The sequence below is a fragment of the Macaca thibetana genome, chromosome 3 (assembly GCF_024542745.1).
Source record: "Macaca thibetana thibetana isolate TM-01 chromosome 3, ASM2454274v1, whole genome shotgun sequence".
In the NCBI taxonomy this organism is placed as follows: domain Eukaryota; kingdom Metazoa; phylum Chordata; class Mammalia; order Primates; family Cercopithecidae; genus Macaca; species Macaca thibetana.
The window spans coordinates 24426341-24714698 of record NC_065580.1 but is presented as its reverse complement, the minus strand read 5'-3'; the positions used below and the strand labels follow the sequence as shown (position 1 = coordinate 24714698).

Sequence of the window (288358 nt, the reverse complement as noted above, 5' to 3'; positions counted from 1 at the left end):
CAAGGACCCAAGGTCAGCAGTGTGACTGGCTAGGGTGGACCCACAAGAAGTGCTCTAGGAGAGGGGATGCTTTGCAAAGAAGCTCCACGGCTTTGCGTGGAGGTGGGAGCCTATTTCTATGGCTTGCCCAAAGCTCCTCAGCTGACCATGTGATATGGTTTTGCTGTGTCCCCACCCAAATCTCATCTTGAATTGTAGCTCCCATAATTCCCATGTGTTATGAGAAGGACCTGGTGGGAGATAATTGAATCATGGGGGCAGTTTCCCTCATACTGTTCTCATGGTAGTGAGTAAGTCTCATGAGATCTGATAGTTTCCCCTTTTGCTTGGCTCTCAATTCTCTCTTGACTGCCACCATGTAAGATGTGCCTTTAGCCTTCTGCCACGATTGTGAGGCCTCCCCAGCCATGTGGCACTGTGAGTCCATTAAACCTCTTTTTCTTTACAAATTACCCAGTCTCAGGTGTGTCTTTATCAGCAGTGTGAGAATGGACTAACACACCATGAGCCCAGGAAGGACATGCTTTGTCTTAAAGGGTCAACTAGAATGGTTCAAATCCACCAACTATCAGATCACTCCAGAACTTGAAAAACTGAAACCCATAAAGGTAGTCAGTCCTCTTTGCTTAGCCACGAGCCTTATGTACAGTATCTGAGGGACAGCCTCACCAAAGGACTGAATCAGGAAGCAGGAGGCAGCTGGAGTCCATGCCCACCTTCAGGGAGGTCATTGCTGTGGAGATCAGGGGTATGTGAGGTTCCCCCTCATCCTCTGCCACCTCTTTGCTGTCTGAAATGGGGCAACGGGGCTCTGTGTGTCTGACAATAATAGTCAGGCTTCAGACTTATTAAAACCATCTCAAAAATAGCATTCCTGAGACCTGTAAGGCAGCCCTGGCTCTTAGCATTAGGAAGAATTCATTGAAATGTTTAACTTTAAGCTGTTCTTATTTAACATGAGAAAAGGAGGGCTCTGAATCAGAGGCATTGTTTGATTGATTTGCATTTATTGTCAGGCAAGGCATGCTTGAATGGTTGGACTAGACAGCGTTTGAAGTCCCTTCCAGCCATGAATCCCATCTTTCTCATAGGTGGTCTGACAAGTGAGGAATGTGGCCAAAACCCACCTATTTTGACCTGGGAGCAGTTAGGATTCCAGAAGATCCGTGGCAAGGAGAAGGGCCAAGTTAGAAACAAGTAGGCATCAGGGGAATATCTCACCAGGCGGAGCCACCGTCTATCTTCAGAAATTTTAGTTCAAAAAATGCGACATCCATCCTCAGAGCAGGTAGGATAGAATGTTCTCCAATTCTTGGATGTGCTGAAGTCCTTGGAACCAAGGCTGGGATCCAGCTGAACTGGGGCTCATGGCAAGGACTTGGCTAAATGGAATAAGGCAGGGCAAAATGATTGGAACCAAGGAGCCAAGATCAGACAGGGTCTCTTAGCCAAGGGAGATTGATATTAGCTACTGACTATAGGCTCTTAAATTTCTCCTGCCTGCTGAGTACAGGATGGAAAGGGTTGGATTTAAAATTCTGGTCGAGAGGCCTCAGCAGGGGAAAAAAACCATGAAGGTTTCAATTGGTTATTAAGGTTAATTTTCTAGAATGAACTTTAAAAATACGGAAAGAATGATAGAATCTCTGAGAACATCTGCACAGACAGCAAAGCCAGCAGAGTGGCATTCAGGGATGGCTTTTATATCTGTATCTGAAATCGTCCTCTGAGAACCCTTAAGTGTGACTTTTCACAGAGATAGCATAATGGAGAAAGTGCTTAGCTGGCCATTCCCGAGGGAGTTATCAGAAATGAACGAAAATGCCAAAGACGTGCCATCAACTAAATAGGAACGGAGGGCCTCAGATCACACTCGGGCAATTCAGCAGCTGAAGACATGCTGAGGAGTGTTTCTATGCCCCTCGTTTTGCAGAACATAGAGAGTGTTTCAAACAGTATTGCAAGAAATCAGAGAGATGCCTGCTCAGAATGTTAAAGCAAGACAGACACACTGCTGCCCTGGAGGACTCTCCGTAGTTCCTTTCCTGGTTCCAGCCCTTACTGTCCCAGTCCCTAACTGGCCAACCATCCCTTTCCCCACTCCACTCTGCTCCATTGCTGCTTCTTTTGGGGTCTTCAGGGAGAATTAAAGAATAGTTCGGATCCCCAGGGGACATCTGCTGGGTCAGCCACTCGTGAGCTCTGTTACTCATTGCATTATTGTTCTCATTAGGAAAATATCAGTTTTGGCATTCCTGCTTGGTTGTCATCCTCTTTGTCTTGCTTATTTGGCTAGAGTGCCACTTCATACCATGTATGAATGTGTGTGTGTGTGTGTGTGTGTTTGCACAGCCTCATATACGCACTCTCTAGTTTTAGGGCCAAGTGGATAGGGAGGTGGGTAGGGAGATAATTGAAATAGCAGATGGTCAAATTGTTCTTTTCTCTTCTTTTGGATACATCCATGGCTAAGTCATGAAACCAAAATATAGGGCTTTGAAGAAGCACGGTTTGCAGGGGAACTGTACCTGAGGGCTGTGCTTCAGGAGCCATGCCTGAGATGTCTCCTCCACGCTCAGACCTGCCTTAGATGATTAGGTTCTTTAATTGCACATTCATGCTGTCATGGGATGAGACCTTTGGAGACCTTGGGAGAGAATGACGATATTTTGTATGTGGGATGGATGTGACTCCTCAGGGCCAGAGGCTGGGCTAGGGGAGGCAGCCTCTGAGAAGCCCTCGAAAGAGCCTTGCCTCCTGGGATGTATACCCTTGTGTAGTTTCCTCTCATGTTATACCAAATGAGTGCTGTGTAACCAGGGGACCACACCGGAGTCCCCACCGTTATTCCTGACCCACAGAAACCGAGATAACAAGTGTTTGTTTAAAGCCTCCAAAGTTTGGTGTAATTTTTAGATGCTGCAATAGAAGATGCATCCACACAGGACATGGGTATCTTCTTGGTCATTAGCCTCCCATCCCTGTTCCAGGCAGGAAGATACAGAAAGGAACAACATGAAAATGTGGAGATGCCTTTCTTAGAAGAGCAGCACATTTCTGCTTCTGTCCACTGAGCAAGACTAAATTCTTGAGCTTCCATCCACACATTATCTTATTTGAGCCTCAGGAGAGTCCTGTGAGGTAGTTAGAATAGGAATTAGTATTCATCTCAGGTATGAACAAATTGTAACTTTGGAAACTGATGCCTCTACCTTTTTTCATTTCTTGATTCTTTAAGATTGGTCAAGATCCTTTCCATTGTCTTGGAATTCAAGAATTCACTGTCCACGTGGCTCTCCCTGGCTGCAGAGAAGGCTGGGAAATTGTTTTGTTTGTTTGTTTGTTTTGCTGGGAAAATTACTGCCTGGAAGAAAAAAAATCAGGGATCCATTAGTAAGAAAGAAGAGGGAATGGATATTGGAAAGATGACTATACTGTGTTAAAACAGATTTATTTCTGAGTGTGCCACACATTACTGACGTTACACAGATCCCTTTTCTCATCATGGCACATAGAAAATAATGCTTGTGTAGCATGCTGGGGTAGAGGGCGGGTGATGCTTACAACTAAGGTAACTGGCTTGGGACACGGACTGATGCGGGATCCACTTATTTTCTCCAAGGGCTTGGAGGATCAATATCCCTACAGACCAGTAACCTATCCAGAGCTGCACTGTTTGGGAAGTGTCATAGGTGAAGTCCTTCAGAGATCGGTATGCAGTTTTATTAAACACAGTTTGCAGGGACAATATTTGTGAAGGGCAAGGGACGTGAAACTGGGCAAACAGAGAAGTTGAGCAGCAATAAAATGGCATCAGAGAACTCAGCTGACCCTATGGGAAATCAGCCCCGCAGACTTGTCCTACCCTAGACAAGGGAGCCAGGTCTTGTTGCCTCCTTTCCCACCACTGACACACCACAGTCATTGGATATAGGACGGAGTGTGGCTTTGAGTGAGGGACTCTGAGGCTGAGGTTAGCGCCCTGATTAGGAGAACCATCAGCTGCCATCATTCCCAGGAGCAGGAGCAATGAGTCCCCCAGTCCCAAAGGGGCTTCTGGAGGCTTTGTGTTCCACCATCACAGGGAGCAGCCACACCCTCCTACAGAATGGCCCTTGGTGGAGCGGTAAGAGCAGAAAACTTGGATCCATGAAAGCAAGGTCTGACCCAGAGCGGCCTTTACAGTGTTGTTATGCCGTTCATGCACTGCATCTCAGCCAGTGGATGAGTCCTGGGGCCTGGAGGAGAATTCTACCTGTCTTTAGCAGGGCTAGAGCACTGACAAATGTATTTCATGCTGCTGTTTATTTGGATTCGGCCGCACTCTTCTGCAGCATTTAATTGACATGGACATCATGTAGCAAGAGGCCGCTGAGAGACTGAAATGAGCTCCCAATTTGTCTTTGGAAAATTTTCTCCATTATGAGACGAGAAAGATTAAAGGGCTAATAATACTTTACACCCATATCATCTTTCCTACAAGCAAAGAGCTTCTGTCCACACATTACCTTATTTGAGCCTCAGGAGAGTCCTGTGAGGTAGTTAGAATAGGAATTAGTATTCATCTCAGGTATGAACAAATTATAACTTTGGAAACTGATGCCTCCACCTTTTTTCATTTCTTGATTCTTTAAAATCGATCAAGATCCTTTCCATTGTCTTGGAATTCAAGAAAACTAAAGCATGAAGGCAAGTGAGGAAAAGAATCCCCCTTCCCTGATGCCTATCTGGTTTATGACATTCTTCTCCCATCTCTGAAGTTACACTATAAGAGTTAGGACACAGGAATGAAACCACCTGATATAGTTTGGCTCTATGTCCCCATCCAAATCTCATGTGAAGTTGTAATCCCCTTGGGAGGCCAAGGTGGGTGGATCACCTAAGGCCAGGAGTTTGAGACCAGCCTGATCAACATTGTGAAACCCTGTCTCTACTAAAAAATACAAAAATTAGCCAGGCGTGGTGGGTGTGCACCTGTAGTCCCAGCTACTTGGGAGGCTGAGACAGGAGAATCTCTTGAACCTGGGAGACAGAGGTTGCAGTGAGCGGAGATCACACCACTGCACTCCAGCCTGGGAGACAGAGCAAGACTCTGCATAAAAATAAAATAAAATAGCCGGGCCCGGTGGCTCAAGCCTGTAATCCCAGCACTTTGGGAGGCCGAGATGGGCGGATCACGAGGTCAGGAGATCGAGACCATCCTGGCGAACACGGTGAAACCCCGTCTCTACTAAATAGTACAAAAAAAAAACTAGCTGGGCGAGGTGGCGGGCGCCTGTAGTCCCAGCTACTCGGGAGGCTGAGGCAGGAGAATGGCATAAACCCGGGAGGCGGAGCTTGCAGTGAGCTGAGATCCGGCCACTGCGCTCCAGCCTGGGCGACAGAGCGAGACTCCGTCTCAAAAAAATAAAAATAAAATAAAAAAATAAAAAAATAAAAATAATAATAATAAAATAAAATAAAATCAATTGTAATCTGCATGTGTTGAAGGTGGGGCCTGGTGGGAGGTGACTGGATCATGGGGGTGGATCTCCCCCATGGTGTTCTTGTGATAGTGAGTGAGTTCTTGTGAGATCTGATGGTTTAAAAGTGTGTGGCACGCCCCCACGCCGCTGCCCCGCCACCTCTCCTGCTCCATCATGGCAAAGACATGCTTGCTTCTCCTTATGCCATGATCATAAGTTTTCTGAGTGCTCCCCAGCCATGAGGAACTGTGAGTCAATTAAACCTCTTTTCTTTTAAAATTACCCAGTCTCAGATAGTTCTTTATAGCGTGTGAAAATGGACTAATACACCACCCAAACCAAACACATATGGAAACTGTCAACTTCGGAGATCATGTCACTTAATTATAGTAACCTTTACTAGACGCAGGTCACTGCAGGGGCCATGCTGTGGGGGTAGAACCAAAGGTAAATAGAAATCATAGTTTTTATGGAGCTAACAATCGAGTGAGGGACATCAGATGGGCAAAGGACTAAAAAACATGGAGGAAAAAAAGTAAGGTCGATTTCACAGGAGTTTAGAGAAGACACGAATGCAAGGACGCTTTAACAGAAGAGGCAGCATGACAGTTGGTCCCTGAAGGATGAGGAGCATTTCCTCTAGCAGATGGTGAAACAGCAATGACGACCTCATGGCCTAGCATTAATCCTGAGCTTTGTGCGTGCCAGGCATTGGGCTGAAATGAAGGCGATCGCATTCACCATGTTGCTGATGCATCCAGGTCAATGTTTAGCCTGTTGCACACTCATTACCACCAGTCAGCCAACCAAACAGCCCATGCCTGCTGGCTCTTCCATTGGTCTATTTTCTAATCATGTTTTGTGCTCTTGACACTTTTTGTTGTATTCGATATTACTGGATTAAAAATTATATACTTGGCTACAGCTTTCCTTGCAGCAAGAGACTCCTCTGGCTGGTATCTCATGGGGTCTTTGGGAAAATTCAAAAGACATTTGAGCAGCAGATGTTCTCCTATCTGCACCAAGTCAGACGTCCTATTTGCACACAGGTGATATATAAGCTATGCCCAGGGGAAACAGCAGGCCTTTGAATAAGGTGGGTTTTTTTCACAGTTGCCTATTTGTCTTGCTTTTTTGTTCCACCTTTATTTGTCTCCTGGAGGGAATATTCCTAATAGGATTAATAAATGAAAAATGTAAATAATGTGACTACTGAAATACAGATTTTCCAGGAATGCAATGTATTACTGGCCATCTGTTGGCCACTTTACAAGCTGCCAGGAGGAGAGGATTTCACAAATTACAAGCCAGAGTTTTCAGCTGCAGGCCTGGTTAGCCATTCATGGGTCCCGGGAGTCACTGACCTAGGGGGCACAGATGAGGGAGGAGGTACTGACCTGGGAGTGGAATTAAGCTCCCACCATAGCACTGATGGCATGTGGCACAGGACCCTCTGGCTGGCTTGGCCCATGCTATTTTCTCTGCAATTTATTTTATTTTTTATTTTTTTTGGAGACAGAGTCTCCCTCTGTTGCCCAGGCTGGAGTGCAGTGGTGTGATCTCAGCTCACTGCAACCTCTGCCTCTCGGGTTCAAGTGATTCTCATGCCTCAGTCTCCTGAGTAGCTGGCATTACAGGTGTTTGCCACCACGCCCAGCTAATTTTTGTATTTTTAGTAGAGACAGGGTTTTGCCCAGTTGGCCAGGCTGGTCTCAAACTCCTGACCTCAAGTGATCCACCCGCCTCGGCCTCCCAAAGTGCTGGATTATAGGCGTGAGCTACCGTGCCTGGCCTTCTCTGCAGTTTAGAGCTGAGTTTTGAAGCAATGTTTGCTTCCCTATTGAGGAACTCACTGTGATTTTTTTTCACAAAATATCTTCCAATGAAGATAGAAAAAGGAAAGGAGATCTTTCCCCAGGCTCGGATTGGTACAGTTGAGGACCTGGATGCCTAAACTCTCAATAGTTATTGGATAGCTTGAGGGATTTGAGATTCGAAGAGTAGGGTGGAGGCAGGAAGGAGAGAGGAAGAGGACGATAATTTGGGGTAAATGAGGCGGGCCCTTAAGCAACAATTTTAGGCCAATGGAGTATGTTCGCAGGTTCCACCATTTGGGGGAATTATTGTCAAGGTTGGAGGAGCCCATGCGCGTTTTGGGAACTGGACTTCCTGCTGGAGAGAGCTGGTCTCTGCAGCATCTTGGTGGTCCAGGAGAGTGGCTCAGGAGGCTTCAAGTCCTAGTTTAGTGCCTTACCAGTTCTGTGACCCTGGGCAAGTTACTTAGCATCTCTCTGTTTCCTCATCAATTAAATGAGAAGATAGGTGATCTGGTCTGTAGAGTTACTTCATATTTTATGAATGATTCTATTTCAGAATCAAAAGCTTCATAAGGAACTTCTTTGTTATATTCATTCAGTGTCACATTTGACATCACTTGAAGGAGGGAATAGAATCTGTGATGACCTTGCCTGCATCATAGACTGTCCTTCATCCTTTTCTAAAAGGGAGAACCTGGAGAAGCAGGGGAAGGTGTCAGGAACCACCCACCTCCCCCCAGGGAGTAAGACGTGACTCTAACATCATTGCTGCAGAGGCGAGAAGTCCTAAGAGGCTAACAGGGACTGCCAACCTAGAGATGACTTCTCCCTGTTCCTTCCTTCCCTGCCCCACATTTCCATTCCAGCCTCTTCCTCCATGTCATCAGCAGTTTCCATTTAGAACAAGGCTGTCTAGTACAGAGGCATATTAGGGGGAGCTGGTCTTGACCTGACCAAACCCAGAAATGCAAACGCATAGAGCTGTTGAGCAGGGGAAGCCAGCTCACCCGATGGTGGATGGGGAGGGAGAGGAGGACGAGAGCTGGGTGGAGGTGGGAAGATCAGCTGCAGGGACCGGGATTCTCGGGTAGCTCTAAAAGGTCTACTTTTAAGGCGGTTCTGAGGAGAGAAATGAGGTCATGAGCATGGATCTGCCACTGTAGAGCTATGGGCGAAGTATGGCTAGGCCTTTCAAAAAGGCTTCGATTTCTTTGGAACCCATTGTATTTCACGGAGAGAAACGAGCTTCTCCTGCTCATTCATCCATCGATTCATTCAACAAGCAGTTATGGACAGCCTGCAGCCTACCAGGTTCTGTGCGTCCTTATGAATCTAGTGGTGGCCAACAGATTATAAAAATCCCTGCTTTCAGGGGTTTCTAGTGGAAGAGACAGCACTCAATAAATAAAATGAAAAACTATACAAGAATATCAAGTTGTGAAAGTGTTAGGAAGAAAAATAGAGCCGAGTGAAGTGATAGAGCGTGCAGGGATGGCTGCTTCCATTGGGTGGTGAGAGAAGGCTGCTCAGAAGAGGGGACGTTTCAGCTGAGACCTAAATAAAGGGAGGAATCAAGCCCTGGGGACTTCTGGGGTAAAATCTGTCCCCAGGCTATGGGAACAAATCTGCATGAGCCCTAAAGCAAGAGACAGCCTCCCGTGTTCAGGAATAGTAACCATGTGGCTCCAGCAGAGTGAAAGAGGAAGAGTGGCAGGAAATGGAGCCCTGGGGGCAACCTGACTGGCCCTCGGGTCACACTTGGGACCTCAGGTTTCATTCTAAATGTGATGGAAAACATGATGCCATCTGGACTTCAAAGCATCCTTCTGGTGTTGTCTGGAGAAGAGACCACGGGCGGGAAGAACAGCTGGAGACAGTGAGGAGGTTATTTCAGTTCTCCAGGCTGGAGCTGACAGTAGCAAGCGGCAGGGTAGCAGCGACAGAGATGACAAAAAAGTGGTGGCATCCCAGGAACATTCCGAAAGTGGAGTCACCAGGACTTACCGACGAATTAGATTTGGGTTGTGAGAGAAAGAGAGGAGTTGGCTGTAACTCAAGGGTTGGGTCCAAGCAACTTGGGCAAATGGTGGAACCACTCAACCAAGAGAGAGAAGGCTTGAGAAGGAGCAAATTGGAGGGATGAGAACAGACTGTGGGACATGTGAGGCCCAAGATGCCACAAGACCACCTCCAGGTGGACAGGACAGGCAGGCAGGTGGAAAAGTTATCTATCCCTTCTCTCCAGGAGCAGGAGTGTCCAGGATTTCCAGAATGGATCATTGTTGATCCAGGTCAGGATGTAGAGATGATCGTCTTGGGGAAAACAGCACCGTTTCTATTTCTAGGCTTTCCAGGCACACACAGCTATACTCAGACGTCAAGTGAAGTGTCTGTATTCAGGGATGGCTGTGGATTGGGAGGCCTCACTTTGTGCCGTGATTGGTTGCGAAAAGCTACAACCATCTCTGGGTTGGAGGCATCTGTGGAACAGACTGCCCGAGACTAGACTGATTCTGTAGTGCAGGGTGCAAGGCTCCTCCTGTATCCCGAACCACTTTTCCCTGGACAGATGATGGCTTCCTCACTTAAAAGAACTTTCAGTCTAGTTGCTCCTGCTGTGGGAAAGCCCACCACACAGTCATGGCCCCTCATCGCAGGCCACCTGCCCTCCTGCCTGTGCACACCTCCAGCTTGCAGTGCCCCCGACCTGGCCTGCAGTTTCCCTCTAGGGTGATCTTAGAGCTCATCCTGCTGACAGGCTGACTCTGGGTGGAGGCCTGTGGGCTCTCCCTGCCACTGCTCTCCTCTGCCCATGGTCATTCTCAAGCCATCTGCCCGTCTGTCTCATGGCTTCAGCCTGTCGCTCCTATGTTATCTCTGAGTTCTCCCAGATACCTGATTTTTTACCTCCAAAGAGTTTAACAATTCTCAGTGGAAGTACCTTTCACGGAATAATTTTCAGCTTCTCCCTGAGAAGGCAACACTCCCAAAGATACCCAGTGATGATCAATTAATTGATAATCAGCCACAAAATCCAGTCTTCTCTAGAGATTTCTGCTGACCTACTAATGACCAAAAGACAAAGACAGTGACTCTTTGGGGTGACTTTTAGTCTTTTTTTGAACTCCGTGTATAAGAAGAGACCATTTTCTTTATACCTGCCCATAACCCAAGCTACCCAACCACATCTGGAACTCAACTGGTCTTCTGTGAGCTCACGTCAATTTCATATTGAGCGCAGTTGTTCACAGAGGCTTTTCAGTCCTAGAGGTCCTGTTCAGTTTGCCTATTCACTTTCTTCTTTTTTTAAAGACCTGGTTGTGTGTTCCCTCATGCCATCTTCAGTTGTTTAGACCCTGTGTTCACTTTGGAAGCTGATGGCTCACACAAATGTAGCAATGATCTGGGCTGAGAGTGAGAGATTGTGCAAGATTGAGTAGAAAAACCAAAGCCTTGGTGGTAGAACAGTCTGTTTCCTCATCTGCAAAACGCAAGTTGTGATATCTCTGTGGCACCATAGTAATGTGTCTTTGGTACTCAACTATGGAAGCCATTATAATAGCAGAAGCAAAAATTCCGCAAATCAGTTAAACAAAAGAGCCTTACTTCCTGGGACTCTGAAGAAGAAGTTAAAAAGTGGGGCATCCATGGCAAAGTGGATCAACATTTCATCAAGTCAGTGGTTTGAAACTGCATGGCAGGGTCCTCTGATTGATGGGTTTCCATCTTATTCCATTTCTATCCTTTTCCTGTATACTGAGTTTCAGGCATGCAACATATCGTTGAGTGGACAAGGCCTTGGAAGGCAATTTCATTGGGGTCGGCCATCTTTACAGACCATTTACCCTTCTCTATACCTGAAATGAACCGAAGATCCAGCTCAATGTTCTGATCCTTCTATTCCCATCTTTCGCCCTTGTTAGGAGCCTGGATTTCCTCTGTACAAAACCTCTGGGCCCAAGTCTTTCTTTGGCTAACTTTTTATGGTCAAGGCTGATTGACAGTTGATAACTTTTAGAGCCACATCCCCTCCTTTGCTTTTTAGTTGTTTCTTATTACACCAGGCACCCCTGATGTGCCATATTTCCATACGGTCTATATCCCTTTGCTTGACCTGCAGATATAAAGTCATCCTTCAGTTCACTATTTTATGTTGTCTATTAAAGTCACTATAATGCATGAATTAAGAGTTGCCACAAGCCTCAATATGAGCACCACAATAATGCCAGTACTTTCTACATTGTATCATAGCCTTCCTGGAGAAAGTAATTTGGCAATTTAGTTTCTGCTCTTCATGAGGGATGGGGATGGATTGTAGTTATCAATAAATATTTGATTAATTAATTGACCTACTACCTCTTAATCCTTTTAAGACAAGCTAGGTCCTGGTCCTGCTACTGACTTGCTAGTATTCTTGGACAAGTCATTTAATTTTGTGGGCTCTCAGTTCCACAACTGTAAAATGATTCATGATCCCAAAGGTCCCTTGCACCTTTAAATTACTAAGAAATATATACATACATATACATATATAATATATATACATATGCATATATAATATATACATATATAATATATACACATACATATATTATATATATAGATTTATTCCACCATGTTTATTGAAACTAGCCATAGAAGAAGACTCCTTCAACTTGGCCAATACTCTAATATTTAATATATAGAGGGTACAAATAAAACCAATTTGTGGAAAGAAAAATATTGGTAGCTCCACAGCATAGGGTCAAGTAAAGGCAAATGCCCTGAACATCTTCCGGAGCCCAGGGTGGAGTGGATTATCTAATTAGGCTGACCATGGCCTTTTAGTGCCTGCATCAACATTAATAGACTGTAAAGAGACTCTTACAAGTTGATTCAAGCATAGCCGCATGTGGGGAAACTAGGAATCCAGAAAGTCAATAGAAGTTATTGGCAATTTTTCCATTTTCTTCCTCCCTTTTTCAAAACCCAAGAGGGCCCAGAAGGGGACTAGAAAACAGATATTTGATGGCTTACTGTGTCTTTAGGGCAATATCTATCTCGTCTTTCCACTCGTCTTTCCTATTCTCATACCTCCTTTTCAGTCTCTTTTCTTTCCTTCATTTAGTCATTGACCCCTCATTCATCAAGTATTCATGAAGACGGATAAGAATTGGCTTCTGATGATACAGTGAATACATTAAGACAAATGTCTGTTACCTGACACAGGATGCGGGATACAGGAAGGAATTACTGACAGTCTACCAAAGCTTCCCCCAACTAGAAACACAGATACCCACCTCTGATGGGGGTGGTGGTGAGCAAGAATATAGTCACTCAGCTGTCTACCACTTACCTGGGTGACCATACTCTTATGTCTTCCCTCTGTTGGACTCACAGGATATTGGCACCCCAGGTACAAAGCCAAGATCATCCTCTGGGAGAGCTTAGCTGGGGCCCCTGGCTGGGGAGCTGCTGGTGCTGGTATCCACGTGCAGGAGCTGCAAAAGGCTGGGACAACGTGGCCTCAGAGCTTCGGTTTCTTGAGTAAGGATTACAGGTAAATTCCTTTTTCTCGTTTTTTCTAGAACTCTCTTTGGTGTGCTGTAGTAGGAAAAAGAAAAAAGACAAAGGTTTGGAGGCAAGATCTATGTCCAGATCTCAGCCCTACTACCTACAGGGTGCCACCTTGGGCGAGTTACTTCATCTCCCTGAACCTCAATTGCCTCATGAGTGAACTCCCAAATCAAGGGGTACTTGTGAAAAATGTGAGATAATTCATGCACAGTTCTTTGTCACATGGTGGGTGTTCGGTAAGTGGTGGCTATTGTGACTACAATGGTTGCTAGATCTCCCACCACATAGCGTTGGTCCTGCTGCCTTTTATTGTCTCTAGCAAAATTAATAGAGTCTAGAGAGACTTTAGAAACCCTCCCTCCCAAATTGATTCAAGCACACCCTCATACGGAGGAACCAGACATCTATAAAGTTAACAGAAGTTGTTGTGCTTTTTTTTTTTTCCCCCGCACACTTTCTCCCTTTTCCAGAAAATCAGGGGGGCAGGAGGGAAATGACAAGCGGATGCATGATGACTGTCAGGGCGACACTAGAGAGCCTGAGCAGCTTTGTTTATTTTATCTGTAATAGGAGGAGTTGGTTCTTCTTAGCTGGGACAGTCTAAGAGTCAGTAGGACAACAGGCTACTCCAAATCTCCAGTTTCCTCTGCACACCAGTCACGGCCAGAGGGGTGATGCCTTAAGGAACCTCTTATCCTCTGCCCCATGGATGTGTAGCATCCCTGAGAAGGAATGGTATCGGTCATTTTCCCTGGTCCTTGTCTCTGTCTCTTGGTCTTCTCCTGTAGGAACCCACGTGGTTGATGTGGAAAAGGATGCAATTAGGGAAGATTTGCATGGTTCTTGAAGACCTCTCCCACTCTAAACTAAGCCCCTGGACACACTGGGTCACTTTGCATTTCTTTATTTCCACCCCAACTTTCATCACCATCTGATTTGTTTGTTTATTTGTTTACCACTTGTCTCTCTTCACTAGAACATCAACTCCATGAGAGCAAAGACCTCCTTGTCACATCCACAACTGTGACCTCCAGTGCCCAGAGGGTGGCCAAGCACAGAGCAGGCATGGGGTAAATATTTGCTAAGTGGGTGTGTAAATGAAGCGATGTGAACCTCATGCCCACACACAGGGGCTGGAGCCCCAGGAAGCCAGCACATCTAGATTGGGGCAACAGCTGATAGTGGAGGCAAACACCTGGCTCATGAGTGGCCATGGAGAGGCCACACAGCACAACCCCTTTTGAACTGCAGTTAAATGACTTTGGCATCCACAGTTGAGCATCAAGCAAATCAGATAAACTAGTCGCTTAGCTGCAGTCACCCCTATGGGTTGTTGGCTAGTTGGATTTTTCCCCTTTTGTCTTTTTTAGGCAGATCTGGTGTCCTGAGAGTAGAGTCACCATAAGGCAGAGGAAAGAGATGCAAATAAAGTGGGTAGATCTCAGGAAAGGAAATGATCTCAGTGGTCTCAGATGCTGCCCATAGCAGGGTCCAATGGCCAGTTGAGTTGAGTGTATGGGAGGCTGATGGAAGAGGAGTAAGGCAAAAGACCCCTATGGGCACTGAAAATAAGAAAATAGATGCCCACCCAAATAGAGGGCCAGTATCGGGGCTTTCTCCACCCCTGCCAGAGTCGGCCTCTCATGCAACAGTCTTCCATCTCACTTCCCATTGTTTTACTGAGACATGGCTTCTTCCTGCCTTGCCATATCCTACCTGCTTTTAATTGTTCCCAGATGACTTGATGTAATTCCCAAATGTAGCCCTTTTAGATTCTATTTTACACCTTAACCAACCTGGAACCCCATCCTGCCCGCGCCCTCACTAGACACAGAGAGGATGAAGACAGGGAGGGCATCATCTACATTATACATCCCACGTGGCTGCAGCCACACCCCCCAGTGGCTTTTGGAACAACCGCAGGGATCTGCAGGTGTGGGGGTGGCAGGTGTCCTCAGGAAACTGAAGGAGAGGAGGGCTTCTGGGCCCTTCAATCTGGCTTGCTCAAATGTCATCTAGTTTTGCCCCATTGATTTCAACTGCAGATGGGACTATGTTTGCCCGTTCATTAGAAAGTACTTCATTTTCCTTCTTCGCATTTATGTTTTAATCTGTCCCGCCCTTGGCTGTAGAAGTGAACCACTCTGTCCACAGCTCAGTAGCTGGGGGCTCAGTATTTTCCTTCCTGATTGCAGGCAGAGGCCCAAGTGCCCTTGGGTTGTCCAAGATAGAATTGCTCACAAATCTGCTTTGTTATTGATGTTTGATCAGTGAATGTACAGAGATGCAATTGTAGCCAAAAGAATGTGGGATTTGGAGAGATCGCGCTGGGTCTCACGTTCCTCAGGCCTGTGGTGAGGGTGAAAGAAACCCACCCCCTTTCCAAGGCTACCTGCTGCTCATTGTGTCCCTGTCTATCTGAACTGAGGATTCTAACAGAGGATGAAAAGCAGATCAAAACAAAATTTCCCCGAAACCGTGGACACAAAAGTAGGAGCTACAGGACTCCAGTCAGCTGGACCAGAGAAGAAAAGTGGAGCAATGACTCCACCAAGTGGTGTGTGTGTGAGTGAGAGCTCGGCCGCTGGATTTTCATTAACATTATTATCCTTAGAGTTATGGAGCTTCAACCTGATGTAGGTTCATTGGAGCATAGGGTTAATGGGGCCGGCTAAACCAGAAGGAAGCATCAAACAACTGTGCTAGGAAGGGTGGCAAGCCAGAGAATGAGGACAGAGCAGCAGAAAGGAATCTTCTCTAGAGGGAAAACAACAAATATGGTATTATTTAGTCAGTAACAGAAGGAAATGTTTTGAAAATGCCATTCTTATACTGCCTGCATCAGAACCACCTGGAGGGCTTGGCAAAGGTGCAGATTCCTGGGCCAACCTCAGCCCTAATCAGAATCTCTGGGGCTGGTGACTGAGAATTTGTATTTTTAACAAGTGCCCTAGGTGAATTCTAAGGTACTTTAAAGTCTGGGGCCAGAAAGTGGGAAGCCAGTAAGTGAGGTGCATGAAGTCTCATTTACCCACTCTGTGAAAAACGAAGTAGAGGCAATGGACAGGAGGAAGAATATTCGTGTTTAAAAGAGTTGGAAATGTTGGGCCGGGCGCGGTGGCTCATGCCTGTAATTCCAGCACTTTGGGAGGTCGAGGCGGGTGGATCACCTGAGGTCAGGAGTTGAAGACCAGCCTGGCCAACATGGTGAAATTCTGTCTCTACAAAAAAATATAAAAATTAGTCGGGCATGGTGGCTTGCACCTGTAATCCCAGCTACACAGGAGCGTGAGGGAGCAAAATAGCTTGAACCCGGGAGGCAGAGGTTGCAGTGAGCTTAGACTGTGCCACTGCACTCCAGCTTGGGTGACAGAGGGAGATTTCATCTCAAAAATAAATAAATAAAAAGATAAAAATGTGAAGGGAAAGAGAATCCTTTATATGAGACTGGGATACACACAGGACTATCTGGGCAGCCACCAGCCAGGCAGCCAGCCTCGCCAAGGGGTTTCTCTCTGGATCTCTCTTCCTTCTCCCGGTTAGGTTAGGCTCCACTGGGCGGGGCTTCCTCTCTACGCCCTCTCTGGGCTGCATGTCGATGTCCAGGTGCCCCCCATCTGTCCTGATGGAGAGTAGAGGGTGTCTAATCACTGGTTGCTGTTGAGTGAGTCACCTGGTGGAGAATGCATGGCCCAGGAGTTGAAGGGTGGGGTGTTGGTCTTGGCTCTGCCATCACCGGCTGGGGGTGGGGGGTGCATCTTTGGAGTCTCTGGGTCTCTATTCCCTCATCTTCAGGAGGAGGGAATTGAGCTAAAGGATCTTGTGGCTCTAGCAGCGTCCCAGGACTCTTCTCTCTCCTCTGGGGCCCTGACCTGGAGCTCACCTGGTCTGCTCACCCTGAGGGTTTGGCTTCAGTGTGGGGTCAGGGATCTCTAACCCCCCCCACAGGCCTATGAGGGAAACTTTGAGCCTGGTGCCACTGATGAAAGAGGCTCCGTGACATGGAAAACTTTAGCTAAGAACCCAGCTGCCCCGTGAATGGTAGGGTTCCAGTTTCATGGACAGGATTTTCCCAGAAATTCCAGAGAGAGGTGTGGCGGTGCCAATGAGCTGGAACAAACCTTTAGGACCGAAGCCTTGGCATACCCGGGGAACGTGTCAGGGAAACCTCCAGCCCCAGCCCCCTTCTTCTCTCTCTCAAGGGAAATGCCACCAGGACAGGAAGTCACAGGAAATAGTGACTATACTAAATATCACTGAATTGCACACTTTAAACTGATGAATTTCATATTTAGTGAATCGAGTGAATTATATTTTAATTGTTAAAAAACTTTTAAATACTTATCAAAGGGGAAAAAAAGAAGTCACCAGAGGCTCTTAGGGATAGAAAGAGATGGAAAAACGTTTATCTTATCACTTGATTTAATATATTGCATAATTAGGATTCAGATGAAACCCAAGTGCTGAGTTCTAGAAGAGCAAGTCAGATAATGAAAACTCCACCCGTATCCATGCCAAGAGAGGGTGGTGGGGTCCAAGGGGAAGCACCGCCCGGCTGACCTCAGCTCCAGCCCTCCTGGCTGACCTCAGCTCTAGCCCACCTGGGACTCCCCTTTCTGTCTAACCCAGTTCCTTGTTCCTTCAGACAAATGGCTGCCGGGGGCTCTAAATCCCACACCAACCCAGAGCCCCTTGTGGAAAAATCCTTCTTCCCTTTTGATCAGCTGGGGCTGGGTGGGAATTTTCCAAAAGGAACTTTTCCTCAGAAACCCTGGGGTGGGGTTGGAATCTAAGTACAAACGTCTTAGGGAAAAAAACAAAAAATCCATCCCGCCAGAGTGTAGATTTCCATGGTGATGACAGCAGAGACCGAGGTTGAGGTGAAGAGTTGGTGGGACCTTTTCTCTTATCTCAGATCTGAGTAGCGTCCCCACTCCCAGAGCCTCTTCCTCCATGGTCCTCTTGCCCCTCCTGGGATGGGAATGAAAGCCAGTCCCAGACCTTCCATGAAATTGGGTCTGAGGCTGGGGCACTGGAGATGGGAGTCTGAGTGGCCACCTCCCTGAGGGCTTAAACACAACCCTGTTTGGTGCTGCTATCCAAATTACGCCAAGGAGGCTGGGTGTGGTGGCTCTTACCTGTAATCCCAGCACTTTGGGAGGCTGAGGCAGGCAAATCATGAGGTCAGGAGTTCGAGACCAGCCTGGCCAACTTGGTGAAACTCCGTCTCTACTAAAAATACAAAAATTAGCTGAGTGTAGTGGTGGGCGCCTGTAATCCCAGCTACTCAGGAAACTGAGGCAGGCGAATCACTTGAACCTGGGAGGTGGAGGTTGCAGTGAGCTGAGATTATACCACTGCACTCCAGCCTGGGCGACAGAGTGAGACTCCATCTCACAAACAACAACAAAAACAAAGAATTTACAGGGGAATGGAGCTGGTGGAAATCATATGCATTGCCTATTGCAACTCATCCCTCCATCCACACTCCATTCTCAGATGAAGGCACTGAGGCCCACGAGGTAAAGGATCTTTGCTCAAGATCACCCAGGGTGTCAGGGCTGGAAGGCCACAGAGCTGCCCATCTGGCATAGGGCACCTTGGAGGCCAGGCTAGACTCTTCCATGGCTTCTAGGGACCCAGCCCCGCTAAGTAGGTGAACCTCAGAATGTGGCATGGGGCCGGTGGGAGGAGAGGAAAGTAGTGCCATCTTGGATGTCCCCCAAACTCTACTCCCCAGAGGCCCATTGAGGAAGTACCTGTGGAGTGCCAGGCTTGGATTGCCCCACTGAGGGACACAGCCTGAGCCAAGGCACAGGGGATGTGGAGGCCCTGGCACGGTGGAGGAACGGCAAGTCCACAGTTTGACTCTGTGAGGGAGGAGAGCAGGTAGTGAGGCTCAGCTGGAGGCTTGGCCTCAGCTGTGAAGGATTTGGGCTGAAGAACTTGGCAGCCATTGTAGGCCTTGAAGGGGAAGTGATTAAAGGAGCTGGTGCAGTGGGCAGATTAGATCAGGGCTGCTCTGGCTGGGACAGCTATCAGTAGGACAGCGTAGCCTTCCAGTGAAAACTGACACAGGTCTGGATCAGGTGATGGGAGGGGGAATCCAGGGGAGGGCAGAAGCAAGAGCACTTGGAAGACAGGTCAGTCGATGGTCAAGGGCTGGGTAGTGAGATAGAAGGACTCCCAGGCTTCTCAACTAGGCAAATGGGCAAAAGGTGATGTCATGAAGCAAGATGATGGGAGGGACAGGGGAGTTCACAGGTGGGGTTTGCTCTCTCCTCCAGATCTGGTTCCTGCCTTGCAGGGCTTGGAGTGCATTTTCCAAATGTGGTTCCCATGCCACTTCCGTCAGACTCAGAACCACTGGCCTACTTGTTAAACATGCAGATTCCTAAGCCCCACTCAGAATCTCTGGGAATAAAAGTCTGGAGCCCCGGGATTTGAAAAACACCTGGTCTTAAACTTTGATACTGGGGACATTGGAAGAAAAGCAGGTTTCAGACTGGAAGAAGAGCAGGAAGATAGTAAGTTTGGCTTTAGAGTTGCAGATGTCTCATGGGCAGTTAGCTATTAAAAGCTAGAGCTCAGAAAAGCCACTGGGTTAGGATGGATAGAGATTCAAGATTGTAACTGGAGAAATAATTTGAAATTGCATGCGATTTGTCACTTTTGTCTTCGTGAGTCTGTGACCTTTACACAAAGTCTGCCGTAGGCAGTCATCTATCTGGGAAGAGATTAGAACCTGTTAGAGAAAGATTGCCTAGAAAAAGGCCAGGTTGGTATTCAACTTTTGACATTCAAAATATGATTATGTGGCAGGACAATGGTCTTCAAACCAGGATATTATCCTGAGAGAGGAGTCACTGAATTCCTTCAGTTCCCTCTTCCTCAATTAGCTCATCAACAGGAAGGCCCCCTACCCTGTCTTAAGGCTCCAGTGGTGAAAATGTAGATGAAGGTAGCTATGGCATTAGAAGAAACCCTGCTCCCTCCAAGGGAAAAAGAAGGCGAAGTTAGGGGGTGTGGGGTGGTGTCTGGGGGTAAGAATTGTGCTGCCAGGGACAGTTAAGATGGGGCTCCATCATCCAAGGACCTCCCCAGGACCAAGCTAGATAGCTGGGGGTTCAAGATCAGAGGCCATAAAGCACACAGGGAATGGGTCAGCCAAGAATATCACCCTGGAGAGCAAGGGGCCCTCCCAAAAGACTAGACCAGCACCCACAAGGCCAGGGCCTCTTCTTGCAGAGCTAGGCCATGCCAGATGCAAGCCTGTGTGCTGTAATTCAAGAGAGACTGAGGCACCTTCCAGGGCTTTTATAGTTATCCAGCCTGATTAAACTTTACTAGCGATAGGCCTTATTTAACAGTTGCACTTATAATGTTGCACATCCAAGATGTAGTATGCATTACATTTTAAGTTTCATGAAGGGGTAATTCAGGGGTAATAGAAGTATGGGAATCATCAAACTCAGCTAAAGAATGTGAGTATTATGAGAACACTGGGCTGCAGGAGACAGTGACGGGAAGAGCGAAATGCAGAAAGGGGGCTCGGAGGTGTGAGGGGAGAGCCGGGGAGATGGTCCTGGGAAGCTTGGAAAGAGAAGTTTAGGAAGATGATGGTGAACAACACAATCTAAAGTTGCAAGAGGAAGGGAGGATGAAGATGAAGAAAGGGTCATTCAATCTGACAAGCAGGAGATCAAAATGACATTTAAGAAGGCAGATGACCATAGTGGTCGGAAGGAAATCTGTCAGGTAAACCACTGGTGTTGAGGCGTTAGTGGCTGATGAAATGAAAACAGCTAGAATGAGTGTTTCCTTTGATGAGTTTGTTACTGGAGTAGGTGAAGAATAAAAAATCAGATGACACGTTCAGTGGGTTGCATGATCAGGATTATGGGGCACCTGGATATGTCTGTAGGTGGAGAGAAAAGATCCAGCCAATGAGCAAAGATGAAAGATGCTAGGAAAAAGAGGAGGTTTTTGAGTGTGATGGTTGAGTGGGACAGCTTGGGAAGAAGTTGAAGAGGGATGATTAAGAGGACAGGTGGTAGGACTGGCCTTGTGCAGGAAAGGACCTCTCTCTCCAAGAAGGAAATTATATTTGTCAATATAATTTTATTAACAATTACGTACTTACTGGTCAAAGAACATAATCAAAATAACAGAAAATTTTAGAAAATCAATCATGTATTTTTCCGTGTTTCTTCCCAGTTCTAATCCTAATACTTTTATTATTTTTATGTGGTTGTAACCCCACCGCAAGTGAGAACTCAGGAATTCTCGGGTGGAGATGAGGGTTTCTTAATAGATGAGACCAGAGATGTGCCTCTTCCCCTTTATTCTTCAGTAACTAAAAGATGAGGTTGTCTGCAAATGAGGCTGCCCCCTTGGAGGTGAGGCTGTGCTATGAAGGCCTGGGGAGGGTGGCATATATGGATGAGGCTCGTGCGGGCACTGGGGCCTCTGCTGCGGGCCCATCTCGCGATGATGGGAGGGATGTTGCTGACGCAGTGAATTAAGGGTGAGAACAGGCCAAGTGCGGTGGCTTGCACCTGTAATCCCAACATTTTAGGATGTCGAAGCAGGAGGATTGCTTGAGCCCAGGAGTTCGAGACCAGCCTGGGCAACATAGTGAGACCCTGTCTCTACAAAAAATAAGCAAAATTAGCCAGGTGTGGTGGCACACACCTGTAGTCCCAGCTACTTGGGAGGCTGAGGTGGGAGGATCACTGCTTGAGTCTGGGAGGTTGAGACTGGAGCAACCCAAGATCACACCACCGCACTCCAGCCTGAGTGAGGGAATGAGATCCTGTCTCAAAATCAAAACAAAACAAAAACAAAAAAAACCCAAAAAACAAAAAACAAAACAGTGAGAACAGTAGGATTTTATAATAAAGGAGTAAAAGGGAAAAGCTTGGGTTACCCCCAGGGATAATTTCTGAAGTATTGTCAGCTTAATTTTTGTCAATATAATTTTATTAATAATTATGTACTTATTGGCCAAAGAACATAATCAGAATAATAGAAAATTTTAAAAATCAATCATTTATTTTTCCATGTTTCTTCCCAGTTCTAATCCTAATACTTTTATTATTTTTATGTGGTTATAACCCAGTCAAAAATTGTGGCAGATCATATTTTCTAAGACTAGCCATAGCCGTATTTCCAGTCCTGTATGCTTTTCCAGAAACTTGTTGCTCTCCCATCACATAAGGTGGCATCGCTTTTCTTTCCCTTTGAAACTGACAAGACTTTGTGACTCAGTGAATGGAAATGGAAATGACACTGCACAATTTCTAAGACTAGGTCATATGTGATTAACTGACTTCTACCTTGCTCTCTCGCTGGGATCTTTTGTCCTTGGAACCCAGCCACCATGTTCTGAGGAAGCCCAAGCCAAACAGAGGTGTCCTGGCCAACAGAGCCAGCTAAGGTCTCAGCAGATGACCAACATCAACTGCCAGACACGTAAATGAAAGAGCCTCATGTGAATCCAGCCCCTGACATTGTGGGCCCAGATAAGCCATACTGCTGTAAGCTGTCTGAATTTCTGACCCGTAATACATGGTTGTTTCATCCCACTAAGTTTTTGGGTAATCTTTATGCAGCTATAGTCACTGAAACACAAGAAGAGTTTTGTTTTATAACTTTTGCATTTGTTAGCATGAGGATTTTCTCCCATTGCTTTATAGTCATCATAATTATTTTATTGGCTACAAAATATTTTGAGTTGATGTAGTATAGCTTATTTAAATATTGTGCTATTCTTGGCTATTTAGACTGTTTCTCGTTTTTCACTATTTAAGTAATGATATAAAAAGTTATGCATAGAGATTTTTCTTTTTCTTTGAATTGCTTCAGTGGGACAAATTCCCAGAAGTAGAATTACTTTTGGGTATGAACATTTTTGTGGCTTCCCAAACGTACTACCAAATTACTTCTCAAACAAAATTGCATTGATTCTGCCATTGGCTCTTTGGCAATATTGGTACATAAAACCACCTCAAATGTGTTTTGAATTAAAGAGGGTATAAATAAAAAACTGTATGAAAGAAAACCCTTTACTGTCTTTACGTCAGCATCAGACATCACCATCACTTTTAATTTTTTTGCTAATTTAGTCAATGGAAATTGTGTTTTTATCATTGTTATTCATTTGTGTATCTTGAGTGAGTACTGAAGTAGAGATTTTTTCATATTTTAGAAATTGTTTTTACTCCTATCTGAAGCATCTATATATATTCTTTATGCAATAGTGTATTTATAAGAGCTCTTGACATCACTGTTTATTTAAATTATGTCATGATTTCATTAGTAGACTATAAAATATATTGTGGCTCATGACTAGTATTAAAGAAAAAAATAGAGTAGAATAAAATAGAAATATCAGAGCATTCTGCATATAGTAAGATTTTTTGTGTTAAAAAAATGTGTATACATTTCAGGGGTAAAAGTTCATCTTTTTAAAATGGATATATGGTATAGTGGTGAAGTCTAGGCTTTTCGTGTAGCTATCACCTGAGTGGTGAATACTGTACCCATTAAGTAACTTATCATCCCTTACCCCCTTCCATCTTCCCACCCTGCCACCCTTCCCAGTCTCCAATGTCTATTACTCCATTCTGTGTCCACGTGTACACATTACTTAGCTCGCACTGATAAGTGAAAGCATGTGGTATTTGCCTTTCTGTTGCTGAGTTATTTTACTTGAGATAATGACCTCCAGTTCCATCTACGTTACTGCAAAAGACATGATTTCATTCTTTTTTTATGTCTAAATAGTATTCCATTGTCTATACGTGCCGCATTTTCTTTATCCAATCACCCATTGATAGGCACTTAGGCTGATTTCATATCGTTGCTATTGTGAATAGTGCTGCAATAAACATACGCGTGTAGGTGTCTTTTTGATATAATGATTTCTTTTCCTTATACCCAGTTGTGGGATTGCTAGATTGAATGTTACGCTATGTTTAGTTGAGAAATCGCCATACTGTTTTCCATAGAGGTTGTACTAATTTACATTCCCATCAACAGAGTATAGTAAGGATTTTTTTTTGTATGAAACTTTTATTTTGATGTAAGTTTGTATTAAGTCGTGATACTCTTCTTCTTAGCAGAGATGCAACAAAGATGTTTTTAAAAGATGGGCCTTATAAAGCATATTTATGAACCCCTTTTTATACTGATGTAAACATCTCCCAGGCTTCCCTTTTTGTATTGAATTATTTTTCTTTTGCAGTATTTTAATTTTTCATGTGGTTAGGCCCAACAATCTTTTGTAATTTCTTCTTTCAGTTGTAAACGAAATTCATCTTGTTTCTACAGAGGTGATAAATGATCTATCCTATTTTTTGTCAACTCAATTCTTAATGAAGCATTCTCTGGACACCTCGGAACTTCTAAAAATTCACGTTGGCTCAGCAAAATGCAAATGAAGAGCTCTGGCGCAAATGCTATTATGGAGTGGGTAAATCGAGAATGTGTGATAATCACGAGATCACGTGTCCCCATTCTCACTTCCAGTTGTCAGTTTATGCCGCATCAGCAAAATGAGTTTTGGGGCAAATGCTGTATAAGCAAATGTTATAATTGTTACCCAAAGATAGCTACCAAATGATGAAAAATATTGAAGAAGTCAAGTTGAAAATGCCTGAACACATGGCAGAACTCAGAAAAAGACAAGAGAGATGAGTTCGGAGACAAAACTGTCAGAATAAAGACGAGTAAAATGATAATAACAATTGTTCTTGTTTATTGTGTATTTGCCCAGCTCATTTACTTGTCGCCACCATTATTTCCATTTTGCATTTTGCATTCCATTACCATTATTTCCACTTTACAGATGAGAAAACTGCAGTGCAAAAAAGCTATGTGACTTAGTCAAGGTCATCCAGCTTAAATAGGTGCCTGGAATTGGAACTTCAAACCCGGTTCTTAATCACTGGCCCATGCCACCTCTGATGTGGGAGCTAGGGGTTGCAGCTAAGAGAAAAAGGTTAATACCTGGAGATAGCATCACTTACAACTCAAGAGTTATAAAGGGATATTTCGATTGTTCTATGGAAACTTTCCAGATTTCTCTCCCCATTCTGGAGAATTTATTTCAAATAACTGGATCTAGACATCTAGAATAAAAGCAGTTTCTGCCATGTACAGTGCTGGAGATAAAGACTGATGTTTTGTATTCCAGCTGCGATTTTCCTGGATTCCATTCAGATCATGAAAATTCCTAACAAAGACATAGGAGAGACAGTGGGTCAGAGCACACAGGCAGCAGCCAGTGTGCTTGGATTTGCTACCAGCTCAGCCTCTTTGTAGCTGTGTGATGGGGGCACGTTTTCCTCATTTTTAAAGTGAAGACAATAATAGAACCAACCTCAGAGGGCTGTTGTAAGACAATGCCTGTCCATAGCAAGTGATATACTAGTATTTATTTTATTATATGCTATAATTATTTCATTCGAAGCTGATATATTTCATATTAGTTATATTTTCTTCTGGTTGGATTTTAATCTAGTTTTATCAGTAGCATGTTTACAGATAGGGTGTTTCTGTGTTGATTCTTGTAAATTACTTGGCATTTTCTTATCTAATTCTTCAGTTTCCAGAATACCTGATATTTGAGTGGGGTGACCATGTGTTCCTGTTTACTCTTGTTATGCTAGTATCGCTATCCATACTCAAATGTCCGTGTTTGAAAGAGAAATCCTGTGGTCCTCCTATCTGGAGAAGTGCAACCCTCTTACCAGGGGTCACTGTTACATTATATGGGCTGGGTCATGAGGTGCAAAGCTGGCATAAAATCAATGATAGTGTGTTTTCTTTTAATCATTTTTCATGCCAGGATCCCCTTGGCAAGCTGCAGAAGCTTTTGGAGCCCTTCTAAGAAAAATGTTTTTAAGTATATAAAATGAAATGCACAAGATTACCAAGGAATTCCTTAGTTTTTGAAAGACTGCTATCACAATAATTTTTAAAACCAAATTTGTAATATGATAATATATAGGCTTTTTATTAATGATTAAATAACAGGTCTAGTGACAGGTTTAATAGCTCTGGTAATTTCAAAGTAGTGATGCACATGGATGACATCATGAGATATTCCTAGTAACAGCAATAGTATATAGTAAAAGCTGTGACTTTCTATTTGTGACAAAGTCACAGGCCCCACTTCTGTTCTCTATATTCACAATAGAATGTAATATTTTCCATGTCCATGTTCACAGATCTCTCGGATTCAATCCAGACCTTTTGTGGATGCCAGTTTAAGAACTGCTGCACAGGCCATGCACAGGGGCTCACACCTGTAATCCCAGCACTTTGGGAGGCCAAAGCGGGCAGATCGCTTGAGGTCAGGAGTTCAAGACCAGCCTGGCCAACATGGCGAAATCCCATCTCTACTAAAAATAAAAAAATTAGCCAGGCATGGTAACAGGTGCCTATAATACCAATTATTCAGAAGGCTGAGGCAAGAGAATCGCTTGAACCTGGGAGGTGGAGGTGGCAGTGAGCAGAGATAGCACTGCTGCACTCCAGTCTGGGCAACTGCATGAGACTCTATGTCAAAAAAAAAAAAAAAGAAAAAAAGAAAAGAAAGGAAAAGAACTACTGTGCAAGAGTGAATGTTTGAAGCAAGCAGGAGGGAGACAAATTGCACAAAGATCAGGAAGAAAAGAAAGGCTGGGATGGTCATAGATCTGCCGATAAGCACAACAAGTGAAGAGGAAAAATGACTTGGAAGATGCCAGGATGTGGACTCATGGAAGTGAAAAGGCAGGAATGGTGTGACAGATGTGTCTGTTGACAGAGGACACCCCACCCACAACACATCCTGTCAGAAACGGGAACGTTCACGGTGGCCCAGAGCGCGGACTTGGAAGCCTGACACACCTAGGCGTGAACCCCCGCCCTGCTGTGTTTATCAGCATGTATTTTACACAAGTCATTTAACTGCTCTGTGTCTTAGTTTGTCTTCTGTTTAGTGGGGATAACAATACATTCCTTACAAAATTGCTTTGAGCAGCGGTCCCTAACCTTTTTGGCACAGGGAACTGGTTTTGTGGAAAATAATTTTTCCACAGACCTGGGGGTGGTGAGATGGTTTCGGGATGATTCAAGTGCATTACACCTATTGTTCACTTTATTTCTAATATTATTACATTGTAACACATAATGAGATAATTATACAATACACCATAATGTGGAATCAGTGGGAGCTCTGAGCTTGTTTTCCTGCAACTAGACGGTCCCATTTGGGGGTGATGGGAGACAGTAACAGGTCATCAGACATTAGAATCTGATAAGGAGTGCGCAGCCTAGAACCTTCGCATGCGCAGTTCACAGTGCGCTCCTAGGAGACGCTAACGCCGTTGCTGACCCGACAGGAAGCAGAGTTCAGGCGGTAACGCGAGAGGGGAGTGGCTGTAAATACAGATGAAGCTCTGCTCGCTCACCCACCGCACGCCTCCTGCTGTGCCGCCCCGTTCCTAACAGGCCATGGTACCTTTCTGTGGGACCCCTGGCTTTGAGGATTCAGTGAGACAGTGTATGTAAAGGGCTTTTTACTGCACCTGTTGTATTGTACCACTTCCATCAATAGCTGTGGCAACAGTATCATTGTCGTCGCTGTTATTAGGAAGGTCCACTTCCCAGCAGTAAGCAGGGACTCCCACCAAGGATTACCAGAAATCGTTGTTGACCATTTGTAGCCAGAAGGGGGAAGCATACACCACACTATAAGCTCAGGAGGCTAAGGACGGAGCGCGGCGAGCGTGGATGGAGACTTCCTTTTGTTCACACAGGCTGAACTCGATGACCGAGGCTTCCTTCGCCTCCTTTGCTTGGCCACGGTGCCCGTAAGCCAGCGGGTCCTTGCTGTAGGATCAGGCGCACCCAGACTGACTAGGCACTTTCAGGGATGTTCTGGTGAGGCAGGGAGGCCAGGGACCAGGCAGAGACCAGCTGGTGTGTATCCCAATCTAGCCAAGCAGCATTTGAATCACATACATCGAGAGGGCAGTTGCTGGGGTCAGGGAAGAATTCTACCAGACAGTAGTTGGAGCTACGTACTTCCGTCAACTCTTCATGTTGTCTAACTTTTCACCTGCCTTCTTTTTGGTAGGACTATCATCTGCTCTCCCCACAGTCCCAGGAACCAACCGGGTTTACACATGCTGTGCTCATCTTAGGAACATCCAACCTAGAATGGCCTGTTCTGTCCTCCCTCACACCACCATGAAGCAATTATTGCCCAGCCTGGGCCACATAGTGAGACTCTGCATTTAAAAAAAGAAAAAAGAAAAAAAGCCAGGTATGGTTGTGCACACCTGTAGTCCCAGCTACTTGGGAGGCTTATGTAGGAGGATTGCTTGAGCTGGGGAAGTTGAGGCTGCAGTGAGCCATGATTACATCACTGCACTCAAGTCTGGGTGACAGAGCAAGACCCTGTCTCAAAAAAAAAAAAAAAAAAAAAAAAAAAAAAAAAAAAGGAAGAAGAGGAAGAAGAAGAACAAGGAGAAGGAAAAAAAAGAGAAGAAGGAGATTATTGTCGTATTTCTCCCTGTACAGAAAATTATGCAAAGTTTTTCACCTAGAGCTACCCATACACACATAGAAAGAAATCCCCTTTACTTTTGTGGCAGAAAATTAACAAGTTGCAGGGACCAAGATCTTATTGTATTATCCTTTTGCAACCCTTCTGCAGGGACATCCAAGAAAGGAGATGCAATTAAATAGGATGGTAGGAACATCGTATATGAAGCATTATATATAAAGCTGTTTCTAAGGGAAAATGCTACCGTTTTCCAAGGAACTACCCTATAAGTAATTTGCAGATCTGCACCTTGGGGAATAGAACAACTTCTTTTATTTATGTATTTATTTACTTATTTATTTATTTTTGAGACAAAGTCTTGTTGCCCAGGCTGGAGCGCGATGGTGCACTCTTGGCTCACTGCAACCTCCGCCTCCTGGGTTCAAGCAATTCTCCTGCCTCAACCTCCCGAATGGCTGGGATTACAGGTGCCCACCACCATACCTGGTTAATGTTGTATTTTTAGTAGAGATGAGGTTTCACTATGTTGGCCAGGCTGGTCTTGAACTCCTGACCTCAGGTGATCCGCCCTCCTCATCCTCCCAAAATGCTGAGATTACAGGCATGAGCCACTGCACCCGGCCAAATAATCTCTTTGTTTATGTCCTTTAGCATGTGCCACAATGCTAGGCATATAACTAGGACTCCAAGAATACTTATTGAATGGTACTAAAATCTGGGAAATGGACAGAGAGAGTTCAAGAGATCCAACTTGGTTTTCCATGGAATGGATTTTAATTTTTCTTAAAGTTTCTTAAAGGATCAGAACCCTTTTCACAAATAAAATCGTATATACAATTTCAACAAAAAAAGATAAAAAAGGAATTTGCTCTGGTTGAGGTGGTAAGGGGAGGGGGAGAGGACACCTATACCACCCCTTTCTTCCCCCTCAGCCCGGGGAGGAAATCCAGACCTTTTCAGAAACACAGTTTGAACCATATGGCCTCCCACTGGGTGACAAATTGATTTGGTCTCTAGTCCAGATTAGGCCACGAGTGGATGGCCTGGGGTTTTCAAAATCATGTGTTCAGACTAAAAGGTAGGTGACCTAGAGAAAAAGAATATTGGATAAATACCTGCAGAGTTCTAGCCCTGGCTGTTCTTGACAAAATCACCTGATCCTTCCTGTACAATGAAGGCTGGGACCATGTGGCCTCTGAGAACCCTGTCAAAATCCCAATCCGCTGATTCACAGGGAGAGAAGGCCACACAATTCTCAATGCCCAGGTTTAGGCCCGGAAGCCTCTGCTGCAGGCCTGAGTGGATCTGTGCAGTGGGAGTGTATTAATGGCCTCCCTCTGCTTTCCTCCCATCGCTCGTTCCTGTCCTTTCTCCATGCTGTCCTGTGCCCTGTGGTCAGTACCCCATTCCCTGGTCCCCTTTGACTCTGTGCTCTATATCTAACAAAGCTTATCTGACTTTTGCCATGGGCCCCAAGGCTGGCTCTCCTTTCCCTGGGTCCCAGGTCTCTAACAGGTTGGGACACTCACAATTCTCATCCAAAACCTGTTGTCTTATCTCTGACTAACTCTCTAATACCACTGAAATTATTCCTGGCTTACAACTCTGGCAAACACCGTTTATCACTCCAAGCCAAGAATTGGAGACAAGATGAAAAGATAACTCTGTTGAAAGGACTTCACTTCTTTTGCTCAATGACAGGCAGTTGGGCAATCAAATTTTTCTGTATCTAGAGTTAAGATAGCAGCAGAGGTAGTCATAAAAAGTAGCTTCACTGTGATTCAGTAGAAAGGTCACGGAGTTTGGAGGTGAAACCGTTGACTAGCTGTGAGACATTTGGTATACCAAATGAGTTTTCTTGATTTAGTTTATCAACTATAAAGGAAGAATCACGTCACACACGAGTCTCACGGGACTGTTGTAAGGATCAAATGAGATAGTTTGCAAACATTTATTTATTATTATGAAATAGATCACATATAGGCCAGGTGTGGTGGTTCACGCCTGTAATTCCAGCACTTTGGGAGGCCAAGGCAGGCAGATCGCTTGAGCTCAGGAGTTTGAGACCACCCTGGGCAACATTAAATTGCCTTACGTAATTAATAAATGCCATATATAGTGTTTGCTGTTATTTTTTTCCTCTTTAACCTTTGAATTGATTGTAAATCTATTTCAAAATTTCCAAATTCATGTGGAGGGCAGTTTCCAGTTACTTTATTTTTTATAATTTTATGTAATTTTGACCAGAGGAATAATATTTATATATCAGTTCATTGAAATTTGTTGAGGCCAGCAGTTTGGCCTAGTATATCATTGATTAACATAAATGTTCCACATGTACTTAGAAATATGTGTTCTCCAAGAACAAGATTAGTGATTTTGCCATTTAAATCTGTACCCTTGCTAATAATTTTATCTGCTTGATCTAAAAAAGGTGCAGGCATTTTTAAAAGCAGGTAAGTAATCTAGGTGACATACTGGCTATTGTTTAGAAAGACCACTCTTACAAAGTTTTCTTTTAAGGCATTTTATTTTAGAATAGTTTTACATTTACAGAAAAATTGTGAAGAGATTTCCCATATATCCTACATCTACTTTCCTGTAATTAACATCTTATATTGCTATGGTACATTTGGTATAATGAACCAATATTGATGTTATCAACTCAAGTCCTTGCTTTATGCAGACGGCCTGAGTTTTTACCCAATGTCCTTTTTCCATCCCAGGATCCCATCCACATTACACTGAGGCATCCTGCCTCCACTATTCTTGGATGTGACCGTTTCTGAAACTTTCCTTGTTTTTGATTACCTTGATGGTTTTGAGGAATACCGTAGAATATCCCTCAATTGCAATTTGATGTTTCTCTCATGATTGGACTAGGGTTTTGGTTTTTGGAAGGAAGATCGTAGAGGTCAAGTGTCATTCTCATGACATCATATCATGACTATACTATCAACATAACCCATCACTGTTGATGTTAACCTTGATTACTTGGCAATAAAGTTTTTTTCTTTTCCTTTTCCTTTTTTTTTTTTTTTTTTTTTTTTGAGATGACATCTCACTTTGTCACTCAGGATTGGAGTGCAGTGGCGCGATCTCAGCTCACTGCAACCTCCGCCTCCCGGGTTCAAGTGATTCTCCTGCCTCAGCCTCCTGAGTAGCTGGGACTACAGGTGCACACCACCACGCCCAGCTAATTTTTGTTTTAGTAGGGAAGGGGTTTCATCACGTTGGCCAGGCTGGTCTCAAACTACTGACCTCAGGTGATCCATCTGCCTTGGCCTCCCCAAGTGCTGGGATCAGGTGTGAGCCACTGTGTCCAGCCTGGCAAGAAAGTTTTATACATGTGTAAACTACTATAATTTTTATTATAATGGAATGTCATTGTAATAATATTATGATGCAATGCCACAGACTAGTTTCCACAGACCAAGATTCTAGCCCCCTTTCTGCCACTAAATTGCAGTATGAGCTTTGGTTGGTCACTTCACCGTTCTGATCCTCAAGAGTTTTTGTTGTTGTAAATCTGAACATGTTCTTTTGAAGTATCATTTTCATGTTTACAGTTACATCTGAAATGCCTTCTAAACAATGTGCAGTTTTCAGGTTACAAATTTTGGTAGTCACCCTCTGAGGTGTCCCCAGTGGCTAGGGCTGACCATTGTTACCAATAGGCTATTGTGGAGATGATGCTGTGTGACATCTGAGGTTAGATAATGAAAGACATTGTGGCTTCCACTTTGTGCTCTCTTTACTCACTCACTCGGAGAATCAGCCACTATGTCATGAACACTCTGACACCTCTAGGGAAAGGTACACATAGGAAGGAGATGAGGCGTCCTGCCAATACCCACTACTGACTTGCCAGTGGTTGAGTGAGCCATCTTGGAATCAGAGCCTCCAGCCCCAGTCAAGCCTTCATATAGAACCACCCAGCTAAGCTTTTCCAAAATTGCTGAACACCAGCAACTGTGTGAAATAAATCTTTGTAGGTATTAAAAACAAAACGCAAAGCGTTAGATTCCAAGACTTTGAAACTGTTCCAGCGTCCTCACGGGTGGAGGGGAATGTGGGAAGGGGTGCTGCTGGCTTGGCTCCCAGATTCCTCCCCCACGGAAACCACAGCAGCTCTGCCTGTATCTGTGTTACATATTGAGGACCCATGTAGATTTTCTTTTGAAGAATGGAGTCTGCTGCCAGAAATAAATTTGAAAACGCTGGCTTAGAGAAACAATGGATTAGATGACCTCTATAGTCTTTTCTGTCTCTCACATTCTGATTTCACCTATCAGTATGAAACAGATAACTCTTACAAGCCCATGGGCAGTATTTTCTTCTTGCCATGAAATACAATCCTAGGGGTAGGAAACAAAAACTCTGTGCTGCTCACTGATAAGTGTGTCAGGAGAATCCGTTCCTTTGTATGAGGATGGAGTGATGTTCCTGCGGAGAAAAAAGCCCCTCTCAGGGCATAGCTCTACCCTCTGGGGCACCACCTGCCAGCCTTGAGGGGCTGGATAGGTTTGCCTCTGTTGTCAATGTTTGATTATAATGATATTAACAATATCAACAATAATGGCTAGCATGTTTTGAGTGCTGTGTGCAAGGCCTTGGGACAGGGGGTTTTACATTCATTATCTCATGCAGTCTTCATGACCACGATGAGGTAGGCATTTTGTAGGATGAGGAAATGAAGGCTGATAGATTAAATGAATTAGAACTGCAATTAAGAGTCTATAGTCATAGAACTCTCGGCCACCATTCGGTGAATTATGGGCCAGGATCAGAACTGAACAGCTAGCATTTGTTAATATATGCTGATTTCAAAACTTGGGGGTTCTAATAGGCATTATAAGAAAAACTCTGCGTTTACTCACTTATTCATCAACTGACATTACTGAGAGTTTACTCTGTGCCTAGGTGGAATTCTAGAAACTGGATAGAAGGGTGTGGAAAACAGAAGCTGGCCCCTCAGGCTACACTGGGATTTGGAGCTGTAAGAGGACCTGAGGAGCCATCAGCTGCTTCCACTGCCTTCAAGGGACAGAAGGACTTGGTATAACCTAGGGGGCTGGATCCTAGAGAGCCGTGAATTCCCAGAACGCTCCTCCAGGGAAATCTTCCTGGGCTGAATCCAATACTGACTGTGCTCATCCTGGCTGGGCACCCTCCCAGGGTCCTGCCCATGAGCCCCGTGAGAAACCATGATAGACAGCAGCAAGGACATTGCACTATAGCAGTTTGTGCAATTTTATCAACATAAGGGACACAGTGTTGAGAAACCTTGTTCTTTGAAATCAGATCCTGAAAAATGATGGTTTGAAATCAAGTCTCTGGAGGCATTGTTCAGAGATTTTCCAATGCAGATCTTACTTGCCCATGTGATTTAATATTTAGTTCCGTCTTTTCATTGGTCTCATTATCTTAACAATTCTGCTCTTTGGAACATTATTTTGGTAAAATCTCAGTTTCATGAATGTATGTTGTGCCCCCAACTTCACCAGAGGCAAAGGTCCCCAGAGATGAGGCCAGAACCATTGTTCTAACACTGCCACTGACTTTGCTCTCTGAAGGGTGACTTCATTCATCGTGACGAGTCCACCAGAGTCCTGAGGCTGGGCTGGAGTTTGTCCAGGAAGGTGTAGCGGTTTTGATTCCACAAGGGGAAGGAAGAATGGAGCTCTCCACTGGTGAATGAAGCAGCACCTGTTTTGATCCACAGACCTTCTTGCATCCATCTGCTCCTTGGATGAATTGTTAGTGGAATGAAGCTGGTCCCACTGAGCTCCACAGCCTCGCCTTCTGCTCCCTAAGCCACACTTTTCAGCATACAAGCAACAGGCCTTACCTGAGCCCGAGTCCCTGACTGCTGAAAATACGATTGCAGCTTCAAAATGCAGAACCAGCTGTTCTCCCTGTCATTTGTGGCATGACTTAATTCGCTTCCTCCTCCTCCACTGCAGGCAAGGCTCCTAAGGAACAGTCCTTAGAAAAATTCTGAGGGTTCTGTTGGAAAGTAGGGAGGGGAGGCAGCTTGCCTTTTATCTTGTTTATGCTCTTGGGCTGAGTCTCAAATTGTCATGCTATAATGGTCTATCCTAGGCAGAGACCTAGATGGCAGGTAACAGATTTAAACACTTACCAGTGACTACCTTATTTTTCCAAAGAGTGTTGAAGCCAACTGGGGACCAGTGGGGATCAGGTCAGATGATTTGATGTAACTGTTGTAACAAAACTAAAATCTACTCATCATCATCAGAGGGTGACATAAGAGGCCTGCAGTTTAACTCGGGATAAGGTGTGACCTGCACACTCTGACGGGAACCTGGACCACTGTAATCAGCAGATGCCATGAGGGTCCCAGGCCCAAGGCTGCCAGGTAGTGAGGGCAGCCTGTGCAGTGGGGCTCTGGGTTCTCCACTGGGCTCAACCCCAGCTGCAGAAGGGCGAGGTGTGCCCTTCCATCCCTGGGTGAGGGCCAGGAACCACCACTGCCCAATTAACTATACCTTTAGAGGTACATCCTAAACACAGATCACCTGTAAAGCAGTTAATGTGACTTGATCATGGGGGTCCTAATTATCCAATAAACAAGGCCAGCCACAAAACAACCTAACTTGATGAAGTTTCAAGTCGGCACTTGTCTATTCCATTCCTTTCTTGGCCTTTGTCAAACTTAACTCTGGATAAAGAAACAGTAACAAAAACAACAGCATTCTGCCACAAAGCCTTTACTTTTGCAGCCCTATTTCATCCTTATCCAATCGGAAGCTATTTATTTATGCTTGTCTTTCCTCTCGTCTAGACAACAGGCTTCAGGAAAGCAGTTTCTCTCAGGTTGTGATGCTTAGTAAACACCGACTTCGGCCTTCACACAGAGAAGGAGCAACCAAGGAATCTGTGGAATCGAACATGGGCTTACCCTAAAGCTGTGGCTCAGCCTTGGCTGCACACTGGAATCACCTGGAGAGCTGTACACTCCTGCTGTCCTGGCCACAGCCCGGACAATCAGATCAGCCTCCAGGGCGAGGTCCAGACATCACCAGCCTTAAACCCCCCGAAGGTGACCCGGTATGCAGCCAGGATGAAACCCACGGCCCTAAAGCTAAATGGGTAAAGTACTGGGGTGGGGGCCCCCAACTTGTAGATGAGGACTTGTAGAAAAGCCAAGTCCTCACTCCTTTTGCATCACTGACGGGCCTGCTTTACGGGTTATCTGGAAAGTGATGGTTGAAAGTGAGTAGAAGGTTGCTATTGTTTTAAAAAACCAAAGCTCACAAAACCAAGCACACAAAAGCACTTTTTATTTGAGGCAAAGAGAAGTCTTGCTGAAAGGATTACAGTTCCAAGCAGTCAAAACTCAACTGTTAGTAGCACTATTTTGACCTGGTAGATTTTGCTTCTCTTTGGTCAGAAAAGGGTATTCAGGTTGTACTTTCCCCAGCGGGGCAAAAAGAAGGGCAAAGCAAACTAGAAGAGACTTCTACTCTACTGACAGGGCTCTTCAGATCCAACATCAAGCTAGACACGCCCTCGCTGGCCACTCTACAGGTTGCTGTCCCGCTGCTGAGTGACAGAGGCCATACTACATTTTCAAGAAAAAAAAATGAGGCAGGAAACACAGGTATAGGTCACTTAGGGATGAGCAGGCATCCACAGCTTCAAAACTCCTCATGGAAGGGGTAATCCTTGTGGGAGGCACAGCTGTCAGGAGAAAGGAGAAAACAGTTGCTTTTTGAAGAGGTGATTTTGACTATACCCAACTCCCAACAGAGAAACGATGTGTCTCATTGAAGAAAGAAAACAGAACCTCAGAGGCAACAAGCTAGTTCTGAATCTGCAGATCACGGTTCTGCAGCTGGGGGAAGCAACTCACCCTGCAGACCCCTCTACCACTACTGTCACCAAGCAGCACACGTGTGAGAGACACCCCCTCCCCATGTGCCCAGCACTGCAGACCCCTCTACCACTACTGTCACCAAGCGGCACACGTGTGACGGACGCCCCTCCCCATGTGCCCAGCACTGTGCCTGGGCCATGCAGGATGGCAACACGATTTCTGCCTCCTAGTAACTCAGTCTAGTTGGCAGGACCAGACAGCATCTTGTGGTCTTAAACAATAAGAGGGTGTAATACTATCAGAAGGTAGGCCAGGCACAGTGGCTCACGCCTGTAATTCCAGGCTGAAGCGAGAGGATCACTTGAGGCTAGGGGTTTGGGACTAGCCCGGGCAACATAGCAAGATTTCCATCTTAACAAAAAAATTTTAAAAATTAACCAGGCATGGTGGTGCATGCCTACAGCCCCAGCTACTTGGGAGGCTAAGGGGGGAGGATCGCTTGAGTCCAGGAGGTCAAGGCTGCAGTGAGCTGTGATCATGCCATTACATTCCAGCCTGCGTGACAGAGTAAGAGCCCATCTCAAAAAAAAAAAAAAAAAAGGGATGTTGAAACTCTGTATGTGACTGAATCTCTAAGGATAAGAGAAGCAACGGCAAGTGCTCTGAGGATGGAGGGAGCCTCCTTGTATCAGTGGGGGCTGAAGTGAGCACAATCAACGGTTGGAGATTTTATACTGGAAACAGGGCAGGGAGCACAGGTGCAGACGTCTTTGCCAAAGCTCACCCACTGTCCATCTAGTAAGGCCAATGGCTGTGCTGGGAACATAAAGGCAGGAACACTGGACAGATGGTTGAGCAAGGCATGCAAGGCCAGAGTTATGTAATCTGAGCTGGGTGCTTAGAGTCTGTAACTCTTATTCAAAACCATTCAAAAGTTCTCCATTGCCTGCCTTTTTTGTGTACCCAAGGAGAGTGACACTGACATCAGCAGGTCAGGCTCAGTAAAGCAGTATCTGCCAGAGGGGTGGCATGTGTGTAGAGAAAACTCCCTGGGAGACCTGGGCATGTCAGGGCTAGTCTCTTCCTCCCACTCACCACCACACAACAGGATAATCGAACAGAGGTTTCTAGAACAATACTGGAGGGCAGAGGAGTCTAACTGTAAAGGGAGCAATGAGAAAACCACTGTGGTTCCTCAGCCCTAAGAGCTTCAATCCACTGTCTCAAGTGGGAGAGGAAAAGGAAGACGGATGAACGGGAGATTCTGAAAGGAGAACGAAAGTAGCTTGGTGACTGATTTATTCCTCTCCTCCTTGTCCACTAGATCCAAAAATGATTTCAATGTCTAAGGCTAAGTAGCATTAACAAAGACGTCTGAAAGGGTGCTGGCCTGGGGCTGCCTGTGACATGCTCTGTTTGTGGCCTGTTTTGAGTGTGAGGCCACAGTGTGGCAGCGGCAGGCTCTCCAGACACACGCATGCCTGAAGCAGGGCAAAGTTATCGTCCACGATGCAGGCTGGGCACACATCTGCCTGGGGCAGTGGCTGAAGCCACCAGCAGTGCAAACTCCGGGGAGGGAGAGGGGACAGACTGGAAAGGGAAAGCTGGTGGCCCACCCCATCTTAGGGAATGTTCAAATTTTGCTTAGAAGAGGAAGTACTAAAGGAGAGTGTGTGGAAACAGAGAGCTCAAATGAGAATAAGGGTAGTGAAAGAGAAACAGGGTCTTAGTCTCCACTGCAAAATGAGCAGTTCCTTCTTGAAAAGCAGGAAGTGACTTACACGCGTCACCTAGTTATTGTAATGGTAGGAAAAGAGAAAACCCCCAGAACACCTTCCTAGGCAGCTCCTTCCAAACTACCACGCAGAGGAAACAGAACCAGAGGATGTATGGCTGGAGGGACGGAGGTGCCTGCTGCTCAGAGGGCGGGCCTGTTTTGGAGCCACGTGGCTTACCACGGTCAGAGCTGGGACTGTCTCAAACCCCAGCCCCAGGGGCTTCCGACCAAACCCCTTTCATTAGGGTCATTAAGACAAAAAGTCACAGGCAAATTCTTCCAGAGTTTGATCCAGGGTCACCTGGGATCACCTGGTTTCAGATGAACCACTAGGATTTTAAAATTAAATGCCAAAATATGTAGTTACTTCAGGCCAGGCCAACAATGCCCCGTGGTTAGAAGAAGATATCAGGAGCGGATCTCTTGGCATCTTGGCTTCATGCAGTTCAGCTAATGTAAGGTCATGTGGCAGAGAAAGCAAGGTAATGTGCAAAGCAAGAACAGCTGTGACAGGAGCGCATGGGCGCTGAGGCCTGCAGGGATCACTCTTCTGCTCTGCAGTATCTGAGGATCTCCTGGGAACTGCTCCTCACGCTGGGGCTCACTCACCTCAACAAGGCACAGACCCTCCAGTTCCTGTTGTAGCTGAGTAAGGTGGTCATATCCTGGTTGCTCAGTTCAAAGTCAAAGACCTAAAAAACAAACAAAAAATATCCAGTAAGCTCTGCAAATAAAAACAAAAGACGAAATACTGTGCAGGACCCAGATGTCTTCCATGGCTTTGAGCAGAGATGATAAACTGAACTTAGAAAAAGCTGATTATATTACTATTCAGGAAATGTGCATGTTGGGCTAGATAATATATGGAACGATGAAAACAGTCCTTCCTTTCCAGAACCTCCCAGGGAAATGATACATTTTATTTCATTTCAAAAAACACTACTGAGCACTTCTATTGTGATACGCTGCAGTGAGGAGTAGAATCATGGGTAAGATGTGTCTTTGCCTCTACTGATGAAGCAAACAAAGGGCAGAGGTATTTCTACAGCTGTGCCACAAATAACTAATCACACACTGTGTAAGGCACTCAACAGAGCACAGGAAGGGCAGAGGTATTCCAAATGCATTCCAGCTGGGGAACTGAACCACCACAGCCGAAGAGGAGATGGTATTTGACATGGCCTAAGAAGTATAAGGTTCTGACAGGAAGGGCAAGAAAGGTATACTGGGAGAAGAGAACCACCTGCATGAAGGCAGCAGACGGTACAGAACTCAGCTGGCATGGAGGCTGGGAGGGAGGCAGGCAGGCAGCACTGGGTGAGACCCACATGAGGCCAACACACACTCCCAGAGCCGAAGGGCTCTTAGCTTCAGATGATCACAAAATGTGCAGAAAGAGAGTCTGCTACAGGCTCTGTGATTACGATCACAGAAAAATGTGCAATAAGATGCAAAAATAAAATAGGTTAGCATTTTGAGATTAGTCATTTATTTTTTCTTTCCTAATTCCTTAAAAAATGAAATATGAAACAAAGGATGCATCTCCGGTGGGCTATGCCTTTCCCTCAGTGGCCACGGTTTTGCCACTTTATCTTGTGTACTCAGAACATCTACCTGCACGTAAGAAGAAAAACGTCTCCTCTACTCAACAATGGGCTCCACTTCCCGCTTCAGGGATCACTCTCATCCCTGTCTCACGCGTGACAGGTGGCAGGCATTAGGGCCACGGCCTCTGGGCAGTGGAATCAGGCAAAACCAGCTGCTCACCTGAGCTGGGGCCTGCCCAAGAGCCCCATGCCCATGGTTGTGCTGCGTGCGGCACAGATCTTGGATAAAGACAGAGCTTCCCTGGCAGAGCCACTTCGCTCCATGAGAACAGAGCTTGGGCCATCAGGACTCCCCTGAGTTGCTCTCCTTTGGGCGTGCCCCCACCCCGACTCACCAAAGCTGCAAGGACGGGCGGGGAGGGAGGTGGTGCCCGGTAGCCTGAGCTGCTCCAGCTGCCACACTGAGCACTTTGCCTGTGCCCTGACACACGTCTAGGCTCTGTCCATCATCACATGAACTCCTTGCAGAGCTGGTGAGTGGGCTAAATGGTCCAGAGGGTCCTTTGCGGTCCCTGGGCTTATCAGCACAGCAACATTTCTCGATCACTTACTAAGGTATTAAGCACCATGTGAAGTGCTTTGATGCATCACTTAATCTTCGTAACAACCCTCAAAATGGATATTATTTCATAGATAGGGAAGCTGAGGCACTGAGCAGTTAAGTGACTTGTCCAAGGTCATGCAGCTGGTAACTAACAGTTTCAGCGCAGGGCAGGTCCAGGCAGTGAAGCTCAAGAGCGAGATTTTCTCTGGGTAACCTCTCGGTGTGGTTGAAGGGCCTGAGCAAAGGTGTAGGTGTGTGTGTGCACAGCACGGGGCCCTGGAGGCACAAGGCCTGGCTCTGCACATGACCCCACCGGGGAGGTGTCTGTCTCAGTCTATGGCTTGCTCGCCATGGCTCCCTGGCCTCAGAGGAGAGGATGGTGGGGATCCCACAGATGACACTCCAGGGACAGGATGAGCGGCTTCCTCCACCACCCACTCCACGGAGGAGGGCCAGGCCTGACCAGCCAAGATCTTACCTTAAAGTTCTCAGCAATGCGTTCCGGTGTCACAGACTTGGGGATCACCACCAAGTTCCTCTGCATGGGGAACCGGATCAGGACCTGTGAGCCCAGGGAGACAATGAGTGTGTACACATGCCGGGCACTCGCACCATCATCACAGTGTCACACAACCCGCAGAAGGACATGCGAGAACTCCGCAAGTGATCAGAGAGGGCCTCCAAGATGGCAGGTCACAGCTAGCAACAGGTAGGCGACGCATTCAGGTCCAGATCTGACTCCAGAGTCCTGCGCTAGCCACCGTGCCACATGCTTCAGTGTCTCAGGCATATCACGAGACCACGTGAGGCCCTCCACTGGCTAGGAACGCACACTACCACTCAGGGGAAAGAACATTCCCTGCACAGCTGGTAAGAGCTCTTACATTTGTACAGAGATGAGCTTCCACATCAATGAACAAGTGCTGGCCCTCGTGGCAGTCACCCTTGGGATAGTGGGGGCAGGCACTATTACTCTAAGAGCCCATGCCACTCTTCTAAAGCCCCCATCTGTGCCCTGTCCACTCTGCACTTGAGGACCCTGAACCACACTTCCTGTGAGGGGGTAACAGGCTCAGTCACTTCCTCCTCTTGGCTAACAGGACCATCAGGAATGCAGGGAGTTCTGGACAGTCAGGAACACCTGAAGTGGCTGTACCTGGGCTGTAGTTTTATTGTGCTTGGCTGCAATCGCCTTGATCCTGGGATCCTCCAGGAGGGAAGGGTCCTCGGGCTTGGCCCTGAGGATAGAAAGACAGTCCAGGTCACACCATCGTGGCCGTCACTCATGGCAGCCAGAAACCCTAACCCTAATCCTCCCATCGACCTCAGAGGGCAGCCACCAGTCTCTTCCTCAGAGCTGGGTTAGGAACCCCCAATCCTTTGGAAAAAGAGTAGGTGTCTTGCTACTAGAAACGCCAACCCTTCCAGGAAAACCAGCAAGAGACTCAGGGGAAATTTTGCAGATCAGCCCCAGAAACATCTTCCTTGAGGCTAAATTGTTCTTTTTAGTCATTTCTAATCTTCACCAAGTGACATGGGAGCATGAGCCTGTGGGAAGCTCACCAGGGCCTGTCAGGAGAGCCGAGGGGGCTGTAGGCGGTCACCACGATGCCTTTGGAGTGGCAGTACTGGATTAACTTCTCCTGAGTGAGGTACGGGTGGCACTCAATCTGCAAATGCAAACACAAGAGCTGATGGGAGCACTGTGGCTACATGCTGATATGACACAGATGAAGCTTCCTATGCTAAAGTCCCTCCCTAGCCCATAGAGAAAACTATGTATAACAAACACCCTATTTCCCAGATAAGCTGTACCTTCCTACAATACCCAGGTAGTATCCCTGATGTTACCATGTTATTACTATCATCTTATTATAGATGTTCTCATGGGCCCTAGAGGCTTTTCCTGGCTTTAGCCACTTATCAGTTATCACAGGTCTGAGGATCTCATGGCTGCCTCTTTGTCAGAACCCAAATTGTCACAAGCCAGGCTCAAACCCTTTCTTTCCTGTAAATTTCCTCTCCCAGATGTGCTGTGTCATGCTGAATCATAACTCAGGACTCTGGAGCTGCCTCCTGGACACTCGCTGGGTGAGGTGGATGAGAAATCCCTACCAGCATCAGATAGTAAAACAGCATTGTTGCAATGCCAGTGTCCCTGGGGGACGTTTACCTGGTTAACTGCAGGCTTATATTTTAAGCCAGGTTTGTTTAAGATCGCCTCCACCTGGAGATGGTTGAAGTTGGAGATGCCAATAGCTTTCACCAGCCCTTCATCCACCAGCTCTTCCATGGCCTACAGAGAAACGTGTGTCTGTGTGGTGCAGAAACGAGCCCAGAAAGGACAGGATCAGAAGTGTCTTTTGCACCAGTTTAACGGGTCCTGCCCTCACTCTTCAGTGCCAGCGAATTCGACCTTTCAGAAGCCAAGAGACAGTGAGACGAAAGCCAGGCTGGCTTTAATGAGATAAGAAGAGCAAACAACAGGGACAGAATAACAAAATGCAATGTGAGAAATGGCAGGCAGATTGCTCCTAAGAGGAGGGAACCAGTCATGAAAACAAGGTCCAACCAGGGGCTGTCTTACCGCCCATGTGTCCAGAATGTTGGTGTCACTGGGAACCACATTGCCCGACTCATCCAATGGGAAAAATTCCTTCCCAGGCTGTCATTACAATAAAAAACAAACAGACAAAACAATCAGTAATAGTCCTTCACAGACCTGCTGAGGGAAGCTGGCATCTAAAACAATTCTAAACCACCACAGCTGGCTAGGGACCATCTGTGTGCCAGTATGAAAAGGAAATAGGTGGACAGCCAACACTTCTCTATCAAACGGGCTGGAGCTGGAGACACGGACACTACTTTGCCACAGAGATGAGCCCCGCCACTGACTGCAATGTGTGGATACAGGAAGGACTCAAGACCAGGACTCACGGGGCCCAAGGCCCAGCTGGTCACTGGCCTATAAAACTACCACCTGGCCCAGTCTCCCCGGCTTATCCCTAAAATCCAAAGATAAAAGTCAAGTCCCTCCAGCCCTGACATGCTGTGGTGCAATAAAACAGGGCTACAGGATAAAGCTAAATGCACACTTTGAACCCGGCTGACAGCAGAAAACTGAGGCAGCAGCTAGAAAAAAGGCAAAAGACATAATAACTCTCAAGTTCTTCTTGTGCAAAGAACCAGACAGCCAACAAATATTTACCAGGCCTCCACAGGATAGGGTATGTGTGTAGAATGTGGGTGGGGACTCATGTGTGTGTGGAATGTATGTGTGCACGAGCTTGGAGAGGAGGGCCAGGGTACTGACCGTGCCGCATGGCCATGTGCACTACAGACAACAGCCGTGTTCGCTGACAGTTTTAAATTGCACAACTAAAAACTGACAAAGAGCAGTGCTCCTCAAACCTGGAAGAAGTGTGCATGTGAGTCACTGCTGGTGCAGATTCAAATGACCTGGGTGGGGCCCGAGACTGTGATTTCTAAGACGCTCCCAGGTGATGCCAGTGCTGATGATTCACTGGCTATACCTTGAGCAGCAAGAACAGAAAGTCACCCACACATAACCTGCTAAGGGAGCTCAAAATACACCACAGGTTGCGCCTGAGCCCCGGGGGACCTGGTTTGCACCAGGCATCCCATACCTTAAAGCCAGTTGGCCAGTGAATAAGGTAGAGGTCCAGGTAGTCCAGCTTCAGGTCGCTGAGTGTCTTCTGGCAGGCTCCTTTCACCAGGCCCTTCTCATGGTACGTGCACCACAGCTAAGCCAGCGAGAGGGCACACGTCATCATTGCCAGCCACAAGGCAGCTTCCTGGCTGGAAGACAGAGCAGTCTCCTCTCCCCAAAACCCATTTGTTTCACCATGACGCTCTGAATGGTTGTGAGGGCATTTCCACTGTGTACTAGATCCTAACTTTCCAAAGGCAGGCAGGATGACCAGGTCACCGAGACCTCTTACAAGGACCAAACAGAGGACACAAAATGGAATGGACAGATTGGCCAGCCTGCCCTAAGCCTAAGCATGAACTCTCAGGGAAACTTCCCCCCCGGGCTGGTGTTTGTGGAGCCAGCCCCATTCTCCTGCCTCATATCCTTTGTGCATCAATATCTCAGGTCAAAGACAGTGGCCAGCAGTAGAGATTCAGCCTGCAGATGGGAACCAAGTTCCATCCTTGAAAGCGACTCCCTGGAGAGGGAGGGCCAATCCACAACCTCAGCCTCATCAGCATGGGGCTCTAAGCAATGGGCCCAGACGGAATGAACGTTCAACAGACAGCCAAGGATGGGCAAGCTCTGGAGCCCTGTATGGCCCTGAGTGACACGTTTCCCCTGGAAGAATCGCCCGTCAGTGAAAAGTGTAGCTGTATTGAGTGTGGACTTGGCTTTGGGCTGATGCACCAACAATGGGACCGAGAGACCCTTCCAGCCCCACCGTGGAACAATACCTTGCTGACGATGAAGAGCTCCTCACGCTTCACCACCTGCTCCCTGAGCTTCTCCTGAATGGCCACCCCCACCTCATTCTCATTCTGGTACACATGGGCACAGTCGATGTGGCGGTACCCGACGTCAATGGCCACCTTCACGGCCTCAGTCACCTGCCCTGGAGGGGACTGAAAGGAGAAAGTACATGAGCCCTGCAGAATGCAGAGTTTGCCCAGCAAGGAAGAGGGGCAGTGGCGGCCGCCGATCCCTGCTGACCAGCCTGCCGCTTTGTTCAGCGCAGACAGACCAGGTCACTTCCGCAGCATTCTGGACTACCAGCCTCAGATGTGGGGGATGGAGGGGAAAGGCCACACAGGATTGCCCTGTAGGAGAATCTGACAGCCACTGAAGCGCAGGTCAGATCACTTTTAAAAGATATGCTGAAGTCATCTCATTTTCTTGCTTCTTCACATCCACTGATTTGCAAACCACTGTATTAAAAACATTTCCCCACACTCTCAATGCTGAGATAGTAAGGGAAACCATTTCCTCCAAATATCTGAAAATATTTCAAAAAAAGCTGTCCTACGGACCCCAATTCCCACTTGGTCCCCCAGTTCAGCCAGCGAATGCCTGCCCCTTATGCTCTCTTTTCATGCATGGCTTCTGATACCAGCAATTGCTTGTTTTCAAGCAGTTCTGGGAGATTATCATGAGGTCAAGAACATCACTGATGTTGATTCAAAGGCCCATGTGTCAATTCTCACTGTATGAGGATCTGCTTCAAGAGGTATGGAGACAGGGGAGAGGGCCCCTCAGAGATATTAGCAGACAGAAATGAGTTAAAGGGAAACCAGGGGGAATGTGGATCATGGAAGATCACCAAATGGTTAGTGGTAGACCTGGCAAAATGACTGAATGGGTGTCCATGGCCAAGCCACCTGACCATCTGAGTGACCAGAACAGCTGTGGGGAGCCTGGCTACTGGAAGAGGAGGAAGTGCCTACAATGGCATCGTGCTTCACTGGCACCCAGACAGACTGCATGGACAAGTACCCCCCAACTTTCACTATCCTGCTATGATTACAGAGCTGAACAATAAACGTGCGCAGTGGGCTGTTGAATGAACAGAGTGCATTCCTTTGAAGAGCTGGGGTAGAAACAAATGAAAAGAAAACCCCCCCAGGGCCATGGCAGCTGCAGACATCTGTGTTTTGACATCAGCTATTGTCAACAGGTGTTGGGGAAGAAAGGCACCCAAGTGAACAAGCCCATTACCAGAGCCTGTTAGCAAGGCGCTCACTCTCCACCTCAGAGGGACCAGCGAGGCAGGGTAGGGTTGCTCATCGAAGGTGTGGGTTAAGAGGAGACCTTTAGAGGACCTCAGAAGCTGCTCTTGCAGCCTTCCCCACTCTGCACGGTTGAAAGAACAGAGAATCTCAATTTCCGGAAAGAATGCCTTACCGCAGGCTCTGAGTGGTGTCCGGGCACAGTCACCACTGATGAGAGCAGGGAGAGCAGAGGACATCCCTACCCCAGAGAGGACAATTGGGGCCCAGGCAGGAAACTGCCCAGGACACACTGAACTTTCCCCAGGCTTGATGGTGCCTTGATTGATTTTTCTCTGAGGAGCTGCTGCAGCATGTACTATATATACTGTGCCTGCCCGATCCCTCGAAGCCTGGGACAGAGGGGAGGGCATACTCCGCAGGCTCACCCTAGCCACGCACCGCCTGCCACGCAACTGGTGCGGGGGCAGGAACACGACTCAACCCAGGCCATGAGACTCAATCTTTGCACTTGAATTGGAACCACTAAGACCAGCCCTGGTTCTGCTGGGGTCACTGAGCTGGGAGAATGTCAGCCTGGAGCTGCTGGAGGGAAGCAGAGGGAGGCTGAATCCTGGTGACAACATTTAGAACCCTGAATCTCAGACACCTAACGTCAGCAGCTGTCATTTGGGAAGTCAATCAATCCCCACCCCAAACACACATTTTTTTTTTTTTTCCTGCTTAAGATTAAAGTGGTTTTTCAGTTCTTTGGAATCCATAGAGCACAGACTAGGATAATCAAGGTTGTCAAACGGTTGGCACGAAATGAAAAAGAAAGTTGTGAGATGTTTTTCTAGAAAGTAAAGGACACAATGACTGCAAGAGGTCACGAGGAAGCTGCTGCCGATCGCTCCTTGGATATGTGCCATTCACTGAGACATGTATGCTGTGAGGCTGACCAAAGTGCTCAGGGAAAAAGTCACCTCTGCAATGAAAATGTAGGAGGATCCACAAGCACATTCAATGTTAATGATCTCAATATAGAGCCCTTCCCTGAGAGAAACTAATTTGCCTTAGGACAAATGAAGCAGCCAACTTAAGCTATGGTGAGAAACCGTTCACTAAACTTGGGAATGCCAACACAGGATGACAACATCTCCCCATTCCATGTCAAAGAAGAGAAAATGCAAACAGAGGGAAGGGTCCAGATTGACTTCTAAAAAGAAAGTAAACTGAAAACATGCTGGGTGGCATCCGGGCACAGCCATTACTGATGAAGAGCTGTAGAAATGCAGCATATGAAACACTCCAATTGCAACTCAATCATACAAATCCTACATGTTTCTAACCCGATCCTGCCATTAATCTGTGTGCCCTTAATGGGCAAAGCCATGCATGCCCATTCCTCCTGGAACTTCTGGCTCTGCAAAGCTCTACGTTGGGCAGTGACTTTGCAATGCTCTGGGCTGATGGCACCAAGTGATGGCAGTGAGAAGCCTCTGCCCTTGAGTCCTCCACCACCTCTTCAAGACAGGGGTCCCACTTCCTCCTTTGATAACACCGGTCAGCTAATACCAACTCTGAGACACTGATAACTAAAATCAGTGTCTCCCTCCTACACAGATACACACAACACTCCTTTTAAAACCTAGTCCTCTTCCCTTTTGCTTACAGGTCTTTGATAGTTACTTCAAGACACCCCTCGCTCTCTTCCCTCTGAAAGTCAAAAAGCAAGCCACAGTGCCAAACAGGAAGACCGTCACAGGACCATGTTTATGGTAAAACCAAAGTATCTCAGAGACTGGATATTTTGCAATATTAACCACGGGATATCTGGGAAGAGGGAACTCTTCTTCGTTGTACGTTTTTGAAATGTTCTCTAGTTAGCAGGTGTTGCTACTGAAATGAAAGGGTAGGGGGACGGGGCAAAGGACACTTCACTTTGGGTGAAGGAACCGACCTGAGTAGGAAGCATGAGAATGGTATGCTGATAATCCTGGAGCAAGGAACAGGAAACCATCACTCAGAATCAGGTTTGGCAACAGAGATTAACTTCCTCCTGTTCTATTTTCATCAATTTGTCCCAAATTCTAAGACACTGCTATTTCTAACTAGTTGAGATGTGGATGGACCAGGACTGACCCTGTAGGGGCAGGGCTTATTTAAATATCTTTGGTCTTGAAGAGGAGGAGATGGGGGCTTTAGAGACACCAGGGAAGTGAACAGTAAATCTGGCTCCTGTGTTACTTCCATGCCCACAGCGCCTCAACCCTCACCCCATCCAAGGATCTTGGGCCATCACGAGCTTACCCCACTTGGGGAAGGTGGATCAAGTCTTTCTTGGCACATTTTCTTTTACCTCATGCATTCTCAAAGTGGTTGCTATTGCCCCAAAGAGACAAAAATTAGTTCTTTGGGGCAAAAAAACCTCTCAGCTTATAGAATGGCTTGTGACCCTCTAGAAGGCTACTGGCCATAAGCAGAAGTACAATATTATCTGTGATATTATAATTTTATTTTGGGGCAACATTGCGGGGCAGTCTCACAAGGCTCCTAGGTGGGAGGGAGGTAGTGATCATGGTAAAATATGGAGAAACATACTTGTACCTTCAGCCCTAGGAGTATCCTGCGAGCATACATAAAAGACTTACAATGACTATTTACCTCCAACAATTTTTCAACTAGATTAAAAACTATCAGTAACAAGACACTGGCTGGCACCAGACACCATCTCTGTTTTAAAAGCTTCCTGGCTTTACAATGCTATGATGGTTTTTTGTTGTTGTTGTTATTTGTTTCTGAGACGGAGTTTTTTTTTTTTGCTCGTCACCTAGACTGGAGTGCAGTGGTGCCATCTCAGATCATTGCAACCTCCGCCTTCTGGATTCAAGTGATTCTCCTGCCTCAGCCTCCTAAGTAGCTGGGATTACAGGTACCCGCCATCATGCCACACTAATTTTTGTATTTTTAGTGGAGATGGGGTTTCACCATGTTGGTCAGCTGGTCTCAAACTCCTGACCTCAGGTGATCCACACGCCCTGGCCTTCCAAAGTGCTGGGATTACAGGTGTAAGCCACCGTGCCTGGCCAGTGGCCTTGTTTACTATCCATTGTAGAAGGCAAGCCTGCCAGAAAGAAACCCTGTCCAAGCCACATGGGTCTGGGGCAGAGATGGTCTCTCCACCTGCCTGAAACCTCCACCTGAGGTGAGAATGGAATTTGAGGACCTTCAAGAGTAGAGACTACCAGAATCCTGCTGAGGGTCTGAAAGGTACAACACAGCCGCTACAGCACGGAAAGACCCAGGAAAATAAGGAACTGCACCTGCCTGCAGGGCCTTCTCCAGCTGTCACAAAGACAGGCAAAAGATCACCTTTTGTCAAGCATCTGTGAAAGAATACATACACACACACAAGGGAAAGGTTTTTCTGTTTTGTTTTGTTGTTTTTTTAGATGGAGTCTTGCTCCATTGCCCAGGCTGGAGTGCAGTGGCGGGATCTCAGCTCATTGCAACCTCCACCTCTGCGGTTCAAGCAATTCTCCTGCCTCAGCCTCCAGAGTAGCTGGGACTACAGGTGCATGCCACCATGCCGGGCTAATTTTTTGTATTTTTAGTAGAGACAGGGTTTCACTGCGTTAGCCAGGATGGTCTCGATCTCCTGACCTCATGATCTGCCCGCCTCTGCCTCCCAAAGTGCTGGGGTTACAGGCATGAGCCACCGTGCCCGGCCCAAGGGAAAGGTTTTAAGTCATTAAAAAAGAAAAAAAGGAAGTTGCCTCCAAGTCCATCCTTATACCATTAATTTGACCCACGATTCCCTGCTGCCCCCACCATACAATTCTACACCAACCTGATCTCCTCATCCACAGAAATACAAGTGGGCGCTTTCACCATACAGCTATCTCTAAAGTCGTTTTACTTCTTCACGTGAATTCAACACGTAACTTTTGGATACCTACTACTATATTTGCCAGGCACTGTGAGAAGTGCTAGACATAATAATGAATGAAGCAGACATTATCCAAGTTCTCAATGAACTGTCTACTGGAATGCATAACCTAAATGTACAGATGTTATGATGTGATGCTATCTTAAACAAATACACAGCTTTTTGGGGCATGGGGTGCTCAAGTGAATGATCTGAAACCCTCTTCCATAAACTTTTACTCCTCCGCCTGGACAACATAGGGAAACCTGTCTCTATAAAAAATTAAAAACAAACTACCCGAGTGTCGTGGCATGCCTGTGGTCCCAGCTACTTGGGAGGCTGAGGTATGAGGACCGCTTGAGCCCAAGAGGTTAAGGCTACAGTGAACCATGATCATGCCACTGCACTCCAGCCTGGATGACAGTGAGCCCCTGTCTCAAAAAAAATAAACTTTTTCTCCTTATTTACCCTAGAGTAGTGATTTTCAAACGATGGGTCACAAAACTAGCTTCTAGAGTTACGACAATAATTTTTGGAAAAATGGAATAGAGTAAAAATATTGAAATGCTGCCCACATAGGTTTAGTACTGTCAGGTAATTTTTATTCCAGATACATGTATATATCTGTGTGCTGCATCATGCTTAGAAAGTATTTGCAATTGCCAAGAAAGCATCCTTCCGCATCCATTCCAAGAGCATAACCTGCAACAGACGGAAATTAGCTTGGTGTCATGTTTGTAATTCAATTACACCCTCAGAGACACCACTGGACTTTTTGGAGGAAACAAATTATGTACCCTGATCATTCTGGCCAAGAAACACTCTCCCTGATGCAAATGACCTTTTTCTTACTCACCTCATATTTACTAATTTTCAACAGCAGGTTTTAGGGTACATGTAAACTCTTCTGTCCTATTTCAAACATCTCCCAGTTCACTCAGTCCTTTCTGTTGTTTTCTTCCCTTGGCTGTGTGTAAATATCCAGCGCCCAGGCCCATATTAAATTTTAAGAGAAAAACCTGGGACGTGGGCGTGCCAGATGGTTTACACCTGTATTTGGGAGGGGAGGTGGGAGGAGTGCCTTGAGCCCAGGAGTTGGAGATCACCCTAAGCAACAAGGGGAGACTGTCTCTGGGGGGGAGGGGAGAAAAAACATTAGCCAGGTGTAGAGGTGAGCACCGGTAGTCCCAGCTACCCGCAGGGCTGAGGCAGGAGGATCACTTGAGCCCAGGAGTTCTAGGCTGCAATGAACCATGATTGTGCCACTGCACCCCAGCTCGGGCAACGAGACCCTGTCACAAACAAACAACGAAAATAGAAACAGAGAGAAACCCAGGTTATGGCTGTGGAATATAATATACGATACTTAGTACTTAAAAATACTGGCTTTTGCCTCAGCTCCCATACCACCACATTTATTGCTCAATTTTCAGATAATTAGGCTATTATTTTTAGTTTTTCATATCATATTATCATCTGTTTCATATCCTATGGTGTTTCATGTCCTATTGTCATTTTCATCCAGCCAGGCACTTCTCTGGGACGCTGTGTGGCGTTGAGGTTTTCCAGGCAAAATGCTAAGCTTGGCGCCTGCTGAATTATCAACTGGCTATGGGGTGCCCAGATTTTGTCCCGAGCTCCAGGCCCAGGGCATCCCGAGGCGGCGCCTGGCCGAGGAGCTCCGCACTGAGCCTTGTTAGCAGCTGGGTCCGGGCAAACTCTGGCCACCTAATTTAATTCTCTGCCCTCTACGCGCTTAAGATGCTTATTCCTGAGGGATGGCAAGAACGGAAACGACTGAGACAAACTATTTGCAAGTAAGGCAACGGGGCCACAGGTGCCGCGAGGGGAAGGAGGCTGGGGCCGCGCCCCACACCTCGCCGACGGCTCCACGTCCCTGTTCTGCGCCGGAGGTCCACCGGTCTGCTAAGCCCACTTTCCCCGCCTCCCTTTCGCGTTGTGCCGCTTGGGGCGCCCGCTCGGACACCAAATGCGGACTGGGGGGCCGCCCATCAAGGGTTGCCCGCGGTGGGGCGAGGGCTCCCGTGAGCTGCTCCCAAACCCCACTCGCAGGATGTCTCCCCTGACGCCCAGGGCCAGCCCCGGGAGCCAAGGCCCGGGTCTCCGCAGGGCCGACCCCAGCCCGTTGGGGACCCTGCAAGCCGGCGCGAGGCACCCAGCAACCCGGGCGTCCGCCGTGCGGGTTTCTCAGGGTCACTCCGGGTCCCTCCCCGACACAAGCCGCGCGGAGAGTATGAGGCGAGCCCAGGGCCCGCGCCCCCCAACCACCTACCTTCCAGGTGCCCAGCCCCAGGATAGGCATCTTGGCGCCGTTGTTGAGCACGAGGTGGCTGGCCATGGCTGCTGCGCTCCCCAGACCCCCGCCCAGAACGGTGCGGTCGTGGCCGCGGCCCGTATCTTTAAATAGCCCGTGAGGTCGGCAGAAAGGGCGCCTGCGGTTGGCGCGCCGCTGCGCGAAGGACCCTTCTGATTGGTTGCGTCGGAGGTTCCGCGGCCGCCTACCCCAGGGGTCGGCGGGGATGCCTCTTCCGCCAGGGATGCTTTTTCCGCCAGGTCCTAGTGGCACCGAATTCTTTCCGCCCCCATCGCTTGCCCCCGTCCCGCGTGGCAGAAAAGAGTTCCTCAGCTGCTGTATTTCGTGCGAAAGCGAATGCTTTAGCGAAAATAACAGGCATCCCATCAGTACATAGACTGGAAATAAGTTTTGGTTTCATTAAGAGCCCAGAAGAATGCCTTTGTCTATTGTCCAACCCCAGTTTGATGCTCTTTGGGAATTTGACGAATACCTTGTCCTTAATCTATGTGAATCATACTGACTACACATATAGTTTACCGTACTTTGTTCTTAGACAAAGGTGCATGCCAGAAAAATGGCTTGCAATCTTTTTGCAAAGCACCTTCACAAAATACAGGTTTGCCCAGCCTTTTTGTAGCCTTCTAGAGCTCTTTTTGCAGCCTTCTAGAGCTCTTTTTGCACCCCATTCTAACACAGCTAACAGGTGTTAGCTGTGTCTGTGCATACTAGGTGTGGTTCAGCAAGCCTTCCACCAAAAGCCAGCATCCTTTGATGCTCTTGAGGTTAGAAAGCCTTGATGAGCTTGATCCAGAACACTCAGAAGAATTTGGAAAGACTCTCCATTCAGAGTCAGTAAAACAAATTGCATCAGTCTTTGGAAACTGAGACTCTATCAAAGCAGTAACTTCCAGTACAGTAACTTAGCAAAACTCTCTAGAAGAAGAAAAATGAACTGACAGAAACCCACAGAAGAAAAAGTTAACTCTAATATTGTAGCTTCCAGTATTTCAAATTAGAAGGTACAAAATAATAAATTGATCAGCCCTAATTGGCAGGTAGAAAAACACATTTTTCCAAGATAGCCTCAGAAAAGTCACTTGAAGATCCTTGAAGACAATTTTGGTTTCTTTCCAACAAGCTCTCTTCATGATACTCTACCTCACCCCAACTGCTCTTTCTGCTCCATCACCCTCCAATCTTTCCCCTAATTATGCAAGTTTGGGAACTCCATCTGCCTGGTAATGACTCAAGCACTAGGCCTCTCTAAACTCCATGCTGGTGATTTTCCATTTAGTGCTTTCTTTAAAAGTGCTCCCTCCTGGAAAAATTTATACGGAACAGACTAGCCCAGATATTTTTCCATGTAACTTCTATAAAAATTGTTGCTACTGGGCAAATTCATTTGTCCCCAAGTAACAGAATTTGAACTTGAGCCTAAAACTGGGAACTTGCTTTGTGTAAAACAGCCAAGTTCCTTCTTCCATGAGAGTCCTCTTGACTTGGAGGTTGCTCTGCCAGTTGAAACTCCTGGGTCCAAATCCAAAGAGCTAATCTCTTGTGAAAATGATACACCTTGAGAGGCCAGGTTGGTACACACAGAAGGGTCATCTGTTAGGGACATGGACTCAATATCAGAGGCTTTGTTGCTGTTTTGATAATAATTGAGTATACAGCTTGATTACATGAAGGTATAACTGTGTCTAAAGTTGGAGTGATACCTATAGTCTCAGCTTCTCAGGAGGCTGAGGTGGGATGATTTCTTGAGCCCAGGAGTTAGAGACCAGCCTGGACAACATAGCAAGACCCTGTCTCTAAAATAAATAAATAAACCCAGAATATTTTGGCTGGGCCATGCAAATGTGAAAAGTTGTATCAGTGGAATTTCTATAGCAACAATAGCACTCTAGTTGAGACATGCTATTGTCATGGCCCCCAACATCCCCCATTGCCTCTGTAATCTTTGTAAAATGTACACATCTCAAGATTTTTGATCTCCCATCTTTTGATAAGTATACGTATCAAAATTTAGTTTGAAAAAGGGAAAAAAAATCTTCTATGGAATCCTCCTGAGAAACACTCTAGTAATTGGAATCTTAACATGCTCTGAACCAGTAATCTCCCATCATGGGAATTATTTCCCAAGGAAATAATTTAAAAGGAAAACACACACACACACACACACACACACACACACAGGTATAGGGCTGGGCTGGGACCAAGGTAAGGCAAATGAGGTACACAGGTGCAGATTTTCATGCCAGAAGGTAGGAGCTTCCTTACATTTATGTCCTTGGCTCTTGCCTCCCCTTAGTCCTAGGCCTGCACACAGGTATACACATATATGTATGTATTTTTAAAATGCTGTATACGTAAAGTAAAACTATAAATATCCAACAAGAGCAAGAGATAAGGTGTAGCCATCAAAAGTAAAGATGATAAAGACACAGAGAAAAATATATATGAGGTAATGTTAAGGTGAAAGTGGAAAACAAAGTCATGTAACGATGACATGATGCTAAGAAGGAAAATACAACTTATAACATTTGGGAAAAATTAGGAAGAAGCCAGAAGCAAATGGGGAATACTCTTTGTCAGATTATTTCCTTAATAATCTGAACACATTTTGAATTAAAAGACAACTTCTTATGAACTGTCCAATTCACACAGGATAAAACTTAAACTCCTGAGCCTGGCATTCAAGGCCCTGCGAGATCTGGTACAAGTTTGAATATACAAAAAACCACCCAAATGTTTATTTAAAAAGGTAAATCATATGGTATGTAAATTATGCCTCAATAAAACTGCTATAAACAAACGAAGGTTACATGCTACATGTCCAACACAAGCTGGTGGAGCTGAGGGTGGCAGTAGGCTCTGTTCACATTGTCACTCAAGGACTCAAGCTATGGAGGTCCTACCACATTGTTTCCCTGCTGTCCCAACCTAAGGCTTCAGGGTTTGGCTTAGGAAGGCAAAAGAGAACCTGAGTGTCAAATGAGCAATCAATTGCTCAGGCCTGGAAGTGGCACACATCACTTCTACCTATAATCCTTTGACCAGATCTGGTGGTAGAGCCCAGTCAGGCCTATCTTCAATGGGATGGGGAAGTGTCATCCTCCTGTGTGCCAGAAAACAGAAGTGAATGGGTATGGTGAGCACCAGAAGTCTCTTCCACAATGACAAACCACTACTGAGTCTTTATTATCGTTCAGACACTGGATTATGGTTCAGCACTTGGCATATGTTATATGAAGGTGCTGCTGCTGCTGCTTATATATCTATTGAGCTTTGTATATGGCCAGCACCATTCTATGAGCTTTATGTACATTAAATCATTTAATTTTCATAACCACCCCTTTCATGGATACCATTACCAATCCATCTTACATGTGAAGAAACTGAGATGCAGAGAAGTGAGAACAATTGCTAAGATCTCACATTAAGTAAATGTTAGGGTCAATATTTAAACCTAGGAATTTGACTATAGCACTCAAACTCTCAACTACTACCAGTAGCTTTCAAATTTTTAAACTGTGACTCACACTAAGAATTTTGGAATGAGTGATGTCAGGAAGAAGGTTGATTAGAAATGCCTAGTTCTTATCCCTGCCACAAGACAGGACCAAGGGAATGAATAAACCGTGAATATTTAACTGGAATTATGAAAAGAGAGCATTAAGGTGCAGTGGGGCAGTAGAGGGGAACTTGTAGTGATTGGAAGCCCAAGAGAGTACCATGGAGGCACATGGCATCTGTAGCCCCGTCTTGCCTGCCACAATTGCATCAGCCCAGAGACAGGAGGGAAGTCCCCTTGTAGGGAAAAGTTAAAAGAACTCCACCAGTCTCCATTGCCACTGTAAATGACCCCAGTCCTCATTATGAAATAATCCCACAGTCCTTGCAAGCCCTGTGCCCAGTTTGAAGAGCTTTTGGGAATCCATATAGCTGTATCACTCTGGATTAGGAGCACAGGGTGTGCACACACCCTTCCCGTAGTGAGCCAAGCTGCTGCAGCATGGCACCATCTTGAGATCAGAGCCATCTCTGGACTGTGCCTTGCTCTGGAGGCCATAGCCATTGCACTTCTCCAGCACTGGGGCTCCATCTTCATTCCACCAAGCCCACATGTGGGCCAACTGCACAAAGACTGGGCCCAGGATTGGCTGTGACTCTGGTCCTGCACCACAGTGAAACCAACCCCTGTCATCTGCAATACAGCTGAAGGAACAGTCTGGCAGTTTTACCCAGGGTGAACCTTCCTTTAAGCCAGCCAAATGGCTATGTGTCCTCCCTCAAGCAGGAGAGGGCCTAGCCCATCAAACAACTGACATGCCTACCCCTAGGCCAGCAGAGTGGCCATATGCAGATGTACAGAGCCTGAAAAAACAGGCCTATAGCACCTACTTCCTCCATGAACACACCCTTGGATTGCCTCACATTCACAACCAGGGCTTGGAGAAACGAGAAGCTGACTGAGTAGCTGTGTGAAGCCCACACAGGTGGCCGAATCCCACAACTCCAGCAGCATGGAGTCTGGGCCCAGGACTGCCTGTGACTCCGGTCCTGCACGGCAGTGAAACCAACCTACACACTGTCTGGTTTTAGAGTTGGAGGAAGAGTCTGGAAGTCTTGTCCAAGGAGAGCCTACACTTAAGCCAGCTAAACTGCTGCACACCCTCTCCGAAGTGAGAGGAGTCCTTGATCCACCTAACAGCCGACATGCCACTGGGCCCACAGAGCAGCTGTGTGCCCATGCCCAGGGCCTAAGACACAGGAGCAGCATGGGACCACACCCCTACCATGAACATGCTGCTGACCTGCCCAAAGGACCTGCATGTGTAATCAACACTTGAGAAATAGCTCTGTTGGCCACCCCCAGCAGACATGCACCCAGGCCAGCCAAGAAGGTGTGTGGCTGCATCCCATACCTGAGAAATGGCCCTGTGGATTGCCCTGGCAAACACACTTCCAAGCAGCTAAGCAGCCATGCACTCATATTTTGGGCCTGGGAGATAGCCCCATAGGCAATCCTTAGAAGGCAAGCAGGCGGGCCATCAAAGCAGCCACACACCTGCCCCCTCAGGCTTGAGAAACAGCCCCATGGCATGAAATCACAGTGAGCCAGACCCGAAGTTGGCCAACCCAATGTGGCCACACATGCACTCAGACATGAGAAAGGCCTGGCAAGCCCACCATGGCAAAGCTACACTGCCACTGCCACAAAATCTCTCATCCTAGGACACTGAGATACTCACAAACATTGCAAGGAAAGATTACAGTTGAAGAAACTATGCAGATGCTACATACTGCATCCACCTAGAAACAAAGCCAACACACTGCTCTGAACCTACTCCCCAAGACCGATCTATGAGAATAAATCTTTCCCTATAAAACCTACTCCATGAAATTGGAAGGGGTGACTGTTCCACCAGATGTGTAGAAATCAGTGTAGGGACACATTAAGCAAGAAGAAGCAAGGAAACATAATGCTTCCAAAGGAACACAGTAATTCTCTAGTAACAGACTGCAATAATAAGGAAATACACAAAATGCCAGGAAAAGAATTCAAAATAATAATCTTAAAGAAACTCAATGAAATAAAAGAGAATAAAGATAGAAAACTCAATAAAATTAGGAAAACAATTCATGATTTGAATAAGAAATTCAACAATGAGAAGAACCAAACAGAAATCCTAGAGCTAAAGAATTCAATGAATAAAATAAAAATGCAACTGAGAGCTTCAGTGATAGATGAGACCAAGCAGAAGAAAGAATTTCTGAACTTAAAGATAGGTCATTTGAAATAAAACAAGCAAATGAACAAAAAAAGAAAAAAAGAATAAAGGAGGCATACAGGAGTAATGAAGAACCATTAAGCAAACAAATATTTGGATTATGGCATTACAGAAGGAGAGTATAAAGGAAATGATATAAAAAACTTATTTAATGAAATAAGTCCAGGTGCGGTGGCTCATGCCTGTAATCCCAGCACTTTGGGAGGCCGAGGCAGGCAGATTTCTTGAGGTCAGGAGTTTGAGACAAGCCTGGCTACAATTAAGCTACCTCAATTGTATCTCGTCAAAAAGGGCCTGGAACTGTACAAACACCACTAACCCTTATGCCACATACCCCGCCTAAGTGCACTATGGGACAATCCTATGAACACCAGCCTACAATGGATTGCCCCTGATGGATTCCTTTGGATATGTGGAACCCAGGCTTACTTGTGGCCACCTTATCACCGGCAAGGTACTTTCTTCCTAGGAACAACTAAACCTGGATTCTTTTTACTTCCAAAGCAGGCAGGCAACACCCTCGGAGTCCCTGTGTATGATAACCTAAACAAAGAAAAATGATCCTTAAAGGTAGGTCGAAGCCAAAGATGGCAAGAGGATGAGGGGCCTCCACAATGGATCATCGAATATTACGGTCCTGCCACTTGGGCTGAGGATAGTTATCGCACTCCTATATATATGCTAAATAGAGTAATTAACTACAGGCTGTTCTAGAGATAAGCACTAACCAAACCGCCTCAGCCCTGGAAATGCTCACGCAACAACAAAACCAAATGTGCGCGGCAATTTATCAAAACAGGCTGGCACTAGACTACTTATTAGCAGAAGAAGGTGGGGTCTGTGGTAAGTTTAATATCTCCAATTGCTGTCTTAACATAGACGGTAACAGAAAAGCAGTTCTAGAAATCACTTCAAACATCAGAAAAGTAACCCATGTACCAGTCCAAACCTGGAAGGGATGGGAACCGACAAACCTAGGAAGGTGTTTCTCTAATTTAGGAGGATTTAAAACGCTGGTAGGGGCAGTAATCTTCATCATTGGGTTCCTCCTGTTTCTCCCTTGTATTATCCCACTGATAATAAAAGCCATTAAAAGTCTTATTGAAACTACAGTCAACTGCCAGACAATCCTGCTGCAACGACACAACAGATACCAACCCATCTCTCAAAAATACCTCAAAATTAAGTTTTTCTTTTTTCCGAGGTGCCCACACCACCCTCTATGTCATGCCTGAAGTCGTTATTTAAAAAGTCATCCCTTTTCCCTTTTTCTATAACCAAATAGACAGGAATGAAAGACTTTCCCCAGGTCCTGAAAGCTTGGGGGAATGAATAACTCCTCCTTTCTCAGGTCCAGTGCCAAGGCACAAGGTCACCTGCGCCAGCAGTGTGCGTCAGCAAGATAGCAGAAGCAGGAAGAGAGCTGGCCGGAAGATACATACCCCTTGAAGACCGAGAGAGAGGCCATGGAGGTACCACAGAGCAGTTACATCAGACTGGGACGCTTCCTGTTTACAGGAGACTATAAAACCTCTGCCCCATCCTCATTTGAGGCTGACACCATTTTAGGCCTCAGCCCATCTGCACCCAGGCGCTCATTAAAACAGCGTGTTGCTCCACACTGCCTTGTGCTGTTTGTTGGCGAGCTCTCGGGGTTCCGACCGATATTAGAATCTTGAACTTTCTGGCCACCAGCTCCTGTTTTCCTCTTTGATGGCCAGATCCATGCCTTTCATGAAGCATTCTAATATTGGGAGCAACTTTTGGAAACTGCTAGGGCCATGGCTACCTTTGAGATGGTGAAAATTTACTTTGCTAAGCAAACCTCCTGGAAGAAAAGATTTCTGTGCACAGGTGAGGAACCTGTGGTATTAGCAAGTTTGGCACCTTTATGGAAGAGGTGCATTCATTCAATTATTCAGTAAATTCATTCACTCATCCCACAAGCATTCACCATTTAATATCAACAGGAACTCTTTTTGGCCCTAGGATTACAGAGATGAAGAGAATAAGTCTCCAGACTCAGCGCAGTGGCTCACGCCTGTAATCCCAGCACTTTGGGAGGCCAAGGCAGGCAGATTACAAGGTCAGGAGTTCGAGACCAGCCTGGCCAATATGGTGAAACCCCGTTTCTACTAAAAATATAAAAAATTACCTGGGTGTGGTGGTGGGGACCTGTAGTCCCTGCTACTCGGGAGGCTGAGGTAGGAGAATCTCTTGAACCCGGGAGGTGGAAGTTGCAGTGAGCCAAGATTGTGCCACTGCACTCCAGCCTGGGCAACAGAGTGAGATTGCATCTCAAAAAAAAAAAAAAAAAAAAAAAAAAAATCCAATTATATGAGGCTTTCTTTCTAGAGACTGGCCAAGACATTGGTCACTGCCCTTGAGCTGATGACCAAGTGCACCACCTGAAGCTCTGTTCATTGGGAGGACTTCACCTTGGCATTGTCTTCCAAAGTTATTCCCAAGTGGGCCATCGTGTAGCTGCCATCCATTTTTGACTTGCACCCACATAACCAATTCACCAACTCAGAAACCAAGCTCAGGCTTTTTCCTCCTCCATTATCTAGTTATAAGGCATCCCTTGCACCACCACTCAGGTAAAGCGATGGAGAGGTGCTGGTGCAACAGTGGATGACATGGCTCTGAGTCACCTGCTCACACGGCTTACTTGTGCCCTCTGGTTTTGCTCATGCTTGATGTTGGAGATACACTTCTGTTTTGGATGCATTGTTACTGAGCCTAACCAACCTATGGACTTGGGGGGTCTGATAGAACCTAGGACATGATGTGAATTGTGGCTACATTGTCACTTCTGTCCTGTGATCAGGCACTCTGCCTCTATCTGGGTCTGGTAGCGCACCAAAAGTTGTTTTTCAAAAGACATTAAATGATCTGCTGCTAATGGCATGGACTTGCTCCAGAGTTCCAGGTCTTCATTGTGATTCTCCCAATTGAGGCTTTCCGTAAGTTCTACACACATCCTTTCCCACCATTGGTACTCTGATACTGATACCATAGGGTCTGCTGGGTTTTATGGCCCGAGCAGCATTGCAACCTTATCTGGCTGCTGAGCTCTTTCTTCCACTGGGCCTCACCCAAAGCTGGCTGCCTTGGTGACATCTAGGATATGAGTTGGAGCAGTATTCAGAAGTGTGAAATATGCTGCCACCAGGGCTTGAAGAGAACTACCAAGAGCTATACTTCCATCTTCATTTATGACAGTTAGATTTAGATAGGGAGATGCAATTTATCCTTCTTGTACTTGGGGAAAATGTCCCAGAAAGTGCCAACCACCGGACTCCTAAAGGTTTTATTGGTGTGACATACATCCTGAGTCTTAATAGGATTTATTTCACCCCTCTGGAGTATGTTTCTTACCAAAGTGTCCAATGTGCTACCCATTTCTTGCTCATATAATCCAGTTAGCATCATGTTATGAACATGATGGATCAATGTGGGACGTCCAGAGAGTCTAGATATCTTTGAACTCTGACAATAGGTAGGAAAGCTAACCTAGCCTTGGGATGAGGCTGTAAATGCATACTATTGTCTGTTCTATCTGAATGCAGACTGTCTCTGATCCTCTTTATTGATTGGAACAGAAAAAGATGATTTGCCAGCTAAACATAAATGTAAGGAGTAACTACTGTGATCAATTACAGCATCTTAACTGGATAAAGAGGGACAAGAAGAAGTTGATTGTCCAGGAAGATTGTGACAGACAGTAAAATGAGATAAGATTAGTGGATCAGAGATCTTAATGGTGTCCAAGAATTGATAAAGGATGAGTGTTACAGGGAACAAGATGGAAAAGTAAGAGGTAGTGGTCAGAATATGTTGCTTACATTTGAAACTCAATGGTAGTAGATTTGTTTGTAATGACAATAAAGAGAGGAAAAGTTCTTAACAATTGAGGGGGTACATTAACTGAGATAACAAAGTCACTGAGAATTATATGGATATGGAAAGTCCCCAAGAATGATTACAAAAGTGGTAGCGAAATGCGATAAAATCTCTGATGAATGAGCGTGACCTTAAGGTCATTTAAAATAATAGTAGCGTGTATAGTTTTGATGCTGAGTACTTCAAAGTATCTGGGATATTGACAAAAAATAAACTAAGAACTGCAATATCCAAAGCGAATATCTACCTTACTTGTAGGATCATTTGTATGAGGATGGACAAAGAAAAACAAGCCAATTTTTAAGAGAACAGCAGGTGAAGCAATGTCCATAAAGGAATGCATGTTATCAGTTATAGCAAGAACAGGAAATGAACACTCAGAGAAGAGATAGAAGATAAGGTATAAGGAATGTTGACAATGAGGATTGTTGGCAGTGGTCTGTTGATAAATAAAGTTTAACAATCAGTTCTTTGGGAGAGGTGGGGTGGAGTCCTGATAAGCAGCCCTTGCCAGTTTCCAGGGGATTAATGCTCCCACAGTGGCCTATTTTAAACTGTCTGACATTCAGTGCCAAGACTGGGGCTAGGACAATCTCAGTAATCATGAGGACTAAGGTTTTAATGCAATATTCTAAAAAACCAAAATCAATGCAAAAAATCCGTGACAAGCAAAGTATCAAAACCTGGACTAAAGATGGGCTGCTGTTTGTGTTTTTGGACCCGCATGATTGTGTAATGGCAACAGTTGTTTCCAGTCAGCCCGGGGCTCCTCAGTCTTAGTGGCTTTTGAGTTACCCAACAGGGGGTTTTATGAGAGTTGACAGTGGCATGGGAACAGATTGAATTGGGCAAATTTATATTTCTACATATCTCTAATTTACTTATGCAGGACTTTATACATAATCATGGTCTTCTGTTTGTTTTTTAATTTTTTTTAAGAGATGGGGTCTTGCTATGTTGCCCAGGCTGGCCTAGAACTCCTGGGCTCAAGCCATATACCTGCCTCAACATTCCCAGTAGCTGAGACTACAGGTATGTGCCACTGTGCCTGACTAATCATGGTTTTTTTTTCTTTTTTCTTTTTTTTTTTCTTGAGACAGGTTCTTGCTCTGTCACCCAGGTTGGAGTGCAGTGGCTCCATCTCGGCTCACTGCAATGCCTGCCTCCCAGGTTTAAGCAATTCTCATGCCTCAGCCTTCTGAGTAGCTGGAATTACAAATGTGCGCCACCACACCCAGCTAATTTTTGTATTTTCAGTAGAGATGGGGTTTCACCATTGTAGGCCAGGCTGGTCTTGAACTGCTAACCTCAGGTGATCCACCCACCTTGGCCTCCCAAAGTGCTGGGATTACAGGCATGAGCCACCATGCCCAGCCTGTTTTTGTTCTTTATCATAATACTTAGTTTTTTCCACTTGGTTTACCACATGACAGGATATTTTGATAACTATATAGGGGTGCCTGTTTTTTCGTCTTGACTCAGGTTCCGATATGATTTCATATGGCACTGCTGGTTTCTCTGAACATGGAGTCAAGGAGAGACGAGCCCAGTTGCCTCTCGATGGCCTGTGCAATGGGCTCCAGCGGGCCGGTGAGTGATGATCCTCATGGGAATACAAATAACTCTGCACACAGCTACAGGCATTGGGCTATAGCATGGCCTCAGGGGAACTTCCATTCTAGTGGCAGAGATAGATAAATGCTAAGCAAAGTAATAAATTTATTAACCAAACAAATACAATGATTTCATAGAATGATTACAACATCGAAAGGGTTAAAACAGAATGATGGGGTGGAGAATGCCTGGGGACCGGGGAGGGAGTGAGGAGGCCTCGCATTTCATTAAAACATTTCAAGTACTCTGCGGAAATCTTGAAAGAAGTCTTGTTTACTGTTGTGAGAGTCATCAGTTTCATTAGAATCAGGGCTTTGAATCACCATTTTTTGAGAGGTTTTTTGTCAAGAAATGAGAGCAGACTTTAAGAAACTCACTGACTGTGCAGAGGCCTTCTGGAGGCACAAAATTGAACTTCAAGCACTTTTCTCTTTTGTTGAGAGAAAAGGAAAGGCCATTGTTAAAACCATTTGCCAAGCTTGAACATTTATTGGTGTCACAAATTATTGTAAATATGTTTTCTATAATTTTTGTGAAAGAAATACATTTCCAATGTAATAAAATCCATTATGACTATAATTTGGAGTATATGTTTTCATGTACATTCTCCCAGAGAAGAGTTCTAAGCTTTCTTTCAGATCCTAGAGTGGGTTTCTGACCCAAAAAGGTTAAGATTATTAGAGAGCAGCCTCTATAAAATGTACATGCTAAAAGGACACACTACAAGTCCATAGACTGCAACATGCCTCTCTCTTTGTCTCTCCACATACACAGACACACACACACACACACACACACACACTAACATACACATACATAACTTGTCATATATACATGTGGCAAAATGCTTACGTAAGCTTCCTATTTAAAAGTTGAATTGTAAGACTGTTAGTAAATCTTTAATACAGCTTGTGGGAAATGTTTCATGAAACTCTATACTTAGTTCTGATGATCAGTGCAGAAAAATTCCTAGTAAGTTTTAGAGGAAGTAAAATTATAGTTGAGAAATCTACTCTAATGCCAACCAAGCAAGGGGAACTGAGTTTTCTAAGAGAACATTTCTTAGTAAACCAAGAAATCAGCAAAGTGTTGTTTCAACCCTTCTCTACCACTTCTTCCTTTCTACTGCCTGGAATGTGAATGTAATGGCTGGAGCTCAAGCAGCCAGTTGGGATTATGAGATAGCATGGTTAAAGCAGCAGAATAGAAAGAGACAACAACCTAAAGAAAGAAACTAATGCAAAAATTAATGTAGATAATTTATTTGGGCAAAGGTTGAGGACAACTGCCTGGGACACACTTCAAGTTGCCTTGAGGAATGCTCATTTGGCCTTTGTTACAAGCAGGGTATTAAAGGCAAAGGGGGATGAAGAGTATGCTGATAAAAATGTTGTTTGACTGGAATTCTCATTGGTTTACAGAGATAACATTGGCTGGTGATTGGTTTATGCATTGTCGAACTATAGGGTGTGAGCTGTGATGTCCAGCGTATGGTTTTGTCTGTTTTTTTTTTTTTTTTGAGACTGAGTTTTGCTCTTGTTGCCCAGGCTGGAGTGCAATGGCACAATCTCATCTCACTACAACCTCCGCCTCCCAGGTTCAAGCGATTCTCCTGCCTCAGCCTCCCGAGTAGCTGGGATTACAGGCATGCACCACCACACCCAGCTAATTTTGTATTTTTGGTAGAGATGGGGTTTCTCCACGTTGGTCAGGCTGGTCTTGAACTCCCAACCTCAGGTAATCTGCCTACCTTAGCCTCCCAAAGTGCTGGGATTATAGGCTTGAGCCACTGCATCCGGCCAGCATATGGTATTTTATGGCTATTTGGCATCAGTTAGTCCAGAGCGCACGTAGCAAGTGGCTTCAAGAGGTAATTATCTAGCTCAAGGGGGAGTGAGAGGTTACAGCTGTTGCATTTCAATGCTTCCCTGGGCCTGATCATTAAAGGGGGCTACCATTCCTCAGAAAGAAAATTTATTTTCTTTCATAGAACCTAGATTCTGTTAAAGGATGCAGCTGCCATGTCAGACTTGCCTTCCTCCAATCTCCTTTTTGGAGATAGAAGGAAAAAAACTCTCATCCTATTAATGTTACTCTTTTGGTGTCTGTATTACAGCTGAAACTGACCCTAACCTTTGAAGGATTACAATAAACTCTGCACACATTATCTCACTTATGCATCATTATAACCCACAGGTAAGTATTATTGCACCAGTTTTGTAGTTAAGGAAACAAGACCTACAGGGCTTGAGTAGATGACAGAGTCAGGCAGCCCGGCTTTAGAACTGGTTCTGTTAATCCATACCAGGCATTATTCCAAGCACTTAAGAAGTACAGAGATATTGTGGGCTTGACTGCAGACCACATTAATAAAACAACTATCATGATAAATCAAGTCACATGACGTTTTTTGGTTTCCCAGTGTAAATAAAAGTTATGTTTACATTACACTATACAATATACATTGTATAATATAATTGTCCAATAGCATTGTGTCTAAAACACAATGTGTCTACCTTAATTTAAAAATACTTTATTCCAAAAAAAAAAAAAAAAATGCTAAACCATCATCTGAGCCTTCACCCGGTCTTAATGTTTTTGCTCTTGCCTTCATGTTGATGGTTGCTGCCTGATCAGGGTAGTGGTTGCTGAATATCGGGGTGGCTGTGGCAATTACTTATAATAAGAACAAAGTGAAGTTTACTGCATCGATTGACTCTTCCTATCACAAAAGACTACTCTATAGCATGCAATGCTGTTTGACAGCATTTTACCCACAGTAGAACTTTTTCCCAATTGAAGTCAGTCCTCTCAAGCCCTGCCAGTGCTTTATCAACTAAGTTTATGTAAAACTCTACCTAAATTCATTGTCATTTCAACAACATTGAGGGCATCGTCACTAGGAGTAGATTACATCTCAAAAAAGCACTTTCTTTGCTCATCCACAAGAAGCAACTCTACATCCATTCAAGTTTTCTCATAGGATTGCAGCAATTCAGTCACATCTACAGGCTTCGTGTCTAATTCTAGTTCTCTTGCTGTTTCTGCCATATCTGCAGTGACTTTCACCACTAAAGTCTTGAACCCCTCAGAGTCATCCATGAGGGTCAGAATCATCTTCTTCCAAACTCCTGCTAATGTTGATATTTTGATTTCCTCCCATGAAGCATGACTGTTCTTAATGGCATCTATAATGATGATTCCTTTCCAGAAGGTTTTCAACTTCCTTTGTTCAGACCCATCAGAAAATAACTATCTATGGCAGCGATAGCCTTGCGAAATGTGTTTCTTAAGTAATAAGACTTGAAAGTTGATATTACTCCTTGATCCATGAGCTGCAGAATGAATGTTGTGTTAGCAGACAAGAAAAAAACACATGAATCTCCTTGTGTATCTCCATCAGAGCTCTTGGTTGACCAGGTGCATTGTCAATGAGCAGTACTATTTTGAAAAGGATCTTTTTTATTGTTCTGGGTAGTAGTTTTCAACAGTGGGTTTAAAATATTTATGCTGTAAACCATGCCACAAACAGATTTATTGTCATCCAGGCCTTGTTGTTTCATTTACTGAGCAGGCTGAGCAGATTTTGCATAATTCTTTGGGGCCCTAGAATTTTCAGAATGACCCATGAGCATAGGCTATAACTTAAAGTCGCCAGCTGTATTCATCCCTAACAAGAGAGTCAGCCTGTCCTTTGAAGTTTTGAAGCCAGGCATTGACTTCTCCTGTCTAGCTATGAAGAGTTCTAGATGGCATCTTCTTCCCATATAAAGTTGTTTCATCTACATTGAAAATCTATTGTTTAATGTGGCCACCTCCATCAATGATCTTAGCTAGATCTTCTGGATAACTTGCTGCAGCTTCTGTATCAGCACGGCTTCATCTTGCACTTTGTTACAGAAATGACTTTTTTGCTTAAACCTCATGAACCAATCTCTGTTAACTTCAAGTTTTTATTTTGCAAGTTTCTTACCTCTCTCAGCCTTCATAGAATTGAAGAGAGTAAGGGCCTTGTTCTGGATTAAGCTTTGGCTTAAGAGAATGTTGTGGCTGGTTTGATCTTCCATCCAGACCACTAAAACTTTCTCCATATCAGCAATAAAGCTGCTTTGCTTTCTTATCATTTATGTGTTTACTAGAGCAGCACTTTTAATTTCCTTCAAGCGTTTTACAAAGAAACTTGGCTAACTATTTGGCACAAGAGACCTTGCTTTCAGCCTGTCTCAACTTTTGACATTCTTTCCTTGCTAGGCTTAGTTATGTCTTAATCGACTTAGCTTTTGATTTAAAGTGAGAGATGCGAGACTCTTCCTTTCATTTGAACACTTAGAAGTCACCGTAGGGTTATTAATTGGCCTAATTTTAATATCCTTATATCTCCCTCCTACCCAGGGAGTAGGGAGGCCCGAGAAGAGGAAGAGAGATGGGGGAACGGCTGGTCAGTGGAGCAGAACACACAACATTTATCGATTAAGTTTGCCCTCTTATATGGACACAGTTCATGGAATCCCAAAACAATTATAATAATAACATAAAAGATCACTGATCAGAGATGATAGCAGGTATAATAATGATGAAAAAGTTTGAAATATTGTGAGAATCACCAAAATGTGACACAGATACTCAAGTAAGCACTTACTGTTGGAATAATGGCGCCAGTAGACTTACTTGACTCAAGGCTGCCATGGAACTTCGGTTTGTAAAAATGAAGTCTGTGAACTGCAATAATAAAGTGAAGCATCATGAAATGAGGTGTGCCTGTACAAATGGATGAAAGGTAGATGCGAAACTGGTTAAATTCACGCCATTAGTATTTCTCTATTTTACAAGTACCAGAGCTTGTTTGACAAAAGAACACTCATTTCATGTTAGGCAAAATATAATGTATGTTCATACACATGGAAATCTCTGGAAAACCAAACATAAAATTAATAGTCAACATGTATTTATCACCCTCTGCTGGCAGTTGAGCGGGACTGCTCTTCCTTTCTTAAATTGATAATGAATTGAGTAACAGACGCCAGGCACATGAAAATCAAAATATCAGCTTGGTTTCTGACAAAGCTGAACCGTAGAAGGTAATTTGGTCTTGGTCTATAGACTCAATCAAATGCCCCCATGGAATGAATGTGCCCACCAGTGTCAGGTGAAACTGGACCACTGTGACTCCCTCTCAGAGGCAGGTCACCTGGGTGGAAAGTATGTGCAACCTGAAGATAGCATTCTTTCTCAGAGAGAGAGAGTGAGCAGATCCAAAAGAAGCTATGCCAAGTGCACACAATTCCTTTTTCTGATTTCATCAGATAAAACACTCCACCACCCTCAGGGAAGAGTAAGTGATGAGCTGGATGAAAGATAGTAGATGTTATCTTGTAACGATTTTCCCAAGAGCAGAACGTTCTACTTTATAGGGGTAAAGTAGAATCTACAGAAATGTAGCAGAGAGGTCCCATGAAATGGTTTTCATGAAGGGCAATATGCTAAGTGTTTCATATGGCAAAGTGACAGGTAGTGAGATAGTCTGAGTCTAGAGACTCCATACAAAACCCCCGGGCTGCGTGGACACTTCCAGACCCTGAGGAAGGGCAGTCACAAGGGGCCACCTTGGATGAAGGTGCTGATCTCATCACAGGAGTGCCACATACACATCGCCACTGAAGCATAAGTGATGTACCTTTCTCTCCACCTTTAGTGTCTGGACAAAGATGTTCTAAAATGGAGGAGGCGTTTTGTGAAATTGCCTCTTCCATGCAGCCTATTTCCATTCAGGTTTCTCTAGTCCTCTTGATATCCTGAAAGGTGGGCATGGTTGCTCTCTTACAGATGAGACATTTAAAGCCCAGAAGGTTCAGTAGGTTGCCCAAGACCATACAGAGCTATTCAGGGAATGGAGCCAAGATTGAATGACTTTAGAAAGCTCCTTCACTTTTCACGTTATCTCATTGCCAACTAGAGAATCCTTTCCCAAGAGCTTGAAACTGGTTGGAGAGTGTGACAATACTAACTGATCTATACCTTAAGTGGGATGGGTTATATGATCTATACATAGAGAAGCCCCGTGGTGAGGGAGCTATGCATATGTGATGAATTTAGAATTTCTTTCTTTGCCTGTTTCACCTAAGTGCCTAGAACAAAAATGTGTTTCTTTTTTCATGAAATCTTCAGAAAGACGCTTTGTTAGTTGTGTCATAGTCTTGAGTGTCAGGTAGTCATGAGAATACAAATCTGTCAGCCATAAATCTCCAGAGCTTTTTTGTGATACTAGCTTGAGGGCCTGGTGTTTCACAGTTACAGGTCCTTGATGGGCCAAGAAGGACTCAAGAAGAGAAACTGTATTAAGCTGGAAGAGATGGCAGTGATGGATAACAGTGGAAGGTGAATGTGGATATGACTTGATAGAACTTGGGTGTGGGCAATTCTTCCATTTCTTATTTATTTAAAAATTCAAGTAACTAATGGTTTATTAATTTAATGAAGAGTTGTAATTTTATAGGAAGACAGAAGCCCATTCTTTGCCGAGATTTTTGCCAGACACTGTTCATATATTATCCTTCTTAATCCTCATAAGAACCTACAAAAGTAGGCTATAATAGCTCTGTCTCTGTCTCTCTTTCTTCCTGTGTCTGATCTCTAGCACATGGAAATGTTTAGGCTTAAGAAAGATTAAGCAACCTAAGTATACAGGTCTAAAACCCACATTACTTTCAACATATAATACATTCCAAAAACTTAGCTTCTTAAAACACTATAGAGTTACAATGAGCAGTTCACATACATTGTCTTCTTAAGCCTTCACCTGGTCCCTTGGAGTTAGTCTTTATATTGCTCACTTTGTTGATGCTAAAGCTGAAGCTGAAAAAAGTTACTTCTTACAGCCAGTAAAAAGCAGAGTTGGAATTCAAATGCAGGTCTTCTGACATCCAGTATCAAGCTCTGTCCCCACTGTTCCACTGAAATCAGCGACACATTCCTTTTCACCCACAGGAAGCCTTTCTGTGTGAGTCATAACTTTGCTTACAGAACAAAGCTGGCTGCCTAAGGACAGATGGGGGGTTCATGGCCTTAGACCTTGAAAATCAAAATCTGCAAAGTGAGGCCAACGTCATTATCATTAAAAAAACCCCTTTGGGACAAGTTATTGTGGATAGCAGCTCCAGAGTGCATTGTTAAAGGAAACTAGAACCTTTGGCATCATCCCAAATCAATTACAGTGATATTAAGGAAGATAACCAGGATCTTTCTCCACATATACCTGGTTGCTCTTATGAGATACATAAATAGATAATCATTACATCTGTAAAGTCTAGACATTGGCACTGATTTTGTATCTTCTTTTTCTCTCCCTATTTATTGTCTTCACACATCCATCTCCTACATTAAGCTGCCTCATACTTGCACTTGGCAGCACCCACCCTGCTAAAATTAAATTTCAGGCCAGGCATGGTGGCTCATGCCTGTAATCCCAGCACATGTGGAGGCTGAGGCAGAAGGATCACTAAAGCATAGGAGTTCAAGACCAGCCTGGGCAACAGAGCGAGACCCCACCTCTGAAAAAAAAAAAAGACTGAGCCTGCAGGTCGAGGCTGCAGTGAGCCATAACTGTGCCACTGCATCCCAGCCTGAAACTCTGTCTCAATAAAATAAATAAAATAAAATAAAGTTTCACTGATAACAAAAGGCAGCATGTTATGGAAATTGACAAGGATTCTTTGCTTGGCCAAACTTCAGTTAGGCTTCCAAATCTTCTACTAGGCCAATCTGTGCACTTCCTTGTAAAATCCAGTTCTAGCAAACAGCTCTATTAAGTCAGTTGTGCAAGAAACCCCCATCCTCAATATCTGATCAACTCAATATTTGATCAGTTTCCTCCACAGCCCCAGGTGATGTCTGATCACCCTGGCCAGGAAAACAGTCAAGAGTTCCTGAAAGAGGATGGGGGAATAAGAGACATGGTAAAAATCATTTTTTCACAATAAGAAACACTGGCCGGTTTTGGAAGGCTCCCCATTGTCTGACACGCACCCCTCAGTCCTAGCTATCTGAAAGAAAAGGAGAAAGAGCCTTCAAGGATCTCAAGGCACATAAAATGGAATCTTCTCTCCTTCCTTGGATCAATTTCTCACATCTAGGATCAACTGTCTATAGGTAGGGAGGTAGGTTTACTTCATTAGGTGAGAAATGGAATATTTAAAAATATCTATTTTAAAATAAGATTCTATTTATTTCCTGTGTGGAAACCAGAAGCAAGAGGAATACAACTTTGATACAGAGTAGTTCTCATGGAACTTAAACTTTTAAAATGTTCTTATTCTTCTTCCACGTTTTAAATACATCACTTCATCCTCGTAAATGCAATTTTAAAAAGCTGCCACAGGGGTTAAAAGTATAGCAATACCATAGGAGTGTGCAAAGTGGCAGGCTTCATAAAGCTAAATGAAACCAAACCAAGTCAAGTCAATGTAGTTCAACTAACATGTATTGCAGCATGTGCCGGCCTCCTGGGCCTCAACGAACTTACAACCTGGCTTAGAGCAAACGTGCAGAGTTAGCCTCATGTATTAATCAGCTCTTGTATTTCTCACAGTGCTGAAAGCTCGAAGTTCAAGATCAACGTGTCAGCATGGTCCAGTTCCAGTGAGGGTTCTCTTCCTGCCTTGCAGATGGCCACCTTCTCACTGTATCTTCCCGTGACTGAGAGAAACAAAAAGAACGAGCTCTCTGGTATCTCTTCTTATAAGGCCACTAGTCCCATAATGATAGATCCACCCTCATAACCTCATCTAACTATGATTACCTCCCCATTAAAATCATTACTTGGGAGGCCATTAGGCTGAAACAGCTCTACTACCTTGGGTTTCTGCATCAGCAAACTGAAGCCTAACTCAGTGTAAACAGTAAAACAAAACTTAACTAATCAGAGATCACCAGCTAACTGCCAACTAGCAACTGTATCAATCAGAAACTGCCAACTATCCTCTAACTAGGGATTTTCCACTTGAATCAATTAAGTATTTTCTTTGTCTTGCTTCTATAAACACCTTACAAAAGTTTCCCCTGTGATCTCTCGGTAGAGCCCTGAACTGCTTGGGGTCTGGTGCTGCCCAATTCATGAATTGCTGCTTGTTCAAATAAATGCTTCAAATTTTTTATGTGTCTAAGCTTACTTTTAATACCCCCAAGGCCCTACCTCCAAATACCATCATATTGGAGATTATGGCTGCAATGGGGACACGGGGGAGTGGGGGTGGAAGGGGACAGTTTTCACAGAGGGGTCCTATTTGTCCTAGCTTTTGAGTAACACTGTGCAAAGAGTTTGGGGACAGCATCTAAGAAGGTACTGGGCAAAGGGAGAAGAAAATATGGCCAGAAAAGTAAACTGGTACAGATTGTTTAGGTCTTGAGTGCCAAGCAAAGGAGCCTTAACTTCTTCTTGTGGATATGGAATATTCTGGGAATTACATCAGAAAATCAGAGTGTGTGCATTGCAGAGTAGTATCAGCGATGCTGCCCTGAAGAAACAGTGATGGAATTTTCACTAAGTAAATAGATGGTTCTGTTGACTCAGCACTGATTGGTGTGAGTGTACATACCATTGGTTATTGTAGGTGTCCTTCTCTTTGTTTGAATGTTGGGGCTATTTCTTTGTTCAATTCTCCCAATGTTTTCTAAGTAGCTGGCAATAATTTCTAAAATTCTTGCCTAGCTTAGCTATGCTAAGGGAATCCAAAAGAAAGGATATTTTTGTTTCAACTTGAGCTAGAATTGTAAACTGTACTCAGGGAAATCTGGGCATGGTAGTGATGGGGATGGGAACACTAAATATTAGTCCTCAAAGTGGAAGGAGAAGCCTAGGGGACAGAGGTAGCTTCTTGGTCAACTTCTCCTCCCTGTCTAGAGTTTCCATTAATTAATTAATTTATTCACTCCTCAATAAGTGTGTATAAATATATTTGTATTCAGTTTTATAAATAATTTATATTATTTATATATAATAAATATCAAAAATGCAACTTTGTGGTTTCTCTTCTCTTTGTTTCTTTCTTTTTTCTTTTTCTTTCTTTCTTTTTTTTTTTTTTTGGAGACAGGATCCTGCTCTGTTGCCCAGGCTGCAGTGCAGTGGCATGATCTCAGCTCACTGCAACCTCGACCTCCTGGGCTTAAGCAATCCTCCCACCTCAGCCTCCAGGGTATCTGGGACCACATGTGTTTGCCACCATACTCAGCTACAAAATTTTTTAAAACATGTATGTATGAGGCATCTTTTTCTTTATGAAAAATTGTGTGGTTTTCTGTTATTTTTTTATTTTTATTTTTATTTTTTGAGACGGAGTCTTGCTCTGTTGCCCAGGCTGGAGAGCAGTGGTGTGATCTTGGTTCACTGCAACCTCTGCCTCCCAAGTTCAAGCAATTCTCCTGCCTCAGCCTCCTGAGTAGCTGGGATCACAGAAGTGTGCCACCACACCTGGCTAATTTTTGTATTTTTAGTAGAGACGGGGTTCCACTATGTTGGCCAGGCTGGTCTTGAACACCTGACCTCGTGATCCACCTGCTTTGGCCTCCCAGAGTGCTGGGGTTACAGCCACTGCACCTGGCCTGTTTCTTTCTTTTTTTTTTTTTAATTGAAAACCACAACGAGAATCGAAACTATCCACATCTCACAGCTTATGTGAATATAAGTTAGATTTCTTCATTACCAAACTCCTTTAGGAAATTCTTGCTCAAGAAATTAAAAATTGCTGTTAACTTTATTGTTGATCCTTGGAACTTCCTAAATGACTCATTAACTCTTCATCAGAAGAATTTGGTTAGCAAAACAAATAATTAATTTGGTCCAGAGAAAGTCAATTATTACATAACCTGCACTCATATGGCTGGTTAAAGTGGTGGGAAACTGAGATATATATTATTGAGAAACTATATAAGGCATCAAATGTTAGTTTAGTTTACACTTCAAGATTCCTTGAACCCTCTCCTCAAAATCTTTGCCTTGCTGCATCTACCAATTCTAATCTATTATGTCATGATGCTTATCTAATTTTAATCAAGCTCCAACCCTTGCTCCCTCTTCTACTGACAGACCTGCCTTAAACCAGACTTCAAATATCTCAATACATTTCTTCATTTCGACCTTTCCCTCTAAGATGCTGGTAAGATGTCACAGAGGTAGCGTTGTCTTGTCAGCAGGATCAATAGATTATTTTGGTGTTATTTTGGGGATCCAGCATTCCACATATGCCCTTCTCTTAAAGTAGTAGAAATATTGTATAGAGCACCCTTGACATAACTAACTCCATCCTAGGAAAATACTCCATTTTGTATTTCATAAGGTACTTTGCCAACAAAGATATGATGTTTTGTTTAATAAACAAATAAAAAATAAAGACTGCATCCAACCAGATAAGGACACTCTTCCACTATCAGTTCTCACCAGAGGAAACTGTGACTATCAAAGATTAGCTCTTCAGTATCTCAAAACGGCCATCTTAACTGGCACCATCTTGCTGTCACTTGTGATGAGAACTTGGCATCTGACCCCGAAGGCTCTGCCACCTCAAAGACTCTTCCTTGCAAGACCAACGGACCACCTGGCCCAGATCAAGACTCCTTTTGTCTTCTTTGTTCTCTGTGCACTGCCTTGTTACTCTTTCTCTTGTCTCTTTTTCCTCTTAATGTTAAATGTTACTTAGTTTGTTGTGGGATGTTTAACCTATAACATTTACATATTGATTAAGTATACAATTATATATGGTGTGTAATGTTGACTGACTGTGAAGTAACTTGAGTCTGTGTGCCCACAGCTCTGACTGCAAGTCAATGGGAAGTACTAAGGAGAATTGCCTCCTTAGGAACTCCATGTAGCTCGTGGATTTTGTGATTGAAATAGCATCAATAAAAGCTTGACATTGTGGAAAGACACAAACATGTGTGGACCTGGTTATTTCTAACCTTGCACAGCTCAGGACAAAATTGACACAGTTGGCTTACTAGGCACAATGGGCACAGTTGTCTTACTTGGCATAATTGGCATAGTTAGTTGATTTTAAGGCTGAAGTCCCCACTTAAACTGAAATTGGAAATCATGTCATTTGGCAAAACAAACTGCCACCCTCTCTAAGAAGAAATAATCTCTCTTCACCTTGAAAGTCTGTCTCCCCGAGGAAAACCTTGGGTGACAGGGGACCTTGCCCAGGTCATGAAGATAATGATGGCTCACAAGGTCTTGACTGATGCCAAGCTAGGAAGCTGGTGGAGCCAGAAAGGCTCATACCAAGCAGGGTCTCAATTTATGAGATGACAGTTAGCAAAACAAATATTTAATTTAGCCTAAAGAAAGTCAATTATTACATAACCTGCACTCATATGGCTGGTTAAAGTGGGAAACTGAAATATATATTATTGATAAACTATATAAAATAGCTACCAATATTTCATAATGTGGGCCCTAGGAAAGAAACTTAAGCAAGCATGCTGGAGGGCTTGTCACCTAAATGCAGTACCCAGTGTTGAGGATCCTTGGTACCCAACAGAGTTGGAAGCCAGGAAAAGACTCTCTGTATAATCTCCTGAGGACATACAGTCAGACTTGAGGGACCCAAAAATTATTCAGCTTTTAATTACCAGAGCCCCCAAAGAAGAAATCCCTGCACTTTTAATGCAAAGTATCTTACAAATAGACAGGGGTCACCACAAAGGCAAAGAGCTAGCTCACAGAATCCTAAGGAAAAGTCAATCCCTTTCAGATGAAACGTTTAAGGAGGAAGCCCTGGATCTTAAAGACCTCCATTTAGAGGACCTAGGAGAATCTGATGATCCCTGTTGGAGGTGGGATCTATAAGTCAAGACCTATGATAACTAGAAAAAGAGTTATAGATTGTAATCATGGAAATGGCAGACCTCAGGACGAGAATACACCAGAGCAGAATTACAAACACGAAGAATAGATTTTTGCCAAAGACAGACCACAGATGCAGACTGGCTCCTCCATTTATGGGATAATTGAACACCATAACACTCTCAGGCAGAGAAATGCATCCCTCTGAGGAGGGATCCTAAAATTCCAGATAGTCTCCCCCACAACAGGGCTTTGGGCAAAAATTATGCCTGTCTTATTGGTGAGCCTGGGTGCCTAAAGAAAGGAACAGAGTCCTGAAGTTTATACTAGAAATCATTCTTATAGGAGAAACTAGAAAAGCACCAGAGACAGGGAGGGGTTTTTAGAAGCAGGACTAGTCTTGGAGAAGAGAGGTGGGAGAAAGTTTGCCTGACAGGCATTAGGACCCAGGAGGCAAGGGTCAGGATAGATAGGATAGATGGGTGAGTCTCGCTTGGGCAACATAACTTTGAGAGTTACCCTCATGGCTGAGCATAACTTTTTGTCAGGACCCCGAGGCTGAATGGCTCAGCTTGGAAGTACAGGAAAAGTGGAAGCTAGTTCCAGGCAAAACAACGCTCCCAACTGTGAAGAGTCAGAGGTTGTTAGAGAGTCCCTTCCCAGAAAGCCTGACACTCGTGTCTGTAGTCCTGTGGCTGTGCTAGTCGCTTTTAACTGTCTGACAGGAGCCCGGTGTTTAGCCCCTGAACTCTAAGGAAAAATAGGACAGAATAGCAAGTGAAAGGGGTCCGATGGTATTCACCATGTGGCAATATCCCAGACAAGCCCCCAAGATGTGTACAGAGTTGGTTCCTTCTGCTGGGTTTGTGGTCTTGCTGACTTCAAGAATGAAGCGGCGGACCTTCGCGATGAGTGTTACAGCTCTTAAGGGTGACACGGACACAAAGAGTGAGCAGCAGCAAGATTTATTGTGAAGAGCAAAAAAACAAATCATCCACAGTGTGGAAAAGGACCAGAGTGGGTTGCTGCTGGTGGCTGGGGTGGCCAGCTTTTATTCCCTTATTTGTCCCAGCCCATGTCCTGCTGATTGGTCTCTTTTACAAAGTGCTGATTGGTCGATTTTACAGGGTACTGATTGGTCCATTTTACAGAGTGTTGATTGGAACATTTTACAAACCTCTAGCTAGCTACAGAGCACTGATTGGTGTGTTCTTACAGAGCACTGATTGGTGCATTTTACAAACCTCTTGTAAGACAGAAAAGTTCTCCAAGTCCCCATTTGACCCAGGAAGTCCAGCTGGCTTCACCTCTTAGTGGCACATGCCTGTAATCCCAGCTATTGAGGAGGCTGAGGCAAAAGAATCACTTGAACTTGGGAGATGGAGGTTGCAGTGAGCCAAGATCATGCCATTGCACTCCAGCCTGGGCGACAGAGTGAGACTTTAGCAACAGAGCGAGACTTCATCTCAAAAATAAATAAATAAGTAAATAAATAAATAAGATCACTAACTAGAATAAATAAGTAAATAAATAAATAAGATAATAAATAAGAAATAAATAAAATAAATAAATAAGTAAATAAATAAATAAGATCACTAACTAGAATAAATAAGTAAATAAATAAATAAGATAATAAATAAGAAATAAATAAAATAAATAAATAAGTAAATAAATAAATAAGATCACTAACTAGCAAATACTCTGTAACCATAGACATGTCAGACATGTTCTTTGCCACACCAATAGACCAAGAAGACCAGGAATATATTACCTTTATCTGGGAAGGCAAATAATACCAATTTAAAAGATTACCACATGGATATTTAAATAGTCCAATAACAGCTCACTCCATTTTATTATCACACATAGATCAATCAAAATACACAAACTAATGATATTATACATAGATGACATTACAATGGTAAACAATGACCAAGAAAAACTTACCCAAAAGAAATCTCAACACACTTGAGATCACTGAGATAGATTATTAATATAGATACAAGTCTAGACACCAACTGCAAAGTTTTAAGAGTACAGTGGTTATCAGAAGGGATAAAAATTCTGACCACAGTGATAGATGGCTCAAAAGCCCGTAGGGCACCAAAAAATAAACAGGAAGCATAGACTAGTAGGCTTCCTTGGATACTGGAGACAGCCTATACCTTACCTAAACATCATCCTAAAACCAGTAAGATAACTAGGAAATCCCAAGACTTCACATGGGGACAAGAACAAACACAAGCACTTGAAACACTCAAAGACTACATCACCACATTCCAAACATGACGTTACCCATCTCCAGATTCAGAACTTAGGTTGGAAATTTCAACGAGCAATGAACATGGAACATGGTCATCATAGACAAAGAAATCAGATTCTAAATCCTACTGGTTAGATTTTGGACAACAAAGTTTCCATATTCTAACAACAAATACAGCCCATTTGAAAAATATATATGGGGCTGGGTGCAGTAGCTTATGCCTGTAATCCCAGCACTTTGGGACACCAAGGTGGGTGGATCATGAGACCAAGAGATCAAGACCATCCTGGCCAACATGGTGAAACCTCATCTCTACTAAAAATACAAAAATTAGCTGGGCGTGGTGGCGTGCACCTGTAGTCCCAGCTACTCAGGAGGCTGAGGGAGGAGAATTGCTTCAACCTGGGAAGTGGAGGTTGCAGTGAGCTGAGATGGCGCCACTGCACTCCAGCCTGGTGACAGAGTGAGACTCTGTCTCTCAAACAAACAAACAAACAAACAAAAAATATATATATATGGCTTACATACGAAGCCCTCAAAAACACTGAGCCTCTGACTGGCAACAGCAATATTACCATTAGATACCATATGCCTCTCCTTCATGGAATAAAACTGAGTCCTGAAAAATAAAAAAAATTGACATGTATCCAAATTGATTCAAAGCTGTTCACATGAAAATGGTATATCCAGGATGGAGACACAGGCTTTAAGGGTCAACCAGGTCTCCTCACTGAAGAAATTCACAACACAGAAATAGATGTGCCAACATTTATTCCGAGAGTAGGTACAATTTATGCTAACATAGGAAAACTGGGCCCAGGCTAGTCAAACTTCTTACTCAACACTTGGTTTATAGACAAAAAGTCCTCTGTGACCCAAGGCCAGGCCCAATGGACAGCAGCAGCACTCAGACCTCAGGACCAACCAGTCCTGAAGGAGGCAGGTCAATCACTCTCAGCAGAACTAATTACAGCTGTTCTAGCAGTCAGGCACTCAGAAAATCAAAATAAAATTTACATTTTTACAGACTTGTGGGCATAACCCTGCAGCCACATAAAAGAAGACAAAATAATTTCAAAATTAACTTCAAAAAGAAGACAAAATGGTAAAGGTATATGGTCCAAATCTTACTGGGAGCAACATATGAATTATCAAACAGAATTAAGATATTTGTGGCACATGTTTCAGCACACCAAAAAGTTAATTCAGAGTCCATAAAATTTAATAAACAGGTAGATACATTAACAAGAAGTATAACCATTGATATTCAAAACATACCCAAATTAAAACTACACAGAAATCCAGACAACTCAGGGAGACATTCATTACACCTCCACAACTCAGGATAAAAATCAGATAGTGAATGGGAGAAACCTTAAGTAACCCTGGTAACTACAGTGAAACAAGATATGACTCTAAAATTAAACAGACACCAGACACCATTCCACAAACACTCCTACCATTACATAAGTAAAAAGGACATTTAAGCACACAGTCAATGTATAGGTGGCTATCAGACAGAAATCAAAAAGTGACATGGCACCAAATTAAAAAGGCCAAAGCTAATTGTCAGCAATGTAAAACTAACCTAGACAAATATAGATATGCTAAATTCATAGATACATAGTAATATACACCTGATGTCTTTAATTTCCGCTTCAAGATAGATTTTATAGCATCATTAAATCACTCCTATCCACAAAAATATGCAGTAACGATGATGGATACATATACAGGAATTGGTGCAGCAATAGCAGCTAGCCACCCACTTGCTAAATAAACCATCTCACACTTAGAAAATTGGGCAGCTACTATAGAACCCCTAATAAACTGAACATGATCAGGGAACTCATCTTACATTAAGAACAACAAAAGCATTGGCAGATCGATGGGATATACAATGAAATATTACCTACCCTATAATCTGACAGCAGTGGGGTATAGAGAAAGACTGAACAGACTACTAAAAAGAGAATTAAAAACCTTCGACAAAATGAGTACATTCCAATAAGCTTTTAACCTGGCATGTTTCCATTTAAATCAAAGAGAAAGACTTAACAAAAGCAGCCCCCACTTATATCTTAATCAACTGACCTTAATGGTCACAAAAGATAAGGAAGGACGTAATGCAACTCTTATATCTTATAAGGCAAGCACTAAACTAAATGACAACACTATCTCCCAACAGGACATTGTGGCCAATGGACACAGAAACACTTATTGGACAAAATAATTTCAAAATTAATGGTAATGGTGTATGGTCCAAATCTTACTGGGAGCAGAGAGGAGCAGAGGAGAATCACAATTACATAAAATCTTCAACCTCTCTCCAGATTCTCACTAGACTTAGACATGTTATCACTCTTTCTGCAGTATTGTGACACTGTTTTCTTCCAGTCATGCATTAATATTTTCCATAAGAATAAGTGAAGGCATGCTTCAATTCAATACAATTTTACTTGCCACTAACCTAATATTTTTAACTTCAACATCACTTCAGCTGGGCGCGGTTGCTCACACCCGTAATCCCAGCACTTTGGGAGGCTGAGGCAGGTGGATCACTTGAGGTCCAGAGTTTGAGACCAGCTTGACCTATATGGTGAAACCCCATCTGTACTAAAAATACAAAAATTAGCTGGCCATGGTGGTGGGTGCCTGTAATCCTAGCTACTCAGGAGGCTGAGGCAGGAGAATCATTGGAATCCAGGAGGCAGACATTGCCGTGAGCCAAGATCATGCCACTGTACTCCAGCCTGGGCAACAGAGTGAGACTCTGTTTCAATTAAAAAAAAAAAAAAAAAAACACCCAAAAAAACCAATGATGACTTCTAGTCATCACCAAAATAATTAAATACTGTACCCACTTAAGACACCAAAATGGCTACAAATTTGTGTCACTTCTCAACTGGTCTTATCACCTTTCTCGTTCACTTCATACTAGCCGTCATAGTGACTTTGCTGTCTTGTTACTTACATTGTCACCAGAGAGACTGTAAACAGACAAATGAGACTAACACAAGTAAACACACCCCTTGCAGGCAAATTACAAATTACACTGTCTGCTTCTTAAGAGCGTTATTTGATTAACCATTTGCAGACTGACAGCTGTAGTGCACTCCCAGCATACGGATTTAGCCTCTCCAAGATCTCCATCACCCTCATGTATCCCGTCTTGCCCTCTTTCCTCTTCAGCTTCAGCCTCATCTTCACCACCTACAGCTCTCAAACCCACTTCACTGATTTCTTTCAGGAATTAGCTAAAGCAGACTGGCCCATGCAGGCTGGCAAAGACTGGAATTTCATACTAGACTTTGCAGAACCTAAGTGCCACTGCCACCTTCCTACTCCTTACATTTATGAATTAAATGCAGCATCAGCAGCCGTTCAAGGTTTAGCTGAAAGTGTACACCCCAATGATTGCATTGGTCTTGCTTGAATGCTAACCCTTTATAGAAGTTGTATTGTTAAACTGCTTAATAGGAAAGAACAAACTCCACATAACTACCTTACTTTGTTGGATCTACGCCCATCTAACCCAGCAACCATACCACTGCTGGAAGCAAACCTTAACTATAATATTAAAGAAGGAAATAATGACAATGAGATTTATACATAGATTATCATATCTTTGTTTGCAGTTAATACTACTTTGTTTGCAATTTAATGCCTATGTATCTGATCATTAATACCAAACACAGGATTGATACAAATAGCTTAAAATAGGAGGTATAGAAGGGAAATAGTAGATACTATTACTACTACTACTATTACTTCTACTTCTAAAGAGACCATTAAAATCCCTAAGCTTCAAACACACACATATCCAACAATGCCAACTCATACAGCACCTGAAATTATAGGATTATCAGAACACATTTCATAATATATACTTTATGAAAATATACCATTTTTGAACAATTGTTGGAAAATCAAGGAGCTGATAAAGGAATACTTAGAGCTTCAATTAGACCATTTTATTCATATTTGTTTGACCAAAGCGATGCCTGAAGAATTTCTACACACGCATCGAATCAATGCATTTTTTTTTTTTTTTGAGACAGAGTCTCACTCTATCACCCAGGCTGGAGTGTAGTGGCACAATCACTGGCACATTGCAGCCTTGACTTCCTGGTCTCAAGTGATCCTCCCACCTCAGCCTCCCAGGTAGCTGGGACTACAGGCGCATGCCCCCATGACCAGCTAATTTTTTGTAGAGACGAGGTTTCACCATATTGTCCAGGCTGGTCTCTAACTCCTGGGGTCAAGCGATCTGCCCGCCTTGCCCTCCCAAAGTATTGGGATTACAAGCATGAGCCACCACCCAGCCAATGCGTCTTTATAGAAGCTTTGCACACATTTCTAAACACCCCTTAGAAGAATGTATAACATGACTAAATGTGACACACCCAATTTATGCAGCTACAACCAAGCATTCAATAACACCTCAAACCAATAGACAGCACACATAATGGATAGCGAAGTGCTAACAGAAACAGACATATCAATCAAGACAGATCACTGCATAAGAAGCAATAAATCAGACCAAACAGCAATCATGATACCACAGATGGAATCATATATTGCAGGATCTAACATGACATGCTTGAATATAACACACTTCTACAAGTAAGTCATCTGTTAATACTTGATATGAATTATGAAAGAAACGAAGAAACCCAGGCTTGAAGGAAATGAAGATGATGATTATGAAGTAGGTCCAAGGGATGATACTACACCAGATATTGCTACCACATGAACCACTACATGTTACATATACCGACATTTCATACCTCCACAGGAAAAAGTGCCACTGTTACTGGGATACACATGAGACTATGTCAGAACAACAAGGATATGATAAACAGCTAATTTTACCAAATTTATCTCCACTAAGTAAATATCATCCAAGAAAACAGCTACAGATATTTGTAGCAATTGGAATTATTTCAATTATTACTTCAATTCTTTCCACAGAGATGAAAGACATAAAAAGAGGATAAGACATATTGTAACTATTATCTAAGTAACTTTTGTTCACTTTCCATTTTTAGAAAGTTTTGCTTTCATCCACCCTGTTCATCTTATGATTACTATGCCAAAAGGCAAGATTATTTGACAGGACCACAATTCTTTAGTAAGGCAAAAATAATTCTTACCAGCAGAACTAGATTGTAAACAAAGATTGTACCCCATAATCTTAACTGATCCTATCACTTTACACACACTACTTGTGAAATACACACTAAAACAACTTAAGATTGTGTAGATAAAGCTTGTCCTGAATACAAGCATATTGCTTTCAAGCGTACAAGTTAAACACCACAACTGATGAACTTACAATGTACAGAATCAATGCTACCCAACAAGATATATATTTTGAAGCACAACCAGCATTAATATACTTTAAACTTAACTTAACATACACCAAAGCTACATTTCATTATCCCATGGGTGAAAAATCCTAGCCTCATCCATTCTTCAGTATAAATTACTTATCTTTTTTTTTTTTTTTTTTTTTTTTTTTTTGAGACGGAGTCTCGCTCTGTCGCCCAGGCTGGAGTGCAGTGGCCGGATCTCAGCTCACTGCAAGCTCCGCCTCCCGGGTTTACGCCATTCTCCTGCCTCAGCCTCCCGAGTAGCTGGGACCACAGGCGCCCGCCACCTCGCCCGGCTAGAGTTTTTTTGTATTTTTTTAGTAGAGAAGGGGTTTCACCGTGTTAGCCAGGATGGTCTCGATCTCCTGACCTCGTGATCCGCCCGTCTCGGCCTCCCAAAGTGCTGGGATTACAGGCTTGAGCCACCGCGCCCGGCTAAATTACTTATCAACATGGCTACAGATGCCAAGACCAACAGGCTTTAAAAACCAAACTGAACCAACAGACACAGCCCAATTCAGGCAGCTTTGGCATAATACAACACATACTAAATTTACACTAGATAGAAAACTTCGCTATGATATATCAAAACTACATTTAGGCAAAGAGTTTATAGAAAATGTAGACAGATATGTTACCATAACTGGAAAGTCTACTGTATCATGGGATGCAACGGAAACCAAAACATGCTCATTTTGGACACAATTGTGAAAACTACACTGGCTCCCCATCATCATAGTAGATACAGCAACATGCAAAATACCTGCTAAATTTACTGACTGTTGGAAGTCAACATCTTCTAGAATCCTGGGTGGTCCTGGACATCATTGGAAACAAGTATTTTTGATAAATTATGACAAACAAAATAGGAACAATTAATATTCACATGTACTCACAGACCAGATAACTACAACTTGCTATTATCTAAGTACTTGGACCATTTATATCCACATATGAAACAACAGAGATAATTAGCATATTCTTTACAGGAAATGAACCAAGAAATATGACTATATTAAACAAATTTACCAGCAAAACCAAATATGCACAAAATCAAGATATTTTTTCAATGTGTCCATTGAAAATTCAGGATGATTTAAACAACAATATATAATTTAAATCAATTGGTTGGAAACACTAGGAACCAAAATAAATATGAACAAAGTCATAAAAATAAACCTAGATATGTCAAATTACTTTTTCTCCATGATCTAGCCATCTAATGGATCGTGGAATAAAGTTACGTGGTCAGTCCAACATCCTATTTACCAAACCAGACTAAATTCCCACTTACCTATATTTGTAGCTAAAGACACCTCTTTTGCAAAATGCTCTGTTAAACCCTGGAACTCTGGACTATGCATAATTGACAGAGGATGCTGGAATGAGGCACATTGCTTATGAACATACCATTGAAAACCACAGTGGACCAAAGGCATAACAAATTTTCCACCTAAATTATTAGAACCAAATTTATTGAAACACATTCTAATTAACTCATTAAAATTAATTTACAAACCAACAGCTAGGAGAGTAAGAATAATTTTCAAAAGAAAAGAATTTAAAGTCACATATGTCCAACCACAATGTATACAGTTTGAGGGACAAGGATATGACAAAAAGGGACAAGGTATGACAAAAAGCTCATTTTACCAAATTTATCTCCACTAGATAAATCTCACCTGAGAAAAGCGCTATGAATATTTGTAGCAGTTGGAATTATTTCAATTATTGATTGAAATTATTATGTCTACTATTTCCACAGAGATAAAAGACATAATCTACAAGTAACTGCCTTAGAAAATCTACAAATAACTGCCCCAGTCATTTCAGGAATACAAGAAGCAGAAATTCAGGAAGTTAAAACGGACCTATTTGATCTTTAACATAAACAACTTATACATAGAATAGCAATACCAAACACAAATAACATAGCATTTAAACAAGATTTAGATGGTTTACACAGAAGATGCACCTTTCCAAATGATTAAAAAGATCTTTAGCCATACCCGTTGTGAAGGCTCATGGTCAAATTGAAATTCAATGGATATATTAAAACCTGGATTCTGGAATTGGCCTAAATATATTTGGGAGCATTCACAGAACTTTGCCATCTTCATTGCAACCACCGTCTTTGCTTACTATTTACTTAAAACCTGCCTTTGTAAAACAAAATTTGTAAACAAGCTGCCAAGAGGAAATTAATTCCCATGGTGACTTGTCATTTTCGATTTTTGTAACACTCCCTCAAACATTGTTTGCATTGTGTTTACTAAAATCACGGGGTGGATTGTGTAGAGCCTCCTTGACACAACTAACTCCACCTTAGAAAAATACTCCAGTTTATATTTCATAGGGCACTTTGGCAACAAGGGTAAGATGTAGGGGTTATTTCTTGGTTCAATTCTCTCAATGTTTTCTTAGTGGCTAGTAATAATTTCTAAAATTCTTGCCTAATTGAGCTATGCTAAGGGAATCCAAAGTAAGGGTATTTTTGTTCCAACTTGAGCTGGAATTGTAAACTGTACTCAGGAAAATCTGGGCATGGTGATGATAGAGACGCTAAAAGTTGGCATTCATGAGATCAACATTTTTAGCTCCCCACGTGAGTGAGAATATGCAATAGAAATATAAAGCCTTGAGTAGAAAACATTTGTGGGAAAAATTTTAAAGTAATTGAAATGAAGTGCAGGGTTATTTAGAAATCAGATACTGGTAGTAGGAAAAATCAGATGACTAGGTATGAAAAGAACACGAGAGATACATAGAAACTGACAAAGTAGGAAACTGTTGGCAACAAATGAGGAAAAGCAAAATGAGTTTAGGAATTAAATTGTTTTGGAAAATGATTAGCTGGCTTCCACTTTTACTAAACCAATATTGTAATTGTTATCTAATTACAGGCTGTGGACTAGGCTATAAACTGGGTTTGTTTTGAGAATAATCTAAGTAATCTAAAAATATCAGTACTAAAAAGTAGAGAAAAGGATTTGTTTAGTTATCTGGCTTTTGTAAAGGTCTAAACACTAAACAACTAAACAGATCTAAACTAAATTTGAACTTACACAGTTGTGAAACAATATCAACCACGTAAGTTCAAATTTAGTTAAAATAATTTAGTTTGCGTTGCAGTGTTCTTCTTTTTCAATTGTAATTAACTTTGCATTTATTCCAACATGTCAGTAACATAATTATGATAAAGCTTATGTAGAACTGATAAAAAAGTAAAAATTACTTGGAGATTGAAAATTTCCCCTTTGGTTCTTTTTTGGGCAACCTCACACGTAAACTTCCTCATAGATATATCAACTTTGACATGACCCATTATAATCTTTTCCAGATAGTTTCTTTGCAGGTAAATAATAGCCTTTGCAGGCAAATAATATGATGCTGTCAAGAGTATCAAACTTTTAGCTGGGTGTGGTGGCTCACACCTGTAATCCCAGCACTTTGAGAGTGTTGGAAGCCAGGAGTTTGAGACCAGCCTCAGCAATAGAGCAAGACTCTATCTCTATTGAAAAAACAAACAAAAAATAGTATTGAACTTCTAGTTGAGGATTAATGAATCTTGATTATGGCAAAAAAAAAAAAAAAAAAAAAAAGAGAAAGTAGAATGGTGCTTTTAGATTCTGATGAATTCACATGTCTATGCTTTGTACCCAAGTAGCGTCGTCTTAGCCCTGCCCTGAAAGGGGAGAGTGTGGCTCATTCATGCAGTATTATTAGGTTGATAAATTGGGTTGATGATATCAGACTACAAAGGGTTGAAGTGTATCTGGGATCTAGAGATGCTCTCAGAGGGATTCAGGAGACTAAAACCATTTTTGTAATGATACTAAAAGCATTTTTCTTTTTTATTGTCATTCTCTCACAAGTGTATAGTGGAGTTTCCAGAGGCCACATGGTGTGTGATATTTCAATAGAGTGAATAAAGAAGGTATGAAAATCCAGCTGTCTTCTATTAAGCCATACATTAATGAGTTTTATAAAAATGCAAAGTAATGTCATTCTTCTCACTAAAGTTTTGTTTTGGAAAATACAGTTGTATTTTCATAAAACGTTATTTGTATAACATATAATGCTTATTTTTAAAAATTATTAATACATAAATTTGTTTAAATTTCTGAGTTTTAGTTTTTAGTATGGTAAATATTGATATATAACCCACATTAAACAAAAGCTCTTTGGGGTCTTCAATAATTTTTTTTTTTGAGGTGGAGTCTTGCTCTGTACCCAGGCTGGAGTGAAGTGGTGCAATCTCGGCTCACTGTAACTTCTGCCTCCCAGGTTCAAGCGATTCACCTGCCTCAGCCTCCCCAGTAGCTGGGAGTACAGGCGTGTGCCACCAAACCCAAGTAATTTTTGTATTTTTAGTAGAGACAGGTTTCACCATGTTGGCCAGGATGGTCTGGATCTCTTAACCTCGTGATCCACCCACCTTGGCCTCCCAAAGTGCTGGGATTACAAGCATGAGCCACTGCACCTGGCCTCAATAATTTTTAAGAGTATAAAGTGGTCATGAGACCCAGAAGTTTGACCACTGCCGTAAAGTTCCACTGCTATTCCTCGTTCAATGAGGAAACATCCACAGCATCCCTAATAGTTGGTCACTCAACCTAGGAACAAGTAATTCCATTCTGTTTTTTTCTACTTTCAGATCTACAGTAATAATTAACCTTGTATTGTTTGATGCCAACTTTTGTGTTTTTACATGTAAGTAGATGAAGATGATTATTTATATACAATATGTGAATGTAATAGGACTCTTCAGGTAGTGGTTAATCTCAATATTCTTAAAACAGTATTATTAGTACTACTTTAAACTTTTTTTAAAAAACTTTTATTTTAGCTTTGGGGGTATATGTGAAGATTTGTTATATAGGTAAACATATGCCATGGGGGTTTGTTGTACATATTATTTCATCACCCAGGTTTAAGCCCAGTACCCCATAGTTATCTTTTCTGCTCCTCTCCCTCCTCCTACCCTCCCTGCTCAAGTAGATCCCAGTGTCTGTTGTTTCCTTCCTTGTGTTCATAAATTCTTATCATTTAGCTCCTGATATGGTTTGGCTGTGTCCCCACCCAAATTTCACCTTGAATTCCCATATGCTGTGGGAGGGGCCCATGGGGAGGTAATTGAATCATGGAGGCAGGTCTTTCCTGTGCTATTTTCATGATAGTAAATAAGTCTCATGAAATCTGATGGTTTTAAAAAAAGGAGTCCCTGCACAAGCTCTTTTCTCTTGTCTGCTGCCATGTGAGACGTGCGTTTCACCTTCTGCCATGATTGTGAAGCCTCCCCAGCCATGTAGAACTGTAAGTCCATTAAACCTCTTTCTTTTGTAAATTGTGCAGTCTTGGATATGTCTTTATCAGCAGTGTGAAAATTGACTAATACAGCTCCCAGATACTTTCATTCTTAATGAGTGCATGGATTTGGGAGGCAGCTTGTCAGTTTGTCAGACAATCTTAATCATCATGTCTTTATTCCATGCCCCATAGAACTCCTGGAACCATCCTCTTTCTGGTCTTAGTGCTGTCATAAAAGTTTCATAACAGTCCTTCAAATTCTGAAGACAATATCATATCTCACCCAGTTGTTTATTCTCCAAACAAATCATTTCCTGTTGTTTTGACTGTTCTCCATCTGACATGACTTTTAATCTTCTCATTTGTCTGGATTTTCATGGTCCTGGCACACATAGCAAGAAGAGAATTTCTTTGGGAAGGATCTTACTGGAGTCAAGAGCAGTAAGAGTATCAGCTTTCTCAGTTTGTCATTCTATATTTCATACTATTGTTCTTACTTAATTACCGGTAGCAAAAACCTTATTTCTTTTTATTGAGTTTCTCCGAGGATTAAGTCTCTGCCATTCTGTTTGTACATTATTTATCAAATCCCAACTGTCATTCAGACCTTGGGTTTATTCCCAAATTTCAGCCTATCACATTTTAAGTCTCCCCCCAAATCAAAAGCGGTAAAACTTTCTTCTATCTTCTCCCATTCTTGGAATAAAGAACGTGAATATGACATTTTAGGGCAAGTAAGCCAAGTAAAAATTCAAAGTTATATTAAAAAGAGAAAGATGAAATAGTAATGATAATAATGGCCTACTTACTCAGTGCTTATAGAAAGGATAAAAGACAGAATGAAGAGCAATCTCACTTCTTTTAAGGAAAAGAACAAAACAATCTTTATTGTCTTTTAGGTGAACTGCCTGAAATGATTGCACATGAAAAAAAAATCTCTTATTGGCTTTTATCTCCAAAGAAAATGTTATGCAAATCACTGTCCTCAATTCCCCCATTCCTATCTAATTTTAAGCACTGAGTATACCAAGTATTCATGGTTACTTTGGCCCCCAGATTAATTGATCTCATAGAAATTGTTAAATTAGCCTTTGAGTCTCATCAACTTTGTTGTGGGTCAAGTGGAAGTTATTCATTGTGCTCAACCGCCAAAGGCAAACGGCAAACTCTTCAAAGTGTCTCAGAGTGAATCTATTCAGGTGATTTAACAACTTCATTTTTGAAAGTGAAAATCCAAAACCTATGTACACACATTTTACACACACACACACACACACACACACACACACACATATATAGGTTCCTCTATATAGGTTAACATATATAGGTGACTATATGTGTGTGTGTGTGTATATATATATCTAGAGAGAGAGAAATATTTAATACAACTATGTTTAAAACATAGCTAGTGTTCTATACTATTCACTTTTGAGTGAATTACTCTGAAGAATAGTCACTTAAAGATTTAAAGAGCCTGGCGCGGTGGCTCACGCCTATAATCCCAGCACTTTGGAAGGCCAAGGCGGGTGAATTACCTGAAGTAAAGAGTTTGAGACCAGCTGGTCAACATAGTGAAACCCCGTCTCTACTAAAAATAAATTAGCTGGGCATAATGGCGTGCCCCTGTAATCCCAGCTACTCAGGAGGCCGAGGCAGGAGAATCGCTTGAATTCGGGAGGCGGAGGCTACAGTGAGTCAAGATTGCGCCACTGCACTCCACCCTGGGTAACAAGAGTGGAACTCCGTTTCAAAAAAAAGAAAGATGTAAAGATGTTGGTAAATTTGAGTAAGCTAAAACCACATGAAAGTCTATAATGTTATTAATTGTTATGAATAACATGTTATAAAATGTTATTAATGAAAGTATTGAGAATTGCTGTTCTTAATTTTGATGGGGTCCTTTTTTTGAGATTGATACTGTCTCTATATTCACTGAACATCCTAACACGTGTGTATGTGTTATATACATATACATATATATGCATTATAAATGCATACATATACATCTATAAGAGCATGTGTCTTAGTCAATTTCCTTTGCTATAAAGGAATACCTGAGGCTGGATAATTTTTTTAAAAAGAGGTTTATTTGGTTCATGGTCTGCAGGCTGTACCAGAAACATGGTGTCAGCATCTACTTTAAGGATTTCTACTCATGGTAGAAGGGGAGAGGGAGCAGGCATCACATGGCAAGAAAGGAAGGAAAAGAGAGGGGAGGGAGGTGCCAGACTCTTCTTAGAGATCAGACCTCAAGGGAACGAATACAGTGAGATTTCACTCACCACCACAAGTATCCACCCCCATGACACAAACACCTCCCACCAGGTCCCACCTCCAACATTGGGGATCAAATTTCAACATGAGATTTGGAGGGGAAAATGTCCAAACTATATTAGGATTTTTTAAAACTTTTATTTTAGGTTCAGGGGTACCTGTGCAGGTTTGTTAAATAAACTTGTGTCGTATGAATTTGTTTTACAGATTATTTCATCACCCAGGTATTACCTGGGGAGAGGATGAGAGCTTTTGTCATATTTTCTGAGAGGTGATGGCAAGGGAATGATACACGAAAGGCTGAAAGCTTGATAAAGGAAGTAGTGGACTGAGAAAAACGGCAAGTGATACTGCTTCAAAACTGAGACTTTGCCCTTAGTGCACTTTTCAAATCTATTTTGCAGCATCTAAAGATCTTTCATTTTAGAATTGGGAAATGTTAAGTCATTCAGCTCAGCCTTTCACAAGAAACCATGATGGTCTCAGTCATTCAGCCTCTGAATATCTCTAGTGATAAGGATGTTACTACTTCCTGTAGCTACAATATTCTTTATTATGTGAAACCCAAGTCTACCTTAACTAATCACCTTAACTAAGACTCATTGTCTTAAAGGGAGAGCATCAGGATAAATAGGGGCTTGATACTTAGGTGATGGGTTGAGAGGTGTAGCAAACCAGCATGGCATATGTTTACCTGTGTAACAAACCTGCACGTCTTGCACATGTACCCCAGAACTTAAAAGAAAATAAAATTAATATAAAAAGAAGGAAAAAAAGAAAAATCCTATCAGTTTTTTTTTTGGGGGGGTGGGGGGGTAGAAATTGACAAACCGATTCTAATATTTATATGGAAGGACCTAGAATGGCCAAAAAACTTTGAGAAAGAACATTATTGGAGGACTAACACTAACAATTTTAAGCTACAGTAGTTAAGGCAGTGTTGTATAGTTTTTAGAAGATAAAAAAAAGAGAATGTCTTCCCAATCTCATGTAAAAGAAAGCATCTTAGAGAAGATATAAAGAGCACTAAATGAAAAGATTGATAAATCTGATCCCATCAAAATCCAGCATATTTTTCATATGAATATACCGTAAAGAGCATACAAATTTGAGCCCCAGAATGTTTCAGGATATTCGCAACACATATATAATTAACAAAGGACTGTTACCAGAATATATAAAAGACTCCTACAATCATTAAGGAAACAATAACCAAATAAAAAAATCGGAAAAGACTTGAGTAGATATTTAATAAAACTGGAGACCCCAATGGCCAATAAACATATGAAAAAGTATTAAACTTTATTAGTCATCAGTGAAAGGCAAATTAAAATCACAACCAGATACCATTACAAACAGCCTAGATTGGGAAGAGTTACAGATGGTTTTTATTGTTTGTGAGCAACATAATTTTTCATATGTACTTGAGGAAAGCACATTGGTAATCATTTTGAAAAATTATTTGTTATTTAGGAAAGTTGAAGATATGAACATTTGTACTTCAGCAATTTCTGTCCTAGGGAAACTTACACATGTGTATCCTAGTGCCTATGTGTACAAAGATGTTCACAGCAGCATGGGTAGTAACAGCGAAAGCCTAGAAACCACTCAGATGCCTATCGGCAAGAGATTGGATAAGTACATTGCAGTATAGTTATACAATGGACTATCACGATGAAAATAAAATTATTAAAAGAATTAAATTACAATTAAATGAATGAAAGAAACCTCATCTTTCATGATGAAATGAGGCTATTTATGCTGTAAATAATATAATGTAAATGTTAATATTAATATATAAATAATACATAAGTAAATAATATGTTTTAAATATTTAATAACATATTTAATATATGTTATATCTATCCTTTATATATTGTATTAGGGTTCTCTAGAGGGACAGGATTAATAGGATAGATGCAAATATGAAAGGAAGTTTATTAAGGAGTATTGACTCAACATGATCACATGATGAAGTTTCACAATAGGCCATCTGCAAGCTGAGGAGCAAGGAAACCAGTCCAAGTCCCAAAACCTCTGAAGTAGGGAAGCCGACAGTGCAGCCTCCAGTCTGTGGTGAAAGGTCCGAGTCCAAAAGCTGAAGAGCTTGGAGTCTGATGTTTGAGGACAGGAAGCATCCAGCACAGGAGAAAGATGTAGGCTGGAAGACTAAGCCAGTCTAGTCTTTCCACGTTTTTTCTGCCTGCTTTATATTCTGGCTGTGCTGGCAGCTGATTAGATGGTGCCCACCCAGATTGAGGGTGGGTTGTGCCTCTCCTAGTCCAACTGACCCAAATCTTAATCTCCTTTGGCAACACCCTCACAGACACACCCAGGAAAAATACTTTGCATCCTTCAATCCAATCAAGTTGACACTCAGTATTAACCATCACATATATTTGTATCTTTAATATATCTTCTTTTTATATACATATTTATATATATTTATATCTTCTATATATAGAATATCTTCTATATATCTTTCTATATATATTTTCTCTATATATTCTCTCTATATGTTTTCTATGTATATTTCTATATATCTATTTCTGTACATATCTTCTATATATATAGAAGATATAAATATATATTTAATTTTACTTTCTGTAGAACCCCCTGAGGGTACCTCACAGCCCTTGCTGACTGTGTCAATGTCCATGGGCAACTTATTCCCAAAACCATCAGTCCTCAAGGAGCAGAGGGAAGCTGGGTTCCATACTAAAGTGGAGAGATAGTTCTCTACCCACTGTATTTTGTACTTTGTTACATAGATACCAAAGCACCACTATTTGAGCCCCAAGTCTTACAAAATCTCTCACCAAAACAACTTCTCCAATTTTTACTTCTAATTCCTTCCTCCAAAGGGGTTCAAAACAGTCCAACATGACTGAGGGTGAAGAGGGAGGCAGGCGGTGTGGTAAGGACAAGAGACAATGCCATCTTCTATGAACCTCATCTCCAATTGCCAATGAAAAACAACTGTCCTGACCCCAAATAAAATCAGCAAACCTTGCTCTCCTCTTTCTTTGTTCAACAACAACAGCAGCAGCAGCAATAAATATACTCATTCTTAGAACAGTTAGAATTTGCTTAATAATTTTAGAATTTGAGCTGTATATTTGCCTTGGTAAATTATACACATTTTCTCCCTGGCTGGATTTCCAGAGGCAGGCTCCCCGAACAAAATACATCTTTCTTGCTTCCTTTATTTTTCTCCAAATATTCTCTGAGACTCACAGATTTCTTGTTTAGGTGTACTTTTTTCTTTCTTTAGCATCTAGTGTTTCCGTGAAATGTATTTCTTTATAAGAACGCACGCCCTTGATTAATCAAATTCCAATTGATTTGTATTAAACTGTCCTCTTTTTCTCCATGCAATACTATTTGGGTACCTGAGGTCCATAGGTAGGGTGGCCAACTCATCCTGGTTTGTCTGGGACTTTTCTGATTTTAAAAGCAAAAGTCCTGTGATTTGGGAACCCCTCAGGCTCAAGCTAGCAGGGAAAGTTGGTCACCCTAGTCAGGGTTTTTCCTAGTAGGTGATCCTATCCTGTTTACCCAAGAATTTTAAGTTCATCCCTTCTTCGATGCTTTCTGTCATTTTTGTTTTATTCATTGTATCAAATTTTTACTGGTTTCTCCATAAAGTTCCCTGTTTTTTCAAAATTATAAGGTTCACAATCCATTATATTTGGAGGAAACTTACATAATATCTGGTCAAACTCATTGATCTACAGATGATCAAACTGAGGCTCAGAGAGAAATAATCTGCTAAATTAAAACATCTTAAATCCAGAAGTGGTTATACATCACAATAATAGTATCTACAATAATAATAGTGACTAGGCCGGGCACAGTGGCTCATGCCTGTAATCCCAGCACTTTGGGAAGCCAAGGTGGGTGGATCACGAGGTCAGGCGTTCAAGACCAGTCTGGCCAACATGGTAAAACCCTGTCTCCATTTAAAAATACAAAAATTAGCTGGGCGTGGTGGTGCGTGCCTGTAATCCCAGCTACTCAAGAGACTGAGGCAGGAGAATTGGTTGAAACCAGGAGGCAGAGGTTGCAGTGAGCTGAGATCATGCCATTGCACTCCAGCCAGGGCAATAGAGTGAGACTCCATCTCAAATAAATAAATAAATAAAACAATAGTGATGAATACTTCTGTGTCCCGAAGTCTTCCTGTTTCCTGGGTACGACTTGTTCTTTAAGGCCAAGTAAAAATTTCCTCAAACTCAGATCTCATCTATGTCAAGTAACATGGCTTCTTTCCCATCTCTAGTATCCTTGGGGTTCTCACAGTTCCGCTGGGTACCTCTGGCACCGGGCCCTAGGCTCTGCTGATTTAGGATGCCTGACCTGCTTTCACCTTCTGCATGTGCTTTTTTCCACACAATGTTGCTGGAGCCCCACTGCAGGGGACCTTGGCAGCTGAGGCCCTAATTTCCCTTCCAGTATCCCTCCTTCCAAAGTTGTCATCACCATGGGTGACCAGGTCAGTGGACTAAGGTCCTCTTCCTACCATTGTTAACATTTAAAAAAAAAAATGGATCATACGCTATCTGGACTTGCACTCTTAGTTTTTTAAAACCATTTTTCTGGCTGGGCGCAGTGGCTTGCGCCTGTAATCCCAGCACTTTGGGAGGCCGAAGTGGGCAGATCACTTGAGGTCAGGAGTTCGAGAGCAGCCTGGCTAACATGGTGAAACCTCATCTTTACTAAAAATACAAAAATTAGCTGGGCGGGGTGGCACATGCCTGTAATCCCAGCTACTAGGGAGTTTGAGGCAGGAAAATCACTTGAACCCAGGAGGCAGAGGTTACAGTGAGCCGAGATCATGCCACTGCACTCCAGCCTGGGTGACAGAGCCAGACTCCGTCTCAAAAACAAAACAAAACAAAAAACAAAAAACCAACCAACCAACCAACCAACAAACAGAAACACTATTTTTCTTTAACTCATCCTTCAGTGACACACAGGCACAAATCTTCCATACCTTGGAACTAGTTTCACTGGTCTAGGGTAGAGAACCATGTGAGAGGCTCCACAGAGCACCTTCCCTGGCAAGGCTCTGTGGCTCACGCTTGCAATCCCAGCACTTTGGGAGGCTGAGGCGGGTGGATCACCTGAGGTCAGGAGTTTGAGATCAGCCTGGCCAACATGGTAAGACCCTGCCCCTACTAAAAATATAAAAATTAGTCGGGCATAATGTCACACACCTGTAATTCCAGCTACTCTGGAGACTGAGGCAAGAGAATCACTTGAACCTGGGAGGCTGTGGTTGCAGTGAGCCCAGATCATGCCACTGCGCTCCAGCTTGGGCAACAGAGCGAGACTGTCTCAAAAAAAAAAAAAAAAAAAAAAAGGCACCTTCCCTGAATCATACTTCAGGTACATATGCAAGCACACAACTCGTTGCTACCTTTAAGAGAATACTCTGCCCACCCCACGTACTGCACAAGAAATGAGCAGTCATCTTTCCTTCTCTTTTTATACCTGGGTCAGAAGTCTTTGTTATGGGACTATTGCTTCCAACACATCCCATCATGGCTTTGTCCAGGAAATGGGTCAAATCCATGCAAAGAGGTTCCCAAGGCCCCTAGAATTTACCTGGGTCTCCAGATGTGCACATCACACCTTCTCAGGATCCTCACTATGTTTAATTATCTATAATAATAATATTTAAAAATATCTATAATAATTCTTAGGACCCTACCTTAGTTGCACTGGTACAATTTTCATGATATTAGTATGAAGATAGAGCAATTTCTACCCCAAGCTGTGCTCATATGATTTATGTGGTATTAATATAAAGATGGGGGCCAGGTGCAGTGACTCATGCCTGTAATCCCAGCAACTTGGGAGGTTGAGGTGGGTGGATCACTTGAGGTCAGGAGTTTGAGACCAGCTTGGCCAACATGGGGAAACTCTGTCTCTACTAAAAATGAAAAAATTAGCCAGGCGTGGTGGCGCACGCCTGTAGTCCCAGATACTCGGGAGGCTGAGGCACGAGAATAGTTTGAATCCAGGAGATGAAAGTTGCAGTGAGCTGAGATTGTGCCATTGTACTCCAGCCTCAGCAACACAGTGAGCCTCTGTTTCAAGAAAAAAAAAAGATGGCTATTATAATTATGGAAATATGCTACAGTGATGATTTTCTTCCTCCCCTGAGGGAGAGGGAATGAGCTTCTTCTTTATTCTGCAATGAATACATGATTGTCTTGATCTCTGTACTGTTGCTTTTCTGTTAATTTTTAGATAATAAGAAAGTCTATGTTCAGCTCTCTCAAAGTGGGCCTAACCTGAGTGCGCAGCAGCCTCCTGGGGAGCTGCAATGAGCACCCTGGTGGACTACAGAGGGAAGCTGGAGAGGATGGAGGGATAATGCTATGGTCTGACGGTTGGTGACCCCCCAAATTCATATGTTAGAACCTAATCCCCAATGTGATAGTATTAAGAGGTGGAGCCTTTTGAGAAGTGATTAAGTTAAGAGGGTTCCACCTTCATGAATGGAATTAGTGCCCTTTCAAAAGAAGTTCAAGCAAGCTCCCTTGCCCCTTTCTGCCATCTGAAGACATAGCAAGAAGGCAATATCTTTGGAATGGAAAGCAAGCCCTCACTAGATGCTGAATCTGTTGGTGTCTTGATCTTTGACTTTCCAGCCTCCAGAATTGTAAGAATACATTTCTGTTCTTTATAAATTACCTAGTCTGAAGTATTTTGCTATAGCAGGCCTCACAGACTAAAACAGATTCATGTTCCTTGTCACCCCTGGCTTTGTCCCAAGCTTTTAACCTTTATTCTATACCTAAACAATTCCCAGTGAATAAATCACAGCAACTTTTGGGACAGTGTCTCCCTGGGCCAGCCTGAGCCTGGCCAATGCATCTTCCCTCTGGAAGTCACAGCCAAGCACTTTTAGGGGCGTCCTGAGCCTTCTGTCTTAGTTCTGCTCCGCGTCTGGTGTTCTAGCAATGAGAAGACTTGGGCCTGGCTGCATGTAAATGTTTCTCCTGGGAGAGCATTTATTTTCAGTAACAAAGACACCCCCAGTGACAAGGTTCTACTTCAGTAAGTCTTGGGGCCATCCAAGGAGGTCTGGCTCCATGTCAGCTCCTGCCCACAGGATCACACTGTCTTCATCTTGAAGAACTGATGAACGACTCTGACGTATCGCTTGGAGACAGGCATTGGCAGAGGAAGAGGAAGATGTTCTTAAATATCATGTGCTATGCTCACCTGTGAACAAAGCTTTGCACATGCTGCGTGAGGTTTGGCCCATAAGATGAATGTTGTACAAGTCAGAAGTGATTAGGAGAGCCATCAAGATGCCATACTGAAATTTAGACACAGGCTGTGTCCATAAAGAAGCACAGGTTTTATTAAAAAGGACAAGTTGTATCTACCTCAAGTGTTTTTTGCTTTTGAAGAATGACCACTTAAATGGCTTGTCAACATCTTCTTGGTTCTCTTCTGTAAGGCCTTTAAAGGTCATCTGGAAAAGTACCCGTGGTCTCTCTCATTTTTACCCATTCTTGCCGTAGGAACTGTATCTGTTCATTTACTAATTAATTATTTACTCATCAAATAATACTATCTTCGCAAGAAACTGTGGTGAGAGAATATAACTGTGCTTGGTTCCTGCTCTTAGGAAGCTTTCAGACTCAAGGAAGAGGATAAACACTTATATAATGTATAATGGTACAGGTGGTCTGAGTAAAATGCTAAGAAAGCACTAAGGATTTCGTGATTAACTCCCGCATTCTACCTGCAGGGGTTGAAAAGGACTGTATTAGTCTGTTCTCACACTGCTATGAAGAAATACCTGAGACTGGGTAATTTATAAAGGAAAGAGGTTTAATTGACTCACAGTTCTGTATTGTTGGGGAGGCCTCGGGAAACTTACAATCATGATGGAAGATTGAAGGCAAAGGAGAAGCAAGCACCTCCTTCACTGGGCGGCAGGAAGCAGTGAGTGCAAGCAGGGAAAGTGCCAGATGCTTATAAAACCATTAGTTCTCCTGAGAACTCACTCATTATCAAGAGAGCAGCATGGGGGAAACCACCTCCATGATCCGATTATCTCCACCTGGTCCCACCCATGACATGTGGAGATTATGGGGATTATAATTCAAGATGAGATTTTGGGTGGGGCCATTGCCCAACCATATCAAGGACTTCACAGGGGAAGGTAGACCTGGATAGATGAGAGGGCCTTGTCAGGCAGGGAAGGCAAAAACTGTTACAGAGATCACACCAATGGCAGGACCGACACTGTTCATGACCAGGCAGTCTCTAACCTCAAACCAACAGCAATGGTGTGAGCACACATGTGCCGTGTGGTGGCCAAAAACAATGGCTGCCTCCTCTTCCTCACACCTCTTGCTGTTAGGCATTTTTCTATCCTTAGCAGGCCAAAGTGACCCTTCCTGGAGAACATAGGAAGCAGATGATTTTGGATTCATTCATTCCACAGGGAACTGCACTTACTATATAATTACACTGTCCCAGGCCCTCTGGGGGAAACAAGGAAGCATTAGGGACTGTACTTGTGCAAGAAGAATTTATAGTCTTATTAGGAACAGCACAATACCAAGGCAAAGTTGAAAGTGTGAGTCACATAAACAAAGGCCAGAGCTTCTGTTCACTATGGGTATGTGAGGCCTTCCATATTTTATGAGATACAATACTGAACCTCATAAGCCCAAAAAATAGCTCTCTAAACTTTTCTCTAATTTTCTCTAGGAAATTAAGCTCAACTTATTTATAAAAATGTGCTCACACTGACTAAAGCTTGTTAGACTCTGAAATTCAATGATAATAGTTATGATGCTGATGGCAACATATACTAGTGATGAGTAACCAACCATCCCTGATGTTGTATCAATAATTCAATGTCAATAGCATCAGTTGTTTTCTTTTTCTATATATACCCAAGAACTTACTGTCACCATCACAGCTATAGTTTTGATGACACTATAAATTCCAACTTATTTTTTATTTGAAATATTGATTGTCTATCCTAGGTCCAGCACTTTTTCAGGTGGGAAAATTCAAAAGAAAATGACAGGAATAAGAAAATACCCTTTGGATGGGACATATTTAGTATCATCTCCGCATATACTCTACCTTGGGATGGAGACGTCTCTGTAATTGGAATAACAGAACCTCTTCCATCACTTTCTACCAATTCACCTTCTCTACCAATTCACTCTCAAGATTTTAGTTCAGGTTCCAAGCTTTGAAATGGAAATGTCCTGAGGGAGGTAGCTGTTGGGTCTGGGTCATCAGGGACTCATGGATCATTTAGCTCCAAATGAATAAGTTTTCAATGGGCTTAATTATAAAGAAGGGAGCAGAGAACCCCCCTCATGGGGACTGGGTCTGGGCTTGGGAGACCTGAAACAGCAAGGTGGGTAGTGGAGCAAGGAAGGATTGGGGGAAGCTGTAGGTTGAGGCAGGCCCTGTGAATATAGTGAGTGTGTGTGTGTGTGTGTGTGTGTATATATATATATATATATGAATGAGATGGAGCCTCACTCTGTCACCCAGGCTGGAGTGAAGTGGTGCGATCTCAGCTCACTGCAACCTCCACCTCCGGGGTTCAAGTGATTCTCCTGCCTCAGTCTCCCAATTAGCTGGGATTACAGGTATGTGTCACCATGCCCAGCTAATTTTTTAGTAGAGACAGGGTTTCCCCATGTTGGCCAGGCTGATCTCTACCAAGCGGGTAGTGATGCACCCACCTAGGCCTCCCAAAGGGCTGGGATTACAGGCATGAGCCACAGTGCCTGGCCATGAGTTTATATCATAATTGCTTCTTAGCACAGAGGAAACAAGAGAGTGCGCAGTATGCGCGAACAAGGTTGCAGAGAGGAAGGGAGAGTGCTAGAGCGAGAGTAACAGAGAGACAGAGGAGCTAGAGAATGCACTTATTTTAGAGATACCTCCAGGGCTAGATCTAGGGCAGGCCCTGGTATCAGTTCCTCCCCTTCTCCTCCTGCTTGTGGGTCCCTAAGGAAATTCACAAGAAATTCACATAGTGAATTTCTTCCTGTCCTATGCTCTGTTTTCTTTCACCTGTGAAAAAGGGAGAGGGAAAGTAAGATAGAGAATAAAGGCAGGGCCAAGGGTAATGAGGGAAAAAAAGAAAGCCTGGGGAGGCATCAGCAGGCCTTGGCCTCTGTTATCTGTTTCCTGAGAGCACAGAACGTCTCATTCCCATGGGTGCTCATGCCATTCTCTGTGGCCTTTATAAAGGCCGTGCAGTTTTTCAGGTCAGTGCAGTAGATTCCTACATCATTATCACAAGCTCCCACAGTGACGGCTGTTCTTCCCGAAGGGCATCTCACCTGGCCCTGGGCCCAGAGCCACCTTCAAAGACCCATCTGTGGGGCCTGGGAAGCCTTCTCTTCTCTCTCTCCTTTTTTTTTTTTTTTTTTTTTTTTTTTTTTGAGACGGAGTCTTGCTCTGTCACTCAGGCTGTCTTGCTCTGTCACTCAGGCTGGAGCGCAGTGGTGCCATCTCCGCTTACTGCAAGCTCCGCCTCCTGGGTTCACGCCATTCTCCTGCCTCAGCCTCCAGAGTAGCTGGGACTACAGGTGCCTGCCACCGTGCCTGGCTAATTCTTTGTATTTTTAGTAGAGACGGGGTTTCACCGTGTTAGCCAGGATGGTCTCGATCTCCTGACCTCGTGATCTGCCCTCCTTGGCCTCCCAAAGTGCTGGGATTACAGGCATAAGCCACCGGTCCGGCCGCCTTCTCTTCTCTTACCAAAGCAACTCTGAGACGACTACTCAAAATGTCTTATTCTGCAGAAAGACAACTATCCCTCAGAGGCTTTGAGCACCAAGGAAGAGCATGGCTTCTCAGCCTTGGAACATGAGTGCACAGCTTCTCAGCTGACCTCGGTGTGTGTTTGTCACAGGCGACACATAAGACTTTCTTTCAGAGCCAGGACGTAGGCACGCAGCTTCTCCATCAGCCTCTCAAGTTTCTCAAACCTTGATTGTGGGTGTGGGGACTTTGTGCAAGCCAAGGGTATGTTCATGGAGCGGGTAGTGTTGAAGGCCTGTTTTTCAGACCCTGGACATCTGCACATAGCTGCTCCACTGGCCTAGGGGCATGTCAGGTGCTTGGTGGGTTGAGGACCTGTTCTCCTTGGGGGAGAACACATAGTCATTTGGCTGGCACAAGAGCAGGTTCTTCCTGGGTGAGACTGCTAGATTATTCTTCCAGCTGTATTGCAGATAGCATGGGTTTGTTTCACTGTTGTGCAGGACGACAGTCATAGCCCATCCTGGGACCAGCCTCTGTGCAGCTGGGTGCCATGCGGGCTTGGTGGAATGAAGATAGAGCCCTAGTGCTAGAGAGGCACAATGACTATGACCCCAGAGCAGGGCACACTCCAGCAGTAGCTCTGTTCTCAGGATGGTGTCATGCTGCAGCAGTGTGGCTCAGTGAGGTAAGGGGGAGTGCACACCTTATGCTCTTCACCTGGAGTGACACAGCTGAGTGAATTCTCAGCAGCTCTCCAAACTGGACTCAGGGCTTACGAGGATGTGGGATTCTTCCGCAGTAAGAATTGGATGTGTTTGCAGTGGCAAGGGGTGACAGGGATTCTACTGTTTACCTTTTTCCACTAAGAGGTAGTCCTCTTATCTCTGGGCCGGTCTGATCCAGGTGGGTGAGATGGGGCTGCAGAGGCCAGGTGCCTCCATCCTGTTCTCCTGGGCCTCCAACCACCTCAGAAGCATCTCCACTCCCCTGCTTCACTCCATCGCTCTCCTTTTGGCACTCCAGTCAAATTTTAGCTGTCTATTTATTGCCTCGGTCCTTTCTTGTAGGGAAGATAAGGGTCAGGTGTCTCCAGTCAGCCATCTTGCTAATGTCACTCTTCTATTCAATCAAAGTTGTATGTGAAACAGGAGCCTTCAGAAATAAAACCTCCAAAACCTAGGGAAAACTGTTTTTATGCTTAGGTTTGATGAAGAACAAACAGCTGTTTAGAAATGTGATTGCACAAAAGGATGTGCTCTAATGGCAGTATACTAAGAGCGGGTAGGAAGCCCAGCAAAGCCAGTCTGTTCAGATTCTTCTTGGCCACTCTGTTGAGCATTCCTTCCTCCTGGCCATATGGCAGGACCCCTACGGAATGAGTCTTATGGCCTACTATCTGATAAGGCAGATCAGCTCCTACACAGAAAGGCGGGAGAAAGGTTAGAGTAATATTTTTAGGTTTTATGACTCACCTTGGGGAGAGGAAATTCTGGTTCCTATGACTCACTTCAGGGGAGAATGAGAGGCAAGAGACAGGAGGGTAGGAGAAGATCAGAGAGAACTTGTTTCTGAGCCTGCTTTCAGCCCTTCCAATTTTCTTTTGTTCAAAGTGCTAAACTTGAGATACGGTTTTCTGAGCCCCAACAATCTTTTTGCGGCACGTCGCCCCAATGTTCCCTTGCTCAGCTGTCATGTGAAGACAAATATAGCAGGGTGGTTAAAAACACACTATGAGGTCCCTAATCACCTGAAGAAGAAATCTCAGGTCTGCGCAGCTAAGGCCATACGAAGTGCTTCCCCTTTGTGAAGGCTGAAATCAGCAGGAAGCTTCCCCTGTGGGGAGCCAGGCTGGCACAGGCTGAAATCAGCAGGAAGCTTCCCCTGTGGGGAGCGAGGCTGGCACAGGGAACAGGGTAGGTTTCCAGGCAGCATGTGTGGGTAGGGAAGGGGTGCTGCCATCGCTGCTTCTCAAACATCAACATGAACAGGTATCACAAGGGAATCTTGTGAAAATGTAGAGTCTGACTCAGAGGGTCTGGGGTAGGGTCTGAAATTCTGCTTTTCTGTCAAGTTCCTAGGTGATGCCAATGGTGCCAGTCCTCTAAACATACTTTGAGAAGCCAAAGAGGGACATGGAATGGGAAATGGTGAGGAGTCAAAGACTAAGTTTTCCTGCACTGGGAGATTGGCTTGGTCCACCTCTGCACCTGGGCTTGAGTTCCAGATTATGTTCTAAATGGATTTTAATTTTTGATGCCCATGTAGACTTCGTTAAACCTTGTTCCCTTTCTCCGGAAAGCATGATCTCAGGGCAAGTTTTGTGACTTTCCTGGAAAGCCCGGGACATAGGTATGTGCTGCCCTCTGCTGGTTGTAGTCTGACATGCACACAATCCACCGCAGCTCTGGATTTGATATTGGATGGGGTTTCCCGATCACACCTGAAATTGTCAAGGCAGTTCTAGGCCAGGAAAGGGAATGGATTCACTCCTTTAATCTTGTAGGTTTGCTCTGTAACAAATCTTTATTTTGTTTTTTTGTCGTTGTTGTTTTTTGTTTTGTTTTGTTTTGTTTTGAGATGGAGTATCGCTCTGTTGTCCAGGCTGGAGGGCAGTGGCGAGATCTTGGCTCACTGCAACCTCTGCCTCCGTAATTCAAGCAATTTTCCCTGCCTCAGCCTCCTGAGTAGCTGGGATTATAGGCACCTGCCACCACGCCCAGCTAATTTTTGTATTTTTAGTAGAGATGAGGTTTCACCATGTTGGCCAGGCTGGTCTCGAACTCCTGACCTCGAGTGATCCACCCGCTTCGCCCTCCCAAAAGTGCTGGGGTTAGAGGTGTGAGCCGCCATGCCCGGCCTTGCAACAGACCTTTAGATACACACCTTTTCTGAGCTTCACCACAGTGGTGAGAACTTGTGAGCAATGGGTCTAGGGTGAATTGATCTAACGCAAAGGTCTAACACATCTTCAAACGATGTGTTAGATCTGTTAGGGCACTCGCAATCATCTAGTATTGGGTGTTTCAGAAATACTTTGAAAGTTTTTTTCGCCAAAGAGAAAAGAAATAATATGTATGCTGAAAAAGCATTTCACATTATTCTGGTATGCCATCCCTTTTCTCTGCTGAGAACCACCACAGTATCATTTTACATATGAAGAAACTGAGGCTCCAAGCGGCTAATCAATAGGTCACATTGATAGCAGAAAAGCTGCCACTAGGACCTAAGTCCTGGCACATGCTGCCTCCCTGGGATTCCCAGGTCACTTCCAATGCTGCCTCGCTCTGTGTGAGATGGTGATGACACTCCTTCAAGACCAGAATGGGTGACTCTCCAGAGCTTTACAACCCTCTCCTGCCCAGTAAGTCAACTTGGCAAAAGTAGCTTCTCTGGTCAGAAGGAGAAGAAAGAGGTGACAGCAGGGAAGACTACACCAATTATTTTTAATAGAAGTTCTGTAGGAATAGACCCAATTGTGGCTCTTTCCAGGCCTAGTTTGACAAGGATGATGCTGGTATATATATACAGCTCCCGAGAGACCCTAGAACTGGGAATTTAAGCCCAGTTCTTCTAAAAGAAGATCACTATGGAAGATAGGGATAAATGAGATGGTGAGTAGTGCCACCTCCATCCCCTTAGTAAGTAATAAAACAATATCCTTCCAGTTTCCATCTTAAAACAGACAGGGACTCCAGTTGTGACCTTAATACAGCAGGTTTCTTTACATAACCTAGTTAGTAGAGATTCATCAGCAGACCACTAGGGGGAGTGTGGTCTGATTATGGGGAAAAGCGCCAAGAAGAAAGCAAAAAACAACATGGCTACAAGTAGCCACCAGGAAAAGAGGGTGGAGAGTGATAGATAGATAGGGGGAAAAAATCTAAGCCGACAATTCTGCCTCTCTGTTCTTTACTGCCTGCCCTCCTCTGAAACAATTTTACATCTTCTTCAACACCTTCAAGTTCAGCTGAGGATTTCTTTGCATATTTCAAGATGTCAGACCCATCATGAAAATAGACAAGTGCCACCTACTCCTCCGACTGTCAATTCCACCACTTCCTTCCGTCCTCTGCTGTTCTATACACAAAAGAAGTTTTCCTCCTGTTACAGAAGGAGGCATGACCGTGGTCCTACCCAGGACTTTCTAAGGGATGGGGGAACAAGAATAGGTTCAGTGCATCTATTCTCAGATGCTCATGGAGTCTAAGCTGGTGCCTCTTATAACCTGCTGGTCATATAGACATATTCTTGCCATATAATCAGCCCCAGGGCCAGACTTCTCTGGCGAGAGGGGGGCGGGTCTTGCCCATGCCAGGTGCAAGTCATGCATCTCATCCGGGAGTTACATTTCTGATTTCAGTTAGACAGTTCAGGTGATTTCCAGGCCTGCCAGAAAGAACCCTAATAGTACAATCCACCCTAGACCCATGGTCAGCCTTTTTACAACAAAACAATTACTCTTAGTTTGACAGCAATGTCAAACTCTGCCTCTCTCCTCCACTTTATAAGGACCCATCTGATTACATTGGGCCCACCTCAATAATCTGGGATAATCCCCTCATCTCAAAGTCAGCAGATTGGCAGGCTTAATTCCATCTGCAACCTTAATTCTCCTTTGCCCTGTAACCTAATATGTTCACAGGTTCTGGGGATTAGGGCATGAACATCTTTGTGGCGGTGGCATTATTTTGTCTACCACACCCTGTGTTATTTCTCTTAAGAGTATAAACTTCACTTTGAGAGGCCAAGGTGGGTGGATCATGAGGTCAGGAGATCTAGACCATCCTAGCTAACATAGTGAAACCCCGTCTCTACTAAAAATACAAAAAATTAGCCGGGCGTCATGGCGGGAGCCTGTAGTCCCAGCTACTTGGGAGGCTGAGGCAGGAGAATGCTGTGAACCCGGGAGGCGGAGCTTGCAGTGAGCCGAGATCATGTCACTGCACTCCAGTCTGGGCGACAGAGTGAGACTCTGTCTCAAAAAAAAAAAAAAAAAAAAAAAAAAAAAAGTGTAAACTTGAGGCTATATCTCTGTTATGTCTGGAGTACACAGGATTCAAAATGTTTGGAGTACAAGTCAAACTCCTTTCCTCTGGGTATATGGCTTTAACAAATATTGCTTCCCACGGAAAGAGGCTCTACAACAGGGCCCATCTATTCCCCATGGGAAACACTCTAATCTTTTCCAAATTTGTCAAATCACCATGAGTCACACTATAAAAAGAATGGTTTGCACTGAGTCATGGTGCTTAAGCCATGGAAGAACACGTTGGTAGGTTGCTTTCTCTAATTAAACATTTTCATTGACTGGGTGGCTTATAAGTCTTCCATAAGTATGTAACTTGAAATTCTGCTGTGAGATGCCCTGGTCATTGTGTCGGGGATACCTCAAACTCCGTTTGAATTAAGACATCTAATAACCCAGATGTGTTGGCATGCAGGCTCATTCCCATTTCTGGATTTGGGCATGTCATCTTAATAGCTGCTATAATTGTCAGTCCTGTACTGTCATGCCAGGTAACTTGCCATCTTTGTCCTTCATCCTGAAATAGGATGCTTCTAGTTTCTCTATTTATATTAGAAGGTCTGTTTCTTCAACAGTCTTTCCTTATTAAAAATGAATTCTGCCTGGTCAACGATTTCTAGCCCAGTTTGCAATCCTACCAAAGCTCTCTTTCTTTGGGTGGGCTGATGCTGTTTGAGCCACCAGACGCATTGTTGCCATTGATTACTCATTGCTTTAGTGCAATTTGGAAATAAAGTGGAGATCCAAAAATGTTGAATTCTTCAGGGTGAGGATGTATAAGTAGTAGTGACCCGTAGGTGAATTTTGGTTTGTATATATTGTAATGCTTCTCAGAACCATGCATGTCTAATTGCTGGCTTTTCATTCTCAAGAATGCAGGATCACCAAGTTGTATATCATTACTGTCTCTGTCAGTGATCCAAGTATTTTAATTGTGCCTTCACCTCTTCATGGATTTTCTTTTTCTACTCACAACAGCCTTTTTTAAAAACATAATTTTATAACAGATGGAGCATTCAATGGATAATTTGTATCCCAATACCTTTCTTAAACCTTCACTAATCACAATTAATGGTCATGCAATGTTCATTCAAAAGATTATTGATCAGTGTTCTCTGAATTTGACAGGGGAAATATTCTGCTGCTTTCTAACATAAGTCCTTAGTAGGCTCATTAGTTTGACTTTGAAGCAGCTCACGTCTTGGTTTTTTAAAAAAGGAGGAGTTCTCAGCAGACAGAGTTCTCCCTCTCAAGGGGAATCTGGATCAAAACTTATGAGAAAATATTATTCTCTTGCTCTAGCCTCTGCAAGGCACCAAATTGCAGGTAGATATCACAATCATTTGTTGACTTTTTTCTCTCAACGACAATCTTACCTTTCTTTCATTTATCATTAATTTTCATCAAAACATTTTCCCACAAATGAGGTCCCTGTCTTCAGTCACTGGACAATTCCTGTTGTTGGTAGCAGTGTGGGACATGCCAGGGCTTCCCTTTACATTCATTTGCAATCACTGAGGGTCAGACTAAATAAGTACGGAGACAGAGGGCCATCTTGTCCACTAAGCAACAAAACAATTGCAATAGCCCCACTTTAGTGAGGTGTAAAAAAAGAATAATCCTTTTTGGTAATTCACACAAGGATAATTGTATCAATCCCTAGGGAATTCTTGCAATTAGGTTCTATTTTATAGGTATAGTCTCTTGTTTTGGAGTATTACATGCCTGTGGGACCCTTTGCTGTATGAATAGCTCTGGTTCAGGGACTAGCAGGTTTGACATTCAACAAAGAAATTGTGGTGAAGAAAGGAAGAGTTGGCTTCGAGTTTCTGTATTGTCTCCTATTTCCTAATCCACCACAAAAGTGTAGCAATTTATCTAATGGAAACTTGCCTTTAAATATTCTCATGTCAGCTTGCAAAACATATCGCTGAAGATTGTAGACCAGCTTTTCAATCCTTTTGAAAGCAGATGCTTTAGTTGTTCATTCGAACTTTCTATAAACCTATTAACTTGATAGTGATAAGAAATACAATAAATTCATTGAATGTGATGCTTCTTGGGCCCTTGTTGTACTGTGTGGGTAGTGAAATGTTTGCTTTAATTTGATGAAATATAACTAGGTGGGCAAAACTGATGTAGAATGCTTTTTTGTTGTTGTTAGTGTTCTTTTTTAAAATTGTAGGTCCTAAGGGAAAAGAGGCTACTTGCTGGTAAATAAAATGTATCCCTCCTGTGCTTTGCCTGATAACATGTTCCTGTATGTATCATTTCCCTTTCAAGATGGAACTTCTTTGAGCTTTGCACTCCTGTTGGAGTGCTTTGCTTTTCTTCTCTTCTCTCTTCTCTCTTCTTCCTTTCCTTTCATTTCCTTTCTCCTTTCCTTTCCTTTGCCCCAAGTCAGACTCTTGCACTGTCACCTTGGCTGGAGTGTAATGGCATGATCTCAGCTCACTGCAACCTTTCCGCCTCCCACCTTCAAGTGATTCTCCTGCCTCAGCCTCCCATGTAGTTGGGATTACAGGCACCCACCACCATGTCCGGATAATTTTTTGAATTTTAGTAGAGACGGGGTTTCACTACGTTGGTCAGGCTGGTCTCAAACTCCTGACCCCGTGATCTACCCACCTCAGCCTCCCAAAGTGCTGGGATAACAGGCGTGAGCTACCACGCCCGGCCAGATTGCTTTTCTGACGTCACCCATGGCATGATGGGTATTTCCAGTCTTTATGTTCTTCAGTTATTTGGGTTATCTCAATGCCCAGTAACAAACAAGTAACTGTTTTCCAGGAGTACAGCAGAGAGCAGCATTTGGTAATGCTCTAGTCCCCCAGTTCAAAGTTGGAGAGTAGCAGTCATGGACTTCCGCTGGAGAGTTCACACAGCTTGAATATGGGGAGCCAATAGTCATATCATTTTAGCATGATGATTGTGTGTTCCCAGTGGAACCACTGCCTCCTGCAGTCATAAGAAGGCTGTTGTTTGGGTTCCCAATCAAATACATCCTTTTCCGCAGTGATTTGATGTATTGGGACCAGCAGTGTTCATAACTCAGGGATATGATTTCTCCAAAAGTCAAATAGACCCCCTGGGCACTGAGCCTCTTAGTTAGTCTGAGGGTTAGTAATTTGTTTTTGGTGGTCTGTGGTATGTTATGGGTTATTCCAGCACATATTATCTCCCCAAAACTTCCACAGTCTGTGCATGGCCCCTCGATTTTAGCAATCATCTCCAATTAGAGATATGCTTTATACGCTTAATTACTTTTTTCTTAGCTTGATCTTCAGTTTCAGAAATAATCATGTCATCAATATAATCTATAATTAGTATATTGTCCAATTGTATTAGATTTCACTAACAGTTAGTGAAAATACATGGGAGAGGCTGGGCATGGTGGCTCATACCTGTAATCTCAGCACTTTGGGAGGCTAAGGTAGGTTGATCACGTGAGGTCAGGAGTTCGAGACCAGCCGAACCAATGTAGTGAAACCCCGTCTCTACTAAAAATACAAAAAATTTAGCCAGGTGTGGTGGCATGTGCCTGTAGTCCCAGCTACTAGGGAGGCTGAGACAGGAGAACAGCTTGAACCCAGGAGGCAGAGGTTGCACTGAGTCGAGATCATGCCACTGCATTCCAGTTTGGGTGACAGAGCGAGACTCTGTCTCAAAAAAAAAAGAAAAAAGGAAAGAAAGAAAAGAAAGAAAGAAAGAGAAAGAAAGAAAATACATGGGAGAGTTGAAATATTTTTGAGGTAGTACAGTAAACACATGAGGGTGATCATTCTACATCAGAGAAAATTGTTGGCTCACCTTGGTGACTGATATGGAGAGAGGCGAATTAGCCAGATTAATTACAGATCAGTTACCAGTTGTCTTTACTTTGTTGTATCAGTAGAAGAGTCTGGACCAGGTAGGGCATTGGTAAGGCTGTTGGGGACACAGTTTTGCTTTTCCTCTACTCTATTGTGCAGTGAACTGCCATGCCATGAACAGGTCAGCCTTTCTTACTGAGCACGCCAGGCTATTATACATGGTGTTTGTGTACACTAACACATGTGCATCTAGTATTTCCCTAGTTAGGGCTGTCGTCTTTTATTGTTTGTTGATATTGTTTCAGATTTACTATTTGAGTTGGCTTAGGCAACTCTCAAGGCTCCCAGTTTCCATGTCCAATTAATACTGAACAAAACCAAATCTACAAGTTATTTTTTTTAATCTTACCCAGTAGGGGGAGGAATTTCCTTTTAGAGATTATATCCATACCAGTTGTATTTTCCGATAACAGAAATACCAGTATTCCATGCATTTTATCATATATTCTGATATTAATCAGAGTTTAATTTGCATTCTTTCCAGTCACATCCCCATGTCTCCCTAAATGAATTCTATTACCCCAAACAGCTCTTTACCAGGGCTAGACAGTAATATACAGTGTGCCCTTGCATCGAATAGAAGTAAAAGAAGTTGAACAATAAGAACACAAAGACACAGGGAGGGGAACATCACACGCTGGGACCTGTCGGGGGTTGGGGGGCTAGGGGAGGGATAGTATTAGGAGAAATACCTAATGTAGATGATGGGTTGATGGACGCAACAAACCATCATGGCACATGCATACCTATGTAACAAACCTGCACGTTCTGCACATGTATCCCAGAACTCAAAGTATATATATATGTGTGTGTGTGTGTGTGTGTGTGTGTGTGTGTGTAAAGAAGTAAAAGAAGAGTTTCTTCTCCATCCCAGGCCACTTTCACATTTGTAAAAGGCCTTGGGTTCCACAGCTAGATGGGATTCAAACGCTAAGCAAGGCTCTCATGATCCAAAATGGCAAGGCTTACAAATCTACAGGTGACTATAGGAAAAGAAAACAATAGAGAAACAGCCTAGAAGTGAGACTGTTTGTAATAGTCAAAGGCTGTCTCCAGCAAGGGGTCTGGAGGAGCTGGTTTGGGCTCCAAGTTTTCTTCCTTTCTCCAAGGGTTGTACCAGGACATTCTTGAATCAGAACCACAAATATATGTACAGAATCCATTGGAACTAAAGAGTCAAAAATGGAATCTAATCTTTCTGCCTACATCAGAATTTTCTTGTTACATAACTAGAAAGAAGGACAGAGCCCTGTAAGAGTTTATACTGAGATGCACATCACCAATTTCAATGTTATCAACAACAAAACTGACACAAACTGCAACTCCTCAGACCCAAAGTCACAAAGAAACACCGCTAATCATTATGGTTCACAGCGTATGCCAGGGAGATGCCTTTATTATTTTAATAAAATGTATCAGGCTAATTCAGGCCTGATGAAGTTAACTCTTACAGCACTTGCAGATATAAATTAATTTTTAAAAAAAATCTCCATTTATGTTACATAGAGATAAAGTTCCCGTGGAATTTTATATTAGATGTTTAATGGTTTATCAAAAATTTAAGTATTTATGCTTAAAAATTATTTTTGTATAAATACTCATTTTAATAACTTGATTCAGAAGAAAATATTTCTAACCCCTAGAACCTTATGATCACAGGAAATAAAGCATAAACATTTTAATGATTGTAAGTCATTGTGGGATAAATTTTCTGAGGCTTTCATGTGTATGAATATTATTATAGTCTCCCATTTAAATGGCAGTTTGGCTGGATAGAAAATTCTGAGTTTAAAGTTCTTTTTCTTCACGACTTAAGAAAAATATTTCTCCATTGCCTTTTTGCATTCAGTATTCTGACAGGGGTAAGAAGCAGACTGCTCTGAAAATAACCTGATTTGTATATTTGAATTTGAAACTATGCATATTTGGCTTTGGAACATAATTCTAAAACAAAACATTTGAAAAGGAACCCCTGGAATTTAAAACCAAAATAGAATTGTCAAAAAAATACACCTTAGGCTCCCGAAATCACTAGGCTAAAGGGAAATGCCAAGCTGGGAACTGCTAAGACAAACCTGCCTCCCATTCTATTCAAAGTCACCCCTCTGGGCCCGGTGTGGTGGCTCACATCTGTAATCCTGTCACTATGGGAGGCCGAGGCAGGTGGATTACCTGAGGTCAGGAGTTCGAGACCAGCCTGACCAACATGGCGAAATCCCGTTTCTACTAAACACAAAACATTAGCCAGGCATGGTGGCACATGCCTGTAATCCCAGCAACTTGGGAGGTTGAGGCAGGAGAATCACTTGAACCCGGGAGGCAGAGGTTGCAGTAAGCTGAGATCGCACCATTGCACTCCAGCTTGGGCAACAAGAGCGAAACTTCATTTCAAATAAACAAAGCCACCCCTCTGCTCACTGAGATAAATGCATATGTGATTTCCTCTTTTGGAGAGGCTAATCAGAAACTCAAAATAATGCAGCCATTTGTCCCTTATCTACCTATGATCTGGAAGCCCCCTCCCTTTCTGGATGGAGCCAGTGTTCATCTTACATATGTTAATTGATGCCTCATGTCTCCCTAAAATGTATAAAACCAGGCTGTGCTCTGACTATCTTGGGCACAGGTCATCATGACCTTCTGAGGCTGTGTCGTGGGTGTGTGTCCTCAACCTTGGCAAAATAAACTTTCTAAATTAACTGAGACCTGTCTCAAATTTTCAGGGTTCACAGAATAAATAAGCCTAAAGGCTCTTAAACTGTTTTCAATACTTTAAAATTGTTTTCAGTAATTATAATGTGTAGGTTGTGTTGTGTTTTTAGCACTATTGCATATACATTGTGAAATCAAGCAAATTAGCAATTATGTTTGTATCTTTGGGAAGTGAGATAGTCAGTGTGAGAGAATGAAGAAACATAAGACAGGTGAGATTAAGCCTTGCAGTTCTTAACTTGAATCAGAAATGTCCATTTGAAGTCATGATTTTTTTTTTTTTTGAGATGGAGTTTCACTCTTGTTGCCCAGGCTGGAGTGCAGTGGTGCGATTTCGGCTCACCGCAATCTCCACCTCCCGAATTCAAGTGATTCTCCTGCCTCAGCCTACCAAGTAACTGGGATTACAGGCGTGCACCACCATGCCTGGCTAATTGTTTCTTGTATTACTAAACATACATGGTAGGTTTTTAAAAAGTTATTTCCTACCTCTTTCTACTGAAAAGGCCTGGAAGCAAGATTCAATTCAATTGCAAAGAATGGTTCTAGTTCCCAAATTGTGGTTTCTAAATATGTTTCCACTAAAAGGAACCAAGTCTCCTTGGATAAATGTAGGTCTGGAACAGGAAAGCAATGAAGTTACCAAAGACTATAAAGAGTACATGAAAAGAATGCAAAAGCCAATTTGAAGTGCTCTTAGTGGCAAAGAGGATAATTTGAGCATCAATAAGAACAGCATTAGATTATAACATTGAATATATTTAAATTCATGAATTCAAAGAACACTAAATGACAACTAATCGGTCATCTTGGAGGGTGCTTGGAAACCTCATTTTAAAAACTAAAATAAAAGAATGAATCAATCATTATTCAGTATTCCTATACAAACTATACCTCAGGGTAGCCAAATAAATTTCTCCTTAAAGAAGTATGCCAGCTAATACATGAAGAAAGAATGGTGGAATTAGTATTTCGCTGTTTTGTAATGTAATGAAATAATGGATTTAAGGAATGATCATCAATGACTACTATAAATAATACAAATAAATAAATACAAACAAAGAGGCAGCCAGTCATTCCACCAGAACAGAAGAACACAGCATATAGGAAGTAGCCAAAAAACAAAACAAAACAAAAATTGGATCTGAATTTTATCAAGCCTCTAGGTCTTATTAAGTGTTGCCAAGACATTCGGGGGATAGAGTGACATGATAAATAAATTTCTGGGAATGCAATAATCAGCAGAATCTAGAGGGTGGGAAACTAGAGAGAGAAAGTGATTTTTTTTTTTTTTTTTCAGACAGTGTCTTACTCTGTTATCCAGGCTCCCGGGCTCAAGCAATCATCTGGCCTCAGCCTCCTGAGTGGCTGAGACTACAGGCATGTGCCACCATGCCTGGCTAATTGTTTATTGTATTTTTCATAGAGACAGGGTCTCACTATGTTACTCCTGGCCTCAAGTAGTCCTCCTGCCTCAGCCTCCCAAAGAGCTGGGATTATAGGTGGTGTGAGCCACCACACCCAGCTATGATACGATTTTTAAAACAAATAGAGCACAAGGAGAGAAAGTGAGGACCTTGCATATTTTCAAAATATTTCATAATAAAAAGATTTTTGAAAAATAAAAAGCAAAACTTTGGTGCTCTCAAATAAAGACAAAAAATGTTAACATACATGTGGATTCAGATTTTGTGATCCTGATGTTGTATAATTAAGGTTTTCTTTTAAAGAAAAAGAATACAAAATTAATAATTCAATGTTAGGTACAAAGTCTAAGATGGTGCTCAGGCAAGTGAGGGCGACTGAAGGTCAAGTTTTGTTAGTTTCATGGTAAATCCACCTCCGTGATCACAGCTTTGCAGCTCCTGACTCTCTGGTACCTGCATACCACTCTAGCTTTAACTCTGCTGGGCACCCCGTAAGTCCACTCTCTGATTGTCCCCACACTGGCTTCCTCCATTCTTCCAATGTATCATAGTCCCTTCCACCCCTTGGTTCACATTGTTCTGCCCAGAAACTTCTCTTCACTCCCACAATTCTTGGAATTGTTCTTTTCCTCCCTGTTTCGGATATATTCATTGCTGTTTCCTCTGTTTCTTAGAGAAATGGATGTGAGAATGAAAAGTGGTACTACTCCTCATTCATTTTCCTTCTACAAAATAATTGTCTCTCAATTTGTATATATTTCTTTTTAACAAAGTAAAACTTCTTATGCACATAGATTCATCGGATTGAAAAAATGAGAGTTTCTTAAAGGTAGAAAACCAGGAATACATTGGTAAATTCATGAAGCTAGAAAGTAGCTAATCAAAACTCTTATGACAACTTCTGGGGTTGATTAAGAATAGCCATAATTCTTTGTAACAAATCCCCTCAAGAGGTGGAATCTATTTCCTTACTCCTTGGCCCTGTTCTGGCCTTGAGACTTGCTTTGATCAATAGAAGGTGACAGAAGTGACTCTGCACACATTCCGAGAGTAGGCCTTCTACGATGCTGCTACCTATGAACAAGTCCAAGTTAGCCTCATGGAAAACGAAAAACATGTGAAGAGGAGTTCCTGCCTTCCCTGACATCCCGGTCCACCCCACTGAAGCCCACAGAGGTGAGGAAACCCAGCTGATACCATGTGGTTCTGAGACCAGCTTATCAGCTGATTCCTGCCCAAATTGCCAACCCACAAAATCACGAGCAAATAAATGGTTGCTGTTATAACTAGTTGGTTTGTTACACAGAAACAGCTAATCGATATGCCTTCTTAATCTCAATTATCTAAAAAAGATCTCCCTCCTCACTGATTCATAGCTAAGTGGTTCTCCAAGGAATATTATTATGAACAATACACATTTCTTTCTTTTGTGCATCACGTGAAAATGGTCAGAATCAAAATGGAGTCACTAATATTAAAAAACAAACAAAAGACTCTAGCAAATACAGCTGGGAAGGCCATGAAAGGAGGGTTCTAATGTTGTACACCTGAAAGCCAAAACTACCAAGCCTGCAAAAACCACAACCTTGAACAAAGCCCACTGCAACTGAACACAAAACACACTCTGCAAGGACCTCTGAACAACTGCGTGTCCAACCTCACACTAACACTTTCATGACCGATCTTTGTAGCCAAGGCTAATTATTTCAAAGCAATTAGATAATCCTCATTTTTTCCTTGAAAAATTTTTATCTTCCTTTATTTCCCCAAACATACACATACTTTCCTCTGGCATGTGTATTCCCATTGCAGTGCTCTATTCCCAGAGAAATATTTTTCTTTTAGGGACCTCTCTCTGTTATTTAGCTTGACAGTCACTAAGGATTTACTATTTCAACAATACTAGCCCTGCATGTCATCCAGTATACACTGGGAAAATAAGGTGCCCCATGTGCATATCCAGGAGACTTTGTGGCCACCAGATGATGAGGCATGTGTGTATTTATGTATCTATTTTTGGGACAGTCTCTCTCTGATGCCCAGGCTGGAGTGCAGTGGCACGATCTTGGCTCACTGTAATCTCTCCCTCCCAGATTCAAGTGATTCTCAGGCCCCCCAAGCACATGGGACCACAGCTATGTGCCAGCATGCCTGGCTAACTTTTGGATTTTTAGCAGAGACAGGGTTTCACCATGTTGGCCAGGCTGGTCTCAAACCCTGGAGCTCTAGTGATCCACCTTCCTCGGCCTCCCAAAGTGCTGGGATTACAGGTGTGAGCCACCATGCCCGGCCCATGCATGTATTATTAATGTTGAAGTAGATAATTTAACAAACATCAATGAAGTGTAAGATCTTTCACTCATAGGTGCAAAATATCATGCCAATGGCCCTCTATGAGCTGTCACAAGCCACAGCCCAGAGATTCAAGTCCATTTCAATTTTCAAGCCAACCCACCTCATAAACAAGAACGCGAAAAAACAGAAAAACCCACTACCGTCAAGCCGAAGGTGATGCTGTGACGTGGCCCTGGCCTGTCACGGCGTGTTACAGCATGGCCCAGGCCTGTATCATGTTCCCTAGATTGCTGACTACCAACTAGTTACAGCTGACTCTAATCAGCCCAGGATTTGACCATCTCTGCATTGAACCTGGAATTGCCACTTTTAAAATGGAAACACTGCTTCTTACCTCTCCTCCCTAGACTCCATTTCACAGAGGAAAGCATCACGAGGAAAGAAAGTCGCTGTTTCTTCTTCCTTCTTTGCTTTTGTCTCTTTCTTTTCTCTCTCTCTTCTCTCTCTTTTACGTTCTTTCTCTTTTTTTGAGATAGGGTCTCACTCTCTCGCCCAGGCTGGAGTGCAGTGGCACAATCTCGGCTCACTGCAACCTCCGCCTCCCAGGTTCAAAGAATTCTCCTGTCTCAGTCTCCCAAGTAGCTGGGATGACAGACATGTGCCACCGTGCCTGACTGATTTTTGTAGTTTTAGTAGAGAGGGTTTTACTGTGTTGGCCAGGCTTCTTTCCCTCCCTCCCCCAACTCTTCTTTCCTTCCTTTCACTCTCCTGCCTACATTCCAACTTTTGGGGGTGTTGAATTTGTTGAGTCATGGTGAACAAGCAGAAACTCCAATGATACTGTTACTGAACAGAGAACTTTGCACAATGTTGCGGTGATTAATAATTCATTCATACAATCCTTAATCTCACAAAAGCCTGGAATGGATTTCCTGTTTGCTTATGGCAGGAAAGCTACTGTGGCCAGGCTCCAACTCCTCCCACTGTAGACAACAACAGCCTTCATAAGCAGCATGTAGCCGGGCCAGTAGCTCACGCCTGTAATCCCAGCACTTTGGAAGGCCGAGGTGGGCGGATCACCTGAGGTCAGGAGTTTGACACCATCTCTACTAACAATATAAAAATTACCTGGAAGTCGCAGTGGGCGCCTGTAATCCCAGCTACTCGGGAGGCTGACACAGGAGAATTGCTTGAACCGAGGAGACAGAGATTACAGTGAGCCGAGATCGCACCACTGCACTCTAGCCTCGGCGACACAGCAAGACTGCCTCAAAAACAACAACAAAAAGCAGGATGTGAGACTTCTACCTGCTCACTCGGAATCATTTCTGCACCAACCATGGCCACCTTTGTGGAGCTCAGTACCAAAGCCAAGATGCCCATTGTGGGTCTGGGCACTTGGAAGATAAATATGCAAATCTTTGCACAGCCTTCTTCCCTGGAGGGGCGTTTGGGTGTTTTCTCTTTCTGCATTCAGCCAGGAAAGCCTGGAGGTCAGGCAGGAGTTTGGAGAGGTGAGATTCAGTCCTGGAGCCGGGACTCCGGTTGCTTTCTTTTCTCAGAGCTGATTCAGGCTGCAAAGCTCCAAGGCTGGCTTTCCCAGCAGCGCTGAGAGCTTCTCTAGCAAGTATCAAAGTTCAAGGAGCTGTTGGACCTAAAATTGTTTTCCAGGGCAGTTTCTCTCTCTGGCTCTAGGACACTTAATTGGGCTCAACATTTCCCCAGAGTCTTGGCTGTGGCTTTGTTGTGGGCTGGGTGGTTGCGGAGAGGATGCAAAGCCGGAAGTCCCTGGCATCCCTTTGCAGATCAGGGTGTGGGACTTGGGCTAGCAGAATCCATATGAGCTGGGAGCTTGTTAGAAATGCAGAACTGGCCGGGTGTGGTGGGTCATGCCTGTAATCCCAGCACTTTGGGAGACCCAGACAGGAGGATTGCTTGAGCCCAGGACTTGGAGACCAGTCTGGGTAAGATGGTAAGACCCCATTTCTACAAAAAATAAATAAATTAGCTAGGCATGGTGGAATGCACCTGTAGTCCGAGCCACTTGGGAGGCTGAGGTGGAGATTGAGTGTTGAGCCTGAGAGGTCAAGGCTGCAGTGAGCAGTGATTGTGCCACTGCCCTCCAGTTTCAGCAACAGAGTGAGATCCAAGAAAGAAAGAGAGAAAGAGAGAGAGAGAAAACACAGAGTCTCAGACTCCACCCCAGGCTACCTAATGGGCATGGGCACTTTAACAAGATCCCTAGGTGGTTCCTGTACACACTGAAATCTGCAACGTGCTGGGGCTGCCGAGAGCCTGGGCTGGGAGTCCTGGGCTCCACCCAGCTGCGTTAATGTCAACTGGCAAAACATCATAAGGCACATCCAGGACTCAGTGAGGCAGGTTCCTGAGCCTCTCTTAGGCTAAGTTTGAAGTGGTTCCATCACCACCTCACTCTGCCTTCTTTGCCATTTCCATCCATGATGGCACTACCGTAACTAGCGACCGGAAGCAGTCTTTGGAATTCCTCTTCTCTCCTGTGCCTTGTGGCTAATGTCCCTGCGGGGTCTTCTGCCTACGGCGCTCTTTCCTTTTGTGCACCCTGATTTTTCCCCTCTCTTGTGCCGAGCTGGAGGGTAGGACACTCTGTTGCCACACTGGGTCATTCTCAGGATACATTCTAGGTGTATCTGGACGAACAGATCACTTCCAGCTTGATTCATGCACAGCGTCTCTTGCTTGAATAGCAAGATTTGCCCAAAATCGGAGCTTCAATCCTATATAAATGGAAGAAATAATCACTTCCAGAATTTCAGGGAATCTGCCCACCCTGGGTAAGTTCACCAGACAGTTTCAGAATTTTGGTATTGAAAGTAAAAATTATGAAAAGAGCTGTCTTCAACACGTGGAGATGATAGATAAAGGATTATGAACTTAGCGGTGGAGGTGAAGGATGGTGTAGCATAGCGGTTGGGGGCACAGGGGTGTTTCTGGATGCCTGGCAGAGGCCTGTTTCTTGTCCAGGTGGTAGGGCAGCTGTGCATCTCGGTTTTGTGTTCTTTTCAATGTTTGTTATCTCACAATAGAAGAGGATTAAAAGACTATTCCGTGAGAGATCAAGTTTTAAGTGCTTTTTGCCCCCATCATTGGTTTGGTTAGGTTAGAACAAATATGTGATAATTCTATTGCCTTTCTTTTCTTTTTTTCCTTTCTTTTCTTTCCTTCCCTTCTTTCTCTCCCTGTCTCTCATTCTCCCTCCCTCCCTCTTTCTTCTTATAGGAATGGAAAACAAACTCTATTCCTATAAGGTTTTCTATTTCTCCTTTTTTTCTGAAAGGATCCTTATATAATGAACGGCCTCTACTGAGCCTTACTGTGTGTCAGGTGATGTGCTTAACTTAACATTCATTGCAGCATGTCATCATCACAAAGGCCTCATGAGGCTGGTGCTATTATTTTCTTTTTCCATTTTGCAGACAAGGTTTAGAGAGATTGAATCACCTGCTTAGGCCCACACACCCAGTAAGTATTGGAATCCGAATTGATGCTGTAATGACCATTATCCAGATCCTTATCACCATTTGGGGATATTGTCTGAAAATTCCTCTGGGTAATTTAGAGTCAAGGTTTTATCTGGGTCTTCAGAAAGTTGCAGTGGAGCCATCTGCACTCCCCGACACACCTGAAGACATTTCAGGACTAACCTGGATGAAAGGGAAATGACTTTTACTAGGACAAGACATAAGGACATAATCATAAAATTAATTCACTTTCCTCCATTTTTCTTTTTTTTTTTTTTTTTTTTTTTTTAAAGTAAAATACAACAAAATGTTTAATGAGCAAATTCGTCTTAGCAAATATGAAACTGCCACAGAGAGTAGGAGAAGGGCAGGGGCCACGGGGCTGGGCGCAGGTCGGGGGAGACTAAAGAGGAAAAATCAACTATGTAAGAAACCCAGGAGGGGACCAGAGAGGACCACAGGCCGAAGGAACAGAGCTGTGGTCCTGGGAAGGGAGAGGGCAGGGCACTGAGGGCCGGACAACAAAATTCAGAATAGTTTGGCCATAAAATATAAACACGCTATGTTCCTACCGTGGGGAAGGGGAGGAGAAAGGGGGTCTAAGGGAGGAGAGGCTGTTTTGGGAGGGGCTGGGGTCCTACCCCGCCCTGCTGTGCACCCTGTCCCCATCCCAACCCCTTCCCTCTGTGTCTGTGTGGGTGCGTGTTGTCTGTGTGGGCTGTGTGCGCACTTCCCCAGTCCCCTCCCTGCCCTAACCCCCCAACCCCCGCCCCCCACCCTTAATTGCTGCCATTCCAGTTGCTGCCGGCTGTCGTGTGTCTGCGGCTGTCACTCCTCTGCCCATCGTCTTCAGAGGGGGATAAGGGGGGGGCGGGAGTGGGGAGAAGCCCCCAGCCAGCCCTGCCCCCACCCTCCCCCAGCCGCCTCTACCAGAAGTCCCGGCGGTGATAAGAGTCGGGGTCACAGTATTTTGTGACAACCACTCTGTTGGCGAACTTGCGGCCCGTCAGGCCCTGCATGGCTTTTTCTGGCAGTCAAACACAGAGGTGAACTCCACAAAGATCTTTCCGCAGCCGGGCACCTCGACACCGTCCACAGGCCGGGGGATCTCGATGGACTTGACAAGCCCATACTTGCTGCACTCGTCCCGCACGTCCTCCACGATCTCCTCGTACTCCTCGTCGTCCAGCAGCTCCTCCGGCAGCACCATGTTCATGAGGCACAGGACCTCAGTCGGGTGGCCGCCCATCTGCACCTGGGAGCTCATCAGGCCCGGCACTTGCAGGGTCACTGGCGTCTGATTGATGGTGCTCGGGGGGCTCACCAGCGTGGCATTCTTGGCTCCCACACTCGCCCTCTGGACCAGCAGCTTCTTATCCCCCAGCTGCATACCGTTCAGCCCCGCAATGGCCTGATCCGTGACGTTGATGTCCACGTACTCACAGAAGGCGTAGCCCTTGGAGAGCCCCGTGGCACTGTCCTTGACCAGGTTGAAGGCCTTGAGGGGCCCAAAGGATGTCAGCAGCTCTTTGACCTGGTCATCGTTCAGGTAGTTGGGTAAGCCCCCGATGAACAGCTTGTGGGCAGAGTCAGGGACCACAGTGGACACAACCCCAGGCACATAGACGGAGGGGTTCTCTGACATGCCAGGAAGCGGCTGGTAGTCATGAGGCCTGCGGATCTTTAGTGACTGGCCCTGGAAGATGATGCCGTCAAAGGCCATGGCCTGGGTAGTCTCGTCCACTGAGCGGAACTCCAAAAAGGCAAAATTCTTGTCCTGGTTAATCTGCACAGCCAACACCGGGTTGCCAGGGGCCTGGGTCAGCCCCCCCAGGCGCATCTGGGCATTGAAGAAATCCATCATGGCCTCCTCAGTGATGCCAAAGGGGATGTTGCCCACGTAGAGGCGCCGGGCTTGTCTAGTCATCTGGCTCCCAACCACGGGCACCGGCGTTGGGGTCACAGCCAGACCGTCAGGGGTCATGGTGGGGAGAAGAGCAGTGGCTGGAATCTGACCCGCAGCTTGCATGGCCTTGTACTGCATTGGGGTGATGTGCTCAAAGCCCGGAGGTGGCACGTCCCAGTATTTACGGACCTTCTTCTTCTTCTCATGGCGGGGGGAACGAATCAGTCCACCGTGCTCCTCTTTAGCGCCTCTGGTCAAAGGTTTGCTTCGTCGCCGCCTGTCCCGGGAGGCGCTCCGCTGGTCCCGGTTGCGCCGGTCACGGCTCCGGCTCCGGCGTTTGCGGTCCCGGCTTCGAGAGCGGCTGTGGCTGCGCTTCCTATGCCGGTTCTCCTTGTCCCTCTCTTGTTTATTCTCGTTGAGCTGCCGCTCGAACTCGTCGAAGTCCGACATGCTGAGGCGGCCGCGTAGGGCCCTGTGCAGCTCTCGCCTCGCCTTGCCGCCCGCTCCGGCCGCTTCGGCTACTTCCGCCGCTGGCTTCGGCTACTTCCTCCTCCATTTCTTTTGAAAACTTTTCTAAAGTGTGTATCCTCCCGGATGTCCCCTGGCCAAGGAGACCCCAGTGAGGCCTTGGTTTGGAGAAACTGAGCCATGTGGGGCAGCCTATTGAAGGTGATCTGGGGATAAGAGAATATGTTGGTTGCTGAATGTGGTGTAATTCCAGCTACTCTGGAGGTGGGAGGATTGCTTGAACCTGGGAGTGTGAGGCCAGCCTGGGCAACATGGCAAGGCCCCATCGCTTAAAAAAAATAATAATACATGTGTGATGGGCTTTTCTTTTGCTTTTCAGTCTCCTCTCGGCAAAGTGAAAGAAGCGGTGAAGGTGGCCATTGATGCAGGATATCGCCACATTGACTGTGCCTATGTCTATCAGAATGAACATGAGGTGGGGGAAGCCATCCAAGAGAAGATCCAAGAGCAGGCTGTGAAGCGGGAGGACCTGTTCATCGTCAGCAAGGTGCACATGGCGCATTGGGTGGGAGGCCTTCACTTGAGGGCAGGCAGAAGTGTCTGGGTCGGGTCAGCAGCCAGAACTCTGTCAGCCTTTTCTACATTTAGCCCTTTTCATCCCTGCCTTGACAACATCTGTGGATACAATTCTCTCCATACTCCAAGCCGCTATTGATATTTGAACATGTCGTTGCTGCGCCACCTGCCTACGGGTTGGTTTTCCCACAGTGGGCTTGTCTCCATGGAGCCCTGCACTGCCCTGGGCCTCCCTGTTCCCCATCAGAGGGATCCACCATCTGCCCAGAGGCAGTCAGAGGCCAAGGGTGCAGGCAGGGCTGGATGTGTGGCCTCCCTGTCAGCACTGTGGTCTCAGCAACTGTGACCCTGAGGTTGTCAGTCAGAGGGCATTTTGGAAACAGTAGGAGCATTTTTCTATTGCCACATATGATTTTCTTCATTAAGTCTATTGAAAGGTGAGGTACACAATGTTATAAAAAAGAAGAGGGTGTTGGGTGTGAGGGGGTTGAGAATCACTGGATTTACATTATACACAACTTGCTGAGAAAACACTAGTTCTAGGTACGTGGAAATTGCATGCATCTGGTGGGACAAATAGACCCCACTGTGTAGCAGCCAAGTGTGGATAAAGCCCTTATAAAGTTATCACTTGGGGCCTGACAGGCTTGATAAGGGACCTATCAGATAGGTCAGATAAAGGACCATCTTTTCCCGAAGGCCTAGGAATGCTTGACATTTAAAAGTTACACACAAGTCCCCCTCTCAGAGAGCCCACAGTTGAGGACGAGACTGAGACAGGTAAACACAATTTAAATCTGTGGCCATATTTACTTAAATGATCTGAGAGACATATAAAGTACTAGGAGAGTTGAAAAAGTAAATTGCTTTTAACACTTAAGACATGTCATTGACGTGCTGAGCCCTGGTGATCTTCCACACGGTGTCGTGGATTTTAATCAGCTTTGTTATAAATGGCCTGTGCCAGGTTAGATCAGGGTGCAAATCAAAAGGCAGGGACAATGGGTATAACGTGGCCCTTCCTTCTCCAAATATTAACAGCCTATTGCTACACTCTTGCAGTTGTGGCCCACTTTCTTTGAGAGACCGCTTGTGAGGAAAGCCTTTGAGAAGACCCTCAAGGACCTGAAGCTGAGCTATCTGGACCTCTATCTTATTCACTGGCCACAGGGATTCAAGGTTTGAGCGACTCCCTTTCTCAGCCTCTAGATTCTGAGCAGCTGCCGGAAAATAGTAGCTGTACCAGGGCTAGGGGTGGTGTGGACTGGGGCAGGAGACCTTGTAGTTCATAATTGGGAGTGTCAGGTGGTCAGGAAGAGACCTTGGAGCAGAAAGACGCTGGCGTGGAAGGGAGGCTGAGGCCATGTGTGCTGCTGAGGTGGCCACATGCCTGCGTTTTCTTGCAGTTATGTCTGAGAGAAGCCATGATTTCTGGCAGCCCAGACAAGTTGCACCTGCCCTATCACCTTTGTCTTGATTTTGCACCCCAGAGTTGCCCTCCCAGCAAATCCCTTGGATTAGACTTGCATAACTATATTCCAGGGCCTAATTATCTTCTTAAGCAGAGCACACCCCGGGAGTGGCATCTTGGAGAAAAGCCCAAGTGCAGTGATGCTGGAAGGAAGCCAGTAGTCATCGCGGCTCCCATTGCCTGGGGCTCTGCTCTACCTGCTCCTGAGGGGTGGGAGAGACAAATTTCCAGCTCTCTCCCCTCCTGACCAGCGGGAGTGCTGATGGCCTGCCATCCCTTATTCCATGTCTCTTCTAGAGGCTGCAAGGATAGAAGCTGGCCAATATCTTCCCCAGAAAACCACACCCTGGAGATCTAATCCTTATCCAGTGATACTGAAATGAAAGTTTTCCCTTGGGTGTACACAGGATCTAGGTGTATGAGGTGAATGTCCATGGTGATAAAGGTGGCTTCTGGAATGTACTAACAGCAGATCTGAACATCAATCCAGTGGTTTCTAAAATATATGGATTAATATGCCATTGTAGAGATAGAGAATTTATTTTATTTTATTTTTTATTTATTTATATATTTTTTGAGACGGAATCTCGCTCTGTCGCCCAGGCTGGAGTGCAGTGGCCGGATCTCAGCTCACTGCAAGCTCCGCCTCCCGGGTCTACGCCATTCTCCTGCCTCAGCCTCCCCAGAAGCTGGGACTACAGGCGCCCACCACCTCGCCCGGCTAGTTTTTTGTATTTTTTTAGTAGATACGGGGTTTCACCGTGTTAGCCAGGCTAGTCTCAATCTCCTGACCTCGTGATCCGCCCGTCTCGGCCTCCCAAAGTGCTGGGATTACAGGCTTGAGCCACCGCGCCCGGCCGATATAGAGATTTTATTTAAACTCACCTTCTTGTAGTATGTACTATACAGAGCCTGAAAAACTGGTATGCACATGTGGTATTTAGCAAGAGTTAGGACCCTGAAACCTTGTTTAACAGAACCAAGTGTCCTGATAAAGATTCCAGTAAACTTTTCATTCTGTATTTACAGTCTGGAGATGACTTTTACCCCAAAGATGATAAAGGTAATGCCATCGGTGGAAAAGCAACGTTCTTGGATGCCTGGGAGGTAGGTTCCAGCTTCCTCTAAGTGTGCTGGGAGAGAAATCTTCAGTTATCCATGAGACTTCCCATTGACATGAAAGAGGCCGTGTGCCTGATGCTTTCTAATTTCATCATTGTGATTCTCTAGCTCTTCTAATATCTTCCTCATCACCTTTGGCTTTTGGGTGCATCTGATACTATTTAGATTTCAAGTCTAGAACTGAGTCTTCAAATAAGACTGAAAATACAATGTACCCCACTTTGGGGAATATACATGCTGTTCTCAAACCAGAGCGAGCCATTTGGAACAGGAGGTTTGGGCCTGGGTATGCTCATAGCAGCTGAGTAACCTAGGGTCAGTTTGTAACGTTTTTAGGGCTCAGTTTTCTCTTCTTAAAAAAGAAGTCTTATAACTCATACTACTACTATGTATTTTTGAGGGTGCGATAATGATTAAGATGGTTTACATGCCAGGAACATTAGTCACAGTAGCCATTTAATCATCTAAACCTATAAGACAGGGTTAACATCCACCTTTATAAATAATGACATTTGAAGCCTAGATTGATTGGTGACTTGCGCAGGTCATGTCACAATGTGTGTGGCAGAGCTGGGATTGGACCCAGACTCATCTGAATCACAAGTCCAACCACCAAAGCCATCAGCGTGGTGCTTGGCAGGCAGTGAACACACATCCAGAAATCAGGGAACCTGAGTGCCCTGCTTCCCAGATCACATCATGACCTGTTTCACATCATTCACATTCAAAGTGAATTAAGGGATCAGTGTTTTCTCTGATCATTTTTTATTATACCATTCTATCCTTTTGCAAATGCTAGTAGAGAACGAAGTGGAAGAATGAGTTATAAATGATCAGTGGCATCTGACTCCAAGAGTTAATGGTGTCATAGTGGCAGCTGTCTGTGTAGGGGTACATGTAGTTGCGAGTTTGTATTGTGTTTTACAAGGGAAAATATATTAAGCCTCACCTTTCTGAAATGCTTAGAATTGACAAGATTCAATTAAATGTAGCTTTTTCTGTGTATTGTTGGTTCAAAAACATTAATCCACAAAACACAGCATTCTTTTTTAAAGACAGAGTCTCACTTTGTCGCCCAGGCTGGAGTGCAGTGGCTTCATCTTGGCTCACTGCAACATCCCTCTCTCGAGTTAAAGCCATTCTCCTCCCTTAGCCTCCTGAGTAGCTGAGACTACACATGCATACCACCATGCTCGGCTAACTTTTATATTTTTAGTAGAGACAGGGTTTCACCATTTTAGCCAGACTGGTCTCGAACTCCTGACCTCAGGGGATCCACCCATCTCAGCTTCCCAAAGTGCTCAGATTACAGGTGTGAGCCACTGCACCTGGCAGTTTGGGTTACATTTGATCAGTTTTTTTGCCTTAGCTCCTATGATGATACTAAGTATGGCAAGTATGTAAGTATAGCCTGTGTCTCACAGTGCTATGTTTTCTGAATGAATACGAGAATGACTGTTAAATAAAACATTTGAAAGGCATGAAAAGATATCGGTGATCAAGGTCAGAGGCTCTGATTTGAAATGAGCAGGCTTGAATATGAAAGCGCTGGATGTTTCTGTAGACCCACAGCCAGTTCAGTAGAAACCTCATTGACCACCCTGAAGCAGACGGGAGGAAAAAGTATAAAGAAGTCAAGTGGGAAGACAGGCAAACTAACCTGACCTATGATGTACAATAGCTTTTAAATTATCTAATTGCTCAATCGGAAGTTTTGGGGAACCTTATGATTTCATAGCTTTTAAACTCTACTACCCAATTGAATAACTTCGTCTACGCTAGTGGTTCTCAATGTCGGCTGAGCATTAGAATCACCTGAGGAGTTTACAAATCCCAATGTCTAGGCTACAACTCAGACAAAATCTGTAAGAAACTCTGGGGGATGAAATCTAGCCACCGATATTACTTTTTTTTTTTTTTTTTAATTTAGACAGAGTCTTGTTCTGTTGCCTAGTCTGCAGTATAATGGCAAGATAATAGCTCAGTGCAGCCTCGGACTCCTGGGCTCAAGCAATTCCCCCAAGTAGCTGGGATCAGAGGCACATGCCACCACATCCAGCTAATTAAAAACAATTTTCTCGTAGAGGCAGAGTCTTGCTATGTTGCCCAGGATGGTCTGGAACACCTGGCCTCAAGCAATCCTCCTGTCTCAGCCTCTGATAATGTGTATCAGAAAGATATATATTATTAGTATGTATTATAAGACTTTTTTTGAGAAGAGAATACTAAGGCCTACAAGAGTTAAAAACTTACCCTAGGTTGCTGAAACCCAGGCCCAAACCCCCTGTTCCAATCCTATCCCAAAGTGCTGAGATTACAGTCATGAGCCACTGCATCCACCGGTAGTTTTTAAACTTCCCTGGTGATTCCAAGTTGCAGCCAAAGTTGAGAAGGGCTGGATTAAGAGTTCCCTGAACATGTCATGTTCATCCCTGCCTCTGAGTTTGCTATTGCCTTCCTGTCTCATATGCACATATTTTTCCCCTCTTATCTCTCTTTTTTTTTTTTTTTTTTTTCTGAGACGCAGTTTAAACTCTACCTGGAGGTCTGCCCTGACAGCTGCAGGCTGTGTGAATCTCTTCCTTCTCTTTCCTTTCTGACTCTGTCTATGCCACGGTCATGTTATCTGAGGCAGCCTCACGGTCATGGTTGATGGTTCCACAGAAGGGAACCCTAGCACTTTAATTGGACTGTAAGAATCCCAGAAGAAGGAAGCACATCGTATACTTTTACATCCTGACAACTTCTGGAACATGTAATAGATGGCTAATAAATACATGTTGCATTGGAGGCTGCTGCTAACATATATGATATATTTGGGCAAGTTTGGAAAATGCCCAATATAGGCTAAAAGTTATACAAAGATTCCCTTCCTTGGGGGTCCCTGTAGTTTCTGTACCGGGAAGCATGGCTGGATATGCAGACTGTGGGTCAGGTTTCAGCCCCACACAACCCCTTGCCCAGGTGCCCCTGCCAGGGCATAATCTATATGCATGACCTTCCTGCAAACCCAAGCACGGTTGGTGTGGGAGAAAGTGACTCAGGACCCACTAGTGAGGCTTCTCCACATGCTGCAGCCTCTTCCTGACTAACACAGCTTGCCTAGGTTTGGGTGTACAATGCACACAGCAGTAGCTAACCGCTGTCATTTGGATTCATTAAAAATAAAATCATCTCATAAGCTTGCAAATGTTCATTTTTTATTTAGTTTTTTATTTTTTGCATTACAAAACTTTCATATTTCCCCTGTGTACAGAAGTATATTTTGAGTGTGTTTCTTTACGTGTAAGGTGAGAGTGGCAAGAATATAAATCTTTACCTGTTACTCCTACTTTTTCTTGGGCTGGGGAGGGGCAGTAGGGCTGGAACCAATCACTGATGGGCACCCAGGCCCTGGACTGAAATTTCCTGTGAATGCTTCGGCTAACCCTGTTGTGGTGGATCCTTTAGCAATTTCTGTCCCAGGGAGGACTGAGGCAAGCCAGGGTCCCTATAGTCCCTCTGGGGCTGCCCAAAAGGTCTTCCTTTCTATGACAGGCCATGGAGGAGCTGGTGGATGAGGGGCTGGTGAAAGCCCTTGGCATCTCCAATTTCAACCACTTCCAGATTGAGAAGCTCTTGAACAAACCTGGACTGAAATATAAACCAGTGACTAACCAGGTAAATTCTGTTTAGTATAAGGGTAAATAAAGGTCTTGCCCTATTACTTCTTATACGTTGGGAGGAACGTTCAATGCTATACCCTGAGTCTCATCTCAGGGGTCAGTGATCAGGACACTTTCGGGAGGTGTGAGGCTGATCTCATGGGTGTGTTAGCAAGAATCTCAGTGGGTAGGTGTTTGGCCTTTGCTTGGTGGTCTTTGGGTGTCTGTGTAGAACTCCCTATGACCAACTCAAAAAGCCAGCCAGCTTTCCCCATGATGAGGAGTGTTTGCTGTTGCAGGTTGAGTGTCACCCGTACCTCACGCAGGAGAAACTCATCCAGTACTGCCACTCCAAGGGCATCACCGTTACGGCCTACAGCCCCCTGGGCTCTCCGGATAGACCTTGGTGAGGCTTCCAAGCAGTGGATCCTTCTCTTGACAATCTTTAAAACATTATTTTATGTTTGGTAAATATTGGTATGAGACCATAAGTCACTGGAAAGAAAAACGTGTGTAAGGTAATGCATTTGGTACAACCAAATGGGATGACAGCGGGAACAAATGGGAATTGAAAAGCAACAACAACAGCAACAACAAAAACATGGGCGACGTGTTTGACCCTCTGGGAATATTTCCAGTTCAGCCATCCAAGCCAAGCATGAACCAGGCTTTGCAACATACTGAGGCTTCAGAGCCCGGGGGAAGGACCCAAGCTTCCAGGTCCTCCTGCCTGTCTCCCAGATGGAGAGGCTCTGATGATCAGTCTTGAGACCCTCATTGGAGTGGTGTCCATCTGTACATGGTAGCCATGGTGATTGTTCACATCAGCATCTTTCTGCCTCTAGGGCCAAGCCAGAGGACCCTTCCCTGCTGGAGGAGCCCAAGATTAAGGAGATTGCTGCAAAGCACAAGAAAACCGCAGCCCAGGTGCCATATTTTTATTTTTCTTGTTATCCAGCAACTATTTCTTCCAGTCTCATGTTTCATTTCTTGTGTTGTCCTCAACTAACTCCTTAAAGGGGAAGAACACAGGAGCTGAAGCCCTCTAAAGTGTTTCCTTCGAAGTCTGTTGGAACCTCAAGAAACACAAGAGCTGTCACTGAAACAAAGATAGCTTCTGCCTCACAGCTTCCTGTCAAGTCCTACAGCCAAGTCGCAAAGCGTGGCTTTGAAGTCTAGGGATATGGGTGCAGACGCCAACTCTACCTCTGATCAGCCTTATGACCCAAACTGCTTTCTTTATTCCTGAAAAATGAAGATCACAGAATTGTCCCTAAGGTGAAGGGAGAGATGAGGCGAGGGGCTGGCACAAATCTAATAGCTGCGAAGGGCTCAGTCAGTATCAGCGATTGTACCTGAAGCCACAGTGAGCTGCAGGGATGTTTTATTCTTCCTTTCCATAAAAGGAAGGGTCCTTATAGCTGAGTGGAAACATCATGTCCCCTTTCCGCACAGGTTCTGATCCGTTTCCATATCCAGAGGAATGTGATTGTCATCCCCAAGTCTGTGACACCGGCCCGCATTGTTGAGAACATTCAGGTAAGATTCCGGCTGGTTGGCCCTGGTACTTCTCCGTGGGGTGGGTCAGAGGCAGACCCTCTCACCAGGATTCTCAGCTCATTCCTGCACTGTCTTTGGTCCCCTCCGTTCCCACTACCCTATCATTTTCCAGTCTAGGGTGCTAGGCTCAGTATACCTGAGATGAATGATCCATGGGCTGAGGACATGCTGGGGACGGTGCCTGCTGAAGCCTTGTCAGGTCTGAGCACAGCTGTGCCTCACACCACTGAGAAGACCCTCAGTTGCCCCTGAGCAGCTAAGCCCTGGGCCACCACATAAGCAGACTGTCCTGGCCTCCCTGCTCGTCTTCCGGCAGCAGAGGAGGTGTGAACTGTCCTTGGAGAACTGTCTTCTAGAAGGGCGCATCATGGAGCACAGGGCCTGTGCACACCTGGGGCTTAGTGTCTGTGAACCTGGTCTCCCTCCCCTAGAACACTGAGCACTACAAATACTGCGGTCTGTGTGTAGGACTTAATTTAGAGAAAAATTTATACCCCGTGGATATAATGGGAAAAACACCTGTGACCAGTTTGTGCTGCTAGAACTCCCTGCTAGAATGAGCGGCAGTCTCCAGTCACAGCAGTAACTGCCTTACTGATGATGTCCTGGAACTCCTATCTTTCCAGGTCTTTGACTTCAAATTGAGTGATGAGGAGATGGCAACCATCCTCAGCTTCAACAGAAACTGGAGGGCCTGTAACGTGTTGCAGTAAGTGGCATGGAGTTAACTAGGAGCATTGCCAGTTTTTCTAAACTGGTAGAGGGTTAGTTGGAAGAATTAGAAGGCTGCTGGGACTGCTTGTGTCTTCAAATACAATTTTGGGGCAATTCTGAAACTAAAATTGGGGTACCTGGGAATCACTGCGAGGGACACATCTCTAATTGCTGCTCATTGTCTGAACTTCTGGATGTAGAGCTAGAATTGTAACAGAAGGTGTGTTGTCAATAGGCAGGAGGTGAGCATTCATTTATTCCTACATTCAATAAATATCTAGTGGTCCTCTATGTGCCAGGCATCTTCTAGGTGCTTGGGTTATCATACTATGCAAAGCTGCTGCCTCCACGTGCTTATGGAGGGAGGGAAGAAGACAGAACAGAAATAAATCAAATCAAAATACATGTGACAGACAGTAACAAATGCTAGACAGAAAAATAAAGTAGGGCAAAGTGGATAGGAAGTGGTGGGTGGCAGTGGGACAGATCCTTTATACAGGGTGGGTCAAGGGAGGCTTTGCTGTGTAGGATATGCCACATGCATATTTGGGGGAAGAGCATTCTTGGCATTCATAACAGCAGGTGCCAAGGCCCTGAGGTGGGATTGTGTTTAGAGCATTCAAGCCAGAAGGCCGGGGAGGCTGGATTAAATAATCTCCAAATGCCTCTTAAAGGAGGTGGTGGTAACTCTACTTTAAATGTCAGATAAATGGTTGAAAGAAAGTTTTCACTCTGGCTAGGTGGGAATCCTAAATCATCTCTTTACAATCAATACTTTCTGATTAATGTATCTAATTAAATATATCAAAGAGAGTTGTCTAGCATTTATTACTTCGAGGTCTGTAATTCAATGCCCATTTGAATTTCTTCCAATGTTTCTATAGCCAAAATGATTTTTCAGCTTTTAAAAATGGTTTCAGTATCTCAAGCACAGCTTGCTTGTCATGATATTCCATATCTATCCTGCCCACCTTTAGTATCACAGAAGCCTTTCCTCATCTTATAATGGCTTATTTTTATCAGTGTTTAACAAAGTAGCAGCTGCTTAGTGTAAAAAGGCAGGGTGAACATAAAATGGGACTCTCCCCCAAACTGAACGGCTGACCTTCCAATGAACATCATATCCAGTGGAGACAATGGGTTGGTGGCTCAGGAGTAAGTGCACCTGGCCTCAGATCCAACACTAACCCTGGTTTCTTAGCTGTGTGACGTTGGGTAAATTTCCTAGTTTTTCTTAGTTGGTTTCTTTACCTATAAAGTAGGATGATAATATGAGTAGCAGCTAACATCCATGGAACCTTCGCTGAGAATGTGCCAGGGTCCTGAGCCCTTTGCCAGTGCTATTTTCTCATTTAATACTCATAACAATCCCCAAGCTGTCGATTCTGCTGCTGTTTCCTACCTCAGCATGTTGTGACAGTGGATTGGGACAAGACTTGTCAGTTGCCTCACCTGACACCAGGCTAACCATGAGTTGTCATTCCGAGTTGTTTCCCATGCCCTGGTCACTGTCTGTCCTCCTTCCTAGCAAAGCCCTCGTATCAGTTTGAGGGAAGATCAAGGTGTGAGCACCCTTCTTGTGTTCTTGCAGGGAGGAGGCTGAGAGAGCGCAGATATGATAGAGTCCACCAGAGAAGAATGCCTTCTCAACGAGAGTTTTTGCTGTGATGGAACAGAGTTTCTCTCTTTTTTTGTTTCTGCAGATCCTCTCATTTGGAGGACTACCCCTTCCATGCAGAATATTGAGGTTGAATCTCCTGGTGACATTACACAGGGGATTCTCTTTCTTCGCTGAAGTGTGACTATCTCCACTCACGTCCTATTTTAGCCAAGCTTATCTGAGATCACAGTGAACTTCGTCCTGCCGTAGACCAGAATCGAGGTGCTGTTTTACACATGTATTTCTGTATGTGCAACTAGGATCAGAATATCACAGAAAAACATGGCTTGAATAAGCAGAGGACAATTTTTTCCACTTCTCTGATCTGAAAAAATATTTGTTAAGCACAAGAAATTCTGCCAACACTGAGGATGTAAAGATCAATAATAAACAATAATGATGGGGTAACCAAGATGGATTGAGAGTGGACTATGTTCCCACACAACGTGAAGTGTTTTCCTGTGGGGGAAGTCACTGAATCCTCAAAATAACCCCACTGTGGTAGGTACTCTTAACATCTTAGGAGGGAGAGAGGAGGAACTTGTCAATGCCACCCAGGTAATAAGTGATTTAACAAAGTTTGAAAGGCAGGCAGGCTCTGGGAGAGCTCACAGCGATCGATGGTCATCCTCTTCCTCCTGAGTCTTTTCCTGCCACCTTTCCTCCTTGCCTGTCTCCACTCATTCCCTGTCTTGCTCTCCCACCTTGTCTTCAATACACCATCATGCCAAAGAGTCAATGGCACAGCCTGCAAACTCCACAAAGATGCTACTCTTCACTGAGAGAGATGTGGCATTTCCTTGGAAAGCAGGGTGGAAATACAATAAAGATGCTTACTGTTGCCATTAATCTGGAACATTTCTGTTTGTCCTATAATAATCGCTTCTTATGAAATATTCCAACTATATAGAAATGTACAGAAAATAAAGTAATGAGCCTCTGGTCACCCACATTATAATGTTAACAGGTGTTAGCTGGGTGTAGTGGTGTGCACTTTAGTCCCAGCTACTAGAGAGGCTGAAGTGGGAGGGTCGCTTGAACCCAGGAGGTGGAGTTTGCAGTGAGCCAGACTTGCACCACTGCACACCAGCCTGGGTGACAGAGAGAGACTCTGTCTCAAAACAAAAAACAAAAACAAATGCTAACATTTTACCATATTGTCTCCAAAACTTTAAAAAAAAATTAAAGAAATTAGGAGTTACCAATATAGTCAAAGACCACTTTGTGCACATTCCCCTGACTACCTCTCCAGAGGCAAATGCCTATCCTAAATTGGCAAGTCCCCTCACCCTCTGACTGGGGCTGGGGGGTACACCTACATTCCCAGGCTTCCTTGCTATGTTATAACTTCCCCTGGGTTTGCTCAGTGAGAGGTACTGTTAGGAGCTTGAAGGGCCGGAGAAGGGAAGAGTCAGGCATTTCTCTCTCCCTCTCTCCCTGTCTCTTGACCTTGAGTGGCATCTCCAGTAGAAAGCACATTCCTCTGTGGGCCCAGCTTTTTCCAGGCAGCCTCCACCATGATTCTATCTCTTACCAGACAAAGCTTCTGGGTTGAGGGAGCAGCACCCTTTCTTTGTCCTTCTTCCTTAGGAGCGAGGATCTCTTCCTGCTGCTTCTAAACTGAGTTGCCTCATCTCCTTTCCATAGCCCAGCTATTCCATCACGTGTAACTGATCACCTATTATAACCAATTATTTGAATCAAACATCCAATATTTAAAAATCTTAGCACAGTTTCTTTTCTCCTGGCTAGACCTTTCCCTGGTATACTTCCCATCCACATTTTTGTATTTTTAGTATATATGTTCACATCCATACACAATGTCATAGACGGGGTACTTTTACAATGTATATGGAGGCACGCCCATGATGGCTGAATAGGAACAGCTCCAGCCTCCAGCTCCCAGCGTGAGTGACACAGAATACGGGTGATTCTGCATTTTCAACTGAGGTACTGGGTTCATCTCACTGGGTCGGGTCGGACAGTTGGTTCTGGTCTGTGGGTGCAGCCCGAACAGCAACAGCTGAATCAGGGTGAGGCATCGCCTCACCTGTGAATCGCAAATGGGAAGTGAATTCCTTTTCCTAGCCAAAGGAAAATGAGACACAAAACACCTGGAAAATCGGATAACTCCCACCCTAATACTGCGCTTTACCAAGGGTCTTGGCAAACGGCACACTAGGAGATTATATCCCATACCTGGCCCAGAGTGTACCACTCACATGGAACCTCCCTCGTTGCTAGCACAGCAGTCAGATCTAACTGCAGGACGGCAGCAAGGCTTGGGGAAGGGCACCCGCCATTGCTGAGGCTTAAGCAGGTAAACAAAGCCACCAGGAAGCTCGAATTGGGTGGAGTCCATCACAGCTCAAGGAGGCCGGCCTGCTTCTGTAGACTCCTCCTCTGGGGAGAGGTCATAGCTAAACAAACAGCAGCAGAAACCTCGGCAGAGGTAAATGCCCCTGTCTGATAACTTTGAAGAGAGCAATGGATCTCCCAGCATGGAGGTTGAGATCTGAGAAGACAGACAGCCTGCTCAAGTGGGTCCCTGATCCCTGAGTAGCCTAACTGGGAGACATCCTCACTAGGTGCAGACCAACACCTCACACCTCACACGGTGGGCTCTACCCCGGAGATGAAGCTTCCAGAGCAAGAATCCGACAGCAACACTCACTGTTCAGCAATATTCTATCTTCTGCAGCCTCCGCTGCTGATACCCAGGCAAACAGGGTCTGGAGTGGACCCCAAGCAAACTCCAACAGACCTACAGCTGAGGGTCCTGACTGTTAGAAGGAAAACTAATAAACAGAAAGGACACCCACACCAAAACCCCATCAATATGTCACCATCATCAAAGACCAAAGGCAGATAAAACCACAAAGATGGGGGGAAAAGCAGTGCAGAAAAGCGGGAATTTCAAAAAATCAGAGCGCATCTCCCCCTCCAAAGGAATGCAGTTCATCGCCAGCAACGGAACAAAGCTGGAAGGAGAATGACTTTGATGAGTTGAGAGAAGAAGGCTTCAGTCGATCAAACTTCTCAGAGCTAAAGGAGGAACTACATAAACAGTGCAAAGAAACTAAAAACCTTGAAAAAAGATTTGACGAATGGCTAACTAGAATAACCAATGTAGATAAGTCCTTAAAAGAACTGATAGAGATGAAATCCATAACACGAGAACTACGTGACAAATACACAAACTTCAGTAACTGACTCGATCATCTGGAAGAAAGAGTATCAGCGATTGAAGATCAAATGAATGAAATGAAGTGAGAAGAGAAGTGTAGAGAAAAAAGAGTAAAAAGAAATGAACAAAGCCTCCAACCAATATGGGATTATGTGAAAAGACCAAATCTACATCTGATTGGTGTGCCTGAAAGTGACGGGGAAAATGGAACCAAGTTGGAAAACACTCTGCAGGATATCATCCAGGAGAACTTCCCCAACCTAGTAAGGCAGGCCAACATTTGAATTCAGGAAATACAGAGAATGCCACAAAGATACTCCTTGAGAAGAGCAATTCTAAGACACTTAATTGTCAGATTCACCAAAGTTGAAATGAAGGAATAAATGTTAAGGGCAGCCGGAGAGAAAGGTCAGGTTACACACAAAGGGAAACCCATCAGACTAACAGCTGATCTCTCGGCAGAAACTCTCCAAGCCAGAAGAGAGTGGGGGCCAATATTCAACACTCTTAAAGAAAAGAATTTTCAACCCAGAATTTCATATCCAGCCAAACTAAGTTTCATAAGTGAAGGAGAAATAAAATCCTTTACAGACAAGCAAATGCTTAGAGATTCTGTCACCACCAGGCCTGCCCTACAGGAGATCCTGAAGGACGCACTAAACATGGAAAGGAACAACCAGCCATTGCAAAAACATGTCAAAATGTAAACTCCATCAATGCTACAAAGAAACTGCATCAACTAGCGAGCAAAATAACCAGCTAATATCATAATGACAGGATCAAGTTCACACATAACAATATTAATCTTAAATGTAAATGGACTAAATGGTCCAATTAAAAGACACAGACTGGCAAATTGGATAAAGAGTCAAGACTCATCAGTTTGCTGTATTCAGGAGACCCATCTCACATGGAGAGACACAAATAGGTTCAAAATAAAGGGAGGGAGCAAGATCTACCAAGCAAATGGAAAACAAACAAAAACAAAAAGCAGGGGTTGCAATCCTAGTCTGTGATAAAACAGACTTTAAACCATCGAAGATCAAAAGAGACAAGAAGGCCATTACATAATGGTAAAGGGATCAATTCATCAGGAAGAGCTAACTATCCTAAATATATATGCACCCAATACAGGAGCACCCAGATTCATAAAGCAAGTCCTTAGAGACTTACAAAGAGACTTAGACTCTCATACAGTAGTAATGGGAGACTTCAACACCCCACTGTCAACATTATACAGATCAACGAGACAGAAAGTTAACAAGGATATCCAGGATTGAACTCAACTCTGCACCAAGTGGACCTAACAGCCAACTGTAGAACTCTCCACCCCAAATCAACAGAATATACATTCCTCTCAGCACCACATCCCACTTATTCCAAACTTGACCACACAGTTGGAAGTAAAGCACTCCTCAGCAAATGAAAAACAGCAGAAATTACAACAAACTGTCTCTCAGACCGCAGTGAAATCAAACTAGAACTCAGGACTAAGAAACTCAATTGAAACTGCTCAACTACATGGAAACTCAACAACCTGCTCCTGAATGACTACTGGGTACATAACGAAATGAAGGCAGAAATAAAGATGTTCTTTGGAACCAATGAGAACAAAGATACAACATACCAGAATCTCTGGGACACATTTAAAGCAGTGTGTAGAGGGAAATTTATAGCACTAAATGCCCACAAGAGAAAACAGGAAAGATCTAAAATTGACACCCTAGCATCACAATTAAAAGAACTAGAGAAGCAAGAGCAAACAGATTCCAAAGCTAGCAGAAGGCAAGAAATAACTAAGATCAGAGCAGAACTGAAGGAGATAGAGACACAAAAAATCCTCCAAAAAATCAATGCATCCAGGAGCTGGTTTTTTGAAAAGATCAACAAAATTGATGGATTGCTAACAAGACTAATAAGGAAGAAAAGAAAGAAGAATCAAATAGATGCAATAAAAAATGATAAAGGGGATATCACCACCGACCCCACAGAAATACAAACTACCATCAGAGAATACTATAAACATCTCTTTGCAAATAAACTAGAAAACCTAGAAGAAATGGATAATTTCCTGGACACTTACACTCTCCCAAGACTAAACCAAGAAGAAGTTGAATCCCTGAATACACCAACAGCAGGCTCTGAAATTGAGGCAATAATAGCCTACCATCCAAAAAAAGTCCAGGACCAGACGGTTTCACAGCCAGTTCTACCAGAGGTACAAGGAGGAGTTGGTATCATTCCTTCTGAAACTATTCCAATCAATAGAAAAAGAGGGAATCCTCCCTAACTCATTTTACAAGGCCAACATCATCCTGATACCAAAGCATGACAGAGATACAACGAAAAAAGGGAATTTTGGACCAATATCCCTGATGAACATCGATGCAAAACTCCTCAATAAAATACTGGCAAACCGAATCCAACAGCACATCAGAAAGCTTATCCACCATGTTCAAGTGGGCTTCATGCCTGGGATGCAAGGCTGGTTCAACATATGCAAATGAATAAATGTAATCCAGCATATAAACAGAACCAAAGACAAAAACCACATGATTATCTCAATAGATGCAGAAAAGGCTTTTGACAAAATTCAACAGCCCTTCATGCTAAAAACTCTCAATAAATTTGGTATCGATGGAACGTATCTCAAAATAATAAGAGCTACTTATGACAAACCCACAGCCAATATCATGCTGAATGGGCAAAAACTGGAAGCATTCCCTTTGAAAACTGGCACAAGGCAGGGATGCCCTCTCTCACCACTCCTATTCAACATAGTGTTGGAAGTTCTGGCTAGGGCAATCAGGCAAGAGAAAGAAATCAATGGTATTCAGTTAGGAAAAGAAGAAGTCAAATTGTCCCTGTTTGCAGATGACATGATTGTATATTTAGAAAACCCCACTGTCTCAGCCCAAAATCTCCTTAAGCTGATAAGCAACTTCAGCAAAGTCTCAGGATACAAAATCAATGTGCAAAAATCACAAGCATTCTTGGCCGGGCGCGGTGGCTCAAGCCTGTAATCCCAGCACTTTGGGAGGCCGAGGCGGGTGGATCACGAGGTCAGGAGATCGAGACTATCCTGGCTAACATGGTGAAACCCCATCTCTACTAAAAATACAAAAAACTAGCCGGGCGTGGCTGCGGGCGCCTGTAGTCTCAGCTACTGGGAGGCTGAGGCGGGAGAATGGCGTAACCCGGGAGGCGGAGTTTGCAGTGAGCCGAGATCACGCCACTGCACTCCAGCCTGGGAGACACAGCGAGACTCCGTCTCAAAAAAAAAAAAAAAAAAATCACAAGCATTCTTATACACCAGTAACAGACAAACAGAGGGCCAAATCATGAATGAACTCCCATTCACAATAGCTTCAAAGAGAATAAAATATCTAGGAATCCAACTTACAAGGGATGTAAAGGACTTCTTCAAGGAGAACTACAAACCACTGCTCAGTGAAATAAAAGAGGACACAAACAAATGGAAGAACATACCATGCTCATGGATAGGAAGAATGAACATTGTGAAAATGGCCATACTGCCCAAGGTAATTTATAGATTCAATGCCACCCCCATTAAGCTACCAATGACTTTCTTCACAGAATTGGAAAAAACTGCTTTAAAGTTCATATGGAACCAAAAAAGATCCCACATTGGCAAGACAATCCTAAGCCAAAAGAACAAAGCTGGAAGCATCAGGCTACCTGACTTCAAACTATACTACAAGGATACAGTAACCAAAACAGCATGGTACTGGTACCAAAACAGAGATATAGACCAACGGAGCAGAACAGAGCCCTCAGAAATAATACCACAGATCCACAGCCATCTGATCTTTGACAAATCTGACAAAAACAAGAAATGGGGAAAGGATTCCCTATTTAATAAATGGTGCAGGGAAAATTGGCTAGCGATAAGTAGAAAGCTGAAACTGGATCTTTTCCTTACTCCTTATACGAAAATTAATTCAAGACTTAAATGTTAGACCTAAAACCATAAAAACCCTAGAAGAATACCTAGGTAATACCATTCAGGACATAGGCATGGGCAAGGACTTCTTGTCTTAAACACCAAAAGCAATGGCAACAAAAGCCAAAATTGACAAATGGGATCTAATTAAACTAAAGAGCTTCTGCACAGCAAAAGAAACTACCATCAGAATGAACAGACAACCTACAGAATGGGAGAAAATTTTTGCAATCTACTCATCTGACAAAGGACTAATATCCAGAACTTTTAAAGACCTCAATCAAATTTACAAAACAAAAAAACAAAAAAACAAAACAACCTTATCCAAAAGTGGGCAAAGGAAATGAACAGACACTTCTCAAAAGAAGATATTCATACAGCCAACAGACACATGAAAAAATGCTCATCATCACTGGCCATGAGAGAAATGCAAATCAAAACCACAATGAGATACCATCTCACAACAGTTAGAATGGCAATCATTAAAAAATCAAGAAACAACAGGTGCTGGAGAGGATGTGGAGAAATAGGAACACTTTTACACTGTTGGTAGGACTGTAAACTAGTTCAACCATTGTGGAAAACAGTGTGGCAATTCCTCAAGGATCTAGAACTAGAAATACCATTTGACCCAGCCATCCCATTACTGGGTATATACCCAAAGGATTATAAGTCATGATGTTCTAAAGACACATGCAGCTGGAAACCATCATTCTCTGCAAACTATTGCAAAGAACAGATAACCAAATACCGCATGTTCTCACTCATAGGTGGGAACTGAAGAATGAGGTCACTTGGACACTGGAAGGGGAACATCACACACCGGGTCCTATTGTGGGGAGGGGGGAAGGGGTAGGGATAACATTAGGAGATATACTTAATGTAAATGATGAGTTAATGGGTGCAGCACACCAATATGGCACATTATACATATGTAACAAACCTGCACGTTGTGCACATGTACTCCAGAACTTAAAGTATAATTTTTGAAAAGGATATAAAATGTATACAATTGATACACAGGAAGCAATTTCACCCCAGAGCCCAGTGATATCTCCTTAGTGAGCATTTGGTGAAAATTTTCTTCTTCATGTGACTGTGATTATGACTTGCTTGATAAAACGTTTAGGTTATAGGAGAAAATGATTGGGTTTCTATTAAGTGGCATTTTTTTGTTCGTTTGTTTCACTTGAATTTAACCAAACAGGTAAATTTGAAAAGCTAATGTGGGCTGGGCGCGGTGGCTCAAGCCTGTAATCCCAGCACTTTGGGAGGCCGAGACGGGTGGATCACGAGGTCAGCAGATCGAGACCATCCTGGCTAACCCGGTGAAACCCCGTTTCTACTAAAAAATACAAAAAACTAGCCGGGCAAGGTGGATGAAGGGTGGGTGGAGGATACATGGATGAGGGTTAGATGAATGATGATGGATTGATGGATGGATGGATGGATGGATGGATGGGTGGATGGATGGATGTGTGGGATATGATGAGATTTTCTTCAAACAATGTGATCAATCTTTTATTCTCTAATTCATAGTAACCCCTACACCTTTTTTCCTTTTTCTCCTTTTTCCCTTTTTGCCTTTTTTAGATGCCCAGGCATGACACAGTACCAGGCATTATCAGTAGTAGCTCACATTCCATTCCCTATTTGGAAGGAGGACTAACTTTTGAGGTCTTTACAGACACTCCTTCCCCTTTATTCTCTGCTTTTTTCTTTACATGCTCACTTTATCTTAAAAAATCAAATGTTTAGTCAACCAGGATGAGTTTAGATTGTACAACCCGACTCTGGCCAATGGAGGAAGGGTACAGGGGCAGAACTTGTGTCAGGAATAAAGGCTCTCATGCCCTTTTGTTCTTGTGTGCTCTCATGGCGACTGCCCAAGGAGGCACCCCTCGGTGCAGAAGTAAAATTGCTTTGCTAAGAATCCTTTGTTCAAGTGTTCAATTTCCTTAAGGTTTTGAGCATTACTCCTAACAGTTCTGGCGCCCAATTTTGGGGCTCGAATATTCTCCTTAGGGAGGGAGGCCTACAGTCACCCCACCCAAAGGGGATGCATCCTACTGTCTAGTTACCATGCCCCTAGCATGAGGGAGATCACGGCCCACCTGTTATAAGGAATAAATCTGGATTCTCAGCAAAGTGGTGAAGAGAGCCTTGCAAGACCGTGGCAATAAGAGGAGCAGGTAATTCTTGTGCACGGAATAAGGTAGGAAACTTCGAGAAGGTGACAAAGTATTTTCTAGGTGGTCGGGATAAATTGGAGGCTGAGAGTATGTTAAGGGAGGAGACCACCCCTCATATTGTCTTATGCCCAATTTCTGCCTCCAAAGAAAGAAGAAGTAAAAACTAAAAGGCAGAAATGAAATCCACAGGCAGACAGCCCAACGCCGCACCCTGGACCTGGTAGTTAAAGATCGACCCCTAACCTAATTGGTTCTGTTATCTATAGATTACAGACATTGTATAGAAATGCACTGTGAAAATCCCTATTTTGTTTTGTTCCGATCTAATGACTGGTGCACACAGCCCCCAGTCATGTACCCCCTGCTTGCTCAACCAATCAGGACCCTCTCACATGCACCCCCTTAGAGTTGTGAGCCCTTAAAAGGGACAGGAATTGCTTACTCCAGGAGCTCGGCTCTTGAGACAGAAGTCTTGCTGATACCTCTGACGGAACAAACCCCTTCCTTCTTTATTTCGGTGTCTGAGGAGTTTTGTTGGCAGCTCGTCCTGCTACGTTTCGAATGAGACTAAGTATGGTGGTTGTGTGGAGTGAGTGAGCCTTGTCTGTGGCCTCATGCTGCCATCTATCAACTAGAGGCAGGAACAGACAGAGCAGACAAAGAGGAAGGGGGAGGGTAGAAAATCCAAACAGGTGGGGTTGGAGCCTTTCCCCAAAGCCTCAGTAAGCCTCCAGGAAGGGGGAGGGTAGAAATCTCTAACAGGAGGGTTTGGGCCCCCTCCCATAATCCCTAAGACGGAGAACGTTTCAAGTAAGATGGGAAAACTAGAGAGTCTAGAGAGGATGAAATTCCTTCTGATAGCCCCTTGGGGCTTATGCTGAAGTCTTGAAAAGATAATAAGAGAACGAAGTAAAAACAAAAACAGCAGATGATAAAATATTGTTGTTTTATTTTAGTTCGAGAATCCATCCTTAAGCCTTCACTTTTCTGGCCAAAATTTAAGTCTAAAGAAGAGCAGATTTGTCATCTGGTAATCGAACATGTTAATGATAAGAGCCCTGTCTCAGGAAAAATCGATTCCGCCCTCTGCTGGCGGCAGGGACCAGTTCTCCTTTACCCTTCAGACTCCGGAGGGAGAAAGTCAGAAGCTAATGTTTCTAAAAGGGAAAGAGTTCCCATGCCTAGACAACCCACACCTACTAACCCATGGAATCCTGTAAATCATCTTCCTTCCTTCAGCGCCCCCAATCCCACCCCTGCGGTTCCTGTGTCAGGTCCCTCTGGCTGCGGTTTCAGGTTACTCCACAGCCTTTTCAGGCCATGCTCCAGGCTGTGCTGTCCCTCCAACTGCGGTTTTAGGTTACTTCCTAGGGGCTTCAGGCCACGCCCCACCAAGTTACAACTGTATTAAATCAAAAAGCAAGGAGGTAGATCACTAACGTGAAAATTTTAAAATTTGAGGCTATCTTACAGGAAAAAGAGATGATTTAATATTAACTACTAATAATGCAGTTCATCCAGCAGGCTTTTTAAGGGGGGATCCAAACTTAAAATGAGAACATGCATGTTTCAATCTAATTAATTACCATACCAAAGTTCAAGCAGACTTAGGAAAAACTCCCTTCAAGACAGGAGGGCACTGATTCATAGGTAGATCCTCCCATGTGATTTAAAAAAAACATAATAGGTATTCAGTGATTAATGGAAAGACGCTTGCAAAGTAAAACCAGGAAAGTGGCCTGATAATTGGTCTGCCCAAGGGTGTGAGCTGTTTGCACTCAGCCAAGCTTTAGGACATTTACAAAACCAAGGAAACACTCTCTGTACTGACTCTAAGTATGCCTTTGGGGTGGCGCACACATTTGGAAAAATTTGGATGGAGAGGGGTCTTATCAATAGTAGAGGCCAAGATTTAGTTCAAATAGAACTGATGCTCGTGTCCTCAACAATCTCCAACTGCCAGAAGTGACAGCTATTGTACATGTCCCAGGGGACCAAAAGGACTTGCCTTTCACAAGTCGAGGAAATAATCCTGCAGATCAAATAGCAAAACAAGTTGCCATTTCTTCCATTTAACTCCATGCCTTCCTTCTCCTACTACAACCCCCGTTTTCTCTTCCATTGAAAAAAAGAAGTTGATAAGAATAGGAGCTAAACAAAATGCAGAAAGGAAACGGATATTACCAGACCAAAGGGGAATGTTGTCAAAACCTCTCATGAGGGAAATCTGTCTGAATTATGTCAAGGGACCCATTGGGGACCCCAAGCAATGTGCGATGCAGTTCTCCGGGTTTATGGGTGTATAGGAATTTATACCCAGAACAAACAAGTTATAGATAGTTGCTTAATATGTAAAAAAACTAATAAGCAGGTTCTAAGTAAATGTCCCTTTGGAAGAAGAAATCCGGGGCTGAGACCATTTCAAAATGTTCAGATTGATTACACTGAAATGCCTCCAGTTGGTCGGTGTACTTATTAGTAGTAATAGACCACTGTACCCACTGCGTAGAGGCAATCCCCTTCTCACGTGCAACTGCCAGCAATGTAGTGAAAGCATTAAGTGAAAACATTGCACCCAGATTTGGACTAATAGAAAATATTGATTCAGATAATGGAACCCATTTCACTGTGCATGTCATTAAGAAGTGAGCCCAGGCACTAGATATACATTGGGAATACCATACCCCTTGGCATCCATCTTCCTCAGGAAGCCTAGAGTGGATGAATCAGACTCTAAAAAACCACTGAAGTTAGCTTTAGAAACTCGATTGCCATGGATTAAATGTCTTTCTGTTGCTTGTTAAGAATCCGGACTGCCCCTCGGAGAGATATTGGCCTGTCACCTTATGAAATGCTCTATGGAATTCCCTACTTACACTCCACTGCTGACATCCCTACGTTTGAAACAAAGGATCAGTTCCTCAAAAATTATATGCTTGTTCTATCCTCTACCTTCTCTTTCCTTAAGACTGAAGGTCTCCTAGCACAGGCGTCGCCCCTGGAGTTTCCAGAACATCAGCATCGGCCTGGAGACCACGTTCTCATCCAAGGTAGAAGGAAAGGAAGCTCAAACCAGCCTGGGAAGGACCCTACCTAGTGCTCCTAACTACTGAGACTGCAGTCCGGACAGCAGAAAGAGGATGAACTCATCACACCTGAGTCAAGAAGGCGCCACCACCTCCAGAGTCATGAACTGTCACTCCAGGTCCGACCCCCACCAGTTAACTCTAAAAGGAGCTTAATAATCACTTATTTATTCTCTCTTTTTTTTTTTTTTTCAACAGAAGGTCATCCTGTCATCAGTGTAACTCAGGCTAGTCATTTCTTAACCTTTCTGTTCGATGCCTGTTCAGTCATCATGGTGGAGAGGAGCAGGTTCAAAGGAAGCTATCACATGTTGATAAGTGTCTATGTCCATACCACAAAACATCAAGCAAGTATAAGTATGGAGATTAAAAAGTCCCTGTGGTGACTGGGCAGATGTTTGGTGGACTACTAAGTACAAAGGGTGGACAGCCGAGACCCCTGCTTCAAATAAGTTATGAGGACTGAAACAAAAAACTCCAATTAGTCTGTGGTCCCACCCCACCAAATTGTAAGCCATTACACTGTAACTCCTTGTGGCTGATTATAAATAATCCCCAGACCATGACCGACAGCCACGTATATTCGAACAGTATGGGTTAGGAACAGATGTTGAAGGACAGATCCATTTCTTAGAGAAATGGATGTGAGAATGAAATATGACAATACTCATTCATTTTTCTTCTACAAAATAATTTTCTCTCAATTTTTTATGTATTTATTTTTAACAAAGTAAAGCGTCTTATGGACATACATTCATCAGATTTAAAAAATGAGAGTTTCTTAACGGTGCAAAACCAGGAACAGATTGGTAAGTTCATGAAGGTAGAAAGGAGCTAATCAAAGTTCTTATGAAACCTGGGGTTGATTTAGAATAGCCAAAATTCGGCCAGGTGAGGTGGCTCACACCTGTAATCCCCGCACTTTGAGAGGCCAAGGCAAGCAGATCGCAAGGTCAGCAGATTGAGACCATCCTGACCAACATGGTGAAACCCTGTCTCTAATAAAAATACAATAATTAGCTGAGTGTGGTGGTGTGCACCTGTAGTCCTAGCTACTCGGGAGGCTGAGGCAGGAGAATCACTTGAACCCGGGAGGCAGAGGTTGTAGTGAGCCGAGATTGTGCAACGGCACTCCAGCTTGGGTGACAGAGAGAGACTCTACCTTTAAAAAAAAAATTATCCAAAATTCCCTGTAACCAATCCCCTCAAGAGGTGGAATCTATTCCCTTACTCCTTGGCCCTTTTCTGGCCTTGAGACTTGCTTTGATCAATAGAAGGTGACAGAAGTGACACTGTTCACATTCCAAGAGTAGGCCCCCTACAATGCTGCTACCTATGAACAAGTCCAAGAAAGCCTCATGGAGAACGAAAAACATGTGAAGAGGGGTCCCTGCCTTCCCTGACAACCCGGTCCACCCCACTGAAGCCCACAGAGGTGAGGAAACCCAGCTGACACCACGTGGTTCTGAGACTGCCTTATCTGCTACTTCCTGCCCAAACTGCCAGCCCACAAAATCACCAGCAAATAAATGGTTGCTGTTATAACCAGTTGGTTAGTTACATGAAAACAGCTAATCGATATACCTTCTTAACCTCAATTATCTAAAAAAGATCTCTCTCCTCACCGATTCATAGTTAAGTGGTTCTCCAAGGAATATTATTATGAATAATACACATTTCTTTTTTCTGTGCATCATGTAAAAATGGTCAGAATCAAAAGGGAGTCACTAATGTTAAAAAACAAACAACAAATACAGCTCAGAAGGCCATGAAAGGAGGGTTCTAATGGTCGTACAACTGAAAACCAAAATTACCACGAAAGACTGCAATAACCGCAACCTTGAACAAAGGCCATTGCAACTGAACACAAAACATACTCTGCAAGGACCTCTGAACAACTGCCAGTCCAAGCTCAGACTAACACTTTCCTGACCGATCTTTGTAGCCAAGGCTAATTATTTCAAAGCAATGAGATAATCCTCATTTTTTCCTTGAAACATTTTGTCTTCCTTTATTTCCCCAAATATACACATACTTTTCTCTGGCATGCGTATTCCCATTGTAGTGCTCTATTCCCAGAGAAATATTTTTCTTTTAGGGACCTCTCTCTGTTATTTAGCTTGATGGTCACTAAGCATTTACTATTTCAACAATACTAGCCCTGCATGTCATCCAGTATCCACTGGGAAAATAAGGTGCCCCATGTGCACATCCAGGAGACTTTGTGGCCACCAGATGATGAGGTTGCGTGTATTTATGTATCAATTTCTGGGACAAAGTCTCTCTCTGTGGCCCAGGCTGGAGTGCAGTGGCACGATCTTGGCTCACTGCAATCTCTCCCTGCCAGATTCAAGTGATTCTCAGGTCCCCCAAGCAGGTGGGACCGCAGCTATGTGCTACCATGCCTGGCTAATTTTCAGATTTTAGCAGAGACTGGATTTCACCATGTTGGAGAGGCTGGTGTCAAACCCTGGAGCTCAAGTGATCCACCTTCCTCAGCCTCCCAAAGTGCTGGGATTACAGGCATGAGCCACCATGCCTGGCCCATTCATGTATTGTTAATGTTGAAGTAGATAATTTAACAAACATCAATGAAGTGTAAGATATTTCACTCATAGGTGCAAAATATCATGCCAATTGCCCTCTATGAGCTGTCATAAGCCACAGCCTAGAGGTTCAAGTCCATTTCAATTTTCAACCAAACCCAACTCATAAACAAGAACACGAAAAAAACAGAAAAACCTACTACCCGCAAGCCGAAGGTGATGCTGTGACGTGGCCCTGGCCTGTCACGGCGTGTAACAGCATGGCCCAGGCCTGTATCATGTTCCCTAGATTGCTGACTACCAACTAGTTACAGCTGACTCTAATCAGCCCAGGATTTGACCATCTCTGCATTGAACCTGGAATTGCCACTTTTAAAATGGAAACACTGCTTCTCACCTCTCCTCCCTAGACTCCATTTCACAGAGGAAAGCATCACAGGGAAAGAAAGCCGCTGTTTCTTCTTCCTTCTTTGCTTTGCTTTGTCTCTTTCTTTTCTCTGTCTCTGTCTCTTCTCTCTTCTCTTTTTTGTTCTTTCTCTTTTTTTGAGATAGGGTCTCACTCTCTCGCCCAGGCGGGAGTGCAGTGGCACGATCGGCTCACTGCAACCTCCGCCTCCCAGGGTCAAGCAATTCTCCTGTTTCAGCCTCCCAAGTAGCTGGGATGACAGACATGTGCCACCGTGCCTGGCTAATTTTTGTAGTTTTACTAGAGAGGGTTTCACTGTGTTGGCCAGGCTTCTTTCCCTCCCTCCCCCAACTCTTCTTTCCTTCCTTTCTCTCTCCCTGCCTACTTTCCAACTTTTGGGTGTGTTGAATTTGTTGAGTCATGGTGAACAAGCAGAAACTCCAATGATACTGTTACCGAACAGAGAACTTTGCACAAAGTTGGCGTGATTAATAATTCTTTCACACAATCCTCATTCTCACAAAAGCCTGGAATGGATTTTCTGTTTGCTTACGGCTGGAAAGCTACTGTGGCCAGGCTCCAACTCCTCCCACTGTAGATAACACCAGTCTTCATAAGCAGCACGTAGCCGGGCCAGTAGCTCACGCCTGTAATCCCAGCACTTTGGAAGGCCGAGGTGGGCAGATCACCTGAGGTCAGGGGTTTGAGACCAGCCTGTCTCTACTAACAATATAAAAATTACCTAGAAGTCGCAGTGGGCGCCTGTAATCCCAGCTACTCGGGAGGCTGACGCAGGAGAATTGCTTGAACCCAGGAGACGGAGGCTGCAGTGAGCCGAGATCGCACCACTGCACTCTAGCCTCGGCGACACAGCAAGACTGTCTCAAAAACAACAACAAAAAGCGGGACGTGAGACTTCTACCTGCTCACTCAGAATCATTTCTGCACCAACCATGGCCACCTTTGTGGAGCTCAGTACCAAAGCCAAGATGCCCATTGTGGGCCTGGGCACTTGGAAGGTAAATATGCAAATCTTTGCACAGCCTTCTTCTCTGGAGGGGTGTTTGGGTGTTTTCTCTTTCTGCATTCAGCCAGGAAAGCCTGGAGGTCGGGCAGGGGTTTGGAGAGGTGAGATTCAGTCCTGGAGCCGGGACTCCAGTTGCTTTCTTTTCTCAGAGCTGATTCAGGCTGCAAAGCTCCAAGGCTGGCTTTCCCAGCAGTGCTGAGAGCTTCTCTAGCAAGTATCAAATTTCAAGCAGCTGTTGGACCTAAAATTGTTTTCCAGGGCAGTTTCTCTCTCTCGCTCTAGGACATAATAGGGCTCAACATTTCCCCAGAGTCTTGGCTGTGGGTTTGTTGTGGGCTGGGTGGTTGTGGAGAGGATGCAGAGCCCCAAGTCCTTGGCACCCCTTTGCAGATCAGGGTGTGGGACTTGGGCTAGCAGAATCCATATGAGCTGGGAGCTTGTTAGAAATGCAGAACTGGCCGGGTGTGGTGGGTCATGCCTGTAATCCCAGCACTTTGGGAGACCCAGACAGGAGGATTGCTTGAGCCCAGGACTTGGAGACCAGTCTGGGCAACATAGCAAGACTCCATTTGTACAGAAAATAAATAAATTAGCTGGGCATGGTGGGACACACCTGTAGTCCCAGTCACTTGGGAGGCTGAGGTGGAGATTGAGTGTTAAGCCTGAGAGGTCAAGGCTGCAGTGAGCAGTGATTGTGCCACTGCCCTCCAGTTTTGGCAACAGAGTGAGATTTAAGAAAGAAAGAGAGAAAGAGAGAGAGAGAAAACGCAGAGTCTCAGGCTCCACCCCAGGCTACCTAATGGGCATCTGCACTTTAACAAGATCCCCAGGTGGTTCCTGTACACACTGAAATCTGCAACGTGCTGGGGCTGCCGAGAGCCTGGGCTGGGAGTCCTGAGCTCCACCTGGCTGTGTTAATGTCAGCTGGCAAAACGGCGTAAGGCACATCCAGGACTCAGTGAGGCAGGTTCCTGAGCCTCTCTTAGGCTAAGTTTGAAGTTGTTCCATCACCACCTCACTCTGTCTTCTTTGCCGTTTCCATCCATGATAGCACTACCCTAACTAGCGACCAGAAGCAGTCTTTAGAATTCCTCTTCTCTCCTATCCCTCATGGCTAATGCCTGTGCTGAGTCTTCTGCCTCTGGCTCTCTTTCCTTCTGTGCACACTGATGTTTCCCCTCTCTTGTGCCGAGCTGGAGGGTAGGACACTCTGTTGCCACACTGGATCATTCTCAGGATACGTTCTAGGTGTATCTGGACGAACAGATCACTTCCAGCTTGATTCATGCACAGCGTCTCTTGTTCAATAGCAAGATTTGCCCAAAATCAGAGCTTTAATCCTATGTAAATGGAACAGATAATCATTTCCAGAACTCCAGGGAATCTGCCCACCCTGGGTAAGTTTACCAGACAATTTCAGAATTTTGGAATTGAATGTAAGAATTATGAAAGGAGCCTCTTCAACACGTGGAGATGATAGATAAAGGATTATGAACTTAGCGGTGGAAGTGAAGGATGGTGTAGCATAGCGGTTGGGGACACAGGGGTGTTTCTGGATGCCTGGCAGCAGCCCGTTTCTTGTCCAGGTGGTAGGGCAGCTGTGCATCTATGCTTTATGTTCTTTTCAATGTTTGTTATCTCGCAGTAGAAGAGGTTTAAAAGACTATTTTGTGAGAGATCAAGTTTTAAGTGCTTTTTGCCCCCATCATTGACTTGGTTAGGTTAGAACGAATATGTGATAATTCTATTTCCTTTCTTTTCTTTCCTTCCCTTCTTTCTCTCCCTCTCTCTCGTTCTCCCTCCCTCCCTCTTTCTTCTTATAGGAATGGAAAACAAACTCTATTCCTATAAGGTTTTCTATTTCTCCTTTTTTTCTGAAAGGATCCTTGTATAATGAACGGCCTCTACTGAGCCTTACTGTGCGTCAGGTGATGTGCTTAACATTCATTGCAGTATGTCATCATCACAAAGGCCTCATGAGGCTGGTACTTTTTTTTTTTTTTTTTTTTTTTTTCCATTTTGCAGACAAGGTTTAGAGAGATGGAATCAACTACTTAGACCTACAAACCCAGTAAGTGTTGGAATCTGGATTGATGCTGTAATGACCATTATCCAGATCCTTATCACCGTTTGGGGATAATGTCTGAAAATTCCTCTGGGTATTTAGAGTCAAGCTTTCATCTGGGTCTTCAGGAAGTTGCAGTGGAGCCATCTGTACTCCCCGACACACCTGAAGACATTTCAGGACTAACCTGGATGAAAGGGAACTGACTTTAACTAGGACAGGACATAAGGACATAATCATAAAATTAATTCACTTTCCTCCTTTTGAAAACGTTTCTAAAGTGTGTGTCCTTCCGGATATCGCCTGGCCAAGGAGAGCCCATTGAGGCCTTGGTTTGGAGAAACTGGGCCATGTGGGGCAGCCTGTTGAAGGTGGTCTGGGGACAAGACAATATGTTGGTTGCTGAGTGTGGTGTAATTCCAGCTACTGGGGAGGTAGGAGGATTGCTTGAACGTGGGAGTGTGAGGCCAGCCTGGGCAACATGGCAAAGCCCCATCACTTAAAAAAAAAAAAAATACATGTGTGATGGGCTTTTCTTTTGCCTTTCAGTCTCCTCTCGGCAAAGTGAAAGAAGCAGTGAAGGTGGCCATTGATGCAGGGTATCGCCACATTGACTGTGCCTATGTCTATCAGAATGAACATGAGGTGGGGGAAGCCATCCAAGAGAAGATCCAAGAGCAGGCTGTGAAGCGGGAGGACCTGTTCATCGTCAGCAAGGTGCACATGGCGCATTGGGTGGGAGGCCTTCACTTGAAGGCAGGCAGAAGTATCTGGGTCGGGTCGGCAGTGAGAACTCTGTCAGCCTTTTCTACATGTAGCCCTTTTCATCCCTGCCTTGATAACATCCGTGGATACAATTCTCTCCATACTCCAAGCCGCTATTGATATTTGAACATGTCGTTGCTGCGCCACCTGCCTGCGGGTTGGTTTTCCCACAGTGGGCTTGTCTCCATGGAGCCCTGCACTGCCCTGGGCCTCCCTGTTCCCCATCAGAGGGATCCACCATCTGCCCAGAGGCAGTCAGAGGCCAAGGGTGCAGGCAGGGCTGGATGTGTGACCTCCCTGTCAGCACTGAGGTCTCCCTGTCAGCACTGTGGACATGCAACTATGTCCCTGAGGCTGTCAGCTAGAGGGCATTTTGGAAACAGTAGGAGCATTTTTCTATTGTGACATATGATTTTCTTTATTAAGTCTATCGAAAGGTGAGATACTCAATGTTTTAAAAAAGAAGAGGGTGTAGGGTGTGAGGGGGTTGAGAATCACTGGATTTACATTATACACAACTTGCTGAGAAAACACTAGTTCTAGGTACGTGGAAATTGCATACATCTGGTGAGACAAATAGACCCCACTGTGTAGCAGCCACGTGTGGATAAAGCCCTTATAAAGTTATCATTTGGGGCCTGACAGGCTTGATAAGGGACCTATCAGATAGGTCAGATAAAGGACCATCTTTTCCCGAAGGCCTAGGAATGCTTGACATTTAAAAGTTACACACAATTCCTGCTCTCAGAGAGCCCACAACTGAGGATGAGACTGAGACAGGTAAACACATTTCAAATCTGTGGCCACATTTACTTAAATGATCTGAGAGACATATAGAGTACTAGGAGAGTTGAAAAAGTAAATTGCTTTCAACACTTAAGACATGTCATTGACGTGCTGAGCCCTGGTGATCTTCCACACTGTGTCGTGGACTTTAATCAGCTTTGTTATAAATGGCCTGTGCCAGGTTAGATCAGGGTGCAAATCAAATGGCAGGGACAATGGGTATAACGTGGCCCTTCCTTCTCCAAATATTAACAGCTCATTGCTAACCTCTTGCAGTTGTGGCCCACTTTCTTTGAGAGACCGCTTGTGAGGAAAGCCTTTGAGAAGACCCTCAAGGACCTGAAGCTGAGCTATCTGGACCTCTATCTTATTCACTGGCCACAGGGATTCAAGGTTTGAGCAACTCCCTTTCTCAGCCTCTAGTTTCTGAGCAGCTGCCGGAAAACAGTAGCTGCACAAGGGGTAGGGGTGGTGTGGACTGGAGCAGGAGACCTTGTAGTTCATAATTGTGAGTGTCAGGTGGTCTGGAAGAGACCTTGGAGCAGAAAGACGCTGGCGTGGAAGGGAGGCTGAGGCCATGTGTGCTGCTGAGGTGGCCACATGCCTGCGTTTTCTTGCAGTTATGTCTGAGAGAAGCCATGATTTCTGGCAGCCCAGACAAGTTGCAACTGCCCTATCACCTTTGTCTTGATTCCGTGCCCCAGAATTGTCCTCCCAGGAAATCCCTTGGATTACACTTGCATAACTATATTCCAGGGCCTAATTATCTTATTAAGCAAAGCTCACCCCGGGAGTGGCATCTTGGAGAAAAGCCCAAGTGCGGTGATGCTGGAAGGAAGCCAGTAGTCATCGCGGCTCCCATTGCCTGGGGCTCTGCTCTACCTGCTCCTGAGGGGTGGGAGAGACAAATTTCCAGCTCTCTCCCCTCCTGACCAGCGGGAGTGCTGATGGCCTGCCATCCCTTATTCCATGTCTCTTGTAGAGGCTGCAAGGATAGAAGCTGGCCAATATCTTCCCCAGAAAACCACACCCTGGAGATCTAATCCTTATCCAGTGATACTGAAATGAAAGTTTGCCCTTGGGTGTATACAGGATCTAGGTGTATGAGCTTAATGTCCATGGTGATAACAGTGGCTTCTGGAATGTACTAACAGCAGATCTTAACGTCAATCCAGTGGTTTCTAAAATATATGGATTAATATGCTATAGTAGATATAAAGATTTTATTTAAACTCACATTCTTGTAGTATGTACTAGAGAGCCTGAAAAACTGGTATGCACATGTGGTACTTAGCAAGAGCCCGGACCCTGAAACCTTGTTTAACAGAACCAAGTATCCTGATGCAGATTCCAGTAAACTTTTCATTCTGTATTTACAGTCTGGGGATGACTTTCGGCCCCAAGATGATAAAGGTAATATCATCGGTGGAAAAGCAACATTCTTGGATGCCTGGGAGGTAGGTTCCAGCTTCCTGTAAGTGTGCTGGGAGAGAAATCTTCAGTTATCCATGAGACTTTCTGTTGATATGAAAGAGGCCATGTGCCTGATGCTTTCTAATTTCATCATTGTGATTCTCTAGCTCTTCTAATATCTTCCTCATCACCTTTGGCTTGTGGGTGCATCTGATACTATTTAGATTTCATGTCTAGAACTGAGTCTTCAAATAAGACTGAAAATACAATGTACCCCACTTTGGGGAATATACACGCTGTTCTCAAACCAGGGTGAGCCATTTGGAACAGGAGGTTTGGGCCTGGGTATGCTCATAACAGCTGAGTAACCTAACGTCAGTTTTGTAATGTTTTTAGGGCTCAGTTTTCTCTTCTTAAAAAAGAAGTCTTATAACACATACTACTACTATGTATTTTTGAGGGTGCGATAAAGATTAAGATGGTTTACATGCCAGGAACATTAGTCACAGTAGCCATTTAATCATCTAAACCTATAAGGCAGGATTAACATCCCCCTTTATAAATAATGACATTTGAAGCCTAGATTGATTGGTGACTTGCGCAGGTCATGTCACAATGTGTGTGGTAGAGCTGGGATTGGACCCAGACTCATCTGAATCACAAGTCCAACCACCCAAACCATCAGCATGGAGCTTGGCAGGCAGTGAACACACATCTAGAAATCAGGGAGCCTGAGTGCCCTGCTTCCCGGATCACATCATGACCTGTTTCACATCATTCACATTCAAAGTGAATTAAGGGATCAGTGTTTTCTCTGATCATTTTTTATTATACCATTCTATCCTTTTGCAAATGCTAGTAGAGAACGAAGTGGAGGAATGAGTTATAAATGATCAGTGGTATATGACCCAAGAGTTAATGATGTTATCTTGGCAGCTGTCTGTGTAGGGATGCATGTAGTTGCGAGTTTGTATTGTGTTTTACAAGGGAAAATATATTAAGCCTCACCTTTCTGAAATGCTTAGAATTGACCAGATTCAATTAAATGTAGCTTTTTCTGTGTATTGTTGGTTCAAAAACATTAATCCACAAAACACAGCATTCTTTTTTAAAGACAGAGTCTCACTTTGTCGCCCAGGCTGGAGTACAGTGGCTTCATCTTGGCTCACTGCAACATCCCTCTCTCGAGTTAAAGCCATTCTCCTGCCTTAGCCTCCTGAGTAGCTGAGACTACACGTGCATACCACCACTCTCGGCTAACTTTTATATTTTTAGTAGAGACAGGGTTTCACCATGTTAGCCAGAATGGTCTCGAATTCCTGACCTCAGGGGATCCACCCATCTCAGCTTCCCAAAGTGCTCGCATTACATTCATGAGCCACCGCACCTGGCAATTTGTGTTACATTGGATCAGTTTTTTTGCCTTTGCTCCTATGATGATATTAAGTATGGCAAGTATGTAAGTGTAGCCTGCGTCTCACAGTGCTATGTTTTCTGAATGAATACGGGAATGACTGTTCAATAAAACATTTGAAAGGCATGAAAAGATATCCGTGATCAAGGTCAGAGGCTCTGATTTGAAACGAGCAGGCTTGAATATGAAAGCGCTGGATGTTTCTGTAGACCCACAGCCAGTTCAGTAGAAACCTCATTGACCACCCTGAAGCAGACGGGAGGAAAAAGTATAAAGAAGTCAAGTGGGAAGACAGGCAAACTAACCTGACCTATGATGTACAATAGCTTTTATATTATCTAATTGCTCATTCGGAAGTTTTGGGGAACCTTATGATTTCATAGCTTTTAAACTCTACTCCGCAGTTGAATAACTTCCTCTGTGCTAGTGGTTCTCAATGTCGGCTGAGCATTAGAATCACCTGAGGAGTTTACAAATCCCAATGTCTAGGCTACAACTCAGATAAAATCTGTAAGAAACTCTGAGGGGTGAAACCCAGCCACTGATACTATTTTTTTTTTTTTTTAATTTAGAGAGTCTTGTTCTGTTGCCCAGGCTGTGGTACTATGGCAAGATCATAGCTCAGTGTAGCCTCAGGCTCCTGGGCTCAAGCAATCCTCCCAAGTAGCTGGGATCAGAGGCACATGCCACCACATCCTGCTAATTAAAAATTTTTTTTCTAGTAGACAGAGTCTTGCTATGTTGCCCAGGCTGGTCTCTAACAACTGGCCTCAAGCAATGCTCCTGTCTCAGCCTCTGATAATGTGCATCAGAAATATATATATTATTAGTATGTATTATAAGACTTTTTTTGAGAAGAGAATACTAAGGCCTACAAGAGTTAAAAACTTACCCTAGGTTGCTGAAACCCAGGCCCAAACCCCCTGTTCCAATCCTATCCCAAAGTGCTGAGATTACAGTCATGAGCCACTGCATCCACCGGTAGTTTTTAAACTTCCCTGGTGATTACAAGTTGCAGACAAAGTTGAGAAGGGCTGGATAAAGAGTTCCCTGAACAAGTCATGTTCATCCCTGCCTCTGAGCTTTGCTATTGCCTTCCTGTCTCATAGGCTCATGTTTTTCCCCTCTTTTCTCTCTCTCTCTCTCTCTTTTTTTTCTGAGGCTCAGTTTAAACTCTACCTGAAGGTCTGCCCTGACAGCTGCAGGCTGTGTGAATCTCTTCCTTCTCTGCCCTTTCTGACTCTGTCTATGCCACGGTCTGTTATCTGAGGCAACCTTGGTGTCATGGTTGATGGTTCCACAGAAGAGAACCCTGGCACTTTAACTGAACTATAAGAATCCCAGAAAAGGAAGCACATTGTATACTTTTACATCCTGACAACTTCTGGAACATGTAATAGATGGCTAATAAATACATGTTGCATTGGAGGCTGCTGCTAACATATATGATATCTTTGGGCAAGTTTGGAAAATGCCCAATATAGGCTAAAAGTTATACAAAGATTCCCTTCCTTGGGGGTCCCTGTAGTTTCTGTACCGGGAAGCATGGCTGGATATGCAGACGGTGGGTCAGGTTTCAGCCCCACACAACCCCTTGCCCAGGTGCCCCTGCCAGGGCATAATCTATGTGCATGACCTTCCTGCAAACCCAAGCACGGTTGGTGTGGGAGAAAGTGACTCAGGACCCACAAGTGAGGCTTCTCCACATGCTGCAGCCTCTTCCTGACTAACACAGCTTACCCAGGTTAGGGTGTACAATACACACACAGCAGTAGCCACCCGCTGTCATTTGGATTCATTAAAAATAAAATCATCTCATAAGCTTGCAAATGTTCATTTTTATTTATTTTTTATTTTTTGCATTACAAAACTTTCATATTTCCCCTGTGTACAGAAGTATAATTTTGTATGTGTTTCTTTATGTGTAAGGTGAGGGTGGCAAGAATATAAAATCTTTACCTGTTACTCCTAGTTTTTCTTGGGCTGGGGAGGGGCAGTAGGACTGGAACATTCACTGATGGGCACCCAGGCCCTGGACTGAAATTTCCTGTGAATGCCTCGGCTAACCCTGTTGTGATGAATCCTTTAGCAATTTCTGCCCCAGGGAGGACTAAGGCAAGCCAGGGTCCCTGTAGTCCCTCTGGGGCTGCCCAAAAGGTTTTCCTTTCTATGACAGGCCATGGAGGAGCTGGTGGATGAGGGGCTGGTGAAAGCCCTTGGCATCTCCAATTTCAGCCACTTCCAGATTGAGAAGCTCTTGAACAAACCTGGACTGAAATATAAACCAGTGACTAACCAGGTAAATTCTGTTTAGTATAAGGGTAAATAAAAGTCTTGACCTATTACTTCTTAAACATTGGGAGGAACGTTCAATGCTATGCCCTGAGTCTCACCTCAGGGGTCAGTGATCAGGACACTCTCGGGAGGTGTGAGGCTGACCTCATGGGTGTGTTAGCAAGAATCTCAGTGGGTAGGTGTTTGGCCTTTGCTTGGTGGTCTTTTTTTGTGTGTGTCGAACTCCCTCCCTATGAATAACTCCAAAAGCCAGCCAGCTTTCCCTGTGATGAGGATTGTTTGCTGTTGCAGGTTGAGTGTCACCCATACCTCACGCAGGAGAAACTGATCCAGTACTGCCACTCCAAGGGCATCACCGTTACAGCCTACAGCCCCCTGGGCTCTCCGGATAGACCTTGGTGAGGCTTCCAAGCAGTGGATCCTTCTCTTGATAATCTTAAAAACATTATTTTATATTTGGCAAATATTGGTATGAGACCATAAGTCACTCTAAAGAAAAACATGTGTAAGGTAATGCGTTTAGTACAACCAAATGGGATGACTGTGGGAAAAAATGGGAATTGAAAAGCAACAACAGCAACAACAAAAACATGGGCGACGTGTTTGACCCTCTGGGAATATTTCCAGTTCAGCCACCCAAGCATGAACCAGGCTTTGCAACATACTGAGGCTTCAGAGCCCGGGGGAAGGACCCAAGCTTCCAGGTCCTCCTGCCTGTCTCCCAGATGGAGAGGCTCTGATGATCAGTCTTGAGACCCTCATTGGTGTGGTGTCCATCTGTACATGGTAGCCATGGTGATTGTTCACATCAGCATCTTTCTGCCTCTAGGGCCAAGCCAGAGGACCCTTCCCTGCTGGAGGATCCCAAGATTAAGGAGATTGCTGCAAAGCACAAGAAAACCACAGCCCAGGTGCCATATTTTTATTTTTCTTGTTATCCAGCAACTATTTCTTCCAGTCTCATGTTTCATTTCTTGTGTTGTCCTCAACTAACTCCTTAAAGGGGAAGAACACAGGAGCTGAAGCCATCTATAGTGTTTCTTCGAAGTCTGTTGGAACCTCCAGGAAACACTAGAGCTGTCACTGAAACAAAGATAGCTTCTGCCTCACAGCTTCCTGTTAAGCCCTACAGCCAAGTCGCAAAGCGTGGCTTTGGAGTCTAGGGATATGGGTGCAGACGCCAACTCCACCTCTGATCAGCCTTATGACCCAAAATGCTTTCTTTATTCCTGAAAAATGAAGATCACAGAATTGTCCCTAAGGTGAAGGGAGAGATGAGGCGAGGGGCTGGCACAAATCTAATAGCTGCAAAGGGCTCAGTCAGTATCAGCGATTGTACCTGAAGCCACAGTGAGCTGCAGGGATGTTTTATTCTTCCTTTCCATAAAAGGAAGGCTCCTTGTAGCTGAGTGGAAACATGATGTCCCCTTTCCGCACAGGTTCTGATCCGTTTCCATATCCAGAGGAATGTGATTGTGATTCCCAAGTCTGTGACACCGGCCCGCATTGTTGAGAACATTCAGGTAAGATCCCGGCTGGTTGGCCCTGGTACTTCTCCGTGGGGTGGGGCAGAGGCAGACCCTCTCACCAGGATTCTCAGCTCATTCCTGCACTGTCTTTGGTCCCCTCCGTTCCCACTACCCTATCATTTTCCAGTCTAGGGTGCTAGGCTCAGTATACCTGAGATGAATGACCCATGGGCTGAGGACATGCTGGGGACGGTGCCTGCTGAAGCCTTGTCAGGTCTGAGCACAGCTGTGCCTCACACCACTGAGAAGACCCTCAGTTGCCCCTGAGCAGCTAAGCCCTGGGCCACCACATAAGCAGACTGTCCTGGCCTCCCTGCTCGTCTTCCGGCAGCAGAGGAGGTGTGAACTGTCCTTGGAGAACTGTCTTCTAGAAGGGCGCATCATGGAGCACAGGGCCTGTGCACACCTGGGGCTTAGTGCCTGTGAACCTGGTCTCCCTCCCCTAGAACACTGAGCACTACAAATACTGCGGTCTGTGTGTAGGACTTAATTTAGAGAAAAATTTATACCCTGTGGATATAATGGGAAAAACACCTGTGACCAGTTTGTGCTGCTAGAACTCCCTGCTAGAATGAGCGGCAGTCTCCAGTCACAGCAGTAACTGCCTTACTGATGATGTCCTGGAACTCCTATCTTTCCAGGTCTTTGACTTTAAATTGAGTGATGAGGAAATGGCAACCATCCTCAGCTTCAACAGAAACTGGAGGGCCTGTAACGTGTTGCAGTAAGTGGCATGGAGTTAACTAGGAGCATTGCCAGGAGTTTTTCTAAACTGGTAGAGGGTTAGTTGGAAGAATTAGAAGGCTGCTGGGACTACTTGTGTGTTCAAATACAATTTTGGGGCAGTTCTGAAACTAAAATTGGGGTACCTGGGAATCACTGCGAAGGACACATCTCTAATTGCTGCTCATTGTCTGAACTTCTGGACGTTGAGCTAGAACTGTAACAGAAGGTGTGTTGTCAATAGGCAGGAGGCAGAGCATTCATTTATTCCTGCATCCAATAAATATCTAGTGGTCCTCTATGTGCCAGGCATCTTCTAGGTGCTTGGGTTATCATACTATGCAAAGCTGCTGTCTCCACGTGCTTAGGGAGGGAGGGAAGAAGACAGAACAGAAATAAATGAAATAAAAATATATGTGTCAGTAACAAATGCTAGACAGAAAAATAAAGTAGGGCAAAGTGGATAGGAAGTGGTGGGTGGTAGTGGGACAGATCCTTTATACGCGGTGGGTCAAGGGAGGCTTTGCTGTGAGGAATATGCCATATGCATATTTGGGGAAGAGCATTCTTGGCATTGAAAACAGCAGGTGCCAAGGCCCTGAGGTGGGATTGTGTTTAGAACATTCAGGGAAGAAGGCCGGGGAGGCTGGATTAAATAATCTCCAAATGCCTCTTAAAGGAGGTGGTGGTAACTTTACTTTAAATCTCAGATAAGTGGTTGAAAGAAAGTTTTCACTCTGGCTAGGTGGGAATCCTCAATCATCTCTTTACAATCAATACTTTCTGATTAATGTATCTAATTAAATATATCAAAGAGATTTGTCTGGCATTTATTACTGTGAGGTCTGCAATTCAATGCCAATTTGAATTTCTTCCATTGTTTCTATAGCCAAAATGATTTTTCAGCCTTTAAAAATGGTTTCAGTATCTCAAGCGTAGCTTTCATGTCATGATATTCCATATCTATCCTGCCCACCCTTAGTATCACAGAAGCCTTTCCTCATCTTACAATGGCTTACTTTTATCAGTGCTTAACAAAGTAGCAGCTGCTTAGTGTAAAAAGGAAGGGTGAACATAAAATGGGACTTTCCCCCAAACTGAACGGCTGACCTTCCAATGAACATCATATCCAGTGGAGGCAATGGGTTGGTGGGCTCAGGAGTAAGTCCACCTGGCCTCTGATCCAACTCTAACACTGGTTTCTTAGCTGTGTGACATTGGGTAAATTTCCTAGTTTTACCTAGTTGGTTTCTTTACCTATAAAGTAGGATGATAATACTAATGGCACTAAACATCCATTGAACATTAGCTGAGAATGTGCCAGGGTCCTGGGCCCTTTGCCGGTGCTATTATCTCATTTAATACTCAAAATAATCCCCAAGCTGTCAATTCTGCTGGTGTTTCCTAGCTCATGATGTTGTGACAGTGAATTGGGAAAAGACATGTCAGTTGCCTCACCTGACACCAGGCTTACCATGAGTTGTCATTCCGAGTTGTTTCCCGTGCCCTGGTCACTGCCTGTCCTCCTTCCTAGCAAAGCCCTCATATCAGTTTGAGGGAAGGTCAAGGTGTGAGCACCCTTCTTGTGTTCTTGCAGGGAGGTGGCTGAGAGAACACAAATACCATAGAGTCCACCAGAGAAGATTACCTTCTCAACCAGAGCTGTTGCTTTGATGGAACAGAGTTTCTCTCTCTTTTTGTTTCTGCAGATCCTCTCATTTGGAGGACTACCCCTTTCATGCAGAATATTGAGGTTGAATCTCCTGGTGACATTACACAGGGGATTCTCTTTCTTCGCTGAAGTGTGACTATCTCCACTCACGTCCTATTTTAGCCAAGCTTATCTGAGATCACAGTGAACTTCGTCCTGCTGTAGACCAGAATCAAGGTGCTGTTTTAGACATGTATTTCTGTAAGTGCAACTAGGATCAGAATATCACAGGAAAACATGGCTTGAATAAGCAGATGACAATTTTTTCCACTTCTCTGATCTGAACAAATGTTTGTTAAGCACAAGAAACTCTGCCAACACTAAGGATGTAAAGATCAATAATAAACAATAATGATGTTAACCAAGATGGATTGAGAGTGGACTATGTTCCCACACAACGTGAAGTGTTTTCCTGTGGGGGAAGTCACTGAATCCTTAAAATAACCCCTCTGAGGTAGGTACTCTTAACATCTTAGGAGAGAGAGAGGAGGAACTTGTTAAGGCCACCCAGGTAATAAGTGACTGAACCAAGTTTCAAAGGCAGGCAGGCTCTGGGAGAGCTCACAGCGATCGATGGTCATCCTCTTCCTCCTGAGTCTTTTCCTGCCACCTTTCCTCCTTGCCTGTCTCCACTCATTCCCTGTCTTGCTCTCCTACCTTGTCTTCAATACACCATCATGCCAAAGAGTCAATGGCACAGCCTGCAAACTCCACAAAGATGCTACTGTTCACTGAGAGAGATGTGGCATTTCCTTGGGAAGTAGGGTGGAAATACAATAAAGATGCTTACTGTTGCCATTAATCTGGAACATTTCTGTCGTCCTATAATAATCGCTTCTTATGAAATATTCCAACCATATAGAAATGTACAGAAAATAAAGTAATGAGCCTCTGGTCACTGACATTATAATGTTAACAAGTGTTAGCTGGGTGTAGTGGTGTGCACCTTAGTCCCAGCTACTAGAGAGGCTGAAGTGGGAGGGTCGCTTGAACCCAGGAGGTGGAGTTTGCAGTGAGCCAGACTTGCACCACTGCACACCAGCCTGGGTGACAGAGAGAGACTTTGTCCCAAAACAAAACCCAAAAACCAAATGCTAACATTTTGCCATATTGTCTCCAAACCTTTAAAAAAAAATTAAAGAAATTAGGGGTTACCAATATAGTCAAGGACCACTTTGTGCACATTACCCTGACTACCTCTCCAGAGGCAAATGCCTATCCTAAATTGGTGAGTCCCCTCACCCTCTGATTGGGGCTGAGGGGTACACCTACATTCCCAGGCTTCCTTGCTATGTTATGACTTCCCCTGGGTTTGCTCAGTGAGAGGTACTGTTAGGAGCTTGAAGGGCTGGAGAAGGGAAGAGCCAGGTATTTCTCTCTCCCTCTCTCTCTGTCTCTTGACATTGAGTGGCATCGCCAGTAGAAAGCACATTCCTCTGTGGGCCCAGCTTTTTCCAGGCAGCCTCCACCTTGATTCTATCTCCTACCAGACAAAGCTTCTGGGTTGAGGGAGCAGCACCCTTTCTTTGTCCTTCTTCCTTAGGAGCGAGGATCTCTTCCTGCTGCTGCTAAACTGAGTTGCCTCATCTCCTTTCCATAGCCCAGCCATTCCATCACATGTAACTGATCACGAATTATAACCAATTATTTGAATCAAACATCCAATATTTAAAAATCTTAGCACAGTTTCTTTTCTCCTGGCTAGACCTTTCCCTGGTATACTTCCCATCCACATTTTTGTATTTTTAGTATATATGTTCACATCCATACACAATGTCATAGACGGGGTGCTTTTAAAATGTATATGGAGGCACACCCATGATGGCTGAATAGGAAGAGCTCCAGCCTCCAGCTCCCAGCGTGAGTGACAGAGAATACGAGTGATTCTGCATTTTCAACTGAGGTACTGGGTTCATCTCACTGGGTTGTGTTGGACAGTTGGTAATGTAATCCAGCATACAAACAGAACCAAAGACAAAAAACACATGATTATCTCAATAGATGCAGAAAAGGTGTTTGACAAAATTCAACAGCCCTTCATGCTAAAAACTCTCAATAAATTTGGTATTGATGGAACATATCTCAAAATAATAAGAGCTATTTATGACAAACCCACAGCCAATATCATGCTGAATGGGCAAAAACTGGAAGCATTCCCTTTGAAAACTGGCACAAGGCAGGGATGCCCTCTCTCACCACTCCTATTCAACATAGTGTTGGAAGTTCTGGCTAGGGCAATTAGGCAAGAGAAAGAAATCAAGGGTATTCAGTTAGGAAAAGAAGAAGTCAAATTGTCCCTGTTTGCAGATGACATGATTGTATATTTAGAAAACCCCACTGTCTCAGCCCAAAATCTCCTTAAGCTGATAAGCAACTTCAGCAAAGTCTCAGGATACAAAATCAATGTGCAAAAATCACAAGCATTCTTATACACCAGTAACAGACAAACAGAGGGCCAAATCACGAATGAACTCCCATTCACAATAGCTTCAAACAGAATAAAATATCTAGGAATCCAACTTACAAGGGATGTAAAGGACTTCTTCAAGGAGAACTACAAACCACTGCTCAGTGAAATAAAAGAGGACACAAACAAATGGAAGAACATACCATGCTCGTGGATAGGAAGAATGAACATTGTGAAAATGGCCATACTGCCCAAGGTAATTTATAGATTCAATGCCACCCCCATTAAGCTACCAATGACTTTCTTCACAGAATTGGAAAAAACTGCTTTAAAGTTCATATGGAACCAAAAAAGATCCCACACTGGCAAGACAATCCTAAGCCAAAAGAACAAAGCTGGAAGCATCACGCTACCTGACTTCAAACTAAACTACAAGGCTACAGTAACCAAAACAGCATGGTACTGGTACCAAAACAGAGATATAGACCAACGGAGCAGAACAGAGCCCTCAGAAATAATACCACAGATCCACAGCCATCTGATCTTTGACAAATCTGACAAAAACAAGAAATGGGGAAAGGATTCCCTATTTAATAAATGGTGCTGGGAAAGTTGGCTAGCCATAAGTAGAAAGCTGGAACTGGATCTTTTCCTTACTCCTTATACGAAAATTAATTCAAGATGGTTTAGAGACTTAAACGTTAGACCTAAAACCATAAAAACCCTAGAAGAATACCTAGGTAATACCATTCAGGACATAGGCATGGGCAAGGACTTCATGTCTAAAACACCAAAAGCAATGGCAACAAAAGCCAATATTGACAAATGGGATCTAATTAAACTAAAGAGCTTCTGCACAGCAAAAGAAACTACCATCAGAATGAACAGACAACCTACAGAATGGGAGAAAATTTTTGCAATCTACTCATCTGACAAAAGGCTAATATCCAGAACCTTTAAAGACCTCAATCAAATTTACAAGAAAAAAACAAACAATCCTATCCAAAAGTGGGCAAAGGATATGAACAGACAGTTCTCAAAAGAAGACATTCATACAGCCAACAGACACATGAAAAAATGCTCATCACACTGGCCATCAGAGAAATGCAAATCAAAACCACAATGAGATACCATCTCACACCAGTTAGAATGGCAATCATTAAAAAATCAGGAAACAACAGGTGCTGGAGAGGATGTGGAGAAACAGGAACACTTTTACACTGTTGGTAGGACTGTAAACTAGTTCAACCATTGTGGAAAACAGTGTGGCAATTCCTCAAGGATCTAGAACTAGAAATACCATTTGACCCAGCCATCTCATTACTGGGTATATACCCAAAGGATTGTAAGTCATGCTGCTATAAAGACACATGCACATGTATATTTATTGCAGCACTGTTCACAATAGCAAAGACTTGGAACCAACACAAATGTCCATCAGTGACAGACTGGATTAAGAAAATGTGACACATATACACCAGGGAATACTATGCAGCCATAAAAAAGGATGAGTTTGTGTCCTTTGTAGGAACAAGCATTAAGCTGGAAACCATCGTTCTCAGCAAACTATCGCAAAGAACAGAAAACCAAATACCGCATGTTCTCACTCATAGGTGGGAACTGAAGAGTGAGATCACTTGGACACAGGAAGGGGAACATCACACACCGGGTCCTATTGTGGGGAGGGGGGAAGGGGTAGGGAGAGCATTAGGAGATATACCTAATGTAAATGATGAGTTAATGGGTGCAGCACACCAACATGGCATATGTATACATATGTAACAAACCTGCACCTTGTGCACATGTACTCTAGAACTTAAAGTATAATTTTTAAAAAGTATATAAAATGTATACAATTGATACACAGGAAGCAATTTCAACCCAGAGCCCAGTGATATCTCCTTAGTGAGCATTTGGTGAAAATTTTCTTCTTCATGTGACTGTGATTACGACTTACTTGATAAAAAGTTTAGGTTATAGGAGAAAATGATTGGGTTTCTATTATGTGGCATTTTTTTGTTCGTTTGTTTCACTTGAATTTAACCAAACAGAGGTAAATTTGAAAAGCTAATGTGGAGAAATGCGGTGTTTCAAAAAGCAACTTCTTAGTTATTCTGTTCTCTGTCTTTGTAGAGAAGGAGTCTTGCTCTGTTGCCCAGGCTGGAGTGGAGTGCCGTGGCATGATTACAGCTCACTGCAACCTTCAATTCCTGGGCTCAAATAATTCTCCTGCCTTAGCGCCATGAGTAGCTCAGAGTACAGGCACAGGCCACGACCTCCTGCTAATTAATTTTTGTAGAGACATCATGTTGTGATGTTGCTATGTTGCCCAGGCTGGTCTTGAACTCCTGGCCTCAAGTGATCCTCCCGCCTTTGCCTTCCAAAGTGATGGGATCACAGGCATGCACCACCTCACCAGCCAGTTATCTGATTATATTTTTGGCATTTATATCTCGAGTAATGAGAACCTTGCAGGTCTCATGGTCCTCAATGTCACAACTGTAATAAACACAAGGCATCCATCCTAAAATTTGTTCACTATTTTGTCCCAGTTGGTCAGAAATAAAGCCACCATCCTCTACAACTAAACCAAGGCTACTATTAAGGGGAGAGAATCTAAGGTATACACTACTGATATGTGTTAAATAACTCTTATGATAATGTAGGGAACTTGCCTTATGAAGAGAAAGGAAGGGGAGTAACCACAGAGAGGAAGATGGTAAGGTCAGTGTGGAAAAGGAAGGGAGCTCGTCGTGGGAAGTAGGGAGGCAAGGAGTGAGGCTCTTATGTTTCAAGTATTCTCTCCACTCATTGTCTAAGAGAGGGCTAGAAAGATGGGTAGCATCTACCACGGAGATTGTGGAATCACTGTGACTGTCCTGTCGGGCCCAGGTAGTCCAGAGGGCTAGACTTCCCCTGTTGTATTGAAGTGAGATCTGGCAAATGCTGGCCAGATGATGCCAAACTATAACTGGGACCTAAAGGGATTTGGATCTCCCAGCCAGACCCCTTAATGCCTGACTGTCCAGGGCTGCTCCAGTCATTTCAACAACCTTGCAACAACTCTGCATTTTACATGATTAAAAATTTGGACCTAGCTGGGACTGGTGATTCACACCTGTAATCCCAGCACTTTGGGAGGCTGAGGCAGGAGGATTGCTTGAGGCCCAGAATTTGAGACTAGCCTGGGCAACATAGTGAGACTGTTGCTATATGAAATATTATTTTAAAAATGTTGAGCCTACTTATTGCATTATTGTGATTTTAACTGTACATTATAGTTAAGAATGTACAGATGAAAGAGGTTTCTGTAGAAAATATTTTTCAGTAAAATTTGAAAGAACCCTGAAGAGTGAAGATTGTTGGAAGTAAGTTTTTTTTTTTTGCTTTAATGAGCATGCAAGACTATAGCAATGTAAACTCTGAACAGACAATTATGCAAAAATATGCCAGAGGCAGTGGCTCATGCCTGTAATCCCAGCACTTTGGGAGGTTGAGGAGGGTGGATCATTTGAGGTCATCATGGCAGAACCTGGCCATGATGGCAAAACCTAGTCTCTAACAAAACTACAGAACTGATCTAGGAATGGTGGCACACCCCTGTATTCCCATTCAGGAGGCTGAGGCACAAGAAACTCTTGAACCCAGGAGGCGAAGGTTGCAGTTAGCCGAAATTGTGCCACTGCACTCCTACCTGGGTGACAGAGTGAAACTCCATCTCAAAACAAAAACAAACAAACAAACAAACAAAAAATAGGAAATAAACAGACTTGGACAAACCATTTGGCAATTTTCTCATAATCAATAGAGCTTATTCATGTCAGTAAGAGAAATCTAAGATGCCCAAAACAAAGTTTTGGCAAAACATCCACTGGGAAAACCAAATGAAAAATACACTTTTATTTCAAATTATTCTCATTTAACAAGTCTTTCGATTTTCAAAAATACGTATTGTGAATGTACAATGCAATGGAATTTGATTATATTTAATTTTAAATTCTACCTAATTCATTTGTTTTTCCTCATTTGTTGTCAGTGTTTTCCCAGAAACTTCATGAAAGTTTTGCACCCTTAAAATCTTAAAGTGTTGCCTTCCAGCATTTTTATTGGTTCAAAAATGTCAGGCCCCAAATAAGTTAGGGAGAGTTGGTGGGACCAAGAAGACCTTGACCATTACTGAAAAATTACACAGGAGAGGTACTTGTGCCTCAGGGTTTTGCCCTTGCTATTCTCACTGCCCGAGATGCTCTGCCCTCAGGTATTAGAATAATTCTCTGACTTGTATTTTTAATTTCCTTGTTGATTTATCATCTTCTCAGAGACACCTTCTTCATCATCCTATTTAAAATTAACCCATCTCCTCTGATATTTCCTCTTGGCCTTCTGTGTTTTCTTCTTCTCCATAGCATTTGTTTATCCATATGTTATATATTTTATATATTTGCTGTTTGCTTGCTTACCCTGCTTCTACCCACTAGAATGTAAGCTCTATGAGATAAGGGATTTCTGCGTTTTGTTAATTATTATATTCCCCTGCCTCAATGATATCTGGTGAATAAATGGATAGATGGAATGTATGGAACAATGGATGGATGAATGGATGGATGGAGGGAGAGAGGCATGGATGGATGGATGGAAAAAGGGAAGGAAGGATGGAAGGATGGATGGAAGGTTGAATAGAAGGAAGGATGAGTAGAAGGATACATGGATTGGGGTTGGATTAATGATGGATGGATGGATGGTTGTGTGGGATATGATGAGGTTTCTCTTCAAATAATGTGATCAATCTTTTATTCTCTAATTCATAGTAACCCCTCCACCATTTTTCCTTTTTCTCCTTTTTTCCTTTTTGCCTTTGTTAGATGCCCAGGCACGCCACAGTACCAGGCATTATCAGTAGAAGCTCACATTCCATTCCTTATTTGCAAGGAGGACTAACTTTTGAGCTCATTAGAGACACTCCTTCCCATTTATTCTCTGCTTTTATTTTTACATGCCCACCTTATCTTAAAAAGTCAGATGTTTAGCCAACCGGGATTAGTTTAGATTGTACGACCTGACCCTGGCCAATGGAGAAAGGATAGAAGGGCAGTATTTGCGTCAGGAATAAAGGCTCTCGTGCCCTTTTGTTCATGTGTGCTCTCATGGCGACTGGCCAAGGAGGCACCCCTCGGTGCAGAAGTAAAATTGCTTTGCTAAGAATCCTTTGTTCAAGTGTTCAATTTCCTTAAGATTTTGAGCGTTATTCCTAACAGTTCTGGCGTCCAACTTTGAGGCTCGAACATTCTCCTTTGGGAAAGGGGCCTTTGGTCGCCCCACCCAGAGGGGTGCATCCTACTGTCTAGTTACCATGGCCCTAGCGTGAGGGAGACTAAGGCCCACTTGTTGTAAGGAATAAATCCGGATTCTCAGCAAAGCGGGAAGGAGAGCCTTGCAAGACCACGGCAATAAGAGGAGCAGGTAATTCTTTTTTTTTTTTTTTTTTTAATCTTAGTAATTTAAATTTATTTATTTATTTATTTTCTTTATTTATTTATTTTTTTCTTTTTTATTATACTTTAAGTTCTAGGGTACATGTGCACAATGTGCAGGTTTGTTACATATGTATACATGTGCCATGTTGGTGTGCTGCACCTATTAACTGGTCATTTACATTAGGTATATCTCCTAATGCTATCCCTCCCCCCTCCTCCCACCCCACAACAGGCCCCAGTGTGTGATGTTCCCCTTCCTGTGTCCAAGTGTTCTCATTGTTCTGTTCCCACCTATGAGTAGGAACATGTGGTGTTTGGTTTTTCGTCCTTGTGATAGTTTGCTGGGAATGATGGTTTCTACCTTCATCCATGTCCCTACAAGGACATGAACTCATCCTTTTTTATGGCTGCATAGTATTCCATGGTGTATATGTGTCACATTTTCTTAATCCAGTCTGTCATTGATGGACATTTGTGTTGGTGCCAAGTCTTTGCTAAGGTGAACAGTGTCATAATAAACATATGTGTGCGTGTGTGTTTATAGCACCATGACTTAAAATCCTTTGGGTATATACCCAGTAATGGGATGACTGGGTCAAATGGTATTTCTAGTTCTAGATCCTTGAAGCAGCTAATTCTTGTGCACGGAATAAGGTAGGAGACAAAAGATGATTTAATATTAACTACTAATAATTCAGTTCATCCAGCAGGCTTTTTAACGGGGAATCCAAACTTAAAATGAGAGCACACATGTCTAAATCTAATTAATTACCATACCAAATTCAACCAGACTTAGGAAAAACTCCCTTCAAGACAGGACGGCAGTTATTCATAGATGGATCCTCCCAGGTGATTAAAAGAAAAAGACATAATAGGTATTCAGTGATTAATGGAAAGATGCTTAAAAAGTAAAATCAGGAAGGTGGCCGGATAATTGATCTTCCCAAGGGTGTGAAGTGTTTGCACTCAGCTAAGCCTTAGGACATTTACAAAACCAAGAAAAAACTATCTAAGTATGCCCTTGGGGTGGCACACACATTTGGAAAAATTTGGATGGAGAGGGGTCTTATCAATAGTAGAGGCCAAGATTTGTTTCAAATAGAACTGATGCTCATGTCCTCAACAATCTCCAATTGCCAGAAGAGACAGCTATTGTACATGTCCCAGGGCACCAAAAGGACTTTTCTTTCACAAGTTGAGGAAATAATCTTGCAGATCAAATAGCAAAACAAGTTGCCATTTCTTCCATTTAACTCCATGCCTTCCTCCTCCTACTGCAACCCCTGTTTTCTCTTCCATTGAAAAAAAGAAGTTGATAAAAATAGGAGCTAAAGAAAATGCAGAAAGGAAATGGATGTTACCAGATTAAAGGGAAATGTTGTCAAAACCTCTCATGAGGGAAGTCTGTCTCAATTATGTCAAAGGACCCATTGGGGACCCCAAGCAATGTGCGATGCAGTTCTCCGGGTTTATGGGTGTATAGGAATTGACACCCTGGCCAAGCAAGTTATAGATAGTTGCTTAATATGTAAAAAATCTAATAAGCAGGTTCTAAGTAAATGGCCCTTTGGAGGAAGAAATCCAGGGTTGAGACCATTTCAAAGTGTTCAGATCGATTATACTGAAATGCTTTCAATTGGTCGTTATACTTATTAGTAATAATACACCACTGTACCCACTGGGTTGAGGTAATCCCCTTAATAATCACTTGTTTATTCTCTTTTTTTTTTTTTTTCAACAGAAGGTCATCTTGTCATCAATGTAACTCAGACTAGTCATTTTTTAACCCTTCTGTTTGATGCCTGTTCAGTCATCCATGTGGAGAGGAGCAGATTCAAAGGAAGCTATCCCATGTTGATAAGTGTCTATGTCCATACCACCAAGAATCAAGCAAGTGTAAAAGTCCCTGTAGTGGCTGGGCAGATGTTTGGTGGACTACTAAGTACAAAGGGTGAACAGCCAAGCCTCCTGCTTCAAATAAGTTGTGAGGACTGAAACAAAAAACTCCAATTAGTCCGTGGTCCCACCCCACCAAATTGTAAGCCATTACACTGTAACCCCTTGCTGCTGATTATAAATAATCCGCAGACCATGGCCAACAGCACTCTATATTCAAACAGTATGGGTTAGGAGCAGACATTTAATGACAGATCCATTTCTTAGAGAAACGGATGTGAGAAGGAAATATGACACTACTCCTCATTCATTTTTCTTCTACAAAATAATTTTCTCTCAACTTTTTATTTATTTTTAACAAAGTAAAGCGTCTTAAGGACATATATTCATCAGTTTTAAAATATGAGAGTTTTTTAAAGGTGCAAAACCAGGAGTAGATTGGTAAATTCATGAAGCTAGAAAGGAGCTAATCAAAGTTCTTATTAAACCTTCTGGGGTTCATTAAGAATAGCTAAAATTTGGCCAGGCATGGTGGCTTATGCCTGTAATCCCAGCATTTTGGGAGAGCAAGGAAGGCAGATCTCAAGGTCAGCAGATTGAGACCATCCTGGCCAACACGGTGATACCCCGTCTCTAATAAAAATACAATAATTAGCTGAGTGTGGTGGTGTGCACCCGTAGTCCTAGCTACTCGGGAGACTGAGGCAGGAGAATCCCTTGAACCTAGGAGGCAGATGTTGTAGTGCGCCGAGATTGTGCAACTGCACTTCAGCCTGGGTGACAGAGCGAGACTCCGTCTCAAAAAAAAAAAAAAAAAAAAAATTAGCCAAAATTCCCTGTAACCAATTCCCTCAAGAGGTGGAATCAATTTCCTTACTCCCTGGCCCTTTTCTGGCCTTGAGACTTGCTTTGATCAATAGAAGGTGACAGGTGACTCTGCACACATTCCGAGAGTAGGCCCCCTATGATGCTGCTACCTATGAACAAGTCCAGGTTAGCCTCATGGAAAATGAAAAACATGTGAAGAGGGGTTCCTGCCTTCCCTGACATCCCATTCCACCCCAGTGAAGCCCACAGAGGTGAGGAAACCCAGCTGACACCACGTGGTTTTGATACCAGCTTATCAGCTGTTTCCTGACCAAACTGCCAGCCCACAAAATCACTAGCAAATAAATGGTTGCTGTTATAACCAGTTGGTTTGTTACACGAAAACAGCTAATCGATATACCTTCTTAATCTCAAGTATCTAAAAAAGATCTTCCTCCTCACCGATTCATAGTTAAGTGGTTCTCGAAGGAATATTATCATGAATAATACACATTTCTTTTTTCTGTGCGTCACGTAAAAATGGTCAGAATCAAAATGGAGTCACTAATGTTAAAAAACAAACAAAAAACAAAAAACAAATACAGCTCAGAAGGCCATGAAAGGAGGGTTCTAATGGTTGTACAACTGAAAACCAAAATTAGGGTTCTAATGGTTGTACAACTGAAAACCAAAATTACCACGAAAGACTGCAAAAACCACAAAGTTGAACAAAGGCCATTGCAACTGAATAAAAAACATACTCTGCAAGGACCTGTGAACAGCTAACTGCCTGTCCAAGCTCAGACTAACACTCTCATGATTGATCTTTGTAGCCAAGGCTAATTATTTCAAAGCAATTAGATAATCCTCATTTTTTCCCTGAAAAATGTTTGTCTCGCTTTATTTCCCCAAATATACACATACTTTCCTCTGGCATGCGTATTCCCATTGCAGTGCTCTACTCCCAGAGAAATATTTTTCTTTTAGGGACCCTCTCTCTGTTATTTAGCTTGACGGTCACTAAGGATTTACTATTTCAACAATACTAACCCTGCATGTCATCCAGTATCCACTGGGAAAATAAGGTGCCCCATGTGCAGATCCAGGAGACTTTGTGGCCACCAGATGATGAGGCATGCGTGTATTTATGTATCTATTTCTGGGACAGAGTCTCTCTCTGTCGCCCAGGCTGGAGTGCAGTGGCACAATCTTGGCTCACTGCAATCTCTCCCTCCCAGATTCAAGTGATTCTCAGGCCTCCCAAGCAGCTGGGACTACAGCTATGTGCCACCATGCCCGGCTAATTTTTGGATTTTTAGCAGAGACAGGATTTCACCATGTTGGTCAGGCTGGTCTCCAACTCCTGAGCTCAAGTGATCCACCTTCCTCGGCCTCCCATAGTGCTGGGATTACAGGCGTGAGCCACCATGCCCGGCCCATGCATGTATTATTAATGTCGAAGTAGATAATTTAACAAACATCAATGAAATTTAAGATATTTCACTCATAGGTACAAAATATCATGCCAATTGACCTCTAAGAGCTGTCATAAACCACAGCCCAGAGATTCAAGTCCATTTCAATTTTCAAGCAAACCCACCTCATAAACAAGAATGCGAAAAAAACAGAAAAACCCACTACCCTCAAGCCGAAGCTGATGCTGTGACGTGGCCCTGGCCTGTCATGGTATGTCACAGCATGGCACAGGCCTGTATCATGTTCCCTAGATTGCTGACTACCAACTAGTTACAGCTGACTCTAATCAGCCCAGGATTTGACCATCTCTGCATTGAACCTGGAATTGCCACTTCTAAAATGGAAACACTGCTTCTTACCTCTCCTCCCTAGACTCCATTTCACAGAGGAAACCATCACAGGGAAAGAAAATCCTTGTTTTTTTTTCCTTCTTTGCTTTGCTTAGTCTCTTTCTTTCTTTCTCCCCTTCTTTCTTTTTCAGACAGGGTCTCACTCTGTTGTCCAGGCTGGAGTGCAGTGGCATGATCTCTGCTCACTGCAACCTCCACCTCCCAGGTTCAAGCGATTCTCCTGTCTCAGCATCCCAAGTAGTTGGGATTACAGACATGGCCACTGTGTCTGGAGTTGGTCCCTTCCGGTAGGTTCCTGATCTCACTAACTTCAAGAATGGAGCACACATCTTCGCAGTGAGTGTTACAGCTCTTAAAGATGGCACAGACCCAAAGAGTCAGCAGCAGCAAGATTTATTTTGAAGAGTAAAAGAACAAAGTTTCCACAGCATGTAAGGGTACCCAAGTGGGTTGCCTCTGCAGGCTGGGATGGCCAGCTTTAATTCCCTTATTTTTCCCTGACCACTTCCTGCTGATTGGTCCATTTTACAGAGTGCTGATTGGTCCATTTTAAGGAATGCTGATTGGTCCATTTTACAGAGCACTGATTGGTCCATTTTACAGAGTGCTGATTGGTCCATTTTATAAACCTCTACTAGCCACAGAGCACTGATTGGTGCATTTTACCATCCTAGCTACAGAGTGCTGATTGGTGCATTTTACAATCCTCTTGTAAGACAGAAAAGATCTCCAAGTCCCTACGCAACCCAGAAGTCCAGTTGGCTTCACCTCTCACCACCATGACTAGCTAATTTTTGTATTTTTAGTAGAGATGGGGTTTCATCATGTTGGCCAGGCTTCTTTCTTACCCTTTCATTTTTCTTTCTTTACCTCTCTTTCTTTCTTTCTCCTTCTTTCTTTCTTTCTTTCTTTCTTTCTTTCTTTCTTTCTTTCTTTCTTTCTTTCTTTCTTTCTTTCTTTCTTTCTCTCTCTTTCTTTCTTTCTTTCTCTCTCTTTCTTTCTCTTCTTTCTTTTCTTTCTTTCTCCTTCCTGCCTGCCTGCCTGCCATTCTGCCTTCCTGCCCTCCTGCCTTCCTCCCTACCTTTACTCTCTTTCGTTTTCTTTCTCTTTTCTCTCTTCTGTACTCTTCCCTCATTCCTTCCCTCCCTCCCCCTACTCTTCTTTCCTTCCCCTCTCTCTCCCTCACTACTTTCCAACTTTGGGCTGTTTTGAATTTCTTGACTCATCATGAACAAACAAAAATGCCGATGATCCTCTTATGTAAGAGAACTTTACACAAGGTTGCCATGTGTAATAATTCATTCACACAATCGTCAATCTCACAAAAGCCTGGAAGGGATTTCTTGTTTGAATAGGGCAGGGAAGCTACTGTGGCCAGGCTCCAGCTCTTCCCACAGCAGGTAGCACCAGCCTTCTTAAGCAGGATGTGGCCACGCACAGAAGCTCATGCCTGTAATCCCAGCACTTCGGAAGGCCGAGGTGGGCGGATCACCTGAGGTCAGGAGTTTGAGACCAGTCTGTCTCTACTAAAAATACAAAAGTTAGACTGGAGTGATGGTGGGCACCTATAATCCCAGCTATTCGGGAGGAGAGTTGCTTGAACCCGGGAGATGGAGGTAGCAGTGACCCGAGGTCACACCACTGCACTCCAGCCTGGGAGTCAGAGCAAGACTCCGTCTCAAAAACAAACAAACAAAAAGCAGTGAATGGTGAAGCCAGCTGGACTTCCTGAATCGAGTGGGGACTTGGAGAACATTTCTCCCTAGCTAGCAGATAGTAAATGCACTAATCAGCACTCTGCAAAAACGCACCAATCTTTCATCCCATCTCATGCCATCTTTCAAGCACTCTCTTGAATGGTTCCTAGTAGATACAAACTGTTTTTTTCTCCAATGGGAAAATGGAACACAGAGAGCCATTCAGTTTGCTCCCAACACCCCTTTCCGGACACTCACTGTATTTACCTTGGCAAGTCCTCTAGGAGTATGGGAAAATGAAAACAACAAACTCACACACCTTTTTAATATACATACCCTGTTCTGACTATCCAGCAAGGCATACTCTTCTTCTGTGTAACGTCAACCTATATCTGCCTCCCCACTAAGTGGACAGGCACCTGCACCTTAGTCTTCCTAAGTCCCAATTAACATTGCCCCAGGAAATCAGACCCTATCACTGCCCCTCAAAACTCAAGTCCATCAGTGCAGAGCCATATAACTACTACCCCTACTTACAGGGTTAGGAACAGCTACTGCTACAGGAACTGGAATAGCCAGTTTATCTACTTCATTATCCTACTATCACACACTCTCAAAGGATTTCTCAGACAGTTTGCAAGAAATAATGAAATCTATCCTTACTCTACAATCCCAAATAGACTATTTGGCAGTAGTGACTCTCCAAAACCGCCGAGACCTTGACCTCCTCACTGCTGAGAAAGGAGGGCTCTGCACCTTTTTAGGGGGAGAGTATTGTTTTTTCACTAACCAGTCAGGGATAGTACGAGATGCCACCCGACGTTTACAGGAAAAGGCTTCTGAAATCAGACAGTGCCTTTCTAACTCTTATGCCAACCTCTGGAGTTGGGCAACATGGCTTCTCCCCTTTCTAGGCCCGTGACAGCCATCTTGCTATTACTCACCTTTGGGCCCTGTATTTTTAACCTCCTTGTAAATTTGTTTCCTCTAGGATTGACACCATCAAGCTACAGATGGTCTTACAAATGGAACCCCAAGTGTGCTCGACTAACAACTTGTACCGAGGACCCTTGGACCGACCTGCTGGCCCTTTCACTGGCCTAAAGAGTTCCCCCTCTGAAGGACACTACAACTGCAAGGCCTCTTGTTCATCCGTATCCAGCAAGAAGTGTCTAGAGTGGACATCGCCCAATTCCCAACAGCAGTTAGGATGTCCTGTTTAGAGGGAGGATTGAGAGGTGAAGCCAGCTGGACTTCCTGGGGCGACTGGGGGCTTGGAGAACTTTTCTGTCTAGTTAAAGGATTGTAAATGCGTCAATCAGCACTCTGTAAAAATGTACGAATCAGCGCTGTGTCTACCTAAAGGACTGTAAATGCACCAAACACCACTCTGTAAAATGCACCAATCAGTGCTCTGCAAAATGGACCAATCAGTGCTCTGCAAAATGGACCGATCTACAACGCATGGGCGGGGATAAATAATGGAATAAACAACCTGCTCGGGTTCCCTTCCAGCTGTGGAAGCTTTGTTCATTCCCTCTTCCTAATAAATCTTGCTGCTGCTGACTGTTTGGATCTGCACCACCTTTAACAGCTGTAACACTCGCCACGAAGCTCTGTGGCTTCATTCTTGAAGTCAGAGACACCACGAACCCACCAGAAGGGAGAAACTCCAGACACATCTGAAGGAACAAACTCTGTACACACCATCGTTAAGAGCTGTAACAATCACTGCGAAGGTCTGTGGCTTCATTCTTGAAGTCAGCGAGACCAAGAACCCACCAGAAGCAACCAACTCTGGACACAGCAGGACGTCAGACTTCTACCTGCTCACTCAGAATCATTTCTGCGCCAACCATGACCACCTTTGTGGAGCTCAGTACCAAAGCCAAGATGCCCATTGTGGGCCTGGGCACGTGGCAGGTAAATATGCAAATCTTTGCACAGCCTTCTTCTCTGGAGGGGAGTTTGGGTGTTTTCTCTTTCTGCATTCAGCCAGGAAAGCCTGGAGGTCGGGCAGGGGTTTGGAGAGGTGAGATTCAGTCCTGGAGCCGGGACTCCGGTTGCTTTCTTTTCTCAGAGCTGATTCAGGCTGCAAAGCTCCAAGGCTGGCTTTCCCAGCAGTGCTGAGAGCTTCTCTAGCAAGTATCAAATTTCAAGCAGCTGTTGGACCTAAAATTGTTTTCCAGGGCAGTTTCTCTCTCTGGCTCTAGGACACTTAATTGGGCTCAACATTTCCCCACTTGGCTGTGGGTTTGTTGTGGGCCGGGCGGTTGTGGAGAGGATGCAGAGCCCCAAGTCCTTGGCACCCCTTTGTAGAGCAGGGTGTGGGACTTGGGTTAGCAGAATCCATATGACCTGGGAACTTGTTAGAAATGCAGAACTGGCCGGGTGTGGTGGCTCATGCCTGTAATCCCAAATTAATTCACTTTCCTTCTCTTCTTTTGAAAACTTTTCTAAATTTTGCCAGATATTCCCTGGCCCAGGAGACCCCAGTGAGGCCTTGGTTTGGAGAAACTGGGCCATGTGGGGCAGCCTGTTGAAGGTGGTCTGGGGATAAGAGACTATGTTGGTTGCTGAATGTGGTGTAATTCCAGCTACTCGGGAGTTGGGTGGATTGTTTGAACCTGGGAATGTGAGGCCAGCCTGGGCAACATGGCAAGGTCCCTTCTCTTAAGGAAAAAAAAAAAAATACATGTGTGATGGGCTTTTCTTTTGCTTTTCAGTCTCCTCTCGGCAAAGTGAAAGAAGCGGTGAAGGTGGCCATTGATGCAGGGTATCGCCACATTGACTGTGCCTATGTCTATCAGAATGAACATGAGGTGGGGGAAGCCATCCAAGAGAAGATCCAAGAGCAGGCTGTGAAGCGGGAGGACCTGTTCATCGTCAGCAAGGTGCACATGGCGCATTGGGTGGGAGGCCTTCACTTGAAGGCAGGCAGAAGTATCTGGGTCGGGTCGGCAGCGAGATCTCTGTCAGCCTTTTCTACATGTAGCCCTTTTCATCCCTGCCTTGATAACATCCGTGGATACAATTCTCTCCATACTCCAAGCCGCTATTGATATTTGAACATGTCGTTGCTGCGCCACCGGCCTGCGGGTTGGTTTTCCCACAGTGGGCTTGTCTCCATGGAGCCCTGCACTGCCCTGGGCCTCCCTGTTCCCCATCAGAGGGATCCACCATCTGCCCAGAGGCAGTCAGAGGCCAAGGGTGCAGGCAGGGCTTGATGTGTGGTCTCCCCGTCAGCACTGTGGTCTCCGCCACTGTGTCCCTAAAGTTCTCAGTCGGGGGCATTTTGGAAAACAGTAGGAGCATTTTTCTATTGCCACATATGATTTTATTTATTTGATCTAGTAAAAGGTGAGGTACACAATGTTATAAAAAAGAAGAGGGTGTTGGGTGTGAGGGGGTTTAGAATCACTGGATTTACATTATACACAACTTGCTGAAAAAACACTAGTTCTAGGTACGTGGAAATTGCATATATCTGGTGGGACAAATAGACCCCACTGTGTAGCAGCCAAGTGTGGATAAAGCCCTTATAAAGTTATCACTTGGGGCCTGACAGGCTTCGTAAGGGACCTATCATATAGGTCAGATAAAGGACCATCTTTTCCCGAAGGCCTAAGAATTCTTGACATTTAAAAGTTACACACAAGTCCTCCTTTCAGAGAGCCCACAGTTGAGGAAGAGACTGAGACAGGTAAACAGATTTCAAATGTGTGGCCACATTTATTAAATGATCTGAGAGACATATAAAGTACTAGGAGAGTTGAAAAAGTAAATTGGTTTTAACACTTAAGACATGTCATTGACGTGCTGAGCCCTGGTGATCTTCCACATGGTGTCGTGGATCTTAATCAGCTTTGTTATAAATGGCCTGTGCCAGGTTAGCTCAGGGTGCAAATCAAAAGGCAGGGACAATGGGTATAACATGGCCCTTCCTTCTCCAAATATTAACAGCCTATTGCTACACTCTTGCAGTTGTGGACCACTTTCTTTGAGAGACCGCTTGTGAGGAAAGCCTTTGAGAAGACCCTCAAGGACCTGAAGCTGAGCTATCTGGACGTCTATCTTATTCACTGGCCACAGGGATTCAAGGTTTGAGCGACTCCCTTTCTCAGCCTCTAGTTTCTGAGCAGCTGCCAGAAAATAGTAGCTGCACCAGGGCTAGAGGTGGTGTGGACTGGAGCAGGAGACCTTGCACTTCATAATTGGGAGTGTCAGGTGGTCAGGAAGAGACCTTGGAGCAGAAAGACGCTAGCGTGGAAGGGAGGCTGAGGCCATGTGTGCTGCTGAGGTGGCCACATGCCTGTGTTTTCTTGCAGTATGTCTGAGAGAAGCCATGATTTCTGGCAGCCCAGACAAGTTGCAACTGCCCTATCACCTTTGTCTTGATTTTGCACCCCAGAGTTGCCCTCCCAGGAAATCTCTTGGATTAGACTTGCATAACTATATTCCAGGGCCTAATTATCTTCTTAAGCAAAGCACACCCCGGGAGTGGCATCTTGGAAAAAAGCCCAAGTGCGGTGATGCTGGAAGGAAGCCAGTAGTCATCGCGGCTCCCATTGCCTGGGGCTCTGCTCTAGCTGCTCCTGAGGGGTGGGAGAGACAAATTTCCAGCTCTCTCCCCTCCTGACCAGCGGGAGTGCTGATGGCCTGCCATCCCTTATTCCATGTCTCTTCTAGAGGCTGCAAGGATAGAAGCTGGCCAATATCTTCCCCAGAAAACCACACCCTGGAGATCTAATCCTTATCCAGTGATACTGAAATGAAAGTTTGCCCTTGGGTGTACACAGGATCTAGGTGTATGAGGTGAATGTCCATGGTGATAAAGGTGGCTTCTGGAATGTACTAACCGCAGATCTTAACGTCAATCCAGTGGTTTCTAAAATATATGGATTAATATGCTACAGTAGATATAGAGATTTTATTTAAACTCACATTCTTGTAGTATGTACTATACAGAGTCTGAAAACCTGGTATGCACATGTGGTATTTAGCAAGAGTCAGGACCCTGAAACCTTGTTTAACTGAACCAAGTATCATGATGCAGATTCCAGTAAACTTTTCATTCTGTATTTACAGTCTGGGGATGACTTTTACCCCAAAGATGATAAAGGTAATATCATCGGTGGAAAAGCAACGTTCTTGGATGCCTGGGAGGTAGGTTCCAGCTTCCTCTAAGTGTGCTGGGAGAGAAATCTTCAGTTATCCATGAGACTTCCCGTTCATATGAAAGAGGCCATGTGCCTGATGCTTTCTAATTTCATCATTGTGATTCTCTAGCTCTTCTAATATCTTCCTCATCACCTTTGGCTTTTGGGTGCATCTGATACTATTTAGATTTCAAGGCTAATACTGAGTCTTCAAATAAGACTGGAAATACAATGTACCCAACTTTGGTGAATATACGTGCTGTTCTCAAACCAGGGCGAGCCATTTGGAACAGGAGGTTTGGGCCTGGGTTTTCTCATAGCAGCTGAATAACCTAGGATCAGTTTTGTAACTCTTGTAGGGCTCAGTTTTCTCTTCTTAAAAAGAAGTCTTATAACACATACTACTACTATGTATTTTTGAGGGTGCAATAAAGATTAAGATGGTTTACATGCCAGGAACATTAGTCATAGCCACCATGTAATCATCTAAACCTATAAGGCAGGGTTAACATCCCCCTTTATAAATAATGACATTTGAAGCCTAGATTGATTGGTGACTTGTGCAGGTCATGTCACAATGTGTGTGGCAGAGCTGGGATTGGACCCAGACTCATCTGAATCACAAGTCCAACCACCAAAGCCATCAGCATGGCGCTTGGCATGCAGTGAACACACATCCGGAAATTAGGGAGCCTGAGTGCCCTGCTTCCCAGATCACATCATGACCTGTTTCACATCATTCACATTCAAAGTTAATTAAGGGATCAGTGTTTTCTCTGATCATTTTTTATTATACTATTATATCCTTTTGCAAATGCTAGTAGAGAACGAAGTGGAGGAGTAAGTTATAAATGAACACTGGCATATGACTCCAAGAGTTAATGGTGTCATAGTGGCAGCTGTCTGTGTAGGGGTACATGTAGTTGCGAGTTTGTATTGTGTTTTACAAGGGAAAATATATTAAGCCTCACCTTTCTGAAATGCTTAGAATTGACATGATTCAACTAAACGTAGCTTTTTCTGTGTATTGTTTCTTCAAAAACATTAATCCACAAGCACAGCGTTCTTTTTTAAAGACAGAGTCTCACTTTGTCGCCCAGGCTGGAGTGCAGTGGCTTCATCTTGGCTCACTGCAACATTCCTCTATCGAGTTCAAGCCATTCTCCTGCCTTAGCCTCCTGAGTAGCTGGGACTGCACATGCATACCACCACGCTCGGCTAACTTTTGTATTTTTAGTAGAGACAGGGTTTCACCATGTTAGCCAGACTGGTCTCAAACTCCTGACCTCAGGGGATCCACCCATCTCGGCTTCCCTGAGTGCTCGGATTACCGGCGTGAGCCACTGCACCTGGCCATTTGCAATACATTTTATCAGTTTGCCTTAGCTCCTACGATGATGTTAATATGGCTCGTGTGTCAGTGTAGCCTGCATCTCACAGTGCTGTTTTCTGAATGAGTACAAGGATTACTGCTAAATACAACATTTGAAAGGCATGAAAAGATATCAGTGATCAAGGTCAGAGGCTCTGATTTGAAACGAGCAGACTTGAATATGAAAGCGCTGGATGTTTCTGTAGACCCACAGCCAGTTCAGTAGAAACCTCGTTGACCACCACCAGCAGAGGGGAGGAAAAAGTATAAAGAAGTCAAGTTCGAAGACAGGCAAATTAACCTGACCTATGATGTACAATAGCTTTTATATTATCTAATTGCCCCATCAGAAGTGTTGGGAACCTTATGTTTTCATAGCATCTAAACTCTACTGCCCAATTTGAACTACTTCATCTACACTTGTGGTTCTCAATGTGGCTGTTCATTAGAATCACCTGAGGAGTTTAAAAATCCCAATGTCTAGGCTATAACTCAGACAGAATCTGTAAGAAACTCTCGGGGGTGAAACCCAGCCACCGATATTACTTTTTTTTTTTTTTTTAAATTCAGAGAGTCTTGTTCCGTTGCACAGGCTGCAGTACAATGGCAAGATCACAGGTCAGTGCAGCCTCGGACTCCTGCGCTCAAGCAATCTTCCCAGGTAGCTGGGATCAGAGGCACATGCCACCACATCCAGCTAATTGAAAAAAATTTTTCTGGTACAGACAGAGTCTTGCTATGTTGCCCAGGATGGTCTCGAACACCAGGCCTCAAGCAATCCTCCTGTCTCAGCCTCTGATAATGTGCATCAGAAAGATATATATTATTAGCATGTATTATAAGACTTCTTTTAAGAAGAGAATACTAAGGCCTACAAGAGTTAAAAACTTACCCTAGTTTGCTGAAACCCAGGCCCATGATTTTCCCCTCTTTTCTCTCTCTCTTTTTTTTTCTGAGACGCAGTTTAAACTCTACCTGGAGGTCTGCCCTGACAGCTGCAGGCTGTGTGAATCTCTTCCTTCTCTTTCCTTTCTGACTCTGTCTATGCCACGGTCATGTTACCTGAGGCAGCCTCAGGGTCATGGTTGATGGCTCCATAGAAGGGAACCCTGGCACTTTAATTGGACTGTAAGAATCCCAGAAGAAGGAAGCACATTGTATACTTTTACATCCTGACAACTTCTGGAACATGTAATAGATGGCTAATAAATACATGTTGCATTGGAGGCTGCTGCTAACATATATGATATCTTTGGGCAAGTTTGGAAAATGCCCAATATAGGCTAAAAGTTAAACAAAGATTCCCTTCCTTGGTGGTAGTTTCTGTACCGGGAAGCATGGCTGGATATGCAGACGGTGGGTCAGGTTTCAGCCCCACACAACTCCTTGCCCAGGTGCCCCTGCCAGGGCATAATCTATATGCATGACCTTCCTGCAAACCCGAGCATGGTTGGTGTGGGAGAAAGTGACTCAGGACCCACAAGTGAGGCTTCTCCACATGCTGCAGCCTCTTCCTAACACAGCTTGCCAAGGTTTGGGTGTACAATTCACACACAGCCGTAGCTACCTGCTGTCATTTAGATTCATTAAAAATACAATCATCTCATAAGCTTGCAAATGTTCATTTTTTATTTTTTATTTTTTGCATTACAAAACTTCATATTTCCCCTGTATAGAGCAGTATAATTTTGAATGTGTTTCTTTACGTGTAAGGTGAGAGTGGCAAGAATATACAATCTTTACCTGTTACTCCTAGTTTTTCTTGGGCTGGGGAGGGGCAGTAGGGCTGGAACCAATCACTGTTGGGCACCCAGGCCCTGGACTGAAACTTCCTGTGAATGCTTCAGCTAACCCTGTTGTGCTGGATCCTTTAGCAATTTCTGTCCCAGGGAGGACTAAGGCAAGCCAGGGTCCCTGTAGTCCCTCTGGGGCTGCCCAAAAGGTTTTCCTTTCTATGACAGGCCATGGAGGAGCTGGTGGATGAGGGGCTGGTGAAAGCCCTTGGCATCTCCAATTTCAACAACTTCCAGATCGAGAGGCTCTTGAACAAACCTGGACGGAAATATAAACCAGTGACTAACCAGGTAAATTCTGTTTAGTATAAGGCTAAATAAAGGTCTTGCCCTATTACTTCTTAAACATTGGGAGGAATGTTCAATACTATCTATGCCCCGAGTGTCATCTCAGGGGTCAGTGATCAGGACACTTGTGGGAGGTGTGAGGCTGATCTCATGGGTGTGTTAGCAAGAATCTCAGTGGGTAGGTGTTTGGTCTTTGCTTGGTGGTCTTTTTTTGTGTGTGTAGAACTCCCTCCCTATGACAACTCAAAAGCCAGCCAGCTTTCCCCGTGATGCGGATTGTTTGCTGTTGCAGGTTGAGTGTCACCCGTACCTCACGCAGGAGGAACTGATCCAGTACTGCCACTCCAAGGGCATCACCGTTACGGCCTACAGCCCCCTGGGCTCTCCGGATAGACCTTGGTGAGGCTTCCAAGCAGTGGATCCTTCTCTTGATAATCTTTAAAACGTTATTTTATGTTTGGAAAATATTGGTATGAGACCATAAGTCACTGGAAAGAAAAACGTGTGTAAGGTAATGCATTTGGTACAACCAAATGGGATGACAGTGGGATCAAATGGGAATTAAAAAGCAACAACAACAGCAACAACAAAAACATGGGCGACGTGTTTGACCCTCTGGGAATATTTCCAGTTCAGCCACCCAAGCATGAACCAGGCTTTGCAAAATGCTGAGACTTCAGAGCCCTGGGGAAGGAACCAAGCTTCCAGGTCCTCCTGCCTGTCTCCCAGATGGAGAGGCTCTGATGATCGGTCTTGAGACCCTCATTGGAGTGGTGTCCATCTGTACATGGTAGCCATGGTGATTGTTCACATCAGCATCTTTCTGCCTCTAGGGCCAAGCCAGAGGACCCTTCCCTGCTGGAGGAGCCCAAGATTAAGGAGATTGCTGCAAAGCACAAGAAAACCGCAGCCCAGATATCATATTTATATTTTTCTTGTTATCCAACAACTATTTCTTCCAGTCTCATGTTTCATTTCTTGTGTTGTCCTCAACTAACTCCTTAAAGGGGAAGAACACAGGAGCTGAAGCCCTCTAAAGTGTTTCCTTCGAAGTCTGTTGGAAACTCCAGGAAACACAAGAGCTGTCACTGAAACAAAGATAGCTTCTGCCTCACAGCTTCCTCTTAAGTCCTACAGCCAAGTCGCAAAGCATGGCTTTGGAGTCTAGGGATATGGGTACAGATGCCAACTCTACCTCTGATCAGCCTTATGACCCAAACTGCTTTCTTTATTCGTAAAAAATGAAGATCACAGGGTTGTCCCTAAGATGAAGGGAGAGAATGAAGCAAGGAGCTGGCACAAGTCTAATAGCTGCGAAGGGTTCAGTCAGTATCAGCGATTGTACCTGAAGACACAGTGAGCTGCGAAAATGTTTTACTCTTCCTTTCCATAAAAGGAGGGGTCCTTGTAGCTGAGTGGAAACTTGATGTCCCCTTTCCACACAGGTTCTGATCCATTTCCATATCCAGAGGAATGTGATTGTGATCCCCACGTCTGTGACACCGGGACGCATTGTTGAGAACATTCAGGTAAGATCCCGGCTGGTTAGCCCTGGTATTCCTCAGGGAAGTGGGGCAGAGACAGACCCTGTCATTAGGCTTCTCACCTCATCCCTGCACTGTCTTTGGTCGCCTCCGTTCCTACCACCCTATCATTTTCCAGCCCAGGGATCTAGGCTCAGTATACCTGAGATGAATGACCCCTGGGCTTAGGACATGCTGGGGACAGTGCCTGGTGAAGCCCTGTCAGGTCTGAGCACAGCTGTGCCTCACACCACTGAGAAGACCCTGAGTTGCCCCTGAGCAGCTAAACCCAGGGCCACCACATGAGCACACTGTCCTGGCCTCCCTGCTCATCTTCTGGCAGCAAAGAAGGTGTGAACTGTCCTTGGAGAACTGTCTTCTAGAAGGGCGCATCATGGAATACAGGGCCTGTGCACACCTGGGGCTTAGTACCTGTGAGCCTGGTCTACCTCCCCCGGAACACTGAGCACTACAAATACTGCGGTCTTTGTGTAGGACCTAATTTAGAGAAAAATTTGTATCCCGTGGACATAATGGAAAAACACCACTGACCAGTTTGTGCTGCTAGAACTCCCTGCTAGAATTGCTGGTAGTCTCCAATCACAGCAGTAACGACCCTACTGATGATGTACTGGAACTCCTATCTTTCCAGGTCTTTGACTTTAAATTGAGTGATGAGGAGATGGCAACGATACTCAGCTTCAACAGAAACTGGAGGGCCTGCAACATGTTGCAGTAAGTGGCATGGAATTAACTAGGAGCATTGCCAGGAGTTTTTCTAAACTGGTAGAGGGTTAGTTGGAAGAATTAGAAGGCTGCTGGGACTAATTGTGTCTTCAAATACAATTTTGGGGCGGTTTTGAAAGTTAAAATTGGGGTACCTGGGAATCACTGTGATGGACACATCTCTAATTGCTGCTCATTGTCTGAACTTCTGGATGTAGAGCTAGAATTGTAACAGAAGGTGTGTTGTCAATAGGTAGGAGGCAGAGCATTCATTTATTCCTGCATTCAATAAATATCTAGTGGTCCTCTATGTGCCAGGCATTTTCTAGATGCTTGGGTTATCATACTGTACAAAGCTGCTGCCTCCACGTGCTTATGGAGGGAGGGAAGAAGACAGAAAAGAAATAAATCAACTCAAAATTTATGTGTCACACAGTAACAAATGCTAGACAGAAAAATAAAGTAGGGCAAAGTGGATAGGAAGTGGTGGGTGGTAGTGGGACAGATACTTTTTACAGGGTGGGTCAAGGGAGGCTTTGCTGTGAGGGACATACCATATGCATATTTGGGGGAAGAGCATTCTTGGCATTGATAACAGCAGGTGCCAAGGCCCTGAGGTGGGATTGTGTTTAGAATATTCAAGGAAGAAGGCCGGGGAGGCTGGATTAAATAATCTCCAAATGCCTCTTAAAGGAGGTGGTGGTAACTCTACTTTAAATGTCAGATAAGTGGTTGAAAGAAAGTTTTAACTCTGGCTAGGTGGGAATCCTAAATCATCTCTTTACAATCAATACTTTCTGATTAATGTATCTAATTAAATATATCAAAGAGATTTGTCTGGCATTTATTACTGTGAGGTCTGCAATTCAATGCCAATTTGAATTTCTTCCAATGTTTCTATAGCCAAAATGATTTTTCAGCTTTTAAAAATGGTTTCAGTATCTCAAGCACAGCTTGCTTGTCATGATATTCATATCTATTCTGCCCACCCTTAGTATCACAGCAGCCTTTCCTCATCTTATAATGGCTTACTTTTATCAGTGCTTAACAAAGTAGCAGCTGCTTAGTGTAAAAAGGCAGGGTGAACATAAAAGGGGACTTTCCCCCAAACTGAACCACTGACCTTCCAATGAACATCATTTCCAGTGGAGGCAATGGGTTGATAGCTCAGGAGTAAGTCCACCCGGCCTCAGATCCAACTCTAACACTGGTTTCTTAGCTGTGTGACATAGGGTAAATTTCCAAGTTTTACCTAGTTGGTTTCTTTACCTATAAAGTAGGATGATAATACTAATCGCAGCTAACATCCATTGAACCTTAGCTGAGAATGTGCCAAGGTCCTGAGCCCTTTGCCGGTGCTATTATCTCATTTAATACTCATAACAATCCCCAAGCTGTCAATTGTGCTGGTATTTCCTACCTCATGATGTTGTGACAGTGGATTGGGACAAGACTTGTCAGTTGCCTCACCTGACACCAGGCTTACCATGAGTTGTCATTCCGAGTTGTTTCCTGTACCCTGGTCACTGTCTGTCCTCCTTCCTAGCAAAGACCTCGTATCAGTTTGAGGGAAGGTCAAGGTGTGAGCACCCTTCTTGTGTTCTTGCAGGGAGGAGGCTGAGAGAGCACAGATATGATAGAGTCCACCAGAGAAGAATACCTTCTGAACCAGAGCTGTTGTTTTGATGGAACAGTTTCTCTGTTTTTGTTTGTTTGTTTGTTTCTGCAGATCCTCTCATTTGGAGGACTACTCCTTCGATGCAGAATTTTGAGGTTGAATCTCCTGGTGACATTACACAGGGAATTCTCTTTCTTCACTGAAGTGTGACTATCTCCACTCACGTCCTATTTTAGCCAAGCTTATCTGAGATCACAGTGAACTTCGTCCTGCTGTAGACCAGAATCGAGGTGCTGTTTTAGACATGTATTTCTGTATGTGCAACTAGGATCAGAATATCACAGGAAAATATGGCTTGAATAAGCAAATGACAATTTTTTCCACTTCTCTGATCTGAACAAATGTTTGTTAAGCACAAGAAACTCTGCAACACTAAGGATGTAAAGATCAATAATAAACAATAATGATGGTAACCAAGATGGATTGAGAGTGGACTATGTTCCCACACAACGTGAAGTGTTTTCCTGTGGGGGAAGTCACTGAATCCTCAAAATGACCTCTCTGAGGTTGGTAGTCTTAACATCTTAGGAGAGAGAGAGGAGGAACTTGTCAAGGCCACCCCGGTAGTAAGTGACTGAACCAAGTTTCAAAGGCAGGCAGGCTCTGGGAGAGCTCACAGCGATCGATGGTCATCCTCTTCCTCCTGAGTCTTTTCCTGCCACCTTTCCTCCTTGCCTGTCTCCACTCATTCCCTGTCTTGCTCTCCTACCTTGTCTTCAATACACCATCATGCCAAAGAGTCAATGGCACAGCCTGCAAACTCCACAAAGATGCTACTGTTCACTGAGAGAGATGTGGCATTTCCTTGGAAACTAGGGTGGAAATACAATAAAGATGCTTACTATTGCCATTAATCTGGAACATTTCTGTTTGTCCTATAATAATCGCTTCTTATGAAATATTCCAACTATATAGAAATGCACAGAAAATAAAGTGATGAGCCTCTGGTCACCCACATTATAATGTTAACAAGTGTTAGCCGGGTGTAGTGGTATGCACCTTAGTCCCAGCTACTAGAGAGGCTGAAGTGGGAGGGTCGCTTGAACCCAGGAGGTGGAGTTTGCAGTGAGCCAGACTTGCACCACTGCACACCAGCTTGTGTGACAGAGAGAGACTCTGTCCCAAAACAAAAAAGCAAAACCAAATGCTAACATTTTGCCATATTGTCTCCAAACCTTTAAAAAAAAAGAAATTAGGGGTTACCAATATGGTCGAGGATCACTTTGTGCACGTCCCGATCCCCATTCCCCTGACTCTCGCTCCAGAGGCAAATGCCTATCCCAAATTGGTGAGTCCCCTCACCCTCTGACTGGGGCTGAGAGGTACACCTACATTCCCAGGCTTCCTTGCTATGTTATGACTTCCCCTGGGTTTGCTCAGTGAGAGGTACTGTTAGGAGCTTGAAGGGCTGGAGAAGGGAAGAGCCAGGCATTTCTCTCTCCCTCTCTCCCTGTCTCTTGACCTTGAGTGGCATCTCCAGTAGAAGGTACAATCCTCTGTGCGCCCAGCTTTTTCCAGGCAGCCTCCACCTTGATTCTATCTCCTACCAGACAAAGCTTCTGGGTTGAGGGAGCAGCACCCTTTCTTTGTCTTTCTTCCTTATGTGCGAGGATCTCTTCCTGCTGCTGCTAAACCGAGTTGCCTCATCTTCTCCTTTCGATATTCCATCACGTATAAATAATCACCTATTATAACCAATTATTTGAATCAAACATCCAATGTGTAAAAATCTTAGCACAGTTTCTTTTCTCCTGGCCAGACCTTTGCCTGCTCCACTTCCCATCTATGTTTTTGTATGTTTAGAAAATATGTTCACATGCATACCCAATGTCATAGACTGGGTGCTTTTTAAACGAATATAAAATGTATACAATTGATACACAGGAAGCAATTTCAATGCAGAGCGCAGTGATATCTCCTTAGTGCACATTTGGTGAAAATTTTCTTCTTCATGTGACTGTGATTATAACTTGCTTGATAAAAACCTTAGGTTATAGGAGAAAATGATTGGGTTTCTATTATGTGGCTTTTTTTTTTGTTTGTTTCACTTGAATTTAACCAAACAGAGGTAAATTTAAAAAGCTAATGTGAAGAAATGCTGTGTTGTAAAAAGCACCTCTTAGTTATTCTGTAGAATAACTTTGTCTTTGTCTTTGTAGAGAAGGAGTCTTGCTCTGTTGCCCAGGCTAGAGTGGAGTGCCGTGGCATGATTATAGCTCACTGCAATCTTCAATTCCTGGGCTCAAATGATTCTCCTGCCTCAGCGCCATGAGTAGCTCGGAGTACAGGCACAGGCCACGACCTCCTGCTAATTAATTTTAGTAGAGACATCATGTTGTGATGTTGCTATGTTGCCCAGGCTGGTCTTGAACTCCTGGCCTCAAGTGATCCTCCCGCCTCTGTCTTCCAAAGTGATGGGATCACAGGCAAGCGCCACCTCACCAGCCAGTGATCTGATTATATTTTCAGTATTTATATCTCGAGTAATGAGAACCTTGCAGGTCTCATGGTCCTCAATGTCACAACTGTAACAAATACAAGGCATCCATCCTAAAATTTGTTCACTATTTTGTCCCAGTTGGTTGAAAATAAAGCCACCATCCTCAACAACTAAACCAAAGCTGCCATTATGGGGAGAGAATCTAAGGTATACACTACAGATGTGTGTTAAATAACTCTTACGATAATGTAGGGAATTTGCCTTATGAAGAGAAAGGAAGGGGAGTAACCACAGAGAGGAAGATGGTAAGTAAGTTCAGTGTGGAAAAGGAAGGGAGCTCGTCGTGGGAAGTAGGGAGGCAAGGAGTGAGGCTCTTATGTTTCAAGTATTCTCTCCATTCATTGTCTAAGAGAGGGCTAGAAAGATGGGTAGCAACTACCATGGAGATTGTGGAATCACTGTGACTGTCCTGCCGGGCCCAGGTAGTCCAGAGGGCTAGACTTCCCCTGTTGTATTGAAGTGAGATCTGGCAAATGCCGGCCAGATGATGCCAAACTATAACTGGGACCTAAAGGGATTTGGATCTCCCAGCCAGACCCCTTAATGCGTGACTGTCCAGGGCTGCTCCAGTCATTTCAACAACCTTGCAACAACTCTGCATTTTACATGATTAAAAATTTGGACCCAGCTGGGACTGGTGGTTCACACATGTAATCCCAGTAGTTTGGGAGGTTGAGGCAGGAGGATCACTTGAGGCCAGGAATTTGAGACTAGCCTGGGCAACATAATGAGACTGTTGCTATATGAAATATTATTAAACAAAATTTGGACCCTACTTATTGGATTATTGTGAGATTTAACTGTACATTATAGTTAAAAATGTACAGACCAAAGAGGCTTCTGTAGAAAATAGTTTTCACTAAAATTTGAAAGAACCCTGAGGAGTGAAGATTGTTGAAAATAAGTGTTTTATTGTTTTTTTTGTGTGTGTGTTTTTTGCTTTAATGAGCGTTCATGACTATAGCAATGTAAACTCTGAACTGACAATTATGCAAAAATCTGCCAGTGGCAGTGGATCACGCCTGTAATCCCAGCACTTTGGGAGGTTGAAGAGGGTGGTTCATTTGAGGTCAGGAGTTGGAGACCAGCCTGGCCATCATGGCAAAACCCGGTCTCTAATAAAACTACAAAACTTATCTAGGTATGGTGGCACACCCCTGTAATCTCACTCAGGAGGCTGAGGCAGGAGAATTGCTTGAACCCAGGAGGCAGAGGCTGCAGGGAGCCGAGATTACGCCACTGCACTCCTGCCTGGGTGACAGAGTGAAATTCCATCTGAAAACAAAAACAAACAAACAAACAACAGGAAGTAAACAGACCTGGACAAAACCATTAGGCAATTTTCTTATAATCAATAGAGCTTATTCATATCAATAAGAGAAATCTAAGATGCCCAAAAGAAAGTTGGTACATAAAAGTTGACCATTAAATGACATGAAAAATTGTACAGACTAGTAATAAAAACGCAAATTAAAATAAGCCTTTTTCACTATCAAACCAACAAAACTTAGAAATACAAGGCAAATCTATCTAGAAAGATATGAATATTTGTGTAACAGAGTTTTTTTCTATGATGTTTGGCAACAAGTTTATTATTGTTATACTTTTATATAATTTTCAAAATTTCTACAATAAGAAATGAACTTTTACATTCTAGAAAGGCATTAAGGATTTTAAAAATAACAGATTTACCTCAATTAGTTATTTTATACATCCACTGGGAAAACCAAATGAAAAAGACACTTTTATTTCAAATTATTCTCATTTAACAAGTCTTTCCATTTTTGAAAATACGTATTCTGAATGTACAATGCAGAGGAATTTGATTACATTTAATTTTAAATTCTATCTAATTCATTTATTTTTCCTCATTTGTTGTCAGCGTTTTCCCAGAAACGTCATGAAAGTTTTGCACCCTTAAAATCTTAGAGTGTTGCCTTCCAGCACTTTTGTTGGTTCAAAAATATCAACCCCTAGATAAGTTAGGGAAAGTTGGTGGGGACGAAGAGGACCTTGACCGTTACTAAAAAATTACACAGGAGAGGTACTTGTGCCTCAGGGTTTTGCCCTTGCTGTTCTCACTGCCCGAGATGCTGTGCCCTCAGGTATTAGAATAATTCTGACTTGTATTTTTAATTTCCTTGCTGATTTATCATCTTCTCAGAGAGGCCCTTCTTCGTCATCCTATTTAAAATTAACCCATCTCCTCTGATATTTCCTCTTGGCCTTCTGTGTTTTCCTCTTCTCCATAGCATTTCTTTATCCATGTGTTTTATATTTTATATATTTGCTGTTTGCTTGCTTACCCTGTTTCTACCCACTAGAATGTAAGCTCTATGAGAGAAGGGATTTCCGCATTTTGTTAATTATTATATTCCCCTGCCTCAATAATATCTGGTGAATAAATGGATAGATGGAATGTGTGGAACAATGGATGGACGAATGGATGGATGGATGGAGGGAGGCATGGATGGATGGATGGAAAAAGGGAAGGAAGGATGGAAGGATGAATGGAATGAAGGGTGGGTGGAGGATACATGGATGAGGGTTGGATGAATGATGGATTCATGGATGGATGGATGGATGGGTGGATGGATGTGTGGGATATGATGAGATTTCTCTTCAAATAATGTGATCAATCTTTTATTCTCTAATTCATAGTAACCCCTCCACCATTTTTCCTTTTTCTCCTTTTTCCCTTTTTGCCTTTGTTAGATGCCCAGGCATGCCACAGTACCAGGCGTTATCAGTAGTAGCTCACATTCCATTCCCTATTTGGAAGGAGGACTAACTTTTGAGTTCTTTACAGACACTCCTTCCCCTTTATTCTCTGCTTTTTTCTTTACATGCTCACTTTATCATAAAAAATCAAATGTTTAGTCAACCAGGATGAGTTTAGATTGTACAACCCGACCCTGGCCAATGGAGGAAGGGTACAGGGGCAGAACTTGCGTCAGGAATAAAGGCTCTCATGCCCTTTTGTTCATGTGTGCTGTCATGGCGACTGGCCAAGGAGGCACCCCTCGGTGCAGAAGTAAAATTGCTTTGCTAAGAATCCTTTGTTCAAGTGTTCAATTTCCTTAAGATTTTGAGCGTTACTCCTAACAGTTCTGGTGCCCAACTTTGGGGCTCGAATATTCTCCTGTGGGAGGGAGGCCTACAGTCACCCCACCCAAAGGGGATGCATCCTACTGTCTAGTTACCATGCCCCTAGCATGAGGGAGATCACGGCCCACCTGTTGTAAGGAATAAATCTGGATTCTCAGCAAAGTGGGGAAGAGAGCCTTGCAAGACCGTGGCAATAAGAGGAGCAGGTAATTCTTGTGCACGGAATAAGGTAGGAGACTTCGAGAAGGTGACAAAGTATTTTCTAGGTGGTCGGGATAAGTTGGAGGCTGAGAGTATATTACGGGAGGAGACCACCCCTCATATTGTCTTATGCCCAATTTCTGCCTCCAAAGAAAGAAGAAGTAAAAACTAAAAGGCAGAAATGAAATCCACAGGCAGACAGCCCAACCCGCACCCTGGACCTGGTAGTTAAAGATCAACCCCTGACCTAATTGGTTCTGTTATCTATAGATTACAGACATTGTATAGAAATGCACTGTGAAAATCCCTATCTTGTTTTGTTCCGATCTAATGACTGGTGCACACAGCCCCCAGTCACGTACCCGCTGCTTGCTCAATCAATCAGGACCCTCTCACATGCACCCCCTTAGTTTGTGAGCCCTTAAAAGGGACAGGAATTGCTTACTCGGGGAACTCGACTCTTGAGACAGAAGACTTGCTGATACCTCTGACGGAACAAACCCCTTCCTTCTTTATGTCGGTGTCTGAGGAGTTTTGTTGGCAGCTCGTCCTGCTACGTTTCGAATGAGACTAAGTATGGTGGTTGTGTGGAGTGAGTGAGCCTTGTCTGTGGCCTCATGCTGCCATCTATCAACTAGAGGCAGGAACAGACAGAGCAGACAAAGAGGAAGGGGGAGGGTAGAAAATCCAAACAGGTGGGGTTGGAGCCTTTCCCCAAAGCCTCAGTAAGCCTCCAGGAAGGGGGAGGGTAGAAATCTCTAACAGGAGGGGTTGGGCCCCCTCCCATAATCTCTAAGACGGAGAACGTTTCAAGTAAAACGGGAGAACTAGAGAGTCTAGAGAGGATGAAATTCCTTCTGATAGCACCTTGGGGCTTCTGCTAAAGTCTTGAAAAGATAATAAGAGAACCAAGTAAAAACAAAAACAGTAGATGATAAAATATTGTTGTTTTATTTTAGTTCGAGAATCCACCCTTAAGCCTTCACTTTTCTTGCCAAAATTTAAGTCTAAAGAAGAGCAGATTTGTCATCTGGTAATCGAACATGTTAATGATAAGAGCCCTGTCTCTCAGGAAAAATCGATTCCGCCCTCTGCTGGGGGCAGGGACCAGTTCTCCTTTACCCTTCAGACTCTGGAGGGAGAGTCAGAAGCCAATGTTTCTAAAAGGGAAAGAGTTCCCATGCCTAGACAACCCACACCTACTAACCCATGGGATCCTGTAAATCATCTTCCTTCCTTCAGCGCCCCCAATCCCGCCCCTGCGGTTCCTGTGTCAGGTCCCTCTGGCTGCGGTTTCAGGTTACTCCACAGCCTTTTCAGGCCATGCTCAAGACTGTGCTGTCCCTCCAACTGAGGTTTTAGGTTACTCCCCAGGGGCTTCAGGCCACTCCCCACCAAGTTACAACTGTATTAAATCAAAAAGCAAGGAGGTAGATCACTAACTCGAAAAATTTAAAATATGAGGCTATCTTACTGGAAAAAGAGATGATTTAATATTAACTACTAATAATGCAGTTCATCCAGCAGGCTTTTTAACAGGGGATCCAAACTTAAAACGAGAGCACGCATGTTTGAATCTAATTAATTACCATACCAAAGTTCAAGCAGACTTAGGAAAAACTCCCTTCAAGATAGGACGGCACTGATTCATAGGTGGATCCTCCCAGGTGATTAAAAGAAAGAGACATAATAGGTATTCAGTGATTAATGGAAAGATGCTTGAAAAGTAAAATCAGGAAGGTGCCCTGATAATTGGTCTGCCCAAGGGTGTGAGCTGTTTGCACTCAGCCAAGCTTTAGGACATTTACAAAACCAAGGAAACACTCTCTGTACTGACTCTAAGTATGCCTTTGGGGTGGCGCACACATTTGGAAAAATTTGGATGGAGAGGGGTCTAATCAATAGTAGAGGCCAAGATTTAGTTCAAATAGAACTGATGCTCGTGTCCTCAACAATCTCCAACTGCCAGAAGTGACAGCTATTGTACATGTCCCAGGGGACCAAAAGGACTTGCCTTTCACAAGTCGAGGAAATAATCCTGCAGATCAAATAGCAAAACAAGTTGCCATTTCTTCCATTTAACTCCATGCCTTCCTTCTCCTACTGCAACCCCCGTTTTCTCTTCCATTGAAAAAAAGAAGTTGATAAGAATAGGAGCTAAACGAAACGCAGAAAGGAAATGGATGTTACCAGACCAAAGGGGAATGTTGTCAAAACCTTTCATGAGGGAAATCTGTTTCAATTATGTCCAGGGACCCATTGGGGACCCCAAGCAATGTGCGATGCAGTTCTCCGGGTTTATGGGTGTACAGGAATTTACACCCAGAACAAACAAGTTATAGATAGTTGCTTAATATGTAAAAAAACTAATAAGCAGGTTCTAAGTAAATGGCCCTTTGGAAGAAGAAATCCGGGGCTGAGACCATTTCAAAGTGTTCAGATTGATTACACTGAAATGCCTCCAATTGGTCGGTGTACTTATTAGTAGTAATAGACCACTGTACCCACTGGGTAGAGGCAATCCCCTTCTCACGTGCAACTGCCAGCAATGTAGTTAAAGCATTAAGTGAAAACATCGCACCCAGATTAGGACTAATAGAAAATATTGATTCAGATAATGGAACCCATTTCACTGTGCATGTCATTAAGAAGTGAGCCCAGGCACTAGATATACATTGGGAATACCATACCCCTTGGCATCCATCTTCCTCAGGAAGCCTAGAGTGGATGAATCAGACTCTAAAAAACCACTGAAGTTAGCTTTAGAAACTCGATTGCCATGGATTGAATGTCTTTCTGTTGCTTGTTAAGAATCCGGACTGCCCCTCGGAGAGATATTGGCCTGTCACCTTATGAAATGCTCTATGGAATTCCCTACTTACACTCCACTGCTGACATCCCTACGTTTGAAACAAAGGATCAGTTCCTCAAAAATTATATGCTTGTTCTATCCTCTACCTTCTCTTCCATTAAGACTGAAGGTCTCCTAGCACAGGCGTCGCCCCTGGAGTTTCCAGAACATCAGCATCGGCCTGTAGACCATGTTCTCATCCAAGGTAGAAGGAAAGGAAGCTCAAACCAGCCTGGGAAGGACCCTATCTAGTGCTCCTAACTACTGAGACTGCAGTCCGGACAGCAGAAAGGGAAGGACTCATCACACCTGAGTCAAGAAGGCGCCACCACCTCCAGAGTCATGAACTGTCTCTCCAGGGCCGACCCCCACCAAATTAACTCTAAAAAGAGCTTAATAATCACTTGTTTATTCTCTCTTTTTTTTTTCAACAGAAGGTCATCTTGTCATCAATGTAACTCAGGCTAGTCATTTTTTAACCCTTCTGTTCGATGCCTATTCAGTCATCCGTGTGGAGAGTAGCAGGCTCAAAGGAAGCTATCGCATGTTGATAAGTGTCTATGTCCATACCACAAAACATCAAGCAAGTATAAGTATGGAGATTGAAAAGTCCCTGTGGTGACTGGGCAGATGTTTGGTGGACTACTAAGTACAAAGGGTGGACAGCCAAGCCCCCTGCTTCAAATAAGTTATGAGGATTGAAACAAAAAACTCCAATTAGTCTGTGGTCCCACCCCACCAAATTGTAAGCCATTACACTGTAACTCCTTGTGGCTGATTATAAATAATCCCCAGACCATGACCGACAACCACGTATATTCGAACAGTATGGGTGAGGAACAGATGTTGAAGGACAGATCCATTTCTTAGAGAAATGGATGTGAGAATGAAATATGACACTACTCATTCATTTTTCTTCTACAAACTAATTTTCTCTCAATTTTTTATGTATTTATTTTTAACAAAGTAAAGCGTCTTATGGACATATATTCATCAGATTTGAAAAATGAGAGTTTCTTAACGGTGCAAAACCAGGAACAGATTGGTAAGTTCATGAAGGTAGAAAGGAGCTAATCAAAGTTCTTATGAAACCTGAGGTTGATTTAGAATAGCCAAAATTCGGCCAGGTGAGGTGGCTTACACCTGTAATCCCCGCACTTTGAGAGGCCAAGGCAGGCAGATCGCAAGGTCAGCAGATTGAGACCATCCTGACCAACATGGTGAAACCCCGTCTCTAATAAAAATACAATAATTAGCTGAGTGTGGTGGTGTGCACCTGTAGTCCTAGCTACTCGGGAGGCTGAGGCAGGAGAATCACTTGAACCCGGGAGGCAGAGGTTGTAGTGAGCCGAGATTGTGCAACGGCACTCCAGCCTGGGTGACAGAGAGAGACTCTACCTTTAAAAAAAAAATTAGCCAAAATTCCCTGTAACCAATCCCCTCAAGAGGTGGAATCTATTCCCTTACTCCTTGGCCCTTTTCTGGCCTTGAGACTCGCTTTGATCAATAGAAGGTGACAGAAGTGACACTGTTCACATTCCGAGAGTAGGCCTCCTACAATGCCACTACCTGTGAACAAGTCCAAGTTACCCTCATGGAAAATGAAAAACATGCGAAGGGGGGTCCCTGCCTTCCCTGACATCCCGGTCCACCCCACTGAAGCCCACAGAGGTGAGGAAACCCAGCTGACACCACGTGGTTCTGAGACTGGCTTATCAGCTGCTTCTTGCCCAAACTGCCAGCCCACAAAATCACCAGCAAATAAATGGTTGCTGTTATAACCAGTTGGTTTGTTACATGAAAACAGCTAATCGATATACCTTCTTAACCTCAATTATCTAAAAAAGATCTCCCTCCTCACCGATTCATAGTTAAGTGGTTCTCCAAGGAATATTATTATGAATAATACACATTTCTTTTTTCTGTGCATCATGTAAAAATGGTCAGAATCAAAAGGGAGTCACTAATGTTAAAAAACAAACAACAAATACAGCTCAGAAGGCCACGAAAGGAGGGTTGTAATGGTCGTACAACTGAAAACCAAAATTACCACGAAGACTGCAAAAACCGCAACCTTGAACAAAGGCCATTGCAACTGAACACAAAACATACTCTGCAAGGACCTGTGCCAACAACTGCCTGTCAAACCTCAAACTAACACTTTCATGATTGATCTTTGTAGCCAAAGCTAATTATTTCAAAGCAATTAGATAATCCTGATTTTTCCTTGAAAAATTTTGTCTTCCTTTATTTCCCCAAATATATACATAGTTTACTGCCGCATGTGTATTCCCATTGCAGTGCTCTACTCCCAGAGAAATATTTTTCTTTTAGGGACCTCTCTCTGTTATTTAGCTTGACGGTCAATAAGGATTTACTATTTCAACAATACTAGCACTGCATGTCATCCAGTATCCACTGGGAAAATAAGGTTCCCCATGTGCACATCCAGGAGACTTTGTGGCCACCAGATGATGAGGCATGCGTGTATTTATGTATCTATTTCTGGGACAGAGTCTCTCTCTGTCGCCCAGGCTGGAGTGCAGTGGCACGATCTTGGCTCACTGCAATCTCTCCCTCCCAGATTCAGGTGATTCTCAGGTTCCCCAAGCAGATGGGACCACAGCTATGTGCCAGCATGCCTGGCTAATTTTTGGATTTTAGCAGAGACAGGGTTTCACCATGTTGGCCAGGCTGGTTTCAAACCCTGGAGCTCAAGTGATCCACCTTCCTCAGCCTCCCAAAGTGCTGGGATTACAGGCGTGAGCCACCATGCCCGGCCCATGCATGTATTATTAATGTTGAAGTAGATAATTTCAAAAACATCAATGAAGTGTAAGATATTTCACTCATAGGTGCAAAATGTCATGCCAATTGCCCTCTATGAGCTGTCATAAGCCATAGCCTAGAGGTTCAAGTCCATTTCAATTTTCAACCAAACCCAACTCATAAAGAAGAACGCAAAGAAGACAGAAAAACCCACTACCCGCAAGCCGAAGCTGACGCTGTGACGTGGCCCTGGCCTGTCACGGCGTGTTACAGCATGGCCCAGGCCTGTATCATGTTCCCTAGATTGCTGACTACCAACTAGTTACAGCTGACTCTAATCAGCTCAGGATTTGACCATCTCTGCATTGAACCTGGAATTGCCACTTTTAAAATGGAAACACTGCTTCTTACCTCTCCTCCCTAGACTCTATTTCACAGAGGAAAGCATCACAGGGAAAGAAAGCCGCTGTTTCTTCTTCCTTCTTTGCTTTGCTTTGTCTCTTTCTTTTCTCTGTCTCTCTCTCTTCTCTGTCTTTTACGTTCTTTCTCTTTTTTTGAGATAGGGTCTCACTCTCTCGCCCAGGCTGGAGTGCAGTGGCACCATCGGCTCACTGCAACCTCTGCCTCCCAGGTTCAAGCAATTCTCCTGTTTCAGCTTCCCAAGTAGCTGGGATTACAGACATGTGCCACCGTGCCTGGCTAATTTTTGTAGTTTTAGTAGAGAGGGTTTTACTGTGTTGGCCAGTCTTCTTTCCCTCCCTCCCCCAACTCTTCTTTCCTTCCTTTCTCTCTCCCTGCCTACTTTCCAACTTTTGGGTGTGTTGAATTTGTTGAGTCATGGTGAACAAGCAGAAACTCCAATGATACTGTTACCGAACAGAGAACTTTGCACAAAGTTGACGTGATTAATAATTCATTCACATAATCCTCATTCTCATAAAGCCTAGAATGGATTTCCTGTTTGCTTATGGCAGGAAAGCTACTGTGGCCAGGCTCCAACTCCTCCCACTGTAGATAACACCAGCCTTCATAAGCAGCACGTAGCCGGGCTGGTAGCTCATGCCTATAATCCCAGCACTTTGGAAGGCCGAGGTGGGCAGATCACCTGAGGTCAGGGGTTTGAGACCAGCCTGTCTCTACTAACAATATAAAAATTACCTGGAAGTCACAGTGGGCGCCTGTAATCCCAGCTATTCGGGAGGCTGACGCAGGAGAATTGCTTGAACCCAGGAGACGGAGGCTGCAGTGAGCCGAGATCGCACCACTCCACTCTACCCTCGGCGACACAGCAAGACTGTCTCAAAAACAACAACAAAAAGCAGGACGTGAGACTTCTACCTGCTCACTCAGAATCATTTCTGCACCAACCATGGCCACCTTTGTGGAGCTCAGTACCAAAGCCAAGATGCCCATTGTGGGCCTGGGCACTTGGAAGGTAAATATGCAAATCTTTGCACAGCCTTCTTCTCTGGAGGGTCGTTTGGGTGTTTTCTCTTTCTGCATTCAGCCAGGAAAGCCTGGAGGTCGGGCAGGGGTTTGGAGACATGAGACTCAGTCCTGGAGCCGAGACTCTGGTTGCTTTCTTTTCTCAGAGCTCATTCAGGCTGCAAAGCTCCAAGGCTGGCTTTCCCAGCAGTGCTGAGAGCTTCTCTAGCAAGTATCAAATTTCAAGCAGCTGTTGGACCTAAAATTGTATTCCAGGGCAGTTTCTCTCTCTGGCTCTAGGACACTTAATTGGGCTCAACGTTTCCCCAGAGCCTTGGCTGTGGCTTTGTTGTGGGCCAGGTGGTTGCGGAGACGATGCAGACCCCCAAGTCCTTGGCATCCCTTTGCAGATCAGGGTGTGGGACTTGGGCTAGCAGAATCCATATGACCTGGGAGCTTGTTAGAAATGCAGAACTGGCCGGGTGTGGTGGCTCATGCCTGTAAACCCAGCACTTTGGGAGACCCAGACAGGAGGATTGCTTGAGCCCAGGAGTTGGAGACCAGTCTGGGCAGCATGGTAAGACCCCATTTCTACAAAAAATAAATAAATTAGCTGGGCATGGTGGGACGCACCTGTAGTCCCAGTCACTTGGGAGGCTGAGGTGGAGATTGAGTGTTAAGCCTGAGAGGTCAAGGCTGCAGTGAGCAGTGATTGCGCCACTGCCCTCCAGTTTCAGCAACAGAGTGAGATCCAAGAAAGAAAGAGAGAGAGAGAAAACGCAGAGTCTCAGGCTCCACCCCAGGCTACTGATGGGCATCTGCACTTTAACAAGATCCCCAGGTGGTTCCTGTACACACTGAAATCTGCAACGTGCTGGGGCTGCCGAGAGCCTGGGCTGGGAGTCCTGAGCTCCACCTGGCTGTGTTAATGTCAGCTGGCAAAACGGCGTAAGGCACATCCAGGACTCAGTGAGGCAGGTTCCTGAGCCTCTCTTAGGCTAAGTTTGAAGTTGTTCCATCACCACCTCACTCTGCCTTCTTTGCCATTTCCATCCATGATGGCACTATCCTAACTAGCGACCAGAAGCAGTCTTTAGAATTCCTCTTCTCTCCTATCCCTCATGGCTAATGCCTGTGCTGAGTCTTCTGCCTCTGGCTCTTTCCTTTTGTGCACCCTGATGTTTCCCCTCTCTTGTGCCGAGCTGGAGGGTAGGACACTTTGTTGCCACACTGGGTCATTCTCAGGATACGTTCTAGGTGTATCTGGGCGAACAGATCACTTCCAGCTTGATTCATGCACAGCGTCTCTTGTTCAATAGCAAGATTTGCCCAAAATCAGAGCTTCAATCCTATATAAATGGAACAAATAATCACTTCCAGAACTCTAGGGAATCTGCTCACCCTGGGTAAGTTTACCAGAGAGTTTCACAATTTTGGAATTGAATGTAAGAATTATGAAGGGAGTCATCTTCGACATGTGGGGATGATAGATAAAGGATTATGAACTTAGCAGTGGAGGTGAAGGATGGCGTAGCATAGCGGTTGGGGACACAGGGGTGTTTCTAGATGTCTGGCAGCAGCCCGCTTCTTGTTCAGATGGTAGGGCAGCTGTGCATCTATATTTTGTGTTCTTTTCAATGTTTGTTATCTCACAGTAGATGTTTAAAAGACTATTTTGTGAGAGATCTAGTTTTAAGTGCTTTTTGCCCCCATCATTGACTTGGTTAGGTTAGAACAAATATGTGATAATTCTATTTCCTTTCTTTTCTTGCCTTCCCTTCTTTCTCTCCCTCTCTCTTTTTCTCCCTCCCTCCCTCTTTCTTCTTATAGGAATGGAAAACAAACTCTATTCCTGTAACATTTTGTATTTCTCCTTTTTTCCTGAAAGGATCCTTGTATAATGAACGGCCTCTACTGATCCTTACTGTGTGTCAGGTGATGTGCTTAACTTAACATTCATTGCAGTATGTCATCATCACAAAGGCCTCATGAGGCTGGTGCCATTTTTCTTTTTTTTTTTTCCATTTTGCAGACAAGGTTTAGAGAGATGGAATCAACTACTTAGACCTACACACCCAGTAAGTGTTGGAATCTGGATTGATGCTGTAATGACCATTATCCAGATCCTTATCACCATTTGGGGATATTGTCTGAAAATTCCTCTGGGTTTTTTATAGTCAAGCTTTCATCTGGGTCTTCAGGAAGTTGCAGTGGAGCCATCTGCACTCCCCAACACACCTGAAGACATTTCAGGACTAACCTGGTTGAAAGGGAACTGACTTTAACTAGGACAGGACATAGGACATAATCATAATAAAGTGTGTATCCTCCCGGATATCCTCCCGGATATCGCATGGCAAAGGAGAGCCCAGTGAGGCCTTGGTTTGGAGAAACTGGGCCATGTGGGGCAGCCTGTTGAAGGTGGTCTGGGGACAAGACAATATGTTGGTTGCTGAGTGTGGTATAATTCCAGCTACTGGGGAGGTGGGAGCATTGCTTGAACCTGGGAGTGTGAGGCCAGCCTTGGCAACATGGCAACTCCCCATCGCTTAAAAAAAAAAAAAAACATGTGTGATGGGCTTTTCTTTTGCCTTTCAGTCTCCTCTCGGCAAAGTGAAAGAAGCAGTGAAGGTGGCCATTGATGCAGGGTATCGCCACATTGACTGTGCCTATGCCTATGAGAATGAACATGAGGTGGGGGAAGCCATCCAAGAGAAGATCCAAGAGCAGGCTGTGAAGCGGGAGGACCTGTTCATCGTCAGCAAGGTGCACATGGCGCATTGGGTGGGAGGCCTTCACTTCAAGGCAGGCAGAAGTATCTGGGTCGGGTCGGCAGTGAGAACTCTGTCAGCCTTTTCTACATGTAGCCCTTTTCATCCCTGCCTTGATAACATCCGTGGATACAATTCTCTCCATACTCCAAGCCGCTATTGATATTTGAACATGTCGTTGCTGTGCCACCTGCCTGCGGGTTGGTTTTCCCACAGTGGGCTTGTCTCCATGGAGCCCTGCACTGCCCTGGGCCTCCCTGTTCCCCATCAGAGGGATCCACCATCTGCCCAGAGGCAGTCAGAGGCCAAGGGTGCAGGCAGGGCTTGATGTGTGGCCTCCCTGTCAGCACTGTGGCCTCCCTGTCACCACTGTGGACATGCGACTATGTCCCTGAGGCTGTCAGCCAGAGGGCATTTTGGAAACAGTAGGAGCATTTTTCTATTGTCACATATGATTTTCTTCATTAAATCTATCGAAAGGTGAGGTACACAATGTTTTAAAAAAGAAGGGGGTGTTGGGTGTGAGGGGGTTGAGAATCACTGGATTTACATTATACACAACTTGCTGAAAAAACACTAGTTCTAGGTACTTGGATATTGCATACATCTGGTGGGACATACAGACCCCACTGTGTAGCAGCCAAGTGTGGATAAAGCCCTTACAAAGTTATCATCTGGGGCCTGACAGGCTTGATAAGGGACCTATCAGATAGGTCAGATAAAGGACCATCTTTTCCCGAAGGCCTAGGAATGCTTGACATTTAAACGTTACACACAAGTCCTGCTCTCAGAGAGCCCACAGCTGACAAAGAGACTGAGACAGGTAAATACATTTCAAATCTGTGGCCACATTTACTTAAATGATCTGAGAGACATATAGAGTACTAGGAGAGTTGAAAAAGTAAATTACTTTCAACACTTAAGACATGTCATTGACGTGCTGAGCCCTGGTGATCTTCCACACTGGGTCATGGATCTTAATCAGCTTTGTTATAAATGGCCTGTGCCAGGTTAGATCAGGGTGCAAATCAAAAGGCAGGGACAATGGGTATAACATGGCCCTTCCTTCTCCAAATATTAACAGCTCATTGCTACCCTCTTGCAGTTGTGGCCCACTTTCTTTGAGAGACCTCTTGTGAGGAAAGCCTTTGAGAAGACCCTCAAGGACCTGAAGCTGAGCTATCTGGACCTCTATCTTATTCACTGGCCACAGGGATTCAAGGTTTGAGCGACTCCCTTTCTCAGCCTCTAGTTTCTGAGCAGGTGTCAGAAAACAGTAGCTGCACCAGGGGTAGGGGTGGTGTGGACTGGAGCAGGACACCTTGCAGTTCATAATTGGGAGTGTCAGGTGGTCAGGAAGAGACCTTGGAGCAGAAAGACGCTGGCGTGGAAGGGAGGCTGAGGCCATGTGTGCTGCTGAGGTGGCCACATGCCTGCGTTTTCTTGCAGTTATGTCTGAGAGAAGCCATGATTTCTGGCAGCCCAGACAAGTTGCAACTGCCCTATCACCTCTGTCTTGATTTCGCGCCCCAGAGTTGCCCTCCCAGCAAATCCCTTGGATTAGACTTGCATAACTATATTCCAGGGCCTAATTATCTTATTAAGCAAAGCACACCCCGGGAGTGGCATCTTGGAGAAAAGCCCAAGTGCAGTGATGCTGGAAGGAAGCCAGTAGTCATCGCGGCTCCCATTGCCTGGGGCTCTGCTCTACCTGCTCCTGAGGGGTGGGAGAGACAAATTTCCAGCTCTCTCCCCTCCTGACCAGCGGGAGTGCTGATGGCCTGCCATCCCTTATTCCATGTCTCTTCTAGAGGCTGCAAGGATAGAAGCTGGCCAATATCTTCCCCAGAAAACCACACCCTGGAGATCTAATCCTTATCCAGTGATACTGAAATGAAAGTTTGCCCTTGGGTGTACACAGGATCTAGGTGTATGAGGTGAATGTCCATGGTGATAAAGGTGGCTTCTGGAATGTACTAACCGCAGATCTTAATGTCAATTCAGTGGTTTCTAAAATATATGGATTAATATGCTATAGTAGATATAGAGATTTTATTTAAACTCACATTGTTGTAGTATGTACTAGAGAGCCTGAAAAACTGGTATGCACATGTGGTACTTAGCAAGAGCCCGGACCCTGAAACCTTGTTTAACAGAACCAAGTATCCTGATGCAGATTCCAGTAAACTTTTCATTCTGTATTTACAGTCTGGGGATAACATTTTTCCCAAAGATGATAAAGGTAATATCATCGGTGGAAAAGCAACGTTCTTGGATGCCTGGGAGGTAGGTTCCAGCTTCCTCTAAGTGTGCTGGGAGAGAAATCTTCAGTTATCCATGAGACTTCCCGTTGATATGAAAGAGGCCGTGTGCCTGATGCTTTCTAATTTCATGATTGTGATTCTCTAGCTCTTCTAATATCTTCCTCATCACCTTTGGCTTTTGGGTGCATCTGATACTATTTAGATTTCAAGTCTAGAACTGAGTCTTCAAATAAGACTGGAAATACAATGTACCCCACTTTGGGGAATACACATGCTGTTCACAAACTAGGGTGAGCCATTTGAAACAGGAGGTTTGGGCCTGGGTTTGCTCATATCAGCTGAGTAACCTAGGGTCAGTTTTGTTACTCTTTTAGTGCTGAGTTTTCTCTTCTTAAAAAAGAAGTCTTATAACACATACTACTAATATATATTTTTGAGGGTGCAATAAAGATTAAGATGGTTTACATGCCAGGAACATTAGTCACAGTAGCCATTTAATCATCTAAACCTATAAGACAGGGTTAACATCCACCTTTATAAATAATGACATTTGAAGCCTAGATTGATTGGTGACTTGCGCAGGTCATGTCACAATGTGTGTGGCAGAGCTGGGATTGGACCTAGACTCATCTGAATCACAAGTCCAACCACCAAAGCCATCCGCGTGGTGCTTGGCAGGCAGTGAACACACATCCAGAAATCAGGGAGCCTGAGTGCCCTGCTTCCCGGATCACATCATGACCTGTTTCACATCATTCCCATTCAAAGTGAATTAGGGATCAGTGTTTTCTCTGATCGTTTTTTATTATACCATTCTATCCTTTTGCAAATGCTAGTAGAGAACGAAGTGGAGGTATGAGTTAAAAATGATCAGTGGCATCTGACTCCAAGAGTTAATGGTGTCATAGTGGCAGCTGTCTGTGTAGGGATGCATGTAGTTGCGAGTTTGTATTGTGTTTTACAACGGAAAATATATTAAGCCTCACCTTTCTGAAATGCTTAGAATGGACAAGATTCAATTAAATGTAGCTTTTTCTGTGTATTGTTGGTTCAAAAACATTAATCCACAAACACAACATTCTTTTTTTAAAGACAGAGTCTCACTTTGTCGCCCAGGCTGGAGTGCAGTGGCTTCATCTTGGCTCACTGCAACATCCCTCTCTCGAGTTAAAGCCATTCTCCTGCCTTAGCCTCCTGAGTAGCTGGGACTGCACGTGCCTACAACCACGCTCGGCTAACTTTTGTATTTTTAGTAGAGACAGGGTTTCACCGTATTAGCCAGACTGGTCTCGAACTCCTGACCTCAGGGGATCCACCCATCTCGGCTTCCCAGAGTACTCGGATTACAGGTGTGAGCCACTGCACCTGGCAGTTTGCCTTACATTTGATCAGTTTTTTTGCCTTAGCTCCTATGATATTAAGTATGGCAAGTATGTAAGTGTAGCCTGCGTCTCACAGTGCTGTTTTCTGAATGAATACAGCAATGACTGTTAAATAAAACATTTGAAAGGCATGGAAAGATATCAGTGATCAAGGTCAGAGGCTCTGATTTGAAACAAGCAGGCTTGAATATGAAAGCACTGGATGTTTATGTAGACCCACAGCCAGTTCAGTAGAAACCTCATTGACCACCCTGAAGCAGACGGGAGGAAAAAGTATAAAGATGTCAAGTTCGAAGACAGGCAAACTAACCTGACCTATGATGTACAATAGCTTTTAAATTATGTAATTGCTACATCGGAAGTTTGAGGGAACCTTAAGATTTCATAGCTTTTAAACTCTCCTCCCCAATTGAATAACTTCGTCTACGCTAGTGGTCTCAATGTTGGTGGAGCATTAGAACCTGAGGAGTTTACAAATCCCAATGTCTAGGCTACAACTCAGATAAAATCTGTAAGAAACTCCGGGGGGTGAAACCCAGCCACCGATATTACTTTTTTTTTGTTTGTTTTAATTTAGATAGTCTTGTCCTATTGCCTAGGCTGCGGTACAGTGGCAAGATCATAGCTCAGTGCAGCCTCGGACTCCTGGGCTCAAGCAATTCCCCCAAGTAGCTGGGATCAGAGGCACATGCCACCACATCCAGCTAATTAAAAACAATTTTCTCGTAGAGACAGAGTCTTGCTATGTTGCCCAGGATGGTCTGGAACACCTGGCCTCAAGCAATCCTCCTGTCTCAGCCTCTGATAATGTGTATCAGAAAGATATGTATTATTAGTATGTATTATAAGACTTTTTTTAAGAAGAGAATACTAAGGCCTACAAGAGTTAAAAACTTACCCTAGGTTGCTGAAACCCAGGCCCAAACCCCCTGTTCCAATCCTATCCCAAAGTGCTGAGATTACAGTCATGAGCCACTGCATCCACCGGTAGTTTTTAAACTTCCCTGGTGATTACAAGTTGCAGCCAAAGTTGAGAAGGGCTGGATAAAGAGTTCCCTGAACAAGTCATGTTCATCCCTGCCTCTGAGCTTTGCTATTGCCTTCCTGTCTCATAGGCTCATGTTTTTCCCTTCTTTTCTCTCTCTCTCTCTTTTTTTTTTTTTTTTTTTTGAGGCGTACTTTAAACTCTACCTGAAGGTCTGCCCTGACAGCTGCAGGCTGTGTGAATCTCTTCCTTCTCTGCCCTTTCTGACTCTGTCTATGCCACGGTCTGTTATCTGAGGCAGCCTCAGGGTCATGGTTGATGGTTCCACAGAAGGGAACCCTGGCACTTTAATTGGACTGTAAGAATCCCAGAAGAAGGAAGCACATTGTATACTTTTACATCCTGACAACTTCTGGAACATGTAATAGATGGCTAATAAATACATGTTGCATTGGAGGCTGCTGCTAACATATATGATATCTTTGGGCAAGTTTGGAAAATGCCCAATATAGGCTAAAAGTTAAACAAAGATTCCCTTCCTTGGGGGTCCCTGTAGTTTCTGTACCGGGAAGCATGGCTGGATATGCAGACGGTGGGTCAGGTTTCAGCCCCACACAACTCCTTGCCCAGGTGCCCCTGCCAGGGCATAATCTATATGCATGACCTTCCTGCCAACCCAAGCACGGTTGATGTGGGAGAAAGTGACTCAGGACCCACAAGTGAGGCTTCTCCACATGCTGCAGCCTCTTCCTGACTAACACAGCTTGCCCAGGTTTGGGTGTACAATGCACACAGCAGTAGCTACCCGCTGTCATTTGGATTCATTAAAAATAAAATCATCTCATAAGTTTGTAAATGTTCATTTTTTATTTTTTTATTTTTTGCATTACAAAACTTTCATATTTCCCCTGTGTACAGAAGTATATTTTGAGTGTGTTTCTTTATGTGTAAGGTGAGAGTGGCAAGAATATAAAATCTTTACCTGTTACTCCTAGTTTTTCTTGGGCTGGGGAGGGGCAGTAGTACTGGAACATTCACTGATGGGCACCCAGGCCCTGGACTGAAATTTCCTGTGAATGCCTCGGCTAACCCTGTTGTGCTGGATCCTTTAGCAATCTCTGACCCAGGGAGGACTTAGGGAAGCCAGGGTCCCTGTAGTCCCTCTGGGGCTGCCCAAAAGGTCTTCCTTTCTATGACAGGCCATGGAGGAGCTGGTGGATGAGGGGCTGGTGAAAGCCCTTGGCATCTCCAATTTCAACCACTTCCAGATTGAGAGGCTCTTGAACAAACCTGGACTGAAATATAAACCAGTGACTAACCAGGTAAATTCTGTTTAGTGTAAGGGTAAATAAAGGTCTTGCCCTATTACTTCTTAAACATTGGGAGGAATGTTCAATGCTATCTATGCCCCGAGTGTCATCTCAAGGGTCAGTGATCAGGACACTTGTGGGAGGTGTGAGGCTGATCTCATGGATTTTTTAGCAAGAATCTCGGTGGGTAGATGTTTGGCCTTTGCTTGGTGTCTGTGTAGAACTCCCTATGACCAACTCAAAAAGCCAGCCAGCTTTCCCCGTGATGAGGATTGTTTGCTGTTGTAGGTTGAGTGTCACCCGTACCTCACGCAGGAGAAACTGATCCAGCACTGCCACTCCAAGGGCATCACCGTTACAGCCTACAGCCCCCTGGGCTCTCCCGATAGACCTTGGTGAGGCTTCCAAGCAGTGGATCCTTCTCTTGATAATCTTTAAAACATTATTTTATGTTTGGTAAATATTGGTATGAGACCATAAGTCACTGGAAAGAAAAACGTGTGTAAGGTAATGCATTTGGTACAACGAAATGGGAAGACGGTGGGAACAAATGGGAATTGAAAAGCAACAACAACAGCAACAACAAAAACATGGGCGACGTGTTTGACCCTCTGGGAATATTTCCAGTTCAGCCACTCAAGGATGAACCTGTCTTTGCAAAACGCTGAGGCTTCAGAGCCCGGGGGAAGGACCCAAGCTTCCAGGTCCTCCTGCCTGTCTCCCAGATGGAGAGGCTCTGATGATCAGTCTTGAGACCCTCATTGGTGTGGTGTCCATCTGTACATGGTAGCCATGGTGATTGTTCACATCAGCATCTTTCTGCCTCTAGGGCCAAGCCAGAGGACCCTTCCCTGCTGGAGGATCCCAAGATTAAGGAGATTGCTGCAAAGCACAAGAAAACTACAGCCCAGGTCCCATATTTTTATTTTTCTTGTTATCCAACAACTCTTTTTTCCAGTCTCATGTTTCATTTCTTGTGTTGTCCTCAACTAACTCCTTAAAGGGGAAGAACACAGGAGCTGAAGCCCTCTAAAGTGTTTCCTTCGAAGTCTGTTGGAACCTCAAGAAACACAAGAGCTGTCACTGAAACAAAGATAGCTTCTGCCTCACAGCTTCCTGTTAAGCCCTACAGCCAAGTCGCAAAGCATGGCTTTGAAGTCTAGGGATATGGGTGCAGACGCCAACTCTACCTCTGATCAGCCTTATGACCCAAACTGCTTTCTTTATTCCTAAAAAATGAAGATCACAGAGTTGTCCCTAAGGTGAAGGGAGAGAATGAAGCGAGGGGCTGGCACAAGTCTATAGCTGTCAAGGGCTCAGTCAGTATCAGCGATTGTACCTGAAGCCACAGTGAGCTGCAGGGATGTTTTATTCTTCCTTTCCATAAAATGAGGGGTCCTTGTAGCTGAGTGGAAACATCATGTCCCCTTTCCGCACAGGTTCTGATCCGTTTCCATATCCAGAGGAATGTGATTGTGATCCCCAAGTCTGTGACACCGGCACGCATTGTTGAGAACATTCAGGTAAGTTCCCGGCTGGTTGGCCCTGGTACTTCTCAGTGGGGTGGGGCAGAGAGAGACCCTCTCACCAGGATTCTCACCTCATTCCTGCACTGTCTTTGGCCCCCTCCGTTCCCACCACCCTATCATTTTCCAGTCTAGGGTGCTAGGCTCAGTATACCTGAGATGAATGACCCATGGGCTTAGGATGTGCTGGGGACAGTGCCTGCTGAAGCCCTGTCAGGTCTGAGCACAGCTGTGCCTCACACCACTGAGAAGACCCTCAGTTGCCCCTGAGCAGCTAAACCCAGGGCCACCACATGAGCAAACTGTCCTGGCCTCCCTGCTCATCCTCTGGCAGCAGAGGAGGTGTTAACTGTCCTTGGAGAACTGTCTTCTAGAAGGGTGCATCATGGAATACAGGGCCTGTGCACACCTGGGGCTTAGTGCCTGTGAGCCTGGTCTCCCTCCCCCGGAACACTGAGCACTACAAATACTGCGGTCTTTGTGTAGGACCTAATTTAGAGAGAAATTTGTATCCCGTGGACATAATGGAAAAACACCACTGACCAGTTTGTGCTGCTAGAACTCCCTGCTAGAATTGCTGGTAGTCTCCAGTCACAGCAGTAACGACCCTACTGATGATGTACTGGAACTCCTATCTTTCCAGGTCTTTGACTTTAAATTGAGTGATGAGGAGATGGCAACCATCCTCAGCTTCAACAGAAACTGGAGGGCCTGCACCGGGTTGCAGTAAGTTGCATGGAGTTAACTAGGAGCATTGCCAGGAGATTTTCTAAACTGGTAGAGAGTTAGCTGAAAGGACTAGAAGGCTGCTGGGACTACTTGTGTCTTCAAATACAATTTTGGGGCAGTTTTGTAAGTAAAAATTGGGGTACCTGGGAATCACTGCGAAGGACACATCTCTAATTGCTGCTCATTGTCTGAACTTCTGGATGTAGAGCTAGAATTGTAACAGAAGGTGTGTTGTCAATAGGCAGGAGGTGAGCATTCATTTGTTCATGCATTCAATAAATATCCAGTGGTCCTCTATGTGCCAGGCATCTTCTAGGTGCTTGGGTTATCATACTATGCAAAGCTGCTGCCTCCACGTGCTTAGGGAGGGAGGGAAGAAGACAGAACAGAAATAAATCAACTCAAAATACATGTGACAGACAGTAACAAATGCTAGACAGAAAAATAAAGTAGGGCAAAGTGGATAGGAAGTGGTGGGTGGTAGTGGGACGGATCCTTTATACAGGGTGGGTCAAGGGAGGCTTTGCTGTGAAGGATATGCCATATGCATATTTGGGGGAAGAGCATTCTTGGCATTGATAACAGCAGGTGCCAAGGCCCTGAGGTGGGATTGTGTTTAGAGCATTCAAGGAAGAAGGCCGGGAAGGCTGGATTAAATAATCTCCAAATGCCTCTTAAAGGAGGTGGTGGTAACTCTACTTTAAATGTCAGATAAGTGGTTGAAAGTTTTCACTCTGGCTAGGTGGGAATCCTAAATCATCTCTTTACAATCAATACTTTCTGATTAATGTATCTAATTAAATATATCAAAGAGAGTTGTCTGGCATTTATTACTTCGAGGTCTGTAATTCAATGCCAATTTGAATTTCTTCCAATGTTTCTATAGCCAAAATGATTTTTCAGCTTTTAAAAATGGTTTCAGTATCTCAAGCACAGCTTGCTTGTCATGATATTCCATATCTATCCTGCCCACCTTTAGTATCACAGAAGCCTTTCCTCATCTTATAATGGCTTATTTTTATCAGTGTTTAACAAAGTAGCAGCTGCTTAGTGTAAAAAGGCAGGGTGAACATAAAACGGGACTCTCCCCCAAACTGAACGGCTGACCTTCCAATGAACATCATATCCAGTGGAGGCAATGGGTTGGTGGCTCAGGAGTAAGTGCACCTGGCCTCAGATCCAACACTAACCCTGGTTTCTTAGCTGTGTGACGTTGGGTAAATTTCCTAGTTTTTCTTAGTTGGTTTCTTTACCTATAAAGTAGGATGATAATATGAATAGCCGCTAACATCCATTGAACCTTCGCTGAGAATGTGCCAAGATCCTGAGCCCTTTGCCAGTGCTATTATCTCATTTAATACTCATAACAATCCCCAAGCTGTCAATTCTGCTGTTTTTTCCTACCTCAGCATGTTGTGACAGTGGATTCGGACAAGACTTGTCACTTGCCTCACCTGACACCAGGCTAACCATGAGTTGTCATTCCGAGTTGTTTCCCGTGCCCTGGTCACTGTCTGTCCTCCTTCCTAGCAAAGACCTCGTATCAGTTTGAGGGAAGGTCAAGGTGTGAGCACCCTTCTTATATTCTTGCAGGGAGGAGGCTGAGAGAGCGCAGATATGATAGAGTCCACCAGAGAAGAATACCTTCTGATCCAGAGCTGTTGCTTTGTAGGAACAGAGTTTCTCTCTCTTTTTGTTTCTGCAGATCCTCTCATTTGGAAGACTACCCCTTCGATGCAGAATATTGAGGTTGAATCTCCTGGTGACATTACACAGGAGATTCTCTTTCTTCGCTGAAGTGTGACTATCTCCACTCACGTCCTATTTTAGCCACGCTTATCTGAGATGACAGTGAACTTCATCCTGCTGTAGACCAGAATCAAGGTGCTGTTTTAGAAATGTATTTCTGTATGTGCAACAAGGATCAGAATATCACAGAAAAACATGGCTTGAATAACCAGATGACAATTTTTTCCACTTCTCTGATCTGAACAAATATTTGTTAAGCACAAGAAATTCTGCCAACACTGAGGATGTAAAGATCAATAATAAAAAATAATGATGGTAACCAAGATGAATTGAGAGTGAGTATGTTCCCATACCATGTGAAGTGTTTTCCTGTGGGGGAAGTCACTGAATCCTCAAAATAACCCCACTGAGGTAGGTACTCTTAACATCTTAGGAGGGAGAGAGGAGGAACTTGTCAAGGCCACTCCGGTAGTAAGTGACTGAACCAAGTTTGAAAGGCAGGCAGGCTCTGGGAGAGCTCACAGCGATCGATGGTCATCCTCTTCCTCCTGAGTCTTTTCCTGCCACCTTTCCTCCTTGCCTGTCTCCACTCATTCCCTGTCTTGCTCTCCCACCTTGTCTTCAATACACCATCATGCCAAAGAGTCAATGGCACAGCCTGCAAACTCCACAAAGATGCTACTGTTCACTGAGAGAGATGTGGCATTTCCTTGGAAAGTATGGTGGAAATATAATAAAGATGCTTACTGTTGCCATTAATCTGGAACATTTCTGTTTGTCCTATAATAATCACTACTTATGAAATATTCCAACTATATAGAAATGTACAGAAAATAAAGTAATGAGCCTCTGGTCACCCACATTATAATGTTAACAAGTGTTAGCTGGGTGTAGTGGTGTGCACCTTAGTCCCAGCTACTAGAGAGGCTGAAGTGGGAGGGTCGCTTGAACCCAGGAGGTGGAGTTTGCAGTGAGCCAGACTTGCACCACTGCACACCAGCCTGGGTGACAGAGAGAGACTCTGTCTCAAAACAAAAAACAAAAACAAATGCTAACATGTTACCATATTGTCTCCAAACCTTTAAAAAAAATTAAAGAAATTAGGAGTTACCAATATAGTCAAGGACCACTTTGTGCACATTCCCCTGACTACCTCTCCAGAGGCAAATGCCTATCCTAAATTGGCGAGTCCCCTCACCCTCTGATTGGGGCTGGGGGGTACACCTACATTCCCAGGCTTCCTTGCTATGTTATAACTTCCCCTGGGTTTGCTCAGTGAGAGGTACTGTTAGGAGCTTGAAGGGCTGGACAAGGGAAGAGTCAGGCATTTCTCTCTCCCTCTCTCCCTGTCTCTTGACATTGAGTGGCATCTCCAGTAGAAAGCACATTCCTCTGTGGGCCCAGCTTTTTCCAGGCAGCCTCCACCTTGATTCTATCTCCTACCAGACAAAGCTTCTGGGTTGAGGGAGCAGCACCCTTTCTTTGTCCTTCTTCCTTAGGAGCGAGGATCTCTTCCTGCTGCTTCCAAACTGAGTTGGCTCATCTCCTTTCCATAGCCCAGCTATTCCATCATGTATAACTGATCACCTATTATAACCAATTATTTGAATCAAACATCCAATATTTAAAAATCTTAGCACAGTTTCTTTTCTCCTGGCTAGACCTTTCCCTGGTATACTTCCCATCCACATTTTTGTATTTTTAGTATATATGTTCACATCCATACACAATGTCATAGACGGGGTACTTTTAAAATATATATGGAGGCACGCCCATGATGGCGAATAGGAACAGCTCCAGCCTCTAGCTCCCAGCGTGAGTGACACAGAATACGGGTGATTCTGCATTTTCAACTGAGGTACTGGGTTCATCTCACTGGGTTGGGTCGGACAGTTGGTTCTGGTCTGTGGGTGCAGCCCGAACAGCAACAGCTGAATCAGGGTGAGGCATCGCCTCACCTGTGAATCGCAAATGGGAAGTGAATTCCTTTTCCTAGCCAAAGGAAAATGAGACTCAAAACACCTGGAAAATCGGATAACTCCCACCCTAATACTGCGCTTTACCAAGGGTCTTAGCAAATGGCACACTAGGAGATTATATCCCATACCTGGCCCAGAGCGTACCACTCACATGGAACCTCCCTCGTTGCTAGCACAGCAGTCAGATCTAACTGCAGGACGGCAGCAAGGCTTGGGGAACGGCACCCGCCATTGCTGAGGCTTAAGCAGGTAAACAAATCCACCAGGAAGCTCGAATTGGGTGGAGTCCACCACAGCTCAAGGAGGCCGGCCTGCTTCTGTAGATTCCTCCTCTGGGGACAGGTCATAGCTAAACAAAAAGCAGCAGAAACCTCGGCAGAGGTAAATGCCCCTGTCTGATAACTTTGAAGAGAGTAATGGATCTCCCAGCATGGAGGTTGAGATCTGAGAAGACAGACAGCCTGCTCAAGTGGGTCCCTGATCCCTGAGTAGCCTAACTGGGAGACATCCCCACTAGGTGCAGACCAACACCTCACACCTCACACGGTGGACTATACCCCGGAGATGAAGCTTCCAGAGCAAGAATCCGACAGCAACACTCACTGTTCAGCAATATTCTATCTTCTGCAGCCTCCGCTGCTGACACCCAGGCAAACTCCAACAGACCTACAGCTGAGGGTCCTGACTGTTAGAAGGAAAACTAATGAACAGAAAGGACACCCACACCAAAACCCCATCAGTATGTCACCATCATCAAAGACCAAAGGCAGATAAAACCACAAAGATGGGGGGAAAAGCAGTGCAGAAAAGCGGGAATTTCAAAAAATCAGAGCGCATCTCCCCCTCCAAAGGAATGCAGTTCATCGCCAGCAACGGAACAAAGCTGGAAGGAGAATGACTTTGATGAGTTGAGAGAAGAAGGCTTCAGTCAATCAAACTTCTCAGAGCTAAAGGAGGAACTACATAAACAGTGCAAAGAAACTAAAAACCTTGAAAAAAGATTTGATGAATGGCTAACTAGAATAACCAATGTAGAGAAGTCCTTAAAAGAACTGATAGAGATGAAATCCATAACAAGAGAACTACGTGACAAATACACAAACTTCAGTAACTGACTCGATCATCTGGAAGAAAGAGTATCAGCGACTGAAGATCAAATGAATGAAATGAAGTGAGAAGAGAAGTGTAGAGAAAAAAGAGTAAAAAGAAATGAACAAAGCCTCCAACCAATATGGGATTATGTGAAAACACCAAATCTACATCTGATTGGTGTGCCTGAAAATGACGGGGAAAATGGAACCAAGTTGGAAAACACTCTGCAGGATATCATCCAGGAGAACTTCCCCAACCTAGTAAGGCAGGCCAACATTTGAATTCAGGAAATACAGAGAATGCCACAAAGATACTCCTCGAGAAGAGCAACTCTAAGACATATAATTGTCAGATTCACCAAAGTTGAAATGAAGGAATAAATGTTAAGGGCAGCCAGAGAGAAAGGTCGGGTTACACACAAAGGGAAGCCCATCAGACTAACAGCTGATCTCTCGGCAGAAACTCTCCAAGCCAGAAGAGAGTGGGGGCCAATATTCAACACTCTTAAAGAAAAGAATTTTCAACCCAGAATTTCATATCCAGCCAAACTAAGTTTCATAAGTGAAGGAGAAATAAAATCCTTTACAGACAAGCAAATGCTTAGAGATTCTGTCACCCCCAGGAGTGCCCTACAAGAGATCCTGAAGGAAGCACTAAACATGGAAAGGAACAACAGGTACCAGCCATTGCAAAAACATGTCAAAATGTAAAGTCCATCAATGCTAGGAAGAAACTGCATCAACTAGCGAGCAAAATAACCAGCTAATATCATAATGACAGGATCAAGTTCACACATAACAATATTAATCTTAAATGTAAATGGACTAAATGGTCCAATTAAAAGACACAGACTGGCAAATTGGATAAAGAGTCAAGACTCATCAGTTTGCTGTATTCAGGAGACCCATCTCACATGGAGAGACACAAATAGGTTCAAAATAAAGGGAGGGAGGAAGATCTACCAAGCAAATGGAAAACAAACAAAAACAAAAAGCAGGGGTTGCAATCCTAGTCTGTGATAAAACAGACTTTAAACCATCGAAGATCAAGAGACAAGAAGGCCATTACATAATGGTAAAGGGATCAATTCATCAGGAAGAGCTAACTATCCTAAATATATATGTACCCAATACAGGAGCACCCAGATTCATAAAGCAAGTCCTTAGAGACTTACAAAGAGACTTAGACTCTCATACAGTAGTAATGGGAGACTTCAACACCCCACTGTCAACATTAGACAGATCAACGAGACAGAAAGTTAACAAGGATATCCAGGATTGAACTCAACTCTGCACCAAGCGGACCTAACAGCCATCTATAGAACTCTCCACCCCAAATCAACAGAATATACATTCTTCTCAGCACCACATCGCACTTATTCCAAACTTGACCACACAGTTGGAAGTAAAGCACTCCTCAGCAAATGAAAAACAGCAGAAATTACAACAAACTGTCTCTCAGACCGCAGTGAAATCAAACTAGAACTCAGGACTAAGAAACTCAATTGAAACTGCTCAACTACATGGAAACTCAACAACCTGCTCCTGAATGACTACTGGGTACATAACGAAATGAAGGCAGAAATAAAGATGTTCTTTGGAACCAATGAGAACAAAGATACAACATACCAGAATCTCTGGGACACATTTAAAGCAGTGTGTAGAGGGAAATTTATAGCACTAAATGCCCACAAGAGAAAACAGGAAAGATCTAAAATTGACACCCTAGCATCACAATTAAAAGAACTAGAGAAGCAAGAGCAAACAGATTCCAAAGCTAGCAGAAGGCAAGAAATAACTAAGATCAGAGCAGAACTGAAGGAGATAGAGACACAAAAAATCCTCCAAAAAATCAATGCATCCAGGAGCTGGTTTTTTGAAAAGATCAACAAAATTGATGGACTGCTAACAAGACTAATAAGGAAGAAAAGAAAGAAGAATCAAATAGATGCAATAAAAAATGATAAAGGGGATATCACCACCGACCCCACAGAAATACAAACTACCATCAGAGAATACTATAAACATCTCTTTGCAAATAAACTAGAAAACCTAGAAGAAATGGATAATTTCCTGGACACTTACACTCTCCCAAGACTAAACCAAGAAGAAGTTGAATCCCTGAATACACCAACAGCAGGCTCTGAAATTGAGGCAATAATAGCCTACCATCCAAAAAAAGTCCAGGACCAGACGGTTTCACAGCCAATTCTACCAGAGGTACAAGGAGGAGCTGGTACCATTCCTTCTGAAACTATTCCAATCAATAGAAAAAGAGGGAATCCTCCCTAACTCATTTTACAAGGCCAACATCATCCTGATACCAAAGCATGACAGAGATACAACAAAAAAAGGGAATTTTGGACCAATATCCCTGATAAACATCTATGCAAAACTCATCAATAAAATACTGGCAAACCGAATCCAACAGCACATCAGAAAGCTTATCCACCATGTGCAAGTGGGCTTCATGCCTGGGATGCAAGGCTGGTTCAACATATGCAAATGAATAAATGTAATCCAGCATATAAACAGAACCAAAGACAAAAACCACATGATTATCTCAATAGATGCAGAAAAGGCTTTTGACAAAATTCAACAGCCCTTCATGCTAAAAACTCTCAATAAATTTGGTATTGATGGAACGTATCTCAAAATGATAACAGCTATTTATGACAAACCCACAGCCAATATCATGCTGAATGGGCAAAAACTGGAAGCATTCCCTTTGAAAACTGGCACAAGGCAGGGATGCCCTCTCTCACCACTCCTATTCAACATAGTGTTGGAAGTTCTGGCTAGGGCAATCAGGCAAGAGAAAGAAATCAAGGGTATTCAGTTAGGAAAAGAAGAAGTCAAATTGTCCCTTTTTGCAGATGACATGATTGTATATTTAGAAAACCCCACTCTCTCAGCCCAAAATCTCCTTAAGCTGATAAGCAACTTCAGCAAAGTCTCAGGATACAAAATCAATGTGCAAAAATCACAAGCATTCTTATACACCAGTAACAGACAAACAGAGGGCCAAATCACGAATGAACTCCCATTCACAATAGCTTCAAACAGAATAAAATATCTAGGAATCCAACTTACAAGGGATGTAAAGGACTTCTTCAAGGAGAACTACAAACCACTGCTCAGTGAAATAAAAGAGGACACAAACAAATGGAAGAACATACCATGCTCGTGGATAGGAAGAATGAACATTGTGAAATGGCCATACTGCCCAAGGTAATTTATAGATTCAGTGCCACCCCCATTAAGCTACCAATGACTTTCTTCACAGAATTGGAAAAAACAGCTTTAAAGTTCATATGGAACCAAAAAAGATCCCACAGTGGCAAGACAATCCTAAGCCAAAAGAACAAAGCTGGAAGCATCACGCTACCTGACTTCAAACTATACTACAAGGATACAGTAACCAAAACAGCATGGTACTGGTACCAAAACAGAGATATAGACCAATGGAGCAGAACAGAGCCCTCAGAAATAATACCACAGATCCACAGCCATCTGATCTTTGACAAATCTGACAACAACAAGAAATGGGGAAAGGATTCCCTATTTAATAAATGGTGCTGGGAAAATGGGCTAGCCATAAGTAGAAAGCTGAAACTGGATCTTTTCCTTACTCCTTATACGAAAATTAATTCAAGATGGATTAGAGACTTAAACGTTAGACCTAAAACCATAAAAACCCTAGAAGAATACCTAGGTAATACCATTCAGGACATAGGCATGGGCAAGGACTTCTTGTCTTAAACACCAAAAGCAATGGCAACAAAAACCAAAATTGACAAATGGGATCTAATTAAAGTAAAGAGCTTCTGCACAGCAAAAGAAACTACCATCAGAATGAACAGACAACCTACAGAATGGGAGAAAATTTTTGCAATCTACTCATCTGACAAAGGACTAATATCCAGAACCTTTAAAGACCTCAATCAAATTTACAAGAAAAAAAAAAAAAACCCTATCCAAAAGTGGGCAAGGGAAATGAACAGACACTTCTCAAAAGAAGATATTCATACAGCCAACAGACACATGAAAAAATGCTCATCATCACTGGCCATGAGAGAAATGCAAATCAAAACCACAATGAGATACCATCTCATACCAGTTAGAATGGCAATCATTAAAAAATCAAGAAACAACAGGTGCTGGAGAGGATGTGGAGAAATAGGAACACTTTTACACTGTTGGTAGGACTGTAAACTAGTTCAACCATTGTGGAAAACAGTGTGGCAATTCCTCAAGGATCTAGAACTAGAAATACCATTTGACCCAGACATCTCATTACTGGGTATATACCCAAAGGATTATAAGTCATGATGTTCTAAAGACACATGCACATGTATATTTATTGCAGCACTGTTCACAATAGCAAAGACTTGGAACCAATCCAAATGTCCATCAGTGACAGACTGGATTAAGAAAATGTGGCACATATACACCATGGAATACTATGCAGCCATAAAAAAGGATGAGTTCGTGTCCTTTGTAGGGACAAGCATGCAGCTGGAAACCATCATTCTCTGCAAACTATCGCAAAGAACAGATAACCAAATACCACATGTTCTCACTCATAGGTGGGAACTGAAGAATGAGATCACTTGGACACCGGAAGGGGAACATCCCACACTGGATCCTATTGTGGGGAGGGGGGAAGGGGTAGGGATAGCATTAGGAGATATACTTAATGTAAATGATGAGTTAATGGGTGCAGCACACCAATATGGCACATGTATACATATGTAACAAACCTGCACGTTGTGCACATGTACTCTAGAACTTAAAGTACAATTTTTGAAAAGTATATAAAATGTATACAATTGATACACAGGAAGCAATTTCACCCCAGAGACCAGTGATATCTCCTTAGTGAGCATTTGGTGAAAATTTTCTTCTTCATGTGACTGTGATTATGACTTGCTTGATAAAACGTTTAGGTTATAGGAGAAAATGATTGGGTTTCTATTATGTGGCATTTTTTTGTTCGTTTGTTTCACTTGAATTTAACCAAACAGAGGTAAATTTGAAAAGCTAATGTGAAGAAATGTGGTGTTTTAAAAAGCAACTTCTTATTCTGTTCTCTGTCTTTGTAGAGAATGACTCTTGCTCTGTTGCCCAGGGTGGAGTGGAGTACAGTGGCATGATTATAGCTCACTGCAATCTTCAATTCCTGGGCTCAAATGATTCTCCTGCCTCAGCGCCATGAGTAGCTAAGAGTACAGACACAGGCCACGACCTCCTGCTAATTAATTTTAGTAGAGACATCATCTTGTGATGTGGCTATGTTGCCCAGGCTGGTCTTGAACTCCTGGCCTCAAGTGATCCTCCCGCCTCTGTCTTCCAAAGTGATGGGATCACAGGCAAGCGCCACCTCACCAGCAAGTTATCTAATTATATTTTCAGTATTTATATCTTGAGTAATGAGAACCTTGCAGGTCTCATAATCCTCAATGTCACAACTGTAACAAATACAAGGCATCCATCCTAAAATTTGTTCACTATTTTGTCCCAGTTGGTCGGAAATAAAGCCACCATCCTCAACAACTAAACCAAAGCCACCATAATGGGGAGAGAATCTAAGGTATATACTACAGATGTGTGTTAAATAACTCTTATGATAATGTAGGGAATTTGCCTTATGAAGAGAAAGGAAGGGGAGTAACCACAGAGAGGAAGATGGTAAGTAAGATCATTGTGGAAAAGGAAGGGAGCTTCTCGTGGGAAGTAGGGAGGCAAGGAGTGAGGCTCTTATATTTCAAGTATTCTCTCCACTCATTGTCTAAGAGAGGGCTAGAAAGATGGGTAGCAACTACCATGGAGATTGTGGAATCACTGTGACTCTCCTGTCGGGCCCAGGTAGTCCAGAGGGCTAGACTTCCCCTGTTGTATTGAAGTGAGATCTGGCAAATGCTGGCCAGATGATGCCAAACTATAACTGGGACCTAAAGGGATTTGGATCACCCCGTAAAGCCTGACAGTCTAGGGCTGCTCCAGTCATTTCAACAACCTTGCAACAACGCTGCATTTTACATGATTAAAAATTTGGACCCAGCTGGGACTAGTGGTTCACACCTGTAATCCCAGTAGTTTGGGAGGTTGAGGCAGGAGGATCCCTTGAGGCCAGGAATTTGAGACTAGCCTGGGCAACATAATGAGACTGTTGCTATATGAAATATTATTAAACAAAATTTGGACCCTAGTTATTGGATTATTGTGAGATTTAACTGTACATTATAGTTAAAAATGTACAGACCAAAGAGGCTTCTGTAGAAAATAGTTTTCACTAAAATTTGAAAGAACCCTGAGGAGTGAAGATTGTTGAAAATAAGTTTTTTTTGTTTTTTGTTTTTTTTTTTTGCTTTAATGAGTATTCATGACTATAGCAATGTAAACTCTGAACAGACAATTATGCAAAAATCTGCCAGTGGCAGTGGATCACGCCTGTAATCCCAGCACTTTGGGAGGCTGAAGAGGGTGGATCATTTGAGGTCAGGAGTTGGAGACCAGCCTGGCCATCATGGCAAAACCCGGTCTCTAATAAAACTACAAAACTTATCTAGGCATGGTGGCACACCCCTGTAATCTCACTCAGGAGGCTGAGGCAGGAGAATTGCTTGAACCCAGGAGGCAGAGGCTGCAGGGAGCCGAGATTGCGCCACTGCATCCTGCCTGGGTGACAGAGTGAAATTCCATCTCAAAACAAAAACAAACAAACAAACAATAGGAAGTAAACAGACCTGGACAGAACCATAGGCAATTTTCTTATAATCAATAGAGCTTATTCATATCAATAAGAGAAATCTAAGATGCCCAAAAGAAAGTTGGTACATAAAAATTGACCATTCAATGACATGAAAAATTGTACAGACTAGTAATAAAAACGCAAATTAAAATAAGCCCTTCTCACTATCAAACCAACAAAACTTAGAAATAAAAGGCAAATCTATCTAGAAAGATATGCATATTTGTGTAACAGAGTTTTTTCTATGTTGTTTGGCAACAAGTTTATTATTGTTATACTTTTATATAATTTTCAAAATTTCCACAATAAGAAATGAACTTTTACATTCTAGAAAGGCATTAAGGATTTAAAAAGTAACAGATTTACCTTAATTAGTTATTTTATACATCCACTGGGAAAACTAAATGAAAAAGACACTTTTATTTCAAATTATTCTCATTTAACAAGTCTTTTAATTTTTGAAAATACGTATTCTGAATGTACAATGCAGAGGAATTTGATTACATTTAATTTTAAATTCTATCTAATTCATTTGTTTTTCCTCATTTGTTGTCAGCGTTTTCCCAGAAACGTCATGGAAGTTTTGCACCCTTAAAATCTTAGCATGTTGCCTCCCAGCACTTTTGTTGGTTCAAAAATGTCAACCCCTAGATAAGTTAGGGAGAGTTGGTGGGGACCAAGAGGACCTTGACCGTTACTAAAAAATTACACAGGAGAGGTACTTGTGCCTCAGGGTTTTGCCCTTTCTATTCTTACTGCCCGGGATGCTCTGCCCTCAGGTATTAGAATAATTCTCTGACTTGTATTTTTAATTTCCTTGCTGATTTATCATCTTCTCAGAGAGGCCCTTCTTCATCATCCTATTTAAAATTAACCCATCTCCTCTGATATTTCCTCTTGGCCTTCTGTGTTTTCTTCTTCTCCATAGCATTTCTTTATCCATGTGTTTTATATTTTATATATTTGCTGTTTGCTTGCTTACCCTGTTTCTACCCACTAGAATGTAAGCTCTATGAGAGAAGGGATTTCCGCATTTTGTTAATTATTATATTCCTTTGCCTCAATAATATCTGGTGAATAAAAGGATAGATGGAATGTGTGGAAGAATGGACGGACGAATGGATGGATGGATGGAGGGAGGCATGGATGGATGGATGGAAATAGGGAAGGAAGGATGGAAGGATGAATGGAATGAAGGGTGGGTGGAGGATACATGGATGAGGGTTGGATGAATGATGGATTCATGGATGGATGGATGGATGGATGGATGGGTGGATGGATGGATGTGTGGGATATGATGAGGTTTCTCTTCAAATAATGTGATCAATCTTTTATTCTCTAATTCATAGTAACCCCTCCACCATTTTTCCTTTTTCTCCTTTTTTCCTTTTTGCCTTTGTTAGATGCCCAGGCACGCCACAGTACCAGGCATTATCAGTAGAAGCTCACATTCCATTCCCTATTTGGAAGGAGGACTAACTTTTGAGTTCTTTACAGACACTCCTTCCCCTTTATTCTCTGCTTTTTTCTTTACATGCTCACTTTATCTTAAAAAATCAAATGTTTAGTCAACCAGGATGAGTTTAGATTGTACAACTCGACCCTGGCCAATGGAGGAAGGGTACAGGGGCAGAACTTGCATCAGGAATAAAGGCTCTCATGCCCTTTTGTTCATGTGTGCTCTCATGGTGACTGCCCAAGGAGGCACCCCTCGGCGCAGAAGTAAAATTGCTTTGCTAAGAATCCTTTGTTCAAGTGTTCAATTTCCTTAAGGTTTTGAGCGTTACTCCTAACAGTTCTGGCGCCCAACTTTGGGGCTCGAATATTCTCCTGTGGGAGGGAGGCCTACAGTCACCCCACCCAAAGGGGATGCATCCTACTGTCTAGTTACCATGCCCCTAGCATGAGGGAGATCACGGCCCACCTGTTGTAAGGAATAAATCTGGATTCTCAGCAAAGTGGGGAAGAGAGCCTTGCAAGACCGCAGCAATAAGAGGAGCAGGTAATTCTTGTGCACGGAATAAGGTAGGAGACTTCGAGAAGGTGACAAAGTATTTTCTAGGTGGTCGGGATAAGTTGGAGGCTGAGAGTGTATTAAGGGAGGAGACCACCCCTCATATTGTCTTATGCCCAATTTCTGCCTCCAAAGAAAGAAGAAGTGAAAACTAAAAGGCAGAAATGAAATCCACAGGCAGACAGCCCGACGCCACACCCTGGACCTGGTAGTTAAAGATCAACCCCTGACCTAATTGGTTCTGTTATCTATAGATTACAGACATTGTATAGAAATGCACTGTGAAAATCCCTATTTTGTTTTGTTCCGATCTAATTACTGGTGCACACAGCCCCCAGTCACGTATCCCCTGGTTGCTCAACCAATCAGGACCCTCTCACATGCACTCCATTAGAGTTGTGAGCCCTTAAAAGGGACAGGAATTGCTTACTCGGGGAGCTCGGCTCTTGAGACAGAAGTCTTGCTGATACCTCTGACGGAACAAACCCCTTCCTTCTTTATTTCGGTGTCTGAGGAGTTTTGTTGGCAGCTCGTCCTGCTACGTTTCGAATGAGACTAAGTATGGTGGTTGTGTGGAGTGAGTGAGCCTTGTCTGTGGCCTCATGCTGCCATCTATCAACTAGAGGCAGGAACAGACAGAGCAGACAAAGAGGAAGGGGGAGGGTAGAAAATCCAAACAGGTGGGGTTGGAGCCTTTCCCCAAAGCCTCAGTAAGCCTCCAGGAAGGGGGAGGGTAGAAATCTCTAACAGGAGGGGTTGGGCCCCCTCCCATAATCCCTAAGACGGGGAACGTTTCAAGTAAGTCCTGAAAACTAGAGAGTCTAGAGAGGATGAAATTCCTTCTGATAGCCCCTTGGGGCTTATGCTGAAGTCTTGAAAAGATAATAAGAGAACCAAGTAAAAACAAAAACAGCAGATGATAAAATATTGTTGTTTTATTTTAGTTCGAGAATCCATCCTTAAGCCTTCACTTTTCTGGCCAAAATGTAAGTCTAAAGAAGAGCAGATTTGTCATCTGGTAATCGAACATGTTAATGATAAGAGCCCAGTCTCTCAGGAAAAATCGATTCCGCCCTCTGCTGGCGGCAGGGACCAGTTCTCCTTTACCCTTCAGACTCCGGAGGGAGAAAGTCAGAAGCCAATGTTTCTAAAAGGGGAAGAGTTCCCATGCCTAGACAACCCACACTTACTAACCCATGGGATCCTGTAAATCATCTTCCTTCCTTCAGCGCCCCCAATCCCACCCCTGCGGTTCCTGTGTCAGGTCCCTCTGGCTGCGGTTTCAGGTTACTCCACAGCCTTTTCAGGCCATGCTCAAGACTGTGCTGTCCCTCCAACTGTGGTTTTAGGTTACTCCCCAGGGGCTTCAGGCCACGCCCCACCCAGTTACAACTGTATTAAATCAAAAAGCTAGGAGGTAGATCACTAACTTGAAAATTTTAAAATTTGAGGCTATCTTACTGGAAGAAGAGATGATTTAATATTAAGTACTAATAATGCAGTTCATCCAGCAGGCTTTTTAACAGGGGATCCAAACTTAAAACGAGAGCACGCATGTTTGAATCTAATTAATTACCATACCAAAGTTCAAGCAGACTTAGGAAAAACTCTCTTCAAGATAGGACGGCACTGATTCATAGATGGATCCTCCCAGGTTTAAAAGAAAAACACATAATAGGTATTCAGTGATTAATGGAAAGACGCTTGAAAAGTAAAACCAGGAAAGTGGCCTGATAATTGGTCTGCCCAAGGGTGTGAACTGTTTGCACTCAGCCAAGCTTTAGGACATTTACAAAACCAAGAAAACACTCTCTGTACTGACTCGAAGTATGCCTTTGGGGTGGCGCACACATTTGGAAAAAATTGGATGGAGAGGGGTCTAATCAATAGTAGAGGCCAAGATTTAGTTCAAATAGAACTGATGCTCGTGTCCTCAACAATCTCCAACTGCCAGAAGTGACGGCTATTGTACATGTCCCAGGGGACCAAAAGGACTTGCCTTTCACAAGTCGAGGAAATAATCCTGCAGATCAAATAGCAAAACAAGTTGCCATTTCTTCCATTTAACTCCATGCCTTCCTTCTCCTACTGCAACCCCTGTTTTCTCTTCCATTGAAAAAAAGAAGTTGATAAGAATAGGAGCTAAAGAAAATGCGGAAAGGAAATGGATGTTACCAGACCAAAGGGGAATGTTGTCAAAACCTCTCATGAGGGAAATCTGTCTCAATTATGTCAAGGGACCTATTGGGGACCCCAAGCAATGTGCGATGCAGTTCTCCGGGTTTATGGGTGTATAGGAATTTACACCCTGAACAAACAAGTTATAGATAGTTGCTTAATATGTAAAAAAACTAATAAGCACGTTCTAAGTAAATGGCCCTTTGGAAGAAGAAATCCGGGGCTGAGACCATTTCAAAGTGTTCAGATTGATTACACTGAAATGCCTCCAATTGGTCGGTGTACTTATTACTAATAATAGACCACTGTACCCACTGGGTAGAGGCAATCCCCTTCTCACGTGCAACTGCCAGCAATGTAGTTAAAGCATTAAGTGAAAACATCGCACCCAGATTTGGACTAATAGAAAATATTGATTCAGATAATGGAACCCATTTCACTGTGCATGTCATTAAGAAGTGAGCCCAGGCACTAGATATACATTGGGAATACCATACCCCTTGGCATCCATCTTCCTCAGGAAGCCTAGAGGGGATGAATCAGACTCTAAAAAACCACTGAAGTTAGCTTTAGAAACTCGATTGCCATGGATTGAATGTCTTTCTGTTGCTTGTTAAGAATCCGGACTGCCCCTCGGAGAGATATTGGCCTGTCACTTTGTGAAATGCTCTATGGAATTCCCTACTTACACTCCACTGCTGACATCCCTACATTTGAAACGAAGGATCAGTTCCTCAAAAATTATATGCTTGTTCTATCCTCTACCTTCTCTTCCCTTAAGACTGAAGGTCTCCTAGCACAGGCGTCGCCCCTGGAGTTTCCAGAACATCAGCATCGGCCTGGAGACCATGTTCTCATCCAAGGTAGAAGGAAAGGAAGCTCGAACCAGCCTGGGAAGGACCCTACCTAGTGCTCCTAACTACTGAGACTGCAGTCCGGACAGCAGAAAGAGGAAGGACTCATCACACCTGAGTCAAGAAGGCGCCACCACCTCCAGAGTCATGAACTGTCTCTCCAGGGCCGACCCCCACCAATTAACTCTAAAAAGAGCTTAATAATTACTTATTTATTCTCTCTCTTTTTTTTTTCCCAACAGAAGGTCATCTTGTCATCAATGTAACTCAGGCTAGTCATTTTTTAACCCTTCTGTTCCATGCCTGTTCAGTCATCCATGTGGAGAGGAGCAGGCTCAAAGGAAGCTATCCCATGTTGATAAGTGTCTATGTCCATACCACAAAGAATCAAGCAAGTATAAGTGTGGAGATCTAAAAGTCCCTGTGGTGACTGGGCAGATGTTTGGTGGATTACTAAGTACAAAGGGTGGACAGCCAAGCCCCCTGCTTCAAATAAGTTATGAGGACTGAAACAAAAAACTCCAATTAGTCTGTGGTCCCACCCCACCAAATTGTAAGCCATTACACTGTAACCCCTTGTGGCTGATTATAAAAAATCCCCAGACCATGACCAACAGCCACGTATATTCGAACAGTATGGGTGAGGAACAGATGTTGAAGGACAGATCCATTTCTTGGAGAAATGGATGTGAGAATGAAATATGGCACTACTCATTCATTTTTCTTCTACAAAATAATTTTCTCTCAATTTTTTATGTATTTATTTTTAACAAAGTAAAGCGTCTTATGGACATACATTCATCAGATTTGAAAAATGAGAGTTTCTTCACGGTGCAAAACCAGGAACAGATTGGTAAGTTCATGAAGGTAGAAAGGAGCTAATCAAAGTTCTTATGAAACCTTCTGGGGTTGATTTAGAAAGATTGGTAAATTCATGAAGCTAGAAAGGAGCTAATCAAAGTTCTTATGAAACCTTCTGGGGTTGATTTAGAATAGCCAAAATTCGGCCGGGCATGGTGGCTCACACCTGTAATCCCCGCACTTTGAGAGGCCAAGGCAGGCAGATCGCAAGGTCAGCAGATTGAGACCATCCTGGCCAACATGGTGAAACCCCATCTCTAATAAAATACAATAATTAGCGGAGTGTGGTGGTGTGCACCTGTAGTCCTAGCTACTCGGGAGCCTGAGGCAGGAGAATCACTTGAACCCGGGAGGCAGAGGTTGTAGTGAGCCGAGATTGTGCAACGGCACTCCAGCCTGGGTGACAGAGAGAGACTCTACCTTTAAAAAAAAATTAGCCAAAATTCCCTGTAACCAATCCCCTCAAGAGGTGGAATCTATTCCCTTACTCCTTGGCCCTTTTCTGGCCTTGAGACTCGCTTTGATCAATAGAAGGTGACAGAAGTGACACTGTTCACATTCCGAGAGTAGGCCCCCTACAAGGCTGCTACCTATGAACAAGTCCAAGTTAGCCTCATGGAAAACGAAAAACATGTGAAGAGGGGTCCCTGCCTTCCCTGACATCCCGGTCCACCCCACTGAAGCCCACAGAGGTGAGGAAACCCAGCTGAAATCACGTGGTTCTGAGACTGGCTTATCAGCTGCTTGTTGGCCAAACTGCCAGCTCACAAAATCACCAGCAAATAAATGGTTGCTGTTATAACCAGTTGGTTTGTTATACGAAAACAGCTAATCGATGTACCTTCTTAACCTCAGTTATCTAAAAAAGATCTCCCTCCTCACCGATTCATAGTTAAGTGGTTCTCGAAGGAATATTATTATGAATAATACACATTTCTTTTTTCTGTGCATCATGTAAAAATGGTCAGAATCAAAAGGGAGTCACTAATGTTAAAAAACAAACAACGGGGGGGCAGAGCAAGATGGCCGAATAGGAGCAGCTCCAGTCTCCAACTCCCAGCGCGAGCGACACAGAAGACCGGTAATTTCTGCATTTTCAACTGAGGTACTGGGTTCATCTCACTGGGGAGTGCTGGACGATCGGTGCTGGTCAGCTGCTGCAGCCCGACCAGCGAGAGCTGAAGCAGGGCGAGGCATTGCCTCACCTGGGAAGCGCAAGGGGGAAGGGAGTCCCTTTTCCTAGCCAGGGGAACTGAGACACACAACACCTGGAAAATCGGGTAACTCCCACCCCAATACTGCGCTTTAAGCAAACAGGCACACCAGGAGATCATATCCCACACCTGGCCGGGAGGGTCCCACACCCACGGAGACTCCCTCATTGCTAGCGCAGCAGTCTGTGATCTACCGGCAAGGCAGCAGCGAGGCTGGGGGAGGGGCGCCCGCCATTGCTGAGGCTTAAGTAGGTAAACAAAGCTGCTGGGAAGCTCGAACTGGGTGGAGCTCACAGCAGCTCAAGGAAACCTGCCTGTCTCTGTAGACTCCACCTCTGGGGACCGGGCACAGTAAACTAAACAAACGCAGCAGACACCTCTGCAGACGCAAACGACTCTGTCTGACAGCTTTGAAGAGAGCAGTGGATCTCCCAACACGGAGGTTGAGATCTGAGAAGGGACAGACTCCCTGCTCAAGTGGGTCCCTGACCCCTGAGTAGCCTAACTGGGAGACATCCCCCACTAGGGGCAGTCTGACACCCCACACCTCACAGGGAGGAGTACACCCCTGAGAGGAAGCTTCCAAAGCAAGAATCAGACAGGTACACTCGCTGTTCAGAAATATTCTATCTTCTGCAGCCTCTGCTGCTGATACCCAGGCAAACAGGGTCTGGAGTGGACCTCAAGCAATCTCCAACAGACCTACAGCTGAGGGTCCTGACTGTTAGAAGGAAAACTATCAAACAGGAAGGACACCTACACCAAAACCCCATCAGTACATCACCATCATCAAAGACCAGAGGCAGATAAAACCACAAAGATGGGGAAAAAGCAGGGCAGAAAAGCTGGAAATTCAAAAAATAAGAGCGCATCTCCCCCGGCAAAGGAGCGCAGCTCATCGCCAGCAACGGATCAAAGCTGGACGGAGAATGACTTTGACGAGATGAGAGAAGAAGGCTTCAGTCCATCAAATTTCTCAGAGCTAAAGGAGGAATTACGTACCCAGCGCAAAGAAACTAAAAATCTTGAAAAAAAAGTGGAAGAATTGATGGCTAGAGTAATTAATGCAGAGAAGGTCCTAAACGAAATGAAAGAGATGAAAACCATGACACGAGAAATACGTGACAAACGCACAAGCTTCAGTAACCGACTCGATCAACTGGAAGAAAGAGTATCAGCGATTGAGGATCAAATGAATGAAATGAAGCGAGAAGAGAAACCAAAAGAAAAAAGAAGAAAAAGAAATGAACAAAGCCTGCAAGAAGTATGGGATTATGTAAAAAGACCAAATCTACGTCTGATTGGGGTACCTGAAAGTGAGGGGGAAAATGGAACCAAGTTGGAAAACACTCTGCAGGATATCATCCAGGAGAACTTCCCCAACCTAGTAGGGCAGGCCAACATTCAAATCCAGGAAATACAGAGAATGCCACAAAGATACTCCTCGAGAAGAGCAACTCCAAGACACATAATTGCCAGATTCACCAAAGTTGAAATGAAGGAAAAAATCTTAAGGGCAGCCAGAGAGAAAGGTCGGGTTACCCACAAAGGGAAGCCCATCAGACTAACAGCAGATCTCTCAGCAGAAACTCTATAAGCCAGAAGAGAGTGGGGGCCAATATTCAACATTCTTAAAAAAAAGAATTTTAAACCCAGAATTTCATATCCAGCCAAACTAAGTTTCATAAGTGAAGGAGAAATAAAATCCTTTACAGATAAGCAAATGCTTAGAGATTTTGTCACCACTAGGCCTGCCTTACAAGAGACCCTGAAGGAAGCACTAAACATGGAAAGGAACAACCGGTACCAGCCATTGCAAAAACATGCCAAAATGTAAAGACCATCGAGGCTAGGAAGAAACTGCATCAACTAACGAGCAAAATAACCAGTTAATATCATAATGGCAGGATCAAGTTCACACATAACAATCTTAACCTTAAATGTAAATGGACTAAATGCTCCAATTAAAAGACACAGACTGGCAAACTGGATAAAGAGTCAAGACCCATCAGTCTGCTGTATTCAGGAGACCCATCTCACACGCAGAGACATACATAGGCTCAAAATAAAGGGATGGAGGAAGATTTACCAAGCAAATGGAGAACAAAAAAAAGCAGGGGTTGCAATACTAGTCTCTGATAAAACAGACTTTAAACCATCAAAGATCAAAAGAGACAAAGAAGGCCATTACATAATGGTAAAGGGATCAATTCAACAGGAAGAGCTAACTATCCTAAATATATATGCACCCAATATAGGAGCACCCAGATTCATAAAGCAAGTCCTTAGAGACTTACAAAGAGACTTAGACTCCCATACAATAATAATGGGAGACTTCAACACTCCACTGTCAACATTAGACAGATCAACGAGACAGAAAGTTAACAAGGATATCCAGGAATTGAACTCATCTCTGCAGCAAGCAGACCTAATAGACATCTATAGAACTCTCCACCCCAAATCAACAGAATATACATTCTTCTCAGCACCACATCATACTTACTCCAAAATTGACCACGTAATTGGAAGTAAAGCACTCCTCAGCAAATGTACAAGAACAGAAATTATAACAAACTGTCTCTCAGACCACAGTGCAATCAAACTAGAACTCAGGACTAAGAAACTCAATAGAAACCACTCAACTACATGGAAACTGAACAACCTGCTCCTGAATGACTACTGGGTACATAACGAAATGAAGGCAGAAATAAAGATGTTCTTTGAAACCAATGAGAACAAAGATACAACATACCAGAATCTCTGGGACACATTTAAAGCAGTGTGTAGAGGGAAATTTATAGCACTAAATGCCCACAAGAGAAAGCAGGAAAGATCTAAAATTGACACTCTAACATCGCAATTAAAAGAACTAGAGAAGCAAGAGCAAACACATTCGAAAGCTAGCAGAAGGCAAGAAATAACTAAGATCAGAGCAGAACTGAAGGAGATAGAGACACAAAAAACCCTCCAAAAAATCAATGAATCCAGGAGTTGGTTTTTTGAAAAGATCAACAAAATTGACAGACCACTAGCCAGACTAATAAAGAAGAAAAGAGAGAAGAATCAAATCGACGCAATTAAAAATGATAAAGGGGATATCACCACCGACCCCACAGACATACAAACTACCATCAGAGAATACTATAAACACCTCTATGCAAATAAACTGGAAAATCTAGAAGAAATGGATAATTTCCTGGACACTTACACTCTTCCAAGACTAAACCAGGAAGAAGTTGAATCCCTGAATAGACCAATAGCAGGCTCTGAAATTGAGGCAACAATTAATAGCCTACCAACCAAAAAAAGTCCAGGACCAGATGGATTCACAGCTGAATTCTACCAGAGGTACAAGGAGGAGTTGGTACCATTCCTTCTGAAACTATTCCAATCAATAGAAAAAGAGGGAATCCTCCCTAACTCATTTTATGAGGCCAACATCATCCTGATACCAAAGCCTGGCAGAGACACAACAAAAAAAGAGAATTTTAGACCAATATCCCTGATGAACATCGATGCAAAAATCCTCAATAAAATACTGGCAAACCGGATTCAGCAACACATCAAAAAGCTTATCCACCATGATCAAGTGGGCTTCATCCCTGGGATGCAAGGCTGGTTCAACATTCGTAAATCAATAAACATAATCCAGCATATAAACAGAACCAAAGACAAGAACCACATGATTATCTCAATTGATGCAGAAAAGGCTTTTGACAAAATTCAACAGCCCTTCATGCTAAAAACGCTCAATAAATTCGGTATTGATGGAACGTACCTCAAAATAATAAGAACTATTTATGACAAACCCACAGCCAATATCATACTGAATGGGCAAAAACTGGAAAAATTCCCTTTGAAAACTGGCACAAGACAGGGATGCCCTCTCTCACCACTCCTATTCAACATAGTGTTGGAAGTTCTGGCTAGGGCAATCAGGCAAGAGAAAGAAATCAAGGGTATTCAGTTAGGAAAAGAAGAAGTCAAATTGTCCCTGTTTGCAGATGACAGGATTGTATATTTAGAAAACCCCATCATCTCAGCCCAAAATCTCCTTAAGCTGATAAGCAACTTCAGCAAAGTCTCAGGATACAAAATTAATGTGCAAAAATCACAAGCATTCTTATACACCAGTAACAGACAAACAGAGAGCCAAATCAGGAATGAACTTCCATTCACAATTGCTTCAAAGAGAATCAAATACCTAGGAATCCAACTTACAAGGGATGTAAAGGACCTCTTCAAGGAGAACTACAAACCACTGCTCAGTGAAATAAAAGAGGACACAAACAAATGGAAGAACATACCATGCTCATGGATAGGAAGAATCAATATCGTGAAAATGGCCATACTGCCCAAGGTTATTTATAGATTCAATGCCATCCCCATCAAGCTACCAATGAGTTTCTTCACAGAATTGGAAAAAACTGCTTTAAAGTTCATATGGAACCAAAAAAGAGCCCGCATCTCCAAGACAATCCTAAGTCAAAAGAACAAAGCTGGAGGCATCACGCTACCTGACTTCAAACTATACTACAAGGCTACAGTAACCAAAACAGCATGGTACTGGTACCAAATCAGAGATATAGACCAATGGAACAGAACAGAGTCCTCAGTAATAATACCACACATCTACAGCCATTTGATCTTTGACAAACCTGAGAGAAACAAGAAATGGGGAAAGGATTCCCTATTTAATAAATGGTGCTGGGAAAATTGGCTAGCCATAAGTAGAAAGCGGAAACTGGATCCTTTCCTTACTCCTTATACGAAAATTAATTCAAGATGGATTAGAGACTTAAACGTTAGACCTAATACCATAAAAATCCTAGAGGAAAACCTAGGTAGTACCATTCAGGACATAGGCATGGGCAAAGACTTCATGTCTAAAACACCAAAAGCAACGGCAGCAAAAGCCAAAATTGACAAATGGGATCTCATTAAACTAAAGAGCTTCTGCACAGCAAAAGAAACTACCATCAGAGTGAACAGGCAACCTACAGAATGGGAGAAAATTTTTGCAATCTACTCATCTGACAAAGGGCTAATATCCAGAACCTACAAAGAACTCAAAGAAATTTACAAAAAAAAACAAACAACCCCATCAAAAAGTGGGCAAAGGATATGAACAGACATTTCTCAAAAGAAGACATTCATACAGCCAACAGACACATGAAAAAATGCTCATCATCACTGGCCATCAGAGAAATGCAAATCAAAACCACAATGAGATACCATCTCACACCAGTTAGAATGGCGATCATTAAAAAGTCAGGAAACAACAGGTGCTGGAGAGGATGTGGAGAAATAGGAACACTTTTACACTGTTGGTGGGATTGTAAACTAGTTCAACCATTATGGAAAACAGTATGGCGATTCCTCAAGGATCTAGAACTAGATGTACCATATGACCCAGCCATCCCATTACTGGGTATATACCCAAAGGATTATAAATTATGCTGCTATAAAGACACATGCACACGTATGTTTATTGCGGCACTATTCACAATAGCAAAGACTTGGAATCAACCCAAATGTCCATCAGTGACAGATTGGATTAAGAAAATGTGGCACATATACACCATGGAATACTATGCAGCCATAAAAAAGGATGAGTTTGAGTCCTTTGTAGGGACTTGGATGCAGCTGGAATCCATCATTCTTAGCAAACTATCACAAGAACAGAAAACCAAACACCGCATGTTCTCACTCATAGGTGGGAACTGAACAATGAGATCACTCAGACTCAGGAAGGGGAACATCACACACCGGGGCCTATCATGGGGAGGGGGGAGGGGGGAGGGATTGCATTGGGAGTTATACCTGATGTAAATGACGAGTTGATGGGTGCAGCACAGCAACATGGCACAAGTATACATATGTAACAAACCTGCACGTTATGCACATGTACCCTACAACTTAAAGTATAATAATAATAAATAAATTAAAAAAAAAAAAAAAAAGATTAAGTATGGTTCCACATCCCCATCTTTATCCTCCCCAAATATACCTTCTCGCTGTATTACCTTCTGGTAATATTGCTACCATTATGCTACTCCAAAACCTTGTTATCACTTTTTGAGTTCTCTTTCTCCCTTGTCCCCTAATGATGCAAACTCTCCTTCATTCTACCCCCATTCCCACAACCTATATCTCACCCAGTTTTCAAGTTCCTTCACAAGTGTACCTCCTGCATGAAAAAACTTATTCCTCATCTCCTCAATGAAAAGTAGTCTTGTTCTTCATTAAAGGTAGAATTAATTTGTATCCTTTTTATACCACTTAGTCCTGCACATTGTCATCTTGCTATTTGTTAACATATCTATGAGATTGTACACTCTGAGGATCTCATCCTTGACTCCTTGACTGACCTTTCTATTGCTGGTGTGCTGCATATATATTGTATACCTGTGCTCAGTAAATATTTCTTACATGGATCACAATTCAACTTGTATTAATCATTTATGTCTTGTATTCAATTGACAACTTCTGGAGAGCAGGGATCATATGTATTTATTTTTGTATCTTCTGTGTTATGGCATGATACTAAACATTGAACAGTTTGGTAATTATTTTAAAATTTTTATTCATAAAAATCGTGTTAAGATGTTTTATTTACGATTGCATTTTGCTTCATTTGGTGGAAATCCAATTAAAGTAACATAACCAAAAAAAAAAAAAACAACAAACAAACAACAAATACAGCTCAGAAGGCCACAAAAGGAGGGTTGTAATGGTCGTACAACTGAAAACCAAAATTACCATGAAAGACTGCAAAAACCGCAACCTTGAACAAAGGCCATTGCAACTGAACACAAAACATACTCTGCAAGGACCTCTGAACAACTGCCTGTTCAATCTCAGACTAACACTTTCATGACCGATCTTTGTAGCCAAGGCTAATGATTTCAAAGCAATTAGATAATCCTCATTTTTTCCTTGAAAAATTTTGTCTTCCTTTATTTCCCCAAATATATACATAGTTTACTGCCGCATGCGTATTCCCATTGCAGTGCTCTACTCCCAGAGAAATATTTTTCTTTTAGGGACCTGTCTCTGTTATTTAGCTTGATGATCACTAAGGATTTACTATTTCAACAATACTAGCCCTGAATGTCATCCAGTATACACTGGGAAAATAAGGTGCCCCATGTGCAGATCCAGGAGACTTTGTGGCCACCAGATGATGAGGCATGCATGTATTTATGTATCTATTTCTGGGACAGAGTCTCTCTCTGTCGCCCAGGCTGGAGTGCAGTGGCACGATCTTGGCTCACTGCAGTCTCTCCCTCCCAAATTCAAGTGATTCTCAGGCCCCCCAAGCATATGGGACCACAGCTATGTGCCAGCATGCCTGGCTAACTTTCGGATTTTAGCAGAGACAGGGTTTAACCTTGTTGGCCAGGCTGGTCTCAAACCCTGGAGCTCTAGTGATCCACCTTCCTGGGCCTCCCAAAGTGCTGGGATTACAGGCATGAGCCACCATGCCCAGCCCATGCATGTATTATGAATGTCGAAGTAGATAATTTAACAAACATCAATGAAGTGTAAGATCTTTTACTCATAGGTGCAAAATATCATGCCAACTGCCTTCTATGAGCTGTCATAAGCCACAGCCTAGAGGTTCAAGTCCATTTCAATTTTCAACCAAACCCAACTCATAAACAAGAATGCATAAAAGACAGAAAACCCACTACCCGCAGGCTGAGGCTGATGCTGTACGCGGCCCTGGCCTGTCACGGCGTGTTACAGCGTGGCCCAGGCCTGTATCGTGTTCCCTAGATTGCTGACTACCAACTAGTTACAGCTGACTCTAATCAGCCCAGGATTTGACCATCTCTGCATTGAACCTGGAATTGCTACTTTTAAAATGGAAACACTGCTTCTTACCTCTCCTCCCTAGACTCCAGTTCAAAGAGGAAACCATCACAGGGAAAGAAAGCCGCTGTTTTTTCTTCCTTCTTTGCTTTGCTTTGTCTCTTTCTTTTCTCTGTCTCTCTCTCTTCTCTCTCTTTTTCTGAGACAGGGTCTCCCTCTCTCGCCCAGGCTGGAGTGCAGTGGCACCATCAGTTCACTGCAACCTCCACCTCCCAGGTTCAAGCAATTCTCCTGTTTCAGCCTCCCAAGTAGCTGGGATGACAGACATGTGCCACTGTGCCTGGCTAATTTTTGTAGTTTTAGTAGAGAGGGTTTCACTGTGTTGGCCAGGCTTCTTTCCCTCCCTCCCCCAACTCTTCTTTCCTTCCTTTCTCTCTCCCTGCCTACTTTCCAACTTTGGGGTTTGTTGAATTTGTTGAGTCATGGTGAACAAGCAGAAACTCCAATGATACTGTTACCGAACAGAGAACTTTGCACAAAGTTGACGTGATTAATAATTCATTCACATAATCCTCATTCTCACAATAGCCTGGAATGGATTTTCTGTTTGCTTACGGCTGGAAAGCTACTGTGGCCAGGCTCCAACTCCTCCCACTGTAGATAACACCAGTCTTCATAAGCAGCACGTAGCCGGGCCGGTAGCTCACGCCTGTAATCCCAGCACTTTGGAAGGCCGAGGTGGGCAGATCACCTGAGGTCGGGGGTTTGAGACCAGCCTGTCTCTACTAACAATATAAAAATTACCTGGAAGTCGCAGTGGGTGCCTGTAATCCCAGCTACTCGGGAGGCTGACGCAGGAGAATTGCTTGAACCCAGGAGACAGAGATTGCAGTGAGCCAAGATCGCACCACGCACTCTAGCCTCGGCGACACAGCAAGACTGCCTCAAAAACAACAAAAAAAACAGGACGTGAGACTTCTCCCTGCTCACTCAGAATCATTTCTGCACCAACCATGGCCACCTTTGTGGAGCTCAGTACCAAAGCCAAGATGCCCATTGTGGGCCTGGGCACTTGGAAGGTAAATATGCAAATCTTTGCACAGCCTTCTTCTCTGGAGGGGCGTTTGGGTGTTTTCTCTTTCTGCATTCAGCCAGGAAAGCCTGGAGGTCGGGCAGGAGTTTGGAGAGGTGAGATTCAGTCCCGGAACCGGGACTCCGGTTGTTTTCTTTTCTCAGAGCTGATTCAGGCTGCAAAGCTCCAAGGCTGGCTTTCCCAGCAGTGCTGAGAGCTTCTCTAGCAAGTATCAAATTTCAAGCAGCTGTTGGACCTAAAATTGTTTTCCAGGGCAGTTTCTCTCTCTGGCTCTAGGACACAATTGGGCTCAACATTTCCCCAGAATCTTGGCTGTGGGTTTGGTGTGGGCTGGGTGGTTGCGGACAGGATGCAGAGCCCTAAGTCCTGGCACCCCTTTGCAGATCAGGGTGTGGGACTTGGGCTAGCAGAATCCATATGACCTGGGAGCTTGTTAGAAATGCAGAACTGGCCGGGTGTGGTGGCTCATGCCTGCAATCCCAGCACTTTGGGAGACCCAGACAGGAGGATTGCTTGAGCCCAGGAGTTGGAGACCAGTCTGGGCAGCCTGGTAAGACCCCATTTCTACCAAAAATAAATAAATTAGCTGGGCATGGTGGGACGCACCTGTAGTCCCAGTCACTTGGGAGGCTGAGGTGGAGATTGAGTGTTGAGCCTGAGAGGTCAAGGCTGCAGTGAGCAGTGATTGCGCCACTGTCCTCCAGTTTCAGCAACAGAGTGAGATCCAAGACAGAAAGAGAGAAAGAGAGAGAGAGAAAACGCAGAGTCTCAGGCTCCACCCCAGGCTACCTAATGCGCATCTGCACTTTAACAAGATCCCCAGGTGGTTCCTGTACACACTGAAATCTGCAACGTGCTGGGGCTGCCGAGAGCCTGGGCTGGGAGTCCTGAGCTCCACCTGGCTGTGTTAATGCCAGCTGGCAAAACGGCATAAGGCACATCCAGGACTCAGTGAGGCAGGTTCCTGAGTCTCTCTTAGGCTAAGTTTGAAGTTGTTCCATCACCACCTTACTCTGCCTTCTTTGCCATTTCCATCCATGATAGCACTACCCTAACTAGCGACCAGAAGCAGTCTTTGGAATTCCTCTTCTCTCCTATCCCTCATGGCTAATGCCTGTGCTGAGTCTTCTGCCTCTGGCTCTTTCCTTCTGTGCACCCTGATGTTTCCCCTCTCTTGTGCCGAGCTAGAGGGTAGGACACTCTGTTACCTCACTGGCTCATTCTCAGGATACGTTCTAGGTGTATCTGGACGAACAGATCACTTCCAGTTTGATTCATGCACAGCGTCTGTTGCTAAAATAGCAAGATTTGCCCAAAATCAGAGCTTCAATCCTATATAAATGGAACAGATAATCACTTCCAGAACTCCAGGGAATCTGCCCACCCTGGGACAGTTTCAGAATATTGTAATTGAATGTAAGAATTATGAAGGAAGCCTCTTCAACACGTGGAGATGATAGACTAAAGGATTATGAACTTAGCGGTGGAAGTGAAGGATGGCGTAGCATAGCGGTTGGGGGCACAGGGGTGCTTCTGGATGCCTGGCAGCAGCCCGTTTCTTGTCCAGGTGGTAGGGCAACTGTGCATCTATGCTTTATGTTCTTTTCAATGTTTGTTATCTCACAGTAGAAGAGGTTTAAAAGACTATTTTGTGAGAGACCAAGTTTTAAGTGCTTTTTGCCCCCATCATTGGCTTGGTTAGGTTAGAACAAATATGTGATAATTCTATTTCCTTTCTTTTCTTTCCTTCCCTTCTTTCTCTCCCTGTCTCTCGTTCTCCCTCCCTCCCTCTTTCTTCTTATAGGAATGGAAAACAAACTCTATTCCTATAAGGTTTTCTATTTCACCTTTTTTTCTGAAAGGATCCTTGTATAATGAACGGCCTCTACTGAGCCTTACTGTGTGTCAGGTGATGTGCTTAACTTAACATTCATTGCAGCGTGTCATCACCACAAAGGCCTCATGAGGCTGGTGCCATTTTTTTTTTTTTTTTTTCCATTTTGCAGACAAGGTTTAGAGAGATGGAATCAACTACCAAGACCCACACACCCAGTAAGTGTTGGAATCCGGATTGATGCTGTAATGACCATTATCCAGATCCTTATCACCATTTGGGGATATTGTCTGAAAATTACTCTGGGTATTTAGAGTCAAGCTTTCATCTGGGTCTCCAGGAAGTTGCAGTGGAGCCATCTGCACTCCCCGACACACCTGAAGACATTTCCGGACTAACCTGGATGAAAGGGAACTGACTTTAACTAGGACAGGACATAAGGAGATAATCATAAAATTAATTCACTTTCCTTCTTTTCTTTTGAAAACGTTTCTAAAGTGTGTATCCTCCCGGATATCGCCTGGCCAAGGAGACCACAGTGAGGCCTTGGTTTGGAGAAACTGGGCCATATGGGGCAGCCTGTTGAACGTGGTCTGGGGACAAGACAATATGTTGGTTGCCGAGTGTGGTATAATTCGAGCTACTGGGGAGGTGGGAGGATTGCTTGAACCTGGGAGTGTGAGGCCAGCCTGCGCAACATGGCAAGGCCCCATTGCTTTAAAAAAAAAAAAAAAAAAAAATACCTGTGTGATGGGCTTTTCTTTTGCTTTTCAGTCTCCTCTCGGCAAAGTGAAAGAAGCGGTGAAGGTGGCCATTGATGCAGGATATCGCCACATTGACTGTGCCTATGTCTATCGGAATGAACATGAGGTGGGGGAAGCCATCCAAGAGAAGATCCAAGAGCAGGCTGTGAAGCGGGAGGACCTGTTCATCGTCAGCAAGGTGCACATGACGCATTGGGTGCGAGGCCTTCACTTCAAGGCAGGCAGAAGTCTCTGGGTCGGGTCGGCAGTGAGATCTCTGTCAGCCTTTTCTACATGTAGCCCTTTTCATCCCTGCCTTGATAACATCCGTGGATACAATTCTATCCATACTCCAAGCCATTATTGATCATTGAACATGTCGTTGCTGCGCCACCTGCCTGCGGGTTGGTTTTCCTACAGTGGGCTTGTCTCCATGGAGCCCTGCACTGCCCTGGGCCTCCCTGTTCCCCATCAGAGGGATCCACCATCTGCCCAGAGGCAGTCAGAGGCCAAGGGTGCAGGCAAGGCTTGATGTGTGGCCTCCCTGTCAGCACTGTGGCCTCCCTGTCAGCACTGTGGACATGCAACTATGTCCCTGAGGCTGTCAGCCAGAGGGCATTTGGAAACAGTAGGAGCATTTTTCTATTGTCACATATGATTTTCTTCATTAAGTCTATTGAAAGGTGAGGTACACAATGTTATAAAAAAGAAGACGGTGTTGGGTGTGAGGGGGTTGAGAATCACTGGATTTACATTCTATACAACTTGCTGAGAAAACACTAGTTCTAGGTACGTGGATATTGCAAACATCTGCTGGGACAAATAGACCCCACTGTGTAGCAGCAAGTGTGGATAAAGCCCTTATAAAGTTATCATTTGAGGGCCTGACAGGCTTGATAAGGGACCTATCAGATAGGGCAGATAAAGGACCATCTTTTCCCGAAGGCCTAGGAATGTTTGACATTTAAAAGCTATACACAAATCCTGCTCTCAGAGAGCCCACGGGTGAGGAAGAGACTGAGACTGAGATTTTAAATCTGTAGCCACATTTACTTAAATGATCTGAGAGACATATAGAGTACTAGGAGAGTTGAAAAAGTAAATTGCTTTTAACACTTAAGACATGTCATTGATGTGCTGAGCCCTGGTGATCTTCCACACTGTGTCGTGGATTTTAATCAGCTTTGTTATAAATGGCCTGTGCCAGGTTAGATCAGGGTGCAAATCAAAAGGCAGGGACAATGGGTATAACGTGGCCCTTCCTTCTCCAAATATTAACAGCTCATTGCTACCCTCTTGCAGTTGTGGCCCACTTTCTTTGAGAGACCTCTTGTGAGGAAAGCCTTTGAGAAGACCCTCAAGGACCTGAAGCTGAGCTATCTGGACGTCTATCTTATTCACTGGCCACAGGGATTCAAGGTTTGAGTGACTCCCTTTCTCAGCCTCTAGTTGCTGAGCTGCTGCCAGAAAATAGTAGCGGCACCAGGGCTAGGGGTGGTGTGGACTGGAGCAGGAGACCTTGCACTTCATAATTGGGAATGTCAGATGGTCAGGAAGAGACCTTGGAGCAGAAAGACGCTGGCATGGAAGGGAGGCTGAGGCCATGTGTGCTGCTGAGGTGGCCACATGCCTGTGTTTTCTTGCAGTTATGTCTGAGAGAAGCCATGATTTCTGGCAGCCCAGACAAGTTGCAACTGCCCTATCACCTTTGTTTTGATTTTGCAGCTCAGAGTTGCCCCCCCAGAGAATCCCTTGAGTTGTACTTGCATAACTATATTCCAGGGCCTAATTATCTTCTTAAGCAAAGCACACCCCAGGAGTGGCATCTTGGAGAAAAGCCCAAGTGCGGTGATGCTGGAAGGAAACCAGTAGTCATCGCGGCTCCCATTGCCTGGGGCTCTGCTCCACCTGCTCCTGAGGGGTGGGAGAGACAAATTTCCAGCTCTCTCCCCTCCTGACCAGCGGGAGTGCTGATGGCCTGCCATCCCTTATTCCATGTCTCTTGTAGAGGCTGCAAGGATAGAAGCTGGCCAATATCTTCCCCAGAAAACCACACCCTGGAGATCTAATCCTTATCCAGTGATACTGAAATGAAAGTTTGAATTGGGGGTATACAGGATCTAGGTGTATGAGGTGAATGTCCATGGTGATAACATTGGCTTCTGGAATGTACTAACAGCAGATCTTAACATCAATCCAGTGATTTCTAAAATATAAGGATTAATATGCTACAGTAGATATAGAGATTTTATTTAAACTCACATACTTGTAGCATGTACTGCAGAGTCTGAAAAACTGGTATGCACATGTGGTATTTAGCAAGAGTCAGGACGCTGAAACCTTGTTTAAAGAACCAAGTGCCGTGATGCAGATTCTAGTAAACATTTCATTCTGTATTTACAGTCTGGGGATGACATTTTACCCAAAGATGATAAAGATAATGTCATCGGTGGAAAAGCAACGTTCTTGGATGCCTGGGAGGTAGGTTCCAGCTTCCTCTACGTGTGCTGGGAGAGAAATCTTCAGTTATCCCTGAGACTTCCCATTGACATGAAAGAGGCCATGTGCCTGATGCTTTCTAATTTCATCATTGTGATTCTCTAGCTCTTCTAATATCTTCCTCATCACCTTTGGCTTTTAGGTGCATCTGAAACTATTTATATTTCAAAGCTAATACTGAGTCTTCAAATAAGAGTGGTAATCCAATGTACCCCTCTTTGGGGAATACACATGCTGTTCTCAAAGCACGGCGAGCCATTTGGAACAGGATGTTTGGGCCTGGGTTTTCTCATAACAGCTGAGTAACCTAGGGTCAGTTTTGTAACTCTTGTAGGGCTCAGTTTTCTCTTCTTAAAAAGAAGTCTTATAACACATACTACTAATATGTATTTTTGAGGGTGTGATAAAGATTAAGATGGTTTACATGCCAGGAACATTAGTCATAGCGACCATGTAATCATCTAAACCTATAAGGCAGGGTTAACATCCCCATTTATAAATAATGACATTTGAAGCCTAGATTGATTGGTGACTTGTGCAGGTCATGTCACAATGTGTGTGGCAGAGCTGGGATTGGACCCAGACTCATCTGAATCACAAGTCCAACCACCAAAGCCATCAGCATGCGCTTGGCAGGCAGTGAACACACATCCAGAAATCAGGGAGCCTGAGTGCCCTGCTTCCCAGATCACATCATGACCTGTTTCACATCATTCACATTCAAAGTGAATTAAGGGATCAGTGTGTTCTCTGGTCATTTTCTATTATACTATTATATCCTTTTGCAAATGCTAGTAGAGAACGAAGTGGAGGAGTAAGTTATAAATGAACACTGGCATATGACTCCAAGAGTTAATCATGTTATCTTGGCAGCTGTCTGTGTAGGGGTACATGTAGTTGCGAGTTTGTATTGTGTTGTACAAGGGAAAATATATTAAGCCTCACCTTTCTGAAATGCTTAGAATGGACATGATTCAACTAAACATAGCTTTTTCTGTGTATTGTTTGTTCAAAAACATTAATCCACAAGCACAGTGTTCTTTTTTTAAGACAGAGTCTCACTTTGTTGCCCAGGCTGCAGTGCAGTGGCTTCATCTTGGCTCACTGCACCATCCCTCTATCGAGTTAAAGCCATTCTCCTGCCTTAGCCTCCTGAGTAGCTGGGACTACACGTGCGTACCACCATGCTCAGCTAACTTCTATATTTTTAGTAGAGACAGGGTTTCACCATGTTAGCCAGACTGGTCTCGAACTCCTGACCTCAGGGGATCCACCCATCTCAGCTTCCCAAAGTGCTCTGATTACATGCGTGAGCCACCGCACCTGGCCTTTTGCAATACATTTTATCAGTTTGCCTTAGCTCCTATGATGATATTAATGTGGCTTGTGTGTCAGTGTTGCCTGCATCTCACAATGCTATGTTTTCTGAATGAGTACAAAGATGACTGCTAAATACAACATTTGAAAGGCATGAAAAGATATCAGTGATCAAGGTCAGAGGCTCTGATTTGAAATGAGCAGGCTTGAATATGAAAGTGCTGGATGTTTCTGTAGACCCACAGCCAGTTCAGTAGAAACCTCATTGATCACCCTGAAGCAGAGGGGAGGAAAAAGTATAAAGAAGTCAAGTTCAAAGACAGGCAAACTAACCTGACCTATGAGGTACAATAGCTTTTGTATTATCTAATTGCCCCGTCAGAAGTTTTGGGAACCTTTTGTTTTCATAGCATCTAAACTCTACTGCCCAATTTGAACAACTTCATCTACACTAGTGGTTCTCAACGTGGCTATTCATTAGAATCACCTGAGGAGTTTACAAATCCCAATGTCTAGGCTACAACTCAGACAAAATGTGTAAGAACTCTGGGGGGTGAAACCCAGCCACCGATATTACTTTTTTTTTTTTTTTAATTCAGAGAGAGTCTTGTTCTGTTGCCCAGGCTGCAGTACAATGGCAAGATCACAGCTCAGTGCAGCCTCGGACTCCTGGGCTCAAGCAATCTTCCCAGGTAGCTGGGATCAGAGGCACATGCCACCACATCCAGCTAATTAAAAAAAAAATTTTCTGGTAGAGACAGAGTCTTGCTATGTTGCCCAGGATGGTCAAACACCTGGACTCAAGCAATCTTCCTGTCTCAGCCTCTGATAATGTACATCAGAAATATGTACATTATTAGCATGTATACTATAAGACCTTTTTTTAAGAAGAGAATACTAAGGCCTACAAGAGTTAAAAACTTACCCTAGGTTGCTGAAACCCAGGCCCCAACCCCCTGTTCCAATCCTATCCCAAAGTGCTGAGATTACAGTCATGAGCCACTGCATCCACCGGTAGTTTTTAAACTTCCCTGGTGATTCCAAATTGCAGCCAAAGTTGAGAAGGGCTGGATAAAGAGTTCCCTGAACAAGTCATGTTCATCCCTGCCTCTGAGCTTTGCTATTGCCTTCCTGTCTCATAGGCTCATATTTTTCCCCTCTTATCTCTCTCTCTCTCTCTCTCTTTTTTTTTTTTTTTTTTGAGGTGCAGTTTAAACTCTACCTGGAGGTCTGCCCTGACAGCTGCAGGCTGTGTGAATCTCTTCCTTCTCTTTCCTTACTGACTCTGTCTATGCCACGGTCATGTTATCTGAGGCAGCCTCAGGGTCATGGTTGATGGCTCCATAGAAGGGAACCCTGGCACTTTAATTGGACTGTAAGAATCCCAGAAGAAGGAAGCACATTGTATACTTTTACATCCTGACAACTTCTGGAACATGTAATAGATGGCTAATAAATACATGTTGCATTGGAGGCTGCTGCTAACATATATGATATCTTTGGGCAAGTTTGGAAAATGCCCATATAGGCTAAAAGTTATACAAAGATTCCCTTCCTTGGGGGTCCCTGTAGTTTCTGTACCGGGAAGCATGGCTGGATATGCAGACAGTGGGTCAGGTTTCAGCCCCACACAACTCCTTGCCCAGGTGCCCCTGCCAGGGCATAATCTATACGCATGACCTTCCTGCCAACCCAAGAACAGTTGGTGTGGGAGAAAGTGACTCAGGACCCACAAGTGAGGCTTCTCCACATGCTGCAGCCTCTTCCTGACTAACACAGCTTGCCTAGGTTTGGGTGTACAATGCACACACAGCAGTAGCTACCCGCTGTCATTTGGATTCATTAAAAATACAATCATCTCATAAGCTTGCAAATGTTCATTTTTTATTTTTTATTTTTTGTATTATAGAACTTCATATTTCCCCTGTATAGAGCAGTATAATTTTGTATGTGTTTCTTTATGTGTAAGGTGAGAGTGGCAAGAATATAAATCTTTACCTGTTACTCCTAGTTTTTCTTGGGCTGGGGAGGGGCAGTAGGGCTGGAACCAATCACTGATGGGCACCCAGGCCCTGGACTGAAACTTCCTGTGAATGCTTCGGCTAACCCTGTTGTGGTGGATCCTTTAGCAATTTCTGCCCCAGGGAGGACTAAGGCAAGCCAGGGTCCCTGTAGTCCCTCTGGGGCTGCCCAAAAGGTTTTCCTTTCTATGACAGGCCATGGAGGAGCTGGTGGATGAGGGGCTGGTGAAAGCCCTTGGCATCTCCAATTTCAACCACTTCCAGATTGAGAGGCTCTTGAACAAACCTGGACTGAAATATAAACCAGTGACTAACCAGGTAAATTCTGTTTAGTATAAGGTTCAATAAAGGTCTTGCCCTATTACATCTTAAACATTGAGAGGAATGTTCAATGCTATCTATGTCCCGAGTCTCATCTCAGGGGTCAGTGATCAGGACACTTTTGGGAGGTGTGAGGCTGATCTCATGGTTGTGTTAGCAAGAATCTCAGTGGGTAGGTGTTTGGTCTTTGCTTGGTGGTCTTTTTTTGTGTGTGTAGAACTCCCTCCCTATGACAACTCAAAAGCCAGCCAGCTTTCCCCGTGATGCGGATTGTTTGCTGTTGCAGGTTGAGTGTCACCCGTACCTCACGCAGGAGAAACTGATCCAGTACTGCCACTCCAAGGGCATCACCATTACGGCCTACAGCCCGCTGGGCTCTCCGGATAGACCTTGGTGAGGCTTCCAAGCAGTGGATCCTTCTCTTGATAATCTTAAAAACATTATTTTATATTTGGTAAATATTGATATGAGACCATAAGTCACTGGAAAGAAAAACGTGTGTAAGGTAATGCGTTTGCTACAACCAAATGGGAAGACTGTGGGAACAAATGGGAATTAAAAAGCAACAACAACAGCAACAACAAAAACATGGGCGAAGTGTTTGACCCTCTGGGAATATTTCCAGTTCAACCACCCAAGGATGAACCAGGCTTTGCAAAATGCTGAGATTTTAGAGCCCAGGGGAAGGACCCAAGCTTCCAGGTCCTCCTGCCTGTCTCCCAGATGGAGAGGCTCTGATGATCAGCTTTGAGACCCTCACTGGAGTGGTGTCCGTCTGTACATGGTAGCCATGGTGATTGTTCACATCAGCATCTTTCTGCCTCTAGGGCCAAGCCAGAGGACCCTTCCCTGCTGGAGGATCCCAAGATTAAGGAGATTGCTGCAAAGCACAAAAAAACTGCAGCCCAGGTGCCATATTTTTATTTTTCTTGTTATCCAACAATGATTTCTTCCTGTCTCATGTTTCATTTCTTGTGTTGTCCTCAACTAACTCCTTAAATGGGAAGAACACAGGAGCTGAAGCCATCTATAGTGTTTCCTTCAAAGTCTGTTGGAACCTCAAGAAACACAAGAGCTGTCACTGAAACAAAGATAGCCTCTGCCTCACAGCTTCCTGTTAATCCCTACAGCCAAGTCGCAAAGCGTGGCTTTGAAGTCTAGGGATATGGGTGCAGACGCCAACTCCACCTCTGATCAGCCTTATGACCCCCAAACTGCTTTCTTTATTCCTGAAAAATGAAGATCACAGGGTTGTCCCTAAGGTGAAGGGAGAGAATGAAGCGAGGGGCTGGCACAAGTCTAATAGCTGCGAAGGGTTCAGTCAGTATCAGCGATTGTACCTGAAGCCACAGTGAACTGCGAAGATGTTTTATTCTTCCTTTCCATAAAAGGAGGGGTCCTTGTAGCTGAGTGAAAACATGATGTCCCCTTTCCGCACAGGTTCTCATCCGTTTCCATATCCAGAGGAATGTGATTGTGATTCCCAAGTCTGTGACACCGGCACGCATTGTTGAGAACATTCAGGTAAGATCCCGGCTGGTCGGCCCTGGTATTCTTCAGGGGAGGGGGACACAGACAGACCCTGTCACTAGGCTTCTCACCTCATCCCTGCACTGTCTTCTGCCCCCTCCGTTCCCACCACCCTATCATTTTCCAGCCCAGGGATCTAGGCTCAGTATACCTGAGATGAATGACCCATGGGCTTAGGACATGCTAGGGACGGTGCCTGCTGAAGCCTTGTCAGGTCTGAGCACAGCTGTGCCTCACACCACTGAGAAGACCCTCAGTTGCCCCTGAGCAGCTAAACCCTGGGCCACCACATGAGCACACTGTCCTGGCCTCCCTGCTCATCTTCTGGCAGCAGAGGAGGTGTGAACTGTCCTTGGAGAACTGTCTTCTAGAAGGGCGCATCATGGAGCACAGGTCCTGTGCACACCTGGGGCTTAGTGCCTGTGAACCTGGTGTCCCTCCCCTGGAACACTGAGCACTAGAAATACTGCGGTCTTTGTGTAGGACCTAATTTAGAGAAAAATTTGTATCCTGTGGATATAATGGGAAAAACACCTGTGACCAGTTTGTGCTGCTAGAACTCCCTGCTAGAATGAGCGGCAGTCTCCAGTCACAGCAGTAACGGCCTTACTGATGATGTCCTGGAACTCCTATCTTTCCAGGTCTTTGACTTTAAATTGAGTGATGAGGAGATGGCAACCATCCTCACCTTCAACAGAAACTGGAGGGCCTGCAACATGTTGCAGTAAGTGGCATGGAATTAACTAGGAGCATTGCCAGGAGTTTTTCTAAACTGGTAGAGGGTTAGTTGCAAGAGTAAGAAGGCTGCTGGGACTACTTGTGTCTTCAAATACTATTTTGGTGCAGTTCTGAAAGTTAAAATTGGGGTACCCGGGAATCACTGTGATGGACACATCTCTAATTGCTGCTCATTGTCTGGACGTTGAGCTAGAACTGTAACAGAAGGTGTGTCGTCAATAGGCAGGAGGCAGAGCATTCATTTATTCCTGCATTCAATAAATATCTAGTGGTCCTCTATGTGCCAGGCATCTTCTAGATGCTTGGGTTATCATACTATACAAAGATGCTACCTCCACATGCTTAGGGAGGGAGGGAAGAAGACGGAAAAGAAATAAATCAAATCAAAATAGATGTGTCAGATAGTAACAAATGCTAGACAGAAAAATAAGTACGGCAAAGTGGATAGGAAGTGGTGGGTGGTAGTGGGATGGATCCTTTATATGGGGTGGGTCAAAGGAGGCTTTGCTGTGAGGGATATGCCATATGTATATTTGGGGGAAGAGCATTCTTGGCAGTGATAATAGCAGGTGCCAAGGCCCTGAGGTGGGATTGTGTTTGGAGCATTCAAGCAAGAAGGCCGGGGACGCTGGATAAAATAATCTCCAAATTCCTCTCAAAGGTGATGGTGGTAACTTCACTTTAAATCGTAGATAAGTGGTTGAAAGAAAGTTTTCACTCTGGCTAGGTGGGAATCCTAAACCATCTCTTTACAATCAATACTTACTGATTAATGGATCTAATTAAATATATCAAAGAGAGTTATCTGGCATTTATTACTGTGAGGTCTGCAATTCGATGACAATTTGAATTTCTTCCAATGTTTCTATAGCCAAAATGATTTTTCAGCTTTTAAAAATGGTTTCAGTATCTCAAGCGTAGCTTTCATGTCATGATATTCCATATCTATCCTGCCCACCCTTAGTATCACAGCAGCCTTTCCTCATCTTACAATGGCTTACTTTTATCAGTGCTTAACAAAGTAGCAGCTGCTTAGTATAAAAAGGAAGGGTGAACATAAAATGGGACTATCCCCCAAACTGAACCACTTACCTTCCAGTGAACATCATTTCCAGTGGAGGCAATGGTTGGTGGGCTCAGGAGTAAGTCCACCGGGCCTCAGATCCAACTCTAACACTGGTTTCTTAGCTGTGTGACATTGGGTAAATTTCCTAGTTTTTCCAAGATGGCTTCTTTACCTATAAAGTAGGATGATAATACTCATCTCAGCTAACATCCATTGAACCTTAGCTTAGAATGTGCCAGGGTCCTGAGCCCTTTGCCGGTGCAATTATCTCATTTAATACTCATAACAATCCCCAAGCTGTCAATTGTGCTGGTGTTTCCTACCTCATGATGTTGTGAGAGTGGATTGGGACAAGACTTATCAGTTGCCTCACCTGACACCAGGCTTACCATTAGTTGTCATTCCGAGTTGTTTCCCGTACCCTGTTCACTGTCTGTCCTCCTTCCTATCAAAGCCCTCGTATCGAATTGAGGGAAGGTCAAGGTGTGAGCACCCTTCTTGTGTTCTTGCAGGGAGGAGGCTGAGAGAGCACAAATACCATAGAGTCCTCCAGAGAAGAATACCTTCTGAACCAGAGCTGTTGCGTTCATGGAACACAGTTTCTCTGTTTTTTTGTTTCTGCAGATCCTCTCATTTGGAGGACTATCCCTTCGATGCAGAATATTGAGGTTGAATCTCCTGGTGACATTACACAGGGGATTCTCTTTCTTCGCTGAAGTGTGACTATCTCCATCAAGTCCTATTTTAGCCACGCTTATCTGAGATCACAGTGAACTTCATCCTGTTGTAGACCAGAATCGGGGTGCTGTTTTAGACATTTATTTCTGTATATTCAACTAGGATCAGAATATCACAGAAAAACGTGGCTTGAATAGGCAAATGACAATTTTTTCCACTTATCTGATCTGAACAAATGTTTGTTAAGCACGAGAACTCTGCCAACACTGAGGATGTAAAGATTAATAATAAAAAAATAAGGATCGTAACCAACATGGATTGAGAGTGGACTATGCGCCCACACAATGTGAAGTGATTTCCTATGGGTGAAGTCACTGAATCCTCAAAATAACCGCACTGAGGTAGGTACTATTAACATCTTAGGAGGGAGAGAGGAGGAACTTGTTCAAGACCCCCAGGTAATAAGTGACTGAACCAAGTTTAAAGGCAGGCAGGCGCTGGGAGAGCTCACAGTGATCGATGGTCATCCTCTTCCTCCTGAGATATTTCCTGCCACGTTTCCTCCTTGCCTACCTCCATTCATTCCCTGTCTTGTTCTCCCACCTTGTCTTCAATACACCATCATGCCAAAGAGTCAATGGCACAGCCTGCAAACTCCACAAGGATGCTACTGTTCACTGAGAGAGATGTGACATTTCCTTGGGAAGTAGCATGGAAATACAATAAAGATGCTTACTATTGCCATTAATCTGGAACATTTCTGTTTGTCCTATAATAATTGCTTCTTATGAAATATTCCAAATATATAGAAATGTACAGAAAATAAAGTAATGAGCCTCTGGTCGCCCACATTATAATATTAACAAGTGTTAGCCAGGTGTAGTGGTGTGCACCTGTAGTCCCAGCTACTAGAGAGGCTGACGTGGGAGGGTCGCTTGAACCAGGGAGGTGGAGACTGCACTGAGCCCGACTTGCACCACTGCACTCCAGCCTGGGTGACAGAGAGAGACTCTGTCTCAAAACAAAAAACAAATGCTAACATTTTGCCATATTGTCTCCAAACCTTTAAAAAAAATTAAAGAAATTAGGGGTTACCAATACAGTCAAGGACCACTTTGTGCACATTCCCCTGACTACCTCTCCAGAGGCAAATGCCTATCCTAAATTGGTGAGTCCCCTCACCCTCTGATTGGGGTTGAGGGGTACACCTACATTCCCAGGCTTCCTTGCTATGTTATAACTTCCCCTGGGTTTGCTCAGTGAGAGGTACTGTTAGGAGCTTGAAGGGCTGGAGAAGGGAAGAGCCAGGCATTTCTCTGTCCCTCTCTCCCTGTCTCTTGACATTGAGTGGCATCTCCAGTAGAAAGCACATTCCTCTGTGGGCCCAGCTTTTTCCAGGCAGCCTCCACCTTGATTCTATCTCCTACCAGACAAAGCTTCTGGGTTGAGGGAGCAGCACCCTTTCTTTATCCTTCTTCCTTAGAAGCGAGGATCTTTTCCTGCTGCTGCTAAACCGAGTTGTCTCATCTCCTTTCCATAGCCCAGCTATTCCATCATATGTAACTGATCACCTATTATAACCAATTATTTGAATCAAACATCCAATATTTAAAAATCTTAGCACAGTTTCTTTTCTCCTGGCTAGATCTTTGCCTGGTACACTTCCCATCCACATTTTTGTATTTTTAGTATATATGTTCACATCCATACACAATGTCATAGACGGGGTGCTTTTAAAATGTATATGGAGGCACGCCCATGATGGCTGAATAGGAACAGCTCCAGCCTCTAGCTCCCAGCATGAGTGACACAGAACACGGGTGATTCTGCATTTTCAACTGAGGTACTGGGTTCATCTCACTGGGTCGTGTCGGACAGTTGGTTCTGGTCTGCGGGTGCAGCCCAACCAGCAACAGCTGAAGCAGGGCAAGGCATCACCTCACCTGAGAAGTGCAAAGGGGAAGTGAATTCCTTTTCCTAGCCAAAGGAAATTGAGACACAAAACACGTGGAAAATCGGGTGACTCCCACCCTAATACTGCGCTTTACCAAGGGTCTTAGCAAATGGCACACTAGGAGATTATATCCCACACCTGGCCCAGAGGGTCCCACTCACATGGAACCTCCCTCGTTGCTAGCACAGCAGTCAGATCTAACTGCAAGATGGCAGCGAGGCCTGGGGAGGGGCACCCGCCATTGGTGAGGCTTAAGTAGGTAAACAAAGCCACCAGGAAGCTCGATTTGGGTGGAGTCCACCACAGCTCAAGGAGGCCGGCCTGCTTCTGTAGACTCTTCCTCTGGGGACAGGTCATAGCTAAACAAAAAGCAGCAGAAACCTCGGCAGTGGTAAATGCCCCTGTCTGATAGCTTTGAAGAGAGCAGTGGCTCTCCCAGCACGGAGGTTTAGATCTGAGAACAGACAGACAGCCTGCTCAAGTGGGTCCCTGATCCCTGAGTAGCCTAACTGGGAGACATTCCCCACTAGATGCAGACCAACACGTCACACCTCACACAGTGGGCTATACCCCGGAGATGAAGCTTCCAGAGCAAGAATCAGACAGCAACACTCGCTGTTCATCAATATTCTATGTTCTGCAAACTCCGCTGCTGATACCCAGGCAAACAGGGTCTGGAGTGGACCCCAAGGAAACTCCAAGAGACCTACAGCTGAGGGTCCTGACTGTTGGAAGGAAAACTAACAAACAGAAAGGACGCCCACACCAAAACCCCATCAGTGTGTCACCATCATCAAAGACCAAAGGCAGATAAAACCACAAAGATGGGGGGAAAAGCAGTGCAGAAAAGCGGGAATTTCAAAAAATCAGAGCGCATCTCCTCCTCCAAAGGAATGCAGCTCATCGCCAGCAACGGAACAAAGATGGACGGAGAATGACTTTGATGAGTTGAGAGAAGAAGGCTTCAGTCGATCAAACTTCTCAGAGCTAAATGAGGAACTACATAAGCATTGCAAAGAAACTAAAAACCTTGAAAAAAAGATTTTACAAATGGCTAACTAGAATATCCAATGTAGAGAAGTCCTTAAAAGAACTGATAGAGATGAAATCCATAACACGAGAACTGTGACAAATGCACAAGCTTCAGTAACCGACTTGATCATCTGGAAGAAAGAGTATCAGCGATTGAAGATCAAATGAATGAAATGAAGTGAGAAGAGAAGTGTAGAGTAAAAAGAAATGAACAAAGCCTCCAAGAAATATGGGGCTACGTGAAAAGACTAAATCTACATCTGATTGGTGTGCCTGAAGGTGACGGGGAAAATGGAACCAAGTTGGAAAACACTCTGCAGGATATCATCCAGGAGAACTTCCCCAACCTAGTAAGGCAGGCCAACATATGAATTCAGGAAATACAGAGAATGCCACAAAGATACTCCTTGAGAAGAGCAATTCTAAGACACTTAATTGTCAGATTCATCAAACTTGAAATGAAGGAATAAACGTTAAGGGCAGCCAGAGAGAAAGGTCGGGTTACACACAAAGGGAAGCCCATCAGACTAACAGCAGATCTCTCGGCAGAAACTCTCCAAGCCAGAAGAGAGTGGGGGCCAACATTCAACATTTCTAAAGAAAAGAATTTTCAACCCAGAATTTCATATCCAGCCAAACTAAGTTTCATAAGTGAAGGAGAAATAAAATCCTTTACAGACAAGCAAATGCTTAGAGATTCTGTCACCCCCAGGAGTGCCCTACAAGAGATCCTGAAGGAAGCACTAAACATGGAAAGGAACAACAGGTACCAGCCATTGCAAAAACATGTCAAAATGTAAAGTCCATCAATGCTAGGAAGAAACTGCATCAACTAGCGAGCAAAATAACCAGCTAATATCATAATGACAGGATCAAGTTCACACATAACAATATTAATCTTAAATGTAAATGGACTAAATGGTCCAATTAAAAGACACAGACTGGCAAATTGGATAAAGAGTCAAGACCCATCAGTTTGCTGTATTCAGGAGACACATCGCACATGCAGAGACACAAATAGGCTCAACATAAAGGGATGCAGGAAGATCTACCAAGCAAATGGAAAACAACAACAACAAAAAAAGCAGGGGTTGCAATCCTAGTCTGTGATAAAACAGACTTTAAACCATCGAAGATCAAAAGAGACAAAGAAGGCCATTACATAAATGTAAAGGGATCAATTCATCAGGAAGAGCTAACTATCCTAAATATATATGCACCCAATACAGGAGCACCCAGATTCATAAAGCAAGTCCTTAGAGACTTACAAAGAGACTTAGACTCCCATACAGTAATAATGGGAGACTTCAACACCCCATTGTCATCATTAGACAGATCAATGAGACAGAAAGTTAACAAGGATATCCAGGATTGAACTCAACTCTGCACCAAGCGGATCTAATAGACATCTATAGAACTCTCCACCCCAAATCAATAGAATATACATTCCTCTCAGCACCACATCGCACTTATTCCAAAACTGAACACACAGTTGGAATTAAAGCACTCCTCAGCAAATGTAAAACAGCAGAAATTACAACAAACTGTCTCTCAGACCACAGTGAAATCAAACTAGAACTCAGGACTAAGAAACTCAATAGAAACCACTCAACTACATGGAAACTGAACAACCTGCTCCTGAATGACTACTGGGTACATAACGAAATGAAGGCAGAAATAAAGATGTTCTTTGAAACCAATGAGAACAAAGATACAACATACCAGAATCTCTGGGACACATTTAAAGCAGTGTGTAGAGGGACATTTATAGCACTAAATGCCCACAAGAGAAAGCAGGAAAGATCTAAAATTGACAAACTAGCATCACAATTAAAAGAACTAGAGAAGCAAGAGCAAACACATTCAAAAGCTACCAGAAGGCAAGAAATAACTAAGATCAGAGCAGAACTGAAGGAGATAGAGACACAAAAAACCCTCCAAAAAATCCATGAATCCAGAAGCTGGTTTTTTGAAAAGATCAACAAAATTGATAGACCACTAACAAGACAAATAAAGAAGAAAAGAGAGAAGAATAAAATAGATGCAATAAAAAATGATAAAGGAGATATCATCACCAACCCCACAGAAATACAAACTACCATCAGAGAATACTATAAACATCTCTACGCAAATAAACTAGAAAACCTAGAAGAAATGGATAATTTCCTGGACACTTACACTCTCCCAAGACTAAACCAAGAAGTTGAATCCCTGAATACACCAATAGTAGGCTCTGAAATTGAGGCAATAATTAATAGCCTACCAACCAAAAAAAGCCCAGGACCAGACGGTTTCACAGGCAATTCTACCAGAGGTACAAGGAGGAGCTGGTACCATTCCTTCTGAAACTATTCCAATCAATAGAAAAAGAGGGAATCCTCCCTAACTCATTTTATGAGGCCAACATCATCCTGATACCAAAGCATGACAGAGATACAACAAAAAAAGAGAATTTTAGACCAATATCCCTGATGAACATCGATGCAAAAATCCTCAATAAAATACTGGCAAACCAAATCCAACAGCACATCACAAAGCTCATCCACCATGATCAAGTGGGCTTCATCCCTGGGATGCAAGGCTGGTTCAACATATGCAAATCAATAAACGTAATCCAGCATATAAACAGAACCAAAGACAAAAACCACATGATTATCTCAATAGATGCAGAAAAGGTGTTTGACAAAATTCAACAGCCCTTCATGCTAAAAACTCTCAATAAATTCGGTATGGATGGAATGTATCTCAAAAAAATAAGAGCTATTTATGACAAACCCACAGCCAATATCATGCTGAATGGGCAAAAACTGGAAGCATTCCCTTTGAAAACTGGCACAAGGCAGGGATGCCCTCTCTCACTACTCCTATTCAACATTGTGTTGGAAGTTCTGGCTAGGGCAATCAGGCAAGAGAAAGAAATCAAGGGTATTCAGTTAGGAAAAGAAAAAGTCAAATTGTCCCTGTTTGCAGATGACAGGATTGTATATTTAGAAAACCCCACTGTCTCAGCCCAAAATCTCCTTAAGCTGATAAACAACTTCAGCAGAGTCTCAGGATACAAAATCAATGTGCAAAAATCACAAGCATTCTTATACACCAGTAACAGACAAACAGAGGGCCAAATCACGAATGAACTCCCATTCACAATAGCTTCAAACAGAATAAAATATCTAGGAATCCAACTTACAAGGGATGTAAAGGACTTCTTCAAGGAGAACTACAAACTACTGCTCAGTGAAATAAAAGAGGACACAAACAAATGGAAGAACATACCATACTCGTGGATAGGAAGAATGAACATTGTGAAAATGGCCATACTGCCCAAGGTAATTTATGGATTCAGTGCCACCCCGATTAAGCTACCAATGACTTTCTTCACAGAATTGGAAAAAACTGCTTTAAAGTTCATATGAAACCAAAAAAGATCCCGCATTGGCAAGACAATCCTAAGCCAAAAGAACAAAGCTGGAGGCATCATGCTACCTGACTTCAAACTATACTACAAGGCTACAGTAACCAAAACAGCATGGTACTGGTACCAAAACAGAGATATAGACCAACGGAGCAGAACAGAGCCCTCAGAAATAATACCACACATCTACAGCCATCTGATCTTTGACAAATCTGACAAAAACAAGAAATGGGGAAAGGATTCCCTATTTAATAAATGGTACTGGGAAAATTGGCTAGCCATAAGTAGAAAGCTGAAACTGGATCTTTTCCTAACTCTTTATACAAAAATTAATTCAAGATGGATCAGAGACTTAAACGTTAGACCTAAAACCATAAAAACCCTAGAAGAAAACCTAGGTAATACCATTCAGGATATAGGCATGGGCAAGGACTTCATGTCTAAAACACCAAAAGCAATGGCAACAAAAGCCAAAATTGACAAATGGGATCTAATTAAACTAAAGAGCTTCTGCACACCAAAAGAAACTACCATCAGAGTGAACAGATAACCTACAGAATGGGAGAAAATTTTTGCAATCTACTCATCTGACAAAGTGCTAATATCCAGAACCTATAAAGACCTCAATCAAATTTACAAGAAAAAAACAAACAACCCTCTATCCAAAAGTAGGCAAAGGATATGAACAGACACTTCTCAAAAGAAGACATTCATACAGCCAACAGACACATGAAAAAATGCTCATCATCACTCGCCATCAGAGAAATACAAATCAAAACCACAATGAGATAACATCTCACACCAGTTAGAATGGCAATCATTAAAAAATCAGGAAACAACAGGTGGTGGAGAGGATGTGGAGAAATAGGAACACTTTTACACTGTTGGTAGGACTGTAAACTAGTTCAACCATTATGGAAAACAGTGTGGCAATTCCTCAAGGATCTAGAACTAGAAATACTATTTGACCCAGCCATCCCATTACTGGGTATATACCCAAATGATTATAAGTCATGCTGTTATAAAGACACATGCACACGTATGTTTATTGTGGCACTGTTCACAATAGCAAAGACTTGGAACCAACCCAAATGTCCATCAGTGACAGACTGGGTTGAGAAAATGTGGCACATATACACCATGGAACACTATGCAGCCATAAAAATGGATGAGTTTGTGTCCTTTGTAGGGACAAGCATGCAGCAGGAAACCATCATTCTCAGGAAACTATCACAAAGAACAGAAAACCAAATACCGCATGTTCTCACTCATAGGTGGGAATTGAAGAATGAGATCACTTGGACACAGGAAGGGGAATATCACACACCGGGTCCTATTGTGGGGAGCAGGGATAGCATTAGGAGACATACCTAAGGTAAATGATGAGTTAATGGGTGCAGCACACCAACATGGCACATGTATACATATGTAACAAACCTGCATGTTGTGCACATGTACTCTAGAACTTAAAGTATAATTTTAAAAAAGTATATAAAATGTATACAATTGATACACAGGAAGCAATTTCAACACAGAGCCCAGTGATATCTCCTTAGTAAGCATTTGGTGAAATTTTTCTTCTTCATGTGACTGTGATTATGACTTACTTGATTAAAAGTTTAGGTTATAGGAGAAAATGATTGGGTTTCTATTATGTGGCATTTTTTTGTTCATTTGTTTCACTTGAATTTAACCAAACAGAGGTAAATTTGAAAAGCTAATGTGGAGAAATGTGGTGTTTTAAAAAGCAACTTCTTAGTTATTCTGTTCTCTGTCTTTGTGGAGAACGAGTCTTGCTCTGTTGCCCAGGCTAGATTGGAGTGCCTTGGAATGATTATAGCTCACTTAAATCTTCAATTCCTGGGCTCAAATGATTCTCCTGCCTCAGCGCCATGAGTAGCTCAGAGTACAGGCACAGGCCATGACCTCCTACTAATGACTTTTTGTAGAGACATGATCTTGTGATGTTGCTATGTTGCCCAGGCTGGTCTTGAACTCCTGGCCTCAAGTGATCCTCCCACCTTTGCCTTCCAAAGTGATGAGATCACAGGCATGCACCACCTCACCAGCAAGTTATCTGATTATATTTTCAGCATTTATATCTCGAGTAATGAGAACATTGCAAATCTCATGGTCCTCAATGTCACAACTGTAACAAATACAAGGCATCTATCCTAAAATTTGTTCACTATTTTGTCCCAGTTGGTCAGAAATAAAGCCACCATCCTCTACAACTAAACCAAAGCTACCATTATGGGGAGAGAATCTAAGGTATACACTACAGACATGTGTTAAATAACTCTTATGATAATGTAGGGAACTTGCTTATGAAGAGAAAGGAAGGGGAGTAACCACAGAGAGGAAGATGGTAAGGTCGGTGTGGAAAAGGAAGGGAGCTTGCCGTGAGAAGTAGGGAGGCAAGGAGTGAGGCTCTTATGTTTCAAGTATTCTCTCCACTCATTGTCTAAGAGAGGGCTGGAAAGATGGGTAGCAACTACCATGGAGATTGTGGAATCACTGTGACTGTCCTGTTGGGCTCAGGTAGACCAGAGGGCTAGACTTCCCCTGTTATATTGAAGTGAGATCTGGCAAATGCTGGCCAGATGATGCCAAAGTATAACTGGGACCTAAAGGGATTTGGATCTCCTAGTCAGACCCCGTAAAGCCTGACTGTCCAGGGCTGCTCCAGTCATTTCAACAACCTTGCAACAACTCTGCATTGTACATGATTAAAAATTTGGACCCAGCTGGGACTGGTGGTTCACACCTGTAATCCCAGCACTTTGGGAGGCTGAGGCAGGAGGATCGTTTGAGGCCCGGAATTCGAGACTAGCTTGGGCAACATAGTGAGACTGTTGCTATATGAAATATGATTTTAAAAATGTGGAGCCTACTTATTGCATTATTGTGATTTTAACTGTACATTATAGTTAAGAATGTACAGACGAAAGTTTTCTGTAGAAAATATTTTTCAGTAAAATTTGAAAGAACCCTCAAGAGTGAAGATTGTTGGAAATAATTTTTTTTTTTGCTTTAATGAGCATGCAAGACTATAGCAATGTAAACTCTGAACAGACAATTACGCAAAAATATGCCAGCGGTGGTGGCTCACGCCTGTAATCCCAGCACTTTGGGAGGTTGAGGAGGGTGGATCATTTGAGGTCATCATGGCGGAACCTGGCCATGCTGGTGAAACCTGGTCTCTAACAAAACTACAAAACTGATCTAGGAATGGTGGCAAACCCCTGTATTCCCACTTAGGAAGCTGAGGCACAAGCAACGCTTGAACCCAGGAGGCGAAGGTTGCAGTGAGCCGAAATTGTGCCACTGCACTCCTGCCTGGGTGACAAAGTGAAACTCCATCTCAAAACAAAAACAAACAAACAAACAAACAAAAAATAGGAAATAAATACACTTGGATAAAACCATTTGGCAATTTTCTTACACTCAATAGAGCTTATTCATATCAATAAGAGAAATCTAAGATGCCCAAAAGAAAGTTGGTACATGAAAATTGACCATTAAATGACATGAAAAATTGTACAGACTAGTAATAAAAATGCAAATAAAATAAGCCTTTTTCACTTCAAATCAACAAAACTTAGAAATGAAAGGAAAACCTATCTAGAAAGATTTGAATATTAACAGAGTTTTTTCTATGTTGTTTGGCAACAAGTTTATTTTCATTACACTTATACATAATTTTCAAAATTTCCACAATAAGAAATGAACTTTTACATTCTAGAGATGCATTAAAGATTTAAAAAGGAACAAATTTAACTCAATTAGTTATTTTATACATCCACTGGGAAAACCAAATGAAAAAGACACTTTTATTTCAAATTATTCTCATTTAACAAGTCTTTCGATTTTCCAAAAATACATATTCTGAATGTACAATGCAATGGAATTTGATTATATTTAATTTTAAATTCTACCTAATTCATTTGTTTTTCCTCATTTGTTCTCAGCGTTTTCCCAGAAACTTCATGAAAGTTTTGCACCCTTAAAATCTTAGAGTGTTGCCTTCCAGCACTTTTATTGGTTCAAAAACGTCAGCCCCCACATAAGTTCGGGAGAGTTGGTGGGACCAAGAGGACCTTGACTGTTACTAAAAAATTACACAAGAGAGGTAATTGTGCCTCAGGGTTTTGCCCTTGCTATCCTCACTGCCCCAGATGCTCTGCCCTCAGGTATTAGAATAATTCTCTGACTTATATTTCTAATTTCCTTGCTGATTTATCATCTTCTCAGAGACGCCCTTCTTCATCATCCTATTTAAAATTAACCCATCTCCTCTGATATTTCCTCTTGGCCTTCTACGTTTTCTTCTTCTCCATAGTATTGTTTATCCATATCTTATATATTTTATATATTTGCTGTTTGCTTGCTTACCCTGCTTCTACCCACTAGAATGTAAGCTCTATGAGATAAGGGATTTCTGCGTTTTGTTAATTATTATATTCCCCTGCCTCAATGATATCTGGTGAATAAATGGATAGATGGAATGTATGGAACAATGGATGGATGAATGGATGGATGGAGGGAGGGAAGCATGGATGGATGGATGGAAAAAGGGAAGGAAGGATGGAAGGATGGATGGAAGGTTGAATAGAAGGAAGGATGGGTAGAAGGATACATGGATTGGGGTTGGATTAATGATGGATGGATGGATTGTTGTGTGGGATATGATGAGGTTTCTCTTCAAATAATGTGATCAATCTTTTATTCTCTAATTCATAGTAACCCCTCCACCGTTTTTCCTTTTTCTCCTTTTTTCCTTTTTGCCTTTGTTAGATGCCCAAGCATGCCACAGTACCAGGTGTTATCAGTAGTAGCTCACATTCCATTCCTTATTTGGAAGAAGACTAACTTTTGAGCTCATTAGAAACACTCCTTCCCCTTTATTCTCTGCTTTTTTTTACATGCCCACCTGATCTTAAAAAATCAGATGTTTAGCCAACCGGGATGTTTAGTTTGTACGATCCGACCCTGGCCAATGGAGAAAGGGTACAAGGGCAGTACTTGCGTCAGGAATAAAGGCTCTCCTGCCCTTTTGTTCATGTGTGCTCTCATGGCGACTGGCCAAGGAGGCACCCCTTGGTGCAGAAGTAAAATTGCTTTGCTAAGAATCCTTTGTTCAAGTGTTCAATTTTCTTACGGTTTTGAGCGTTACTCCTAACAGTTCTGGCGCCCAACTTTGGCGCTTGAATATTCTCCTTTGGGAAGGGAGCCTTCGGTCGCCCCGCCCAGAGGCGTGCATCCTACTGTCTAGTTACCGTGCCCCTAGCGTGAGGGAGACCAAGGCCCACCTGTTGTAACGAATAAATCTGGATTCTCAGCAAAGAGGAGAGGAGAGCCTTGCAAGACCGCGGCAATAAGAGGAGCAGGTAATTCTTTTTTTTTTTTTTTTAATCTTAGTAATTTAAATTTATTTATTTCTTTTTTAATTTTTTTTCTTTTTTATTATACTTTAAGTTCTAGGGTACATGTGCACAATGTGCAGGTTTGTTACATATGTATACACGTGCCATGTTGGTGTGCTGAACCCATTAACTGGTCATTTACATTAGGTATATCTCCTAACGCTATCCCTCCCCCCTCCTCCCACCCCACAACAGGCCCCAGTGTGTGATGTTCCCCTTCCTGTGTCCAAGTATTCTCATTGTTCTCTTCCCACCTATGAGTAGGAGCATGTGGTGTTTGGTTTTTTGTCCTTGCGATAGTTTGCTGGGAATGATGGTTTCCACCTTCATCCATGTCCCTACAAGGACATGGACTCATTCTTTTTTATGGCTGCATAGTATTCCATGGTGTATATGTGTCACATTTTCTTAATCCAGTCTGTCATTGATGGACATTTGGGTTGGTTCCAAGTCTTTGCTATTGTGAACAGTGTCACAATAAACATATGTGTGCATGTATCTTTATAGCAGCATGACTTAAAATCCTTTGGGTATATACCCAGTAATGGGATGACTGGGTCAAATGGTATTTCTAGTTCTAGATCCTTGAAGCAGCTAATTCTTGTGCATGGAATAAGGTAGGAGACAATAGATGATTTAATATTAACTACTAATAATTCAGTTCATCCAGCAGGCTTTTTAACAGGGAATCCAAACTTAAATTGAGAGCACACATGTTTAAATCTAATTAATTACCATACCAAAGTTCAAGCAGACTTAGGAAAAACTCCCTTCAAGACAGGACAGCACTTATTCATAGATGGATCCTCCCAGGTGATTAAAAGAAAAAGACATAATAGATATTCAGTGATTAATGGAAAGATGCTTGAAAAGTAAAATCAGGAAGGTGGCCTGATAATTGATCTTCCCAAGGGTGTGAAGTGTTTGCACTCAGCCAAGCTTTAGGACATTTACAAAACCAAGAAAAAACTATCTAAGTATGCCCTTGGGGTGGCACATATATTTGGAAAAATTTGGATGGAGAGGGGTCTTATCAATAGTAGAGGCCAAGATTTGGTTCAAATAGAACTGATGCTCGTGTCCTCAACAATCTCCAATTGCCAGAAGAGACAGCTATTGTACATGTCCCAGGGCACTAAAAGGACTTTTCTTTCACAAGTTGAGGAAATAATCTTGCAGATCAAATAGCAAAACAAGTTGCCATTTCTTCCATTTAACTCCATGCCTTCCTCCTCCTACTGCAACCCCTGTTTTCTCTTCCATTGAAAAAAAGAAGTTGATAAAAATAGGAGCTAAAGAAAATGTGGAAAGGAAATGGATGTTACCAGATTAAAGGGAAATGTTGTCAAAACCTCTCATGAGGGAAGTCTGTCTCAATTATGTCAAGGGACCCACTGGGGACCCCAAGCAATGTGCGATGCAGTTCTCCGGGTTTATGGGTGTATAGGAATTTACACCCTGGCCAAGCAAGTTATAGATAGTTGCTTAATATGTAAAAAATCTAACAAGCAGGTTCCAAGTAAATGGCCCTTTGGAGGAAGCAATCCAGGGCTGAGACCATTTCAAAGTGTTCAGATCGATTACACTGAAATGCCTCCAATTGGTCGTTATACTTATTAGTAATAATAGACCACTGTACCCACTGGGTAGAAGTAATCCCCTTAATAATCACTTGTTTGTTCTCTTTTTTCTTTTTTTTTTTCAACAGAAGTTCATCTTGTCATCAATGTAACTCAGGCTAGTCATTTTTTAATCCTTCTGTTTGATGCCTGTTCAGTCATCCGTGTGGAGAGGAGCAGATTCAAAGGAAGCTATCCCATGTTGATAAGTGTCTATGTCCATACCACAAAGAATCAAGCAAGTGTAAGTATGGAGATTGAAAAGTCCCTGTGGTGACAGCAGATGTTTGGTGGACTACTAAGTACAAAGGGTGGACAGCCAAGCCCCCTGCTTCAAATAAGTTATGAGGACTGAAACAAAAAACTCCAATTAGTCTGTGGTCCCACCCCACCAAATTGTAAGCTATTACACTGTAACCCCTTGCTGCTGATTATAAATAATCCACAGACCATGGCCAACAGCCTTCTATATTCAAACAGTATGGGTTAGGGGCACACATTTAACGACAGATCCATTTCTTAGAGAAATGGATGTGAGAAGCAAATATGACACTACTCCTCATTCATTTTTCTTCTACAAAATAATTTTCTCTCAACTTTTTATCTATTTATTTTTAACAAAGTAAATCATCTTACGGACATATGTTCATCAGATTTAAAAAATGAGAGTTTCTTAAAGGTGCAAAACCAGGAATAGATTGGTAAATTCATGAAGCTAGAAAGGAGCTAATCAAAGTTCTTATTAAACCTTCTGGGGTTGATTAAGAATAGCTAAAATTTGGCTAGGCGTAGTGGCTCACACCTGTAATCCCAGCTCTTTGGGAGAGCAAGGCAGGCAGATCGCAAGGTCAGCAGATTGAGACCATCCTGGCCAACATGGTGATACCCCGTCTCTAATAAAAATACAATAATTAGCTGAGTGTGGAGGTGTGCACCCGTAGTCCTAGCTACTTGGGAGGCTGAGGCAGAAGAATCCCTTGAACCCAGGAGGCAGAGGTTGTAGTGAGCCGAGATTGTGCAACGGCACTCCAGCCTGGGTGACAGAGAGAGACTCTGCCTTTAAAAAAAAAAAAATTAGCCAAAATTCCCTGTAACCAATTCCCTCAAGAGGAGGAATCTATTTCCTTACTCCTTGGCCCTTTTCTGGCCTTGAGACTTGCTTTGATCAATAGAAGGTGACAGAAGTGACACTGTTCACATTCCGAGAGTAGGCCTCCGACAATGCTGCTACCTATGACCAAGTCCAAGTTAGCCTCATGGAAAACGAAAAACATGTGAAGAGGGGTCCTTGCCTTCCTGACAACCCGGTCCACCCCACTGAAGCCCACAGAGGTGAGGAAACCCAGCTGACACCACGTGGTTCTGAACTGCCTTATCAGTTGCTTCCTGTCTAAACTGCCAGCCCACAAAATCACCAGCAAATAAATGGTTGCTGTTATAACCAGTTGGTTTGTTACAGAAAAACAGCTAATCGATATACCTTCTTAATCTCAATTATCTAAAAAAGATCTCCCTCCTCACCGATTCATAGTTAAGTGGTTCTCGAAGGAATATTATCATGAATAATACACATTTCTTTTTTCTGTGCATCACATAAAAATGGTCAGAATCAAAATGGAGTCACTAATGTTAAAAAAAACAACAACAACAAATACAGCTCAGAAGGCCATGAAAGGAGGGTTCTAATGGTTGTACAACTGAAAACCAAAATTACCATGAAAGACTGCAAAAACCACAAATGTGAACAAAGGCCATTGCAACTGAACACAAAACATACTCTGCAAGGACCTCTGAACAACTGTCTGTCTAATCTCAGACTAATACTTTCATGATTGATCTTTGTAGCCAAGGCTAATTATTTCAAAGCAATTCGATAATCCTCATTTTTTCCCTGAAAAATTTTTGTCTTCTTTATTCCCCAAATATACACATAGTTTCCTCTGGCATGCATATTCCCATTGCAGTGCTCTTCTCCCAGAGAAATATTTTTCTTTTAGGGACCTCTCTCTGTTATTTAGCTTGACGGTCACTAAGGATTTACTATTTCAACAATACTAGCCCTGCATGTCATCCAGTATCCACTGGGAAAATAAGGTGCCCCATGTGCAGATCCAGGAGACTTTGTGGCCACCAGATGATGAGGCATGCGTGTATTTATGTATCTGTTTTTGAGACGGAATCTCTCTCTGTTGCCCAGCCTGGATTGCATGGCACGATCTTGGCTCACTGCAATCTCTCCCTCCCAGATTCAAGTGATTCTCAGGCCTCCCAAGCAGCTGGGACTACAGCTATGTGCCACCATGCCTGGCTAATTTTTGGATTTTTAGCAGAGACAGGGTTTCACCATGTTGGTCAGGCTGGTCTCCAACTCCTGAGCTCAAGTGATCCACCCTCCTCGGCCTCCCAAAGTGCTGGGATTACAGGCATGAGCCACCATGCCCAGCCCATACATGTATTATTAATGTCGAAGTAGATAAGTTAACATCAATGAAATTTAAGATATTTCACTCATAGGTGCAAAATATCATGCCAATTGCCCTCTAAGAGCTGTCATAAGCCACAGCCCAGAGATTCAAGTCCATTTCAATTTTCAAGCAAACCCACCTCATAAACAAGAACGCGAAAAAACAGAAAAACCCACTACCCCACAAGCTGAAGCTGATGCTGTGACGTGGCCCTGGCCTGTCATGGTGTGTCACAGCATGGCACAGGCCTTTATCATGTTCCCTAGATTGCTGACTACCAACTAGTTACAGCTGACTCTAATCAGCTCAGGATTTGACCATCTCTGCATTGAACCTGGAATTGCTACTTTTAAAATGGAAACGCTGCTTCTCACCTCTCCTCTCTACACTCTATTTCACAGAGGAAACCATCACAGGGAAAGAAAGTCCTTGTTTTTTCTTCCCTTGCTTTGATTAATCTCTTTCTTTCTTTCTCTCCTTCTTTCTTTTTCAGACAGGGTCTCACTCCATTGCCCAGGCTGGAGTGCAGTGGCATGATCTCGGCTCACTGCAACCTCCACCTCCCAGTTTCAAGCGATTCTCCTGTCTCAGCGTCCCAAGTAGCTGGGATTACATACATGACCACTGTGTCTGGAGTTGGTTCCTTCCGGTAGGTTCGTGATCTGGCAAACTTCAAGAATGGAGCTGCACATCTTCGCAGTGAGTGTTACAGCTCTTAAAGATGGCACAGACCCAAAGAGTCAGCAGCAGCAAGATTTATTTTGAAGAGCAAAAGAACAAAGTTTCCACAGCATATAAGGGTACCCAAATGGGTTGCCTCTGCAGGTTGGGACGGCCAGCTTTAATTCCCTTATTTTTCCCTGACCACTTCCTGCTGATTGGTCCATTTTACAGAGTGCTGATTGGTCCATTTTAAGGAATACTGTTGGTCCATTTTACGGAGGACTGATTGGTCCATTTTACAGAGTGCTGATTGGTCCATTTTACAAACCTCTTGCTAGCCACAGAGCACTGATTGGTGCATTTTACCATCCTAGCTACAGAGTGCTGATTGGTGCATTTTACAATCCTCTTGTAAGACAGAAAAGATCTCCAAGTCCCCACCTGACCCAGAAGTCCAGCTGGCTTCACCTCTCACCACCATGACTAGCTAATTTTTGTATTTTTAGTAGAGAAGGGGTTTCATCATGTGGCCAGACTTCTTTCTTACTTTTTCTTCTTTCTTTCTTTCTCTCTTTCTTTCTTTCTTTCCTTTTCTTTTTTTTTTTCTTTCTTTCTTTCTTTCTTTCTCTCTCTCTTTCTCTTTCTTTCTTTCTGTCTTTCTTTCTCTCATTCTCTCCTTCTTTCTCTTCTTTCTTTTCTTTCTTTCTCCTTCCTGCCTGCCTGCCATTCTGCCTTCCTGCCCTCCTGCCTTCCTCCCTTCCCTTCCTTTACTCCCCTTCTTTTTCTTTCTCTTTTCTCTCTTCTTTACTCTTCCCTCATTCCTTTCCTCCCTCCCCCTACTCTTCTTTGCTTCCTTTCTCTCTCCCTCACTACTTTCCAACTTTGGGCTGTTTTGAATTTCTTGACTCATCATGAACAAACAAAAATGCCGATGATACTCTTATGTAAGAGAACTTTACACAAGGTTGCCGTGTGTAATAATTCATTCACACAATCATCAATCTCACAAAAGCCTGGAAGGGATTTCCTGTTTGGATAGGGCAGGGAAGCTACTGTGGCCAGGCTCCAGCTCTTCCCACAGCAGGTAGCACCAGCGTTCTTAAGCAGGATGTGGCCAGGCACAGAAGCTCATGCCTGTAATCCCAGCACTTTGGAAGGCCGAAGTGGGCGGATCACCTGAGGTCAGGAGTTTGAGACCAGTCTGTCTCTACTAAAAACACAAAAGTTAGACTGGTGTGATGGTGGGCGCCTGTAATCCTAGCTACTCGGGAGGAGAGTTGCTTGAACCCAGGAGATGGAGGTAACAGTGAGCCGAGATTGTACCAATGCACTCCAGCCTGGGAGTCAGAGCAAGACTCCGTCTCAAAAACAAACAAACAAAAAGCAGTGACTGGTGAAGCCAGCTGGACTTCCTGAGTCGAGTGGGGACTTGGAGAACATTTCTCCCTAGCTAGCAGATAGTAAATGCACCAATCAGCACTCTGTAAAAACGCACGAATCTTTCATCCCATCTCATCCCATCTTTCAGGCACTCTCTTGAATGGTTCCTAGTAGATACAAAACGGTTTTTTCTCCAATGGGAAAATAGAACACAGAGAGCCATTCAGTTTGCTCCCAACACCCCTTTCCAGACACTCACTGGATTTACCCTGGCAAGTCCTGTAGAAATATGGGAAAATGAAAACAATAAACTCACACACCTTTTTAATATACGCACCCTGTTGTGACTACCCAGCAAGGCATATTCTTCTTCTGTGTAATGTCAACCTATATCTGCCTCCCCACTAAGTGGACAGGCACCTGCACCTTAGTCTTCCTAAGTCCCAACATTAACATTGCCCCAGGAAATCAGACCCTATCAGTGCCCTTCAAAACTCAAGTCCATCAGCTCAGAGCCATACAACTACTACCCCTACTTATAGGGTTAGGAACGGCTACTGCTACAGGAACTGGAATAGCCAGTTTATCTACTTCATTATCCTACTACCACACACTCTCAAAGGATTTCTCAGAAAGTTTGCAAGAAATAACGAAATCTATCCTTACTCTACAATCCCAGACTATTTGGCAGCAGTGACTCTCCAAAACCGCCGAGACCTTGATCTCCTCACTGCTGAGAAAGGAGGGCTCTGCACCTTTTTAGGGGGAGAGTATTATTTTTACACTAACCAGTCAGGGATAGTACGAGATGCCACCCGACGTTTACAGGAAAAGGCTTCTGAAATCAGACAATGCCTTTCTAACTCTTATGCCAACCTCTGGAGTTGGGCAACATGGCTTCTCCCCTTTCTAGGCCCGTGACAGCCATCTTGCTATTACTCACCTTTGGGCCCTGTATTTTTAACCTCCTTGTAAATTTGTTTCCTCTAGGATTGAGACCATCAAGCTACAGATGGTCTTACAAATGGAACCCCAAGTGTGCTCGACTAACAACTTGTACCGAGGACCCTTGGACTGACCTGCTGGCCCTTTGACTGGCCTAAAGAGTTCCCCCTCTGAAGGACACTACAACTGCAGGGCCTCTTGTTCACCCGTATCCAGCAAGAAGTGCCTAGAGTGGACATCGCCCAATTCCCAACAGCAGTTAGGATGTCCTGTTTAGAGGGAGGGTTGAGAGGTGAAGCCAGCTGGACTTCCTGGGGCGACTGGGGACTTGGAGAACTTTTCTGTCTAGTTAAAGGATTGTAAATGCATCAATCAGCACTCTGTAAAAATGTACAAATCAGAGCTGTGTCTACCTAAAGGATTGTAAATGCACCAAACACCACTCTGTAAAATACACCAATCAGTGCTCTGCAAAATGGACCAATCAGTGCTCTGCAAAATGGACCGATCTGCAATGCATGGGCGGGGATAAATAATGGAATAAACAACCTCTCGGGTTCCCTTCCAGCTGTGGAAGCTTTGTTCATTCCCTCTTCCTAATAAATCTTGCTGCTGCTGACTGTTTGGATCTGCACCACCTTTAACAGCTGTAACACTCGCCACGAAGCTCTGTGGCTTCATTCTTGAAGTCAGCGACACCACGAACCCACCAGAAGGGAGAAACTCCAGACACATCTGAAAGAACAAACTCTATACACACCATCTTTAAGAGCTGTAACAATCACTGCGAAGGTGTGTGGCTTCATTCTTGAAGTCAGCGAGACCAAGAACCCACCAGAAGCAACCAACTCTGGACACAGCAGGACGTCAGACTTCTACCTGCCCACTCAGAATCATTTCTGCACCAACCATGGCCACCTTTGTGGAGCTCAGTACCAAAGCCAAGATGCCCATTGTGGGCTTGGGCACGTGGCAGGTAAATATGCAAATCTTTGCACAGCCTTCTTCCCTGGAGGGGCGTTTGGGTGTTTTCTCTTTCTGCATTCAGCCAGGAAAGCCTGGAGGTCGGGCAGGGGTTTGGAGAGGTGAGATTCAGTCCTGGAGCCAGGACTCCGGTTGTTTTCTTTTCTCAGAGCTGATTCAGGCTGCAAAGCTCCAAGGCTGGCTTTCCCAGCAGTGCTGAGAGCTTCTCTAGCAAGTATCAAAGTTCAAGCAGCTGTTGGACTTAAAATTGTTTTCCAGGACAGTTTCTCTCTGTCTCTCTAGGACACTTAACTGGGCTCAACGTTTCCCCAGAGTCTTGGCTGTGGGTTTGTTGTGGGCTGGGTGGTTGCCGAGAGGATGCAGAGCCCCAAGTCCTTGGCACCCCTTTGCAGATCACGTTGTGGGACTTGGGCTAGCAGAATCCATATGAGCTGGGAGCTTGTTAGAAATGCAGAACTGGCTGGGTGTCGCGGCTCATGCCTGTAATCCCAGCACTTTGGGAGATCCAGACGGCAGAATTGCTTAAGCCCAGGAGTTGGAGAACAGCCTGGGCAACATAGCAAGACTCCATTTCTACAAAGAATCAATAAATTAACTGGGCATGGTGGCATGCAGCTGTAGTCCCAGCCACTTGGGAGGCTGAGGTGGAGACTGTTGAGTCTGAGAGGTCAAGGCTGCAGTGAGCAGTGATGGTGCCACTGACTCCAGTCTGGGCAACAGAGTGAGATCCTGTGTAAAAGAAAGAAAGAGAAAAAGTGCAGAGTCTCGGGCTCCACCCCAGACTCTCTAATGGGTATCTCCACTTTAACAAGATCCCCAGGTGGTTCCTGTACACACTGAAATCTGCAACGTGCTGGGGCTGCCGAGAGCCTGGGCTGGGAGTCATAAGCTCCACCTGGCTGTGTTAATGTCAGCTGGCAAAACACGGTAAGGCACATCCAGGACTCAGTGAGGCAGGTTCCTGAGCCTCTCTTAGGCTAAGTTTGAAGTTGTTCCATCACCACCTCACTCTGCCTTCTTTGCCATTTTCATCCATGATGGCACTACCCTAACTAGCAACCAGAAGCAGTCTTTGGAATTCCTCTTCTCTCCTATCCCTCATGGCTAATGCCTATTCTGAGTCTTCTGCCTCTGGCTCTTTCCTCTGTGCCCCCTGGTTATTCCCCTCTCCTGTGCTGAACTGGAGGGCAGGACACTCTGTTACCGCACTGGGTCATTCTCAGGATACATTCTTCGTCTATCTGGGCAAAGAGATCACTTCCAGTTTGATTCATGCACACAGCGTCTCTTGTTGAATAGCAATATTTGACCAAAATCAGAGCTTCAATCCTATATAAACAGACCAAATAATCACTTCCAGAACTCCAGGGAATCTGCTCACCCTGGGTAAGTTTACCAGACAGTTTCAGAATTTTGGAATTGAATGTAAGAATTATGAAGGGAGCCATCTTCGACATGTGGGGATGATAGATAAAGGATTATGAACTTAGCGGCGGAAGTGAAGGATGGTGTAGCATAGCGGTTGGGGGTACAGGGGTGTTTCTGGATGCCTGGTGGCAGCCGTTTCTTGTCCAGGTGGTAGGGCAGCTGTGCATCTATGTTTTATGTACTTTTCAATGCTTCTTATATCCCAACAGAAGACGTTTAAAAGACTATTTTGTGAGAGATCAAGTTTTAAGTGCTTTTTGCCCCCATCATTGGCATGGCTAGTTTAGAACAAAATGTGATAATTCTATTTCCTTTCTTTTCTTTCATTCCTTTCTTTCTCTCCCTCTCTCTTGTTCTCCCTCCGTCCCTCTTTCTTCTTATAGGAATGGAAAACAAACTCTATTCCTATAAGGTTTTCTATTTCTCCTTTTTTTTCTGAAAGGATCCTTGTATAATGAACGGCCTCTACAGAGCCTTACTGTGTGTCAGGTGATGTGCTTAACTTAACATTCATTGCAGCGTGTCATCACCACAAAGGCCTCATGAGGCTGGTACTATTTTTTTTTTCCATTTTGCAGACAAGGTTGAGAGAGATTGAATCACCTGCTTAGGCCCACACAGCCAGTAAGTGTTGGAATCTGGATTGATGCTGTAATGACCATTATCCAGATCCTTATCACCATTTGGGGATATTGTCTGAAAATTCCTCTGGGTTATTTAGAGTCAAGCTTTCATCTGGGTCTTCAGAAAGTTGCAGTGGAGCCATCTGCACTCCCCGACACACCTGAAGACATTTCAGGACTAACCTGGATGAAAGGGAACTGACTTTAACTAGGACAGGACATAAGGAGATAATCATAAAATTAACTCACTTTCTTTCTCTTCTTTTGAAAACTTTTCTAAAGTTTGCCAGATATTCCCTGGCCCAGGAGACCCCAGTGAGGCCTTGGTTTGGAGAAACTGGGCCATGTGGGGCAGCCTGTTGAAGGTGATCTGGGGATAAGAGACTATGTTGGTTGCTGACTGTGGTGTAATTCCAGCTACTTGGAAGTTGGGTGGATTGTTTGAACCTGGGAGTGTGAGGCCAGCCTGGGCAACATGGCAAGGCCCCATCGCTTAAAAATAAAAAATAACACGTGTGTGATGGGCATTTCTTTTGCCTTTCAGTCTCCTCTCGGCAAAGTGAAAGAAGCGGTGAAGGTGGCCATTGATGCAGGGTATCGCCACATTGACTGTGCCTATGTCTATCAGAATGAACATGAGGTGGGGGAAGCCATCCAAGAGAAGATCCAAGAGCAGGCTGTGAAGCGGGAGGACCTGTTCATCGTCAGCAAGGTGCACATGGCGCATTGGGTGCGAGGCCTTCACTTGAAGGCAGGCAGAAGTATCTGGGTCGGGTCGGCAGCGAGATCTCTGTCAGCCTTTTCTACATGTAGCCCTTTTCATCCCTGTCTTGATAACATCCGTGGATACAATTCTATCCATACTCCAAGCCGCAATTGATAATTGAACATGTCGTTGCTGCGCCACCTGCCTGCGGGTTGGTTTTCCCACAGTGGGCTTGTCTCCATGGAGCCCTGCACTGCCCTGGGCCTCCCTGTTCCCCATCAGAGGGATCCACCATCTGCCCAGAGGCAGTCAGAGGCCAAGGGTGCAGGCAGGGCTTGATGTGTGGCCTCCCTGTCAGCACTGTGGTCTCCCTGTCAGCACTGTGGTCTCAGCGACTGTGACCCTGAGGTTCTCAGCCAGGGGGCATTTTGGAAAACAATAGGAGCATTTTTCTATTGTCACATATGGTTTTCTTTATTCAGTCTAGTAAAAGGTTAGGTACACAATGTTATAAAAAAAGAAGAGGATGTTGGGTGTAGGGGGTTGAGAATCACTGGATTTACATTATACACAACTTGCAGGAAAAATCACTGTTTCTAGGTACTTGGATATTGCATACATCTGGTGGGACAAATAGACCCCACTGTGTAGCAGCCAAGTGTGGATAAAGCCCTTATAAAGTTATCATTTGGGGCCTGACAGGCTTGATAAGGGACCTATCAGATAGGTCAGATAAAGGACCATCTTTTCCCGAAGGCCTAGGAATGCTTGACATTTAAAAGCTACACACAAGTCCTGCTCTCAGAGAGCCCACAGCTGACAAAGAGACTGAGACAGGTAAACACATTTCAAATCTGTGGCCACATTTACTTAAATGATCTGAGAGACATATAGAGTAGTAGGAGAGTTGAAAAAGTAAATTGCTTTTAACTCTTAAGACATGTCATTGACGTGCTGAGCCCTGGTGGTCTTCCACACTGTGTCGTGGATCTTAATCAGCTTTGTTATAAATGGCCTGTGCCACATTAGATCAAGGTGCAAATGTAAGAGCAGAGACAATGAGTATAATGTGGCCCTTCCTTTTCCCTGTATTAATAGCTCATTGCTACCCTCTTGCAGTTGTGGCCCACTTTCTTTGAGGGACCCCTTGTGAGGAAAGCCTTTGAGAAGACCCTCAAGGACCTGAAGCTGAGCTATCTGGACATCTATCTTATTCACTGGCCACAGGGATTCAAGGTTTGAGCAACTCCCTTTCTCAGCCTCTAGTTTCTGAGCAGGTGTCAGAAAATACTAGCTGCACTAGGACTGGTTGGTGGTATGGACTGGAGCAGGAGACCTTGCAGTTCATAATTGGGAGTGTCAGGTGGTCAGGAAGAGACCTTGGAGCAGAAAGACGCTGGCGTGGAAGGGAGGCTGAGGCCATGTGTGCTGCTGAGGTGGCCACATGCCTGCGTTTTCTTGTAGTTACGTCTGAGAGAAGCCATGATTTCTGGCAGCACAGACAAGTTGCAACTGCCATATCACCTTTGTCTTATTTCCATGCCCTGGGACTGCCCTCCCAAGAAATCCCTTCGGTTACTCTGGCTTAACTATAATCCAGGGCTTAATGATTTTATTAAGCAAAGCACACCCCAGGAGTGGCATCTTGGAGAAAAGCCCAAGTACGGTGATGCTTGAAGGAAGCCAGTTGTCATCGTGGCTCCCATTGCCTGGGGCTCTGCTCTAGCTGCTCCTGAGGGGTGGGAGAGATAAATTTCCAGCTCTCTCCCCTCCTGACCAGCGGGAGTGCTGTTGGCCTGCCATCCTTTATTCCATGTCTCTTCTAGAGGCTGCAAGGATAGAAGCTGGCCAATATCTTCCCCAGAAAACCACACCCTGGAGATCTAATCCTTATCCAGTGATGTTGTTGTGAAAGTTTGCCCTTGGGTGTACACAGGATCTAGGTGTATGAGGTGAATGTCCATGGTGATAAAGGTGGCTTCTGGAATGTACTAACAGCAAATCTTAAAGTCAATCCAGTGATTTCTAAAATATAAGAATTAATATGCTACAGGAGATATAGAGATTTTATTTAAACTCACATTCTTGTAGTATGTACTGCAGAGTCTGAAAAATTGGTATGCCCATGTGGTATTTAGCAAGAGTCAGGACTCCGAAACCTTGTTTAACAGAACCAATTGTCGTGATGCAGATTCCAGTAAACTTTTCATTCTGTATTTACAGTCTGGGGATGACTTTTACCCCAAAGATGATAAAGGTAATGTCATCGGTGGAAAAGCAACGTTCTTGGATGCCTGGGAGGTAGGTTCCAGCTTCCTCTAAGTGTGCTGGGAGAGAAATCTTCAGTTATCCATGAGACTTCCCGTTGATATGAAAGAGGCCATGTGCCTGATGCTTTCTAATTTCATCATTGTGGTTCTCTAGCTCTTCTAATATCTTCCTCATCACCTTTGGCTTTTGGGTGCATCTGATACTATTTATATTTCAAGTCTAGAACTGAGTCTTCAAATAAGACTGGAAATACGATGTACCCCACTTTGAGGAATGCACATGCTGTTCTCAAACCAGGGGAGCCATTTGGAACAGCGGGTTTGGGCCTGGTTTGCTCATAGCAGCTGAGTAACCTAGGGTCAGTTTTGTAACTCTTGTAGGGCTCAGTTTTCTCTTTTTTTTTTTTTCTTTAAAGTCTTATAATACAAAGTAGTAATGTATATCTTCAAGGGTGTGATAAAGATTAAGATGGTTTACATGCCAGGAACATTAGTCATAAAGCCCATTTAAATCATTTAACCCTATGAGACAGGGTTAACATCCCCATTTATAAATAATGTCAATAATGATATTTGAAGCCTAGATTGTTTGGTGACTTGCCCAGGTCATGTCACAATGTGTGTGGTAGAGCTGGGATTGGAACCAGACTCATCTGAATCACAAGTCCAACCACCAAAGCCGTCTTGGCAGGCAGTGAACACACATCCAGAAATCAGGGAACCTTGTAATTCCAGCAGTTTGGGAAGCCGAGGAGGGTGAATCACGAGGTCAGAAGTTCGAGACCAGTGTTGCAGCAGAGTGAAACCCTGTCTCTATGAAAAATTCAAAAAATTAGCCAGGTGTGGTGGTGTGTGCCTGGAATCTCAGCTACTTGGATGGCTGAAGCAAGAGAATTGTGTGAACCTGGGAGGCGGAGGTTGCATTGAGCTGAGATTATACCATTGCACTCCAACCCGGGTGTCAGTGCAAGATACCTGCTTCTCAGATCAAATCATGACCTGTTTCACATCCTTTATATTCAAAATGAATTAAGGGATGAACGTTTTCTCTGGTCATTTTTTATTATACCATTATGTCCTTTTGCAAATGCTAGTAGAGAACGAAGTGGAGGAATAAGTTATAAATAAACAGTGGCATATGACTCCAAGAGTTAACCATGTTATCTTGGTAGCTGTCTGTCTAAGGATGTATGCAGTTGTGAGCTTCTATTGTGTTTTACAAGGAAAATATATTAAGCCTCACCTTTCTGAAATGCTTAGAATTGACATGATTCAATTAAATGTAGCTTTTTCTGTGTATTGTTTGTTCAAAGGCGTTAATCCACAAGCACAGCATTGTTTTTTTGAGACAGAGTCTTACTCTGTCACCCAGGCTAGAGTGCAGTAGCATGATCTTGACTCACTGCAACCTCCCTTTACCAAATAAAAGGCATTCTCCTGCCTCAGCCTCCCGAGTAGCTGGGACTACATGTGCGTGCCACCACACCCAGCTATTTTTTGTATTTTTAGTAGAGATGAGGTTTCACCATGTTGGCCAGGCTGGTCTCGAACTCCTGACCCCAAAGGATCCACCTGTCTTGGCCTCCCAAAGTTCTGGGATTACAGGCATGAGCCACCGTACCCAGTCATTTGTAATGCATTTGATCAGTTTTTCTGTCTTAGTTCCTATGATGATATTAAGTATGGCAAGTATGTCAATGTAGCCTGCGTCTCACAGTGCTATGTTTCCTGAATGAATACAAGGATGACTACCAAATACAACATTTGAAAGGCATGAAAAGATATTAGTGATCAAGGTCAGAGGCTCTGATTTGAAACAAGCAGGCTTGAATATGAAAGCATTGGATGTTTATGTAGACCCACCACCAGTTGAGTAGAAACCTCATTGACCACCCTGAAGCAGAGGAGAGGAAAAAGTAAAGAAGTCAAGTTCCAATACAGGCAAGCTAACCTGACCTATGATGCACAAAAGCTTTTAAATTATCTAATTGCTCAATCGGAAGTTTTCAGGAAACTTATGATTTCATAGCTTTTAAACTCTACTGCCCAACTGAATAACTTCATCTACGTTAGTGGTTCTCAATGTTGGCTATGCATTAGAATCACCTGAAAAGTTTAAAAATCCTAAAGTCTAGGCTACAACTTGAAGGGGTGGCCTGCCCCTCCACGCCTGTGGGTGTATCTCATCAGGTGGGACGAGAGACTGAGAAAAGAAATAAGACACAGAGACAAAGTATAGAGAAACAACAGTGGGCCCAGGAGACCGGCACTCAGCATACCAAGGACCTGCACCGGCACCGCTCTCTGAGTTCCCTCAGTTTTTATTGATTATTATTTCCGTTATCTCAGCAAGAAGAACACGGTAGGAGAGCTACCGCATGATAATAGGGAGAAGGTCATCAGGAAAACATGTGAGCAAAAGAATCTGTGTCATAATTAAGTTCAAAGGGAGGTACTATGCCTGGATGTGCATGTAGGTTAGATTTATGTTTCTCTCCACCCAAACATCTCAGTGGAGTAAAGAATAACAAAGCAGCATTGCTGCCAACATGTCTCACCTCCCGCCATCGGGCAGTTTTTCTCCTGTCTCAGAATTGAACAGATATACAATCGGGTTTTATACCGAGATATTCAGTTCCCAGGGGCAGGCAGGAGACAGTGGCCTTCCTCTATCTCAACTGCAAGAGGCTTTCCTCTTTTACTAATCCACCTCAGCACAGACCCTTTACGGGTGACGGACTGGGGGACGGTCAGGTCTTTCTCATCCCACGAGGCCATGTTTCAGACTATCACATGGGGAGAAACGTTGGACAATACCCGGCTTTCCAAGGCAGAGGTCCCTGTGGCTTTTCACAGTGCATTGCGTCTCTGGTTTATTGAGACTAGAGAATGGCGATGATTTTTACCAAGCATACTGCTTGTAAACATTTTGTTAACAAGGCACTTCCTGCACAGCCCTAGATCCCTTAAACCTTGATTCCATACAACACATGTTTCTGTGAGCACAAGGTTGGGGCAAAGTGACTGGGGCAAAGTTACACATTAACAACATCTCAGCAAAACAATTTTTCAAGGTATAGGTCAAAATGGGATTTCTTATGTCTTCCCTTTCTACACAGACACAGGAACAGTCTGATGTTTCTTTCTTTTCCCTACACAACTCACACAAAATCAGTAAGAAACTCTGGGGGAAGAAAGCCAGGAATAGGTAAATTTTATTTATTTATTTATTTATTTATTTAATTTATTTTTTTTGAGATGGAGTCTCGCTCTGTCGCCCAGGCTGGAGTGCAGTGGCCGGATCTCAGCTCACTGCAAGCTCCGCCTCCCGGGTTCCCGCCATTCTCCTGCCTCAGCCTCCCCAGTAGCTGGGATTATAGGCGCCCACCACCTCGCCCGGCTAGTTTTCTGTATTTTTTAGTAGAGACGGGGTTTCGCCATGTTAGCCAAGATGGTCTCGATCTCCTGACCTCATGATCCACCCGTCTCAGCCTCCCAAAGTGCTGGAATTACAGGCTTGAGCCACCGCACCCGGCCAATTTTTTTTTTTTTTTTTTTTAATTTAGAGAGTCTTGCTCTGTTGCCCAGGTTAGAGTAGAATGGCATGATCATAGCACAGAGCAGCCTTGGAATCCTGGGCTCAAGCAATCCTCCCAACTATCTGTGATCATAGGCACTTGTCACCATATCCAGCTAATTTTTAAAAATTGTTTTTTTGGTAGAGACAGAGTCTTGCTATGTTGCCTGGGATGGTCTCAAACACCTGGCCTTAAGGAATCCTCCTGTCTCAGTCTCCCAAAGTGCTGAGATTACAGTCATGAGCCACTGCATCCACCAGTATTTTTTAAAGCTCCCTGGTGATTCCAAATTGCAGCCAAAGTTGAGAAGGGCTGGATAAAATGTTCCCTGAACATGTCATGCTCATCCCTGCCTCTGGGCTTTGCTCCTGCCTTCCTGTCTCATATGCTCATATTTTTCCCCTCTTATCTCTCTCTCTCTTTTTTTTTTTCTTTTTTGAGGACCAGTTTAAACTCTACCTGAAGGTCTGCCCTGACGGCTGCAGGCTGTGTGAATCTCTTCCTTCTCTGCCCTTTCTGACTCTGTCTATGCCGCGGTCATATTATCTGAGGCAGCCTCAGGGTCATGGTTGATGGCTCCACAGAAGGGAACCCTAGCACTTTAACTGGACTATAAGAATCCCAGAAGAAGGAAGCACATTGTATACTTTTACATCCTGACAACTTCTGGGCAGGATCTAGAACACGTAATAGATGGCTAATAAATACATGTTGCATTGGAGGCTGCTGCTAACATATATGATATCTTTAGGCAAGTTTGGAAAATGCCCAATATAGGCTAAAAATTATACAAAGATTCCCTTCCTTGGGGGTCCCTGTAGTTTCTGTACCGGGAAGCATGGCTGGATATGCAGACGGTGGGTCAGGTTTTAGCCCCACACAACTCCTTGGCCGAGTGACCCTCCCAGGGCGTAATCTGAATGCATGACCTTCCTGCAAACTAAAGCGAGTTTGGTGTGGGAGACAGTGACTCAGGACCCACAGTGAGGCTTCTCCACATGCTGCAGCCTCTTCCTGACTAACACAGCTTGCCCAGGTTTGGGTGTACAATGCACACACACAACAGTAGCTCCCTGCTATCATTTGGATTCATTAAAAATAAAATCATCTCATAAACTTGCAAATGTTGATTTTTATTTATTTTTTGTTTTTTGTATTACAAAACTTTCATATTTCCCCTGTGTAGAGAAGTATAATTTTGTATGTGTTTCTTTACGTGTAAGGTACGAGTGGCAAGAAAATAAAATCTTTACCTGTTACTCCTAGTTTTTCTTGGGCTGGGGAGGGGCAGTAGGGCTGGAACCAATCACTGATGGGAACCCAGGCCCTGGACTGAAACTTCCTGTGAATGCTTCGGCTAACCCTGTTGTGGTGGATTCTTCAGCAATTTCTGCCCCAGGGAGGACTAAGGCAAGCCAGGGTCCCTGTAGTCCCTCTGGGGCTGCCCAAAAGGTCTTCCTTTCTATGACAGGCCATGGAGGAGCTGGTGGATGAGGGGCTGTTGAAAGCCCTTGGCATCTCCAATTTCAACCACTTCCAGATTGAGAAGCTCTTGAACAAACCTGGATTGAAATATAAACCAGTGACTAACCAGGTAAATTCTCTTTAGTATAAGGTAAGGGTCTTGCCCTATTACTTCTTAAACATTGGGAGGAACGTTCAATGCTATGCCCTGAGTCTCACCTCAGGGGTCAGTGATCAGGACACTTGTGGGAGGTGTGAGGCTGATCTCATGGATTTTTTAGCAAGAATCTCGGTGGGTAGATGTTTGGCCTTTGCTTGGTGGTCTTTGGGTGTCTGTGTAGAACTCCCTATGAACAACTCCAAAAGCCAGCCAGCTTTCCCCGTGATGCGGATTGTTTGCTGTTGCAGGTTGAGTGTCACCCGTACCTCACGCAGGAGAAACTCATCCAGTACTGCCACTCCAAGGGCATCACCGTTACGGCCTACAGCCCCCTGGGCTCTCCGGATAGACCTTGGTGAGGCTTCCAAGCAGTGGATCCTTCTCTTGATAATCTTTAAAACATTATTTTATGTTTGGTAAATATTGGTATGAGACCATAAGTCACTGGAAAGAAAAACGTGTGTAAGGTAATGCGTTTGCTACAACCAAATGGGATGACTGTGGGAACAAATGGGAATTAAACAACAACAAAACAACAACAACAACAAGGGCGACATGCTTGACCCTCTGGTAATATTTCCAGTTCAACCACCCAAGAGTGAACCAGTCTTTGCAAAATGCTGAGACTTCAGAGCCCAGGGGAAGGACCCAAGCTTCCAGGTCCTCCTGCCTGTCTCCCAGATGGAGAGGCTCTGATGATCAGCTTTGAGACCCTCATTGGAGTGGTGTCCATCTGTACATGGTAGCCATGGTGATTCTTCACATCAGCATCTTTCTGCCTCTAGGGCCAAGCCAGAGGACCCTTCCCTGCTGGAGGAGCCCAAGATTAAGGAGATTGCTGCAAAGCACAAAAAAACTGCAGCCCAGGTGCCATATTTTTATTTTTCTTGTTATCCAACAACTCCTTCTTCCAGTCTCATGTTTCATTTCTTGTGTTGTCCTCAACTAACTCCTTAAAGGGGAAGAACACAGGAGCTGAAGCCATCTATAGTGTTTCCTTCGAAGTCTGTTGGAACCTCCAGGAAACATAAGAGCTGTCACTGAAACAAAGATAGCTTCTGCCTCACAGCTTCCTGTTAAGCCCTACAGCCAAGTCGCAAAGCGTGGCTTTGGAGTCTAGGGATATGGGTGCGGATGCCAACTCTACCTCTGATCAGCCTTATGACCCAAACTGCTTTCTTTATTCCTAAAAAATAAAGATCACAGGGTTGTCCCTAAGATGAAGGGAGAGAATGAAGCGAGGGGCTGGCACAAGTCTAATAGCTGCGAAGGGCTCAGTCAGTATCAGCGATTGTACCTGAAGCCACAGTGAGCTGCGAAAATGTTTTATTCTTCCTTTCCATAAAAGGAGGGGTCCTTGTAGCTGAGTGGAAACTTGATGTCCCCTTTCCACACAGGTTCTCATCCGTTTCCATATCCAGAGGAATGTGATTGTGATCCCCAAGTCTGTGACACCGGCACGCATTGTTGAGAACATTCAGGTAAGATCCCGGCTGGTTGGCCCTGGTATTCCTCAGTGGAGTGGGGGACAGGCAGACCCTCTCACCAGGATTCTCACCTCATCCCTGCACTGTCTTTGGCTCCCTCCCTTCCCACCACCCTATCATTTTCCAGCCCAGGGATCTAGGCTCTGTAGAGCTGAGATTAATGACTCATGGGCTAAAGACATGCTGGGGCAGTGCCTGGTGAAGCCCTGTCAGGTCTGAGCACAGCTGTGCCTCACAGCACCGAGAAGACCCTTAGTTGCCCCTGAGCAGCTAGGCCCTGGGCCGCACACAACAGCAGACGGTCCTGGCCTCCCTGCTCACCTCCCAGCAGCAGAGGAGGTATGAACTGTCCTTGGTGAACTGTCCTCTTGAAGGGCACATCATGGAGCACAGGGCCTGTGCACACCTGGGGCTTAGTGCCTGTGAGCCTCGTCTCCCTCTCCCTGGAACACTGAGCACTACCAATACTGTGGTTTTTGTGTAGGACTTAATTTAGAGAAAAATTTGTATCCTGTGAACATAATGGGAAAAAACTCATGTGGCCAGTTTGTGCTGTTAGAACTCCCTGCTAGAATGGCTGAAAGTCTCCAGTCACAGCAGTAACGGCCTTACTGATGATGTCCTGGAACTCCTATCTTTCCAGGTCTTTGACTTTAAATTGAGTGATGAGGAGATGGCAACCATCCTCAGCTTCAACAGAAACTGGAGGGCCTATATCGTGTGGCCGTAAGTGGCATGGAGTTAACTAGGAGCATTGCCAGGAGTTTTTCTAAACTGGTAGAGGGTTAGTTGGAAGGATTGGAAGGCTGCTGGGACTACTTGTGTCTTCAAATACAATTTTGGGGCAGTTCTGAAAGTTAAAATTGGGGTACCTGGGAATCACTGTGATGGACACATCTCTAATTGCTGCTCATTGTCTGAACTTCTGGATGTAGAGCTAGAATTGTAACAGAAGGTGTGTTGTCAATAGGCAGGAGGCGAGCATTCATTTATTCATGCATCCAATAAATATCTAGTGGTCCTCTATGTGCCAGGCATTTTCTAGATGCTTGGGTTATCATACTATACAAAGCTACTGTCTCCATGTGCTTAGGGAGGGAGGGAAGAAGACAGAACAGAAATAAATCAACTCAAAATACATGTGTCAGACAATAACAAATGCTAGACAGAAAAATAAAGTAGGGCAAAGTGGATAGGAAGTGGTGGGTGGTAGTGGGACGGATCCTTTATACGGGGTGGGTCAAGGGAGGCTTTGCTGTGAGGGATATGCCATATGCATATTTGGGGGAAGAGCATTCTTGGCATTGATAACAGCAGGTGCCAAGGCCCTGAGGTGGGATTGTGTTTAGAGCATTCAAGCAAGAAGGCCAGGGAGGCCGGATTAAATAATCTCCAAATGCCTCTTAAAGGAGGTGGTGGTAACTTTACTTTAAATCTCAGATATGTGGTTGAAAGAAAGTTTTAACTCTGGCTAGGTGGGAATCCTAAATCATCTCTTTACAATCAATACTTTCTGATTAATGTATCTAATTAAATATATCAAAGAGAGTTGTCTGGCATTTATTACTGCGAGGTCTGCAATTCAATGCCAATTTGAATTTCTTCCAATGTTTCTATAGCCAAAATGATTTTTCAGCTTTTAAAAATGGTTTCAGTATCTCAAGCGTAGCTTTCATGCCATGATATTCCATATCTATCCTGCCCACCCTTAGTATCACAGAAGCCTTTCTTCATCTTATAATGGCTTACTTTTATCAGTGCTTAACAAAGTAGCAGCTGCTTAGTGTAAAAAGGCAGGTTGAACATAAAATGGGACTCTCCCTCAAACTAAACCGCTTACCTTCCTATGAGCATTATTTCCAGTGAAGGCAATGGGTTGGTGGGCTCAGGAGTAACTCCACCTGGCCTCAAATCCAACTCTAACACTAGTTTCTTAGCTGTGTGACATTGGGTAAATTTCCTACTTTTTCTAAGTTGGTTTCTTTACCTATAAAGTGGATGATAATACTCATCGCATCAAACATCCATTGAACCTTAGCTGAGAATGTGCCAGGGTCCTGAGCCCTTTGCCGGTGCTATTATCTCATTTAACACTCATAATAATCCCCAAGCTGTCAATTGTGCTGGTGTTTCCTACCTCATGATGTTGTGACAGTGGATTGGGACAAGACTTGTCAGTTGCCTCACCTGACACCAGGCTTACCATGAGTTGTCATTCTGAGTTGTTTCCCGTACCCTGGTCACTGTCTGTCCTCCTTCCTAGCAAAGCCCTCATATCGAATTGAGGGAAGGTCAAGGTGTGAGCACCCTTCTTGTGTTCTTGCAGGGAGGTGGCTGAGAGAGCACAAATACCATAGAGTCCACCAAGAAGAATACCTTCTGAACCAGAGCTGTTGCTTTGATGGAACACAGTTTCTCCGTTTTTTTGTTTCTGCAGATCCTCTCATTTGGAGGACTATCCCTTCGATGCAGAATATTGAGGTTGAATCTCCTGGTGACATTACACAGGGGATTCTCTTTCTTCGCTGAAGCGTGACTATCTCCATCAAGTCCTATTTTAGCCAAGCTTATCTGAAATCACAGTGAACTTTGTCCTGTTGTAGGTGAGAATCGAGGT

At 43.9% G+C, this 288358-nt stretch overlaps 3 protein-coding genes and 2 long non-coding RNA genes across 41 annotated transcripts; 2 read left to right on the top strand and 3 right to left on the bottom strand.

The window, feature by feature from the left end:
• Positions 1 to 27211: 27211 nt before the first annotated feature.
• LOC126949714 (uncharacterized) lies at positions 27212 to 35112 on the top strand. Its single transcript, XR_007723895.1, has 3 exons — positions 27212 to 27392; positions 27969 to 28157; positions 33977 to 35112. It is a non-coding gene; the product is annotated as an uncharacterized LOC126949714 (long non-coding RNA).
• Positions 35113 to 35692: 580 nt separating this feature from the next.
• Positions 35693 to 52283, bottom strand: AKR1B1 (aldo-keto reductase family 1 member B). Its single transcript, XM_050782444.1, has 10 exons — positions 52093 to 52283; positions 44621 to 44788; positions 43819 to 43935; positions 42759 to 42836; positions 42345 to 42467; positions 41735 to 41841; positions 41328 to 41409; positions 40650 to 40733; positions 38630 to 38712; positions 35693 to 36107 (listed from the first exon to the last, which is right to left on the bottom strand). The coding sequence occupies exons 1-10, from the start codon at positions 52156 to 52158 to the stop codon at positions 36065 to 36067; spliced, it is 951 nt and encodes a 316-aa protein (XP_050638401.1). The 5' UTR covers positions 52159 to 52283; the 3' UTR covers positions 35693 to 36064.
• Positions 52284 to 118695: 66412 nt separating this feature from the next.
• Positions 118696 to 254178, top strand: LOC126949708 (aldo-keto reductase family 1 member B10). 35 transcript variants are annotated; one of them, XM_050782447.1, is made up of 11 exons: positions 118696 to 118904; positions 150521 to 150617; positions 153240 to 153407; positions 154518 to 154634; positions 155621 to 155698; positions 159245 to 159367; positions 159655 to 159761; positions 160193 to 160274; positions 160803 to 160886; positions 161534 to 161616; positions 163325 to 163682. In XM_050782447.1, exons 2-11 carry the CDS (start codon positions 150552 to 150554, stop codon positions 163365 to 163367), a joined length of 951 nt encoding a protein of 316 aa, XP_050638404.1. In that variant the 5' UTR covers positions 118696 to 118904; positions 150521 to 150551; the 3' UTR covers positions 163368 to 163682. The 35 variants fall into 35 exon arrangements, 34 of the variants coding, with proteins under 34 accessions (XP_050638404.1, XP_050638439.1, XP_050638431.1 ...); XR_007723891.1 differs by lacking the exons at positions 118696 to 118904; positions 150521 to 150617; positions 153240 to 153407; ... (6 more) ...; positions 161534 to 161616; positions 163325 to 163682 and adding exons at positions 123762 to 124017; positions 125109 to 125225; positions 126547 to 126624; ... (6 more) ...; positions 190133 to 190202; positions 215678 to 216304; XM_050782452.1 differs by lacking the exons at positions 118696 to 118904; positions 153240 to 153407; positions 154518 to 154634; ... (5 more) ...; positions 161534 to 161616; positions 163325 to 163682 and adding exons at positions 205425 to 205457; positions 244040 to 244174; positions 245278 to 245394; ... (5 more) ...; positions 252305 to 252387; positions 254092 to 254178 and having other exon boundaries at positions 150177 to 150617.
• LOC126949704 (splicing factor U2AF 65 kDa subunit-like) lies at positions 121390 to 123555 on the bottom strand. The gene has a single exon (XM_050782443.1). It carries the CDS (start codon positions 123450 to 123452, stop codon positions 122103 to 122105), a length of 1350 nt encoding a protein of 449 aa, XP_050638400.1. The 5' UTR covers positions 123453 to 123555; the 3' UTR covers positions 121390 to 122102.
• LOC126949713 (uncharacterized) lies at positions 130248 to 288008 on the bottom strand. 3 transcript variants are annotated; one of them, XR_007723893.1, is made up of 4 exons: positions 287879 to 288008; positions 212729 to 215197; positions 159408 to 160553; positions 130248 to 130339 (listed from the first exon to the last, which is right to left on the bottom strand). It is a non-coding gene; the product is annotated as an uncharacterized LOC126949713 (long non-coding RNA). The 3 variants fall into 3 exon arrangements; XR_007723892.1 differs by lacking the exon at positions 287879 to 288008 and adding an exon at positions 254031 to 254126 and having other exon boundaries at positions 212729 to 215437; XR_007723894.1 differs by lacking the exon at positions 287879 to 288008 and adding an exon at positions 254031 to 254126 and having other exon boundaries at positions 159408 to 161298; positions 213474 to 215437.
• Positions 288009 to 288358: the final 350 nt, after the last annotated feature.

What these genes read in the sequence shown, in the direction of transcription:
- LOC126949708 (XM_050782462.1), top strand. Translation starts at nt 150,552, where the DNA reads ATGGCCACCTTTGTGGAGCTCAGTACCAAAGCCAAGATGCCCATTGTG. An exon ending in TGGGCCTGGGCACTTGGAAG is followed by an intron (nt 150,618 to 180,159) that starts GTAAATATGCAA and finishes TTTGCTTTTCAG; the next exon opens with TCTCCTCTCGGCAAAGTGAA. An exon ending in GCATTGTTGAGAACATTCAG is followed by an intron (nt 251,658 to 252,304) that starts GTAAGATCCCGG and finishes CTATCTTTCCAG; the next exon opens with GTCTTTGACTTTAAATTGAG.
- AKR1B1 (XM_050782444.1), bottom strand. Translation starts at nt 52,158, where the DNA reads ATGGCCAGCCACCTCGTGCTCAACAACGGCGCCAAGATGCCTATCCTG. An exon ending in ACAATAAAACTACAGCCCAG is followed by an intron (nt 40,734 to 41,327) that starts GTACAGCCACTT and finishes CTGGGCTCACAG; the next exon opens with GTCCTGATCCGGTTCCCCAT. An exon ending in GCATTGCTGAGAACTTTAAG is followed by an intron (nt 38,713 to 40,649) that starts GTAAGATCTTGG and finishes TTTGTTTTTTAG; the next exon opens with GTCTTTGACTTTGAACTGAG.
- LOC126949704 (XM_050782443.1), bottom strand. Translation starts at nt 123,452, where the DNA reads ATGTCGGACTTCGACGAGTTCGAGCGGCAGCTCAACGAGAATAAACAA.